The sequence below is a fragment of the Ahaetulla prasina genome, chromosome 1 (assembly GCF_028640845.1).
Source record: "Ahaetulla prasina isolate Xishuangbanna chromosome 1, ASM2864084v1, whole genome shotgun sequence".
Classification (NCBI taxonomy): Eukaryota; Metazoa; Chordata; class Lepidosauria; order Squamata; family Colubridae; genus Ahaetulla; species Ahaetulla prasina.
In genome coordinates, this window is record NC_080539.1 from 126,438,024 (window position 1) to 126,710,599 (window position 272,576).

The window sequence follows — 272,576 nt, forward strand, 5'->3', positions numbered from 1 at the left end:
CTACACCAAGCGGAAGATCCAACAGGTTTCTAACAAACCTAGCAGACAACTTTGTTTCCCAAAAAGTAGAGAAGGCAACAAGGGGATCAGCCATATTGGACTTAATTCTCACTAACAGAGATGAAATGATAGAAGGTGTTGAAGCTACAGAAACCTTGGGGGCAAGTGACCACGCAATATTGGAATTCGACAGTAAGCAAATACAAGTAGTAGAACAAAGTCAAACTAGAGTCTTGGACTTTAAGAGAGCTAATTTCAATAAACTTAGAGAGAGCTTGAGAAGGAAGAAAGAAGCAACTTAGAACTAAGGAGAAATTTCCTGACTGTTAGAACAATTAATAAGTGGAACGACTTGCCTGCAGAAGTTGTGAATGCTCCAACTGGAAATTTTTAAGAAAATGTTGGATAACCATCTGACTGAGATGGTGTAGGGTTTCCTGCCTGGCAGGGGGTTGGACTAGAAGGCCTCCAAGGTCCCTTCCAACTCTGTTGTTATGTTATGTCATGTCATTTTAGAGCATGCATATATATGCTCATGCCACTGAATTTTCTACCAGTTAAGGCTTTTGAATAATATTTATTTATTTATTTATTTATTGTTTCAATTTCTATACTGCCCTTCTCCCAAAGGACTCAGGGCAGTTTACAGCCAAAGTAAAGACAGTCAGTACAATTTTTAGGACCAGTTTAAAAGAAAAATTAAGAGTTGGTTGAAGAACTTAAAACCAATAAAACCCCTTATTAAAACCCACTAGGCCAGTCCTGCACGGTGAAACAAAAATGTTTTCAGCTCGCGTCGAAAGGTCCGAAGATCAGGGACTTGACTGATACCTGGTGGTAACTTGTTCCAGAGGGTTGGTGCCACCACAGAGAAGGCCCTCCCCCTGGGACCGCCAGCCAACATTGACTGGCTGACGGCACCCTGAGGAGAACCTCCCTATGGGAGCGCACTGGTCGATGGGAGGTCGTTGGTAGCAGCAGGCGGTCCCATAAGTAACCCGGTCCTATGCCATGGAGCACTTTGAAGGTGGTAACTAACACTTTGAATTGCGCCCCAAAGACCACCGGAAGCCAGTGCAGCCTGCTCAGAAGAGGTGTTATATGGGAGCAACGAGTCGCTCCCTCTATCACCCGCGTGGCCGCATTCTGAACTAATTGGAGTCTTCGGGTGCTCTTCAAGGGAAGCCCCATGTAGAGAGCATTGCAATAGTCCAGACGAGAAGTGACGAGGGCATAAGTGACTGTGCACAAGGAATCCCGGTGCAAGAAGGGACGCAACTGGCATATCAGGCGGACCTGGTAAAAAGCTCCTCTGGTGACGGCCGTCAAATGCTCTTCCAACGACAGTCATGCATCCAGAAGGATGCCCAGATTGCGAACCTTTTCTGTGGGGGCCAATGACTCGTCCCCTACAGACAGCGATGGCCTCAGCTGATTATACCGGGATGCCGGCATCCACAGCCACTCAGTCTTGGCGGGGTTGAGTCAAAGCCTGTTTTTCCCCATCCAGACCTGCACGGCCTCCAGACAATGGGACATCACCTCAACGGCTTCGCTGGGGTGGTTGGGAGTGGAAATGTACAACTGCGTATCATCAGCGTACAGATGACACCGCACCCCAAAACCACGGATGATCTCATCCAGCGGCTTCATATAGATATTGAACAGGAGAGGCGAGAGAACCGACCTCTGGGGCACCCCACCTAAGAGGCGCCTCACGGTCGATCTCTGCCCTCCTGCCAACACCGTCTGCGACCGATCAGTGAGGAAGGAGGAGAACCACCGAAAAATGGTGCCCCCAACTCCCAGCTCCCATAGGCGCCACAGCAAGATACCATGGTCAATGGTATCAAAAGCCGCTGAAAGATCTAATAGGACCAGGACAGAAGAACAGCCTCTGTCCCGGGCTCTCTAGAGATCATCCACCAACGCAACCAAAGCCATTTCAGTGCTGTACCCAGGCCGGAAGCCGGACTGGAACGGGTCCAGATAGACAGTTTCATCCAGGTACTGAGGGAGCTGATGTGCTACCACACTCTCAACAACCTTCGCCACAAAACGGAGGTTGGAGACTGGACGGTAGTTCGATAAAACAGCTGGATCCAGGGAGGGCTTCTTGAGAAGGGGTCTCACCACAGCCTCTTTCAAGGCTGTAGGGAAGACACCCTCTCTCAGAGAAGCATTAACAATTCCCTGGAGCCAGCCTCGTGTAACCTCCTGTGTGGCCAGTACCAGCCAGGAGGGACACGGGTCCAATAAACATGTGGTTGCATTCAGCTCCTCAATATCCTGTCCATGTCATCGGGAGCCACAGTGTCAAACTCCTCCCAGATGACAGCCTCAAGAACTGCCTCCATCATCCCATCTGAAACTACCCAATCTGTGTCCAGCCCATCCTGAATATTGCTCTATCCAAGAGGCCCATTGGAGCAAAAGCTTAAAAGGCAGAAATGTTCCAAACTGTTACAGATAGATCAACCAGGTGTCCATAGCTCTGGACAGAGAAATCCACCCCTACCCCACTCCCCAGATACCAGCTGAGAAGGTTTTCTGGAACGCTGGCACCAAGCTGTTATTTCTTGTCAATTGCCTGCCTATCACTAGAGTAGAGATGTGCAAATCAATCCAAGATCTTATTAAAATTTGCATTTTCGTTAAAAGAATTGAATCTATTTGTTTTGGTGACCCAAACTGCTAAATCAATCAATTCAAAATATTTGGTTAGATAGAAATATATAGACAAAAGTCCATTAAATATCTGAATCAATTTGAAAATACCTGATTAGATTTGGTCTATCAAATTGATTTGTAGATTCAAGTAGAAAATTCAATTTAAAGCAATAACTTAATCTAATTGCCCTCAAACCAAATCTCCAAACTGAGTTTTGCACAGCTCTAATAGGTATTACTAAAGCAGCTAGTCTCTATCAAAGGAATTAATTGATGAAGACCTTCAAATAATATTTCTTTTTTGTTTCATCTTTTAAACGAGGGTTTTGAGGTGGCATATATTGTCACCTCCATTTTATAATGCAAATTAAGTTGCAAAATAGTTTAAGGTCATATAAGGGACCTCATGGATTGTAACCAGGGTCTTCTTGGTTTCCCCATCTTATTCAAAACTTTACACTGCACAAACTGTTTAAGATTTATGCCATTTTAATTGAAGACCTTGAAACCATCTACAACATTAATGAATGATACATTTGTATAACACATGGACTAGATATAAAGTTTCTCTGACTTTTCAAAAGCAAGTGTTTTTACAACATGTTGGTTTTGAGTTTTTTTTTAAAAAAAGAAGTATAAATAAAATGCCGTTCCTGCAATTCTGTTGGAAGAATAGGGAAAAGGCAATTTGAATCACTAAATACTAGGATTACTAAGGAAATAATCACAAAAACCTTTCCTTTTGCAATCTACTTTTTCCTTGAATTAAGACCAAACACCAGCTTCATATATAGAATAGAATAGAATAGAATTTTATTGGCCAAGTGTGATTGGACACACAAGGAATTTGTCTTGGTGCATATGCTCTCAGTGTACATAAAAGAAAAGATACGTTCATCAAGGTACAACATTTACAACACAATTGATGATCAATATATCAATATAAATCATAAGGATTGCCAGCAACAAGTTATAGTCATACAGTCATAAGTGGAAAGAGATTGGTGATGGGAACTATGAAACGATTAATAGTAGTGCAGATTCAGTAAATAGTAAATAGCAGTAAATAGCAACAAATCTTGCTTCCTAGTAGATATATATTGTGGAATAGGTTGATAAAAATTCACCAAATCTGGGAGTCTACGCATCTTAAAGTTGCCAAGGTTGAGAAAATCTGCTCTATTGTGTAGAACCTTTTAAATGTAATACAATATCTGCAGTTTTGCTTTGCCACTTCATACATCAGGACAAAAAAACTGAATAAATAATGATTTGTCATTCATTTTCAGATCAGTTATTATTCTAGTTTCTCAGCATCAGGAAATCAGATGGCTTTATTGTGGATGTTGGCTTCTCGCCAAACAACAGTTAAGCATTAGCCATAGTTTAATGTGACAGCTAAATCAATCATTAAGGAAGATCTCAGAGTTGGTAATACTTAATACTGATATTAATATGTGGCACATATGAAGAAGCCAATTCAAAATCAAGATAGATCAAGGTGACCTTTTGTTTATTGAATAATCACTTGAGAATCAGGCCGGAATTTTCCCTTTCAAAAGAGAAGGGCATCACAAATTGAATGGCAAACAGCATTTAACAAGCTGAACATCATCCTTTGTACACCAGCCAATGTACAGTTTGAAAACACCCGTGTCTGTTCTGAAGGCTAATCATATTGCCGCCTTTTGAGAAAGACACAAATGCCACCTAATCCTATTTTGCTTGGTTTTTCTCTCCGTTCCCTGAATAGCAGAACAAGTCTCTGATTATTTCATTTTATCAAAACTATTTCCAACCATGCTTATTCAGGATGAAGATGGCATTAGATAGCCTATGAAAAAACAAACAAACAGAAAGCAGACAGGATTGTAAGTCAGAACAACAAACACATATAATAATCAACTGCACATACAAATGAAAAGGACCTTCTGATTCTTCAGTTGGCAAATACATGAAGAAAAATGTTTTCCACCCTGGGGGATGACAAGTTACTTATTGCTTTCCTCTCAACTGGGACCACTAACTTCATTATCGTCTTTCTAGAATCATTGTAATCATACCCCGAGATATTAGGGCTACTGTATCCTCTGTGAAGACATCTGAAAATGCTCAGCAGTGGCCCTTCTTATTCTTCATCATCCATCATTTTTATTTATTTTGTTTTATTTATTTTGTCAAGCATGTATAAGATAACAGATACGAGCATAAACATGATTATGAATACAGGAAATGGATACAAATAAATTAGGGACAGTAGGATAGGGACGATACACATATTTACTTCAACTTTAAAAGAGAGTGGGCAATTCAAAACTGTCACCATTTGTGGAGACAGTTGCAAATGGAGATTTGCAAATGTCTTTGCCATTTAATTTCCCATTTAATTGTTAACCAGCCATACAGACAAAAATAAATAAATAAATAAAATCCTCAAAAGGCCGGAATAAACGATCGTGTGACAATTGACCTGACACACTTTCAGTTAAAATGATTTAACACCAGAGATGTCGATTTGAGAGAAGAAACTAAATCTCCAAGCATTTTTCAGCTTTATTGGTTGATGCAGAAGCTCTTTGCAAAAATAGAATGTGGTGCAGTGGTTAGATTGTAGTACTGCAGGCTACTTCTGCTGATCTTCTCCAACCTCCATATGTGCTAGTTGTTCCTGACTCAAAGGGACGCTGCTCCACTCCATTTCAAAGCCAAAGAGCCAGCGCTGTCCGAAGACGTCTCTGTGGTCATGTGGCCGGCATGACTAAATGCCAAAGGCACATGGAACACTGTTGCCTTCCCACCAAAAGTGGTCCCCATTTTTCTACTTGCATTTTTTACGTGCTTTTGAACTGCTAGGTTCGCAGAAGCTGGGACAAGTAACAGGAGCTCACCCCATTATGCAGCGCTAGGGATTCAAACCGCTGAACTGCCGACCTTTCGATTGACAAGCTCCCAGCATCTTAGCCACTGAGCCACCATCTCCCTCTTATTAAAGAGATAGATTTAAATTAAAATTATCCTGGTTTCAACCCATTATGCAAAGACTCTATGGAAAGGCTTGAATTCTGGAAAAACTGAAAGAAAAGAGACTGATGAGCAGCAAGGAGGGATGGACTCAGTTACAGTGGCGATGAATGCACTGTAGGGAGACTTGAAAGAAAAGGTTAGGGACTGTCATGGGAAAGATCTACCTATGTGGTTGCTAGGAGTCCATAGTGACTTTATGGCACATAATCAAAATCAATCAAATCGATGGATTATCTTTGATAGAACATGTAAAAGCGATAAAGGTTACTGTTGTAAGGATCCAAAATCTTTGAGGATCAACCTAATAAAAGCTTATAGGTGAGCATCTGTGAGTCCTGCTCATTTAATCTTACATCAAATAAGTTTTCAAAAGGGGAAAAAATTATATTCGTTGGACAAGGGGATTGGAACGTTTGTGAAGCCTGGATGGTTTAAAGTTGCTTTGAGATTCTTTATTCTCAGCTGATATGTCGTTTCCTTTGAAGCTGTGTTTTTTTTTAAACAGCTATTTATATTGTTTTAATTTTAAATTATGTTGGCTGCCCAGAGTTGCTTTGTGGAGAAGCAGCCATATAATTAAAAGTAAATCTTCCTGTATTAATTAAGAAAGGTCTCACTTGTATGAATCCATTAACTTTCCAGATTGCTATAGACCTTTTCCCAGACTCCAGATTATCTGTGAGACATGACTAGTGTGAGAGTAATTTGATTACCTCAGAGTGGAAGAGGTTTTTTTTCTGGAATTATAAGTAAAATGATATGAAATAAAAAAATGACCTGGATTGCGCAGATTATGTTCTGTCCTAGGCATTCCCAAACCACAAAGCAGACTCCTCGCCCCAATAAAACCTCTTTTATTTAATTTACAGTGAATTCCTCTCCAGCAAAGTCTTTCCTCTTCCACAGTCTTTCCAGATAGTTCACAATTAATGACCTTTATCAAGCTTGGAGAGTGGCCAGGCCAATCTCTTTCAGACCCCGCAATACTTGGCAAAAATGCAGAAATGAACTAATTGTCTCCTGCAAACACCCCTCCCCTTTCACTCCTCTTTTATTCCCTATGGGAGGTGCCATTCATCACCTGTGGCCTTACTCCCAAATCGACCCTTGTTCCTTAGCTGTTCCCTTCATCTGGCAACTCAGCGCATGCGCACATGGGGAAAAGGCTCAAGCTGTTTGTCTGCCTCACTGATGTTTGACTCCAACCTCCTCACTGTCCGAATCTGCTGCCAGCACAACAGATTAGACCAAATGAATAATAGGAAGATATGTTCAAGAGTGGCTGCTGAGTCACTTGCTTTACCCTGTAACATCTTGGGGAATGTAGCTCAATCCAGTTTAGAAAAATGCATTTCTACATGATCTAGAAAATAAATTTAGTTAAAATACTATCAGTTTGAGCATCACTTGATTTTTCTCATTGAAATTACGTTGTCTGGGTTATAGTGAAAGATCAGGTGAAAATCTAAAACTTTTAAAATGTGAATCTTGATCCCATGTTCCTCAAACAACAGCCTTCTTATGGAGAGAAAGCCATAAGAAAGGAGCTGAAGGAACTGACGAAAGCAAGTCATGTGGTGCTGCTTTTGTCACAATTTTATTTATTTATTTATTTATTTATTATTAAATTTCTATACCGCACCATCTCCCGAAGAACTCAGTGCGGTTTACAGCCATATTAAAATACACGATAAATACAAAGTAATAAATAACAATATTAAAAACAATTTAAACCAAATAGATTAATGGCCCAATCACTAAAAACGGTCAGAGACCGCTTTAAAACCATTTAAAATTTCATTTAAAAATATACTTTAGGCTAGTCCCGCTCGATGAAATAATAAGGTCTTCACGCTTGAAGGCCCGGAGGTCGGGAAGTTGTCGTAACCCCGGAGGTAGCTCGTTCCATAGAGCTGCTGCCGCCACAGAGAAGGCCCTCCCTCTGGGGGCTGCCAACCTACATTGTTTGGTCGACGGCACCCTGAGGAGGCCTGCTCTGCCATACATTTATTTCTTTAATTTCTCATTTACAGGATTGATAAAGACCATGCCATGTTTTATTTCCCTTAGGTAGTTCACTGATATACGAAGATTTTTTAACATATAATCAACCAAATGTAAGGGGAAAAAACTATCAGAAGGAACAAGGTAAAAAACAAACTCATAGCATAGCTTATATGCTTAGCAACAGAAATTCTGGTCCCAGCTGTGTGGACTTGAGGACTATAGTTTAATTTATGCACTTTGTAAGATATGATGTGTCATCATGTGAGGGAATAAATGCATAGATGTAAATAGTTTCTCAACCCATGCAGTCCATAATGAATTCATTCCTATGCTAAGAAACACTTGCATATTTTTTTATTTTATTTTCTTTGGCCTATCAAGAATTAAATGAGATATTTTGTAAATTATTCCTAAACCATTCTTTTTTTAAAAAAAATGAGAAACAACTGAAGTAAATTTCTTGGCTAACTGAAACACTCTATTTAAAGCTCTTTGAAACCACTTCCACCTCCTGGAAAACCAACAGAGAAAATGCTTACGGCAGGAATAGAACTAGTAATTGTTCCGATGCTGTGGAACAATAGCTTTCCACAGCCCAAATTCATATAACGCAGCTCATTTTGCAACACTGTATTTCCAGGGTTTTTTTGCCTAAACTAAAATTATCAGTAACTAAGGAGACACACATGCTTATTATGATTTGGTACAAAACAGGCCATTCTTATTTTCTCTTCCTAAGTTGTTATCCTTTACAGAACCTAAAGTTCTGGATATATATATCATAGAGACCCAAATCTGATAAAGTGTGAGTTAGACTTGTTTCTTCCACCTGCAGAGACGAAAAATCTATTTCAAATTGCCTTGAAATCCAGAGTTCATCCAGGTTTGATGCGCACTCAGAATGCAAGCTATTCCGCTTCCTGAACTGCTGTGCAAATATTGATTATTGATAATACAGCAAGAAAATTCGCTCAGTTTTTTTCTTGTCATTTTTTAATCATACTCGAAATATTCACTGAGTATTCACAATTAGGATCATGTGTACTGAAAAGAATTTTATTTTAATAATCAATCATTATCATAGGAGATTCTTTATTCCAAATTTAACTTTATTTCTCTCACTGTCTCAGCTATCCCTTAACCATTAACACAAATCCATGATTCACTGAGAACAGAAACTATGGGAGGTGCATTTTAACAATAGATTGTTAAACTGCACCTCTGCTAACCTATCAGCTGACAATAGCAAAACCAAGTACCAAAACCAAGTACCTGGGCAAGAGTAATTAACCAGACAAAGAATCTATTCAGACACATTTCCCCACACCCATAATAGTGGTGGGTTGCTACTGGTTCGCCCTGGATCAGGCAAACCAGTAGCAGCAGTGGCGGGAGGCTCCACCCCTCACCTGGATGTCTCTGCACATGCACAGAAGCATTGCATGAGCACGCGAGCGCCCACACGCTCACAAGTGAACTGGTAGCAACTGACATTGAAACCCACTAAAGCAGTGATGGGATTCAAGTAATTTAACAACCGGTTCTCTGCCCTAATGGCATGGACAGGTTGCTGGGTAGGTTGAATGCCACCATGTGTTTACTGGACCCGTGCCCCTCCTGGCTGGTGCTGGCCACTCGGGAGGTGACACGAGGCTGGCTCCAGGCGATTACGATCGCTTCTTTGGTGGAGGGTGTCTTCCCGGCCGCCTTGAAAGAGGCAGTGGTGAGGCCCCTCCTTAAGAAGCTTTCCCTGGACCCAGCTGTTTTAGGTAATTATCGTCCGGTCTCCAACCTTTGCTTTGCGGCGAAGGTTGTAGAGAGTATGGTGGCATATCAGCTTCCCTTGCACCTGGATGAAACTGTCTATCTAGACCCGTTCCAGTCCGGTTTCCGACCCGGTTACAGCACGGAGACGGCTTTGGTCGCGTTGGTAGATGATCTCTGGAGGGCCAGGGATAGGGGTTGTTCCTCTGCCCTGGTCCTATTAGACCTCTCAGCGGCTTTCAATACCATCGACCATGGTATCCTGCTGCGCCGGTTGGGGGGATTGGGAGTGGGAGGCACCGTTTATCGGTGGTTCTCCTCCTATCTCTCCGACCGGTCGCAGTCGGTGTTGACAGGGGGCAGAGGTCGCCCCGAGGCGCCTCACTTGTGGGGTGCCGCGGGGTCGATTCTCTCGCCTTCTGTTTAACATCTACATGAAACCGCTGGGTGAGATCATCAGTGGTTTCGGTGTGAAGTATCAGCTGTATGCGGATGATACTCAGCTGTACTTTTCTGCGAACCACCCCAGCGAAGCTATCGAAGTGCTGTCCCGGTGTCTGGAGGCCGTCACGGGTCTGGATGGGGAGAAACAGGCTCAAGCTCAATCCCGCCAAGACAGAGTGGCTGTGGATGCGGCATCCCGGTACAGTCAGCTAAATCAGCGGCTGAACATCGGTGGCGAGTCATTGGCCCCGATGGAGAGGGTCCGCAACAGGCGTCCTCCTGGATGAACGGCTGTCTCTAGAAGAGCATTTGACGGCCGTCTCCAGGAGAGCGTTCTACCAGGTTCGCCTGGTACGCCAGTTGCGCCCCTTTCTGGACCGGGATGCCCTATCAACGGTTACTCACGCACTCGTGACGTCTCGCCTGGATTACTGCAATGCTCTCTACATGGGGCTCCCCTTGAGGGGCATCCGGAGGCTACAGTTAGTCCAGAATGCAGCTGCGCGGGTGATAGATGGAGCCCCTCGTGGCTCCCATATGACACCTATCCTGCGCAGACTGCACTGGCTTCCTGTGGCCTTGCGGGTGCGCTTCAAGGTTTTGGTGACCACCTTTAAAGCGCTCCATGGCATTGGGCCGGGTTATTTACGGGACCGCCTACTGCGACCGAATACCTCCCACCGTCCCGTGCGCTCTCACAGAGAGGGTCTCCTCAGGGTGCCGTCAGCGAGGCAATGTCGTCTGGCGACGCCCAGGAAGGGCCTTCTGTGGGGCTCCCACCTCTGGAACGATCTACCCCGGACTTCGTCAGCTTTGGACCTTGGACCTTCCGCGGGCTTAAAACATTCTTATTTAATTGTGCAGGACTGAGCTAGATTTTAAATTTTGGGTTTTAAATTGGGTTTTATTTCTATTTTTAATTGGACAGGCTTTAGAATAAGTTTTTTAAATGTTTTATATTGTATTTATATTCTATTTATCTGTTTTTAGTGCCTGTAAACCGCCCTGAGTCCCTTGGGAGATAGGGCGGTATATAAATATGATTAAATAAATAAATAAATAATAAATAAATAATGATTTCTTCCAACAACCAGTTTGCCAAACTGCTCACAAAGCTAACAACCGGTTCTCCCGAAGTGGTGCGAACTGGCTGAATCCCACCACTGCACTAAAAGTAAAGGTAAAGGTTCCCCTTGCACATACGTACTAGTCATTGCCGACTCTAGGGGGTGGTGCTCATCTCCATTTCAAAGCCGAAAAGCCAGCACTGTCCAAAGACGTCTCTGTGGTCATGTGGCCAGCATGACTCAACGCCAAAGGCGCACAGAACGCTGTTACCTTCCCACCAAAGGTGGTCCCTATTTTTTCTACTTGCATTTTTACGTGCTTTCAAAACTGCTAGGTTGGCAGAAGCTGGGACAAGTAACGGGAGCTCACCCCATTACACGGCAGCACTAGGGATTCGAACTGCTGAACTGCCGACCTTTCGATCGACAAGCTCAACGTCCTAGCCCCTGAGCCACTTGAAACCCACTACTGACCCACAAATAAGCTATCCAAACACCATCTACATAATTAAAGGCAAGACAACAGACATAAGGAAGACAATTAAGTCACAAACTAGAACCAGCATGCGCACAACCCTCCAAGCCCACACCAAAGACCAGCCCTCCCCTATAAAAAAGGATCTCTGTACCCTATTTTCTTTGCAGCTGCCCCCAAGAGCAAATAGATCACCTTCTTTCCACCAGCAGCCTGCTTCATGTCTTAGTTACTTGTGTATCCCAGCTCAGAAAAGTAACCTGGAACCTTCCTTTAACAGTATTCAACTTTTTGTAATCATAAGAGAAGGATTTTCATACTAAGATGAAAGCACTAGAAACCCAAATCAACAGGTTTAAATGTTTATAGAAATTAATTGCACTCCATGCCAATAATTGTTTAAAATAGTTCACAGAAATCTGTGATTATTTTTGCTGTTTTGCTATGCTTATTTTTCCCAACACTTTCCCTTCTTTTAAGACTGATAGTAAAATTAATTGTGTAGCTCTCTCTTTTTTTTAAGGAGGGAGGAGACCATTAGCTTCAGTTTGCTTATTGTAATAGTGCTTTTTTTGCTCTACTTATTCCCAGCTGTTGGAATGCTTCTTCTAGAGCTCCTCAGTCATATGGCTGCAATCATTTGAAACACTTTATATCCCTTCAACCATTACTTTTTCTTGGGGTCTTGAGGGAAATATTCTTTTTCTTATTCCACTTCAATCCAAATTGTCAGCAGTGCCATATCGATTACAGGCATCACAAAGACTAACCATGCAGCAAAATAAGGTAAGTGCCACAGGAATACCTTTCCTGCATGCTGTATTTACTGCTTCATAGCCGAGTCATTGAGAGAACTGAACTAAAGCATCATTGTGAAACATTCACAGCCAGTCCGAGACACTCATAACTTTTCTACCCAGCAGCCTGGAAAAAGAAAGAATTGTTGTGTCATATGTCTATCTATCTCCCTCTCTCCTTCTACGTTTTTCTTCCCCTCTCCTTCTCAAACACAAATTCACTGTGACTCACATGAACAGCAGGACACAAAATATGAAGCAAGATAATGTCCTAATGCCAAACAATTGGGGCATGTAAAAACACAACATGCCTAGAAATTATACTTTGCAACATGTAGTTTTACTGAAAGTGCACCACTTTTCTAGATTATGGCTTTTAAGCACAGACTGATTCATAGATTGTTGATTAGTTCTAACTGATACTTTTATCTGAGATGCTTCCAGTTTATGTCATGCTCTTTTTTCTTTTTGCAAGTCACTAGAGTTTACTGCTACAAAGTAACTTTTGGAATATCCTATGCCTCCACTTAAGTGATAGTTCTTTTAGATCAGGGTTCCCCAAAGTGGTCAATATGGACCCCCAAGAACTGATAGCCTTGAGACTATCCAAGAGGTTGAAATTATTATTGTGGTTGGTGACACAATCATCTAGATCTTTAGACTGGATTTGGGATTTTTATCAACTATTGAGTCCTTCCCAAGACCTGAAATAATAGGCAGATGTTGTTTGATAGTGTTAAAGACATCACTGCAGAATGTAAGCTGTTCAAAGCAAAGCTTCCTTTTGCAACTGACTATTGGTGAGTTTGTCAATGAAGATTACATTCAAGTGATGCTCCATATGTTTTTGGATTACCTATTAGTATTGGTATTGTCTGTGGCCTTCTTTTGCTGCAATCATTCTACTTCTATTTTATTATTTTCTCGTATTATTTTCTCTTTTATTCTGTTACTTCCAGGCTATTTTTATTTTTTATTTTTTGTCACAACATTATATACAAGCACATATTTAAAGTAGTGTTGGAAGAAAAATCCAGTCTAGTTCCAATCCAGGAGAAAGATGCTGGAAATAAAATGGAGGCTGGCTACAAGGAAAGAAGGTCGCTGTTTATTTGGTTTCCAGAAACTTTAATAATAGCAGCATGTTTCTGGGGTGGCTGACGAAATGGATGAGTGAGTGGATGGATTTTTATAGGGTTTTGGGATTTGGTGATTAAGATGCTCCAGGGGGTTGTGCAATGTAGTGAGCCTTGTGTCTTTTACTATTTCAATGGTGGTGGGTTAATCCTATTATGTCCTAAAGGTCCTGTCCTGTCCTGTCCTTAGAATTTGGGTGGGGGGATGTAAATTCTTAATGCCATCAGCTCCAGCCTTCTAAGGGACCTGTGGCTGAAGGTGTTTTGTTTATGAATAGATTGGTCTAGTCCTTCTTAATAGGTACAAAATATCCATCTCTAAAGACTTGATGCTTCTGCTTGAGTCTATGGCAGGAATACTGGGGCTGCTTTCTACTTTTGTTAAAGTTTTTCTCCATTTCTCCTTTGGGGAAATATAATATTCTGCCTCTTTTAATATTTCCCAAAATATTTCATTCTCTAGGAAGGGGGCTTCCCACATTAGTATTTATTATTTTTATATAATAAATGTTTGGAGATTGATGAACAATCTGAAACTTTATAAGAGGTCAATGAACTGAAGAGTTTGGGGACCCTTACTTTAGACTGAGCACAAGGTTGGAATGAAAAAGAGTACCATGCATTGCCCGTTTGCCCAGAAGGAGCTGTAAACATTTCAACTTGATCAGACAATGCTTTCATCCAGGCTCTTTGCCCTTTTTCAAGATCTAAGAGAGTGGAATAAATCAGCTGCTTAATACACAATATTTATCCATTTATCTTTATCATGTCCTCACTGAGTCAATTTATTCCACTTCCTTCTCCTGTGGAGGAGATTTTCAAAAACACGGTTGTTTTAAAAATAAGGTAGGACGGAAAAAGTTGTGCTCTAATTTCATTAAACAATTAGTAAGGTATAATTTAGCTTGAACTGGTATTTGTTCACCATAGTCAGAACTATCAGACCTGGACTACCTAGAGAAAATTTTAAGTTAAGGTGAGATATGAAGACCAATGTCTATATCCTGAAAAATTTTCATTGTTTTATTTATTTTATTTTATTTCCAACCAAAAGAAAAGCATTTAATTAAATAAATTTAGTTGAGTGCCTCCCTTTGCATTATATTCAAGATTGACATGTTAGGGTGAAATGAAGAAACTGAGATGCTTTGTCAAAGAAGTCTTTTGTCATCAGTTTGAGACTGGGTTGAGTGGCCTAACAAAGACCACCTTCTTTGCAAAATGTGTATATTTGTGAAAGACATTTAGATATGGCTCACTGAATTTTTTATAAAATAAAATTTGTGGGCTTGTTAAAAAGCATATTATTTTGTATGGATTGAATATGGTGTCAATGTTCTAATTAGTTTATTTTCCATAAAACATGATACACATAATTTTGGCATTTGCATATGTGTATCTTTTAATGCTTAAAAGAGTAGGAGATAATTTTAATAAATATTTACATTCCTAATTTATTTCCCTAAGAATGAATCCATCAACCAATAAAATAATTTCAACCATGTTATACTGAATTTAGACCCATGTTATTCAACCCTGTAACAACAATTTTTATTTCAGTTACCTACTGTGGAATTCTCTCTAGTTATACATTAGATTTTAACAAAGATATAGGGTAGAGTTGCACTTCTAATCTTAGATCATCTCCAGAATAGCCATTCAACATATTGTAAGCAAAGAAAGAGATAACATCATTTTGCTCCCACACCCAACTCATTGCAAACCACTTGGTACCCATGCTTTCCATTTTTGATTAAAAATTGTTGTTTTTTGAGTCAGCCACCTTAGATCTTTAACAGTCAAAATGGTCGCGGTAATGGATGGAATGATGCAATGGCCTTCTTTTATTTGCTTTTAGCTGCTAAAGAAAGAAGATATAAATTCACATATTTAAAGACATCATTTGTATAGGTGCATAAGAGAAAACACTGGCTAATATGATAAAAAGGCATGTCCTAGCAAGTTTTGGGAGGGCCTCAAAATACTTGCTTGGAGGTTTGGAATTTAGCGTATCAGTGGGGTTCAAGCTTTAAACTGTTGGCTTATGGAGAAAATCCATGATTAACAAATTGGAAGGATTAAAAATTTCAAGCTAATGACATATTTGTTTTGATCAAGCATGCTACTGAAATAAGCAATCAAAATGAAATCTATACTTTTCATTATGTTTGGGATTTTGTCATTATCAAATTGCAATTTTAAACCTACCTACTGAGAATCTACCCACTGAGTACTCTGTTTTGTTCCTAAGTAAACTATACCTTTCTTTAGTAAAGTTTTCTTAAAAGAACAATGTTCTGAAAGATTGTACCTTCCTTCCTTCCTTCCTTCCTTCCTTCCTTCCTTCCTTCCTTCCTTCCTTCCTCCCTCCCTCCTTCTCTCCCTCCCTCCCTCCCTCCCTCCCTTCCTTCTTTCCTGTAAAGCGATTTCTATAAAGAAATTCTATAAAGAATTTTCTATAAAGAGATTGTCTATCCAGCAAAATTCATTTGGTGATACTAATCATGAGCCAAACAAGATGGTGCATTCTTGCAAAGAAAAGAATAACAAACCATTCCTTTAAAACAGTATGATCTGGACTCAACATCAACTCAAATGAGTCTTTACCTTTTATATTTGCCCCCATAACCATTCCAGTTTTTCTTATTTTTTTAAAAAAAACTTCTTCTCTCTTTCCATTTCTCTGTTATGTTTTATGGCACAATCATTTTTTTAAAGGCCATACATGGCTTTTCTTTCTCAAGACTGAATAGACCTTTTTTCCCCCCCTGGTTCTTTTTTTATTGTGGAATACAGATAGTCCTCAACTTATGACCCCAATTGGGATTGCAACTTCTGTTGCTAGGCAATGCAGTCATTAAGCTAGTCATATTTGATTTTACAACCTTTTTGATGCAATTGTTAAATGAATCATCACTAAACAAATGGTACTAACTTGAGAACCACCCATAACAATTGTGTATCCAATGAACCAAGGTTGCTAATTAACAATGGAAAGTATTTGTATGATATCAAAAGAAATGTCCCATAAGACAGAGCATAAGTTTTAAAGTGTTATATAGAATGACAGGCTTGACATAATTTATCTTTCATATATACTAGGTAGGGTTTTTATATGGAAAAAACATTACATTATTGCTTATGTAAATACCCTACAGTAGGCATTAAGAAGCTGGCTTATCATTTTAAAAGGCTGATTTGTCATCTCTCCCTTTTTTTCAGCCACTTTGACATTTTTACAAAACTTACGGTAGTTGTTTCCTTGTATATGACTTGCTTGTCTGGCGATAATGGTGGAAGGCTTTCACTTGTGATTTATTTCTACATTCCATCATTTCTGCTTCCTCAGAAATAGAACTCCAAATGTCAGCCTAAATAGCAGTAGCTTTTTGTCCTGTTTGATATCAAGTAGTAGTGATTATGGCCAGGATGATATTTGCTGGAGATGCTGATTTAATGGGACCTATTGCTAGGCTTTTCTATTGGCAGATATAACTAAAACAACACTTCAACTAGGCCAATAAAATGTAATGACAAATTATTGAAGCATATGAAAAATGAATTCCTTGAATGATTTTCCTTCTGCATTCTCCTAAATCAAAGATCTCAGAGACTAACTAACCCCAGTCACAGTTAGCAACCCCTTGGAACACAGCATCTATTTATGCCCTTGGATTCCTTGTTATACTGAATGCATCCAGACAGCATTCAAAATCTATCACAGAGCATACTCCTGTACTAAAAACAACATAATCTTTATTTATTTTATTTTATTTATTTGTCATAACACCATACATAAGTATAAGCATGAAGCAACAGTAGGACAGGAATGGCAGGCACGTGTGTGCTCTTATGCATGCCCCTTATAGACCTCTTAGGAAAGGGGTGATGTCAATAGTAGACAGTTTTTGGTTGAAGCTTTGGGGACTTTGAGAAGAGACCACAGAGTCAGGTAGTGTATTCCAAGCATTAACAACTCTGTTACTGAAGTCATATTTTCTGCAATCAAGATTGGAGCATTAAATTTAAATCTATTGTTTGCTTTTGTATTGTTGTGATTGAAGCTGAAGTAGTCTTCAACAGGATGGACATTGCAATAGATGATTCTATGAGTTAAACACAGGTCCTGTCGGAGGTGGCTGAGTTCTAAGTTTTCTAAACCTTAAATCTTAAATCTTAAGGACATTCTGTTTTGAAGTGCAAGCTGATAAAATTTTGTGGTTTCTATCCCACAAATAGATAAAGTGTATGTACACTGAGAGCTTATTCACCAGACACAAATTCTGTGGGTGTCACTGACCAATCAGACTTGGCCAATAAAGCTACGCTACGCAACTCTACTCTACTCTACTCTACTCTACTCTACTCTACTCTACTCTACTCTACTCTACTCTACTCTACTCTACTCTACTCCACTCCACTCCACTCCACTCCATTCCACTCTCCACTAATTTCCTAAATATTGGCGCAAGGAAATAATTCCACAGGCTTGTTATCTGTTTAAAAGACAAGCAGTTAAATGATTTAAGGTTGCCTGAGAGTAGACTGAAAAATTAGGACTCCTCCAAGTCTTAAGCAATTAAGCAATGGGCTCATTGGGAGACTTTACCTCTCTTATGGTATCTAAATCTGTGCATGCCAACTTTTCAATGTTCTCAGTAATCTGAGTTTATATCAGCTGCTGACAAATGCTTGGTGGTTTTCTGGGGCTTCATATAGCTCCCATGTCCTCCTTGGATTACTGCCCTTACTCATGGAACACGATTATTATTATTTTTTTATTTTTTTACTTTTGTCACAACAGTATACACAAACAATTGTCATAGATAAAACAACATATTTTGAAGAAATATCCGCGAAAACCTCAGAAAACAAATATATAAGAATATATATATATATATATATATATATATATATATATATATATATATATATATATATATATATATATATTTGTTTTCTGAGGTTTTCACCACAGTTTGTATATTGGTTTTTCTGAGTAATTGATGGTTTTCTCCGTGAAAATTAGTGTCTTGGCTGGCAGCTTGGGAGCAATGTGATCGATCACACATTGCTCCCATATATATATATGTAAAAATATGCATCAACTATATCAATTTGATATAATGAAGGAACAATAGGACAGGAACGGTAGGCACTTTTGTGCTCTTATGCATGCTTATAGCCCTCTTAGGAATGGGGTGAGGTCAATAGTAGACAGTTTTTGGTTGAAGATTTTGGGATTTTGAGTAGAGACTATGGAGTCAGGTAATGAGTTCCAAGCATTAACAACTCTGTTACAGAAGTCATATTTTCTGCAATCAAGTTTGAAGCGGTTGACATTTAGCTTGAATCTATTTTTTGCTCTTGTAATATTGCGATTGAAGCTGAAGTAGTCTTTTATAGGAAGGATATTGCAATAGATGATTTTGTGTGTTAAACACAGGTCATGTCGAAGTCGACGGAGTTGTAAGTTTTCTAATCCCAGGATTTCAAGTCTGTTGGTATAAGGTATTTTGTTGTTTTCGGAGGAGTGAAGAACTCTTCTAGTAAAATATTTCTGGACTCTTTCTATTGTATTTATGTCAGAGATGTGGTATGGGTTCCAGACTGATGAGTTGTATTCAAGAATAGGTCTGGCAAATGTTTTGTATGCTCTAGTTAGTAGTGTGGATTATGTGGATCACTGGATTCTGACCCTGCTTTTGTTTTGGATACTTTCTTGTTCTCTGATCTATTGAGCATTCACATCTTATGACCATTGTACATGAGACAAAAACAGGGGCATCAGGAAGGGTGTGTGAAGAAACTTCTATGATAATTGTATTTGGAAAATAATCAGTTTTGGTTCAGACAGCTGCCAAAGGTTTGGTTCATTGGAGCTTTACTGCAGATATGCTTCACCATCTAAAGTCAGCTGAACCTAGAGGGTTGGAAAGCTAGTATTTCCTGTCTAAACTCTGGATTTATAGTCCAAGGCTATTCTATTCTGGGATCTTTCAACAATGACCCTTCCTCAATAATGCTAAGTGTCTAAACCAATCTGAATCAACCTGAATATCCAAGCCTATCTCCCCCTACACTGCTGTAAGCTATTTTGGCTGCTTTGAAACACAGATGTAGCACCTTTGAAAAGGAGCCCAAATTACAGCTGACAGGCAGGAGACACTGGACAATCCGGGTGTCTCTCTCATGTACTTCATCCTGTAACACTAGATAATGGAAGGAGGAGTGATCTTGGTAGACAGGGAGAAGAGAGGCAGCCAAGGAAATGGTCAGATCAAAAGCAACTTAGACCACAGCAGGAATATGGGAAGGCAAGCAACTAGAAAATACCCTCCCTAGTTTCTTAGTGTCTAAAAGAGATTGGAAGAGAAATATACTGGTAACATTCTGTTAATACAATCTTACAATAAAATAGAATTAGATCATCTGGCTGTGCTTCCTGTCATGTCTACCTTGCAAGGCTAACCCTCTTAACACCTCCCACATTTCCATGCCTGTCATATGTTATGCCAGGTTAAAATATGTATTAAAGTCTGTGTTAAAATTACCCTGTCTGACAGGTGACCGAGCTAGCGGATCTTGGGGTTTTGATTACATGGCCTTTGTGTTCCCTTCAAACTGGAAATGCTCCTGGTTCGGACCAGATCACCCGATCTGGTAGTGATGGTGGTGGGAGGTTCGGAGAAGGGGTAGTAAAAATCCTTGCCCCCTTCCCCCCCACATGCCCAGCTGAGCCGCATGATCATCAGAGGGTTTTTTTACTTTTAAAAGCATTTTTTCTTCGGCAGAAAAAATGCTTTTAAAAGAAAAAAAAGGCTCTGATGATTGCGCGGCTCAGCTGGGATTGTCAGAACCCTTTCAAAGCATTTTTTCTACAAGCTCTTTAGCCGAAGAGGTTGTAGAAAAAATGCTTTTAAAAGTAAAAAAAAAAAAAGTTGGCCATGCCCACCCAGTCACATTAGTTCAGGCAAACCAGTAGTAAAAGAAAAAGCTATCACTTCAGGCGAACTGGTAGTTAGCTACAGGTTCGATTGAACTGGCAGTTTAAAAAGATATGGATTTGGGTGAAACAGTAGTTTAAAAATGCTACCGGTTCCTCTGAACTGGTATTTCCAATGATCAACTGTGCAGTGGGGTTTAGCTTTGCTAGAAAGCAGGAAATCCTGCTTTCTAGCAAAGCTAAATCGCGCGCCACAGCTGATCCCCCACACTGTTCTACTTACCTTCCCAAGCCTCCTTTTGGCACGTATTGCACATGCACTTGCGTGGAGCATGCACCAAAAGGAGGCTTGGGAAGATAAGTAGAACAGCGGGGGCAGAGGTGGGTTTCAGCAGGTTCTGACCAGTTCTGGAGAACCAGTAGCAGAAATTTTGAGTAGTTCAGAGAACCGTTAGTAAATATTCTGACTGGCCCTACCCCCATCTACTTTCTGCCTCCCAAGTCCCAGCTGATCAGGAGGAAATTGGGATTTTGCAGTAACCTTCCCCTGAATTGGGGAGGGAATGGAGATTTTACAGCATCCTTCCCCTGCCATGCCCAAGCTACGTCCACCAAGCCACGCCTACAGAACCGGTATTAAAAAAAATTGAAACCCAGCTGTGCAGTGCAGTTTAGTTTTGCTAGAAAGCAGGAAATCCTGCTTTCTAGCTAAGCTAAATCGTGCACCACAGATGATTTCCCCCTCACTTCTACTTACATTCCTAAGTTTCCTTTTGGTGCACACTGCGCCTGCACACAAAGCACATTTGGCATGCAGTGAGCATTTGGCATGCAGTGAGCATGTGCAGCCAGTGAACTGGAAGCAAACCAGTTTGGATTTCACCACTTATGTAAACAGATGACAAGCAGAGGTGTATGTTTTTGTGTGTTTTTCTAGCAGGTGTGCAAAAGGCATCACTAACATACGCAAGGCATTGTGCAAGGCAGTGGCAGAAAAAGTTGCTCTCACTACCGTATGCTAGCATTTTGTCTGTAAGCAATAATAACACAAGTTTACTTTTAAAAATCTTCAAAGTAAAGAACTAATCCCATGTTTAAAAGCAGCCCAACTGATAAGAGAAATGGAGATAGAAGATTGCACAATGCAGTGGGAGAACAGCTACTTGCTTTACCATAAAACCCTCCACTGTACTTGTCATCTATTAGACAACATGGAGCCCCATCCCAAATTAAACTGATTGTCGACTTTTGCCTGTGTCTAGTGATAAATGTTGGGATGGGAAGGAAGGAAAGAAAATTCACAAATCCCTTCTTTAATGCACACAACAGAAAAGACACCATGTTTGGTGGCAGGATGCTTGAAGCAGGGTAGGAAGGGGCAATGTCCACAGCCTATTTTATGCCATAATCATTTTCTGCCAGCAAAAAGAGGTGAGGATATAGGATATGATTCATTTTCAATGAGTCATAAGAAAGAGGTCTCGTGCATATTCAAGCATTGAGTTTCACCAGGATCTGGCAAAAGGTATGCTATCTGGGGTGCAAAACCTCAAAAACAACATCAATGGGATATGCTTGCTATCATCAAATGTTCTTTTGGATTTCTGCAGGCAGGAAAAGGTCAGCCAATGCCTGGCAAGTTTTCCTTATAGATTGCTTGTTGTCCACCAGCAGAAATCAGCCTTTTATCAGTGTTATCCAGTAGCTCTGCCTTAACTGGTTTTCTGGACCTTACTCCAGCATCATTTTTTCTTCTTCTTCCTTTGAGGATCCACCATAAGTAAGGTTGAGATTCATATAATGGATTAGCAGATGACAAAACAGAGCATCATATTCCATTGCTGTTTGGTACACAACATTTTATCCCTCTCTCCTCCCGTTTAAAGATATCTCTCAAAATAGAGACATCCAGTGGATGCATAATTTCTTAGCAGTGATTATCTTCTCATGGTTACACCTAATTGGTTTCCTTGCAGTATGTCTTATGAGATACTGTATTCTGGAGCCAGTCTGTCTTTTCAGCCTTCATGTACCATTCATTTTGAGCTGATACCCATGGGGCTGGGGGAAAAAAAAGCCGCTATTCAGAATAAGGAGGCATCAACTGATTGAAGTCATACTGGGACTCTTATTTTATAAATTGCACTTCACATCTCCCATTTAACAAGCCCATCAGTTCCAGAGTTTATGTTTCTCTGTAACAGGCTAGAATCTCCAAGATATGTAATTTCTTCATTTGAGACCAATTTTTTACATGATTGATTGGTATAATTAGGTGAGAGTCAGGAGAACAGGCAGTCCTGTATGCTTCTAAGGAAGAAAAGTCTGGATGTTGAACTCTGCCTGCCAGATATGGCTGACAATAAACTTGGTATAAAGACAACGGCTCAATTTCTCAATAAAAGAGGAGATCAGTCATTCAGAATGCAAACAAACTGGCCAAGTGTGGAAGTTAGCTGCTTCTCAGTCTCTTTTAATCAAATCAAGACAGAAACTTAAAAGCCTAAAAGCTAAAGGCAACGTGGAGTAGAGATTCATTTGGTGAATATATGTAGATGAACAGGCATTCATCTTGGCTAGCAAGCAGCTGCATGGAAATGCCTCCAAAGGGTGTTCTTATTAATACTACAGTAGAATTTGAGATAGAGGAAGCTGTGGTAGTGCTACCTTTAGCAATTTTTTCCACTTTATTTCTGGAAGCTTAAACAGAGCAACTCAGGGGAAAACTGTCTGTGATTTTCATCAAGGTGTCCCAAACCCTTTTCCAGTGTCAAGTCTTGATTAATCCATACCTGATTTTAGAACCTGGATAGATGCCCACCAGAGAATTGCACAACTGTAGGCTAGATTGGGTTTTTTTTTTAAAAAAAAAAGTATGTCCAAAAAAAAAAAAATTTCTGTAACTCTGCCAAGAAAATTGGAGAGATTGAGTCATCAGTAACTGAGCTCAACATAAAGGCTCTCTATTTTTTGAAACTCTTGTCCTACTTCATCTCAGGGTAGAAAGGAGAGGATATTTTCTAAAATAATAACCCAGCGAAAAGTGGATAAAAAATATTAATCAACCTAGCCTATGTTGCAAAAATGAATTCTAATCCTTTTTATTATTATTATTTATTTTACACATAGATGTAAGTGCAAACATCATACTAAATATGGGTGAAATGCTATCTTCTCCCTCCCTCCCTCCCTCCCTCCCTCCCTCCCTCTCTCTCTCTCTCTCTCTTTTTGGTTCTCTCAAAGTCATTTCAGGGGTGAGTTCCTTGCAGCTCTTGTGCTATATGATACCCTCAATTCAATTTCAAAATTCCCTGCAAGCAATCACACACACATACACACCTATACATCAAGATAAACCATTCTGTTTTTCAGTAGTTCCTTGCAATTCTCAAAAGTTAACTTTTTGTGCAATATGAATAAGGAACAGCTTAACTTAGCAATTTACCGTACTTTATTATTAAATCACCTACACCCTGAAGCAGAAAACCACTATATGTTGCCTGGGTAAAGTCTTTGTGTGTTTACTTTTGAGTTGGTGAATTAGAGAGCACTACTTCTAATAAAAAGTTGCAGATGTCCAAAGACATAAAATATTTCCTCTTAGTGTGGATTAATACTGTGCTGATATCTGTCCTCGATTGCCTAAACTTTCTTCAACTAAGAAGCTCCTCAAACTATTTTAAATTTTGCTTTCATTATTGTGAGGTGTTTTTTAGCAATTTAAACAATTTTTATTAGGTTATAATATAGCATATAAAGAAAATACAAAATAACTTAGTTATTGTGAGGTTTTGAAGTGCATTTATTATTTCAAGATGTGAAAGAATTTCATATCTGAATCAATGGGCACCAGCAGTGAAATCTACTTACTTTCGCTATCAGTTTGGGAATGGGAGAGCTCGCGTGTGCCTCTTCTGCGAATGCACAGAGGGTCAAAAACGGGATGTAACGATGTCCCGGAGGATGGGTGGAACCTCCCAGTGTTTGCGTGAGCCGGATAGATCCAGCTGGATTTCACCACTGATGGGCATCCATAGCTGCCCAGATCTCCTGACTTGAACAGATCGTTTAGAAGAAATATATTCAAAATCTCTACTTCTGAGATAAAGTAGAAACCTGAGAAGCGGTAGATAATTGGTGAGATACTGTAAAAGAAGCAACAGAACATCTATTACAGCCCCAGATTCACTTCTAGGCTTGATAATCCAAACTGGTACTGGGGAGTCTATCTAGAGCTGTGGTGGCACAGTGGTTAGAATGCAGTATTCCAAGTTAATTCTGCCAACTGCCAGCAGCTCAGTCCTGACTGGCTTAAGGTTGACTCAGCTTTCCATCCTTCCAAGGTTGGTAAAATGAGGAGTCAGATTGTTAGGGGCAATACGCTGACTCTGTAAAGCACTTTTAAGTTTTGGCAGAGTCCATTATGAGTTCACTGTGCAAGAAAAGATAGGCCACTTCATTTTACTGAGTCAGAGGAGAGCAAAGGAATTGTTGATACTGATTGATGGTGAATTTCCAAGAGTTTAAAGTGAATTTTATCGAGCCTGATTTAGAAATTCCAGAAATTTATTCTATGATCTTTTCTATGAAAACATAAGTACCACCACTCATTTTCCAAAATTCAAGGAACATTAAATATGTGCCAGTAAGAAAGTCTCTGATGCCTTCACCCTTTTGGGTCTCAGCTGAAGAAAGATCTTTACAAGATTCTCCTTATTCAATTGTGACGGGGTCTTACATACACCTATACTGTATATATGCAACTGAATATAATGTGAGATAGAATTACAGGACATTTCAGATAGGAAATAGGCATAGCTGTTTTTCTGCATATGCATCCTCTGGATACGTGGAACAACTTTCTCAATAATTAATTGATTAGTTAACCCACATTTTTATCCTGCCTAACTTCCTTTGACCCACTATATAGTAAGGCAATAAAAATTGCAAAATCAATCTAGGTCCATTATTCATCCTTTTGGTTTTTACCAAAAAATAGTAAAAAAAGAAAAGATTACTTTGTTAGCCATTAAGTCTGAAGGTGTAGACTAAATTATATTTGTATGAATCAAAGGTTAATTATGATTTTTGTGGTCAATTTCTCTACACCCCTCAAAAAAGAGATGGAAAAAGAAATGGAAAGATTTGGGAACTTTGGACAGAAGATGGCTGTGTGATATTACTGATTAGCTGGAGCTTATGATGTCATTAATAAATCTCTATTCACTTCCTGCAGCTGATACATGAAAAAACAAACTCACCGCCCCCGCCAAAAAAAATTTTTTTTTTGGCCCTATGGGATATGCATATGCAATGCAATGTGGATGAAACATTGTGTTGTCATTGTTTTTCATTAAAAGGTGGATATTTCTTTTGTAACTTGGGGAAAAACAAGATTGACAACCAGCCAGAGTTCATTGGTATATATGTATCTGTTATCTGCTCACAGCTTATTCCACAACTGAGTAATATGCTGTAAACTCTGCCTTTCCCCCACTTCTGGTTGAAAATTGCTGGTGGAAATATTTCAAAAGACATATAATCATTTAAAAAAGATAAACTAATGTGGCATTTTCATTAAATGTATTGACCTTCAAAAATTAATATGTTGGGTACAAAGATATTACCCAAAGTAAAAGCAAAACAACAACAGCAATAATAAAATTTTACCCTTGTTTTGGCCAGAAATACCTATATCACAGTTGCCCAGAGAGCATAACAAGAAGAGTATTAACAATGTCCAGATGCACAGAAATCTATTGGGATGCCTCTCTCTAGCAGCCAAAAATGAAAGGGATGACAGTGCCAATCATAGCTAATAGACTATGTTAATACTTTTCAAACAGCTCTTTCACACGTGAAACTGATGCTCATTAATAATGTATGATCTAGTCAGAAGGAGATGGAACATTTGCCTCAGGAACTAAAGTGGCACATTCTTCTTTGCCAGATTCTTCCGAAACAATGCAATCCCATTTCTGAAGAACAATTTGTCTTTTGTCATTAGGACTCCGCAGAAACAATGTCAAACCTAATTATACCAATTGCCCCTTTATTTTGTAGGCATGTATTGCAAATGTTGCCCATTTCACAACTGTTCTCCTTCCCCTAGTCACCTTCCCACTTCCTTTAACAATTCAATGCTATACGAGTAACCTTCCAAATTGTCTGGTGGTGAAAGCTAGTTCAAAGGAATCTATTAAGTCCTGCCTATTGATTGATTGATGTAGATAGGGATGGATGGATGGATAGATAGATAGATAGATAGATAGATAGATAGATAGATAGATAGATAGATAGATAGATAGATAGATAGATAGATATAGTTGATAGCTATAGTTGATTGATTGATATAGATGGGAGAGAGATAGATTATATATGTTTGTGTGTGTGTGTGTGTGTGTGTGTGAGAGAGAGAGAGAGAGAGATAGGGAGGGAGGATGGGAGAGAGAGAGAGGGAGACTGGGAGGGTGGGGAGAGAGCGAGCGAGAGAGATTAAAAGCTTATCTGCATGAAGGAAATGAAAGAATTATAATTTTAAGGGATAATTATCCCCCTGGTTCCTCTACCATGGAGAATAATTACCGTAATATTTTATTCAAAAGCAGCTAATAGTCTCAAACAAAGCCCATGTTGCTGCATGCAAGCCCATCTAGATTCTAAGAAATCTAGATGCCCTCAAATCAATATTTCTTTCCATGGCACATAGGAAGGAAATTTGATTGGAAAAAATGATGGGTAAGAAAACACCACTCTCTGTGAACTGATAAGCAAAAGGACAGAGTATACAGAGCACAGAATATAATACAATACTCATATTGCCTCAAGTGAGATGAACGTTTTGTTGTGAGGGATGGATTGTTCAAGTAAGTGAACAGAGCAAACAGCAATGACCACAGTGACATACTGGGTACATCCCAATTATTTATTCTATTATTTCTCTCCTTCAGACCCATAATGGGCAGGAGCAAGAAATAGATACACAAATTTACTATTCTATTTATCAGCGTAAATGTTGGCAAAGGTTGGCAGGAAGAAAACATTGAATATTCTGTTCAAATTCTATTGAATATTCTATTGAATATTCATATATATTTGGGTCAGATAAATTTCCTTTCCCAGCATGGGAGAAGAATGAGGTTAGTCATCTCTTCTGTTGAGAATGCAACTGTATTTGAAATTTGTATTTGAATTTTAGGAGGGAAATTTGGGCGGGAAAATGCACGTTGCTGATTGGCTGATGCCTCAGCCAAAATACTATTTAAAGAGGGGTTTTTGCCTGTTGGCTTTTGCTGGGATCACAATAAACCAAAGAGCTGTTGTCACTTGTATCGTCTCCTGCCTCTTCATTGCCCGAACTTAACATTGGCGACGAAGGTGGGATTTTGAAGGCAGTGAGACTAGGAAAAAGCTGAAGGAGCAACTTAGTTTCAAACCCAGCCAGTATCAAGAGTGGATACATAGCGATGTCTAGCTATACACCGCCAGTGCCATTCGACCCAGCCAAGGAGAAATGGGGGTCGTACATGGCTCGTTTCGAGTGTTTCCTCGAAGCTAACGAACTGCAAGGAGTATCGGATAATCGGAAGCGCGCTTACTTCCTGAGCCACTGTGGGCCAGAAGTCTTTGATACCGCCGAATTGCTGTACAGTCGGTGCCATGGCAAACGCTACAGACGACGCTACAAGCACACTACGCGCCGGTGCCGTCGAAGTTTGTACAACGGTTCGAGTTGAAGCAAAGAGTTCAGAGAGAGGGCGAATCGATAAGCGTGTACATGGCTGCATTAAGGAAAGCCGCAACCCACTGTGAGTATAGAGACTTGGAGGACACTTTATTAGAACAACTCATTTGTGGGGTCAGGGACATTTGACTACAGAGGCGGCTGCTGTCGAAAAGCAACCTAATCCTGGCAATAGCCCTGGATGAGGCCAGGGCACACGAGATGTCCACCAAAGCGGCGGAAACCTTACAAAAGCCGAACACGCCGAATGCCGCGGCGAAAGCAACGCCAGTCCACAGCGAAGAAATCCAGGCCGAATTGGACGGTGAAGAAGAGGAAGAGGTTTTCCACACCGGGAGGCCGGAGAGAGGCGACCGGGACGAGTGCGTGAGTTGCGGAGGCCAACACCAATGACAGAATTGCAGGTTCAAAGACGCAATTTGTCGGCGGTGTGAAAAGAAAGGACACATAGCTCAGGCCTGCCAAGCTCCACAACCTTCCCGCCCAAAATTCAAACCGGCCAATCAACAGGGCGCTGGATCTGCGAAGCAGCCAGGGATTGGTCAGTTTAAAAAAGGCGCGAAGTTGAATCAGACCACTGTGCGAGTGGGCCACGCATCGACACGGCTAGAAAAGAAAATATTCACCAAGACATATATTGAAGGAGTGCAGTGTAAAATGGAGGTGGATACCAACTCATCAATCACGATTATGTCTTTGGACACTATCGCAAGGGACCTACCAGACGTCGCGAAATGCCAGCTGCAACCCCAAAAGCTGAAAGTGCAAGACTACCAGGGGAACCGAATCCCTGTTCGAGGAGTCATGTCCGTCAGAGTGAAATATGGACAATTCAAGAAAACCGTGCCGATCACCATCGTAGATGGAAACCTGCCCAGTTTGCTAGGTCTGGACTGGTTCTGCGCCTTGGGCATGGGAATAACCGGGGTTCACAGAAGCGGAGTCAAACTGAAGGACGAACTGTTGAGAGAATTCGAGGATGTTTTCCAAGACAGCTTGGGCAAATACGTGGGGACCCCCATTTCATTCAATTTGTTTGTTTGTTTACATTTATATCCCGCCCTTCTCCGAAGACTCAGGGAGGCTTACAGTGTATAAGGCAATAGTCTCATTCTATTTGTATATTTTTTACAAAGTCAACTTATTGCCCCCCCCAACAATCTGGGTCCTCATTTTACCTACCTTATAAAGGATAGAAGGCTGAGTCAACCTTGGGCCGGGCTTGAACCTGCAGTAATTGCAGGCTCTGTGTTCTAATAACAGGCTTCTTTACCAGCCTGAGCTATCCCGGCCCTAGGTGGCTCCCATTAGATTAAAAGCTAGGAGGGTCCCATTCGCCCTCAAACCCAAGATTGACAGGGAACTAGACAAATTAGTAAGCCAGGGAATACTAGTTCCCGTCGACCATGCAAAATGGGAGACACCAATAGTGACCCCAGTCAAACCGGACGGATCAGTCCGGATTTGCGCTGACTATAAGGCAACGCTTAACAAAGCATTGCAAAAGAGTGCTTACCCCGTTCCCGTAGTGCAACATTTCTTGCACTTGTTAGGGCAGGGACAGGTCTTTGCCAAAATCAATCTGGCTCAAGCCTACCAACAATTACCTGTTGACAACGGAACGGCCAAAGCGCAGACGATTGTCACACATTGGGGCACTTTTAAATGCACTCGACTTCAGTTCGGAATTAGTGTAGCCCCCGGGTTATTCCAAAACCTAATGGAACAACTCCTACAAGGTCTATTGGGAGTAGTTCCATATTTCGACGATGTACTGGTATCAGCAGAAAACTTGGAAGAATTAGGGATCAAATTGCGGGAGGTTTGGGGCATTTTCAGGTCTGCGGGGCTTAAATGCCAGATAGGAGTTGAATCTGTAGAATTCTTGGGTTACCGGATAGATAAGGAAGGCATCCACCCAACTAAGAGCAAAGTGCGAGCCATTAGAAAGGCTCCAACCCCAAAAAACAAAACAGAATTACAAGCATTTTTGGGGCTTGTAAACTTCTATGCGGTATTTTTAAAAAATAAGGCAACGGTAGCCGAACTGCTACATAAACTGCTAGCGAAAAAAGCTGTTTGGACTTGGGGCAGGGTTGAGGCTAAGGCATTTGAAGGCGTTAAGAATCTCTTGTCCAGCAATAGCCTTCTAATTCAGTACAATGGGACTTTGCCACTAGTACTAGTTTGTGATGCATCACCCTACGGGGTAGGGGCTGTCCTCAGCCACAGGTTACCGAACGGTTCAGAAGCCCCTATCACATATTTTTCCCGCACAATGTCCGCAGCGGAAAGGAACTATAGCCAACTAGACCGGGAAGCCCTGGCTATAGTTTCTGGGGTTAAAAAATTCCACGAGTACCTGTTTGGGTGGCAATTTGAAACAGTCACAGACCACAGACGTTTATTGGGACTCTTGGCAGGGGACCGTCCAACACCGGTTGCGTTATCACCCAGGCTGACCCGTTGGACTATTTTCCTGGCAGCATATTCGTACAAACTGTCTCACCAACCGGGCAAGGACTTGGGACATGCGGACGCTTTAAGTAGATGCCCATTGCCAGAGTCTATTGAAGACCCGACCCCAGGGACGCCCATCTTGTTAATTGACTTTTTGGACTCTGGCCCAGTCATATCTACGGAAGTGACCAGGGCATCTTACAAAGACATTGTCGTAAGAACTGTGATCGGTTGGGTGCAGAGGGGATGGCCCGCTGTACCGGGGGATCGTTTCAAAGAGTTTACAAAAAAGTGTTCGGAACTGTCGGTACAAGGGGGTTGTTTGTTATGGGGGGATAGAGTGGTTATTCCGGAGAAATTACGAGGGCATGTGTTGGAACTATTGCATGTGGGCCACCCGGGGATTGTGAGGATGAAAAGCCTAGCAAGAAGTTACGTGTGGTGGCCACAAATGGATAAAGACATTAGCGACTGGATAGGGAAATGCCAAGCATGTCAAGAATCAAGGCCACTACCCCCATAAGGTATTGGGAGAAACCCCAGGGTCCTTGGTCCAGGATCCACATAGATTTTGCCGGGCCGTTCCATGGGCAGACCTTCTTAATTGTGGTAGATGCCTACTCGAAGTGGTTAGAAATTTTACTCATGAAAACCACAACAGCAGAAGCTATAATCACAGTCTTGAGGTATCTATTTGTGACACATGGGTTGCCTGACACTCTAGTGTCCGATAACGGCCCACAGTTCACGGCCACCCAGTTTGAGGGGTACTTGGCAGAAGAGGGCATCCGACATGTCCTCTTGGCACCTTTCCACCTGGCGACTAACGGACTTGCAGAATGTTTCGTACGCAGTGCCAAGGAAGTGCTATCTAGAATTAGCCCAGGAGATTGGCAATCCAAAATTGATACCTTCCTGGCAGTTCAACATAGAACTCTCTGTGTGACCACCGGCCACAGCCCATCGGAGTTATTAATGGGTAGAAGACTCCGGTGCCCCCTAGATTGGTTAAACCCAACATACTCCCCTGATGGGTACCAAAGCACAAAGGGAAGAACCAGAATAATGACAACAGGTGACCCAGTATGGGCACATAACTATAGTGAGGGCCCAGCGTGGCTAAAGGGAACAATTGTAGGAGTGACGGGCCCAAAGTCATACATAGTGGACATGGGGGATGGCCGAGTGTGGAGATGCCACATAGATCAATTACGAAAAAGAATACAAAACAATCCAGAAACCAAACAGCCAGACCCTGACTACCCAATATTTGAACCAACAGCTAACTCAAACCCGAGGTGATCGGAGAACTTAGCTGAGTCTGAAGAAGTCCAGCGATGCCAACCGGCTCCTCCAGAGGACAGCAGGGATGACTCTGACAATAATCCAGGTCTGGATGGCCCAGAGGAGGAGCTGGGAGGAACAACCAGCTCGACTCACTCCCAGGGAATGAATTGCGCAGGTCAGAAAGAGTTAGGAGACGCTCTGTCTACCTGCGTGACTACGTGGAAAAATAACATGCAAATGTTATGCAAAAAAACTATGTAAATATGGTAAAATGTGTTCTGGGAGGGGAGGAGTGTAATGTATTTGAATTTTAGGAGGGAAATTTGGGCGGGAAAATGCACGTTGCTGATTGGCTGATGCCTCAGCCAAAATACTATTTAAAGAGGGGGTTTTGCCAGTTGGCTTTTGCTGGGATCACAATAAACCAAAGAGCTGTTGTCACTTGTATCGTCTCCTGCCTCTTCATTGCCCGAACTTAACAGCAACTTTATTCACGTTCAGTCACATGCCCATCCTCCAAGGCCCACCTACATACTCCCATGGGAAGTTTCAGGTAATTTATTTCATCAGGAGAAATGGGTCATGATGCTACGTCAGACTCTCAATGGGAACCAAATATCTAGCATTTGGGATAAATCAGGTACCAAATTTTGCAAAACACTCTGGATCCAAGGGAATAAATTATAGTCTAGTCACTTACATAGCTGCCCAAAGCCACCTCTTGGTAAGATGGGTGGCAAACAACTTTAATAATAAATAAAAATAAAAATACACCCAGGTGATAAAACATTGTCTGTGCGATTCACTATCTGCTGAGAGATGATAAAGCCTGAGGGAGGGGAGACATTGTCTGTGGTGATTGCCCTCCACCATTGCAGCCAAGAAACACTGTAACAATAATATGCAGACATTTTGATAATGGACTCTTATAATCAGACACTGGTTGCTTGCACAACATCATAAGAATCACTTATTCTGTGAGGTGGGATGCTATATAAATTAGATAAATGAATACAAAATGAATGTGTGCATGTGTCCTTGTACAAAATGATCATTGATCCTGTGCAGAGTTTTAGCATCATGGTTTGCTTTCCCCCTTTTTATTTCTGTGCACAACTGTCAGCTACAGAAGAGTAAGGTTGAATTCCCTACACATTTTTCACATTCTTTTGGAAAACTGCTATCGACTAGTCTTTAGAGATAGAGGCTAGATAGAGATGCCAATCTGAAATGATTAGCAGCGGTTGTCATGTAATCTCCACATTTTTAAAAGACAAGCTAGAAATATCAACCACCTCAGAAGCATTTTTTCTGTTTTTAATTTGGGCCTAATTTAAATCTTGTGTTCAATTCTATCAAGAAAGAATTCATTTTAGATAGGAACTGCATACCTAGCCAAGATTTACTGGTTGACTAAGTCCCTGTAAATATATATTACCTGCATAACTGATGAATGAAAATAGCCTAGGATTGTCTTGCTACCAAGGGTGGTCTGTTGTTTGATCTTCAGTCAACTTTAAATAAGGAGAGAAAAAAAATATAGCACCTAAAAATGTCACATGAACCTTCAAACAAAAATATAGTATGATGGCAGGAAATGAGATTCAATTTCTAGAAGTGAAACATATTGCCACTGAGATACAATACATGAATTTATTTAATGTTATTAATTTACCATCAGTAGCATTATTGAATCCACATGGATAGGCAAAACCAGGGGTGTTATAGTTTTAGACAAATACATTCTTACAAGAATTGCATGACACCATTTCTGTGACGATTAATGTCTGCAGTGACTAATGATACCTAAAAATGGAATATGGAATAGAATGTCCTGGAAAGCAGTGTTTGTGATTATTCTTTGTGATTGTTTATTTCAGTGAGAATAAAAGACTGTACATTTAAAAGGATAGGGAATAACAAAGAAAACTTTCTCATCGTCAGACTCAAGATTTCTTCATCAATAATTTAATCTTGGGAAATAACCAAACGTGTTTAATATTTGAAAGAATAATGTATATACCCAGGGTAAGTACATTCAATAAATAGCAGGGCACTTTAAATTTAGAGATCTTGCAGAGATTTTAGTTAGGATTAAGATTATGATAATAGTACAAATTGTTACAGGTATAGGTAATCCTTGATTTACAACAGCTTGAAGTTACAATGGCACTGAAAAAAGTGACCATTTTTCACACTTACAACCATTGCAGCAACCCCACGGTCATCTGATCAAAATTCAGATGCTTGGTAAGTGACTCGTATTTATGATGATTGCAATGTCCCTGGATCATGTCATCCCCTTTTGCAACCTTCTGACAAGCAAAGTCAATGGGGAAGCCGGATTCACTTAACAAACGTGTTACTAACTTAACAGCTGCAGTGATTCACTTAACAGGTATGTCAAGAAAGGTCACAAAATAGGGCAAATTCATTTAACAAATGTCTCACTTTGCAACAGAAATTTTGGGGCTCATAAGTCAAGGACTTCCTGTAATGTTATATAAACAATATACATTTGGTTGGTTTGTTAGTGTGTGTGTTTCAAATGAATTTTAGAATCCACTATACCCATGATGGTGAACCTATGGCACGTGTGCCAGAGGTGGCACGCAGAGCTCTCTCTGTGAGTACGTGCGCTGTTGCCCCAGCTCAGCCAGCTGGTCATTGGGTTTCCGGCGCTCTGGGATGCATATGAACGCACATGAATGCACATATACGCGCCTTCCAGTTTGGGCACTCTCTGCCTAAAAGGTTTGCATCACTGCACTATACATTAAAATATTGAACCAATAAAAAGGGAAAGATGCCTTCACATTAAGCTTAACTCCTATTGCCAGTATCGATACAATCATGACATTTTCTTGCAAATGATGCAGAAATGGCTTGCAGTTATTTTCTTTGACATGTTTTGTAACTTCCAAAACTCGAATATAGTCTAGTACTGCGGTATTTAACCTAAGTATTAACTAGGTTTGATTTTGGGGCTGGGATATCTAAACTATTGAACAGTAATCTTAACAAATGTATAGCATATGTGAACAATATGTGGAGGAATGGGGTTTGAGGTAATAGGATGCTGTGTTCGTGTATAAATACTTGATTCTGGTGCCAGATCATGTATTTCACATGACACTGGACATGGGACTGACCATTACAAGCATGTTATTTGTGGCTGTAGCAATGGAATTCTTCCTTTCTTCAGAACTCATCCTTGAAACCACAAATCACACATTTTCTCTCATTTGACCCCTACTATTACTATGTCTATGTGCTTTATAAACAAAACTCAAACAACTATTATTCCAGCTGCCTAGTGGCAACTTCTTGAAATAACTTCCAATAACTAGCATGATTGGAATGGCTGATTTACAGATGTACTACATCACAGAAGCAAATTGTATTTTTGCAGTAATGAAAACCTAGCAGAACATCATTTTAATTTTAATTTTAATTTGCATCCCTTTGAATATTAACAAGCCTGCATTAGGGTTGTTTCCATGCCACACTGTGATTTCTGAGTTTTTAAACAAAAGGCTTTCACAGACTTGCATGAAGTATATTCTCCTTAGTTGGTTCACTTGGAAAGAAATTCTACAAGACACTACATTTTTTTCTCAAAGGATTCATAGATATTTATTTTCCAGGCTCTATGATTGCATGAAACTGGATGGTTGTAGTCAGCTATGAGCCAGTCAGTGCCAATACTTTCTAATAATCATAGTCACATCCAGTGGTGGAATTCAAGTAATTTAACAACTGGTTCTCTGCCCTAATGATTTCTTCCAACAACCAGTTCACCAAACTGCTCAAAAAGTTAACAACCAGTTCTCCCGAAGTGGTGCGAACTGGCTGAATCCCACCACTGGTCACATCATACTTACAAAGTTACATAGCAGACTGTATAGTCGTAACATATTAAGACGTGAAAGGGAAAAAATTCAGAAAAATAATAAACATTCCCGCAGATTTTATAAGAAAAAAAGCCAAGAAATTCCTGTTCTAATTAATTCAACTTCATCTTGTGGTCCTTGGGACACAAAGGAGGACATCACAAGATAATCTAAGCAACTATCTTGGTACAAAAGCAAAAGCAATCTACTATCTTATTTAAAATACAACATAAAAACAAATAACTGTGTCAAATCACAACATATTCAAATTTCAAAATCATTTACCAAATGAACTCATCCAAATTCTTAGCCCAATACCCAGGGGAAAGCATGTTTCTAGGAATTATGAAGGCAAACAGTTAAGCACATCCAAATATTTGCAGATCCCTCGCATCCTGGACATAAACTGTTTCAACTCCTACCCTCAAAACGACGCTATAGAGCACTGCACACCAGAACAACTAGACACAAGAACTGTTTTTTCCCGAAGGCCATCACTCTGCTAAACAAATAATTCCCTCAACACTGTCAGACTATTTACTGAATCTGCACTACTATTAATCGTTTCATAGTTCCCATCACCAATCTCTTTCCACTTATGACTGTATGACTATAACTTGTTGCTGGCAATCCTTATGATTTATATTGATATATTGATCATCAATTGTGTTGTAAATGTTGTACCTTGATGAACGTATCTTTTCTTTTATGTACACTGAGAGCATATGCACCAAGACAAATTCCTTGTGTGTCCAATCACACTTGGCCAATAAAATTCTATTCTATTCTATTCTATATCATGGGAACATGTTGTTCCAAATATAACAAAAAAAGGCATGCTTTCTTGATCCCACAGATAGATCGTTTCATAGAGGAACCCAGACTATGCCCATTCCATTAGATCTTGTGAGATGAGCAGATAAAACCAGAGACAAATAATCCCACATATAACCTAGTCCTGTGCCATGAAGGGCTTTAGAAGGAATAAACATTATCTTGGATGGCACCCAGAAGCTGATAAGAAGTTAATGCAGCTCAAAAAGTACTGGTGTTACATGCCTAAACAGTGGCATGCCCATAATAATGCACATTGTTGCATTCTGAAACAATTGTAGTTTCCAGAAGTTCATGGATAGTGGCTCAAAGATCATGTTGTAATAGCAGGTTGTGACCAATGCATAGAAGGTTCTGAGAAAGATTCTGAGAAAGGAAGAGAAGCCATTGTCAGAAGATTAAGTTATGGAAAAGCGATCTTGGTCACAGTTGTCACTTGTTTCAAGCAGGAGTTATGAGTCCAAAAGAACCACCAAATTGTATATAAGTTGTTCCTAGGGAAGTACAAAGAACAATCCCATCTAGAACTAAAGATGGAAAATCTGCAGGATCCTTAAAACCTATATTTCTCAGTCTTGGGCTGAGTTAAATTATGATCTTCTCTTTACTGGACTCTTTATACAGTACTTCTAAATAAAAACAGTCTGTTTCCAAGTTGAAACACACTTTTTGCCAACAATAACCTCATTTAATATAGATAAATGCCAACTTCACTTGACCTTCTAAAGTTTAACAATGAACATTATTTTATTCTGGTTTCTAAACATTATACCTTTGACTGAGGCTATCTATATTCTCCCCACTTTCAAATAACTGCTATTACTGAAATAAAGAGAAGAGTTTATTGCAGTAATAATTGAGAAATTTGATGGTAGTTAGGGAGCTTATGGAACTCTGTAGAGGAACATATTTATAACCATGTCTTAAGGAATAAAAAAACAACCTATGGGTTCCCAGTAGATTTTCTGTAATGTAAGTATCAGGCATCAGAATTGGGTTCAACAGTAAATCGCCAATCTGCAGATACTTCGCCTACAGTATATCTAAACTGCTTAATTTAGCAAAAGGTTCACAGACAGAGGATGTCAAGATTAGAGTGTTTATTGTGCACACAACTGAAGCCACAGACAAATAACTGCTGGTTGCCAACTGCAGTGCTACGATATCAGCACCTTTTTTTTTAATGGTCTGAAGGATTTAAACGTAAGGCCTTCTCTTCCTGTATCCCTGAATGAGAGATATTTAGTATGTCTTTAGTGCCTTGAAAATGGGCCGTTGAATATATCCATAATTACATAATTATTTTTAGTGTGAAACTGGTCAGTGGTGGAATTCAATTTTTTTACTACCGGTTCTGTGGGCATGGCTTGGTGGGCATGGCATGGCTTGGTGGGTGTGGCAGGGGAAGGAACTGCAAAATCCCCATTCCCACCCCACTTTGGGACCAGCCAGAGGTGGTATTTGCAGGTTCTCTGAACTATCAAAATTTCCACTACCGGTTCTCCAGAACCTGTCAGAACCTGCTGAATAGTACCCTTGAAACTGGTTAAATCTAAAAATATCAGAAACTTCTTCCTCTCCTACCTTCTGGTTGTGGGCAGCTGTAGGGCATTGGTCCCCTAATTCTGTCTTCATTATTTGTTCATCAGGAACTCCTTCAGTGTCCAAATTATTAGCTCGTCTATGTATTTATCTTTGTACAGCATATATCCCCATTTTTTTTCTCACCAGAGATATACTTATTGCAATATTTTCTATTAATTCCCCTTCCTAACTAAAGGCATAAGAAAGTGAGGATATATAAAGGTAAAGTGGTGGTGGTTTCCAAACTAATTTTTCTATCGGTAAAAATGCAGGTTTGCTTATCTTGGAGGTTTACACATCAATCAAAGTTTTGCTTGAAAGTGATTTGTCTTCTCCATATTTCCACCTTATTGTAGATGAAGGACAGAAGGCAGGTGAAGCATTATATTTCAATTATTGAAATAGAGATGTTCAAAAATTATATATCTGTGTCAGAAGTCAAGAGATTGGACAAACTCAGAGGTGGTATTCAGCAGGTTCTGACCAATTCTGGAGAACTGGTAGTGGAAATTTTGAGTAGTTCGGAGAATCGATAAATAACACCTCTGACTGGCCCCGCCCCCATCTATTCTCTGCCTACCGAGTCCCAGCTGATCGGGAGGAAATGGGGATTTTGCCGTATCCTTCCCCTGGAGTGGGGTGGGAACGGAGGTTTTACAGTATCCTTCCCCTGCCATGCCCACCAAGCCACACCCACCAAGGCATGCCATGCCCACCAAGCCATGCCCACGGAATCCGTAGTAAAAAAAATTGAATCCCACCACTGGACAAACTGGACTTCCATTAAACTAGTTGAATAAGCACACTGCCTCAGAGGAATCAGGTATAACATGAAGTAGGCCATTTTAGAAAAGGGATTAATCAGATTGGCATCCAGGCTTTTAGGCCAGTTTTGAAGTCTAAAGAAACTATCTCCATTAGACACCTGGATCATATTACCATATGTGGTAGACATGCGTTGAAGCTAAAAGATATTGGACTAAAAAACACACATGGTTGGAAAAAATGATTAAAAAACACATAGACTTTAAGTCAGAAGCTTTGCTATTCTAGTATATGAAACATATAGTAGAGAATTAAGATATTTGATAGTGAATGTTATAACAGCAGCTAGGATTGTGTTTGCTAAAAATTGGAAGAATGAGAAATTACCTTTACAAGATGAAATTATTAGGAAAATAATGGAATGTGCAGAAATGAGTAAATTGACATTTGAAATCAGAGAACAAGAAGAGAAGCAATCATGTAAGATATGGGATTTATTTTATCAATGGTTAGAAGGAAGAATATGTTAGAAAAGATCCGAGAAAGATTAAGAGAAATAATTGAATTAAATTGAATTAATGATGGAATGAATGATGTTATTAGATATTGACTTGGGGAAATTTATATGAAATGAGAATATGAAATATTATAGCCATTGGTTAACTAAAAACTGATTGAGTAAGATATTTCCATAGATATCAGATGGAAATAATGTAAAACTAAATGAAGGAAAGATACTTTTATCTTGAAACTGTACAAGAGATTTGTAACCACCCCACCGACACACTGTAATTGGATTGAAGATGCTTTTATGTTTGTTTGTTTTTTAAAAATAAAAAAATAAATAAAAAAGAAAGCAACTATCTTAAGGCTGAAGAGGACAGGAGAAGACAGGAAAGAACATGCAACAACCAAATGTTTGTGAATCTGAGACTTGGTGCAGCAACAATGTGGAATATAGAAGCATAATTCTTAATATCTGTTCTCACAAAAAAAGCTATCAAAGTCACAGAAATTACTACCTTTAAATACCTCAAAATATCCAGCTGTCCAATTGTAAAATAAAATGAGAAACATCAGCATATACAAATAAGGGGCAGGTGAGATCTGGATGCTATAGGACAGGCTGAGAAATGAAATCATATTTAATTTGAAAAAAGACTTGGGCTTTGGAATTTACTTAAATAGCTAAATAAGGAATACCTAAACACCCTTCTTAGTAAGGCAATATAATGGTATTATAGGGAGGGAGGAGTACATTCACAATATATTGACACTCCCTCTGCTCCCTAATATTACATGACACTGATGAGGTAGGTTGGATTAGGTTGGGGTCTCCTATACTGGAATGGGTTTTACATTCACTGGGTAAATATAAATTCTTCTTTTAAGAACTGCAGGAGCTCAACTGTTGCAACACAGGCAGGTCAAAAATACTTTTTTTTTTTACTGTAGCATAGAAGACTTCAGCCACAAAGCTCCAGAAGAAATGTCTAAACTTGATCATTAGAAGTAGCAGCAGTATCTTCAGGATTCATTACAAATAATGTAAATATACTATCAACTAAATGTTCAAAAAATCATGGAAAATATGAACCATAAACCTCAAAACACTAAGCTGCTGTCTAATCCATGGCATTTTTCTATAGTCAAATTTTCCAAAGAGACAATCAAAGGATCTAAAATATATCTATAAAATATTCCTGTCCCTATTTAGTGAGAATCAGATTGTAAACTCTTGTAAATTCCAATTTGGCAAAAATGCATTCTAAAATTCAGAAATACAGAGTAGCAACTCTAATGTTTACAGAGTTCAGGTGTCAGTTATTAATCAAGTAAAAAGCTATCAGTTTTCCTCGTAAAAAGGTAGGACCACCGATGAGAGAGGAAGAGTGATAGTTAAAAACTTTTTGTAAGTTCTTATCAATCAATACATTCCTTTCGGTGTTAGCAGTGGCTAATGGGGATCTTCCAGGACTAACATTGATTGTTCAGTTACAAAACCTGTGAGTGTCATGGCCTGTGCTTCTCCTTTTCCAAACATGCCAGAAAGTAGAAAAATATTCGTGCTGAGTGGTGATTAGTATTAGGGAGTTGAGAATCTTGTTGTTGTTGTTAGTTGCGAAGTCATGTCCAACCCATCGTGAGCCCATGGACAATGGGCCTTCCTATCCTCTACCATCCTCTGGAGTTCATTTAAGCTCATGCCTACTGCTTCAGTGACTCCATCCAGCTACCTCATTCTCTGTCGTTCCGCTCTTCTTTTGCCTTTAATCTTTCCCAGCATTAGCCTCTTCTCCAGTGATTGGGTGGCCAAAGTATTTCAGTTTCATCTTCAGGATCCTCTTCTCCTTCTGATTGGGTGACCAAAGTATTTCAGTTTCATCTTCAGGATCTGGCCTTCTAAAGAGCAGTCAGGGTTGATCTCCTCTAAGACTAACCGGTTTGATCGCCTTGCAGTCCAAGGAACTCGCAGGAGTCTTCTTCAGCACTACAGGACTCAATTCTTTGGCGCTCAGCCTTTCTTATGGTCCAACTTTCACAGCCATACATTGCAACTAAGAAAACCATAGCCTTGACTATACACACTTTTGTTGGCAGGGTGATGTCTCTAATTTTAGTACGCTGTCTAGATTTGCCATAGCTTTCCTCCCCAGGAGCAAGCGTCTTTTAACTTCTTGGCTGCAGTCCCCGTCTGTGGTGATCTTGGAGCCCAGGAAAATAAAATATGTCACTACCTCCATTTCTTCCCCATCTATTTGCCAGTAGTTGAGACTCTATAGGCCATGAATTCTGAAACCCAGGAAATCAAATATGATATCATTTGGTCCCAATGAACAGTACTATGTAAGCTGTCTATTCTCAGGACTATGCAAAAGTAACAGGAAGGCTAAATAAAAGTAAGATAAATAAAAGCAAAAACTTTCAATGAGTACTACTGGAGAGTTGTCAGCATTCTTAGTGATGAGCATAAGACCCAGCCATGAGTAGTTTTAATACTAATAGGAGGTTGAACAACATGAGTGGGGAAAAGCATATTTTTTGTTTAATGAAGGATTTATTGAAGAATGTGGCGAAGACTTGCTATCGAATATTTGCCCACATGGCAAAGATTAGGTTGCTTTCCCCGAATGTGAAAGTATTTCATCGGTAAAAAAGTCATTATATACACATCTGCAAGAACAGTTACACAAAAACAGTAAATGTAAATAAGGGGCCAGAATGCGAATATCCCTTATGAAAATTCAGAAAAGAAAAATATAGTTCAACCAAAAAGCCTGCCACGGTTCAGGAAATTTAAATCTAAATAATATTTTCATTCCTTTAAAATAAGCGTTTGAGAATAAGATACCTAAAACAGATAAAATGTTATTCACCCATAGAAACAGTGCAGAATTCCCATAAATAAACTATCTAAACTCAGGTAGAGTATAAGTAAGTGGATGGAGGATGCATCTGTGACAGTTTCATGGGCTACCAAAGTAATGCATATATAAAGATCTTGCATGATTTACATTTTCTGCCTATCTGGTCCAGCCAAAGGGACTCTGGAATATGACAGCTGGATTGTCAGCAGTATAATAGCAAATACTAACTACAGTCCCATAGAATGAGTTCCAGCAATTCTTCTAATGCAAAACAACCATAACCCTAATTGTCTAATGTTCATATCCTGTCTCAAGCACAGTATTTAATGGAATGAAAATGAATAATTCAATAATCAGATATTTTAATGTCTCCAACTCAATCTATGTTTACCATAGTCTGATGTGAAAAGTAGCACAGAGTTAGAGTTCTAAATAAATGTATTTTCCAGGAACTTGTGGTTACATCATGTCATTTACAGGAAAATAACCTATTCAGTTTCCATCTTAAAGATGTTGCTTAATTGTTTTGGTATGAGATTCCACTGTAGTTCTATAACAGTTTACCAATGGAAACCCAACAATGAAAGCTATAACATGCATCTTATTGTTTCTGTAGGAAGTTGGACTAGGTAAATAGACAGGAATACAATCACAGATTTGTAATTAAGTAGACATTTCTGAAGATTTGAATATCTAAATAATTTCATAATACATTTTTCCATAGTCATTCACCAATCCTCGGTTATAGGCTTTAGTATTAGGTATCTGACTTTAATCCAAAAAGTTTATTATAGTTAGATGTACACTGAAATCAATGGAACTACAACTAAATAAGAAGCCATCAAATATCAAGTATAATTTGCAGAATATTTTTTGCTTCCAAAAGAACTTCATCTTGATTATTTCTGATTTTTCAGATATCTTGGTATGAAGGTTAGGTCAGCGCACAAATAACTTTCAGGTGAGATAGCATAGATTTCTATCCTTCAAGGGATATCAGGTTTTTAACCTTTTCACTTTGAAGAGTAAAAGAGTTCCTTAGAACGCATCATTAGATTGTACCAGGAATAAATAAATAAATATATATATATATATGTGTGTGTGTGTGTGTATGTATGTATGTATGTATGTATGTATGTATGTATGTATATATATGTATGTCTTTGGTTATTCGGGTTTTCTCCCGCGTAAAATTGGAAGTGTCTTGGCGACATTTCGACGAAGTCTCATTCATCATCTTCAGGCTTCAGCTTCGTGCTTCTGGGAGCAATGTGTGATCGCAGCTGTTTCTTCCTTTTAACTGCTAGTGGGGGTTTGAACTGATTGGGTGGGAGCTTGGCTGTGCTCTGATTGGATGGGGTTTTTTTTGTGCTCTGATTGGCTGGGGGTGTGTCCTGTTTGGGTGGGGTTTTGGTTGTGTTCAGTTTAGTCTGTGTTGCAGGGGGATTTGAGCTGGTGAGCTGCATTGCTGTTATTTGGCTTCGTGTTCGTTTTTAAAATATATATTTTAAAAAAACCCACAAAGATATGCACAACAGCAACTGCAATACAATGCTACCATTACGGCCATACAAAGCACTAAAAAGAGCGGCTTCACAAACAGCATTAGCATGAAAATGTTAAAGCAATCAGGTTATTTGGAAGATCTGCATGGATGCTTGTGAAGGGATTCTTCTGAGGAGTGATACAACCCACCAACAAAGAGACCAATGTTATCTTCCCTGTGTTTCCATTGAGTCTTTAATTATTTAATTATAAGCTGTGATGGCTCAGTGGTTAGAGTGCAGTACTGCAGGCTACCTCTGTTGACTGCTGGCTGCCTGCAATTTGGCAGTTCAAATCTCATCAGGCTCAGGGTTGACTCAGCCTTCCATTCATCGGAGATGGGTAAAATGAGGACCCAAATTGTTGGGAACAATATGCTGACTCTGTAAACTGCTTAGAGAGGGCTGTAAAGCACTGTGAAGTGGTATATAAGTCTAAGTGCTATTGCTATTTAAAAATATAATAAACTTATTTAGTTCCTAACCTGTACCTTAATACTTATCCCTAACCCTATGTGATATAATAGTATACAGGTAGTCCTCGTTTAGTATAATTGGGAATGGCATCTTTGTCTTTAGTAGAAGCAGTTTGCAAGTTGAAATCATGACTGTGCTTATGATCATACTTCCATCTTTCATTTGCTTTACAAACCTCATAAATGTGAGAATTGATCATAACGTTACTTTTTCATCACTATTGTAGCTGCAAATACCCACTAAACAAGGACTACCTGAACTCTATGTATACTTAAAATAAACAGATTAGTAAACAGATTAACAGAATTGGAAGAGATCTTGCAGGTCATCTAGTCCAACCCCCTGCCCAAGCAGGAGACCCTATATCTGCCTCTACCTAGCATCGAACTTGCAACTTCCTGATTGTGAGGCAAGAGCTCCACCTCTAGGCCACCAGGTCTTGTCTAGATGTGTTTAAATGAGATTGCCAGCAAAAGTGATCATCCATGCACACAGATACATACACAAACAGAGATAGCTTGGAAGGATGTTTTCAAGGAGAAACCATGACTTGAGAAGTAGCTTGGCTTAGTAAAATGGGTTCAGCTTGCTAAAAATCCAAAACCTGTACATGGAACAACAAATACAAATATCTTCTGCACAGTGGTGAAATTCTCCCCGGTTTGCCACTGGTTTGCTGCCCGTGCATGTGCGGCACACACCAAATGCACACTGCGCACGCACGTGCGGAGTGCACACCAAACACATGCTGTGCACAGATGCTGCGTTTGCACTGCACTCAATGCACACCAAATACATGCTGCGCATGTGCACACAGCATGTGTTTGGCGCACATTGTGCACAGTGCACACCAAACACATGCACATGCGCAGCAGGGGTGAAATTCAGCAGGTTCTGACAGGTTCTGGAGAACCAGTAGTGGAAATTTTGAGTAGTTTGGAGCAGGGGTCTCCAACCTTGGTCCCTTTAAGACTTGTGGACTTCAACTCCCAGTTTTGCTGGCTGAGGGACTCTGGGAGTTGAAGTCCACAAATCTTAAAGGGACCAAGGTTGGAGACCCCTGGTTTGGAGAACTGGCAAATACCACCTCTTGGCTGGCCTCAGGAGTGGGGAGGGAATGGAGATTTTGCAGTATCCTTCCCCTACCATGCCCATCACACTATGCCCACCAAGCCACACCACAGAACTGATAATAATAAAAAAATTGAATTTCACCACTGATTTCCAGCCATTGCTGTTTGAAATAAAGTGACCCACAAGAGGAAAAAGTTGTTCCGGAGTGTTGTGTGTGTGTGTGCTTATGCTATTTCAGTATACTGAATGTTATGCTGCTTCAGCGTAGATAAATCTGCAGGTGATTGTTGCTCTGAGAAGGCAGGCTAAGCATTAGCTACCCTCTTCTAACACCCCAACAATTGCAAGACATCTACAGGATGATGACAAGGGAAAGAGCAAATGTAGATTTCTGTTTAAATGACCTTCTTCCTCTGTTCACCAATAGCTGCTGTTATGGAAGCACTTAAAGACCAAACTAGGCCAAAATTGGTACATAATAAGGGTAATGAAATGCAAAGGTCTCTTCTACTTGGCTCCTGTTGACTAAGCCAACTGATTTTATATCTACCAGCAGAGTTGAAAGCAAAAGGCATTTACAGATATAATTTCTTCTTATGTCGTCTACAAAGGAATGGCATTTAGAAACCCAATCGCCAGGAAAACACACCCGAGGAACTTAATAGGAAAAGCTGTTTACATTATTACTATTCTGCTATACCTTACAGGAAGATAATTAAGTGGAAACCATCAGCTTTTTAACATAATAAAAAAGACATTGAGTGGGCTCTGAACCAAAGAAGTACTTCTATTTTAATTCATACCTAGCTGCGATAGTTTCCATAAATATATACTATTAGGAGAAAAGGGCTTGCAGAAAATCTTGCCTTAGAATTATGTTTGGAAGTGTTTATTGCTAACTAACAATGTCTACGGCATATAAAGAAAATCAATATAAAATGTTTTATAGATGGCATATGCCCCCTGAGAAACTGGCAAAAATGTTTAAAGATAAATCAGCTAAATGTTGGAAATGTCACCAGTTGCCAGGATCTTATTATCATATGTGGTGGACATGCCCAGAAGCCAAAAACTATTGGATTAAAATTAAGGCATGGTTAGAAGAAATGACACAACAACATATTGATTTAAAACTGGAGCTGTTCCTATTGGGTATCCTCCCAGAAAAAATTAGTAAAGAAAATATTTACTTGATTATACATGTAATAACATGGCAAGGATTGTTCTTTGCACAAAATTGGAAAGCAGAGAAAATACCTCTGGAAGGGGAAGTTATTAAAAAAAAATTAGACTGTGAGGAAATGAATAGATTAACTTTGATTATTAAATAAAGAGAGGATTCAGAACATTTTAAGATATGGGATCAATTTTACCATTGGTTAGAAAAAAGATATAGATAAGCAAACTAATAGTTAGGTAAGAAAATGGTATAATTAGAATATTGTACTTGTGGAAAAAATTGTAACAGATTAAATGAAAATGAAGATAGAAGAAACAACAAAAAGATAAAGCCAAGAAGAAAGCACCAAGATGTCACATGGAAGGAATGACTGATGTATTAAATGTTTTTTTGTGTATAAAATAAAATATAAATATTCAAAAAAAGGAAGTGTTTATTACTGTTATCTGGAAAACTCCCCCCCCACTTCCACTAGGACAGGGGTCTCCAACCTTGACAATTTTGAGACTTGTGGACTTCAACTCCCAGAATTCCTCAGCCAGCAAAGCTTAAAGTCTTAAAGTTGCCAAGATTGGAGAGCCCTGCACTAGGAGGTGAGGCAGATTAGAATAGAACAGGACAGAGCGATCCTGATCTCTTTCATATCTACAATGCTCAAAATACTTTGTGAACCCACATTGTCTTTGCTATAATCCCAAATGACACAATAAAACAATTGCAATAAATAAAGAAGGCAACTGTGAATTCTTGCATGACTCCAGAAACCGAAGATGAGTAGCCTTTAAACTTTCACAAGGTACAAATCCTTAGTTCGCTGCAACTGGCAATAGAGCTATCGGATCATTGCTGATACCAGCTAGAAGGAAGATGTCTCTGGTGATTCTCAGTCATCCAGGTTATAGTTGGCCCAAAGGTGTTTTTTGAAGAGGCAACTGGACATTTATTTTTATTTATTTATTTATTTGTCAAACACAACAGTATATATAAGTATAAGCATGAAATAACCATATGAATTGGATACAATCAAAGAGAACATTAGGACAGGAATGGTAGGCACACTGGTGTCTTATGCATGCCCCTTACAGACCTCTTAGGAGTGGGGTGAGGTCAATAGTAGATAGTTTTTGGTTAAAGCTTTGGGGATTTTGGGAAGAGACCACAGAGTCAGGTAGTGCATTCCAGGCATTAACAACTCTGTTCCTGAAGTCATATTTTCTACAATCAAGATTGGAGTGGTTCACATTAAGTTTAAATCTATTGTGTGCTTGTGTATTGTTGTGATTGAAGCTGAAGTAGTCTTCGACAGGAAGGACATTATAGCAGATGATTTTATGAGTTATACTCAGGTCATGCCGAAGGCGACAGAGTTCTAAATTTTCTAAACCCAGGATTTCAAGTCTGGTGGTATAAGGTATTTTGTTGTGATCAGAGGAGTGGAGAACTCTTATTGTAAAATATTTCTGGACACGTTCAATTGTATTGATGTCTGAAATGTGGTATGGGTTCCAGACAGTCGAGCTGTATTCAAGAATTGGTCTAGCAAATGTTTTATATGCTCTGGTTAGTAGTGTAATCTTTCTGGAGAAGAAGCTATGCAAGATTAGGTTTACAACTCTTAAAGCCTTTTTGACGATGTAGTTACAGTGGGCTTTGGCACTTAGATCGTTTGATATGAAAACTCCAAGGTCTTTGACAGGGTGAAGGTCATCTACAAGGTAATGTCCATCCTTGTTTTTCTTTGAAGATGTTTTGATTCTCATCAAAAAGCTTATTCAGCTCTGACTGAATGGTGGGGAATGGAAGGATTTATACTCCTTGCAGACAGCTGGTCATTTATAATCCTTGCAGTCAGCAAAGTCCACATTTTGGACAGAAAGGACTGCTAGTTTGAAAGAGTGGTCAAAGAGACCATCTATGTCAAAACTGAACAGCCCTCTCTCAACAGAGGGGAATATAACATCATCTGTATCTCCAGTCTACAACACAGTCCTTCAGCAGTTCCCAGAAGGCTCCACACCCATTTGCACTACTCAGGTGACCCTGAGTACACAGATAAACCTCCAGGAGTCCTCAATGAATTGCTAAAAGAATGCAAATGACCAGCTGTCTGCAAGGAGTATAAATTCTTCCATTCCCCACCACCCCAGTCAGAGCTGAAGAAGCTTCTTGGATGAGAAGTGGAACATCTTCAAACAAAAACAAGGAAGTCCAGTTGCTTCTTCAAAAAGCACCTTTGAGATGGCTAGAAGGAAGAGGTTTACAAAATGATTTACTGGAAAACTATGGCCCTTTAAAAAGATTGAAAATCATCATGCAACGTGTGTAAATGGTGACATAATTGTTCAAAAATTCTATTGAACCAAGATGGTCAGGAAAGAATATCCCATCCCAGAAGGGAAGATATTCAGGCAAGTGATGAAAAAACCACCACACCATCAGAAAGCAAAAATTCAGTGGTTGGTTGCTACCGGTTCGCCCTGTATTGGGTGAATTGGTAGCGGCAGCGGTGGGAGGCTCCACCCACTCGCCTGGATGTCTCTGCACTTGCGCAGAAGCGTTGTGTGTGCACCCATGAGCAAACCAGTAGCAACCAAAATTGAATTCCACTACAAAAATTATACATGCTTTGTGACATCAAAGGCATGCATAAAAGTGGTAGATTTGGCATCGCATCGCTTTCCTCAATTTCACAAAAGCTTCCAGTCCTGCAGATGTCTTTTAATGCCCTGATAACTGGTAATCAAATCTGGATGCTATGGAGGCATGTGAAAACTTTGCTCATTTAGAAACTCCTTTAAGAAAAGGGGGGGGAAAGCTAAAGAGCTTCAAATGCTTTCAAGATGTATTAAGTTGAAAAACCTCTCTATATGAAAAGTTCTTGAATCTTCATTTTGTTGATAAGCATAAATATAATCTTGTAGTTTTATTTTGTTCACCATGTTGACACAAATGTAAAACACAGTTTTTAATGTATTGACACCCACAGGTTTTAGTGGTTCGGTCTTATTGTTCTCGATCTCCTTTACCTCTGGAGAAAGTAATCATTGGCTAATATGGGGTAGTGGTTAAGGTATCAGGCTTAAAACTAGGAGGCCAGGAGTTCTAATCTCATTTTATGTATTGAGGCAGCTAGGTGACTTTGGCTAGTCACTCTGCCCTAGGAAGCAACCAAAGGCAAATCATTTCTGAAATCTTGCCAAGAAGACACATGTCCAGGCAGTTGACACTGACTCAAAGGGACAAAAAAAAAATCCTGAGGAAAAATAAAATGGAAAATGCACTAGAATTACATATGAGAAGATCTCGTCAGCAGGGAGGTTGGCTGGTGGAAAAACTCAAGGCATGACAAGGCAAATACCACTATTTTTAACACCAGGTTGGTTTTACACAGACAGCTCACATGTAGTACTTAATTTTCCCGTAGACTGCTATGTTAGATACTTTTGGGCTTCATGAAAGTTGCTTTGGTACAACCCACCAATTCCTTTCCTGCTGTTTGCTTTTATAAACGCTTTAGTGTCCTTCCAAACAAAGGTCGAATATGGCACAAACTGTATTGTTTTAATTCAAATAGTTTTTACTTTAAAAAGTGCCAGTTCCAGTGCGAAGACAAGCATAGATGTATGTCGAGGAGGTATGAAAATTTATTTTATTTTGATTTGAAGGCTACTCAATCCCCAAGTGAGTCTGGGTGCCTTATGTGATTAAAAAATAAAAAAGACAATTAAAAAAGAAAAGAACATGCACTACTAGACTAAATAACACATCGTAATATAAATGAAAACCTCCAGATAGATACTCAATAAATAACCAAGCCTCAGGTCTAAGAGCACAACCACCTTTTCAAAGATTTACAGAAGTCTTCCAGGGTGGGAGCCATGTGAATCTCCAGGGCGGAGTAATCTGTTAATCTGTTCCAGATTTAAGATTTATTCTTAGAGAGAGTTGCTTCAGTGAATAATTGTGACATTGAGTGTGACATACAATGATTCTGTTCTGCAGGGGGCAACACGGATGAAAACATTCCATTGCTTAAAGGGACATCCCTCCCTTTTCTCTCTGATTTATTTTTAAAAGCAACATTTACATTCTGAATCCTAAAAGAAATGAAGGATTTATCTGTCAAATTTCATGCTGACTAAAGCAGGATCCCAGCTCTTAGCGTTTTTGTAGTCAAGTAAACACAAGTACAGCTCTCCTTAGATCTTCAGGCAACCAGCTGAGGACAGTAAGTAAGATATAACAGTAAGATGAAACATATGTGCCTCATCCCTTATTTCTGACTTCTTACGCATTTATACAAACCCCTGAAGAGGGAAGAAGAATCCAGGGAGCATTGCAAGAGAGATAGTCTCTATATAAATAATTTTGTACTGTTGTAAGCACATAGGACCTTTTAAACAAATAAATGAAAACCACAGCCTGTACAGAATAAACCAACTCCGCTCCCATGAGTTATTCTGAATGTGAGATAGGCAGTCTCTAAATTAGATAGATTGACAGACTGATGATCGATAGATTGATAGAGTGATGACAGATAGATTGTTAATCAATAGATTGATGATCAATAGATGATCATTAAATCTTTAGATTGTTAGATCGATTGATCGATAGATTGATCAATTGATAGATAAATTGATGATAGATTGATGATGGATGGTTGGATGGATGGATGGATGGATGGATAGATAGATGGATAGATTGATTGATGATAGATCGATTGGTGATAGATCGATTGATGATAGATTGATAGATCAGTAGATCAATAGATCAATAGATAATCAACTGATGTGTTTACTTGCTTGTTATTAATTTATAATAAATTTATAATAATTTATTTTGTTGTTGTTAGTTGTGACGTCGTGTCCAACCCATCGTGACCCCATGGACAATGTTCATCCAGCCTTCCTGTCCTCTACCATCCCCCGGAGTCCATTTAAGCTCATGCCACCTGCTTCAGTGACTCCATCCAGCCACCTCATTCTCTGCCGTCCCCTTCTTCTTTTGCCCTCAATTGTTCCCAGCATTAGGCTCTTCTCCAGTGAGTCTTTTTATCCCACATTTATTAAATTTTTATGCTGAGCATCTCCCTACAAGGTGACTCTGGTAGGCTTACAAGTTATAAAATAAGCAAAAATAATCAAAATATTAACACATTAAAATTACACTGATTAAAATATTTTATAAGCAGCAAACATACATAATACTTCTCCTTCTGCTTATTTTCCACACAACAACAACCCTGTGAGGTGAGTTGGGCTAAGAAGACAGTGCCCAAAGTAATGCAGCTGGCTTTCATGCCTAAAACTTCTGGTTTCTAGGCCAGAACTTTAACCCCTACCCTAAACTAGCTGAGATGAGAGTACCATGAAGATATAAAGCATTAAAAGGATGATGAGCATCTCTTTTCTAACCTTTGTTCATTCCTTGTCCACTGTTGTCTTTTGTCTGTCTAGCTGCTTTGTTGATTGTGTATATCTAGGACCAGGTTGACTGCATCCGCTGCATTTAAAAATAACAGCATAATCATATAATCAAAACAAGTCAGGCATTAACGGGAAACAAATCTGGTGATAAAGCCTCATGATGTCACATTAGCCTATAATTAGGTGCAATTCTAAATCAGAATAAAATTTGTCTGATCAGCAGCTTTGATCTCATCCCATCTGCATTATTGTTGAGTACAAGGCACCAAATACATATAAAGCTTTTTTTTTTAAAGAGATCATTAGGAAAACACTTGATTCAGCAGATCAACTTTTCTTTAATGCAGGAAAGAAAGAGAAGTTTCACAGCAGTATTTTAGCATACAGTATCTAAATTATGAGTGAGTATTATATGCAGCTCACAACTTTGTATTCTTTACAGCAAAACAAATGAACAAAAATTCTACCAATTAGTTAAGCAAATGTTCTCTTTGGTTTATTGCCGGTGCTTGTACACTACTTCACTCAAAAAGCAAATCTAAGTGGCTTACGAAAAATGGTATATAATAAATTATGCAGCACATCTCATTAATAAACTTCACTATAAAATCACAGTCATGATCAGAAAACTAATACAGGAATATTAGGAGCTTTTAAGAGACAACAAGAACAGATTGTCAATTGCTAGATCTTTAATAAGTATGTGATTAAGGAGTTTCTGGGCAAACCTATTATCTCTAGTGGTTATTTCATATTATCTCCTAAACAAAATGATTTTTTGAGTATTATTACATTTTTTTATACATTATGTGCACATAGACCCAAACACACACGCACACACACTTAGGGTAAATAGGAGGTATATATGTATGTATATGTATATGTATATGTATATGTATATGTACTACTGGACTATATATTTGTGTATGTGTGTAGTGTATGTATGTATGTATGTATGTATGTATGTATGTGTGTAGTGTATGTATGTATGTATGTATGTATGTATGTATGTATGTATGTGTATATATATATATATATATATATATATATATATATATATATCTCCATACCTAGTATTCCTGCCTTCTATTTACCCTATAAAAACAACCCTATGAAGTAGGCTGGGCTGAGACAACCAGTGACATGGCAAAATCACCCAGCTGGCTTGAAGAATTATGATTTCTGTTGTGACCAACATGTTGTATTAAATCTCTAATATCTTTCCCACTGGCTTTAATATCAATTCAGTCAAAAGACAATAAATTACCTTATTCTTCCTATATTAGTTTAAATCAAAAAGTGATACGTAATTCAGAACACCCTGGATTAAAGCAAAATATTCAAAACTCAGAATTAAGCAGACTACCCTAACCCTGCAAGCACTAGTCCAGAAGTCACCAGGAGTCAAACTGACTCAAAGGCACCCAAAAAATACAGTATAGAAAATATTTCTTCAACAGTAATAAAATATGTTTATTGAAGATAGTTTTCATATAGCATGTTATGATGGCATTATATATAACATGCTCACAGGGCTGGAATTTTGAATCAAGTTCCTATAATTAAATGCTGGACATATAATCTTACCTATAATTAAGTGGTGTATTCATTGTCTTTTTCTTCATAATGTCTTCTTTTATTTTGTAATAGATGTATAAGTATAGAAAGACAAATGTAGCAGTGAAATTAAGAAACAGAGAGAACATTGGAATGACCTCTAGGTAAAGCTAAGTGAAACAATGGGTATTCATTGACATTTCACTAGTCATGCTGCTAACTTCTTGAGTGCAGATCTCAAACAATGTGACAACAAATGTCATGTCTCATATAATGCCTGTGTCCAGTGAAGAAAAACGCCTACAAGCAATCACTAGTTGCCATACTGTATAGAAGACAGTGCGCAGTCTTCCTCTCTATTAAAGTATTGGGAATTTGTGTCTAAATTTAGGAACTCTGTGAAACATCAATTACATTATACCAGGATGCTAATGTTCTCCAGGTCTTTTTGAAATTTGGTTTTTGTGATTGTTAATTGGCTAATGGTGGCCATTATAGGGCCGTGATAGCTCAGGCTGTAAGAAGCCTGTTATTAGAACACAGCAGCCTGCAATTACTGCAGGTTCAAGCCCGGTCCGAGGTTGACTCAGCCTTCCATCCTTTATAAGGTAGGTAAAATGAGGACCCAGATTGTTGGGGGGGCAATAAGTTGACTTTGTAAAATATACAAATAGAATGAGACTATTGCCTTATACACTGTAAGCCGCCCTGAGTCTTCGGAGAAGGGCGGGATATAAATGTAAATAAATAAATAAAAAATTAAATTTTTTAAAATCTAATGTTCCTTTCAGGTTCTTTCATTCTGCATTATAATCTAATCTTTACAGGAGAGCAGCATTTGTCTATCTTCCCAAATCTTACTTCCATTCATTTTTTCCCAATATTTTTTTATCATCTTGTCAGTACAACTGAGATATATAGAAGATTTGCATACTATTTATATCCCTTCTTGGTTGTTCTGGATATTTTTCTTGCTCTAGTTACATCTTTTATTGTGTACACCTTACTTAAAAGAGCATTGTATTGCAGGTTAATTTGTTTTGTGTCCTAATTGTATCACCTATTTTATCAGCCTTATTCATTAGTGATATTTTTTCCGATGCAACAGTCTCTGTGTATCTCCTTTATGCATGCTACACAACTCCAAAGTAGGGCCTGAGATATCTCTAACTTTATAATTAACCATTCCCTGATAGAAAACACATTCGGCTGGATGTTAATGTTGTGGCTGTTTTCGCTCCTCGATCTAAGAATAGATGTATAATATTCTATTCCTATATTGCAGAAGTATCATGGAAAGACAATTAGACTTAAAAACAGTGCAGGTAGTTCTGCCTAAACATCAAGCACAAGGGCCAAATTGTGATATAGACCAGGAGAACATCAGCATACTGACATAAAGTTATTTGATGGATCACCTCTCCCCAACTATATCTACCTGGCCCATTATAACCAGAAGGCAGTACATGTTGTAGCCCCTTCCAAACTGTTAAGGAAGTAAATCTGATGGAACCTAAGAAAAGGGCCTTTTTAATGGTGGTTCCCTCCTTTTGGAAAATAATTTCCCTAGGGATAAGATTGGCCCCCACTTTGTTAATTTGCCACAAGGCTTTGAAAATATAATTTTGTAGCCAAGCCTTGGACCCCATTAAAAGATGATCAAGTCTGATTCTGTTGTCTTTGTCATGGGGTATGTGTGGGGGATTAAACTGAATTTTTAATTGTGGGTTTTGTTTTGTTTTTTTATTTACATTTATATCCTGCCCTTCTCCGAAGACTCAGGGCGCCTTACAGTGTGTAAGGCAATAGTCTCATTCTATTTGTATATTTACAAAGTCAACTTATTGTCCCCCACAACAATCTGGGTCCTCATTTTACCTACCTTATAAAGGATGGAAGGCTGAGTCAACCTTGGGCCTGGTGGGATTCGAGCCTGCAGTAATTGCAGGCTGCTGTGTTTTAATAACAGGCTATCTTACAGCCTGAGCCACCACGGCCCTAATATTGTATGTTACCTAGAGTCACTGTGTGGGAGTTAGGCAGCTAAGAGAGAGGGAGAGAGGAAGAGAGGGAAGGAGGGAGGGAGAGTGGGAGGGAGGGAAGGAAGGAAGGAAGGAAGGAAGGAAGGAAGGAAGGAAGGAAGGAAGGAAGGAAGGAAGGAAGGAATTAATTTCATCAGAATAAAGAAAGTAACAAGAAAAGCATAAACTTCCCAATAATCATGAATAGGAGGAAAGTTATAGCTTTCATCTAAAGGGAGTTACATGCTATTGGAGACAACCTAGCAAAGTGTGCAACATATTATCTCTCACATCATGACTCAAAACTCATTTCACCAATAAATTCTAGGCATGAAAACTTCATTCAATGATTAGACACATATTATTTTCCGTATGTCATGTGAGACATCTAGAATAAAGGGGCCTGATTGGATAATAAATAGAAGAGTGGATACGTAATATATGATTGGGTAGGTGGATGCCATAATAAATGTTGCTTTGTACTTTGGATCAAAATCTGAGGAGCTTCCGAGGGAGGGAGGGAGGGAGGGAGGGAGAGCAATCAGCTAAGAAAGGAATTTATGTACAGTATTTATTGTTTTAAAGGTTCACATGGGTATGCCATGTGTGTTTGGTATTTAACAGTCCCCATAGCCTGAACTTCCATTTGCCATATAGGCAGAAATACTGTATTCAAATGTGTGAGAAATTATAATGATGCATAGAAAATATAAGGGAAAAAAATATCTCCTTATTTTGTCATTCAGGTCTTTTGAGAGAGAAGAGGAAGCAGGACTTGAAGGGTAAAATTAGTCTACTTGTAGCTAATGAACCATGATATGGAAATATGTTATATTTACTCTGCATTGTATATTTCTGTTTCAAAATGAAGGAAAATGCATTCTGCAGAACTCAGTACATTTCAAGGAGACTGCTGTCATCAGCCATCTCTTTAATATTTTCACTTGTTCCAATGACATACTTTTGTGCTTTATTGTAAACACCTCCTCTCCTTCACTGTTAGAAGAAGGGGAAATTCACCAGACTGCATGTATATCATATAACTGTTGATATACTGAAACGAGATGGCTACACCACACAGGTGTGAAGTAATTCTGAAGGCTAGAAAACGATGGTATTTTTGGAAAAAGTGCAGTTGTGGAAACATCTGTTCTGCCCACTGTTTGTGTGATTGAATGTGAGCATTCAGTGAAGTTGCTACCGGCTGTCTCAAAAGTCCATTGAATAAAATTCTTAAAAACCCTAGGTTGATACCACTTTTAGATATCAGCTAAAGTCTTCCTTCAAAAAGATAAAAAAAGTTAAATAGCAATAGCGCTTAGACCAGGGGTCTGCAACTTAAACACAAATAATTCATTTTCCTCAGTGCTGTTGTAACTTCAAACAATCACTAAAAAACATTATTCTGAGTCAAGGACTACCTATATATATCCTTCTTTCTTCCTTAGTAAGTGAGAGGTGGATTATTATTATTTTTTTGGACAGATCTACATTTCCTCAAAAATACCATATGGGATACAACATGGTGCATACAGCTGAAGTAGATGATGGATAGAACCAAGACACAAAATCTCTGCATATTCTGACACACTCTTTCTTCCCTCTAAATAAATAGAACAAATATTTTGCACAAGTGATATCAACTGCTCTATTGTATAAGTCAAATGATGTAGAAACCCAGGATTACATGCAATCCTCTCTGCTATAGATTGTAGCTCATTCTCTTCTTACTTTTTCTTTTTCTCTGGATTTCAAAAGTCTACAGGCTCATATCGTAGTTACCCTCTATCTGCACTTTGTAACTTGTTCTGTAATAAGTGTTCCCAACATCTCTGCTCAACACACAAACATCCCTGTATATTGATCATCAAAGCCATGTCTAGCACAACAATGTCATACTTTAAACTAGGGGTGAAATCCAACAGGTTCTGACAGGTTCTGGAGAACCGGTAGTGGAATTTTTGAGTAGTTCAGAGAACCAGAAAATGCCACCTTTGTCTGGCCCCAGGAGTGGGGTGGGAATGGAGATTTTGCAGTATCCTTCCACCGGAGTGGAGAGTGGAGAGTTTGCAGTATCCTTCCCCTTCGATGCCCACCAAGCCACGCCCACCAAGACCACCAAGCCATGCCCACAGAACCAGTAGTAAAAAAAATTGGATTTCACCACTGCTTTAAGCTTGAAATGTTATCCTAGAAAGGGGCAATTGAAAAATATCCTATGTAAAGTTTCCCTTATGAAACTGGTGCTCCTTTTGGAGGAATGTCGTCATCTATACATAAGATATAGGTTGCCCTGTTGACATGCAGTTCCATAGTCAAGCCCTGTGGAAATCAGGATTTAAAATGCTCAGTTCTGCACAGAATCCTTCTGAATAAATTTTGACCGTAAGTATGTTGATAATCAGAATTTATCAGGACCATTCTAATGAAGTCAGCTTATTTCTTGCCCCCAGCTTCCACATCTCTTTTGCTATCCAATTTTACATTTATTTCAAAGCAAGAATCATTAAGTTCAATTTTCTGGAAGTTCTTGAAAATTCCTTACCACCAGCTCTGAACAACCAATGTACTTAGAAGAGCTGCTAGCTTTGGTAAACTGTACGGCATCTCCTCCCCCACAACCCCCCAGCTTAAGGTTAAGCCTTAAGGAAATAAAAGTTGCACAAATTTTAGCTGCAAGGATACCAGAGAGGAAACAAAGTGAAATGTTTCTCTTTGAATTCTCTTTGTGCTTCCAGGACAATACCTCAAAAGTCCACCTGCTGAAAGTTGGGTGGCTTATATAAAGGGATGTCATGGTAATTTGGAAAAATGCTAAGGACAGAAAAGAGATTTTTTTTTTGTCCCCAGGTTACCCCACTGGTTTGTCTAACTCATTACATGCCAAAACATTTGATTGATGCACTCAAACCAGTCGTGGATAATCTTAACTCTTACATTTAAATATGCTGTTGCTACTACTCTATTATAATTAATTGTATGAGGCAAATCAGAATTCAAGCTTGGCTTACACTGGTTTGACCTAGATGCCAGAGAGTGCCTTTGTTTCACACTGTGTAGGAGGCAAGCCAATATTTCAATTCCTTTAACCCATGGGGTCTTTCCTTTTCTTAATTGTAGAGATATTTCTGTGTGATAAATAGCATTTTTTACTGCAACCAATGTAGCCTTTCCCTGTGCTTAGAAGTTCTTAGAAATACAGTTAAAAAGCCTCCTAGATAAATTTGCCTTTGAAATGTTGGGGTTTGCAATGAATTAATATTATAAAAACATCTGCCCTTGCTTAGTTAGCAATGTCCAGATGCAAGAATTCATAAATATTTTTGAGCTCCTTGCCACTTCAATCTACCCTGCCGGTGTTTCAAAACTTATAGCACACTAAAAAGCTACTGGGTTTAAAAATGGTCTGTTTAGATGTTTTATTTTTATTTATTTATTTATTTATTTTGTCACAACAATATATGTAGGTATCATACAAAAAGATTATATAGTAAATAAACACATATATGGGTAAATATAAGGAGGTATAAGCATATATATAGGAAGGAGAAAAGAAAAAAAAAGAAAAAACAATAGGACAGGAACGGTAGGCACGTTTGTGCGCTTATGCACACCCCTTATGGTCCTCTTAGGAATGGGGTGAGGTCAATAGTAGAAAGTTTTTGGATAAAACTTTTAGGATTATGGGAAGAGACCACAGAGTCAGGTAAAGTATTCCAAGCACTGATGATGATGATGAATGTTGCCATTCCCTTATGCATAAGAACCTATGGTGTAATACTGGTTGGCTCTTTCCATGCTGTTCCAGCCATTGCTTTGCATTTAATGTTAGGGTTAGGGTTAGGGTTAGTCTCTCAGGGAGGGTTCTCAGAGGGAAAGTTGAAGCAGGTAAACAGAAAACTTGTCATCAGACATTTAAAGATGATTTATGGACAATGGACATTAAAGGGAGAGCTGCTGAAGACACTGCCACAGATAGGATCCATTGGAAGAATTTGGGTTACTGCCCTCACATGTTGCTTCCCTATGTACTTCACGTGAAAGGAACTGATATTAATAATGGACTAACCGTTGAACGAGACCTCCAAAGTCCCCTTGATCAGTCAGGAAGCCCTATATCATTTCAGACAAATGGTTGTCCAATCTCTTCTTAAAAACCACCAGTGATGGAGCACCCACAACTTCCATAGGCAAGTTGTTCCTCTGATTGATTGTTCTGTCAGGAAAGTCCTCCTTAGTTCTAGGTTGTTTCTTTCCTTGATTAGTTTCCATTTGCTGCTTCTTATTCTGCCTTCAGATGCTTTGGAGAATAGGTTGCTGACCCCTCTTCTTTATGGAAGCCCCTTAGATTTTGGAACACTGATGATGATGGTGAAGATGATGATGATAGATCCTCACCAAAATCCAACAGAAAAATGTTAGTATATCATAGTGAAATTTTGAAGGGATGATAAGGCATTAATCATAATAATGACCATATAACACCTGAAAATTGGAGCTTTTTTAAAAGACCTGTCCCCGATATAGAAACATTACCAATGCCTGACGTATAGTATGTTAGCATAAAGGCAGAAGTCTCAGTATTTGAGGACATATTCAGACTTCTTGACAGGCTGGGGGTGGGGGGCGGGGGGGGCATTGCTGCTTTAAAGAGTTCACACATTAAAGTTAAAATGACATTGCAAGCTGGAGCACCTTTTTTCAGGTTTTAAAAGATAGCAGAAGTTGCTGTACGCTGTTGTGCAAGGCCCAAAGCACTTCTAAATCCTTTTTGAAGCACTTACAGGCCTAATATCAGCTTGTTCCTTCTTTTCACTACCTGCTATCTTAACTCCATGCACAGAGTACTAAATAAGGAAGCTTGAGGGAACCATCCAATGAAATGAAAGGGATGATTTATTCTTCTTAACAGTCCCTTAAGCTAAGGCAGGAAGAAGTTAAACAAAGATGCCCTGGTAGATCCTTAAATGATTTTCAATAGACCACCAGGAATTTCTGACTTTCCATGGTTTAATAACAGTGAGAAGTCCCTTCTCCACTTTAAATTAGGCTGCTGAGAGGGAAGAATACTTGAGAAAGAACAAAGACTGTCTTTTGTGTAACAGAACTGTCAATTTCATTCTGGTATTTGAGCTCAGTTTGAAGGAGACCTTACTAAAAATGAAAGTTCGGGCTAAAGATAATGTTCAATCCTTACAGCACGTTCCTTGCCTTCCCAGTGACTTATTTTACTCCTAACTTTAGTTAGTAGAAGCTCCGGATTCTTGCTTTTAAAATAAGTAAATTAATGTGTTCATTCATACTTAAAATTATGATTAATGAAACCAAGGTGAAAGCATTTTGCTATGTCTATATGGTACACAGTAGAATGAAGACCACATCAATTCACGAGCTTCTTTCCGAGTCTGCAAATAATTTAGTTTAGGGTTTACCCAGACAAAAATAACAATAGAAGAAAGAAAATCTTCACTCTTCTACATGATTTGTGTTTTTACATATGGTTATGTATGGATACCTGAATATGAGTAAATCCAGTGGTGGGTTTCAAATTTTTTTACTACTGGTTCTGTGGGTGTGGCTTGGTGGGCGTGGCTTGGTGGGCATGGCATGGGAAGGATACTGTAAAATCTCCATTCCCTCCCCAATCCAGGGGAAGGTTACTGCAAAATCCCCATTTCCTCCCGATCAGCTGGGACTCAGAAGGTAGAGTATAGATGGGGGTGGAGCCAGTCAGAATTTTTACTACCGGTTCTCCGAACTACGCAAAATTTCCACTACCGGTTCTCCAGAACTGGTCAGAACCTGCTGAAACCCACCTCTGAGTAAATCTATATGTATGGAGAAACATTATAGAAGAAAAAATGGATAAACATTATTCTAAAGGTACCTGTAACCTATTGTATAGTGGATATTAATAACTTCAGTTATGTATAGCGGAAACAGAGAAGAACTTTAATTCTTTTTATGCCTCTTGTGTACTATTAATTGACCCTGGGTTCATTTAGTAAAATGAAATGTGTGAACCAGTCATTGTTATTTGTAAAACAGAAGTTATGGTTTGGATTGCATTGATGCAACATATTAAGCTAAAATATAATTGGGTCAGTGGCTCGCTTGCAAATTAGCCAGCATGAACTTTATTTTCAATGGATGGAGAACCTGTGGGGAATTTCAGGACTATTGATTAATTGGGAAGTTGAAAAGAAAAAAAAAGACATGCTAGAGGAAAGCAATAGTAAATTGCTTCCATAATGCTTCCAATAAAACTGCAAGGATATAAGCAACCGGGAACTGGTTGCTTCAAGGACATTTTTTTAAAAATTGTGCTAAACCCTATCATGTAGTTGATTTATGATTTAATGCATTTTGTACATCTAGAAAATTGAGTTAATTGAGTAAACATGGTTAAAGTAGCATTAAGCAAACAAACACAACTTTCAAACGGATTACAAACAATTGGCATGTTCCACTGTAATTTAGCTCGTATTTTCTATTACTTTTTTCCCAGGACAGAATAATTTGTATTAGAAATTAAAATATAATGATTTTCCTGATTGTGACTGATCAGAAAGTTACTCAGGCTCAGCCCCAATATATATATATATATATTGGAGAATACCAAATTTAGTTCTTCAAGGTCAGAAATGCATGCAAGGGAATAGTCAGTCAGCTAAAAATATACTTTATTTACAAAGCCATAAATCAACTCTCTCAATGGTTCCTGACTATGACAGGGGGCTGTTCCTAGTAGGGATGAACAAAGAATGCTGGAAGTCTGGCAGATAATCGCACTAGGATCAACCAAGGCATGAAGATAATCCCAGCTGCCTAGCTAAAAGAGACAGATGCATACATTGGGCAGCATTGATATAGGAAGATGCTGGAGGCAGATTCTTCTTTTAGTGACAACAAATGCACAGACATTTCATATTGCATGGGCAATATGGTAAACCATTCCTGAATTTTACAAGGAATTTTATATTACCAGTAGATAATATAAGATGATTGACAATATAATGCCAGATGATGGAATCCCCCAGGTCAGATGCTACTCAACGTGGTACTGAGGAATAGCTAAGGGATCTCTCAGAGCACTTATGGTGTTTATGATGAAGGTAGATTAAAGCCTTTGAGACATCTAGTTGCTGATGTTGCCAAGCAAGAAAATAAATCCAAAACTGCAAAGGAAGAATTACAATGGGGACATGGAACATAACAAGCAAGACCATGGGAAAACTCAGGAGAGTGGAAAAGCAAATGAATCAACTTCATATTAACATTTTAGGCATCGGTGAACTGACGTGGACTGGAATTGAATACTGAAGACTGCGCTGTTTACTATTCAGGACACACACACACACACACACACAAACCCACAAAAGGAACTGTTGTTTACATAGTCAGGAATGATATAGTAAAAACAGTACTTGGCTACAATGCAGTCAAGGATTGAATAATACTAATTAGACTTTACAGACAATCCTTTAATAGGATGGCTATCCACATTTACGCTCCAACCACTAATGAAGAAGACAAGGTTGCTGTGATCAGGTTCAAAATTATTCAGAATACATAAGTGAGCTGCTTGTGGTTGAAAACTGGAATGTCAAAGCTGGAAATAATATGGAAGAAAAAGTAGCAGCAGGATTGTATGGCCTAGGAAATGGAAACAAAGAAGAATGACATGTGAGTTGTTGTTAATGCAATGATTTCTTCATGGCTAATAGTTTCTAAACAATCAAAACAGCAGCCATATAAGTGGACATCACCAGAAGGGATACATGGAAAACAAATTTACTGCAGTATATAATTGATACAAGGATGTAGAAAAGCTCAGTTATAAAAGCAAAGATATGTCAATGTAAGTTCAAAGTCACACTAAAAAGAAAGAACAAAGCCAATACAGGCTTTATTGATTATAGAAACCTCCTTGATTGTGTCAACCATACCAAGCTGTGGAATGTGCTTAGAAAAAATGGGAATCCTTGAACATTTCATTATCCTCCTGAGAAACCTATACAAAGGTCAAGAAGCTACACTATGGATGGAACATAGTGGAAAGGATTAGTTGCAGGTCAGCAAAAGAATGAGACAAGGCTGTATACACTCCCTTTATTTATTCAATCTATATACTGAATGCATAGGGAGGAAAGAGGGATTAAAACAAGATCAGTATGGTTTGAAAACTGGAGGAAGAAACATCGATAAGCAGTACCACATTTGATTAACAACTACTCTGCTAGCTGGAAATGCAAAAGCTCCAGCAATGGAAGTCAATGGAGCAGAGTGGGGAAAAAAATTAGGACTATGATTAAATATAAAGAAAACTAAATTAATGGCAATGGTACAGTGGGCAGCCTTAGACTTGACAATGAAGATATTGAAGTAGTAGATCGATGATGCCTTTTAAAATCAACTATCAACAGTAAAAGAATCAGTCAAGACATATAAATATGTCTTATGCCCATTCATTCAGCAACTGCTTGAAATCACAATGGTGCTGAACAAAGGAACTTATAACCTGTATTCAAAGTTACGGTCATTACAGTGCCCCCACAGTCACGTGATCACAAATTGGGCATTTGACAATCTGCTTGACCTTATTAATGACTGCAAGAACGCTGCAACTGTGAACTGTCACCATCCATCTTTCTCCCCACCCCACCTCCATCACCACCCTGCTTGGTCCCTTGAATCTACTTCCTGTCTAGCTAGGTCTCTCTCATGCTTTTCTCTCCTTACTTCTTCCCAAGATTGCTTTTCTAAAAGAGCATCCAGCCAATACAACACATGGCCTTCCTACAGAGGCCGTTTCACACACTGCCATTCTCGAGATCTCTCAGAAGGGTGCAGTTTTCCAAATCACGAGATATGGAAAATGCCACCCTTTCGAGAGATTGCATGAAACAAATATAATTCTGAAGCCATGACTGAGAGGGACCTTTCTAATTTCCAAATCGCTCCAATCTATGTAGGCAGCAATCTGGACCAAAAATCAAAAGGAAAGATTTAAGTATTCCAACTCAGTCTGATTTAATAAGAAGGGTTTTTTGGGGTGTTTTTTTTTTGTTATTTTTGTTCCAGTTAATAGTGTTCTATTCTCTGAGATTGCCTGGACAATCCCCTGAAGTTTCCTTGGAAAGGTTTTTCAGAAGCGGTGTGCCATTGCAAACCACTTTCTAAGCCTAATAGAGAGTGGCTGGTTCAAGGTCACCCAGCTGTCTTTGTGCCTAAGGCAAGACTAGAACAGGGGTCTCCAACCTTAGTAACTTTAAGACTTGTGTACTTCAACTCCCAGAATTCCTCAGCTTTGCTGGCTGAGAGATTCTGGGAGTTGAAGTCCACAAGTCTTAAATTTGCCAAGGTTGGAGATCCCTGGACTAGAACTCATTTTCTCCCAGCTTTTAGCCTAATGCCTTAACCGCTACACCAAATTGGCTCTAATAAGAGTTATTGGGTAGTTATTTTCTTCTCCCACCTCATAGGATCAGTCAAAGCAGATTTAATATGACTTTATTTCATATATTCCCATATGCATACACACTAATGTATTCCTTATATGTATGTATACTATATAATTAACACTTTTATTTAGATGTTAACATTGCTTTCCTAACATTTTGAAAGCACTGAAGTGCCATTTGTAAAAGTCAGCTACTAAATATAGAATTAGATAAACCAAGCACTGCAAAAAGCAATTAAAAGGCTTTTTCATCTACCCATTCATCCATACTCTCTCTGTGAGTCTCTGTACTGTATAGACTTATATAAAAATATGGATACACAAATACCTACTAACACTCGGGCACACACACTTCCCAAGGATAGTTCTATGTATTGTAGCTGCTTAATTAAGCCATCACAGGCAAAGAATACTATAGTGAGCATTCAATTAGAACACTTCTCGACAAAGCTCCCTTCTCTGTTCTCAATTTACTCTGCTTGCTTCCTTATTATAATGGTGAAAATAACAGGGAAAAATAATGTGTGAGAAACCATATCAGGAATGACAGTCTCCTCTGCATGAAGCACAGTTTGGCATTTATTTCCTTTCTTTGAAAGAACTGGAACTATCCCATATAATTTTCTCTTCTAGCAGCCCACACCATTTTGCCTTCCCAGCTTCTTTGCAGATTGTAGACCAAGTTGAGAGGAAAAAAATGCTGGATGTGAGGTTTTTCTCTAGTTGTGAAATGTTTGACAGGTAAAGAAAGATCTCCTGCCTGGGAAACTGGTTGAAGTTGTTCTAATCTTTCAAGGCCACGAATTAAATATTTACTACTCACAGGCGCCTGAGATATATTGTAATTATCATGAGCTTGTTAAGCTGTGGTATTGGAGCTAATAACTGGCTCATATTTTGATAATTTCTTGAAAAAAGAAACAGCAAAAAAGAGAACAATCTGGAGAAGCATGAGTGGGAATAGAATGTATTTTAAATTAATTAGTATTTTGGTAAGATTTTTTTTAAAATGCAATACCCAGAGAATATAGCTGGGGTTTAAAATAATTGTGTTTCCAAATCAAGGAAAATAAAATTCTTAAAAATGGGAGTGATCCCATCTTATTCTTTAGGGTAATTAAAGATGATATGCATTATTTGATTTTTATAAGCATACAGTGTTCATGTGTAAGAAATAGTAAACATTTAAGAACTTTAGCTTGATACATGATTGATCTCTAAGTGATTTCAAATGCCAGCTATATAGTAGATTTTCCCCCCTATAGGATTCAGGCAAAGCAATTAAAACTGCATCTTCATTATACACTTTGTACCCCTTCTAGCCTCAAGCTAGTTTTAGTGATCCCATGCCTGTATAACACATTAAAAAACCCAAAATAAAATCCTTTCTTATTTGCTCCCAAATGGTTACAAATGCTCATACCAATTCCAAGTTCATTTAGCGGTACAACAGAAAGCGTATGTGTGTATATGTGTGTATGTCTCTCTCTCTCTGTATGTATGTATACACAGACACACACAGAGTATATATATACATATACTGTATGTATATGTATATTGTATGTATGTGAATGGATATATGTACATGTATATAGTATATGATGTGTAAGAGGGAAGATGAAGATTCAGAAGAATATTAAGGTCAAGCAACCCAGCTGAATATGTAGCCAATTTCAAGAAATATTATTACATATTGTACATTATTCTGATTTTTTTTTAAAAAATAGCATTTATGCATTAATTGTTATTCAACCTGCCTGGTTTTAGGATGTGGGTGGTTGAGGGGGGGGTTGTTTTGTTTTGCTTTATTCTTACTAATTAGTTACTTTTTTTTCTGTTGTGGGATTTCATTTCTTCAGAGCTTCAAAGGAAGTTGATGAAATTTTTATATGTTTATTCTGGAAGGCCGGTAGCAATGTATGATGCATACCTCGTGCTATGAATTATAGCTAGAGGAAGGACAGTGCTCAGGGGCATGCATACATTTTACATACCGAAAGTCTCAAATTCAGGTTCCAGCACTACAGCTTTCCCTTAGAGGACTGCTGAATCTGAATATGAGGGCCCTCCTCCTTAAAATTATGAAGCTCATTGTGCAGTTTGGGATAAGGTAAGCAAACCCTTTTTCAGATTGTTCAATTCAGTTTGGAAAATTTATTGGATCGAATTTGGATGTTAGAATCAAATAATTGAATTAGATTGATTCACTCTGATTTTTATTTGGTTTCAAATGGCAATTCAATTCAAAGACTTTCTAATCATAATCTTGAATAAAATTTCTGCACAGGTCTAATCTTATTTGTAATCTCTTGATTGATACATCTAAAGGATACATTGCATTGGAGTGTGTTCATTCTCAATATTTTTAAAACAAAGAAAAATACTATAAAACCATAAAGTATAAAGGGTACTTTAAAAGATGAATATTTCAAAGTGATTTTTTAAAAAAATATTATAATAGCAATAGTATTAGATTTTGTCAAACAGCAAAACAGCAATTAATAGCATACAAAGCACATTCCAGATGAGAAAATTTGAGGAATAAAAGTAAATCACTGCCAATTCTAATACTATATGAAGACAAGGAGAATCCTTAAACTACATATCCTGTTCTTTCAAGAGAAATATTTTTCTATCCATTATACAATTATATACCTCTATCAGATATTATAAGCTAGGAATATATAATTTTTGGTTCCAGAGATATATTTTCTTCTGCCTTGCAATGTTTCTTTGATAGAAAGAAGAAATCATTAAATACATCAGGAGCAATAATCTTTTAATTCTGATTCGTTAAATTTCATTAATTATATTAAAATTGCATCCAGTCAGACTCAATATATGTGTATCTATGTATTTGGAGGGAGTGTAGTATCAGCAATCCACTGAAGAGACTAATGGAGCCTCTGGTTCAAAATATTCATTTTTTTCTTTTAAATACCATCACTACCAGCAAAATGTTAACCTACAGAAAATAGAGTAAAAAAATTAATAATGGAAAAGATTGAAAATAATTTGGGTGTTATATATTCAATAATTATTATTTTTTAACGTTACTTCCCTTTTCTTTATTTTGCCAGTATAAGATATTTGCAAATGACTTCAGGATCCACATCCCACATAATATGAAACATTTTAGCTGCTCTCCCTTCATTGTTTAATTCATGTTAATACATCGGTCTCTCTCTCTCTCTCTCTCTCTCTCTCTCTCTCTCTCTCTCTCTCTCTCTCACACACACACACACACACACACACACACACACACACACCCCTCCCTTTCACATGTATTTGGAGAAAATGGAGAAATATTAATTTGGAATGAACTGCATTAAATAGATACATATTCATGATGTCTAATTCACAATTGCTGCTTTCCAAAAAAAAGAAAAGAAAACGGCAAAGAGTAGTAAATATCCCAGAACCATATAAATCAAGGGTTTCTATCCAATACTGACTTGTATACATTTTGTACATGAAGTGAAAAATCGAAATGACACCATGCGCTGAGATCTGAGGCAGGAAAATGCTTCCCCTCTGAAATCAACTGTGTCAAACAGGCTATTTTGGATTGCTAGCTCTCTGTTAAGTCCGTTCCTGCCTTTGTCTACCATAGATATAAAATAACACTCCTTTACTTAAAGAAGAAAGCTTTCATATTTTATTGCAAGTAAAGTACCCAGTCCATTTTACCTGGGAAACACAGCAGGACCTTTACCTTAATAACAATAGTCAAGATGAAGGGTCAGAGTTGATCTCCAATTTAACCTCATTCTAACCCTTCACCTTCTAAATCTTTATTTTACTGAATTCTTCGCCTTGAATTCCTCATTAAAATGACCCTGAAACAAGATGCCATATCCTGCTTGACATCGTATTTAATACATGCACCTGTGGCAGCCATGCAATAACTTAACAGCGAATAATAATAGAGGTGAAGAGGTTCTGAAGCCTTCATTTTGTAAGAAATAGTCCAATAAAAATAGGAGAGATAATCCAAAGCTAAATTGTAGTATATGAAGGGGGAAATCCATAAATACGAATAATAATAAATCATCATAGAATAATTCCAATTCATTTGTCCCTCATGCTGAGTTACAAAACGAAGTACTGCATTCATATATATTACTTGGGATCTAGACAGTGATCCACATAGAGCAGATTATTAAGAAGAACAAGAACAATACGTTAGCAATACTTTCGTTAATAATTGTATCCGGTGCCCACATAAGAATGACTCATCTAAGAAAATGCAATCCATCCTGATAAGGCATTTTGTAGTAGTTCATTTCAAACTTTAATAGTACATCCTTGAGAAACTCTTTATGTTTATTTTCTCCTTGTAGTGTATTAAAAAAAAAAAGAATAGCGATAAAGTTAGTCATCATTAAAGTCTTTCTTTGAATAAATTGCTTTGTAGCAACTGAAGAAAAGATCATTTCTTCCCTCTTCCCTCCAACTCTATTCCATCTGTCTTTGAAGTTTACTCTTCTGCTTTTAATTACCTTTGATGGAGTGGTAAGAATCTTTCCCCAGAACACTTTATATACTTAGGCTGCTATATCATAAATGAGAAATCTTGTGCTTCAAGCAGCACTTTAAACTGTAAGGACACATCACATTGACATACACTCAATAATAACATTTCACAGCTTTTAACTAAGCTGGTAAGAGCTTTTCCCCCCCTGAGACAGATGCCCCTTCCTGCCCGTGTACTGTTTTTTGCAGATAGAGTGATGTCTTTATTTAGGAAGTTAGAAAAAATTGCTTAGAGTCATCAGCGGTTTCAAGAACTCACTGCAGAAAAAGGGATAAAGCTTATTCAAAAGATAGATGACAGCTTCTCATTGGGGAATGATATAAAATGCTATTTCCCCATAAAAAAAAGAGTTGTTGAAATACAGAATTATCAAACATTACACAAAACCCCCAAACCTACCTACCTTCCTTCCTTCCTTCCTTCCTTCCTTCCTTCCTTCCTTCCTTCCTTCCTTCCTTCCTTCCTTCCCACCTACTAAATAAATTGAAAACTATTAGGTCATCCAGCAATTCCCATTGAGAGAAATTGAAATTTCACTTTGTTTAAAGGAAGACAGCTACTCTAAGATTAGGATTTTTCAAGGAAAATCTCTAAAGAGCACTACATATGTACAAATTGATTTTAAAAAGCACTGTTCATAAAATGTGACATTTAGAATGGTGTTTAACAGTGGATTTTCTTGAGCATGAATATTGGAATTGATGGAGAAAAAGGAATATGTTTACTGTCATTATACATATGCCATTTGTAATCCACCGAACAAATGATTGAACATTTAATGGCAGCAATTTGCTTATACCTCTCTTTTTTTTACTGGTTTGCAATGAAGCATTCTTTGGCTCTGCCAAAGTTGAGTTATTACAGGTACTTAACTCAGTCCAATAATTGTTTACTGTCAATTACAGTCAGTGTAATAGAATGCTTAAAGCAATGGACTGGGACTAGGAAACCCATGCTGTAGCCCCCACCCCACCTAGCCAATCATGGAAACTCACTTGGTCATTTTGAGCGACTCACTTTTTTTTCCAGTGCAGCCTACTCACAGGTTGCTGTTGTGGAAATAGCTCCATGTCAGTTGCCTTGAGATATTGAAGTAAGACATAAATCTAACGAATATCTTTATTTACGTAGAAACCTCAGCACCCAAACCAATATGTCCTAAGAGGTGAACTAGTTATGCTATCATAGTATGGACTGTCAGCATAAATAACAACTATCATTATAAAAAGAAAGCACATAAAGATTATTAAGATAAATGGTTATAGATAGAATGTTGAGCATCATCCTATCAGGGCAAATCACTAGAAGGCAGCCAATTTGATATAGATATTAAAGTACCAGACTAGATCCTGGGATATTGTGAGTTCTAGCCCACTTTGGCACACTTTTTGTGTGTGATGTGTAACGCCAATTAGGTGATCTTGGGCAAGGCACTCTCTCTTAGCCCTAGGAAGGAGGCAAATCACTTCTGAAATCTTGCCAAGAAAACTGCAGGGAGATGTCTAGAGAAAACTACAAGCTGATGCTTACTCAAAGACGCATGCACATACACACACAAGCTCACTAGAGGTCTTCAAATAGAAACTGGATGGTCATGGTCAAATGTCAAAAATGTCAAAAATGCTGCAATATCAATAGCACTTAGACTTATAGTATATACCACTTCACAGTGCTTTTACAGCACTCTCTAAGAATAGAATAGAATAGGATAGGATAGGATAGGATAGGATAGGATAGGATAGGATAGGATAGGATAGGATAGCCTATCCTATCAATAGCCTACACCCCAAAATACAGTTCACCATGGAAACAGAAGTTAACAACCAACTTCCCTTCCTGGATGTCTTAGTCTACAGGAAACCCAATGGCTCCCTAGGACACACCATCTACCAGAAGAAAACACACACAAACCGCTATCTGCACGCACTCTCACACCACCACCCAGCACAGATCAACTCCGTAGCCAAGACACTCATCTCCAGAACAAAATGCTTAGCTGACAAACAACACCTAAAAACCGAACTAGACACTCTCACTAACGTACTAACATCCAATGGATTCCAAAGAAATAAGATTACCAAGCTAATCCAAAAAGAACCCCCCACTAAAATCCAAGACAGAGAACAAGAAAACGGCACAGCCCTCCTCCCATATATAAAAGGCACCACAGACAGAATCAGCAAGATCCTCCACAAACACAACATCAAGACAGCATTCTGCACAAACCGAAAAACATCCACCATCCTAAGAAACCCCAAAGACAAAATTGAGTTAGAAAATCAAGGAGTATATGAAATCCCATGCACCGCCTGCCCCACCACATACATTGGACAAACCAACAGAAGAATAAGTGCACGCATTGAAGAACACAAGAACTCATTCAAAAAAGAGGAACCAACTTCTTCCCTGGTCCAACACTTTAAAGTCATAGGACATGATATTGACTTTAAAAGACCAGAACTATCCCCAAAACTGAACACTTTAACAACAGAATAATCAGAGAAGCCATTGAGATAGAAAAACGCCCACACAGCATGAACAAACGAGATGATACCTCCCGCCTACCAGCCATTTGGAAACCCGCCCTTATTGACAAACGAGTCCCTAACACGAGGAATGACACCAGACCCACACTCACGAGGTCCACACAGGATGTCACCACCACATCCACCCAGAAAGCAGACCCAAACCCACACTGATCATGAAGCACGACCAAGGACCAGAAGCCAAACCGCAGCTGCAACATTAGCCATTTCAAACCCCTCCAATCCATACATGCAGCAGACTGACACCCACTATGAAGATATAGCACCACCACAAAGCCAAACAACAGCTATGCAGCTCACCAGCTCAAATCCCCCTGCAACACAGACTAAATTGAGCACAACCAAGCCCCCACCCAAACAGGACACACCCCCAGCCAATCAGAGCACAAAAAAACCTCCATCCAATCAGAGCACAGCCAAGTTCCCACCCAATCAGTTCAAACCCCCACTAGCAGTTAAAAGGAAGAAACAGCTGCGATCACACATTGCTCCCAGAAGCACGAAGCTGAAGCCTGAAGATGACGAATGAGACTTTGTCGAAACGTTGCCAAGACATTTCCAATTTTACACGGGAGAAAACCCGAAAAACCAAAGACCTACATACAAACACCCGTGAAAACCTCAGAATATATATATATATGTGTGTGTGTGTGTGTGTGTATGTGTGTGTGTGTGTGTGTGTGTGTGTGTAGGTCTTTGGTCAAAAAACAAATATATGTGTGTGTGTGTATATATATATATATATATATATATATATATATATATATATATATATGTATGTATGTATGTATGTATGTATGTATGTATGTATGTAAGCGGCTTACAGAGTCAGCATATTGCCTCCAACAATCTGGGTCCCCATTTTACCCACCTCGGAGGGATGGAAGGCTGAGACAACCTTGAGCCTGGTGAGATTTGAACAGCCAAATTGCAGGCAGTTGGCAGACAGCAGGCGTTGCCTGCAGTACTGCATTCTAATACTTCACCGCTGCAGGTCTAGAACTTGCACTGAACAAGAGGCTCAACTAGATAATATTCTGGTCCTATTAAATAGCTTACAGTTGCTGTGGAACTTGCAATTTCATTAGTTCCTAAATTGTGTTTCACACAGGTGTGATTTTGAAAGAAACTATGCACATGAAAATTTGTCTTATACATATAATTCTGTTATTCCCTCTTATATTATTTTGAATGAAAGAACCTGCAATTGGTAAGATGTTATCTTTCCAAAGTCAGATTAATAATAGGTTGGGACTAGAGGTGCCCAATATAATTTTTTACTGGTTCCTTTCTATCAAACGCCTTCTATTCATTCTTAAAGTGCCAGAAAATTGGTAGGACAACTCTATAAGAATGTGCTAGTTGCAGACAATTTAAGCTTTTAGTAGTGTAATAAAAGATGGGAAATAGATATTATGGCAGTTTCAAGAGAATGGCTTGTATTACCATTATCTAGCATGACAAGAAAAACATTATGGTGGCGAATTTGGCTTTGTACATCCTTCCAAATGGTAGCTGCCCTTCAAGAAGGTATCACAATAAAAAGAAATATCCCAGCATAGTAATATCCCAGTTCCTCTATATTTCTTGCAGTTTGACCAGAAACCAAATTCTACCCAATAAGCAGAAAGTCAACCATAAATTAGTTACAGTTGGGTAGAATAGGAATGTTTACCAAGCTTTCACATTCAACAAAGGTATTTGGTTTGTATAAATTCTGTTATGGTTCTTTGCAATAGAGAACAGCTTATCACTGGGAGATGGATATTTAATCAGAATTGGTAAATAGGTTAAGAATGGATTACTATGACCTGTCACTAATATTTTTCTCTTTTATTGCTGTAAACCTCTTTAAGTGCTTATAGAGGTAGTAAAATTAGTGACAATGACAACAACAATAAAAACAACCTCATCCCTTCCACCAGGTTATATTGTTTTTCATGTAGTGAAGTGATTTGAGGTGATTTTTCATCCTTTGGTTTTAGGATTGCTAAATGATTCTTGTTAAAAACAGCAGTGGAAGCATGTAGCCTTATCATTTGGCACTGAGTCATATAAAAAATCTGGTTTTTTTCCCACTGGAAAAGGGGTGGAGGGGCTTGATGTATATGTTTTGAATGGTGAGTTACGATTTATGGATGTGTCCACCTATTAGAAGTTGAAACTCCAGTTACAGTTCTTCTCCAATTGATGAAAAATTATATCATGATTGGCTGCTCAATTTTAGTAACATAGTTTGAGGACCATTTTTGTGGCCAGAAGAAGTAAACCTGGTGTTGTAGGCAGCCTGTCATTTTTCTATGAGTTTATCACTTCTGACTTTGACCACTGTACGTGTGCAGTTTGGTAGGCTTATGTTGTCAGTTGAGATATAATAAGCAATAAAACATTCCTCTTCCTAAAAATTTCATTGGCTCTTGAATTCTGATTTGCAATCTTCCAGCAATTTCATCTTGAGGAAAGGGTGTGGGGGGCGGGGGGAATCTTCAGTGACTAATGCTGGAGCATAAACCATTTGTTACCATTACTCTTGATGCATCGCTTGTCACAGTTCGGTCTTCAGATACATAAAATAACTTGTGTTGCCTCTCACAACAAGGAAAATCAACTCCAGATAACAATGTTGTAGAGGATATGATAAATTCATATGGTAATGAACAGCTGGGATGCAGCAGTGACTCACTCCCGAACTAAGATACTATCTCTATCTCTTGAATAACTAAGATTCAAAGTTATTTTTCTGCAGTTGCAGGATAACCCATGTTGATTATATTAGGAGGTAGACCTTCAGAAACATTCACAAGCTGTTCCAGAATATCAGAAATATCTGTCCAATAGCTGAAAGATAATGATGAAGATCTGAGCTTTAATTCTACTAACAAATGTAAGCTAAACATACACTTTCTCCAGGGCTATCATTCTCTACTTCTGCTGCTTGATTCAATTGCTCAAGTAGCACAAATTGAGATATCTGCTATGGAGGAGTCTGTATGAATTTTTTTGGTTCCTTGGCCCCTCTGCAGATAAGATTTCTCTGAGCAATCCCTGAAAATTTGGGAACACTTCCTCTCAGTGATTCAAATAATTTAACAACTGGTTCTCTGCCCTAATGACCGGCTGGGTAGGTGTGGCTGGGTGGTCATGTGACTGGGTGGTCATGGCCAACTCGACATCACTCACATCAAGGGGGCACTTCACGTCACCCGGCCTCTTATGACTGTAGGGATGCTGCAACGGTTTTAAATGTGAAAAATGGTCATAAGTCACTTTTTTTCAATGCCATTGTAACTTTGAATGGTCACTAAATGAACTGTTGTAAGTCAAGCATTATCTGTACAAAAATACAAAAAGATTCTTTGCTTGCAAAAAACTTCCCTAAATACCAATCATTAGATTAGAAATGGGGGAATACATACTGAAGATCAATGACAATCACAGCCATCATGGAAACCTAAACCATTCTGTCTTTTCATCAACAATACTTGCAACCCAGAATTACAAATCAGGCAGGGTTCCAGAGCACCTCGAGGAATTAAAATAGTTAAAAAGCAACGATAACGAACAGCCGCCAACCCTTGTTCATAAAGTGAAACCCTTTAGCAGAGAGGTCATTTAAGCTCTCCAGAAAGTGGGTGGGCATATTTGGGTTACAAAATGCCAAACTAAAGAGACAAATTAACAAAGTATATAGGGGACTCAAGTTCAAGTCTCTGCCCACCCAAGCCTGTCAGGATAAATAAAATTAGTACATGCCACTGATATCTAAATTAACGTCAAGCCTGTGTTGGAAGAAATATCCATCTGGTTCAGTTCCAAGTTGGGAGAGATACTGGAAACAGGGAGGCTGATTGGAAAGATGGTTTAATGAGGAAGCTGACCACATGGAGTTGAGAGTGAGGAGTTGTTATATCTTCTCTTGGGCTTTGAACTTTTGAGGTTTCTGTTCCTGTGCAAGACTGTTGGCTATTGGCTGTTGGCAGACTCCCATGGGGCCATGTAGCTGGCTCTGTAGATTGCCTGAGAAGTTTGATTGAAGTTTGGACTCTCTAAGATGATGTAATGAAAAGGCTTGTGTCCTGAAAGGGTGTTGGGCAATTCTTATTGTGTCTTAATGTCTTTCTTCCTGTTTTGGATCTTGAGTGAGGGATAATCCCATTCTGCCTTTGTTCAGACCTTGCTACAGGGAATTTTTGCCTATGAATAGAGTTATCTATCTCTTTATCTCTTAAGTGCTGACATCTGATGTGTGCTATTAAGGAAGGTGGGGGCTGCTTTCTTCTTTTAAGAAAACATGTTTTTCCATTTCTCATCCAGGGAAATATATTTTTCCTTTTTAATATTTCTCAAAATATTTTATTCTTCTAGGAGAGGGTGGATGCTAACTTTCTACAATTGGTGCCATGTTACTAAGCCTCATTACCATGAGAGAAAACTAAAATGAATTGGAAGGAGGATTCCACTTACTATCAGTGAGCAATCATGTGCCTTGGCCACTCCAAAGCAATGCAAGAGGCAACTAGACTTTCTGGAAACCAAGACTACTTTTGTTGTTGTCCTGCTTCTAAAGAAACAGATGAAAGATCCAAAATGTACAGTATGGTATATATTCTAGTGGTTTTTCTGTAAGCGTGATGAAATTAGTTTTTAAGCTCTGATCATTTCCGAAGAGAAATTCATACAACATTTATATTGCCTGCTGTCCCATAAAAAATCTGCTGATTGGTGCTATTAAAGCATCACATGACAAATCCCCCCCCCAATTCAACAAAATTCTTTCACAAAGCCCAGTGAGGAAGGTTACGCAATACACATTTGAAGTGAAAAGGATTGAGTCCAAAAAGGAAACTGAATGGACAAATTAGTCCACCTTGATGGGAGAATTCCTTTAATGATGAAGCTTAACAATATTCAAGCTCTAGAGGAGGGAAAATATTTTATGGAAGTCTTACCTTGATGTATTTGTAATATTACTAGAAATGCATTCTCCTTTATTATTCTGAGTAGGTATAATGTTGAGGAGGAAATACATAATATTTATTGATTTTGTAAAAAGTGCTTGTTTTCAATGTCCTCACTTTCTTTACTTTAAAAACATCTTTGTGGGAATTATATTTTTAATTGTAATTGTACAATGAATATTTGATGAACTATATTCATAAGGTAATCATGGAAAAAAGAATTCTAATCCTAAATAAGATGTTGAATAATAATTAAAAGTACTGAAGACTTGATTAACAGTGTTAAGGGATTAGAAATGAGAATTAAAGAGGGCCACGAGCCCTGAGGTAAAATCAAGGACTTCAAACATCTTTTCAAAAATCATGCTTTTTAAAAAGATTAAGAAAATTATTGGTCTAGAGATTTCCTTCTAGGAAATAATCTGTGAAAAAGATGTTTTCCAAATTTATGAATGAAAAATTATATCTGCCAAGGTTCCAGAAAAACCTCTTCTGCATAAAAAAACTCAGAAGCCATTGTTTTTCAGAGTTCTTTACTAGCATGAGGAAACTGGCACACAATGAGTGAAATTCCAAAACTGAATTTCCAGATTCTTTTCCCAGTTATACAAACCCCAAGAGTCCCACCCCCCTGACCCCTTTGATGGTCACATGGTCCCACATTCTCCCAGTTCATTCGAATATCTTCTTGCCACTCTTCCTGCAGATGTAAACACCATCCGACCTTGACCGCTTGAAGAATGTTACCATACCCCTCAGCCCCCCTTCTTCCCCTCAGGGGAAAAATGTGGCAGCATCTGGAACCCTAAAGTCTAGTATGGTTTCCAGGCCTGACAGGCATCCCCCCTTGGAAAAGAAGCTATATCCTAGGAAAGAAAACAAAGAGTTGATAAAGAAGCGTGTCAGTGGTCCAAACTTCCCTTCTACCCCCCCCTCCCCTCTCCAAGAGGTTTTTTAGGTTTGTCAGGGAAAGTGTCGTGAAATTGTTTAATCAAATTGTCCACATTTACTTTCCAACTTTTGACCCAAGTAGATTCAGATAATGGATATCCCTTCCAGTGGACTAAATATTGTAATTGACCTCTGTATAGTCTAGAGTCAAGGATTTTCTTGATTTCATAGTCGGTTTCACCTTGGATTATCAAGGGTGGTAGGGGAGCAGCAGGTTGAGGTCTCAGACCAGACTGTCTAGCAGGTTTTAATAAGCTGGTATGGAATACCGGGTGTATTTTTCCCAACATTCGAGGGAGCTTGAGTTGGACGGTAACGGGATTAATAATTTTTACAATGGGGAAAGGACCCAAAAATTTTGGACTGAATTTTCTGAATTTTCTCAACCTCAGATACTTAGTAGATAAAAAGACTTTATCTCCAATGCGAAAAGGGGTTTGAAGGGAACGGTGTTTGTCAGCTTGGAAGGTTCCAGAAAAACCTCTTCTGCATAAAAAAACTCAGAAGCCATTGTTTTTCAGAGTTCTTTACTAGCATGAGGAAACTGGCACACGATGAGTGAAATTCCAAAACTGAATTTCCGGATTCTTTTCCCAGTTATATAAACCCCAAGAGTCCCACCCCCCTGACCCCTTTGATGGTCACATGGTCCCACGTTCTCCCAGTTCATTTGAATATCTTCTTGCCACTCTTCCTGCAGATGTGAACACCATCCGACCTTGACCGCTTGAAGAATGTTACCATACCCCTCAGCCCCCCTTCTTCCCCTCAGGGGAAAAATGTGGCAGCATCTGGAACCCTAAAGTCTAGTATGGTTTCCAGGCCTGACAATATCTACATGAATTTGTATCTCTGTATAGAAGATCAACATTAACTGAAGTTTAAATGTCTCATTGTTGACTGGTCTGTGTCAGTCTTTGAACGCAAAGTTGTATATGGATTCAGAATTAGCAAACAATATGCCTCATATTGGTCTTGTTCTTTTAAAAAAATAGAGTTTTTAATATTTTGCTCACTTTGCAATTGGAAAAAAATGACATTATCTTTCTCTTTATTATATATTAGTGCCAGGGGTGAAATCCAGTAGGTTCTGACAGATTCTGGAAAACCGGTAGTGGAAATTTTGAGTAGTTTGGAGAACCAGCAAATTTTGAGTAGTTCGGAGAACCGGTTGCCCCAGAGTGGGATGGGAATGGAGATTTTGCAATATCCTTCCCCCAGGAGTGGGGAGTGAATGGGGATCTTCCATGCCCACCAAGCCACACCATGCCACCAAGCCAGGCCCACAGAACTGGTAGTAAAAAAATTAGAATTTCACCACTGACTAGTACATTGCTGATGGTACTATCAGAAGATTGGCAAGGAGGAATTGGGTAGTAGCATATATTTCTTTATCTTAGGTGCAGGGTACATAGGGTACATAGCACTTAGATATGCTGCTCCACAGTATTTTACAGCATTCCCTGAGCAGTTTATAAAGCTAGTACATTGCCTCCAACAATCTGGGTCTTCATTTTACCTAACTTGGAAGGATGGAAGGTTGAGTCAATTTAGAACCAGTCAAGATTGAACTCCTAGCCATGGGCAATACTGTATTCTAACTACTACACCACAATGGCTACATAGGACTCTATATAACTTATTGGATAAAACCTTGGACCAAAGAGAGACAAATCACTAAAGGTTTTCTTTGATTTGATGCACAATTTAAGGCTTGTGAAAATATGAGACTGAAAAATGGCAGTTCAAGAGAGCATACTTACTTTTCTGAAACACATAGATCCTTTTCTAGAATACATAAGGTATAGATTAAGTTTAGGATTCTAAACTTAATTTCTAAACCTACTGCCAAACCTTTATCCAATCATAATTTTGTGAGTTTGGTCTGTACAAGGAATCTTTTAAATGGAAACTGAATAAAATGCTGCTATAGAAGAAAGCAATTGTGGAAGATTGTAAAAAAAATATTTAAAAATTTTTTGAAAATAATTTTAATGAGTGTACTGATTTAGGAATGATTTGGGATGCAAATGAAGGTTTTGTTTTATTTGCATTTTATCAGAGGTTTCGTACAACATAATAGTGAACTCAAAAAGAAGAGGCAAGAGAAAACACAAGCTACTTTGGCTTAGATAAAAAGTAAAAAAGGATTAAATTTCCCAACAAATTAAGTTCTTACAACAATGGTTATCTATGTGAACAGTAAGAGAATTAGAAATAAAAACGAACTATATAAAGCAAAACACACCTTTGAATTTGCAAACAAACTGGGAAATAGTTGGTATATAAATTATGAAAAAAAAATGATATTGACATTGGACATTTTGGAATATTTAGAGCAACATAATGAAAAAGAAGCCCTATTGATTTTCTTAGATGTGGAGAAAGCCTTTGACAATTTGAATTGGGCTTTCTCTTGAAAGTTTTGGAAGATATGAATTTTGGAACAAACTTTTAGGATTGATTTATACTACACAAAAAGCACAAATAATGGTGAATGGATATTTAACAAAGCTTTGTGAGATACAAATAGGAACAAGACAGAGATACTATATCTTTCTTGTTTATTTGAGTTCTTGAAATAGTAAACAGAGATATAAGATGAAGACTTGTGGAAGTAAAGATTAAAAAAAGAAACTTATAGATCAACGGCTTTTTTAGATAAGAATGTTGATTTTGGAAATTTCCTTTAAAGGGAATGGAAACATTAATGGGAAATCTGAAAAATATTGATGCATTTGCAGGTTTTAAGATCAACAAGCAGAAGACAATGCTAACAAAGCAGGTTAGAAGATGAATAGAAGATGAAACAGAATTGATAAAGTAAATGGATTTTAAGACACAGAAGAAAGTAATCTAATGATCACAAGGAAAAATATGAAATGTACGTTATTTCAAAATAATTGTGTTAAGACATGGAATGAAGTTTTACAAAGATGTGAATTTTAAAGGAACACACAAATGTCATTGCTGGGAGAATTCCTGTCAAAAAAACAAATGTCCACGCTAGAATGATGTTTGTTCCAGACAACACCTGTTTTGACAGTTGAGGCACCACTTCAACAGTGGGAAAATAATATATCCACATTTGTGTATCATGGGAGAAAAAAATTAAATATGAGGTGTAACTATAAGGAAAGAGGAAGAGGATTTGATATTGTACATTGCCACTCACTGTTTGATTTGGATGAAAAGAGTAGATGCACTTAAGTAATAGAATGTTTTTTTCGAGTTAGAAAGTACAGCCTGAAATATGGATGTTATTTTATAGGGCTCAGTATTCCCTAATGTTCTTTGTTTGCTATTCATGATATGTTATTATGTTATTTTCTTATACTGTCATATATTGCCTATGTTGTATCTCCCCTCCTCCCTTTCAAAATGCATGTTAGCATTCAGATTCCTAAATAAGCCTATGGGTGGAGTTCATTGCATCAAGGGCTCATTGAAAAAACAATTCAAATACACTTCATCTTGCTTGCTATTTCTACTTTCCCACAACTTCAGTGGAGGCTCTTCTCTATCCATCTAAATTGAGACCCCTAGCAAATAAACCTTCTCACTCCCTATGAATGTGGAAAAATGTCCAACATCAATAGATGGTCTCTGAACATGTCTCCACAATATAGGAAGGGGAAAAAAACTGCACTTGTATTGACTATAGGCATCTTTTGCCGTAAGCAGGGATTTGTGTATCCATATCTAATCCTTATTTTACCTTGGAGCACAGACAAATAACAATATGTGTTGCTGTACTTCGTGCTTCTTCCTTGTATAAAGTACATTATTGTAGCCCAGTTTTCTTAGCATTTTTTGGTTCCAGGAATCAAGAAGATAAAAAGAAAGATTAAAAAAGATAGGTTTTTTTTTTAAAGAAAAATATTTTATGGCATCCAGTTCTATATATTTAAAAGGAGTGTTTTGTATTCAGTTTCAAAGAGGTTCTTTAAAGTATGGAGGTCAATTGCATGATCTTGGGAAAAGATGTAGCTGCTTTAAAATACTTCTGATAGGTGCGGTTTGTGCTACCATGCACCCATTTCTTAATTATTATCTGCTACATAATCTTAGTTTGTGCCTTAACTCACACACACACACACACACACACACACACACACACACACACCGCTATTGTTGGCCCACCAACAGCCAGCAGAGCTGGCAGCAGATTCGGACAGTGAGGCGGTTGGGGAGGAATGTGGGCTAGTCCTGGAGTCTGGGGAAGGCTCAGACGAGGGTGCTGAGTCAGAGGCAGAGAGGGGGCCAAGGCCATCTGGTAGTTCTTTGCTGCCTCCAGAGTCTCCAGAGTCTGACATCAGTGTGGCAGAAGAACAGCAGGAGCCTGTTACCAATGTGGGTATGCGCAGAACTTCTAGAAGACAGGAACAATTAAGAAAACAGGGTCGACTTGGGAGTAAGGCTTGGAGATGACTGGCCCCTCCCATAAGACATAAAAGAGAAGCAAATGGGACATGAGCTTTTGTAGGAAGCAATTAGTTCACTTGGTTGTTAAAAGCTTTGGAAAAGTTCTGTTTCATTCTGCTAAGTTTGGTCTTGCACTGTGTTTGGCGATTAGTTCTCTGGCAGCATTCCAAGGGAGATAAGGTAAGTGTTTGTAAACAGTCCCCCAATAGACTGTTTGAGAAGCCTTTCAGACTGGGAATGACAATAATTCACAGCTGTTTGAATTAAAGAGGTTTGCCAGGACTAAGATTGTGCTGTATACTTTCTAAGGAAGTCTAGGTCAGAACACACACAAACACACAAATTATTTGGAGACAAACCTAGGGATGCTATCAAAGGAACATTTAGTTGTAAACTATAGGTATCTATTTCATTGTAAAAAGCAGTTTTAAACAGCTGTAACTTTTAATTTTGTTACTCAAAAATAAAATTCAACTGAGCCTCGCAGTCAGTCGAGCACAATTCCTGGTATTGTGACTAAAAAAGAATTGTTCAAGCATCTTTATGGCAACACCTGAAATCTCTATTCAACAGAGATCCTTTAAAAAAATCTTTTAAAATTATATATTCATCATTTGTTCTCATTCTATTTATAAAAGCACATGTGTTTGACTATATTAGTTTTGTAATTACTTCGGGTTCTTTTTCCTATGCATCATCAATTCAGGCATGCTTATTGTTGTAATGCCTAATATGCAGAAAAATAGATACTCATTGTGTACTACTTAAATCAATTGATAATAGTTGCATAAAGCAATTATCACAACATTATTATCTCTGAGAATTTCCAACAGCTCTTTTTTAACCAGATGACTTATTCTGGTTCATATATATATATATATATATATAGGTCTTTGGTTGTTCGGGTTTTCTCCCGTGTAAAATTGGAAGTGTCTTGGCGACGTTTCGATGAAGTCTCATTCGTCATCTTCAGGCTTCAGCTTCGTGCTTCTGGCTGAAGCCTGAAGATGACGAATGAGACTTCATCGAAACGTTGCCAAGACACTTCCAATGTTACGCAGGAGAAAACCCGAATAACCAAAGACCTACATACAAACACCCGCGAAAACCTCAGAAAATATATATATATGTATGTATATATACAAACTGACACATCCTGTCTCGACTTTTGGGAGATCAGGTATTATGTCTATGTATCAACAGGTGCTTACAAAAGTGAAAATACAAATGAATTCTACTTTCCATCTGGCTCATAAATGTTTGGTGAGTTTGTTATGACTGTGACCATGAACTTTTAAATATCTGACTCCTGATCGTAATAGATACATTCATGTCCTTATCAGAACCAAAGCTTCATAAAGTAGGTACAAATGACATATCAGACCATAGAATTTTGGGTTCATAGAATTCAGTCAATTAAGACATTCTTGCCTATTCCAGGAATCCAAATTAAATCATCCCAAATAAATGCCCATCCAAATTCAATTTGACCATTATTTCTTGAGAGAATTGCACAACTGTTGAACTATTCTTACCACTACCGGTAGGAAATGACTAAGAAACTGTAAAATTCAGCTTTACTGGCAGAACACCATTTCCCCCTGATTCCTCAAACTGCAAGGGTAACTTTAGAAGTCTGAGTAGAGTCGGAGTGAAGATGAATATGATGCATGATCAGATACTCCAAGTTTGATATGCAAATAATCTGTTTGCTCAAAGTTTCTTTTGGATACAAATAATCTAAGATTGCTTTTATCTACTATACCAGGGGTCTGCAACCTTAAACACTCAAAGAGCCATTTGGACCCGTTTCCCACAGAAAAGAAAACACCAGCAAATTTTGGAGCCACAAAACCCTTCCCGTGCCTGACTATTTCTTGAGCGGCCACAAAATTTGTTGAACTAAATGTTCTGTTTTCTTCTGAAACTTTTCTTTTCTTGCATTTATCCATGGTTGGCTTACTGGGGGTTGAAAAGCTCAAGAAATCATGTGCCGATGGGTGTCGCACATTGGTGGTTGTGATGCATATTTAGAGTGACAGGGAGCCACAGCACATGGGGCAAAAGAGCCGCAGGTTACTGACCCCTGTACTATACTGATACCACTAAGATGATCTATAATTATCTATAAATTAATGAAACCCTTGATAAAAAAAGAAGCCTGGTTAGGTATCTATTTTGCTCCAAATAAACACACAGCTCTTTTCATATATGGATCTAACATAATAAATTGAACTCTAATTCTAAATTATGCATCATTTTCAGTCATATTTATCAGCTCAGTTTATATAATATATGCCAACATTTGTAACTGAAGATTCTTTGCTTCTTCTTGCCTGCTTTTAAGGAAGGCAGTATTGAATAACTTATTAACTTTTATTTGAAATACCAGTTTATGATAGGCAAAATAAGAGAGACGTTTTATTTATACTATAAGTCAGGACTAATTATTGCCAAAGTCTAAATCAGATAACTGATACTTCAGGGAAAGAGTTTTGTTTGGTTTTGTAAGAATCACTGCTGAATTTGTCTATAACATTCTAAACAACTTTAAGATAAACTATTCAGAAAACAGGCCGTGGTAACTCAGCCATTACTGAATGTGTTGTGATGATTAGGGTAATATAGATGTGGGGGAAAAAGAAGCTTTAACCAGACAAGGTTTATATGAAAAGCAATTCTCTAAAACTTTGAATGAGTTTGTGGATTAGCCCATGTTTTCAGGTGGACCCATGGATAGATTATAGCAGCAGTGAAATGTATTTACCAGTACATTTGGAAGTGTGAGCACGCGCGCCTCTTCTGTGCATGCACAGAAGGGCAAAAACGAGACATAATGATGTCCCAGCAGGTGGGCCGAGCCTCCTGCTGCCAGTGCTACCAATTCGTGCAAGCCGGAGAGAACCAGCTGGATTTCACCACTGGAATATAAATGTTTTGGAGTCTGTCTGAGAACAAAGCTAAAAAAATTAGTGTGTAAACATACCAGAAGATTATTTTCTCACATTGGCCAAAGGTCTCCATGAAGCTCCCTCCAAAAAGAAAACACTTCATTTCACTGTTATTGGTCAACAAAAACAAATATAGTAAATAGGACAAATTGACTCTGAAGCTGAAATTGCATGTGATCTTCACAACTAATAGGCATCCATAGATTTTCATGAATTTTAGCCATGTATGATAATAACTATTGCTACAGTTATTGCAGTGCATTTCATAAATTATTTTATGATTTTTTTTAAAAAAAACCTGACAGTGCATAAAATGGAGGAATATATATAAATTATAAAACTTTGTTATTTCATAGTTACTGACACAAATATCTATATATCTGCTCGTTCCATAGAAGGTCAGTGAGATAACTTATTAACAGTTTTGAAACATTGTAACAAAGTCAAATACTTGATATGATTTTATAATCAAATGCTTTTCTCTATGTTATAATCTAGATTATATCACTTTCTCAAAAAGAAATTATTCGTATATTAGCATTCAAGGATTGTTGTTGCCTTTCTATGTTAAAAATAATTATTTTCTTTGAAAATAAGTATGTCTTTCCAAAGATGTAATTTTAGATACAAACTGAAATCCATTTTAACGGAACTCATTATGATATTGCATGCAGAATTTAAAGCAGCACCTTATTGAGTAAAGGGAATGTTGTTATGTGAATTCCAGGTTTGAAAATCTCTTTGACCTGACTATATGAACTTTAGAAACAATGTATTACTGGTATAAAGAGTTCAGCATTGATCAGAAAATATCTAACAATTAAATAAAAAATAAAAGGAGTATCACAGTAGACTCAGATTACCCTTTTAAATCTTACTTTATTATGTTTTGAACTGTAGAATTAGTTTCAGTATAACCCATAATATTAGTATCAACTTCATCTAGTACTTAAAGGCAAACAAATTCTGATAGCTCTATTTCTGCCTGTGCTGTCTCATAAAATGATCATGGGAAAAAATGATGCTTTATGAATGAAATGAAAATTATCTGCTTGGTCAATTTTAGTTGCATCAATAGAATGAAGGCTGCCAGAAGGAGGAGAAGGAAGAGGAGGAGAGGGGGAGGAGGAGGAGGAGGAGGAGGAGGAGGAGGAGAACCCTGATATTACACAGCGGCTAGAGGAAAGAATTGATAATTCTACTACCATTGCCCACTTTGGGGATTAAAATAGTCCGGGAACTGGCAACTGTCTCTATTCAGAATTATCAAGAAAACAAGCTATTTTTTTTTTTAGTAATTAACAAGATTTTCAAGGGGGGGAAAAACCTATATCTGATAAAATTAAGGAACTGTGACATGGGATTGTGAACATTATGAGCTGCTTAACACGCTTGGAAGGCTACAGTTTTAAATCATGTAAACTATTGCATTTTAAAAACTTTCACAATTGAGTTATAGATAACCTGCCTGGAACTGGATTTTCAGTTAGAGAGTTAGTTTTTTTATTACTATGAATTACTTTAAAACTCTGAGAGCTGGATTGTTTGCAACGGTCATGGCAGTAAGATTTTAAAATTGCTTTTCAGCTAAAAATAACTGGCTGCGTACGAAACAAAAATCAACATATAACCTTAAAATACAATAATAGAGTTTAGTCATAAAACATGCAAAAGGCAAATTATAAGCTAAGAAACTGACAGTCTAAAAAGCCTAGGCAAACAGAAAGCTTTTAGCTTGTGTCAAGAAGAGAGGGAAGGCAGCACAATTTACATTTCTTTGAAGAGTGAGTTACATACACTAATGCCACAGCAGAGACCTTTGTCTTCCTTAGCAATACTCCAAGGAGATCATCCTGAGCAAATCTTAATCAGAATCAGAATAGAATTTATTGGCCAAGTATGATTGGACATACAAGGAATTTTTTTTGGTGCATATGTCTCAGTGTACATAAAAGAAAAAGAAAAAGAAAACTTTCATCAAAGGTACAACATTTACAACCAAATGATGGTCATAGGTTGCAATTTAATCCTTAATGATAGGAACAAAAAGTTACAGTCATACAGTCATAAGTGGAAAGAGATTGGTGACAAAAACGATGAGAAGATTAATAGTAGTGTAGATTTAGTAAATAGTTTGACAGTGTTGAGGGAATTATTTGTTTAGCAGAGTGATGGCCTTCAGGAAAAAACTTTTCTTGTGTCTAGTTATTCTGGTGTGCAGTGCTCTATAGCGTCGTTTTAAGGTTAGGAGTTGAAACAGTTTATGTCCAGGATGTGAGGGATTGGCATTTGGCAGGAGGTGGGAGGAGGGTGAATGGGGAAGAAAGGGGTCGTTTCATGTTAGATAAAAATCAACATAAGCCAAAAAACAATGGTGGCCTTAAAAAACAAAGCAAGCATATGTTCTCAGATAAATCTGCCTGTTGTAGAATTGCAAAGCAATATTTATGCCATTTCTGTGGGTGGCCAAAAATATATATTAAAAGTTGGAATCTTACCACGCTAAAGCCATCTGCCTCTGAAGTCTTTATATAGGCATCCTGAAATATAATCATGATTCCAAGGTATGATTAGTACCAATAGGGATGTTTTTCTACTTGGAGGAAATAATCCTAATGACTCAGTTTAGAATAATTTTCAGCACTACATGATACCTAGCCTGTAAATGATCCTAACCACATTCTTCTAATACTAAAAGCTTCCTTTATGCTTTTAGAACAAAAGCTTTCTTTTTGCACTTAGAACAATTTACGTTAGTTTAATAGTGTTTAAACTGTTTAATGAGATGCTAAAGGTTATTTTTTTCCTTATTGTTAGCCGAAGTGCGTGTCCTATGGGGTGGGAAAGAGGAAATAAATAAAATAAGAAATAAAAAATAAAAAATAATGCAATTATTATAGTGGAGAGAAGGTCATTTCCTTTGTATCATAATGCAAGAATTCAGGAAATTAATCTGGGCATACTTTCCTCAGAAAGTTAACACTTTCTTTTTCCATGCTTGCTGCACAATGAAGGTTTTCAGCCATTGGGTGAGAAATTCTAAATAATATTATTATTAGAATAAATTAATTTAACTAGAATAATTAAAAAGGATGCCAAAGGAGGCACAAAATGAAATTTAAATGACAAAAATTTAAATATTTTTAAAATTATTTTAAAGAATTAAATTGAATTATTGAATTGTCCCCCAGCGGGTTGTCCCATGGTAAGTTGGCCATGGCAAGTTATCCCACCGTGAATTGACCATGACAAGTCAGCTGTGGCGAGTTGGCTGTGGCGAATTGTCCCATTCCGGGTACAGCCAGGCAATGCACCTGTTTTTACTTAGCTTCAGGCAAAATGATAGAAAATAATGCTTTGCACAGCAATAACCATCTGATAGATAGAGCCCTGCCCTACCCTGGATAGATAATCTCTCATTGAAATCAATAGTGGAGAATTCTTAATGGAGTGTGCTACCCCACTCACTCACACTCACACTCACTCACACTCATATGTCATTGTGGTTTATGGAGAGTTTTCTTTGTTTCCCCCCAGCAATTCTCTTCACCTGGCTTTATAACTGTCCCCACTGAAGCCAGCCACCAGAAAGCCCAGATTAATTCCCCAGGCAATGGCCAATTAGTCCATAACACAAACAGCAAGCTGCTCAAATGGTAAGTCCAATAAACAAACATAAAGCTCCCAGGCAAAACTTAATGTTAGTTCATGGGTTATAGTAATTCAGAGTCTCAGGAAACACAAAGAAGCACACAGCCATGACCCTCACACGTTGCTTCCAGCAATGCCTCCCTCTGCCTGCCATGCTAAATAGCTTCTGGTGCAGCCCATCAAAAGAGGCGGAGCCTTTTCCCCAGCAATCTGGCAGACCTCCACTTCTCTGCCCTGCCTGCTCTGATCTCTGCTACAGCTCCTCCTCCTCTTCTTCGTTAGCCTGCAAGCTGTCCCCAGCCGAAGCCTGTTCTGCTGACAGTTCAAGGTCAGTAATTCCTGATGTGCCAGGAATGATCCCATTCCCCCTTGAGCCAGCTTTTGAGGAATCATCACCCAAAGGAGACGTCACACTGAGTCCTGTTCCATCTACAGACAAGGATGACCTTTGCAATGGAAATGTGTAACTTGGTAAAACTGGGGTTGAATTATTATACTTTTTTGTATGTATAACATTGTTTGCTCATTAGATTACCTTGCTTAGATGGCTAACATTAAGAATAAACATAAAACACTGTTTAAAACATTATTTCAATAATGGTAACAACACTAAAAATGTACAGTGTACCAGCTTCTTCCATACTAATTCACCCGAACCACTTAACCCTTATGTCTTTATCTGTTGGGTCAAATACCTGCTAGTAGGCGAAAAATAGAAAGGAAACTACCATTTTCTTCTTATCAAGGCTGTCTAAAGAACCCTTTAGATGTCAAGGACACCAAAAATTTAAGAATAATATCAACCAGATATGTTACCAAGAATAGTAGGAATTGTGGTCAAGGATCCCCTGACCAAGAATCTTAACACTAGGCAATTTAATAAGAAAATGTTAATTTGGTCTCAAGTCCTCTTCAAAAACGACTTGTTTGTTGCAATTATTCCAGAATACAGAAATTGGTCACAGAAACCTATGACAATGACCTTGTAGCTCCAATTTTTGCCGTAATAGCTCAGGCTGTTAGAAGCCTGTTATTAGAACACAGCAGCCTGCAATTACTGCAGGTTCAAGCCCGGCCTGAGGTTGACTCAGCCTTCCATCCTTTATAAGGTAGGTAAAATGAGGACCCAGATTGTTGGGGGGGCAATAAGTTGACTTTGTAAATATACAAATAGAATGAGACTATTGCCTTATACACTGTAAGCCGCCCTGAGTCTTCGGAGAAGGGCGGGATATAAATGTAAATTTAAAAAAAAATTAAAATGCATTTTAATAAAAATGAGGGGGTCTTTGGTACTCTCAGAGCTTGGTTGTTTTCTAGCTGATGCACTGATGATGTTATTTAATTTGGGTAATGAATTGTCTACAAAAACAAAAACAACCACCAAGTTCAGAGAGCACCTAGGACTTTTTATTTCAACCTTGAGCTACAAATATTTCCCTTTATCAATAAAGTTTTTATTTAATTTTCAACTTGTTTGCTGCTCCAGTCCCAAAAAACTTCTACCCAGTCATTCATCTTTATACACAAATGCATAATATTGTTTTGAACTACAAAAGATCTAAAAGGTTTGGATTTGGAGTTCAAGGAGATATTGGATCTTGCTGTTTCTTCTATCAACATATCTTAAGGTCATCTGGCATTCATCTTACCTGACTTTAGCTTTGTGATTCTCATCACAGAGTTTCCTATCTAACCTTTAGCCAAACTATCTCTTATTGAGAACCAAGATAATGTAGAACATAGGATTGTGATAGCCTAATTCAATCTAATTTAGTCACAAAGTTAATTGGTTAACTTTGATCCAATCATCTTCTCTCAGTCTAATCTACCTGCAAGAGTATAATTATAGGAAAGTGTCTGGTATGTTACTTTGAAATCAAGGAAAAGAAGGAATAATAATATAAGCAATTAATCACTCAATAAATAATTCTTAGAACACCTTTTTTAACTCAGAGAAAGTTGACTTTGACCTAGTTCTAACTGACTTCTGATTAATAGTTTTCTTCTATATTTTTGTAATGAATATATAACTTACTACAGTTTTAGACTGTTTCATAAGCTGCTTTTCTAGATGTATTTGCAAATAATATTTTGTGTTTATTCTTGGCAATGTATAACTAGATCTTTTAAAAAAACCCAATTAATTATTTGCAAACACAGCAAATGTAGGGAGATGCTACCAATGCACTTCATGGCTATTGACTAGATAAATGTTAGGGAAATGTTACTGCAATTCCTAAAGTACAAGGCTCTCTAAGGAAAACAAAGAAAGTTGACTCCATACTAATTAAATGAATTATATCTTCTCCATTTGCACAAATTGAGAAACAATAAATACAAGCTGGTGCTTAAATAAATCGTTAGAGGTCATTTGTGTTTGCTGCATTCATACCATCCAGGACTCCAGAGTTCAGTCCCTGTTTTGCTATGGAAAAATAGATGATTAATTCAATGTCCCTATTACAGTAACAAGAGTGTTATTTGTGGAATTATTTTGCCCGTTAATTTTGTGCTCTATCTGAAGTTCAGCTGGTTTTTCAGCTCCTGATGTAGTTGAGGGAATTTAGTGGACATTTTATGGTGACATTTGGTTGGCAATGAATGCTGTGAGCACATCCAGATCACTGGTCTGAGTTTGCTAATGAACAAATTCTGTCCTGGAGTTGGCAGTCTGGCTCATCAGCTGGATAGCTAAAGATGGAACAGTTGTCTCCCTTATAACTGATGACTTCAGACCCCCAGAAGGGACTCATATAAGGTAGCAAATTATCAGTCTGTTCTCCAGGCTGACTTCTCTGTTATTAATGTAACATGGAAGTCTGGCACTAACTTATACATTTTGTCACTGTGCTAAATAGGTTTCAATTCAACATTATATAAAACTATATTGAATATGCCATATATTTTAAATTAACAGCATCCCATTTCTAACCAACCACCTACAGTGTAGCAAGGGAGAAATAAAGAAAGTTCTTCCTCATTTTTAGGTTGAACCTCTCCTTGGTCAGTTTCCATCCATTATTCCTTGTCTGGCCTTCAGGTGCTTTGGAAAACAGCTTGACCCACTCCTGTCTGTGGCAGCACCTCAAGTATTGGAAGACGGCTATCATGTTTCCCCTGGTCCTTTTCTTCATTAGGCTAGCCATGCCCAGTTCATGTAACTGTTCTTCATATGTTTTAGTCCCCTAATCATCCTGGTTGCTCTCCTCTGCACTTTTTCTAGAGTCTCAACATCTTTTTTATAGTGTGGTGACCAAAACTGGATGTAGTACTCTAGGTATGGTCTTACTAGGGCTTTATAGAGTGATATTAACTTTGTTGCTGTAACTTTGTTGGTAGTAACTTTGTTGGTAGTAACTTTGTTGGTAGTAACTTTGTTGCTGGCAATCCTTATGATTTATATTGATATATTGACCATCATTTGTGTTGTAAATGTTGTACCTTGATGAACGTATCTTTTCTTTTATGTACACTGAGAGCATATGCACCAAGACAAATTCCTTGTGTGTCCAATCACACTTGGCCAATAAAAAATTCTATTCTATTCTATTCTATTCTATTCTATTCTATTCTATTCTATTCTATTCTATTCTATTCTATTAGTACCTCACTTAATCTTGATTGTATCCCTCTGTTAATGCAATTTATTTATTTATTTATTTATTTATTTATTATATTTGTATACTGCCCTTCTCCCGAAGGACTCAGGGCGGTTCACAGCCAATAAAAAACACAATACATAGAATACAAATTAAAAACTATATAAAAAACTGATTCAATAACGGCCTAAAAATTTAGATACAATTTAAAACCCCATTTAAAACCCCCAATTAAAACCCATAAAAACCCCCATAAAACCCATAAATTTAAAAAACTAACCCAGTCCAATTTAGGATTATGTTGGCTTTTTTAGCTGCCACTCACACTGCTGGCTCATATTTAGCTGATTGTCCACTAAAACTCCAAGATCCCTCTCACAGTCACTGCTATTAAGCCTGGTTTTCCCCAGTTTATATGTGTGCTTTTGGTTTTTCTTACCTAAGTGTAAGACTTTACTTTTTCTACATTGAATTTCATTTTGTTAGATAGGGCCCAGTGTTCAAGTCTGTCAAAATCCATCTGGATCTTGAGCCTACCTTCTAGGGTGTTAGCTATTCCTGCCAGCTTAGTATCATTTGCAGATTTGGTGAGTTCCCCTTCTATTCCCTCATCTAAGTCATTTATGAAGATATTCAAAAGTACTGGTCCTAAGACGGAACCTTGTAGCACCCCACTGCTTACTTCTCTCCATGTAGACTTAGACCCATTAAGGACTACTTATTGAGTACAGTTTGTCAGCCAGTTGCGAATCCATCTGGTGGTGAAGCTATTTATCCCACTTTTTTCTAGCTTATGAAGAAGTAGGTTGTGGTCTACTTTGTCGAATGCCTTGTTGAAGTTTAAGTGTATTATGTCCACAGTATTTTGCTGGTCTACAGTGTCACAGTTACAGACCTGCATGGCAAGCCTGTTATTTCACTCTTTTTATTTTCACTCTTTTTATTTTCACTCTTTTTATTTTCACTCTTTTTATTTTCATTCTTTTTATTGCCACTCTTTTTATTTTCAGAAGACGCTTGGACTTTAAGCATGCATATATATGCTTAAAGTGCACCGCCTGCCCCACCACATACAAACCAGCAGAAGAATAAGTGCACGCATTGAAGAACACAAGAACTCAGTCAAAAAAGAGGAACCAACTTCTTCCCTGGTCAACACCTTAAAGTCACAGGACATGATATTGACTTTTAAAAGACCAGAACTATCTCCAAAACTGAACACTTTAACAACAGAATAATCAGAGAAGCCATTGAGATAGAAAAACGCCCACACAGCATGAACAAATGAGAGGATACCTCCCGCCTACCAGCCATTTGGAAACCCACCCTTATTGACAACGAGTCCCTAACACAAGGAATGACACCAGACCCACACTCACAAGGTCCACACAGGATGTCACCACCGCACATCCACCCAGAAAGCAGACCCAAACCCACACTGATCATGAAGCATGACCAAGGACCAGAAGCCAGACCGCAACTACAACATTAGCCATTTCAAACCCCTCCAATCCATACATGCAGCAGACTGACACCCACTATGAAGATGTAGCACAACCACAAAGCCAAACAACAGCAATGCAGCTCACCAGCTCAAATCCCCCTGCAACACAGACTAAACTGAGCACAAACAAGCCCCCACCCAAACAGGACACACCCCCAGCCAATCAGAGCACAAAAACCTCCCATCCAATCAGAGCACAGCCAAGCTCCCACCCAATCAGTTCAAACCCCAACTAGCAGTTAAAAGGAAGAAACAGCTGCGATCACACATTGCTCCCAGAAGCACAAAGCTGAAGCCTGAAGATGACGAATGAGACTTTGTCGAAATGTCGCCAAGACACTTCCAATTTTACACGGGAGAAAACCCGAACAACCAAAGAGCTATATATATAATTATATTATATATATATATATAATTCCAATTCCTATGATTTCAAGCACTTCTCCAAATGCAAGAATAGGTTTAAAAACAAAATGTAGCATAAAATAAAAGCAATTTATTAAAAACACAGACTTTATTTCTGAAATACAGAATTAAGTATATTATAATCAGTTACAACACATATACACAAAACATTAGTACAGCTGCTTTGTGTGTGTGTGTGTGTGTGTGTGTGTGCGCGCGTGAAGTCACAACTTAAGACAATGTACCTTCACATTTTAAGGTAGCTTTGGTCTTAGCTTTTGTTCAGCTTAATAATTTACCAAAATGTAGGAATGTGCAGCATTTTTTTTAATTTGATGTATTCATTTACTTTGCTTAAAAATAACATTATTGGACTGGGGAGAATGCAGTATTCTGCTCATCTATGAAATGGTTCCTAAGGCTGTTTGATTCCCCCACCTAATTCCAAAGCATTAGGATTGTAATTGGGAAACCAGATATGAAGTTTTAATTTCACATGGAATTATTTTTTACTAAATGTTGTTCTATCCAGAGAGTCAGATTATAAATTCTGTATATATGGAAACATTCCCTTGTAATTAATTGTGATATCTAAAAATGTGGCTTTTTCACTATATTTCTGCTATGCTTAAATTGACCCTGAACTTAGCTTGTTTCATTATTGTTGCCTTTTACTAGATTATAAAATAAGAGCATTGGTAAATCAAAATGAATGTCTTTTCTTATAGAATTCCTAAAACCATATACAACATAAAGATAAGTTAATCTTCAGAAGAAGAGGGGAAACAAAGCATTGAAACATCAGAAAGAATTCATTATGCCTCTAATCTTCAGATATATTTGGTAAATATTTTAGTGTGAGTAACTTAAAAACATTGGATGGAAATATAAAAAAAACAGCAAAATGAATGCCTTCTGGAAATCTAGCAATTTATTTCTAAATTGTATGCAAATTTAAAATACGAAATATATGGAATGAACATGAACTTAAAGAAAAAGGTAAAATGCAGGATTTTTAAAAAAAAACATTAATGTTTGGCCGACAAAATTTAGGCTAAAGAAATCTATAGAACCACTTTTTTTATTCTTCAAGTCAGCGTTGACATCTGTTGACTGCCTGAATTAGCCCTTGAAGTTTCCTGGCAAGATTCTGGAAGTGGTTTGCCATTGCCAAATCCTTCTTAGGACTAAGACAGAGTGATTGGCCCAAGGACACACAGATGACTTTGGCAGGATTAGAACTCACAGTCTTCCAATTTCTAGTCTGGTGCCTTAATCACTACATCAAACAGGCTCTCTGACAACCACTAGATGGCAACAAAGAAATACATCAAGGGATCATTTGGAGTTTTGTAACCCTTCTGGAGAGCTGCAGGAGAATATCTGGTGATATAAAGACCGCAGGACACATCTAGGAACAAGAAGCCTCTGTGATATAATATACGTGATTACATTCCCACCCTTAAACAACTCCCAAACCAAAAGAATGGAAATCATGTTCCAAACTACAGCTCTTTTCCAACTGGAAGCTCAAAGGGAGAACTCAATTTGCAATCTATCGGCCATCAATGGCCATGCAATAAAAGTTCATTATTCCATCTTTACTGAACAATAAGTTTGGTTGTCTCATCATTTTAATGGATTTTCCAACAGATATATATGTATACACAGATATATATGTATACACAGGTGCACCTATATTATTGTTAAGTTTTAGGAACACCTGCATTACACACAAAGGTCCATAATTTTTGCCATCATGTAACGGTAATTGAATCTCTCTCTCTCAAAATATCACAAATTTTGATATTTTAAAACTCATATTTTGAGTGAGAATAAATATTTGCTCTACTTTAAAAGATATTAAGCAAATATGGCATTTGCCATCAAAAATTATGACTCCACATTTTTATGAAAAATTCCAGCACATTCTATATAATTAGACTACTTCTTTGTGTCTTTCTCCTGAAATTCCTACACTGACACTTATCTACTCAGAGCACAATTTTAGGATGAACAACAAGGCTCCAAGGAAGAAGAATTTACATGAGTAATATGTATTCTATTGATAGGTAAGTAGAGTCAGATTTCACCAAGTGTTCCATGGCACTTTGTAAATTTATGGATTAGACATAAGATTCAATTTTCATTTAAAATTAGTGCAAGCAAATTTGAAAGTTAGCTATTACCATTCACTTTCTTTGATGGAAAAATATATATATTCATTTTCTGCTATAACACTTTTTAATTTTTTTTAAAAAAAGAATATGCAATGATTCAAAGGGAAAGTAAAGAATTAATTCCAAAATCAGATGTTTTTATAGTCACTTTGACTTCAACTGCAATTTAGTCAAATTCTAATAAAAGTCTTTGAAATATATTAGAAGAAAATTAGTTTTTTAAAAAATGATTTGCTAAAACACTATAGAAGAAAACTAGAACAACCATAAAAAAATTGAAATATTTTCTATAATCTACCTTTTTTTGTAGAAAATGGTGTATTAAAATGTAATAAAAATATATATTTATTTAAAAAGTTTTATAACTAGTTTCTATCTTTTTTCATGTGTGTGTGTGTGTGTGTGTGTGAAAGTGTGTGTGTATATATATATGTGTGTGTGTGTGTGTGTGTGTGTGTGTGTATATAGGTCTTTGGTTGTTCGTGTACATTTTTACACGGGAGAAAACCCGAACAACCAAAGACCTATATACAAACACCCGTGAAAACCTCAGAAAACATATATATATATACTGTCACAGACCTCATGAAGCTCTGATATTGTGGAATTGGATCAAATTTATATAGAATGAAATTATATACTTGTATAGTTATAATCCATATATTTGGAATATAAATATACATTCTATAAACATGCAGGCATGTGCTCAGAAGTAGATGAGTAGAAAGAATATTCCACAGGCTGGAAATGGTTCTGAGTCAGAAAACACATGAAAGGCCAATAATCTTCACATAAGAACCTGCCTTCAGATGGAGCACTAGTAATTTATTTAGTTCAAATGTCACCATCCTTTAAAAATGCAAACCATGAAAATAGCAATCAAATCAAATCAAATTGCAGAGTGTAATGAAAGGAAGATTTCCCCAATAAACCATAACAATTTTTTTCCTTGTCTTAAAGTATTATGAAATAGAGAATTGGAACCAATTTTAAACTTTGTAACTATGAGTTACAAAGTAACTATGAGTTGAAAGGCCCTGTTTTTCTGGAACTTTTTCTGTGAGATGGGGATAGTCTTCCCTACATTGATCATCTATTAACAAAATGATGGCTGCACTTGATGTCACTCACAATCCATTTGTGGGAAGCATTGCAGGAAAGGTGGATTGGAGTGTAAAACCACAGCAACAATTTGCATCGGTATTAAGGCTATCGGATTTGGGCTGGAAAAATCTGTAAATGTTACAAAGGAGTTGGGGTGTACTGTCTTTGTGCTTCCATCTAGGGGCTGCCCTTCTATGGGTGATCAGACTATCTGGGCATTCCACAACTTCACTGGCCCACCATACATGGCCCCAATTCGATGTGTTTTTTTGAAAGTCCAACCAGCTCTTTATGTCTGCAGGCGCCAAAGCAGCCACTACTCCTATTTTGACTGTGTTGTCACCCCTGAAAACTTGGAACTGAAAATGAGTCACCATTCTGCATCAAGTGTGGCAGAATATCTGGGATAAGTTTTGGATCAAGTCATTAAACCGCTTCTGATTTACTCTATTTTTTTTTCCATTGTGGAGAATACTGATTCACTTCTCTTTTCATCTGGTTTTATGGTCCTTGTGCACAAAGACGGTTGTTTTACTCTGCCAAATCCTGCAAAGCCGTGAAATGCCATTTCAGATGCAAAGTACAAGCGTCCTTTTTTTAAAAAAAAAATCTCTCATATAAATGCTTCCACTGCACCTATGACAATAATAACTATTTTTTCATTTCCTTTTGCCTAAAACATAACTGTCTTTGTTATCAACAGTCCTAGTTCACAGTACAGGCACTTGGCTCCAATAAGAGAAAGAAGTTCTTTTAACAAGCAGCAGAAGAAAAAAATTACAATATTCCAGTACGTTAGTAGAGCACATCTATAATAAGTCACAAAACCCAATGCCAGACCTCAAAGTTAAGACGTTTTTATCTTCAATCATAATGCGGATTATTCTTTCAAACTCCTTCGGAGAAGCTGAAACCAAGCTTTGAAACGTCTTTTTGCCCTGCATGAAAGGATTGTTTGCAACGAACCGCTTTGAATTCTGCGTTTGCTCATTCCTTGTAATGGCACCGTCAGAGTCTTTGGTTTCTTCTGGTTCAAGACTTACAATTTCAGTCATAGTACAACCTGGATGCTATAGCTGCCCTTTCTGTAGGAAATTTAAAAGCATGTCGCCTTTTTTGATTTTGGAGAATAAATGCAATAGCAAAAGGTTTCGCTTATTTATCAGAAAGTCTCCATTTACTGCCAGAGGTATTAAAAGGGGGCTGAGAAGTTGCTGGAAGGAGGATGACTTTAACACACCATTCTTGTGCTATAAATGATAAACCACTAAAGGTTGGAAGCACATTCCATTTGATTGTTATTTCTATGTCAAACCACAAAAACGAAGGTAATGTTTTCCTTCATCATAGAAACAAACTGCAATATTCAGATCTTTTTCTTTTTCTTTTCTTTTCCATCTGTGAAGATGAATAAAATGCAGGAGGGGGCTTTTTCCTCCTGTTCCTTCTCTCTCTTTCTTTTTTATATAGATCTGGCAATATAGTCAATGTCTTAAAAAAATCCTGATGAATAATTTGAATAAAAATATGATATAATTATGAAAAAGTTTATTTTTAAATCCATTTTTTTAAAAAAAACATGTCTAGTTACTTGATATAAATATCAACTGATTAATATTAATTCATATCTCATATAATGAAGTGTTACTGTAAAAGAAATTTTTTATCCTTGAAAATCATGTTAAAACATTTAACTGAAGGAAAAGATGATAAATCAAGAGGCTTTTTTTTTAACTGTAAGCAATTTGAATGAAAATAAAATGTAACAGAAAAAGAAATAGATTTACCTTACGGTATTCATTTTTATGAAAGAAGTAAAATACATGTCATACAATCTATATTTGTGTCATACATTATTTCCATCCATCTGCTTATTGCTGCTGCTTCTTTTTTTTTTTTTTTGTTTATTTCTATTTTCCTCTTAGTGCAAAATGTTTATTTTTGTCCAACATGTTCAGGCAGGAACTCACAATATATATATTGTGAGTATATAGGAATATAAATATATAAATATATAGGAAAAGGGTTTTAAATTAACTAATGCAGATTTAAAACGAGACTATGTTGTTTCTCCCTTTTCCTTTTTCTACGTCTCTATCTGCCTCATCAGTCATTTGATAAAAATCCAGTCATGGAGCAATACTATCAGTGATGAGATTTCAGAAATGATACCTGGGAGAGGGAAATGTTGTTCTTGTTATTAAACAAATTGGAAAAGCAATACACGGATTAACCCTTGACTAAATCTGTTTAGATAACTTTTTCAAGGAAGGCGTATGTTCTACTTCATGTATAAGAAACAACAAAAAAATGCTTCTTGAATCTAGTTAGGAGACGTGCCTAATAAAGGACTTTATTTGAGCCTATTTCATTACTTTTTTTTTTGTTGGTAGCGGTGGCGCGAAGGGTGAATGAAGTTGAATACAAAAGACTTCCAGTGCACTGAATTACCTGTTTCACCTTGAAAAGCCACACAAAACGAAGCTCTTAAAGCCTTTTGAAAATGACCTTTTTTTTCCTCAGCAATGATTTATCTCTCCCCCCCTCCCCCCCCCCAAAAAAATCCCTTTTACAAAAGGGACTGTGATTAAAGGAAGCCAAGCAGCACAAACACTGGCTGAAGATCCTGCTTATCAGGAACTCACTTGACAATGTATGTATGGGGGTCGGGAATGCTGCAGGTTCAAGGGATAATTCAGCCTTTCAAGCAGTTCAATTTATTTCATGCCTGAGCACTGTCATTGTGAGCAGACAAGATGAAACGCATCGTTGTGTAAAGAAATTGAAATGAAATCCTACTTGACCCGGCAGGATGGGGCATTATGTTTGACTCAGCGCTGATTCCTGGGATAATATCTAATTCCTGGAGGAAAATTTCTTGATATGGCCACCTGCTGGGAGAAGCTTTGTCCGGGGATCACAAGTTGTTCTGGGTGACTGGGCTCAGGACATGCTAAAAAGGAAGCAGCCAGCCTCCCACTGATGTTAAGATTGCTTCATTTTCTCTCACGCGCTCTATTCACTGGGAAGAGAGGAATTGGGGCAGGGGCCGAGAGAAATCCAGGAGGGGACCCCAAGCACTTTGGCTAGGAGCTTCACATTCCTTGCCAGGGCCTGCTTGACCTGAGGTATATGCCCATACATACATACATACATCAACTGAAGACATCTTATTATTTATTCTCAGGCTAAGGATTTTTTTTTTATTTCAATTATCTTCTCTCTCTTTCTCTCTCTCTTTCTCTCTCTCTCCCTCTCTCTCTCCCTCCCTTTTGGTAATTTTTATGTGACAGCAGACCTGTCATCTATGTGTCTTTCCTCCTTGGGTCCCTATGAACTGAATTTTTCCTCACTCTAAAGCACCATGATGGGATTTAGATCTGAGCTTTGACTTGGCCATCTATTTCTTTCTTTCTTTCTTTCTTTCTTTCTTTCTTTCTTTCTTTCTTTCTTTCTTTCTTTCTTTCTTTCTTTCTTTCTTTCTCTCATTCTCTCTCTCCCCCTCCCCCTCCCTCCTTTTCTCTCTCTCTCTCTCTCTCTCTCCCTCCCTCCTTCCCTCCCCCCCTCTCCCTTTTGGTAATTTTTATGTGACGGCAGACCTGTCATCTGCGTGTCTTTCCTCCTTGGGTCCCTATGAACTGTTTACTTTGAAAAGACAGCACACCAGCCGATTAAATAAAGCAGGAGCACTCCTTGTCTCACACAGGGGAATCGTGGAGACAGCTTTATTACTTCTGTCAGAAAACAAAGGTTTTTCCCAGCATGCAGGGGATTATTAGGCCAGCAGCAAATAAACGAAATTCACAACACCGAGGCTTCAGATGTATCTAACGAGCAGAAGGAGGGGGGAAAGCCGGAATTGATTTCTCCACTGATATATATATATATCAGCGGAGAAATCAATTACGGCTTTGCCCCCTCCTACATACATATATACATATATATATATGTATAGAGAGAGAGAGAGAGAGAGAGACATAAAACTTTACACAATCTGGTTCTATGCCTAATGACAATCCCCCTCTCATTTAGATGCTAATGTTAAGATGAAGGGAGAAAGCTTTTTTGGAAAGGTGATGGCTTGCCCATGTGTTGCCTGAATTATATACCATTTTGCATTATACACCATTGGAAGGCTTTATATTCCCTCCTTATAAAAAGGATTTCTACACCTCATGGCAGCTTGTCTGGGTTTAGCAGGTAATAAAGGGCATGGCTAAGATGAAAGGAAGAACCTATAGTAAGTGTATTCCCTCAAACATGTTTTCCTTTAAAGGGTAGCTATTAAGTCCATTAAGGAAGGATGGATGGATGGGTAGAGGGAGGGAGGGAGGGAGGGAAGGAAGAAAGGAAGGAAGGAAGGAAGGAAGGAAGGAAGGAAGGAAGGAAGGAAGGAAGGATTGATTAATTCTACCTTCAGTCATGGATGTTCATTGGGTGACTTTGAATCAGTCCTTGACTTGTCAATTCAACCTATTTCATGAGTTGTTAGGAAATCATTAGAGGGACTGCTCTACGTGCTCCTTTAGGCCCCTGAAGGAAACCTGTGATATAAGTCAATCAGGCATATAAATAAATGTTGCTTCAGATGTATATTTGAAAAGAATTATTTCTAAGTTTAAGAATATATCACATTTCAATATTTTTCTCCACATGTGGGAGCACATTCTGTGCAGTTCTATGGAATTTTGAATCCTCAAAGCTCTAGGAAATATGATGGATCATTTTGGGCAAAGGGTTTAGAATTTGACCGAGATGCCTGGGGATTCCCCCCCCCCCCCAATTTATTTGTCAAACCATAAGAGGACACTTTGCAGAGATGCTGCCTTTTCCACAGCACTTTGTGGAGGATCCACGCAAGCCCAGCACTGCGTGGCAATCTGTATATTTCTGAAAGCCCTGAAGGAGGGGAAAAAAAAAACCTCTGAAGTGCTCCATGGTATTCTGAAAGTGTGGGCAGAGCAATTAAGCAGATATAGAAAAGGAAAATAGGAAACACTTCCCTTCATTTTATATAATGGATTTAAAAAGAAAAAAAAGTCCAAGGACTCTACACAGCAGAAATGAAAACCCTGGAAGTGAAACCCCCAAATTCACTTCATACAGAATCTGTTTGAATTATTTTAAATCTCCACCTCACTTTTCTTTCTTCGAGCTGTCAAAAATATTTCCAGTCCGACTTTAAGGTTTCAAGCTGACAAGCTGCTAAAAGAGATGGGAACGGTTATTTCTTTCTGATTGTTCAATACAAAAGGAACCGAATACAAAAGATTTGCATTTATATTTTATGAAATTGATTGATTCCATTATTTTACCTTTATTTTATTATTAGCCTACCTGCATGCCATTTTTACTGGGAGAGCAGGAAATAAAATGCAAGAAACAAATTGTGTTGTTGCAACTATTTGCTGTGTTGGGAGAGCTATAGCTCTGACAAGATACAGCCATAAAATCTGAGACAGTCTTTTCACTCTTAGTTCTCCACATTCTTTTATTCAGGTCCTCCCTCCCCCCCACTTCCCATAATGTAAACAGACACAAATGCACACCTTTAAAAAAAAAAAGACCTTTCCTGGAATATTTATCCTCTGATGACTTTCCTACTGAGGTCATATTCTTCCAGATCCTCCCATGCACTCCTTGGCTACATCTCTTTGGGGAACTATACACGTTTCTTTATTGCTTCCCTTTTTATTGCATGAATTACTTCCCCTTATTACACTCTGCAATTCACATTTGTAAAGAGATGTGTCAGGTTTGATTTACTCTGCTTGCAATTGCCCGGCTCACCCTGCAATCCTGTGTAACAGTTTACACTGAAATAATGCCCACCCACTGCAGTGACCCTTACCAATTGATGTGTACAGCCTTACACATTTGTAATAATTACAAGGAGTACATTCCAACAATAAAATAAAATAAATATATGTTTTAGAAATAAGAAGAAAGGGATATAAAACAATACGCTGGGGGAATAAAAGGGGACAAGAGGGAGAAACTAAAAGTGAATAGTAGAAGAGTGGAAAGAAGGAATAAAGGAGGTCATAGATCAATAGTAGACTTGGGGGTGGGGTATTATTTTTTTCTGCATGAAGAATATAACATCAATTGATCAAGCGTTGACAAATCTTCTTTACAAATTTGATGAGCTTCTGCCAATTAGAGCAGACAATATTCAGCAACATAGATCAATGCACTTATCAAGACATATCAAAATTATGCTTATTCTATAAACAGGCAAACATTCATATCCTTGAAGTTTCCAGGTAAAGGAATTTGGATGCAGGAATTTGTTCAGAATTTCCATTCTTTTTGTTATGCTTTTAAATCTTCTTTTGAGCTATGACTGCGTGGCAAAGTCACTTCATGATGAAACAAGCTGAACAAATAGACATCTTTCTATTTCACCGCACGAGTGATCTTTCAGAAGTGCTGAAAAGTGAAACCGGTTGTGCCTCTTCAGCCTCTTCAGCCTTGTTTCTGACATGTTCCTGACATGTTCCTGACCTCTTACCCCCAATTAATATTAAGGATATGAAATGACCTGAACAGGCTACAAACTAAGTCATTTTGCTACCTTAATACTAATGTGCTGGTGACATTTACAACCAAAAGACAAGATGAGAAAAATACACATTACAAGAAGTTTATTGACGGTTCCGTGCAAACCTTGTTCTTAACCATACTTACCCACTGAAGAGAACAGAAACACCTGGCTGAGAATGATGACAGACCATTATACCTGAGGACATACTCAGGTGACTGAATAACTAGTGCTAATGGACTGATTTGCGTTTACATTGTAGCAGTGGGGCGTGCCAGATTCTGCCAAATGCATGGTAATAGATCTGATTTCCTTGCTATTGAGATCACAACATGAAGAAGCATGGGTAATAGATTAGAATCCTCAAGCTCCAATTTTGCAAAGGTCGACAGCCATTTAGAGCTGCCAGTGTGCTAAATTGTAAAGTAATCCTAGCATTCATAATGAGTACCATTTACCAGTCAACAGTGTGTCAATATATATAAATAATATAAGGAGGTTAGATGCAATAGGAAGCTGAATTGCTTAGACCTGACCCTGCTTTCTCGCAGATCAATGGTTGATTTGTTTTTAATTTGTATGGATGGAGGAGGTAAACCTTGAGTCTCTTGAATTGGCGCCAGGTTCTTCAGCTTTATCAAAGATGTGCATCCATGCTGAAACTATGTCTGTATATTGTGCTTCCAATTACTTGCTGGCCTCAAAGACCCCACCCCCAGTCAAGGCTCCTTAAAACTGAACCTCAAGTGTATAACTTAAATAACTATCATCGCAGTAAACATTTCCTGCTCAGTCAAGCAAACTGACATACTGTTCTTTTCTCTTTCTTATGTTACTACAACTTTCAAGCAGAATATATACACGTTTCTTTCAGTCCTGCTTCTGCTGGGGGAAATATTTGTGTGTTGGAGAAAATACACATCTGCAATGAAAAAACCAAACAAACCCAAGCTCAGAATGCACCCAGGACCACTCACAGGTGTGTTCACTAAGCAGATCCAAATTATGTTGTGCTTAAGTGACTCAAGGGAAAACTGATCTATCCAGGGAGCTATCCTCCATTTTATGGTATTTTATAAACCCAAATTGCCTTTTATTTTTTTAAATACCTCAATAAATTTCTGCAAGAGCTGGAAGCTCAGAACCAGACCTATACAAAGAAATATCACCCTAGTATAAGAATTACTTGATATACCTGGATGAATTTAGAGATGCTATTGATGCATATGATACAGAGTGGTGCAGTGGACTAAAGGTCGAGCTTTCACCTCACAATCAGACAGATATTTCTCTTTTTGAGTACACTGAAAATATATCTGCTGAACAAAACTCAGCCCTGGCAACAGGAAAGGCATCCGACCAGTAAACACTTTGCTAGTTCCATTCAGTTGCCTGGACTCCACCCTGCAAGGGATTATGGGGTTGTTAAAAGAGGATGATGATTGATGCCTATGATACCCAAACTGAAATTTTCTGGAGTATCCACTCAGCGACAGCAACAATAGTGTCTCTGTGCTGTCTAATCCACAATGGCCTGCAAAAAATGCATTCCACATTTTACCTGTTTTGAATGTGTTAGTACTTTTTCTACTTCCAGCTGTGTGCTAAAGTATGTAGGAACGTGACTGTTAATCCAACATAACTTTGCCTCTTTATCAAACTTTCCATTTATAAGTGGGTTGTCTGCACATTATGCGTATGAGCAATATGCTCTATGGGAGATATGTGCTATATCAATTATCTTTCCTGAATGCTTTCTCTCTAGAGCTTCCATCAGGATTGAGGGGGGATAGTGTTTTGGATGATACTTTGCCTTCATTGAGTTGGCATTAGTCGTTCCTTCTGCTGCTACTGACTGAGTCCTCTCCTCTGCTGTGGTGTTCTTCCTGCTCAGCTTCAGGCAGCACTAGTCCTTTTAATTTCCCACAATGCAATTCTGCATCTTTGCTATGGGGCATTGCATTGTGGGATAGTATGATTGTATCCCAGCACAGATTACAGCCTAGTAGCTGTTCATCTTCTTTGACACCCCCCCACCCCAGCAGCCTAGTTCAATTGGAATGCAAGTATGCTCCTGCTAATAAGCCACACTGGAGGAAAAGGCCTGATTGACAGCACCAATCACATTGTAGGCAGAGCTTGACAAAATATCTGTCAGCACTGGCAACTTTTTGGATGCTGACAGAATGCTTGATGCTGTCCTCTGTTTACATACCAATAATTTTTTTTAAAGGAACATACCCACATACTTAATTTAAATTCTGGTTCTTATTGATTAATTTAAAGCATTTATATCCCATTCTTCTAACCTCTCCCAGAGAGATGTACAAGAGAAATAAATAGCAGATGGTCCCAAATGGTTATAACTGAAAGTAGAAGCAATAAAAAACAGGGGAATTGGAGGGAAAAGGAAGAAAGAAATGAAGTTTGTGTTGTAGAGTAAGTTGCATGTAAATAAATAGAAAAGTTGATCTGAAAACAAATGAGCTACACATCCCTTACAAACAGCAGAAAAAAATAATGCTTGATTGATTGGATTTATAGGCTCATCCAACTCAAACAGTACTGCTCTGTATGGCATGCAACAAAAAAACAGAGGAATCCACGCACACACACACGTGTGTGTGTGTGTGTGTATGTATGTATGTATGTATGTGTGTGTGTGTGTGTGTGTACATATATATACATGTTTATATGTGTATCGAGTCAACCGCAACCAAACACATGCGGAAATAACAAGGTATTAATGACCTTTCTAAAGATCTGGCTGAGGAATTCTGGGAGTTGGAGTTCACAAGTCTTAAAGTTGTAAGGTTGGAGACCCCTGTTCTAGAGAGAAGGTGGTCCTTCAAGAAACCTGTGCCATGTAGGGCTTTAACACCTTTCAACACCTTGAAGCCTATGATGACATTTCTAACCTTCTCATTATTAGATTAACTGTACATGAAAGCCAATGAGTTACTACATTAATGTACTAATAAAACTAAAAAACTTTCTGTGAATAGTCATAATGACCGCATAATTGACCATATTATATATTTGAAAGGTTTATGCCAATATGTACAAATAATAGGTAAATTTGCATCCTTTTTCTAACAAACTTTTTAAATGCTTGCCTGGTTTTTCTTTATTTTGAATCCCTAGGCTGCACCTGATTGTGCAATTGTATGTGTGTATGCACACGTGTTTATGTATGCCATTTATTTCAGTCAGTGTCTTCCCAAATGATAGAATATTATAGATTTCTTCTATGGTGAAGCATCAAGCTCCTGGAAAGCTAAGGAAAAATGGTTAAAACTTCTATGACTACGGTTGAGAATCAGAATAATGCACAACTGGCATACATATGTATACACAGACACACACACATCTGTGTGTGTGTGTGTGTGTGTGTGTGTGTGCCAGGAGAGAGAGACAGAGAGAGAGAGATCTTTCTGTGTGTGCGTGAGAGAGAAAAGATTGCATAGGTTTAATTGCTGTGCTGAGAATAAGATTAATACATGTCTGAAAAAACAGTAGTATTCAGCTAAAATGTGTTCAGCATGCTAACAAGCCTTCCAATTCAGCGTGCAGCATCTGTACATATAGATAAAGAAAGATGCTAAAAGAAGTTGATATTTTAGAAGTAGGAACTCTCATTAGGAGTCTATCCTCAGGTTGCAAATGATTATTATTTTTTTGAAAAATTAAATCATGATGCTATGATTAAAATTATATTCCAAATTAACCATGCTTTGGAACTCATATTAGTAATGTCTCAATGCTAATTTTCAAACTTATTATGGCTAAAATTAGAAACAATTCTGATAAATATTTTTAAAATTGTATATATTTGTGTATAGGTTTGGAGAAAGGATATATAAATTTTTTGCATGTGAAGATTCAGGAGCCTCAAGTCACTTCCCAAGTTTGACCCAGCACACTGACAGAGTATATAATAAATATGCAAATTGTGAAGAGGTTCCTAGGCATGTCTTTATACTGGTGGATGTTTAGCCCAATGGCGAATGCAATTTAAGCACATGTAAAATGATGCATATTGGGGTGCATGTTCCTGGCTTAACATATACATTGCTGGATGTGAGCTGTCTGTAACTAACCAGGAAAAATGTTTGGGGGTCATAGTCAGTGGTGGGTTTCAAATTTTTTTACTACCAATTCTGTGGGTGTGGCTTGATGGGCAGGGGAAGGATACTTGATGGCAGGGGAAAGATACTGTAAAATCTCCAGTCCCTCCCCACTCCAGGGGAAGGTTACTGCAAAATCCCCATTTCCTCCCAATCAGCTGGGACTCAGGAGGCAGAGAATAGATGGGGCGGGGCCAGTCAGAGATGTTATTTACAGATTCTCCGAGCCACTCAAAATTTCCGCTACCGGTTCTTCTGAAACTGGTCAGAACCTGCCGAAACCCACCTCTGGACATAGTGGTTACTCAATGCACATGTTGAGTCATGTCTGTCAGATGTGAAAAATTTAAATTCTGTGTAAGGGAGCATTAAGAAAGGGACTGCAGTTAAACATGCTAATATTATAATATACAAATGTGTGTTGTGCTCACATCTCCAATACTATACACAGTTCTGTATGATCTTTGAAAAATATTGGAAGAGAAAAATAAATAAAAGCATATGCTATGGTAGCCAGGAAAGGCAAATAACGAAGTAGGAATTTATTTTGTATAACAGAATTTTCAGTAGTTTGTATTTTTAAATTAGATTGAGAAAAAAAATTGACTCAGTTCAGCTAAGCATATACTTTGCTAGACAATTTAAGGTCTGTTTGCCTGGTTTCTCCTCACCTGTGCTACCTGTGCTGCACAACAGCTATGGGAGGTTACTAAAGAAAAGGAAGATGAGAAATAAAAGGAAGAGCTATCCCACTGAAACTTTTCAGAGTTAACATTCTCTCAAGCTGCACTCTATTACTCCCCCCCCCCCAAAAAAAATTAAGCATATATATTCTGTGGCTCAAATTGAATCGGTTTGCCTTCAAATCTCAAATCATAAGTATGAACTGGATTATTCTTTCTTCAAATATTGGATGACCAATTTATTTGAACTGAATCAAGGCTGATTTCTACAGTCCTAGTATCTACAGATGTTGTGACAGAGACATTTGAAGCAGGTGAAACTACTTCACATTTCTTTGGACTCTTTAAAGATCAAGCTTTAGAACAAGAACAGAAGAATCAAAACACATATCATATGGGCCGTGGTAGCTCAGGCTGTAAGTAGCCTGTTATTAAAACACAGCAGCCTGCAATTACTGCAGGTTCAAGCCGGGCCCAAGGTTGACTCAGCCTTCCATTCTTTATAAGGTAGGTAAAATGAGGACCCAGATTGTTGGGGGGGCAATAAGTTGACTTTGTAAAAAATATACAAATAGAATGAGACTATTGCCTTATACACTGTAAGCCGCCCTGAGTCTTCGGAGAAGGGTGGGATATAAATGTAAAAAAAAAATAATAATAATTAAAAAAGTGATTATAGTATGAGAGGTCATTGGTACTCTCTGAGCTTGGCTGTTTTCTTGCAGACGTTTTCATTATCCAAAGTAGGTAACATCATCAGTGCTAGACTAATAATAGAAGGAAAACCCAAATTCAAAGAGCACCAAGAACCCCTCATTTCAACCCTGAGCTACAAATATTCTCCTAATAATAATGCAGTTGTATCAGATATAATAATAATGAATAATGAAATGTTTCCTATTTACTTTGGTGGCTTGCTTAACAACGTCTCCTTTTTCTAATAAGAATACAGGAGAACCGTAAAAGTGTACATTCTCCTATTTTGTCTTTCCTCCACAAGACATGCAATTTATAATCTTGGGGTCATGTTCATACTAAAGGCTGAGGATTGAAAGTCACCTGGGGTTCCCTCTTGTGCAAGAGGCCAGGCACATTAGCAACATGAAGGAAGAGGGGAAAATGTCATTGTGATGTTTATGGCAGCAAAAGACAAAATGTAAATCTGAGCCAGAACACTAGAGAAAAATTATCTATGTATTCAGATCCAGACGGTACAAATACCAACTTCTTGGAAGTCACAGGTGTGGAAATTACATGTTATTTCCACACTATGGGAAATAATTGGATTATCATGGTGTAGTACTGTGCATACCAACTGCTATTTGTTTTATTCCCCACCCCCACTTGTAAACCTGTATACTTCTGTAGAAGATACACATTGATGTTCAGAACAGAGAAAATCTAGGAGAAATGTCAATTATTTAATAGTTCGTATTAATAATTTTATATTTTTTGGCGATTAAAATTAACAAATCATAATTTTTCAATTATATAGTAGCAAAAATAGCCTAAATTTAAACAGCTGTGGTTCTTCTTATCCACACATAAGCTGATGTGATAATGGCACATGCATATGTTTGAGTTATTGAGTTTGAATGATCCAAGATGGTGTTGCCGACGGCTGCCTCGGTGAAATGCTCTCTAATGGTTTCTTTACTGAGAGCATATGCACCAAAGACAAATTCCTTTTGTGTCCAATCACACTTGGGCAATAAAGAATTCTATCTATCTATCTATCTATCTATCTATCTATCTATCTATCTATCTATCTTTCTTTCTTTCTTTCTATCTAATAAAGGTAAAGGTTTCCTCTGTCTAGTCATATCTGACTCTAGGGGGTGGTACTCATCTCCGTTTCCTAAACAAAGGAACCAGGGTTGTCCGAAGACTGTTTCTGTAGTTATGTGGCCAGCATGACTATATGCCGAGGCACATGGAATATTGGTACCTTCCCACAAAGTGGTACCTATTTATCTACTCACATTTTGCATGCCTTTGAACTGGTAAGTGGGCAGGAGCTGGGATAAGTGGAGCTTGCCCTGTCACATGGCACTCAGGTCTGAAACCCAGGTTGTCAGCTTTTCAGCTGACAAGCTCAGTATCTTTAACTGCTGAGCCATTGCACCCTTTTTATGTCTAAATTATAGATTAATTGTGGTGACATGCAGACGTGTATATTGTACCTGCTTTTTGTGTCCTTATCAGTGACACTTCAGAACTGCATGGCAGCATGACAGAATACAATTAAAGTTGCTAGTTTCTGGGCAAGATCTATTTAATTTTATTCATATTTTAAGCTTGTATTTTATATTTTAAATTTTATGTCATATAATATGCCTTATTTTAATTTTGATGTTTCTCACACAAACATAAATTAATAAAAATATGGGTAGTACTGTAAATATTACTTTAAAATATTACAAAATAACACAACCTGTCTGGCACGGGGCTGAGACTTCTGGGATAGAAATGGCAAAGCTCTGCTAAGAGTGAGCTGGTGAATGAAGCAGAAAGGTGAGTGGACGAATGGATTATCTCCTTGAAATTCTTTCCCAGACAAGAAGGGGACTTGGGAACAACTTCCTGTTTTCTGACAGTTGTCCTCATGAGGAGACAGTAGGACAGTGGTCTCCAACAGATTTAGAGTTCTGGGAGCCAAGGAAACATCATCGTTGCCCAAATACTCAGTGCCTTTATGAACACTGAATTTGCATACTTCTTTTTCTAGTCCCTTTGGAAAAATTGCTTGTTTGAAGCAACAGGTTTTACAGCACTGGGTGAGTCTCGTTCAATCCTTAGCAAAAAGAAAAATAAATAAATACAATTTTAAGGACTAGAAAAAAAAATTGGGGAAAACATTCACTTTAAGAGTATCTGCCATTATAGTTAAACTGTTTAAATGATGTTATGGAAGAAGAATAAGTTTCACCAAACATGACTGAGACTGCTCTGAAAGTTGATTTAAAATTGGCAGGCTACAAGGATGACATAGGAAAAAACACTATTCCTATACTTCATATACAAATGAGACCAGTTGATGTCTAAATAATTAAAATGAATAGAATAGAATAGAATAGAATAGAATTTTATTGGCCAAGTGTGATTGGACACACAAGGAATTTGTCTTGCACATAACAAATCAAAATAGTGATCCGGATATCTTTCCTATATTGGATTTATAATGTAGTAGTTAAAATTTTGATGAATTTTATGAAAGGAAAAATTAAAAGAGTCTAGAACATTATTTGAAGGGATTGAAGATTAAGATTGTTAAAGGTAAAAGGAAGAAATATAAAGTTGGTTTATTTGATCAAGATTAAAATGTTTTACGGTATCTCTGGTAACCCTTAGAGGACATTTGCTGTCTATTATGAAGCTTTCTGAATTTGTTTATAGGTAAAAAATGAGATACGGGAAGAAGAGATCATTTGTTGTATTTTAAGGTGATAAGTTACTAAAGTTACTACTTAACCTAAGATAAGTTACTACTTGCAATGAAGAGGGAAGTCATTTCTTTATATTTTCTGGCTGTATATTTTGTTGTTTTTTGTTATTTTTCTATTTTTATTTTTTTCTACACTTTCTATTTCTTTTTCTTCTTTCTTAGTTTGCATTAGTTGTTTTTTTATCTTTTTAATTGTAGTGTTTAATAAAATTACAATAAAAAATTATCTGGCAGAGAGCTTAAAATGAATTTTCCTACCAGAGATATTGAACAAAATTTAGTATTAAAATGGGAAAAAGAAAAAAAATCGATAGATATATGATAAATTAAGATTTATCTCTAATAACAAGCTTTCAGCTTCTTATTTAACAGAGCAATGAAGCTACCACATTTTAAAGCCTGAGCTATTTCACTTCCAATTTTTTGTAGTGATCCTGGCATTAATCAGATGAACTGTTGAAATCACCAGAGAAAACAGATTAAATGGCTCTCTAAATAGAAGATAAATGCATAATTTCTATATTACACATCATGTGTCATGCCTAGTAATATCATTTTATGATCAGATGCATTTTAAAAATTGCCCTACTTTGGTTTCTAATTTGCTGCTGAAAACCTGCCCCGTGGGTATTTTTCTCAGTGAATCAAGACATCCTTGCTTAGTCTTTTGTCTTTCAGTTACAAGTACTATTTACTGTGTAGGATGTTTCCAGGATGCAGAGTCCTTTGCCCTGCATTAGCACTGCTTGGTGTTAGTAATCAAGATTATCTACGTAATGACCAATCAATGAACTAGCATTTGTGAAAAACCAAGAAAGTCATATACTGCTGAAAAGAGACCACTTAACCATAAAATAACACAGAGGAAATTATAATCTGCATTCGTAAAGTAATCCATTCATGTATGGATTTCCCCAAAATTAATAATTGTGATTACTGCACAAAGCAGCAGGTTGTATCTGTTGCCTGAACAATTCCTATATTAATGCTAAAGAATGTATTTCTTTAATGCTGACCAACCTGACCTGGCATTCCCTTGGTATGTTAACCTACAACCCCCAGCCTTCCCATAATTTGATCATGCTAACTCCAGATCAATATTCAAGGTATTGGTTACCACCTTTAAAGCGCTCCATGGCTTAGGACCGGGCTACTTATGGGACCGTCTACTGCCGGCTTCTATCTCCCAGCGTCCGGTGCATTCCCACAGAGAAGGACTCCTCAGGGTGCCGTCAGCCAAACAGTGTCGACTGGCAGCCCCCAGGGGGAGGGCCTTCTCTGTGGGGGCTCCGACCCTGTGGAACGAACTTCCCCTCAGGCTTCGACAACTACCTGACCTTAGGACCTTTCGCCGCGAACTTAAAACCTATTTATTTCGTATGGCTGGACTAGCTTGATTTTACCTTTAAATTTTAATTGGATGATGGGTTTTTAAATTTTGGTAATTTTATGGGGTGTATTGTTATTTTAAATTTTCGGGCAAGCTTAAATCAGTTTTTTAAGGGTTGTTTTAATTATTGTGTATGTTTGTATTTTATCTGCCTGTTCACCGCCCTGAGTCCTTCGGGAGAAGGGCGGTATACAAATTAAAACATCATCATCATCATTATTATTATTATTATTATTATTATTATTATTATTATTATTATTATTATTATTATTATTATTATTATTATTATTATTAATATAATACAGAGGATATCACAGAGTTTCAGTGGTGGAAAGTAACTGCAGAAGCAGCCCTATTAGACCAGAAAGAGATGCAGCTGCTTTCAGGGATTCCAGCAACAGTTGACAGTACATCCAACCTAGTACTCCTACCTATAAATGAGTACTTTAATTTCAACTGCAATAACACAAGGGCTATCAATAGATTCAAACTCAATGTAATTAGCTCTAATCTTGATTTTAGGAAATATGACTTCTGCAATAGGGTAGTAAATGTCTGGAACACTCTACCTGATCCTATTGTTAGTCTCTCTAATCCCCATACCTTTTACCTTAAATTGTCTACCGTGGACCTTTCATGTTTTTTAAGAGGTCCCTAAGGGGCGTAGGTGCACCAGCGTGCCTACCGTCCCTGTCCCACTGTCCCCATTTATATGTAATCATTCTATGTGTTTATGGCTATGTTTTGCCAATTTATATCCTTTTATTTGTGCCAATTTTTTTTCATGTGTCCATGTCTATGTCTATACTGTCACTTGTTTCCTTGTACTTGTTGATAAATAAATAAATAAACCAAACAAACAAACAAACAAACAAACAAACAACCTGGATGTAGGAAATGATATTACAGTTTCATGTGCAGTTATAAAGCTAACTGTTTGGACCAATCTACATCATCACATGATCCATAAATACTAACTGTGGCCACCCATCATAGATATGACCTATCAGAGCTTTCACCTATCTTTTAATTTGCAGGTTAAGCTTTAATTATGTTCTACTAAAAGCAGGAAGAAGCGTAATGGCTCAGTGGTTAAAGTTGTTGAGTTCGTCAACTGGAAAGCTGATAGCCCGGGTTCAAGACCTGAGCACTGTGTGATGGGGTGAGCTCCTGTTACTTGCCCCAGCTCCAGCCCACTTAGCAATTCAAAAGCATGCGAAGGAGAGTAGGTAAATAGGTACCACTTTGGTGGGAAGTTAACAGTGTTTCGTGTGCCTCAGCATATAGTCATGCTGGCAACATGACCTCAGAAACATCTTCAGTCAATGCTGGCTCCGCAGCTAAGAAATGAGTACTGCCCCCTTGAGTCAGACATGACAGCATAGGGGCAACCTTTATCTTTACTTTACTATATATATCAGGCCTTGATTAATGGTAAGGATAGTATCAGCGGTTTTGGAGCATTTTGGCTAGTGTGTCACAAGCATATCCAAAGCCCATTTTTATCTTAAGCATCATGCATATTGTATTCTGCAACTTAGAGACTCTCATGTAAGCCAATACACCTTCAATCAGCAATAAACAAACACATTAAGTATACTATCAGATTCAGTATACTGTAGAATAGTTAAGTTCTAAAGTGAATCTCCCAAGATTGGTGTAATTAAATTGCTGTTCGGTTTTGCTTGAAATGAAACGTATGCAGCCTCTCCCAATATTATGAACTGTGAAATATTCTGAGAGGGGTGCTTGCAAACTTTCTAAATTATGTTCCTGGTAATGCTGAAATAGATTCTGTTTCGGTCGGTTGCAATTGAAAAGGGAATTAGACAAAAATAAAATTATTTGCAAAAAAAACAACAACCCTATATACAAAAAAAATATAGAATGAAATGTATGCCAAAAAAAGAGTAAAATGATTATATGATAAACATATCATACAATATCATACATAAAGAGGGCTCACACAGCAAATACTTTATTTGACATATGAATTTAGACATATAAACAAATCAAATGCTGATTCAATATTTCTACCTTTCCTTGTTTCAGGCTTCCTTTACCTTGGTGGGAGATGATACGGGTTAACTTAATAAAATGATATACAATATGAAAGCAAACTGCAGAGTGCCATTCACACAGCTGGGTTCCATTTTCCGTTTCAGAAGTCTTTCATTATTATTATTTTAACTCATCCAAGGAGAGAAGAATTATGTTTGGTTTTAGGTATTTCCCTCTCCAAGAAGCTTTGTGATTTGTGATTGGTGCCAGAAAGATAAAGCAACTCCTTTTCCTAAAAAAAACCCCACAAAAAACAACAACAACCAAAACTTCAGGCATCAATGACACACTTGCCATGATCATCAGCATGTGTGTGCCAACATTAACTGCTTGAAGAGGATGCCATAAAATAAAATTAGTTTTTCATGAATGCTTCTTGAGAATGATTGCTAACACTAAGCATATCCTGAATTTAAGGCAAAGGTAATTTACTCACCATGATTATGAAAGCCCTTTTAACCATCAGTACAGGAAACGGAATGCCACAGGAGACATTCCACCTGCAAAATACAATCCCTCCTTCAGTGTGACTTATGACTTGTTGAGAGTAGAATAATACTGGCATTGATACAGATCAACGCCATAGAATTTTCGTTATGAATTGTGTGTCTGTTGGGGGTGCTTGCTGGTGGCTTTAGCAATTGTTTATTTATTGCTTGATTGCCATAGATCTTTCTGAGCACCAAACATAGGAACTGTAGTTCCTATGTCTGGCAGTGTGTGTCTCTCATCTATCAAACCTATCATGTTTATTTAAATTGCGTTTGCAGTTGGCATGCTATTTTGGGAACGATACTGCTCGTCTAAAAGCAGTATTTACAGCCATGATTAGTATTAGATAATCACTGCTTTCTTGAACTGACAGCAGGTCTCCACCTTGCTTCTAATTCATATTTAGCCATCTGTATGTATATATATTTATGGTGGTATTTATTATCTGTTTAGCAGTACCAGCGGGGTACTAGTGTTCTGTTTTTATCAATTTGCTGACTCTGACAATGTCTAACTCTTAGGATAAACGTACATTGTCAGAAACTGAAACAAATGTTTTAAAGTAGTTTATTTATCTACTTAAAGAAGCTTCTATACCATTCAAGCCTTTAAGGCTCTGAGTGGCTGACATTTATTAATGAACACATTAAAAGAAAAAGAAGGCAGAAAAGATCCTAAAATACACTAACATAGACATGCCACCCAAATCAGGGAAGGACAGTCCTCCGGATTTTCAGTTCTCTCCCAAAATGCTTTACTGACAGTCCTTGATTTATGTCCAACTCCATAGCTAAATTAGGTGGTTGTTAAATGAGTTGGGCCTGATTTATGATCTTTTGTTTCATCTTTGTAAAGTAACTAACTTGGGTATTAAACAAATCCAGCTTATTCCCCTTTGACTTGTCAGAAGCCAACTTCGAAAGTCACAAATGGAGATCACACGGCTACAGGATGTTGCATATTGGTTGCCAAGCAACCCAAACTTTAATCACGTGATCACAGGGAAACAGTAAGGGTTGAAACTATGAGGACAGATCAGAGGTCAATTGTCAGTGCTGCTGTAACTTTGAATAGTTGCTATATGAATGGTTGTAAGCTAAGGACTACCTGTATGCTTTTATTGATCTTGGGAAGTCCAATAGACTGGAGAAGGTCTGGAGGCCTACTGCTCATGCATCTGCATCTCTTTCTGTAATGTGCTAATGCTGATTATTGCAGAATTATTCAGCTAAAATATGTTGACCTTACAGAATTAAAATTCAAGGCTAAATTGTTGAAGTGTTCTTTGCCTTTGTCTTTGAAATTCATTCAAGCAGATTGAAAAATGCCAGGCTAAAAAGAATTGCCAACCCTATGACATGAAAATACCAGTTACCTAAGCAAGAGAGTAAGATTAGAAAGTTTGGGAAAATCAAGCCATAACTTCAATGATGGGCTGACCTAAAAAAGAAGCATACTTCAATTCTGCATTTGGACCTGTCTATTCAGATAATGTATTTAGATCACGTATTCTAAAAAAACTGGCTGTCTTTATACTCTTGGAGCTTCCTTAATAACCCAGGCCACCTTCCTTCATGTGTTCCACTCCAGTACCACAGTAAAACACCTTTTATCACCATCCCCTGGGGCATTTAGATCATGGCATCCTGATTTGAGGATATCTATTTGTGGCTGTAAGTACTCTCTCCTCTGCTAAGGTACAGCTGGCCAATCTTATTGGAGATCAAGATTAGTTTATTAATCCCCTATAATCCTAGTGTGTTCCACTGTTTATCCATGACAACCTCATTATAGCAAATTGATACAGAAGATCCTTCTCCGCTAACATTATCACTAAAGCAGACCTAGGAAAGACAGTATGAAGTGGGTGTAAAAGTCAATCAGCTGTAGAAAGAAAATCTTACGCAACAGCACAACCTGTTGAAATAAGGGTCAGAGGGGGGTACCAAAAGTTATTGGGAGGAAATAGGAAAGGAAACGGGAGAAAGATTTTAGATTGGAAAATGCCAATCACCCTTGGCTTGTCTTAAGCAAACACATACATTATTAAGTGCACCACCCAGGGATCTATTATTTCACACTATTAGAATTGCCTGGCTAAGAAACAAGCATCTCCTTCTTGATATAGGGGCAAAGTCATTCCATTGTAGCAGGAAGCAAAGCATTCTGATCCCCCTGTAAAGTGCTCAATTTATATATTCCTAAAGGCAGAGAAACATAGACAAAAATAGACATTTTTTCCCCAAAGTTCTGAGATGAAAGAAGGGAAGGAGATATTGCCTAGCAATTTCCCACTGTTCCAAAAGAGGAAGTAACAAGTTGTTCGAGCCCTAAAATAAATACTCCCTTTGCAACAAAATTCCCCGAAACTTGTGATCTGAAACTTGACATGCTTGATCCTCCCACAATGGCAAGTTTGCCTATAAATTATTTCCAGAAACAAAACAGGTTTTTTTTTTCAACCAATACCGTCTGAAAAGAAGTCAGAATTTAAAGGCACTTAGGATTTTGAAACAATTGCCTGCTAAGCATATTTTAGCTGTTGATTTTGGGTGATGCTTAACAGGAAATTGGGATTTCTGAATCAAGTTACAGATTTTGGAGTCCAAGTCAATTTGAAGGCTTCTGTCTGATTCTGTCTGACATAAACTGGACTGTTATCTAGACTGCTTTTTCAGGGTCCTAGTCAAATATTGTGCTTGGTAGGTTTCCTAGCTAGCACAAAAGTATCACAAGATGTTATGAATCATTTCCAGTCCCAGCCTAAATAATTTCATTCTGCAGTCAACTGGATTTGGGATAAGAAATGGTCATGTAAATAAAATATGTAGTTTTTTTTATTTGCATTTATATCCCACCCTTCTCCGAAGACTCAGGGCGGCTTACACTATGTTAAGCAATAGTCTTCATCCATTTGTATATTATATACAAAGTCAATTTATTGCCCCCAACAATCTGGGTCCTCATTTTACCTACCTTATAAAGGATGGAAGGCTGGTAGTAATGCAGTGTTTTGAATGACCTCAGAATTTGTGTGTGTGTGTGTGTGTGTGTACACTCAAATTCTGAGGTCATTCATATTATATTGAATCCCCACAACCACCGGGCATAAATTCATCAGTAATATGACAGTTCTGACCAATTATGCAAATTGTCTCCTGTTAATCCACAAATTCTGTTACTTTTCTTTGACCCACTAGCTTCTTTGCTTGTCACTCCTGACAATGGTCCTTGGTTTGGAATATTCTAATAATGCTGGTAAATAAATTGAGGAAGACAAGGAAATTTTCATCCCCTTTGCTTATTTGGTGCTCCAGTGACATGCAGATTAACAGTTTGGAGAAACTATATGTTCTAAAATTGGGGAAATCATAGCTAGAAAGTAATCATCTAATCTTGTTTATGAGTTATGTGTTATTGTGTAAGGCTAGTTTGTTTTGACTGTCATGACTAGCTGAGATAAGAGAATAAAGAGCCTTTGGGGATAATGAAACTTCTCACATTTGAAATAATCTGATGAGTAACATCGTGATTTCAGATCTATTTGCCTGGTATGGTTCTGCAACCCAACAAGACAGACACAGACTTCAGAGGATAATTAGAACTGCAGAAAAAACAGTTCCTACCAACCTGCCTTCCATTGAGGACCTGTATACTGCACGAGTCAAAAAGAGGGCTGTGAAAATATTTACAGACCCCTCACATCCTGGACATAAACTGTTTCAACTCCTACCCTCAAAACGACACAATAGAGCACTGCACACCAGAACACCTAGACACAAGAACAATTTTTCCTGAATGCCATCACTCTGCTAAACAAATAATTCCCTCAACACTGTCTGCGACCGGTCGGAGAGATAGGAGGAGAACCACCGATAAACGGTGCCTCCCACTCCCAATCCCTCCAACCGGCGCAGCAGGATACCATGGTCGATGGTATCAAAAGCCGCTGAGAGGTCTAATAGGACCAGGGCAGAGGAACAACCCCTATCCCTGGCCCTCCAGAGATCATCCACCAATGCGACCAAAGCCGTCTCAGTGCTGTAACCGGACTGGAATGGGTCTAGATAGACAGATAAAACTCACTGTCTTCTGATTTCTAGGCCAGCACCTTAACCACTACCCCAAACTGACTCTTGCTAATCTTTAGTAATTGATAATTAAATAATAATTGATCACTTTGCTTATTTCTACCCCATGACTATCATTAAGTGTTGTAAGTCTTGTACCTTGATGAAGGTATCTTTTCTTTTTATGTATACTGAGAGCATATGCACCAAGACAAATTCTTTGTGTGTCCAATCACACTTGGCCAATAAAAAAATTCTATTCTATTCTATTCTGACTAGCAATCTATTTCTCATTGATATGGAAGAGATCCAACCCTACACGCTTCATAAGCCTGAAACCAAAAGCCATGAATGAATTAAGATACCGGTATATTGAAATCTAAAAGCAAGAAGCAGCATAGTCACTTCATGGGCACTTTAGTTTGGTAGGAATCTTTACTTATTTATTATAATTTTATCCCATTTTTATTATGGGATAATAAACTCCTATTTTGTAAGTCTCCTCCTATTTTACCCCATAAGATGGTTTGGGCTGAGAGAGAATGACTGGCCCAAGGCCACCCAGTTGGTTTTCAGTTATAAAGCAGGACTAGAACTTATTTATTTATCACATTTATATACCGCCCTATCTCCCTAGGGACTCAGGGTGGTTCACAGGCAAGTAAAAAGTACATATAAATACAAACTAAAATAACAGTTAAAAAACTTATTCTACATGGCCGAATTATTAAAAAGCAATATAAATAATAAAACCCGTTAAAACCAGTATAAATTTAAAATCTAATCCAGTCCTGCGCAGATAAATAAATGTGTTTTAAGCTCGCGACGGAAGGTTTGGAGGTCCGGAAGTTGACGAAGTCCTGGGGGGAGTTCGTTCCAGAGGATGGAAGCCCCCACAGAGAAGGCCCTTCCCCTGGGTGTCGCCAGATGGCACTGCCTAGCTGACGGCACCCTGAGGAGTCCCTCTCTGTGAGAGCGCACGGGTCGGTGAGACGTATTCGGTAGCAGTAGGCGGTCCCGTAAATAGCCCGGCCCTATGCCATGGAGCACTTTAAAGATGGTTACCAAAACCTTGAAGCGCACCCGGAAGGCCACAGGTAGCCAGTGCAGTCTGCGCAGGATAGGTGTCACACGGGAGCCACGAGGGGCTCCCTCTATCACCCGCGAAGCCGCATTCTGAACTAACTGAAGCCTCCGGATGCCCCTCAAGGGGAGCCCCATATAGAGAGCATTGCAGTAATCCAGACGAGACGTCACGAGGGCGTGAGTGACCGTGCATAAGGCATCCCGGTCTAGAAAGGGGCGCAACTGGCGCACCAGGCGAACCTGGTAGAAAGCTCTCCTGGAGACGGCCGTCAAATGATCTTTAAAAGACAGCCGTTCATCCAGGAGGACGCCCAAGTTGCGCACCCTCTCCATCGGGGCCAATGGCTCGCCCCGTGGACTCAGCTGACTGTACCGGGATGCCGGCATCCACAGCCACTCTGTCTTGGAGGGATTGAGCTTGAGCCTGTTTCTCCCCATCCAGATCCGTACGGCTTCCAAACACCGGGACAGCACTTCGATAGCTTCGTTGGGGTGGCCCGGTGTGGAAAAGTACAGCTGGGTGTCATCAGCATCAGCAAACTGATGATATCCCATTCCAACTCTCTGGATAATTTGCCAAAAGAACCAACATATAACATTTTTGATGGATTCTGTCTGACATAAACTGTTTCAACTCCTACCCTCAAAACGACACAATAGAGCACTGCACACCAGAACACCTAGACACAAGAACAATTTTTCCTGAATGCCATCACTCTGCTAAACAAATAATTCCCTCAACACTGTCAAACTATTTACTAAATCTGCGCAACTATTAATCTTCTCATCATTCCCATCACCCATCTCCTTCCACTTATGACTGTAACCTTGTTGCTTGTATCCTTACAATTTATACTGTAATTGATAATGTTCATCTATTTTGGATATACTATTTCACCTTGTCTTACACCTGTCTTTTAAGAAACTCATTCCATTTCTTCAGTTGCATAATTATGGACTATTTAGAAAGATAAGGAATAAACATGGTTTCCTATCACTTACAACTAAGGATTTTCTGAGTCACATAAAACTGAAACACATCTGCTTTGTTTTAAAATGTGTTATTTCCCAAAATGTAAGCACGATATGAAAATGATAGGAATTAGCTGTATAATTATATAGTGATATGAAATACTTGTTATAGAAATCCTGATAATCTGCTTCTCATGTTTCCTTCTTAATGGCTGTTAAATGCAATCTATATTGCATATAGCATAGAAAAAGATGACTTGGATCATTAAACTACATCCATTATATTTACTCCATTTAACTATTTTTAAATCTAAGGTCTTTACTTATTTTTTTCTTTGTAGTATGTCCATCACATGTTTTCAATCTTTTTTTTTTGTGGTGGTGGGGATCCATTTCTCTGAATTGATTCTATTTTTACTTTTTGTTATCTCATTTTCAAAGTGAAATGGGCCAACTCCGAATCTGGCATTCAAGGACATGCAGTTATCATTGATTTACATTATGACAGTATATTATTTTCAATATTGTTCCCTCATGAAGGTATCTTTTCTTTTTATGTATACTGAGAGCATATGCACCAAGACAAATTCCTTGTGTGTCCAATCACACTTGGCCAATAAAAAAATTCTATTCTATTCTATTCTGACTAGCAATCTATTTCTCATTGATATGGAAGAGATCCAACCCTACACGCTTCATAAGCCTGAAACCAAAAGCCATGAATGAATTAAGATATATTGAAATCTAAAAGCAAGAAGCAGCATAGTCACTTCATGGGCACTTTAGTTTGGTAGGAATCTTTACTTATTTATTATAATTTTATCCCATTTTTATTATTTTTGTAAGTTACTCCTATTTTGTAAGTCTCCTCCTATTTTACCCCATGAGATGGTTTGGGCTGAGAGAGAATGACTGGCCCAAGGCCACCCAGTTGGTTTTCAGTTATAAAGCAGGACTAGAACTTATTTATTTATTTATTTATTATTTATTTATCACATTTATATACCGCCCTATCTCCCTAGGGACTCAGGGTGGTTCACAGGCAAGTAAAAAGTACATATAAATACAAACTAAAATAACAGTTAAAAAACTTATTCTACATGGCCGAATTATTAAAAAGCAATATAAATAATAAAACCCGTTAAAACCAGTATAAATTTAAAATCTAATCCAGTCCTGCGCAGATAAATAAATGTGTTTTAAGCTCGCGACGGAAGGTTTGGAGGTCCGGAAGTTGACGAAGTCCTGGGGGGAGTTCGTTCCAGAGGATGGAAGCCCCCACAGAGAAGGCCCTTCCCCTGGGTGTCGCCAGATGGCACTGCCTAGCTGACGGCACCCTGAGGAGTCCCTCTCTGTGAGAGCGCACGGGTGGGTGAGTGGTATTCGGTAGCAGTAGGCGGTCCCGTAAATAGCCCAGCCCTATGCCATGGAGCGCTTTAAAGATGGTTACCAAAACCTTGAAGCGCACCCGGAAGGCCACAGGTAGCCAGTGCAGTCTGCGCAGGATAGGTGTCACACGGGAGCCACGAGGGGCTCCCTCTATCACCCGCGAAGCCGCATTCTGAACTAACTGAAGCCTCCGGATGCCCCTCAAGGGGAGCCCCATGTAGAGAGCGTTGCAGTAATCCAGACGAGACGTCACGAAGGCATGAGTGACTGTGCATAAGGCATCCCGGTCTAGAAAGGGGCGCAACTGGCGCACCAGGCGAACCTGGTAGAAAGCTCTCCTGGAGATGGCCGTCAAATGATCTTCAAAAGACAGCCGTTCATCCAGGAGGACGCCCAAGTTGCGCACCCTCTCCATCGGGGCCAATGGCTCGCCCCGTGGACTCAGCTGACTGTACCGGGATGCCGGCATCCACAGCCACTCTGTCTTGGAGGGATTGAGCTTGAGCCTGTTTCTCTCCATCCAGACCCGTACGGCTTCCAAACACCGGGACAGCACTTCGATAGCTTCGTTGGGGTGGCCCGGTGTGGAAAAGTACAGCTGGGTGTCATCAGCGTACAGCTGGTACCTCACACCGAAGCCACTGATGATCTCACCCAGCGGCTTCATATAGATGTTGAACAGAAGGGGCGAGAGAATCGACCCCTGTGGCACCCCACAAGCGAGGCTCCTCAGGGTCAACCTCTGCCCCCCTGTCAACACTGTCTGCGACCGGTCGGAGAGATAGGAGGAGAACCACCGATAAACGGTGCCTCCCACTCCCAATCCCTCCAACCGGCGCAGCAGGATACCATGGTCGATGGTATCAAAAGCCGCTGAGAGGTCTAATAGGACCAGGGCAGAGGAACAACCCCTATCCCTGGCCCTCCAGAGATCATCCACCAATGCGACCAAAGCCGTCTCAGTGCTGTAACCGGGCCGGAAACCGGACTGGAATGGGTCTAGATAGACAGATAGAACTCACTGTCTTCTGATTTCTAGGCCAGCACCTTAAACACTACCCCAAACTGACTCTTGCTAATCTTTAGTAATTGATAATTAAATAATAATTGATCACTTTGATAGTTTCTGGAATACTAATCAGTTATGAAGGTATTATCTTATAAGCATTATCTCTAATATGTGTAAATACTGTTATAGCAATAATAGCCAAAATGCAATATAAAAATAATAATAATTTGACACAGAAGACACTAGGTAGTAGAAAAGAGTCCAAACTAGATATAGTATACAAAAGCAAAAATAATTGTTCTATCCTCTATGGATGCTCTCTGTTGGGAAATACTATGCATTGTATACTGTATAATAATGCATTAAAATATAATTATTAATTTGAAATTGTTGGCCTTGTGGCAAGGCTTTGTTTTCACACCACTACAAAAGATGTCACAATAACCTAGAAAGTATTGTGCCAAACTTACACCAATAAAGCATGAATCTTCATAAGACTTCTTGTACTCTTGGTATATCGTTCTGTGGTATAGTTTTCCATAGAACTGAGAGGACTTACAGAGAGAACTTTTAACTTCAAGAACTGAAGGCTGTAACAAATTTTTCACTAGTTTGTGCATAAATTAGTGTTGAGTAAATCAGAATCTATAGTTTTTCCACTCTGTAAATGATAATGTTCATCTATTTTGGATATACTATTTCACCTTGTCTTACACCTGTCTTTTAAGAAACTCATTCCATTTCTTCAGTTGCATAATTATGGACTATTTAGAAAGATAAGGAATAAACATGGTTTCCTATCACTTACAACTAAGGATTTTCTGAGTCACATAAAACTGAAACACATCTGCTTTGTTTTAAAATGTGTTATTTCCCAAAATGTAAGCACGATATGAAAATGATAGGAATTAGCTGTATAATTATATAGTGATATGAAATACTTGTTATAGAAATCCTGATAACCTGCTTCTCATGTTTCCTTCTTAATGGCTGTTAAATGCAATCTATATAGCATAGAAAAAGATGACTTGGATCATTAAACTACATCCATTATATTTACTCCTTTTAACTATTTTTAAATCTAAGGTCTTTACTTATTTTTTTCTTTGTAGTATGTCCATCACATGTTTTCAATCTTTTTTTTTTTTGTGGTGGTGGGGATCCATTTCTCTGAATTGATTCTATTTTTACTTTTTGTTATCTCATTTTCAAAGTGAAATGGGCCAACTCCGAATCTGGCATTCAAGGACATGCAGTTATCATTGATTTACATTATGACAGTATATTATTTTCAATATTGTTCCCTCACCTGCACTTATTACTTTTCAACTGTGTTCACGTTCCCTAGAGATATCTTCATTCACCAATGCTGTTAAAATTTGCCAAAAGAACCAACATATAACATTTTTTTTAAAAAAGAAAAGATGGATTCTGTCTGGCAACAGTTCAGAACAAAGTACTCCTTTCACGGCCCTATAAATTTGAATCTGAAATCCATGTCTCCACTACTTTATCAAATAATTAAACAACCAAATTCGTTTTGAGAGTCATCAGGCACCTTTTAGAACTGTAATTTTTCACAGTATCAGCCTTCTGCTGAAATTCAAGTCTCACAGTGTCACACTAAAGCTTTAACCAAGAGAGGAAAGATTTTACCCCTTCCTGATTTATTTAGCCATATGTGGATAGAGTGACGTATATTAATATTTGTGGAGTTCAGTTCTCCTGAAGTAGGAATCAGTGTGGAGAAACATAGTAAGCTTTAGGGTTTACTCTATCCTCTGTGTCTCTTACATCTTCGTCCCTGTGGAACGAACTTCCCCTCGGACTTCGACAATTACCTGACCTTAGGACCTTTCGCCGCGAACTTAAAACTTATTTATTCCGTATGGCTGGACTAGCCTGATTCTTATTTTTATTGGATGGGTTTTTAAAATTCTGTGATTTTATGGGGAAGTACGTTTTTAATATTTTGGGCATTTAAATTAGTTTTTTAAGGGATGTTTTTAATTATTGTATGTATGTATATTTTATCTGCCTGTTCACCGCCCTGAGTCCTTCGGGAGAAGGGCGGTATACAAATTAAAATATTATTATTATTATTATTATTATTATTACATTGTTACAACTATTAGAAGGTTTTGCAGTGGGAGTACAACAATGTAATTGTATGTGGGAATGACCTCAGGAGGCAGGGCAACAAGGCCTAATCAAGTAAACGGTCAGATAAAAGAAAGCTTAGCCTACAGCAGAAATATGGGAAGAACAAGAGGCTCAGAAGAGATCCTTCCTAGTTTTTGGGCTATAAAGAAGACAGTACCTTCAGACTTACAAGATCCTGTTAAGCTAATTTTACAATAAATTAGAATTAGATCATCTGGTCATGTTTCCTATTTGGGTTATCTTGTAAGGCTGACAAACTACTGCAAGATATATTCAGTGGTGGGATTCAGTCGGTTCTCTCCGGATTGCACGAACCGGTAGTGACGATGGCGGGAGGCTCCACCCACCCAATCTGACGTAATGTGAGCCCACTGTGCATGCGCAAATTGTCATGCACATGCGCAGACGAGGCACATGCGAGTAGAGCAGAGCAAGTGCACATGCGAGCACGCTCACATTTGCAAACTGGTAGGGAAGGTAAGTGTATCCCACCACTGGATATATTGCATCACATGGGCATTCACAGAGATCTGCTACTTTTATCAGAATGATGAAAGCAACGTCACAGTGCAAACTCCACCCTTTTCACACATGTATGCAACTTCATATTACACCCACAAAATGGCAGACTCGGTGTCACAATAGCGTAACACTGGTTTTGGCCTGGTTCCTTTGCACACCTTCCCCTGACAGAGCCATGGCTCTGAACTTTTCCAGTGAGTTTCATTTTGCTTCACGGAGGCAGCTGAAAACAGCTGCACAAGCCCAACAAAGATTTGTAGCTGCTTTATTGATTTAAAGGTAGACACTTTGTGCGTCTTGTGAAGCTCTTGTTCTGAGGGATTTGCACAGCTCTAGAGTGAACAATGTCCTTCTGCTATTGTGTCAAACACAGCCTAACAACTACAATTACTACTAAAATTGCTCTTACTGCTAAAGAATAATAGAAGCAAAAAAATATCAGTGGTAATAAATGGGCATAGCAAGCCTTAACAATAAAAATAATAGTGTATTAAATTTGTATGCCACCCACTCTTAAGAACTCTGCGAGTCAGCATATTCCAAGTTCCCTGGTTTTGTCAATATCAATCCAATAAACAGGAAATTAGTATGAAGGATTGTTTGTGTGCCCCTCCATCCTTTTCCAGGGTTCTTGTTTGTTTGGACTACCCATTGCAAGAAGTGGGAACAAAATGTCTGGTTTAAATTCCATCGCACAACAACATCTTATAAAGGGACTGGTCTGCTTTTTGGCAGCTGCTTGAACCCAAAAGCAAGGTTCTTTCAATGAGGTTGACTAAGGTGTAAGTAGGTTATCAGAATTTCAGCAGATGAAATTTCCTCCAGAAATTTCATCTGCTGAATTAAAATATAATTAAAAAATATTAGAGTGTGCAGAAATGGATAGGTTAACTTTAAAGATACAGGATAAAGAAGACACAGAATTTAACTTGGGATTTGTTTTGCCAATGTTTTACCATTTTTTAACGTGGGATTTGTTTTACCAATGGTTAAATAATAAAAGTAGAAATTAGAAGTGGGAAGAATATTACTATATATAAGTAAAGATGATGATGATGATGATGATGGTAATGATTATCTCTTATTCATTAAACATGAAACTCAGTCAACTGAACATTTAAAAATGTATCATAAATACGATTGACTGGTGCTAATGGCTGATACGGGAAGTTTCTTCTTAAAATATATGATGTTCCAAGTAGCTCAGTTTTTTGCAGTTCTGCTGGTGTTATTGCAGGAAGCTGCAATTTCTTGATGTGTTTTGTAAAATTCTTGGACGTGGTACCAAGTGCCCCGATGACAATGGGTATCACTGTTCCATGTTTCATGCATGACCATATAGTTTCAAAAGCCAGCTTGCAATGCTTTATGATTTTTTCCAGTTCTTTTTCTTAAATTCTGGTGTCTCCTGGTACAGCGATATCAATAAATTGTACCAGGAGAAGGCGAGGAGTTTTGGGCGGCGACCTTTTTGCTAAGCGGCAGCTGCTGCCCCAACACCACCAGTTGGGGCGGAGCCGGGTGAGCTGCAGTAACTCCCGCCAGGCTATGCATTGGCGCGGGAAGCCCTGGCGGTGCAGTCCTTCTCGGCTGAGGGAGGAGGTTTTCCCCTCTTCTCTCTCCCGTTGCGCCTGAACATCTGCCTAGCAACAATGACGACACGGGAGAACCTTTTTCTACTGGTTGAGCTTGGCCAATCGCCGGCTTGCTCTGAGTTGCTGCATTGTTTGTTCACCCGGGGCGTCTCAATTTACCAGAAAGCGGAACGCGAGTTTGAGGGTCGCGGCGGGATGGCGCTGCGCTCTGCGCCGCCCGAGCCACCCAAAGGCCAGAAGAAAGGTCATTCCATCGAGTAATGGGCGAAGGCTCCTTCCTCTCCGCCTTACCCATGCTGTGCGAGCCGGCTGGGCTGCAACCCCGCCGCCGCTCCTTCCTCAGCCTCCGGGGCTCGCGCTCTAGCAGCCGCCAAGCTCAGGCGGACTCGGCAGCTCCCATCAGCACTTTCGCAGGCGCGATTCGGGCAGGAGGTCGGGCTCGCTCCGTGGCGGTGGTGGCGGCGGCGGCAGCGGCGCCACCGCCACAGAGCGAGCCCGACTCCTCCTGCCCGAATCGCGCCGTGCGAGTGCTGATGGGGAGCTGCCGAGTCCGGCCTGAGCTTGGCGGCTGCTAGAGCGCGAGCCCCGGGAGGCTGAGGAAGGAGCGGCGGCGGCGGGGTTGCAGCCCAGCCGGGCTCGCACAGCATGGGTAAGGCGGGGGAGGAAGGAGGCTTCGCCATTATCGATGGAATGACCTTTCTTCTGGCCTTTGGGTGGCTCTCGGCGGCTCAGCGGTCGGGAAACCCTCCTCCTCAGCCGAGAAGGCTGGCGGCTCCCCTGCCCAGCCCTCTCACTGCACCACCAGGGCTTCCCCGCGCCAATGCACAGTCCGCCAAGTTTGCGCCGTCCGCCCACCAGACACGGGAATGGGGGCCGGCCTGGGGGCGACAAATCCCGCGAGACCTCGGCGGGCCCGCTCCCCGTCCCTCCCATGGGAGTCCGTTCGGTACCCCCTCCTGTGCGGGGTTCCCGAAGACGTAGACTCGAGTATAAGCCGAGGGGACGTTTTTCAGCACAAAAAACGTGCTGAAAAACTCGGCTTATACTCGAGTATATACGGTATGTATATTAAGGAAAATGTATAAATAAAAATATTTTTTTTTAAAAAATATCCATTTAAAGCTACAAATTCCAGTCAAAAAGAAAAAAAAAGAATTTCAGCAGTGGAATTATTGCTCATCCAGAACTAATATACCCGCTGAAATATCTGAGGGAGGAAGCTTACTCTGTTTCCTCTGAACCCCTTTTCTGTGAAGTGGAGAGAAGGTGGAGTCCTTTGCAAGTAATGAGAAACTGCTTCCTGACTCTTCACTGCAAACCAGTCATGACAGGGACGGGGCAGAACAGAATCCTTTCGATATGGATATCATCCTGCCTCGACCATGTCTGAGCTTCAAGGATACTTCTATGAGAGGATTTCTGAAGTTGGGATTTCCCAGTCTTTGTAGCCACCAAGCACGGAGTCAAATAGAAAAGTTCTGCACTGTTTCTTACTTGGAGATAAGAAGTCTCGGAATTTGCTGAGAACACCTCCGAAAGCACTCGCTCAAGGCCACAGTAGAGCAGCCTGAGTCTTCTTTCCCAACTCTCTTTAATAATTTGACTCTCCTTATGCTATGCGTATCTATCTACCACAAAGCATTGCAAGCAAAAAGACAACTTATTGAAGTTTTATGCTTCATAGAAAACAGTATTTTTGTTAGATGTACTGTCTTGTGAAAAAGTGCACCCCCTGTCAAGTTTTTCTTTTCTTTTTTAACATATGTGATGATGGGATTGAAGAAAACTAACTAGTGACTTTGCAATTGTTTACTCAACAACAACAACAAAAATTAACAGATATGCCATTTCTTTTTCCTGTGGGAAAAGAAAGTACATCCTCGCTTCTAATACCTGGTGTGGTCCCCTTTGGCAGAAACACTTTCAAATAGACATTTCTTTAATTGTCTACCAGTCTCTGGTGCTGATCGGGAGGAATTTTTCCTCACTCTAAAGCACCTTGATGGGATTTAGATCTGAGCTTTGACTTGGCCATCTCTATCTCTCTCTCTCCCCCTCTTTCTTTCTTTCTTTCTTTCTTTCTTTCTTTCTTTCTTTCTTTCTTTCTCTCTCTCTCTCTTTCTTTCTTTCTTTCTTTCTTCCTTCCTTCCTTCCTTCCTTCCTTCCTTCCTTCCTTCCTTCCTTCCTTCCTTCCTTCTTTTTTCTTCTCTCTCTCTCTCTTGTTTTTTGGGTTTACTGGGTTGGGTTTACTGGAATGTTTACATTCACTGTCATGTAGCAAGGTTCATTTCATTTTGAATTGAGCTTCAGTCTTCTTATAGACATGCCTTATAATGTCTTATAGACATTAAGCTGAAGCACCCTCTGGTACAATGAAGAATTCATCATGGATTCAATGATAGTGAGCTTCCTAGGTCCTGATGCAGCAAAGCAGCCCAATCCACCACTACGCTTTACAGCAGATGTCAGATACTACTGGTGCAATGCTATCTTTGGCTTTCACCAAAAATGTGTTCTGGTGACCAAATGACTATTTTTGCCTTGCCTGACAAGAGTACATTGTTCCAGAAGTCTTGGTTTTGGCCTTCATGAGCAAAATTTTCCTGATATTCTTTCAAACACATTCTTCTTTCCTCCTGGCATACCGCCCATGTAGATTTAATTTGTGTGTCTTCTTTCTAATGGAAGACTCATACACAAAGACTCACAAGTGGTGAGGTATAATAATAAGTGGGAATGACCTTGGGAGACAAACAAAAGATATTGTGCTTAGGGAATGGTCAAATAAGAGACAACATAAACAGCAGTTGCACAGTGGGAAGAGCAGAAGGCTCAGGATGGACTCTTCCTAAATTATTGGACTGTAAAGGTGACAGTGGGAGAATTATAATTTCAGACTCGCAAGATTCTGTTAATGCAGCTTTAACAATAAAACAAAATTATTCTTCTATTTATCTAGTCATGTTTCCTGTAGGTTTACCTGGAAAGGCTGACATGAGAGCTACTTAAGGTAAAGGTAAAGGTTCCCCTCACATATATGTGCTAGTCTTTCCCAATTCTAGGGGGCAGTGCTCATCTCCATTTCAAAACCGAAGAGCCAGCATTGTCCAAAGACGTCTCCCTGGTAATGTGCCGGCATGACTAAACACCAAAGGCACACGGAATGCTATTACCTTCCCACTATTTTTCTACTTGCATTTTTTATGTGCTTTCAAACTGCTAGGTTGGCAGAAGCTGGGACAAGTAATGGGAGCTCACCCAGTTACACAGCACTAGGAATTTGAACCACTGAACTTCCAACCTTTCGACCTTGCTCAGTGTTTTAGCCACTGAGTCACTGCATCTCTTAACTACTTAAGAGCCACTAATAAAATTTGGGTGATCTTAGAGATTTTATTTTGCTCACAGGCTAATTTGCTAGGGTGGCATGATCTGGGCAAATTGACCATAGTTTGAAAACTTCACTTTAATGATCTTCCAGGCAGTGGAATTGGACATTGTCCAATTCATTAGTGATCTTTTTATATAACTTCCTAGGCTCATAGGCATCTACAACCTTCTTTGTGAAAGACATAGAGTAGGACTGTCAAACTTGCAGCCCACTGGCCAGATGCATCTTGCACTGGCCATGCCCACCCCTGTTTTAGCGAAGGGGAAAAAAGTCACTATACAACACATGATGACAATGTGACGCCGCAAGTTTGACACCCCTGACATAGACAGTTTTTTCAATCTAAGTATGATGATAACCTACTCTTAAAAAACAAAGAGCACATTAAACTGACCATCTGAGATTCCTTCAGATGCTCTCTAATGATGCTCTAATCATTTGCACCTGGTCTAGTGCACTTGGTTCTAATTTTAAGCATTAGTAATAGCTTTAAATGTAGGGGTGTATTTACTTTTATTGATCATCAATTGTGTTGTAAATGTTGTACCTTGATGAACGTATCTTTTCTTTATGTACACTGAGAGCATATGCACCAAGACAAATTCCTTGTGTGTCCAATCACACTTGGCCAATAAAAAAAAAATTCTATTCTATACAAAATTTGCGCTGGAACTTATTTAAATTACACAATGGACTACAAAATATAAATGGACAAAGTGTTAAAAAGTTGAAAAAGTAAAACGTATCAATGGGCTGTACTTACAACACTGTAAGTTTCAGTAGCCACTGTTTATAGATCAATGTTCCACGCCTCCGATGACAGAGAATGCATCTGAGCTTCTTGCAGATGTCTCACTTCCAAAGGGAATATTCGATACTGGAACACATGTGCCAGTAATGTCTAGCCCCCCTCTCCCTCCCTCCCTCCCCTTCCCCCTATCTCTTTCCCTCCCTCTCCCTCTCTCTTTCTCTCTCTCTCTCTCACACAGATACAAAGAGGGGGGCAGTTTTGTTTGCATCTTTTATTAATCTGGCTGGTTGATTAATTGATTGTATTTACATCTCCCTGCAATCCAATTTGACTCTCATTAATTGGAAAAATTAGTCCAAACTACTTGAGAATCATTTAATCAGTTTCCCCTATGCAACTCCCAATTTTGGTGACTTCAGACAATCAAAACTGAAATGAATCAGTGGTCAATACATGGACGGGTAATTAAAAAATATATGAGTGTGGCTTAATTGTTGATTAGGACCAAGAAAATATTCAGTTATTTATCTTTCAGAGTTCTTGTGTTCCCATTGGAACTGGGAATTTTTTTTGGGGGGGGGGGGGAGGGCTAGAGTTTGCCCTCAAATTTCTTATAGATTCAAATTTCACCCTGCTTACACCCTAGAAAGATTACTCAGAATAAATATCATACAGAATTGACTTCTCATTACAGTTGAAATCCAATGATAACATTCAGCACTGGTTATGAGAAATTATGAGTAATGGATCTTGCTTAAATCCATTTTGTGCTGTTCTACCAGGTTAAAAATATTTTAGACAAACAGGTAAGAAATTGGGAAAACTTAACAAGGATCTCTTTCTTTTTTTATGATCTGAATTCCCATCTTAAAATGGCCGTAGAAAATGGCTGTGGAAAAGACCTTGAATTGGAACTCTTCAATTTATAACTCTCTTTCTATGTTTCCTTCAGAGTATTCTGGTAGTTATTTCCTCTCCTTTCCTTTGATATGTTGTAGGAAATCATATCATTGTAATTCAATTATTTTCAGCAAGTATTATTAACACTATGCGGAGGCCCCCGGCAGCTATGTGTGGAAGAGGAGACGGAGGGATGAGGAGATGGTTGTGACTCATGGGGTTTTCTTTGAACATATTCCTCTGGGGTTTCCTTACTCTCCTCATTTTGGGAAATAATTATGGAAAGAACGATGGGAAGATCCTATGACATCTTTTCTTCGTGGTCTTAACTATGATACTGAGGGATGGAGAGAAAAGGCTATGAAACAACAATAAATATTATTGTACAGTGAAAAACAGTACACTGTCACAAAATCCTTCCAAAATATGATGTACTTGCTGGTAGCCCATTTGATGTAAACCACTTAATGCAAAATGCAGAAAAAAATAATAATACATAATTTAAGCCAAAGAAATGAAAAACATGTGTTTACAAAAGTGAATCTCTATTTAAATCTAGTTTACGCCAAGGTCAATTACTATGCTTCTCCACACCACTGTATTCTTGCAAGCTATTCTGCAAGAAAAGGAAGAACAGTGTAACTGTTTCTAAATTTATCCTATGTGTTATTAAAGCAATTTGTCCCTACAATCTAAAAATATAAATGACCAGCAGGTGGTGCCTGAGAGCTAATAGAAATAGCTTTCTCTCTCTCCCCCCCCCCCCTCACTCTCTCCCAGCTGCATTTCTTCCTTTTTGGCAGCTTTATAAACAGAACCTTCTAACGAAGGAAACACAGGTATATTATTAGCAGGGATGATAGAAGTAAGTTTCCTTGAGGTGTTTCATATTCTATAATGCTCATATTTTCCCCCTCATTATTTCATTTTATTCCATTCCCACATCAGCTTCTAAAGTCTTTTTAAAGCTTGTACAAAAGTTTTATCTAAAGTGTGCATACCAATAAATAAATGCAATAAAAATTAAATAGAATCTGGCAAGCATTTCCCCAATACATGCCTCCTCTTTATTATCATGCCTGTGTTTCATATTGTATATATTTTTTATATTCATCTTTTTTTATTTATTTATTTATTTATTTATTTATTTATTTATTTATTTATTATTCATATTTGTATCCCGCCCTATCTCCCGAAGGACTCAGGGTGGTTCACAGGCACATAAAACATTTATATACAAGTTAAGATAATCATTAAAAAACTTATTCTAATGCCAGATTATTAAAAATATAAATATAAATATTAAAACCAATTTAAAACCCCTATAAATTTAAAATCTAAGCCAGTCCTGCACAGATGAATAGATGTGTCTTGAGCTCGCGACGGAAGGTTCGGAGGTCCGGAAGTTGACGGAGTCCTGGGGGGAGTTCGTTCCAGAGGGTGGGAGCCCCCACAGAGAAGGCCCTTCCCCTGGGCGTCGCCAGACGACACTGCCTAGCTGACGGCACCCTGAGGAGTCCCTCTCTGTGAGAGCGCACGGGTCGGTGAGAGGTATTCGGTAGCAGTAGGCGGTCCCGTAAATAACCCGGCCCTATGCCATGGAGCGCTTTGAAGGTGGTTACCAAAACCTTGAAGCGCACCCGGAAGGCCACAGGTAGCCAGTGCAGTCTGCGCAGGATTGGTGTCATACGGGAGCCACGAGGGGCTCCCTCTATAACCCGCGCAGCCGCATTCTGAACTAACTGCAGCCTCCGGATGCCCTTCAAGGGGAGCCCCATGTAGAGAGCATTGCAGTAATCCAGGCGAGACGTCACGAGGGCGTGAGTGACCGTGCATAGGGCATCCCGGTCTAGAAAGGGGCGCAACTGGCGCACCAGGCGGACCTGGTAAAAAGCTCTCCTGGAGACGGCCGTCAAATGATCTTCAAAAGACAGCCGTTCATCCAGGAGGACGCCCAAGTTGCGCACCCCTTCCATCGGGGCCAATGACTCGCCCCCTTGTATGATTTTCCAATCATACAAGTCTATCACAAATTAAGACCTTTCGCCGCGAACTTAAAACTTATTTATTTTGTATGGCTGGACTAGCCTGATTTTTATTTTTATTGGATGGGTTTTTAAAATTTTGTGATTTTTACGGGGGAGTACGTTTTTTTAACATTTTGGGCATTTAAATTAGTTTTTTAAGGGATGTTTTTAATTATTGTGTGTATTTATATTTTATCTGCCTGTTCACCGCCCTGAGTCCTTCGGGAGAAGGGTGGTATACAATTTAAAATATTATTATTATTATTATTATTATTATTATTAAGAAAAAGCCAGAAATAAAAGGATGGGCATATTACAGGTAGTCCTGAATTTGCAACAGTTCGCTTAGTGACCATTCAAAGTTACAACAGCACTGAAAAAAAAGTGACTTACGACTGTTTTGCACACTTATAACCATTGCAGCATCCCCAAGGTCCACCTGATCAAAATTCAGGTACTTGGCACCTGACTCATATTTATGACGGTTGCAGTGTCCCGGTTTGCAACCTTCTGACAAGCAAAGTCAATGAGGAAGCCAGATTCGTTTAACAACTGTGTTACTAACTTAACAATTGCGGTGATTCACTTAACAAGAGTGGCAAGTAAAATGGGGGGAAACTGTCTCACTTAGCAACAAAAATGTTTGTCTCAGTTACGGTTGTAAATCAAAGTATTATCTGTTTGTCATGAAACATTAAAAAAAGTCTCCTCCTATATTTTATTCATCCAATTTACCTTATTTGTAAATAAATATTTATTTTCAATTTATTCATCCCATTTACCTTCATTTGTAAACAAATATGGTGGTAGCAAATATGCATAGATCAGGGTTGGGATACTGCATTATTGTTCTGACCTAAGCTTCCCAAGAGCATGAAGCAGACTCCTTGTCCCGACAAAAAAACCCTTTTTATTAAGTTACTGTGAATTCCTCTCATTCACATCCAGCAAAGTCTTTCAAGGGAGAATTTACAGTCACAGACCTTATCTGGCTTGGAGAGCTGTCAGGTCAATATCTTCAAAACATTACCATCCACTTGTGGCTTTACTCCTGAGTTGACCCTTGTTCCTTAGCTGTTCCCTTCTCCTGGCAGCTCTGCACATGCACACACTGGAAACAGGCTCCAGCTGTTCTTCTGCCCCACTGATGTCCGACTTCAAAGGCAGCTGACAACTGTCAGACAGCCCTGACCCCATCTCTGCCTCTGACTCAGAGCACTTGTCAGAGTCTTCCCCAGACTTCAGGACTGGCCCATGTTCCTCCCCAGCCTCTTCACTTTCTGAATCTGCTGCCAGATCCGCTGGCTGCTGCTGGGCCACAACAATTATTGGCATTCTCTGAGCTTTGTTCAGGGGTAACAGATGCTTCATTGCCGTTCAGAGTGGCATCATCAGCACAGGACCCCTAACAAAGGGAGGTTCATTGGACCTCTTGCCTGTTGTGCATGTGCTTGGATGGGATGGTCTTATGGCTGATAGATGATGGGATAGATTATTTACTTGGGTTATGTTGTGCTGTGTGATGACCCGGGCATGGCACAGATAAACACAGGCAGCTGGAAGTTTATTGCTTCAAATTTCCCAAACACTCCTGTATTTCTTTCAAGGCCCAAAGCAAAGTGATGACAACCACCACCACCACCCACACACAAACCTCAAGTGCCCTCTGGCTGCAGACAGTCCAGCCCAGTGCTGTGTACACCAAGGCTGCACAGCAATAAATCCAGCAGGGCAAATCAAGGACTTCAGGAAGCAAGGGATCTAGGTAATTAGTTCAGAAAGTCAGAAAGAATAAAAGGACTCTTGGAAAGTTAAAATGTTGGCACACAACAGTTCAGGAACTCAATGTTAGTTCCCAACTACTCCCCACAGTGCCTCCTCAAGTCTCATTCCCCAGGTGTGCCTTGTGAAGATAGGCAGGGCACTCTTCTCCTGAGTAGCCTGCTCAGTCTGTGCAGTTCTCACATTCTCTCCACTCATCATGCTTTCGGATCAGGAGAGGGTGATCCTTGCTCATCGCCTGAGCTCTGTCTCTTATGTTCATCCTGCCCCTGTTCCTTCCTGCCTACAAGCTGTCCTCATCCTGAAAGGCCCTGGCCTTCCCCATTTTCCTCCAAAGCCAATGAAACTGCCCCCTCAGTCTTTGTTTGCTCAGGTTCCAGCTCGTCTTCCCCTGCAGATTCAGGCTCCAATGGAGGCCTGACATGCTGTTTCTGTTTTATTCCATGCTGGCTGCATCTCTATAATTTGTGGTATGAATGGATGAAATATAATTTGTGCTAGTTGAATGGATGGCTAGGTGAGGGAGCATAGTTCTCATCCTGTGATTGTCATAGTATAATTGGCTTTTGTGTATTAGATTGATTGATTGATTGATTGATTGATTTGATCTGTATAGCTGTATTGGATTTAGATTTAATTACCGAGCCATTGTCATGGTCAGATCATTTTCTCCTTCGTCTAGACTTTCGGACCGCCGCTCAACACCTCAGGGAGACGGGACCAACACGCTGGTTCCGTCCCAGGTGCCTGATGGACCCGGAGAGGTTCCTGATGGAGCTTGGGCCACTTCCTGAGGATCTGGCCCATGGCACGGCTGAGGAGTTAGTTGCGGCCTGGGAATGGGCCGCAACTGGTGCTTTAGACCGTGTCGCGCCTTTGCGGCCTCTGACCCGGCACAGATCTCAACCAGCCCCTTGGTTCTCCGAGGGGCTGAGGGAGATGAAACGCCGGAGAAGATGCCTAGAGAGTGCCTGGAGATCCAGCCGTTCCGAGGCTGACCGGACACTAGTTAGGTCCTATAGTAGGACTTACCTAGTGGCACTGAGGGAAGCGAAGCGTTCTTACGTTTCCTCCCTCATTGCGTCGGCAGATAACCGCCCGGCGGCCCTGTTTCGGGTGACCCGCTCCCTCCTTTATCAGGAGGTGCGGGATGACCCCTTACAGGGCCGTGCTGAGGAGTTTAGTGGTTATCTATATGATAAAATCGTTCAGCTTTGGGACGGATTGGATCAACAGTGGGTAGATCCAGGTGAGGGGCTGGAGACACGTCTTGTTGAGATTATTTGGGATGGATTTGACCCTGTGACTCCCGAGGACATGGACAGGTTGTTGGGGCAGTTGAATGCCACCACATGTTTATTGGACCCGTGCCCCTCCTGGTTGGTGCTGGCCACATAGGAGGTGATACGAGGCTGGCTCCTGGGGATTATAAATGCTTCTTTGATGGAGGGGGTTTTCCCCGCCGCCTTGAAAGAGGCGGTGGTGAGACCCCTCCTCAAGAAGCCCTCCCTGGACCCGGATGTTTTAGGAAATTATCGTCCTGTCTCCAACCTTCGCTTTGTGGCGAAGGTTGTTGAGAGTGTGGTGGCACGTGAATTACCCCAATACCTGGATGAATCTGTCTATCTAGACCCGTTCCAGTCTAGCTTCCGACCCGGGTACAGCACGGAGACAGCTTTGGTCGTGCTGGTTGATGATCTCTGGAGGGCCAGGGACAGGGGTTGCTCCTCTGCCCTGGTCCTATTAGACCTCTTGGCGGTTTTTGATACCATCGATCATGGTATCCTGCTGCACCGGTTAGGGAGTTTGGGAGTGGGAGGCACCGTTTATCGGTGGTTCTCCTCCTATCTCTCTGACCGGTCGCAGACGGTGTTGGCAGGAGGGCAGAGATCGACCGCGAGGCCCCTCACATGTGGGGTGCTGCAGGGGTCGATTCTCTCACCTCTCCTGTTCAACATCTATATGAAGCCGCTGGGTGAGATCATCAATGGCTTTGGGGTGAGGTACCAACTGTATGCTGACGATATGCAGCTGTACTTTTCCACCCCAGGCCATCCCAACGAAGCCATCGAAGTGCTGTCCCGGTGTCTGGAAGCTGTACTGGTCTGGATGGGGAGAAACAGGCTCAAACTCAATCCCTCCAAGACGGAGTGGCTGTGGATGCTGGCACCATGGTACAGTCAGCTGCAGCCGCGGCTGACTGTGGGGGCAAATCATTGGCCCCAGTGGAAAGGGTGCACAACTTGGGTGTCCTCCTGGATGGATGGTTGTCTTTTGAAGATCATTTGATGGCCGTCGCCAGGAGGGCTTTTTACCAGGTTCGCCTGGTTCGCCAGTTGCGCCCCTTCCTTGACCGGGATGCCTTATGCATGGTCACTCATGCTCTGGTTACCTCTCGCTTGGACTACTGTAATGCTCTCTACATGGGGCTCCCTTGAAGAGTACCTGGAGGCTCCAGTTGGTTCAGAATGCAGCTACGCGGGTGATAGTGGGAGCCACACGTTGCTCCCATGTAACACCACTCCTGCGCAGTCTGCACTGGCTACCTGTGGTCTTTCGGGTGCACTTCAAGGTGTTGGTGACTACCTTTATAGCGCTCCATGGCTTAGGGCCAGGGTACTTACAGGACCGCCTGCTGTTACCGAATACCTCCCACCGACCTGTACGCTCGCACAGAGAGGGACTCCTTAGGGTGCCGTCCGCCAAGCAATGTCGGCTGGCGGCCCCCAGGGGGAGGGCCTTCTCTGTGGGGCTCCCACCCTTTGGAAAGAACTTCCCCCTGGACTTCGGCAACTGCCGGACCTTCGGACTTTCCACCGCGAGTTGAAGACCTATTTGTTTATTTGCGCAGGACTGGCATAGGATTTTTTAATGGGATTTTAATTAGTTTTAATATTTTAACATTTTATATTTTATGGGGTTTTATTCTAAATGTTTTAATTCGGCCATTTGTGTAATAAGTTTTTTAAGTATGGTTTTACGTGTATATTGCTGTTGTTTTTTTACTATGGCTGTAAACCGCCCTGAGTCCTTCGGGAGAAGGGCGGTATAAAAATTTAATAAATAATAATAATAGCTGGCCGTCTCAAACCAGTGACATTGAATATTGGCAGGGAGATGGCTCTAGTTTATCTAGGTGGTAGCTGATGGCTATGTGACGAGGGGGATGCTATGTGTTGAGCTGATAAGTTTATGCCTTTTGATAGGACCATAGACAAAGTTTATTTCTGTATGACTGTTGATCATTATTTAGTCAGAATGCCATGCTCTTAGAATACTCTTGTATTTTTTTCAGTATGGATTCTTTAGGAATGTCATTGTTTTCCAGTTGAAGTTTTGCCAAAGAACATCTTTGTTGAGGGAGATTAATGAATCTCCTAAGCTTCATATTAGTAGCCTTCTGTTTGTTTGTCCTACGTAATGCTATTTACAGTCCTTGAATTTTATTTTGCAGATGACTCATGTGTTTTGGTATTGAGATTTGCAGCTCCTCCCCCTTTCTAAACAATATATCTTGAAAAGGAGAAATCAGAGTTAGGGAGGTAACTATTTATTTATGGTGGATCCAGGCCTGATCTTTTGAGGTCAGCACCTCTTTCATGTGATGTCATGTATTAATTTCATTCTGATTTATTCTGATCACAGAGATCATAATATTGCACTACAATGACCCCTAGGTCTTTTAAAACATAGTGGTAGCTTTCTTGTTCTGTTATATTTAATTGTTTTATCAACATGTTTCTTAATCCCTGGCTTTTTCACATATCTTCTCTATTAATCCTGTTGCACAACTATGTCATGCTTTGGTAAAACGCTTTCTAGACAAGCTTCTTTGCATCATACTTTGGGGAATAATATGATGTTCAATACTCCCCTTAATCACAATCAATCTATGTTTCACCCACTGCAACAGGAGTAGGTCCACTGATCTTCCAAACATCTCTCAGATAAGAGCTCATTAATTGAAACCAATAAATAGGAAGAGAGTAAATTCAATATATTGACTTTAAGCTATGGGGGGGAAAAAACTAAGATTTATTTCTCAGTTTCCATTTCTTTCAGACTTTTTGCTCAGGAAAAACAACATAAGATCTTGAATTTACATGAGGAAACTTGAGTTGATTAGTATATATGCTGCTTCTGAATCTGTCAAAACAATCATAGATCCTGTATAAGAATTAGAGAACTCTGTCTCCTTCTGTCTCTTTCTCTTCTACTGTTACTATGTTCTTCCAAGTCAACAAGCAGAGATAGATGGCATTTTTCCTATCTTAATCTATCATTAGTTTTTTGTTATTATATCAGACAGGAAGGTCTAGAAAAACTGATCTTGTCTATTTTCCCTCTATTAGGAACTAGTCTACATTCTGTCCTTAAGAAAAAATAAATAAAAGTTGTGTTTTGAAGAAAGGAGAAGAAAACTCACTTTAGTTTACTTATAATCAACAATTTTTTAAGTATGTAGTTTATATTGGTTAGATACAAGATGTTTAGATTTAAGGTTAACATGACTAATTGAAAGCTTCTTTCCTCTATACCAGTGGTTCCCAGCCTTTTTTTGGCCATGCCCCACCTAAGCATCTCTAAAATCCTGATGCATTTCCCTCCCCTCTAGAGACATGTAATTCTTACTATTCAAAAAGTGACTTCTATTCACGCGGAGGAAGCCTAAAAGGCCATTAACTTGGTTTTAACAAGGTTCCAATTGCCCCCATTAAAAATCAAATTGCCCATCTGTAGTGTGTGAGCCCAGGAATGAAATGCTACCTAATTGGACTGGATCATTCGATCCAGTAGTGATCGTGGCCGGTACTTCGGCGATCTGGTAGCGATGGAGGAGCAAAGCTCCGCCCTCCTGCCCAGGTGTCATTACTTCATGGTTTTAACCAGGAAGTAATGCGTTTTTTACCTTCTGTGCATGTGCAGAAGGTTTTGCTCATGCGCAGAAGGTCTGTGCGTGCGGCACATGCACTTCCGAGCCGGTAAGGAAGGTAAATAGATTTCACCCCTACATGGGCCCCACGTTGGGAACCACTGCTCTATACACATTACAATGTAAATATGCTCTAATTTCCCTTTTTCAATGACAATCCCACTAGGAATTACTCGTTGGAACATAAGAAATACGAAAGCAGCACATTAGCAGTAGTATCTAAATCTGAAAATAAGATCATCTGAAAAAGAAGAGCGATAAAGGCTTTCCCCAGGATAGGATTTCATCTAATTCTCCCTTTGGATTAATGAAGTTCCCTGAGTAAGTGTCCATCTTGACCTCCTGGTTTTGCTACTGAGATGGAATGTTTCTACAAAGGGAGAGATGATGGAATGAACCACAATAATGCAGCAGGTCCCCAGGAAGGATGCAACACAGTCCAAGGTAGGGGTGCAACAAGAGACAGCAGAGTCCAGATCTGGATTGTAGGAAAAGAGATTTAGAATAGCCACTCCCTCTAATTTCTTAACGTACAGTATATCCTTTACGTTAAGGTAGTATAGATTTACTCTGGCAAGATTCTGTCTATACAGTATAAGCAAATAAAAAACTGAACTTTAGCTGGGCTGTATTGTGTCTTTCTTGGGCTAACCCTTAGAGATACTGTACATATCTTAAATTCTCTACAGGGATTATGGGGATCCTGTTCTAAATAAAAGTCCCATTGAACCACACTATCAGTTTATTTGTATTATATAGTTAAAGATTTTTCATCATGGGTTTAAGTTCATCTTAACTTATTAATTGGCTCTTCCTAAAAAAACCTCAAAATAAATTATATTCAAGTTTCTTCAACTTCTGATTAAATAGTCCAAAAGCATAAAGGGAGATATCTACTTTCTTCCCAAAAATTCTCCATAAGATTTATACCTCTAAATACTATTGAGCTGTTCCCAATATTTTCCAAAGCTTATATTATGTTCTTGGAAGTGAGACACACTACAGTTTAGGGCATAAATTCTGACCTTACATTATGCCTAAGTATGACTTTGCAGCCACACCATGAGTGCTGGGAAACGTGGGCAATGAAGCACTTGTGAAACTATTTCACATAAATACTAGGATTCAAGATGATTGCGGTATTAGTTGTACACATATCCACTATCATGGTAACATGAAAAATAGCAATAGCAAAAGCACTTAGACTTACTGTATATACCACTTCATAATGCTTTACCACCCTCTCTAAGCAGTTTACTGAGTTAGCATATTTTCCTCAACAATTTGAATTCTCATTTTACTGACCTCAGAAGGATGGAAATCTGAGTAAACCTTGAACTGGTCAGAATTGAACTCCTGGTAGTCATCAGAATTAACTTGCAATACTGCATTCTAACCACTGTTCCACCATGGTTCTTGGACAACTCATTAGTATGTAAATCTATGAGATAAGCAAATACTGTACATTGATTTGGATACTGTAGCTATGTATTTATTCTCATGACATCCCCAAACACAGGGATATTAGCAAATAAGTTGTATGCTTCTTAAACCTTTATGATTTGGGGTATAGTCAAGAAGGAGGTGGAGGGTAGCTTGATCGTTGTTTCTTTCCCCTTCTATTTCTTCAAACTAGAATCAAAGTAGTAGGAGAAAAGAAAAATGGAATGACATTCACACGTGGCATTAAAAAGGCTGCCCACAGCAGTTTGGACTCGCACATGTTCCTTGGCAATATTTCACTGCTGATACATATTTTCAAGTAGGAACAACACACAGCTTTCTATATAACTGTAAAAAAATTACCTCAATAAATGAGCCAATTTAAACATCTTCCTGAAGATGCCATCATAATGAAGGATACTCACAAAAAATTCTGCACATAAGAAACATGTACAATTGTTTCTTGCTTTCAGTTTCTACTAAGTGAAATGGGACTGTGAGTAGAAAAGCTTACATTCTGGTAATTCAGTTATTATCTATCATGATTATGGAAGGCTGGAAGATAAAGGTTATCTCGGTTATCCAACTGTGCACATATTTGCTCATAAATTGAGCAAATTTATAATTCTGAATTTTTAAAAATATACAAAAACTTTCATATAATTATTCTGCCATATGTAAAATCTTTTTAAATGGGCTGTTTTTTATTGCATTTGCTTTTTCTTTTTTCTTTGCCAGCTTTAGAAAGTTTTAAAATATATTTCTATTATTTATCATTTTTGAAGTATTACAATTTTTATTTACTTGTTTGTGTGTATGTCTATATCACCTGTATCATCTATATAAGCTATATCTGTGAGGCACAAGCTGTCAGATGTAAAGTTTGAACACAACTACTTTATTGTGCGCTTCCTATAGCATAAGAATCTCCTCACTCTACTTATCGTAGAACTGAGAGCCTTAGGTCTCTTGCGACTTTACAATGACTCAAGGCTAATTCCGTGCTTGATCCTCCTCCTTGTCTGCCTTGCAATTTACCAAAAATATCTACTGTGTATCTATTTATCTATATCATCTCTCTATATCAGGGATCTCCAGTGGTGGGATTCAAGTAATTTAACAACCGGTTCTCTGCCCTAATGATTTCTTCCAACAACCAGTTTGCCAAAGTGCTCAGAAAGTTAACAACCGAAGTGGTGCGAACTGGCTGAATCCCACCACTGGGGGTCTCCAACCTTGGCAACTTTAAGACTTGTGGACTTCAATTCCCAGAGTTCCTCAGCCAGCCAAGCTGACTGAGGAACTCTGGGAGTTGAAATCCACAAGTCTTAAAGTTGTCAAGGTTGGAGACCCCTGCTCTATATCAGTTTAAAAAAATCTTACTATGAATACATACTTTGGAGAATATTCCTTCTTAAATAAACAATTTTAAGCATATTGTATCTTAAAGTACAAACTTTTGAATTATTTATTTTTTAATCTGTGAACTTTCCCACCATCTGCAGAGAAGCACTGAACCTGACTGAAAGCCTCGTTTTAATCTATTTGTTAATTTGTGAGGCATTAAATCAATCATTTCATGCTGGAACTTACAAAGATAGAAATTCTCAGAGCTGCCTATAGACAAGCTTGCAAATTCAGGAAGGAAATTCTACATTATCACTATTTAAATGTTGGTTTTAAGAATAACTAAAGTTTATGCTGTCAATTATTTTAGAAAAATGTACATTCCCAGGCACCTTTTTCTTTTCCCTTTGTACCTGACCAAAATATGTATTTAGAAAACATGTCCAGACAACAACAGTTACTGCAGGCAGACCTTGAAGTTTATGAACCAAAGAGAACACTTAACAACTCTGTCAGTTCTAATAAATTAGTAACATAATGAATTACCATCTTCATATTGTATTAGAGTGCATAATTCTAACTCCCATTTGCCTGCCAAAAACAAAAAGAATGCTGTGCTATCTCCAATCCATGACTTTGCTCCAGCACTTATCCCACTTAAAACAACAGAATATTGAAGCTTTAAAATTTAAATAATAATCAGTTAAATTAAAAGAAAGCAAAGAGTTCAAGGTGTATAGGAACCCCGCTTCTATAGAATGCTGATATATAATACTGGCTGTATCCACAATATACATCAAAGGCAGAAGAGATGCTTATGGCCTCAGGCAGTTCTCATGGTAATGTACAGCATATCAGATAAATCAATATTATGTTTCTGATAAAACTAATAACCATAGATAGTCAATTAAGCAACAAGACCTGTCATATTGTGCATTGTAAATACTATTCTGTTCTAAAAGCTTTTGAATCTCCACAGCAACCATGGGCTTAAGTGAAAGATTGAATAAGTCCTTGAAATACTTGGCCTGCATGGTTTAATTTTAATTTGAGATACACTATGCATCTCTAGAGGTGACAAATAAAATACAGAGTGATATGTAATATAGCAAATAAATCTTCAGGGAGGTGATAAAAGGCATTTCTGTACTTGATAAGCAATCTGGAGAAGCAAGAGACTTGTGAAATTCTTCTCGTCTCTTGACAGGACAACACAGATGTATATCAATGTATGCCAGTTTCCCATTGAGGAAACAGGAATTTGTATTCATCTAGTGTTAAGTTTCTTACTAAAATGAGAATGCATCTTTCTTAAAACTGATTGTAATGATTCATTATAACTGATAGCCTGGAATGAACAAATAGTTCTATAGGAATTCAGGGCATTCAAAACTTCCATATATGAAGAAAGCTGAGAAAATGGGGTGTGTGTGTATGTTTCCTTGGTGTGTATGTGTGTGTGTGTGTACAATACAATATAGGAGATAATATACTAATATAAGATAAAACCATAATAAAATATGTAAAAGTAATCATAATTTTTCAATAATCTAGTGTGGACAACCTCAGTTAGGCTAGGGAAACAGCCTCTCTTGCAATAGTAAAACATAGTTGGCATGCAGGTTCCCAAGTTTGATTCCTGGAGCTTGCAAGAAAGACCTTGTCTGAAACCTTAAGGAGCGCATGAAAATAATGGAAGATAATACCAAGTCAGACAGATTCCTGGGTGTTATCTGATATAGCTTTAAGGTTTTAAACAAAAATTGAGAAAAGTGACACACTATTTAGTCACCTTCCTGAAAAATGATCTGGCAAACTTTAGAAATATAAGAAACAATACGAACACATTGGACAACTTAAGGTATAATTAGTATGTATGTTGAATAAAAGCATGAAATGCATTGAAAAAAATGCATCCTTTTTATATTAAAATCCATATCAATAATATGTGGGTGAGCCTTACTTATAGATGTTAGTTAGGATGCTTTATAAATGTATTATAACTTTGTATTAAACTTAATTTTGATTTTTGTCTATTAGGATAAAATACACACACACAAATACACATTCATTCATCCACAGACTACAATCTAGTTGTATATGTGGGCATGCGTTCATTCATTCATTCATTCATTCATTCATTCATTCATTCATTCAGTATCCTGCTTGTAGTGGTCAAAAACATAATAAACTGAACTGAATTGAATAAGTGTGATGAATTATTAAATTAGAATAAAAATTAAGCTATTTGGGAAAAAAACAGCCGTAAGTAGAATTAAATAGGCAGCCTTTTGGGAAATTAAGAAGCGAAATAACATTAAAAGTGAGAAATGTGATAGTTCACACTGTTTTTAATTGATTAGTTCTATACATATCTGCTGCATTTCTTAGTAACCAAGCCTTTATTTGCTATTTGGTTACTTCTAGAAATCTTTGTGAAGAACTGAGGGTAACCTGAAAGTATCTTGTAAAGCCTAATAGCGTAAGGACCATTTTTGCAAAACTGGAAGTCTGTTATTCCATTTTATTGTAGTAGCTGTTTGTGTTAATATTTTCTGTTATTTGGGATTTGAAAGTTTCTAGATCATTTTTAATCTCTGTGTGTGTATTTCTGTGCGTGTGAAAGAACATGCATAGAGGGTTTGGAACTGAAGATTAAATCAAAGTTGTCACACACATACACTTATTTAGAGAGCAGAAACCAACAAATATTTCCTCTTCAACCTTAACAATAATAAAATGTTATGCCAGAATTCTCTGGGAGGAAATGCTTTAAATCAGCACATTGTTGCATGGATGGTCCTACTCAGGGATAAAATCTAAAATTTTCCCTACTGGTTCTGTGGGCATGGCTTAATTGGTGGGTGTGTCTTGGTGGTCAGGTGACCAGGTGGGTGTGGCCAATAACAATAAATAATAAAAATAATAAACAAAATACACAAAACAATAAGAGGTACCAAAAACCAACTTTCACACTTTACACACACATACACACAACACAACTGACTCACACACAATGTAAAAGCAGCTGCACTTCATCCAAAATGGCCTCTGCAACATGCAGGAACCTCACACAGCCACAAAAAGCTCAAAAATCAATTTTCACACTTTACACACACAAATACACATTCATTCATTCACAGACTACAATCTAGTTGTATATGTGGGCATGCGTTCATTCATTCATTCATTCATTCATTCATTCATTCATTCATTCATTCATTCATTCAGTATCCTGCTTGTAGTGGTCAAAAACATAATAAACTGAACTGAATTGAATAAGTGTGATGAATTATTAAATTAGAATAAAAATTAAGCTATTTGGGAAAAAAACAGCCGTAAGTAGAATTAAATAGGCAGCCTTTTGGGAAATTAAGAAGCGAAATAACATTAAAAGTGAGAAATGTGATAGTTCACACTGTTTTTAATTGATTAGTTCTATACATATCTGCTGCATTTCTTAGTAACCAAGCCTTTATTTGCTATTTGGTTACTTCTAGAAATCTTTGTGAAGAACTGAGGGTAACCTGAAAGTATCTTGTAAAGCCTAATAGCGTAAGGACCATTTTTGCAAAACTGGAAGTCTGTTATTCCATTTTATTGTAGTAGCTGTTTGTGTTAATATTTTCTGTTATTTGGGATTTGAAAGTTTCTAGATCATTTTTAATCTCTGTGTGTGTATTTCTGTGCGTGTGAAAGAACATGCATAGAGGGTTTGGAACTGAAGATTAAATCAAAGTTGTCACACATACACTTATTTAGAGAGCAGAAACCAACAAATATTTCCTCTTCAACCTTAACAATAATAAAATGTTATGCCAGAATTCTCTGGGAGGAAATGCTTTAAATCAGCACATTGTTGCATGGATAGTCCTACTCAGGGATAAAATCTAAAATTTTCCCTACTGGTTCTGTGGGCATGGCTTAATTGGTGGGTGTGTCTTGGTGGTCAGGTGACCAGGTGGGTGTGGCCAATAACAATAAATAATAAAAATAATAAACAAAATACACAAAACAATAAGAGGTACCAAAAACCAACTTTCACACTTTACACACACATACACACAACACAACTGACTCACACACAATGTAAAAGCAGCTGCACTTCATCCAAAATGGCCTCTGCAACATGCAGGAACCTCACACAGCCACAAAAAGCTCAAAAATCAATTTTCACACTTTACACACACACACAACACAACACCACAACTGACTCACACACACACACACACACACACAAAATGCCACATACAGCTTTGTGAGATTTTGTGTGTTTGAGTGAAGAGTGAAACACACCAAATCTTAGAAAGCTGCACAAATATTTTATTTTATTATTTTATTTTATTTATATTTTTTAGATCAGGGGTCTCCAACCTTAGTAACTTTAAGGTTTGTGGACTTCAATTCCCAGAGTTCCTCAGCCAGCAAAACAGGCAAATTGAGTTGCTGACTGAGATGGATTTCAGGCAGGCAGCTTCAGTTGCTAGCTGATGCAATTGATGTAAAGCATGGCTTTCCCAGCTGGAAAGGAGCAATATAAGGTAAATGCTTCATTGCAGCCCAGAATCTTTTAAAAGGAGGTTTTCTACAAGCTCTTCGGCTGCAGAAAACATGTTTTTAAGGTTTTGGTGATGAGGAACTCAGCTGGGATCGCAGAGGAGCCTTTTAAAACCTTTTTTTTTACAAACTCTTCATCCAAAGAGGTTGTTAAAAAAAATAACTTTTAAAGGGTTCTGACAATCTCAGCTGAGCTGCAGGATCATCAAAGGCTTTTTTTTTACTTTTAAAGGCATGTTTTCGGCTGAAGAAAAACTGCTTTTAAAAGTAAAAAAAAAACCCTCTGATGATGGTGTAGTTCAGCAGGGGCAGGGGGTGGGGCAGGGATTTTTGCAACCAGCTCTCCGAACCACCTGGACCGGATCAGGCGAGCCGGTCCAAACCGGGAGCATTTCACCCCTGGTCTTACTTCCCTACTGCAAAAGGCAATTATTACTGCCATCTATTGGTCTACAGTAGAATTAAATGTCAATTCAGAAGGATTAGCAATTTCATTAACATAGCCCTGAAGAAGATGATAGAAAACAGTAAATTAGTATTTTGTTACCTTTCTGGTGGTTTTGAAGTAATTTTATATTGACATTTTCAGCTAATTAATTTGCTATTGTGATAGCAAATTAGGAAAACTAGAATTATTAGATTATGGTACAAAGTGTTGCCAAGGTGCTTCGAAAGTCTGATTAACCTGCAGCCAAAGAAACTTGGAGAATATATTTGCAGATTTACTAGGGATTATTACCTTACTCATCATATTGTGATGAATAATTATGCTGCTTTTTCCCCCTTTACAATTTACTTTCATTTGCGAATTGAAATTGTTTTTGGCTCCACAAAGAACAAGAAAGTTGGTCCTGGAGACGGGTTGGATTGACTGACATTTATTATATTGTCCTCTCTCCAAAGGCCTTCAACCTCTTTGGCTTCCTGTATTTTATGCAAAACTTTCTAGGGCAGGGCTGTGAAACTCCTGGCCAACAGGCAAGATGCGTCATGTGCTGGCCATGCCCACACCTGGTTTAGCAAAGGGGAAAAAAGTCCTGATACGTCACATGATGCCGCTGTGACAACATGAGTTTGAAACCCCTGTTCTAGGAAAACCCTTACCAAGGGTCTTTTCAAATTGGGAAGCAGAGGCAGGGAAGAAACTGCAGCATGATGAAGATGTAGAGCAATCTCATCATTTTACGAACATAAAATCCTAAATAAATTCTAAAGCATCCTGAGAAACCTCAGACCAGGGGTCTCCAACCTTGGTCCCTTTAAGACTTGTGGACTTCAACTCCCAGAGTTCCTCAGTCAGCTTTGCTGGCTGAGGGATTCTGGGAGTTGGTCCACAAGTCTTAAAGGGGCCAAGGTTGGAGACCCCTGCCTCAGACAAAAGAAGGCTTTCTTTCCTAAGGTAAGAAAGTTTTGTATGACACATTTAGGCTTTGGAGTAACTCAAAAAAGGAAATCAAAAATAATTTCTGAAAGATTCCATTTCAGAGTCTGCACCTTCCCTTCCACATTCCTAAGTGTAAATCAAAAAGTAAATTAGTCCACAGTGGCTACTTAAAGATGTTACAGCCATCAATAGCTTTCAGCTGATGTTAACTGGAAGTAGAATGAATTTTTTTCCCCACTCTGGGCCCATGCCTAGAAGCCGGAAGCCAACAGCAGGGGATGGAGATTGTTGTATTCGCAAAACAACAGCAAGAAGTGAGGCAATGCAGGAGAACCATTAACAGTTCTTTTATTAACTACAAACAATTAACTGAGGTGAGCAAGCAAGCAAGCTCTAAACTGACAGCCCTTTTATATTGGAGCTGTAAACAGCTCAGCCAATAGCAGCTCCTTAATTCTCCCGCCGGCTATAGCATCGGCGGTTAACCAATCAACTGCTGGTTACTGGTCATGTGTTCTCCAGCCGAACACAACACCCCTCCCTTCCCGGATTGCACAAGCATAATCGGCCAAGTAGGCTGGACGTCTCCTGGCTCGCTCCGACCTGCGCAGTACAACCGTACCAGGTGCTGTTGATGGGACCCGCACAGGAACTTCACGAACTTCTGGGGCTTGTTCAGCCGCGCTGGATGGAAACTCGTTGGACTGGTCCTGATGTGGCCTTTGAGGTAAATCGACAGCTGGTGAAGTTGTGGGTGGACTATCAGGATTGGGCATGTTTTCTGGACGGGACTCTTTGCTTTGTACAGGTGGTGGCTGATTCGATGCGGCCAGATCTGTGTTGCTCGGTACATTGGATGGGGGCATGTGGCGGCGCAGTTGACCCACATGGCGCCGCCACATGCGACCATCTTCCAACTGAACCCGGTATGAACGGGGGCCGGTCACTTCTTCTATTTGACCTGGTAGCCACCGCGGGTCCCCCCCAAAATGCTGGGCATACACCCAATCCCCCACTTGGAATGCGCGGGCTCCACTGGTAGAATCAGGGGGTTTCTCTGGCGAGTACTCAGGGTGCAAACGATCTAACACAGTCCTCAAATGTCGGCCCATCAACAGTTCTGCCGGGCAGCGGTTAGTCGTGGGGCATGGAGTGGTGTGTTGTGCCAATAGGTAGGTCGCTATTTTGTCTCGCCAATCTCCGGAAACTAATTTAGCTAGGACTTCTTTAGCTGAGCGGACTGTCCTTTCAGCCAGGCCATTCGAGGCAGGACGAAATGGAGCAATAGTGGCGTGGCGAATGCCCTGCTTTGCCAGGTATGCTTGGAAGGCCGCTGAGGTTAGCTGCGGCCCATTATCTGACACTAAAACATCAGGCAAACCATGAGTGGCAAAAACTCTCTTAAGTGCATGGATCAGTGCCTCTGAGGTGGTAGAGGTCATTGAGACAACCTCGACCCACTTAGAGTAAGTGTCAACGATAATCAACAACATGTGACCTTGGATGGGGCCGGCAAAATCTATGTGGACGCGGGCCCAGGGGCTTTTTGGCATCTCCCATTCAGTGGCCACTGCCGCTGGAGGAGCTGCTCTATGGATCTGGCACCTTGGGCACCCGGCCAACAGAGATCACTTCCACCTACATTCAAAACACTGCTGGTGTTTGATGAAGTACCTTTGCAGCATTCTGTACAGATTAAGAAAAGAGGGTGACACAAACCATGGGTCATTTGGCACCAGTGATTTTCATTCTGTATCAGGGATCCTAAACTGTAGTTTTGCCGTAACCCCTACCTTCAACATTTCTCATTAATATTAAGTTATATAAGAATAAAACTAGGGAAAATGAAAATCATTAATCTGATCTAAATTTCTTCAAAGAAAGTCCAGTTGTAAAAGCAATAAAGGGCAACTGGGCAAATTGTGATTTGAAGATGAAAGTATTTTGTACCTTGATTCTTCTTTTAAGTATATTTTTCTCTTCTGTAGGTTGATCCTAGGATGGTACAAAATTGTTCTGCTCTGGCCAAAGGATCATTTTCATCCAAACCATTGGAACAACTCAATTGGAATCAGTGGTTTTTACTAAGGTATATGAGCGGTGTTTCAAGTCAAAGCATTCATTTGAGCTGCTTTGTAGTCAGATTGGTCATGATGCTTCAGTAAAATCTTTACTAAAGTGAAGTTGTGTCTTCCAGGTTTTGCACAGCCCTGTCATATCCCAAATGAGGAAAAGGAAGAGGAAATAATGTTGAAGGGACTTCAGCAGCAATCATGACCAAATGATGGCGCTTAAATGGGCTATGCAACAATTTGCAATCGTTAAGTTTCACTGCATGCTTCTTTACAGACTCTCAGGGATTCTTCACATTCACCTCTAAAGCTAAAATGATGTAAATTATTATTGTGAATTGTTGTACCGTCATTTGGCGACAATGTGTACTATCAAATGACAGTGCAACAATTCACAATAATTTACACCATTTTAGCTTTAGAGGTGAATCAGTGGCGAAATCCAATTTTTTTTACTACCAGTTCTGTGGATGTGGCTTGATGGGCATGGTGTGGCTTGGTGGGCATCGCTTGGTGGGCATGGCAGGGGAAGGATACTGCAAAATCTCCATTCCCACCCCACTTCAGGGGAAAGATACTACAAAATCCCCATTCCCTCCCCACTCCTGGGGGAAGGATATTGCAAAATCTCCATTCCCACCCCACTCTGGGGCCAGCCAGAGGGGTATTTGCTGGTTCTCTGAACTACTCAGAACCTGTCAGAACCAGCTGGATTTCATCCCTGAAGTGAATGTGGAGAGCCTTATACAATTCAAGGATCTAACAAAAGTGCATATTATGTATGCTCATTTATTCACACACAGATACACATGCACCCGCACGAAGAGAACTGACTAATAAACAAAAAAATAATACACTATGGTAGTAATTGCACATATACCTTGCTTCATTTCCCATATCTGTAATTATAGTGGAGAAAACATGTTATCAAAGAATGTGAGGGCCATATCCCCTTCCTTCCTTCAAAAAAGGGGAAAAAAAACAGATCCAGGAAACTACAGACCTATCAGCCTGACCTCAATACCAGGGAAGATTCTGGAAAAGATAATCAAGCAACGAATCACTAAACATCTAGATGCAAACCAAGTAATAACCAAAAGCCAACATGGGTTTGTCAAAAACAGATCATGCCAGACTAATCTTATCGCATTCTTTGACAAAATGACAAAATTAGTAGACCAGAGGAATACTGTTGAGATAATTTATTTTGACTTCAGCAAAGCATTTGATAAAGTAGACCATAACCTACTACTAGATAAAGTAGAAAAATGTGCCTGGGCAGGGGGTTGGACTAGAAGACCTCCAAGGTCCCTTCCAACTCTGTTATTCTATTCTATTCTATTCTATTCTATTCTATTCTATTCTATTCTATTCTATTCTATTCTATTCTTCCTGTCTTTCAGATGTGACCAGGCTCAGATACAGCTCCTCTCTTTGTCTAATCCTATCAGATTCAAACTAGCCCTCCCTGCTTCCATTCAAAGCTTTCTTTCTGAACCAAAGACTAGAGGCTGCTCACCTGTTCATAGCACAACTGAAGGCAACCATAATGAGGGAATTGTGACATAATAACAAGGTGAAAAGCTGCAACATTCCACCCTTATTCAGGGGACATGCCCCTAATGACCTCTTTTTAACAATGGTCTCCTGAAAGTGCAGTTAACAACACAAATAACCCCAGATATACAGGAAAGAACCAGTCTAGCTTCCCCAAAATTTGCAAACGAATCGGATTCCTAGGATTTCACACCCTGTGGCCCTCAATCCCTTTGAGGATCTTTGCTTCCCATTTGGGGAGGGGGTGCATTTGCCTTGTGAAATTGGGGTTCAATGATAGTTTAATAAATGGTTATTTCTCCTCAATGCTGTTCTCCGTTCTTCCCGATTTTCCATGTAAAGTCTATGCAGTATCCTCTCAAATGCAGATTTTAAAACTCACCAATTATTTCAAGTTAGTTTTTCTTTAAAATAAGCATGTACATAATTGCACTGTAAATCACCCTGCATAGAAAAATCATGATGCCTTTGTATTCTCACATCAATATTCCTTAAAAGAAAAAAAAAGCAGTATGTGCAATGTGTATTATCTATAAATTTTAGCTGCTATTTTTGGAAGGGGAAAATGCAATTGGATTTATGTTCTGTCTGTGGGATTTCTCTGGATTTTGGCTATTGCAAGGAACTGAATATGAGAACTAAATGGGCCTCCAGCTGACCCAGTCCAACAGTTATTTTTCTTGTATCTTAAGATGCACACAATGTAGCATAATATATGTGTATACTAGTTTGAATGGATACTGGAATGCAAATTCGGGAAAATGTTCTTTGATATATCACCCTTTTTTCTATAAATGAAATCCTATGATTCTGAACACCAACATCTGTGAATAATTTAACATAGATTCTCTATTCCTGCTCCAAAGAAATGACAAGTTTTAATGTTCTAAAACTTTAAAAGATCAGAAGTTTATCAAGTGAGAATGACCTTGGAAAATACTCAGACTCCAGATTTTTTAATTATATGGATTTTTCCAAGCATCGCATCATGATTCAGAGGTTTGTCTTAATCTCTAAGAATTAAGCATCCATAATTGTTTAGCCATATGTCAGCATATTCCTCTCAGATATTGTTTTATCTTTTTCTATTTAAAAATTACATACGCCTTAATGTAAGTATTTCCGTTACGTAGTTAAACCGATCAAAAAAGAAAACTTTATTTGAATAAACTTTATTCATATCTCATTTCTTGTGAGCAAGAGGTGCAAAACAATCTCTTTAGTGGATTAGGAAGGAAGGAAGGAAGGAAGGAAGGAAGGAAGGAAGGAAGGAAGGAAGGAAGGAAGGAAGGAAGGAAGGAAGGAAGGAAGAAAGGAAGGCTGTTGTCTATTTTGAGATTCATTTTCATGTTCCCTGTTTTAACTGCTGGTTGCTGTTTTTTTTTTAAAAAATCCTTCTTTTGAAATGCTTGACTAAAAGCTGGAATGTCAGGGATTCAGCATTCCATAGTTCCTTAGGGTAATAATTCTATGTCACAAATTAAGGAAAGGAAGAGAACACTTCTCCCTATTTATTTTATTTATTATTTTTTTATTTATTTTGTCAAACACAGCAATATATATAAGTATAAGCATGAAATAACCACACAAATTGAATACAACCAAAGGAAACATTAGGACAGGAACGGTAGGCATGCTGGTGCTCTTATGTACACCCCTTGTTGCCAACAGATGCTACGGAATCTAAGTATTCTTTCTTTCTTTCTTTCTTTCTTTCTTTCTTTCTTTCTTTCTTTCTTTCTTTCTTTCTTTCTTTCTTTCTTTCTTTCTTTCTGCCAGCTGGTCTTCAGGTCTCTGCTGCACATGTTGGTGCATGCAGACATGCATCATGCACACAACTTTTAGTTTGGGTATACACACAGTTTGGGCACTCAGTGTCTAAAAGGTTTGCCATCACTTCCAGAAGAATAAAATTGAAAGATTTAGAAGGAGGTCCAGCTTGTGACTTCACTAGTACCTAGGATTTCCAAAGTTCTACGAATCCTCCAATAGCCATTAAAATTTAATGGTTATCTAAATAAAATGGGAAATCATTGCACACATGGGTAGTGATCACTTTATGTTTATTTAATTAATTCAATTAATTAAAATTAAATATGGAAAACATTGCGCAGCTGTTTTACGTTGTTCCTGAATGTTTTCACTATAACTGTATCTAGGAACACTTTCAGCTGGCTTTATTTAGGACATCAATTGTCCATTAAAATGGATTATTCTCAAGCAGGCCTTGATGTGTAAGCAGAGAATACTACTGTCCATTCAAAGAACTCATTTTAATCTCATAATCATTAGCAAATACTGGGGACTTACGATGGCTTCTTTAAAAGCTCTAAAATAACTACTTTTTTGGTTTTTTAACCCTTCAAATCTCAATTAAACCTCAGATAAAACATTGATTGATTTGAGACCGCTTCTATGCTGCTTCAATAGTATATCTTTTCAGTGTTGTTTCCTTTAATTTGATTATCAGGACTATCTAAATCCACGGGAAATAATCAGGCTAATTCCTTGAAAGACAATTGGTGTTTAGCTATGAACACTTCCCTTAAAAATTGATATAGAAAATCTGAAAGCATCAAAGAGCGGTAAAGATCTTATAACATGTATATTTTTGTTTGCTTACTCTTGGAAAAAGTTTGAATAGCTGAAGAATTCTTTTTTTTTCCCCATTGGGATTTAGTTGCTTTAACTGACTTGCTATACTGTAGTTTCTCTTATAGTATCTGAAACATTATCTTTAGCTTGGGTAAACTGTTTGCTAATGGGAAATGAACCATTGGATGATTCCCAGAGGAACTGAAGCAGATATTGTATAATCAATATTCAAGCTGAGAAATGCTGGCTCCCAATTTTCTGTTTCTGGGCATGTGGCTTGTGGAGTTATAAAACAGACATAGCTACATGTTGTGTAAAAGGAGAACTAAACATATTTGGTCTAAAAAACTGTAAGCAGCAGCATCTAAATATTATGATAATGGTTCAAGTAAGTAACGATCATAGTACTCCAAGAGAACGAATTAATTTGATATCCTGCTAATAAACATAGAAAATCCCATTTCTCTAAGTTTTTAATACCAGAGTCCAACTAAGAACCTGAATCAGGACAGATTTATGCTTAGGCTACTACTTGTTCTTGATTTCCTTTGCTATCTTCAATTGATTCCAATCTTGCAACTGGGGCAGAATTAGAAACCAATCGAGAGAAAAGGCTTAGCGTAAACCAGAGGTGTCAAACTCAATTTCATTGAGGGCTGCATTAGGGTTATGTTTGACCTTGGGGGGCCAGGGTGGGCATGGCCAGCTCAATATCACTCATGTCAGGAGTGCCTGTGGTGTCCCAAGTGCTATGCCAGAAAAAAATGGGATCCCGAGATCCGTTTTCAGCTGTGACAGCCTCCTGCGACCCTCTGCCAGCAAAAACAGAGTTCAGGAGGGTTGCACATGGCCCTCCCAAGGGGTGTTTTTGCTGGCAGAGGCATCACAGGCTGGTCCTTTGCTGTTAAATTGCTAGATTTAAGCACCCTGCGGGCCAGATCCTGCCCATGGACTTTGAGTTTGACACCCCTGGCATAAACCAAAAATATTGGAATCCGCCTCCATATGGTTTTCAAGGAGTTGCCAATGTTTGAATACTGTTGGGTTCCTGATACAGTGTTCTCAATCAAATCTTTGCCAACCCACAAACTACCTAGCTTCAGCAGACAGACTATGCTTTTTCTATCATTCTCTGAACTGGTTATATGTCCTTTGGTTTCTGTATAATCTTTCAGGGACTAGAACTCTGCCTAGCCCCGTGATGGTGAACCTATGGCACGTGTGCCAGAGGTGGCACGCAGCACCCACTCTGAAGGCACGTGAGCCATCACCCCAGTTCAGCTCCGCTGTGCATGCGCACACGCCTCCCACCAGCCAACTGATCTTTGGGTCTTTGCCGCACATGAACAGGGGCAGGGCATTTGCAGGGGGCTGCATGCACATGTACAGGGGCACGGTGCATGCATGGGGCCGCATGCTCATTGTATATTGGGGGTTTGGGTGTACGCACACACATTTGTGTGCGTGCGTGCTTTAGGCACTCAGTCCGAAAAGGATTAGCCATCACTGGCCTATCCAGTATGGAAAACAGTATGTCTATTTAACGTAGGGTGTGATCGATCATATTTTCATTTTACACATTTTGTTGAAAGCATATCCCTATGCTATGTTCAATGGAACTGAGTGGTGTGGCCCTGCCAATTCTATCTAAAACCATCTTCAGTAGCCACTGCATGGAGACGTACTTGAAGGTACTTCGAGTGATGCTTCACTTGACCAAGTGGATGACAGAATAAAGTATGGTACAAGCCTCAACAGATTTCATCACAACTGATGGTGTTAAACTAGAAAGGGGTGGGAAGTCACCTGGGAAGGTATGCCAGTGCTAAGCGCAGTTATTTATAGTAAGAGGAAATTGACTTTTTATAGGTCTTTGTTCCTTATTTTTCCCCCAAGGCTGAATTCAGCCATGAAAATGAAATTGTGTCAGTTTGGTTGATATGTTCAATCAAGAAAAGTAGCATGGGTATTTTTTGCTAAAATTGAACACTGTATGTAAAATGAAACTATCACTCCATGCTTTTGGTTCTGAACAATGGTAGCTTGTGAACAAAAGCTCGTAAGTTGGCTGTTATGTTATTTAAACCTTAGTTTTCATTCTTTGAATAGAAAGTTAAATATATACTACTTCATTCTTTCAGTTTATGTGTAACACAAAAAGGTGGAATTCCACCTCTAGGAGAATATAAGAAGCCTATCATGGGATTTGAATCGTAGTGCTAGACCAAACGTAAATTGTCAAAAGATTTAATTTACACTTCCCAGAATAATCTGCTTAATAACTTCTGCTTTTAAATTGAAAAGCAAACAAAGCCTGAAAAAAGATTACAAAACTAAAGATTATTAGGATAAAATTGATCCCATCTGTGTAGATAATACTTAATTATTGAAGCATGGGAACATATCCTACAATGCATGTAGATTTGTAACCATGTTGTAAAATCGTGATTGGATAGAAAAAAAGAAAAGAAACCCCACTCCTTTTCAATACCATTAAATTTTTTGTAATTAATTATTTATATAACAATATTATATTACATTTGGAATTAGTCTACACATTTAATAACTGCAATGTTTAATAAAGACTCCCCACCACCTTCAGCCCAAAACTACTGAAATAAAATCAGAAGTTATTTGGTGGGGTGGGGGGGCAAAAGATCTGTGTGCTTCATTCTGATATTGAAAATAAATTCTTGAGCTGATTAAGATATCCTGATGTAAATGCATGCAACGTGTCCCCAGCTATTATTTTTATTTATTTATTTATTTATTTATTTATTTATTTATTTATTTATTTATTTATTTATTTATTTAGTCACACATTATATATAGGCATAAGCATGAGAAAATTATACAATATATAAGCATATATATGAGTATGAATATATAATAACTATATTAATTGGATATAATGAAAGGAAACAATAGGACAGGAACGGTAGGCACTCTTATGAGAGCACAAAAGGCCCTTATAGACCTCTTAGAAATGGGGTGAGGTCAATGATAGATAGTTTTTGGTTGAAGCTTTTGGGATTTTGGGAAGAGACCACAGAGTCAGGTAGTGTATTCCAAGCATTAACAACTCTGTTACTGAAGTCATATTTTCTGCAATCAAGATTGGAGCGGTTAACATTGAGCTTAAATCTATTGTGTGCTCATGTATTGTTGCAATTGAAGCTGAAATAGTCTTTGACAGGAAGGACATTGTAACAGATGATTCTATGAGTTAAACTCAGGTCATGTCGAAGATGGCATAGTTCTAAATTTTCTAAACCCAGGATTTCAAGTCTGGTGGCATAAGGTATTTTGTTGTATTCAGTGGAGTGGAGACCTCTTCTTGTAAAATATTTCTGGACATGTTCAATTGTATTGATGTCAGAAATGTGGTATGGGTTCCAGACAGTCGAGCTGTATTCAAGAATTGGTCTAGCAAATGTTTTATATGCTCTGGTTAGTAGAGTAGTGCTTTTGGAGAAGAAGCTACGCAAGATTAGGTTTATTATGCGATACATGGCAAGATTTTGTTAAAAAGGCTAATTATGTAGGCTATAGAATACATTATTATTTTATATAACAATATTATATTACATTTGGAATTAGTCTACACATTTAATAACTGCAATGTTTAATAAAGACCCCCCACCACCTTCAGCCCAAAACTACTGAAATAAAATCAGAAGTTATTTGTGGGGTGGGGAGGCAAAAGATCTGTGTGCTTCATTTTGATATTGAAAATAAATTCTTGAGCTGATTAAGATATCCTGATGTAAATGCATGCAACGTGTCCCCAGCTATTATTTTTATTTATTTATTTATTTATTTATTTATTTATTTATTTATTTATTTATTTATTTATTTATTTAGTCACACATTATATATAGGCATAAGCATGAGAAAATTATACAATATATAAGCATATATATGAGTATGAATATATAATAACTATATTAATTGGATATAATGAAAGGAAACAATAGGACAGGAACGGTAGGCACTCTTATGAGAGCACAAGAGGCCCTTACAGACCTCTTAGAAATGGGGTGAGGTCAATGATAGATAGTTTTTGGTTGAAGCTTTTGGGATTTTGGGAAGAGACCACAGAGTCAGGTAGTGTATTCCAAGCATTAACAACTCTGTTACTGAAGTCATATTTTCTGCAATCAAGATTGGAGCGGTTAACATTGAGCTTAAATCTATTGTGTGCTCATGTATTGTTGCAATTGAAGCTGAAATAGTCTTTGACAGGAAGGACATTGTAACAGATGATTCTATGAGTTAAACTCAGGTCATGTCGAAGACGGCAGTTCTAAATTTTCTAAACCCAGGATTTCAAGTCTGGTGGCATAAGGTATTTTGTTGTATTCAGTGGAGTGGAGACCTCTTCTTGTAAAATATTTCTGGACATGTTCAATTGTATTGATGTCAGAAATGTGGTATGGGTTCCAGACAGTCGAGCTGTATTCAAGAATTGGTCTAGCAAATGTTTTATATGCTCTGGTTAGTAGAGTAGTGCTTTTGGAGAAGAAGCTACGCAAGATTAGGTTTATTATGCGATACATGGCAAGATTTTGTTAAAAAGGCTAATTATGTAGGCTATAGAATACATTATTATTTTATATATATAAAACGCCCTATAGGATAAGTTTATGTTGTGCCCATAATGGTCTATTTATTTATTTAGAGCATGGTGATGGTAGAATTAGCCAGGAGACTACAGAGTTAGTGCAGAGTAGTTATTTGGCTGCCAAAGAATGCTGGTCCATTTAGTTTGTGCTCACGTGCTATCCAGGGTGCACCACAAGAAGCAAACTTTGCAATCCTGTGGTATTATCCGGGGCATTCTCACACCATAGATGTCACCTAGTAGTCAGATGTTGCATCTAGGCAGGCTGAGCAATACCAAGGGTCCGACGATCTGCATGAAATGTCACCACTTATCTACTTGCATGTAGCATGCTGTCGGATTGGTGGGTAGGCAGAAGCTGAGGCAAGTGATGGGAGCTCACCCTGTCATGCAGTGCTAGGACTTGAACTGCCAGAGAACAGACCTTCTCCAGCATTTTTAAGCCATTGAGTCATTTCATAATGGTCTATAGCAAAAAGAACAAGCTGCTTCCATGCAAGTTCAGCGTACAAGTAAGATTTTTACTTGGATCATGATTTATAGCATGTTAATAGTCACCCAGATGAATGAACAGTCTTTCTCACAATGGTGTAAGCTTTCCATCTCAAAATCAAATTATTCATTTAGTCGCTTTCTTATCTAGTGAGAAAATGAGATGGAATTCCATATCTTTTCAAGCAACGTGATCATGTGAAATAAAGCAGGTTGGGAAGGAGCAATTTTGTGTGGGCAAAAATATATCGTTTGCCCGTTGGCGGAATCTGTCAGCTTTCCACAATGCCTTTACTCTTTCTTTATTGTGTTACTAATTCAAAAAGCTATAAAGATATATCATAAAAGCATCTAGCAGCCTTATGGCTTCATTGGAAATGCTCAGAAAAGTTCACTTGGGTGAAGTCGATATCCTTGCTCTGGCATTTTTGGTAAGAATTGCACATCAAATCTATTTTAAGTTTGTGCATATATTTATGATTTTATTGCTGCCTTTCTCGGTCTGATTCCAAATTAAATTTCACCCTTTTATTTGCATTTCTGTAGCGATGGATTGAAAAATCATCATCATCACTATAAGCATATCCTTCCCTTCAGTCAAAAGGGGGAGAATATAACATTTAATTAGGCCTTAAATCACCTTAAATTGGAAATCTGCCAGCAGCCACATCCAGGAAGAGGAGTTAGTACCACATTCGAACTATAGTGATTACCTCCAAGTCAGATATACAATGACTGGCTTCACACAATTAATTTATCTATATCAATTACTTTGAAGTAAACTCTTATCTGGCTTAGTAAAGGATAGGCAACCAACCATCCTTCAGTTAAACAGAACAATCAAACTGGTAGGAAAAAAAATGTTGTTTCTTTCTGCTAAGTGGTTTTTATTGGCATGTATGTATGTCTGCATGTGTGTACTCCCCCACCCACACAGTATATAGATATATGTGGTCCTTTTTGAATTTTTAAAAAAATTATCCTGTTTTCAAAACTTCCAGCCATTAATTCTAGATGAGATACTTATCTCTGTTCCAGGTGAAAGAAAAGAGAGGTAAGCTTCTTTTAAACTTCTTCTTTTGTGCCTTTGCACAATTCATCTGATTAAATCCATATGATCCCAGATATCCTGTGAACCTTTGCTAAGCCACCTTGAACCTCTCCTTAGCCTGGTTAAGTGTACGAGGCAAACAGAGCAAGTGCATCTATTCCAGTTCAAAACCCAGGGGGTAAGTAAGTTAAACTGGGCCTGAAGACAATGAAAAAAAGCCAATTCTCTTTTGCTTATGGAAATGGAGAAGACCAATGTACCTGTTTACTTTTTCTATTTTTTCCTACTTTTCTCTTTTTAATATTTAAAATTGTTATTATTTTTTTAATATAAAATAAAAACTAACAACTAATAATTAAAATGAAAAATTCAGAAAAATAAAAGAGAGAAGAAAAGAGCAAAAACAAAGATGCAGAAATCAAAGTAAAAAGTAAAAGGCAAAGTTTTAAAAAAAGATTTATAAAAGACAACTTCCAATTTTCTCTCACAGCACTTATAAATGTAAATATAAAATAATCCTTACTCTATGGTTAAAACATTAACATTTTCCCGATAATTGATGGTTTTTTTCTCCTTTTCTGTCATATTATTATATTGCTAAAGTTTTATTATATAACAACTGTTCTTACATTAATGAATATTTGAAAGGCTCTGAGATACCAGAAGTGGCCCATGGAAATACAGTCTTACTCTCACTCCTTATTTGTGAAAGCTTATTCAGCAGCCCTCAACCCTTACATATTTCCACCATGTCCACTTAGTATGGTCATTGAAAAATGTAACAGCTGAAGATGGAAATGGCCTGAGATCACACCATTGTTCAAATTTGTCAAAAGCACCTTCCACATCCAAACTCAAGAAACAAGTGGTAAGACATCAAGTGCCATATAAGAGCAAAAGAAAGATTTGTAAAATTTAGCCTTAGTTCAACTACATAGCAGTCTGGAGCACTATGTAGTCTGGATTTTTTCATTATTAGAATTTCTTATAAGTATTTATAGTAACTCTGTTTTTACGACCCTGTAATTCCTTAATTCAGGGTAGAGTTGGTGCACCTGGATGGAGTTGAGTATTTACTGGACGGATGCCCTTCCTGATGCCATGCGGAATTTGCAGTGAGTAAGTAAGTAAAATTGAAGTTACAACCTTCTGAATGGGAGTCTTCAGAAGTGGGAGTCTTCACCACTAGGCCACCATGCCACTCATACAGTATCTGTAGTAAAAGTAATTTTAATTATTTGAGCTTTTGCTTGATTCCTCTGTTCTTAGCATTTGAGTACAGTCAATTTCTGGAGAGATTCATTGCTTACGCCCTGTCTGAAGTTTTGATTGAAATCAAGGTATTTATAAGCTGACACATCTGAGAACATCTGGTTAGGGAAGACCATTTGATATAGCCACTGTGAATTTTATTTATTTATAGTTTATTTTAGTAATCAAATTTGTATAGCTACCCATCTCACCAAAAGCATCTTTGGGTGACACATAACAATACTTAGAGTAGCACTGGGGGTTTAAATGTGGTTTCTTTCTGCTAAGTGGTTTTTATTGGCATGTATGTATGTCTGCATGTGTGTACTCCCCCACCCACACAGTATATAGATATATGTGGTCCTTTTTGAATTTTTAAAAAAATTATCCTGTTTTCAAAACTTCCAGCCATTAATTCTAGATGAGATACTTATCTCTGTTCCAGGTGAAAGAAAAGAGAGGTAAGCTTCTTTTAAACTTCTTCTTTTGTGCCTTTGCACAATTCATCTGATTAAATCCATATGATCCCAGATATCCTGTGAACCTTTGCTAAGCCACCTTGAACCTCTCCTTAGCCTGGTTAAGTGTACGAGGCAAACAGAGCAAGTGCATCTATTCCAGTTCAAAACCCAGGGGGTAAGTAAGTTAAACTGGGCCTGAAGACAATGAAAAAAAGCCAATTCTCTTTTGCTTATGGAAATGGAGAAGACCAATGTACCTGTTTACTTTTTCTATTTTTTCCTACTTTTCTCTTTTTAATATTTAAAATTATTATTTTTTTAATATAAAATAAAAACTAACAACTAATAATTAAAATGAAAAATTCAGAAAAATAAAAGAGAGAAGAAAAGAGCAAAAACAAAGATGCAGAAATCAAAGTAAAAAGTAAAAGGCAAAGTTTTAAAAAAAGATTTATAAAAGACAACTTCCAATTTTCTCTCACAGCACTTATAAATGTAAATATAAAATAATCCTTACTCTATGGTTAAAACATTAACATTTTCCCGATAATTGATGGTTTTTTTCTCCTTTTCTGTCATATTATTATATTGCTAAAGTTTTATTATATAACAACTGTTCTTACATTAATGAATATTTGAAAGGCTCTGAGATACCAGAAGTGGCCCATGGAAATACAGTCTTGCTCTCACTCCTTATTTGTGAAAGCTTATTCAGCAGCCCTCAACCCTTACATATTTCCACCATGTCCACTTAGTATGGTCATTGAAAAACGTAACAGCTGAAGATGGAAATGGCCTGAGATCACACCATTGTTCAAATTTGTCAAAAGCACCTTCCACATCCAAACTCAAGAAACAAGTGGTAAGACATCCAGTGCCATATAAGAGCAAAAGAAAGATTTGTAAAATTTAGCCTTAGTTCAACTACATAGCAGTCTGGAGCACTATGTAGTCTGGATTTCTTCATTATTAGAATTTCTTATAAGTATTTATAATAACTCTGTTTTTACGACCCTGTAATTCCTTAATTCAGGGTAGAGTTGGTGCACCTGGATGGAGTTGAGTGTTTACTGGACGGATGCCCTTCCTGATGCCATGCGGAATTTGCAGTGAGTAAGTAAGTAAAATTGAAGTTACAACCTTCTGAATGGGAGGCCAGTGTCTTCACCACTAGGCCACCATGCCACTCATACAGTATCTGTAGTAAAAGTAATTTTAATTATTTGAGCTTTTGCTTGATTCCTCTGTTCTTAGCATTTGAGTACAGTCAATTTCTGGAGAGATTCATTGCTTACGCCCTGTCTGAAGTTTTGATTGAAATCAAGGTATTTATAAGCTGACACATCTGAGAACGTCTGGTTAGGGAAGACCATTTGATATAGCCACTGTGAATTTTATTTATTTATAATTTATTTTAGTAATCAAATTTGTATAGCTACCCATCTCACCAAAAGCATCTTTGGGAGACACATAACAATACTTAGAGTAGCACTGGGGGTTTAAATGTGGTTTACATTGTTCTTCAGCTATGGCAAGAGGATCCACGGCAGCATCGCATATACTGTACATTTATATGACAAAGTAGGTCTGTGCAGCTTATTAACATGCTTCAGAAATGTGCTCAACATAGCAGCAGGAAAAGCAAGCCTATCGTTCCACAGACAAACTCTTTAGCACCATGAAAGGGTGTAGAAAAAAGAAGAGAGGCGAACTTGTATAGGAAGTGAACCTTAGAGTAAGGAGTGTGGTACTACAAATATTCCAAATTGTCCTTAGTTTCAGTTCTATGACATATTGGAGGAAACTTTTCCCCCCCTTCTTTCCCTTCTTCTTCCATATCGAACAGATGAGCCGTGGTGGCACAGTGGTTAGAATGCAGTACTGCAGGCTACTTCTGCTGCCTGCTACCTGCCTGCAATTTGGCAGTTCGAATCTCACTAGGCTTAAGGTTGACTCAGCTTTCCATCCTTCCAAGGCGGGTAAAATGAGGACCCAGATTGTTGGGGTCAATATGCTAACTCTGTAAACCACTTAGAAAGGGTTGTAAAGCACTGTGAAGCGGTATAGAAGTCTAAGTGTTATTGCTGAATGCTATTAACAGAGTTGGAAGAGACCTTGTAGGTCATCAAGTCCACACACACACACACACACACACACACACACACACACACACGCCCAAGCAGGAGACCTTACACCATTTCTGCCAAATGGCAGTCCAGTCTCTTCTTGAAAGCCTCCAGTGATGAAGCTGCCACAACTTCCAAAGGCAAGCTGTTCCATTGGTTGATTGTTCTCATTGTCAGAAACAAAATAATTACTGACTGATCCTATAGCAACTTTAGGAGCAAACAGCCAGCACTGCATTTTTAACCTAGCTTGGGAGAAGAGAGCGGGAAGGCTTCTTGTTGAGCAAAAAGTGCAAGCAATGACTTCCTCCACCTCAATTAAGAAACAACATGTTTTTCTTCTCAGAGCTTTCCTTTTATCTACTTGTCTTCTCATGTTTCCCTGTTATTTTTTTTATCCTTCATGCCATGGCAATGGTGTTGAATGCTGATGAACTCCTGCTCCACTTAACCCAAGACATGCCTATAACTGTTTTTCACCCTCTCTCTCTCTCTCTTTCAAGTGCTAGAAATACGAGATGAACATTTATAGGTTTGGTGCTTGGCAGGTAATCTGATGAACCATGTTCCTCATATTTCTCTCTGGGCTTCAAAGAAGTTGGGATGTTTCACTCCAGCTTGTCTCAGCTGATGAGAAGATAGTGGAGGAAATCACCCACTGCAACAAAAAATGGTGGCAGAGATGCACAGCAATTCTATGACCTTGTCTGGTTGGCTTTACTGGCAAATACTTGTTTAAGACAAGACAGCATCTGATTTCTAGGTCAGTGCAATATCAAAAAATTATCACGTTATGCTACAGTTAAAGCCACAAAGACTTGATGACATTTAGGATAGCAGAATTTTCCCTAATCATAGATTACACAAGAAGCATTCTGACCTATATACAATATGTTGTTATGCCTTTCAGGAGGTTTCTCACTATGATGTAGTACAAGCTATATTGAGGAATCCTCAACAATTTGTATTTGCTGTCCTTGTCTTGCCTGCAATCGGGAATATATGCTGTTAAATTTAAAGAATGCTGGTACTGCAGCAGATCAGTTTGATCTTCTGGGTGACCTTCTGCAAAATGCTGTGTGTTCCATCCCACAGAATGGAATTTAAACACTGAATTGCTCAATCTTCGTCTGAAATTCAGGGTTGGTTGCATGCATCCCACGAGTGCTTCTAGAATGTGTTTGCTTGAAGTAATCACATCATCTTGTGGTGGAATGGACAGAAATATGTTTATTTTCCATTCATTGTCAATTTTTTTCAGGAGGCACTTAACCAACCCCACCCCTAACCAACCACCCTAGGGTTTCTGTGGCATGCCTCAGAGATACAACATTTGGCGTCCTGTTGCTAGAGGGTTACTGGTTCATAGAATCATTAACTTCAGAAACCTTACTGTGTAAGGCAGGAGGTCTCAAATGGTAGGTCACGAACCCTAGAGACTCAGTATCAATTTAGCAGGGGGTTTGCCAAGTGGGACTGTGGTTAAAACTCATTCCTGCTTTGCCAGGCTAAACAAAATAGAAAACAATGGATACAGTAGGCTCTTGACCTGCCTTACTTTGCCTGCACAAGCCATCAATTGTATTTATGGGAAAAGCGTTACATTAACTAATTTATGATTTTAGAGCGGGCCTGCGGGCAGGATGTGTCACGTGCTGGCCACGCCCATGCCCAGTTTAGCAAAGGGGGAGTGGAGTCCTGATATGTCACATGACTGCACCATGAGGACATGAGTTTGACACCTCTGTTTCGAGCATTATACTATCACAGGGTGTCAAACTTGCGGCATCATCTTGATGTATTGTGAGTTTTTTCTCCTTTGCTAAACCAGGGGAGGGCGGTTCCTCAGCCAGCTTTGCTGGCTGAGGAACTCTGGGAATTGAAGTCCACAAGTCTTAAAGTTGCAAAGGTTGGAGACCCCTGAACTAGAGAATTCTTATTCTTTGCATCTCTAAATGGATATTAGTGCCATCACCCATGACTATATCTTTTTAAAAAGGCTATTTGTGAGAAGTATTAGAGATACTATTGTGGATGAATAGATTATATTTGTGGAAAATGGCAATATAAGATGGTAGTTGGGAAACCCCTGAAAAAGTAGTCATTGTCATTAGAAGGTAGATCTCATAGTCAATGCATTTCATTCTCTCCATCTTGCTTTTCATCTGACAAATTACAGAGCAACAAAAAAAAAGGAATTTTATTTGCTGCCATAAAGTCTGTCTTTCTGCAATGCTAAACTATGCATGAATCCCCATGGCTATGCATATTTGATTCTCGTTTGCTTGAAGAGATCCTACTTCACTTGTCGAATCAAAATATCCAGCTGCAGAGGCTTGCTGGCTTGCTTACTTTATTTTTATTATTATTTATTTATTTATTTATTTTGTCATAACATTATATATAAGCAACAAATAAAAAGATTATATAGTATATAAACATATATATGAGGTAACATAAGGAAGTATAAGCATATATATATATAAGAAGAAAAAAGAAAAGAAAGAAACAAGCAAATAATAGGACAGGAACGGTAGGCACGTTTGTGCTCTTCTGCACGCCCCTTATAATCCTTTTAGGAATGGGGTGAGGTCAATAGTAGAAAGTTTTTGGTTAAAGCTTTTGGGATTATGGGAAGAGACCACAGAGTCAGGTAATGTGTTCCAAGCCCTGATAACTCTGTTACAGAAGTCATATTTTCTGCAATCTAGATTAAAGCGGTTAACATTTTATTTTTTATTTATTTATTTATTTGATTTTTATACCGCCCTTCTCCCGAAGGACTCAGGGCGGTCTACAGGCAAAATAAAACAAACAATACAAAGTACAATTTAAAATGCGATTTAAAAAACTTATTTAAATTAGCCTGGAAATTTAAAATTTACATTACATTAAAACCCCATTTAAAATTGATAAAAATTTGACATTAAAATTCAATTCAAGCCAGCCCCGCGCGGATGAAAAGGTGTGTCTTCAGTTCGCGGCAGAAAGTCCGAAGGTCAGGTATTTGGCGTAAACCCGGGGGAAGCTCGTTCCAGAGTGTGGGAGCCCCACAGAGAAGGCCCTTCCCCTGGGGGCCGCCAGCCGACATTGTTTGGCGGACGGCACCCTGAGAAGTCCCTCTCTGTGAGAGCGTATGGGTCGGTGGGAGGCATGTGGTAACAGCAGGCGGTCCCGTAAGTACCCAGGCCCTAAGCCATGGAGCGCTTTAAAGGTCGTAACCAACACCTTAAAGTGCACTCGAAAGGCCACAGGTAGCCAGTGCAGTCTGCGCAGGAGCGGTGTTACATGGGAGCTGCGCGTAGCTCCCTCTATCACCCGCGCAGCTGCATTCTGGACTAACTGAAGCCTCCGAGTGCACTTCAAGGGGAGCCCCATGTAGAGAGCATTACAATAATTCAAGCGAGAGGTAACGAGCGCATGAGTGACTGTGCATAAGGCATCCCGATCACGGAAGGGGCGCAATTGCCGAACCAGGCGGACCTGGTGGAAGGCCCTCCTGGAGATGGCCGTCAAATGATCTTCAGACGACAGCCGATCATCCAGGAGGACACCTAAGTTGCGCACCCTGTCCTTTGGGGCCAGTAACTCGCCTCCAACAGCCAGCCGCGGCTGCAGCTGACTGAATCGGGATGCCGGCATCCACAGCCACTCCGTCTTGGAGGGATTAAGCTTGAGCCTGTTTCTCCCCATCCAGACCCGTACGGCTTCCAAACACCGGGACAGCACTTCAACAACTTCATTGGGGTGGCCCGGGGTGGAAAAGTACAGCTGGGTGTCATCAGCGTACTGTTGGTATCTCACCCCGAAGCCACTGATGATCTCACCCAATGGCTTCATGTAGATGTTGAACAGCAGGGGCGAGAGAATCGACCCCTGCGGGACCCCACAAGTGAGGCACCTCGCGGTCGACCTCTGCCCCCCTGTCAACACCGTCTGCGACCGGTCGGAGAGATAGGAGGAGAACCACCGATACACGGTGCCTCACTCCCAATCCCCCCAACCGGCGCAGCAAGATACCATGGTCGATGGTATCAAAAGCCGCTGAGAGGTCTAATAGGACCAGGGCAGAGGAATAACCCCTGTCCCTGGCCCGCCAGAGATCATCCACCAATGCGACCAAAGCTGTCTCCGTGCTGTATCCAGGTCGAAAGCCAGACTGGAACGGGTCTAGATAGACGGCTTCATCCAGGTATTGGGGTAGCTGTCGCGCCACAGCACTCTCTACAACCTTCGCAACGAAGCGAAGGTTGGAGACTGGATGATAATTACCCAAAATAGCTGGGTCCAGGGAGGGCTTCTTGAGGAGGGGTCTCACCACCACCTCTTTCAAGGCGGCAGGGAAAACCCCTTCCAACAGAGAAGCGTTGATAATCCTCTGGAGCCAGCCTCGTGTCACCTCCTGAGTGGCCAGTACCAGCCAGGAAGGACACGGGTCCAGTAAACATGTCGTGGCGTGAAGCCTCCCCAACAACCTGTCCACGTCCTCGGGAGCCACAGGGTCAAACTCATCCCAAACCGGCTCAACATTAAGTTTGAATCGATTGGTTGCTCTTGTATTATTGCAATTGAAGCTGAAGTAGTCTTTAATGGGAAGGACATTACAATAGATGATTCTATGAGTTAAACTTAGGTCTTGTCAAAGGCGACGGAGTTCCAAGTTTTCTAAGCCTAGGATTTCAAGTCTGGTGGGATAAGGTATTTTGTTGTTTTCAGAGGAGTGGAGAACTCTTCTTGTAAAATATTTCTGGATACGTTCAATTGTATTGATGTCAGAAATGTGGTGTGGGTTCCAGACAGGCGAGCTGTATTCAAGAATTGGCCTAGCAAATATTTTATATGCTCTGGTTAGTAGTGTAGTGTTTTTGGAAAAGAAGCTACGCAAAATTAGGTTTACAACTCTTAGAGCCTTTTTTGCTATGTAGTTCCAGTGGGCTTTAGCATTTAGGTCATTTGATATGAAAACTCCAAGGTCTTTGACAGGGTGGGGGTCATCTGTAAGGTAATGTCCATCAAGCATGTACTTAGTGTTTGGGTTCTTTTTTCCAATACGTAAGACTGAGCATTTGCTGGTTGAGATTTGGAGTTGCCAAGTTTTAGACCAAGCAGTTAGATGATCAAGGTCTTTTTGAATGGTAGCTGTATTATTGGTGATGCTAAATAGTTTGACATCGTCAGCAAAGAGAACACAATTACTTGAGATATGGTCACAAAGATCATTTATGTATAGTATGAAGAGTGTTGGTCCAAGAACGCTACCTTGAGGAATGCCACTCTTGACAGGAACAGGATTTGATAAAGCATTGCCAATTTTAACCACTTGTTGTCTGTTAGACAGAAAAGTAGATATCCAGTTGTGAAGGGGTCCTGAAATGCCATAGGATTTTAATTTTAGGAGAAGTTTATCATGTACTACTGACTCAAAAGCCTTGCAGAAGTCTATGTAGATTGCATCTATTGCTTTGCCTTGATCAAGATTTGTAGTCCATATGTTTTTACAGTGGAGAAGTTGTAAGTTACATGATAATTTTTTTCTGAAACCAAATTGTTTATTAGAGAGTAGGTTGTTTATTTCTAAGTGGAAGGTAATGGATTGGTTGATGATTGATTCCATTAGTTTGCAGGTGACGCAGCATAGAGAGATTGGTCTGTAATTTTCAACTAAGCTGGGGTCTCCTTTTTTGAAGATTGGAATGACTGTGGCTAGTGACCAAAGTTTGGGAAGGGAACTGGTCATGAAAGCTTTATCAAAGCTATATGCTTAGGGGATCTGCTATATTAGTGGAAAGTTTTTTTAAGAAGTATGCACATAGTCCATCAGGTCCAATGGATAGAGATGGTTTCAAGTTATGAAGAGCTTTTCCAACATTATCTTCTGTGAAATCTATTTGTGTTATGTCGTCATACTCATTGGTGGTACGATTTGGGAATGTTGGGTATGTGTCATCACTGTTCACAAAAACTAAGCCAAAGAAAGTGTTAAAGAGGTTTGCTTTAACTGTTTCATCATTGCATTCATTGCCATTAGAATCTTTTAGTGGTGGGATGGATCTTGAGTCTTTAAGTTTATTGTTCACAAAATTATAAAAGGCACGATTGGATTTTGTGTGCAGAAGGTCCTCTTCTTGCTTGGTGTGGTAATTTGTGCATTCGGTTTTTATTTGGTTGCATATATTTCTGTAGCGGTTTTTGAAGTTTGCTACATAGCCCTTTTTGTTTCTTCTCCAGAGGGATTTTTTTTTTGGATTGAAGCTTTTTTATTGATATGGGTAGTTTGCTTTTCCTGATCTTGGTGGTCATTTGTGGTACGTATAGTTTAATGACTCTATTGATTTCAAGTAGGAAAACTCTATAGTGCTCTTCGGCAGTTATACAGGTTGAGAACAGATTTTGCCAGTCGAGTTGAGAGATCATTGTTTATAAGGTCATAGTTGGCTTTTTTGAAGTTGTAGTTAGGAATACTATTGTTATGACGATTTGTGTAAGGGTGTATATTGAGATGAAAGTCAATCATGCAGTGGTCGCTGTTGGAAAAGGGTTCTTTTATTTGTAGTCCATAAATTGAGTTTGTGTTGTTGCAGAAGATGAGGTCAAGGCTGTAGGAATTTAGCACCCACCCCCCTCCTAGAAGAATGAAATATTTTAGAAAATACTTAAAAGGCAGAATATATTTCCCTGGATGAGAAATGGAGAAACATGTTTTAAAGACAAAGCAGCTTCCTGACTCCCCCCCCCACCTTTTTCAATGGGCCATTAAAGCCTCAACCAAGCTCACTCAATCCCCCCCATCATTTGCAACACAATAGAACAGAAACTCACCACATGGCAAGGCTCAGGCAAGCTTGAGGGACAACCTACAATGTTAACTAAGACCCCTAGACCACCTGGGAGTTTGACAACCAATCAGGATACTCTTCCTGTGCCCCAGAAAGTTCAAAGCTCAGAAAAAGCATAAAGCCAGGGAGCACACAGGATCTCAGGCCTTTTCTGTTCAGGATCTCAAGTCATGTGATCCTGGCCACCATTAAACCATCTTTCCAAGCAGCCTCCATGTTTCCAGTGTCTTTGTCCCCACTTGGAACTGAACCCAGATGGATATTTCTTCCAACAAGGCAATTGTTGAGTCTTGTATTGTTAGTTACAAGTTGTTCAAGACTTAGGTTTGTAACTGTGTTGTATAGTGTAGTATGGATTGGATCAGTTATACATTCATTAGTTATCCAGTTAATAAGTGGTAGATTTAGGTCACCCAGGAAGATGAGAGGATATGGGCAAGAGGTAGCTCATGTTAGCAGTGACATTAACATATTTGCATGGGTAATGTCATAGTCAGGGGCTCTGTAGCATAGTAAGAATCTAAGTGTGGTGTTAAGGGATAGGTCGCATACAATAGTTTCAGGAAGATAAAGTTTATGTGCAACTTGAATGTTTTTTAGATTCAGTGACTTTTTATAAAAAATAGCCACTCCACCACCTCTTCGGTTTTCACGATCTGATCGATAAACTTGATATTCTTTGTTTGAAACAATGGAGTCAGGGAGGGATGAGTTCAACCATGTTTCACAAACAAATATAATATCGAAGGTACCACTGTTTAACAAGAGGATAAATTCAGGTAATTTGTTAACAATGCTTCTTGCATTTATCAATTTGGATTTAAGATTTATTTATTTATTGTTTATATTAACAATAATATATCTGTAGTGGTTGGTGTTGAAGAGGTAAGGGGCGTACATACCTAGTATGCACTTGTTTGTTAGTACTTGTTTGTACTTATTTATGTTATTTTTTACTTACTTTTATTTATTTATTTATTTTATTTACTTATTTATGTTAGTACTTGTTTGTTAGTGCTTGTTTGCTTATTATGTTTTATCTGCTTTTCTCCAAAAACTTTCCTTTAATTTTATTCCCACAATAATAATTCTGTGGGCTAGACTGGCCCTAAAGAGAGTAACCAACACACATCTTCATCAGAATGCTATACTTGACTCAGAATTTTGGATTTAGCCAAATGCAGCACATCTCTCTATGAACTTTCCATTTTCTAGTAATCTCTAGTAAAGACAAAATGAGATGAATGTTGGACTAACTTGAAAATAATGACTGTCTTGTGTCCAGTAAAGTGCAACACTTGTTATATAAGAATTATAATGGAATATTATATAATGTTTTTGAGGGGCCAATTCAAATAGTTTTATATTAGAAGCCCTGTATGACTCAGTGTCTTGCCTTCGAGTCTTGTACATTCATGATTCTTGAGACTTTTAAGACTTTTATCTGGGTGCTTCTGCCAAATAAAGTATTAGCAGATGGTTTTTAAAATCTGGGAATTCTCAGATATGGAATTTCAATTATAAAATGCTTTCCCTAGAGAGGAATGTCTCTATTTTAGGTGATTTTAATTTTAGGTTTTTTGTTTTTTTTTAAAGAAAATCTTCATGTCCTTCAATGATTTATAGATCTTCAAGGTCTGTAGAGATTTTCATCGCTTTGTGTATATTAGTTTTATTCTCTGAGGCATTTTTATGCTGTATTAAGTTTTATGCTGTAAAACAGCGTTTTGTCGTTTGTAGTTTTAAACTTGTCTCGTCTTTATGTAATTGTTTGCTTTGCATTATTGTCTGCCCAGAACACTGTGCTTATTGTTTACAAGGCACAGAGTAAGTAAGTAAATATTCTAGCCCTGTGCAGTACAGCATTAGGAGAGATGAATCATCAGACCATGTATACTACTCTCCTTAGTTTTATTTAATTCCATATATATTTTAGAAACTAAAGGCTGAATGACACTTCCTGCTTGCCCAAAACTGCAAGGACAGAACACCTATTTTTTAAAGAAAACAGGAATGGATGACCGGTTGCCTCAGCTCAGCCTTAGCCTGCTGGGAGGGCACCTGAGTTTTCTTGTTCCATATCACAACTAGTATTTTTCCCACCTCTATTGGCACACGAGAGCAGTCCGATCCACTGACTGTGTTTCATTCCGTCTCAGATAAATGCTCCAACTGGCTGGTCTGGGCTCTGAGGGATAACCCCATCAAGAGCCACCATTTCTACCAATTCTTTCCCTCTGTTGCAGCAGAATATATACATGCTTACTCTGAAACCCTGGTCCTGTGTTTTGATTTCTACATGTTCAGTGGTAGGACAATGAAATACTGACTATTGCTCTCTTTTTCCTTGGTGAAATTGGCAGCTTTCTCCTTCTAGCCCAAGTTACAGGAGGAGCTATAAAATTGTTTCTTCCTCCTCTTCTCAATCCTCAAAGACCTGCCCATTGTTTTCCTGGTGTGATTGGGACAGGGAAAAGAATCAGAGGAAACCAATTCTCAATTGACCATGTCAACCATGATCCAGACAGAACATCTGGTCATCATTATGGCCAAAGAGGAAGGATGGGTTGAAATCCACAAAGAGACTTCTTAAGGTACCGTAAATGTCCAGATGGTTTACATATGGGAGAAATGCAGCTGAAGTTTTAATGTGGAAAAGCCTTAAGAACAACCAGATAGGAAACAAGGAACTACAAGTCCATAGAACTTAATATTCAGGCTGGAATGTCTGCAAATAAATAATTACCACCTCATGCCCACAATTATCTAAACTATAGTGACCAGACGTCGTGCTTTTGGCGGGACAGTCCCACTTTTTAATAATTTGTCCCGCGTCCCGCAGCATTTCAAAAAAGTCCCGATTTTTTTTTCCACTCCCATTCTGAAAATGGGAGGTGGCAATGCAAGAGGAGGAGGAGGAGGCGGAGAAGGGGAGTGGTGGAGAAGGGGGCGCGAGATCGCCCGCTGCCTGGAAGAGCCGAGAGGAGAACCGAGGAGAGCCGAGCCTGCCTGGAAGAGCCGAGAAGCAGCAGCCGCTCCTCCTCCTTCAGCCAGGTGGCGAGACTCAGCGCACAAGCGCAGCGTGCGCCCCCCCCGGTCAATGGTGTCCCGCTTTGCAATCGCTGAAATCTGGTCACTTTAATCTAAACCTCACTATTCCTGAATTTAGTGGTAGAACGTCCTGCACAAAGCAATCATGCATTTCTTCATGTTTTGTAGGTCTGAGACATAGGGATCTCACATATGCCTGCAAGTTTCTCCAAAACTTTCAATTAATTTTGTCAATGCATGTTTTCTGCAAGACACAGTAACAGAAAGCATGTGGATTCAGGAGTTTTCGACACCATGGGATAATATGGATAAAATGCTGATGTAAGGTTGAAGATTCAGCACGAGCTCTGCTTTCATTATCCACATTTTAGCAAGGAGATCCAAGAGAGAGAAGCCAGTGGAATAGGCCTACAGCTACTCCTGCATTTTGAGGAAGTCTAGATGTGTAGCATATGTGTAATTTTTTGTTTCACTTTGGCAATCCATACAAACATGCCAAAGTTTGAGGCATGCTTCTGGAAGTGAACCAGAGTTCCAATCTATCCACATATCCATTTCACATGAGAGTGCAAACAAGAAGCTAACAATTCTTACATTCTGCAGATGCCAGAGTGAAATGTAGGGTCAATATTTTGCTGAGAAGTTCCAACAATTTACTGTTCTAAAAGTCTGGATATGCTAAATAATACACCAAGAGGCACACTTTGAGATGTGGATACCAGCTTTTCCTTACTTAAACAAAACAATTCCGCTGCCCCCTCTCTATTTACAAAAGAAAATAGGTGCACAAAAGAACCGCAGTGAACACATTCATTCCATTCACACTGCTGTGCTGTGTAAGGCGGGAATAATTAAACCTCGGATTGTGATGTAAGCTCTGATAGAGAGAGTAGATGCATTATGCATGAGAAAGGGCTTTTATTACTGGATTCTTTTTCCCCCCTCTCCCCTCATTTGGTGCCATTATGTACCACTTGGATCAATCCATGTCCTTTGGAAGAAGAAGAAAAAAAGATCACAGTGCTTTGGAAATTTTTTCCATACTGAATGCATAACATGCATATTGTCTACATATATTCTCAGCTGTTATCCCGCGGCTGAAAATGCTTTCCAATTTTTTGAAAGAACATTTATTTTGTGGCAGGGCTCCTGTTTCTTCCACCCCTCCCTATCCAATTAGAAGCTTCTGGATTCACTGGATATAATTTTTAATGTTTCTGCTGGTGGTATAAAGTTTTAAGATTAGTACCTTTGGAAATTGAATCTGATTTTTAATGATTATAGTGTCACATTTCCAGCCCAAAATACTTTAAAAATGTCATTAGCAGGCATACTATTAATCATTTTGATATTTTTACCATTAAAATATCTTTCTTTTTTCATTAAAAAAATAATGAATTTGAAAACAGAGATAGAATCTATAACATATTAATGGCAGGGATGGAGAGCAGATTAATATGCTTAATTCTCCTTTGCTCATGACATTTCTGGTTATGTGTTGCTTCTGTATAAGAGAATGGAAGATTTAAAGAAAATCTTCAATATTTGGGGTCTTTTTCCTCCTTACTATATTTTTATTCTTCCATTTGTTTATGTATAATGATATGATTTTGGGAGGTTTATTTGGTTGAGTTTAAGCAAGTGGTCAGCTTTGTATTCCCAAACACATTGCTCTTTTATAATAATAAGTAAATTCATTTTATATGCTCCGTTTCCAACCAAAGAGTTACAACCCTTATCAAAATGTATACTTCACACTGATTTGAATGAAATGATGATCTATGTCATATAGACATCAAGCATGAAAGCAATGCAGTCAACTGTGGGAAATGTATAATATGAGTCACATCTGAAAAGCTTGCCCAATCAGCCAGCTCACATAGCTGTAGAGTTACCCCTATGTGAAAGTTTGCCACAGAAAAAGAATATCATACTCAACTTATTTTGTTCATATAGTGTAAGGTAAGAGAGCCTAGCTTATATGTTTTTTACCCCGATTCAAAGGTGCGTTGGAACTCTTTTTAAGAATGGTGGAAACATGCTGCCAAAGCTAGGACTACTGGATCTGTGCTACTAAAAACCAGGTCTCTATGGAGATTCTCAGTCATCCAGTACATGGTTGTTCCAAAGGTGCCTTTTCAAGAGGCAACCAGACTTTTTGGTTTTTCTTTGAAGAGGTTTTGCTTCTCATCCAAGAAGCTTCTTCAGCTCTGACTGGATGGTGGGGAATGTAAGGATTTCTATTCCTTGCAGACAGTTAGTTTGTTGCATGGCACAGCAGGGGAACAAACCCATCAGGACTAGATTCAGGAGTCCATCTGCATTTGAAAAGATAAAGGCCGCTCTTTTGAAGACAGCAAAGTCCATATTTTGGACAGAAAGGACATCTGGTTTGAAAAAGGGATCAAAGAGATTATCTAGGTCAAAATTGAACAGCCCTCTCTCAACAGAGGGGGGTGGATATGACATCACCTATGTCCAGTCTACAACACAGTTCTTTCAGCAGTTCCAAGAAGACTCCACACCCATTTGCATCACTCAGGTGACCCTGATGACACAGATAAACCTCCAGGTGGCCTCAATGACTCTCTAAAAGAATGCAAATGACCAGCTGTCTGCAAGGAGTATAAATCCTTCCATTTCCCACCATCCAGTCAGATCTGAAGAAGCTTCTTGGATGAGAAGCAAAATATCTTCAAAGAAAAACCAGAAAGTCCAGTTGCCTCTTGAAAAAACACCTTAGGTAAAAACCAGATCATCACAGCAAAGAGATACCGAAATAGTGATCACTTGAAATATTGCAGCCTGACTGTGGTAGGCCTAATCTGAGATCTAAATTCATATTCAGAGTTCCATTTTTGACAGCACTACAAGAGAAAGGGAACACAGGCATTATGTGATTTGTCAATGCCCTAGATCTTTCAAGTTGATGCTCTGATGTCTCCAGTTCTGTTTCACTGTGCAAGAACTGTGGAATATTTAAAGAAAACTAGTTAATGTATTGTACTAAGATGCACATACAGACCCGAATATTTTTCCATCCTCAAAAACCTAAAGAAAATTTCAGAAGCTGTGCTAGAGTTCATAATGTAGTCCATAATTATATAGTTAATTTATTATATAATTTATCAAAATGTTTTCATCCTTGTATGATAATGTTGAATCCCAGTATTGATGCAATATACAAGATTCTTCCTCTACAGTACCTTCTATATTGTGACTGTATATTTATTAGATTACCAAGCCCAATAGTTGTGAATAGTTTCTTACTACTGATGTCTAAAAAGTTTGCTCTTATACAGAAGAGATTTCTTAACTCACACTACCCAGAAATGCTGTTACAATGTTAGCACAGAAAGGAAGGAAGGAAGGAAGGAAGGAAGGAAGGAAGGAAGGAAGGAAGGAAGGAAGGAAGGAAGGAAGGAAGGAAGGAAGGAAGATCCACTGAACAAGTTTCAAAGATTCAAATTGGGGAAAGTAAATTAAATCAAACTAAACTATTTCAACTGTATACCTAAACTCTATCTATAGGAACAGACCATGTGAATTTCTTAAACATTGTCCCTAATTTGGAAAATGACTTATTTTGTACTTCTGCCAGTTAGTCATAGCCTTGATCATCAGATATAGAGCCTTAGATGTGCTCTTAAAAAAAGGGCTATAGTGTATGTTTACAAGATTGAATCAATTCAATTATGAACTAAATCTGACTGAGACCTACTGTAAATTCATAAAAGACTCACAACCATCTTGTATAGTGCAATCTTCTTATCCACAAGATTCCATTCAACACATGCTAATCCTCAGAAATGATTTCCTTGGATGAAACACCTATTATCTTGTTGGCCAGACTGAGCAGAATGGAGGAAAGCCAGACCAAACAAGGGCAACACGCTTTCTTTCCTCTAGAGCCTTACCTCTAGCTAACAACTTAAAGGAAAGCACTAGTTTCCCTCATTCTTGGCTTCTCATGCATTCTTTTCTTGTGGATCTCCAATAAGAAATGTATCTAAGCAATATTCCACCTCTTCATGCTGCCACAACCCCAATAGAATACTCCAAACTTTGCCCTGCCATTGTTACCCTAGTAATATAATACCCTTATAATAATCTGAGCATCTCCTTCCATTGGCCTTGCCCCAGTGCTAGTATGTTTTCCCCTCATGTTTCTAGATTTTAAGGAAATAGGGAAAATAATCTATTCCTAGCATATTACCAGAGAAATGGGAGCATGGTGGCTCACATGGTCAGGACACGTTCGAATGCTGGTGGGCTTGCTAACCTCCAACCCAATGTCCTAACCATGGGGCAGACTGAGCCCCTGTCCTTCACTTTAGCTCCTGCCAGGGACACCAACTGGGTATCCCCCAGGCAACAGTGATAATCCTTTCAACCCAGAAGCACCTTGGCGAATACCAGAGAAATGATACCATTAAAACTGCTCAATGTAATGAAGGCTATGCCTTCCTCTGAAAAGACAAAATGGTATGCATTTGCTTTACATCGCTGTGTCAGCTTTTAGGACACTCAGATGTCTCTTTAAAGGAAACATTTTCCATTAAATTATGGCTTCTATTGGGCCCCTGCCAGGACACAGTAATCAGACATTGTGATCTGTTTGTATGCTAAACAAAGCTGGATTACAACTGTTCAAATAAAACCAAGGAAGTTAAAATTTAATCTTTTTAATGAAGCAAAACGTAGCATGGCACCAGGAATAGGGTGCCAAAGAAAAGCTTGATTCAAAGGTAGACTGCTGTGCAGAATAGAAGAAGCTGTCGTGAAGGCCCCTGAAATATTAAAGCCGCACTACTTGAAAAAGTTTCATCTGAACTGGCAAATTATGCATAAAGGAAGCGGGTTATTATGAAAACAAAATTAGTAAAAACGAATCACCCAACATTCCTAGATTCCTTCAGAGCCAAAACTAATGTTGTTTAGAACAGCATGCAAATTATAAACTGAAAACAGCCAGTAAATGTTTCTGCTGATGGGAGAAGATATTTCTAAACTAGTACTAGGCCAAATTGCTGGTTTGTCCTGGTTTTGTATGTGAACGTGTATGAGAGTGTTAGAAGAAATATCCATCTGGGTTCAGTTCCAAGTGGGGAAAAAGACACTGGAAACATGGACACTGCTTGGAAAGATGGTTTAATGGTGGTCAGGATCACATGGCTTGAGTTCCTGAACAGAAAAGGGGCGAGGTGCTGTGTGCGCCTGGCTTTATGCTCTCTCTAAGCTTTGAACTTCCCGGGGCACAGGAAGAGTGTCCTGATTGGTTATCAGACTCCCAGGGGGTGGGGGTCTTAGCTAGCCTTGCTGGCTGATATAATCTTCCCAGGTGCCATGTGGTGAGTTTCTGTTGCTAGGTGGGTCCTATTGTGTTGCAGATGATGATCCCATTGACAAAGGTGGGGAGAATGAATTTCTGCCTCTGATCCATTGACAAAGGTGAGGGAGGGAGTTTCTGTCTCTGACCCATTGACAAAGGTGGGGGGAGGCTGGAAGCTGCTTTGTCTTTAAAACATGTTTCTCCATTTCTTATCCAGGAAAATATAATCTTCTGTCCTTTTTAATATTTTCTAAAATATTTCATTCTTCTAGGAGGGGGTGGGTGCCAACTTCCTACAAGAGTTTGTATGTAAATTAATGTCTGGTATATGATATATAGAATAGAATAGAATAGAATAGAATAGAATAGAAATTTTTATTGGCCAATTGTGAGTGGACACACAAGGAATTTGTCTTGATGCATATGCTCTCAGTGTACTTAAATAAAAGATATGTTTATCAAGAATATGATTTTTGAGGATGGGATGGGGCTCAGATTGGAGAGGATGCGTGTTTCCACATATCTGGAATATCTTTTCACCTTATTATCCTTCTTTTTAAAAAGAAAATCTTGCCTGGGGCATTAGAAGCCTAGAGTAGTTCTGGCTGTTATGCAGATCATTAGATCCCTATCCAGCCATGCTAATGTCATACTCCTGACACATTATTCCCCATATCCTGCTTTGTGTAAATAGTAAAAAAAAAAAAAAGGAAAAAAAATCGGGGGAACTAGAGTTGCCATTACAACTACAGTGTTTTAAAGTCAGTAAACCAAACAGATGATAACTATTGTTCCCACTGTCTCCCTCCATCTCAGAAATCATTTTGGCCCCTATGCCTAGAAATAACTGAAGTAATGCCATATATGCCACCTGGAAATGGAATTATGAGATTGTATATTATGAGAAGATTGAATCATTTAGCATAATACAAGAGGTAAAAGAAAATTAGAGCTACAGCGGATAATCAGACCTGCAAAAGCAACTTTCTTTGTATGAAGCTGGATTACTGCATGCTAAAGGATCAATACTGCAAAACTACAGTTTATTTTTTGAAAATGTAGATCTCAGTTTAGATAATGTATTCCAACTATAATGGCAGGCTCATGAAATGACAGTGCTGAATTTAAAATGAATTATGTGGACTGCGGGATATAGGATTATCTAATTTTTCTGCCGTTTCCACTGGGGGCAGAAACTAGATTCCTGCCTCTTGTTTCTGAAGTAGTTACCAGAATAAAGAATGTGACAACAGATTGCCTCTTTTGCCATCAGATTATGAGGTTGATATATTAAAAAAATACAGATTATAGAAGGAAACCCCCCCACAAAAAGGACCTGTGATGGATCAAGTATGAGAACAGTCCAATAGGTGAACAGCAAAAGAGACTTAAATACCTCTAGCCTTCCAGCCCAGCTAGCATTTTGTTTCTAGTCATAGATTTGGAAGTGATAGTTTAAACTACTTGGTCCAATTCCCTGCTTAGCATAGGAATCTAAATTAATAGATCTCCAACAGATGGCTATCGCATACCACTGTCATTTTGAACAGTGATATGAAATAAAGCTCACCAAATCCCTTGATAATTGATTCCACTTAACTGTTACGAAGTTTTCTTAATATTCAACTGGAATTTGTTTCCCTGTAATTTAAGAAAAAAAAATATTTTTTCCCCATACACTTGGAAAAAACAGGTCATGGACACCTTTTGTGTGACAGCTTCTGATGTATTTGAAGAGGACTCCCATATCTTCATAATATAATTAGGATTGTTAGAAAGTAAATAGATGCATTATAAAATCAGGAATTCCATTTATGACTGTACAGGACTTGCAAAAAAACCCCTTCCATCTATCAAGTCATTGACTTTTGCCTGGATTGTGAATAGTGAAGCAGTCAAAACTCCAACAAACTGTCCTCATAACAATGGCCCAGTTCCAAAAAGGAGATGGAAATTGTATTGAGGGTTCAGGAATTCACACAGCATGTGTGACACCTGAAGACACACTGAACACACTTTCTCTCTTCAAGTGGCCATCTTTTCCCCTTGTTAACTTCTGGCTCTCTACACATTGTCATTGGGTGTTTTAAGAGCTAAAGCAGGGGTGAAATCCAGCAGGTTCTGACAGGTTTTGGAGAACTGGTAGCAGAAATGTTGAGTAGTTTGGAGAACCAGCAAATACCACCTCTGGCTGGCCCCAGAGTGGGGAGGGAATAGAGATTTTGCAATATCCTACCCCCAGGAGTGGGGAGGAATGGGGATTTTGCCGTATCCTTCCCCTGCCATACCCACCAAGCCACGTCATAGAACTGGTAGTAAAAAAAATTGGATTTCACCACTGGGCTAAAGTGTCTTGCCTGCAATTCACCCCACTATATCAGGGGTGGGGAACGATGGCCCTTTTATGACTTGTGGACTTCAACTCCCAGAATTCCTGATCCAGCTATTCCCCATCTCTGCTCTATATCAATGTCAAGAGGAGCAGAGCTTGCCTCTGAGATTTTTCACTCATGATAGTGGGGTTTATTTACCAGTTCTGGAATTGCCAGGTTAATTGGATCGCTATTAACCTTGGTATGCCCAGATTAATTTAGATTCCTCCTCAGTCTTCTCTTTTCCGAACTAAATTTAACCGGTTCCTTCAATCCCTTCTGGTTAAGGCAAAGTATCCAATGTTCATGTATGTTGTTCTTCTCTAACCCTGTTCCGGATTCTCTGAATCTTTCTTACAATGTGGAGCTTGATTGAGTACTTAAATGATCAATTTTTTTGCAGAAAATAATAAGACTATTATTTCCTATGATTTGGATTTACATGTCTACATTTGCCCTTTCATTTTCCCTTTCTTTTTAGCAGCAGTTTCACACTGTTGACTCTTATTTGGATTGGGCAACAACTACAGTTCTAATATCATTTTCTACTGAATGCAATATCATCAAGTCAAATTTTCTTTGTCCTTTTCCAGCTTAGTAATAACTGCTTCATTTTATCCTCCCTTCTCTCTCCAGGCTTGTTCCAGCAGTACAAGTAGATGGAGTAGGTTTCCACTCAGCTACCTCTAGTTATTGCAAGTGCTGATTGATGCTGTGAGGCAATGTGAAGTACATCTTTGGAACAAATGGTGTGGCCACTTCACCTCAATGAAGAGAACCATGTTACCTCCTTGGTATGCAGTTCTTCATTAAGATTCCAATTAGCTAGCCCAACCAATTTTAGACCACTCGCAGATTTATAAGAATTCCCTTCACATCTTCATCCAAGTCATGCATGAATAAGCTGAACAGTTACAGGCCAGGACTAGCTCTTCAGAACTGCTCAGTTGAGTGCACTTCTATTTCTTATGGAAGACTAAAAGACAAACAAGAAGGAGTCAAAAATCCTGCATTTTCTGTAGTATCTATTTCCTTTTGGCAACCTACTGAACAGGTGGCATACAATTTCTTTTGAACAGAACTGAAGAATCCCTTAGCATCCTTTACCAACCTTAGCTCATTCAGGGCTTTAGTTTTCCTGACACCGTTGATACAAATCTTTGACAAAATGTTTTTTCTTACCTACTATATGTGTTTGTTTGTTAGTTTTTGGGTTTGTGCTTAGATATTTTTTGTGCAACCAAAATGACTTGTCCTGCTGGCTTGTTTTCCTTGTTGGAATTGTCTGTGGTTCTACTTTAAGAACTTTGTTGTTTTGGGAACTGCCACCTATTAACTTCACCTGCCATGGATTTCTACTAATTACTGTGGGCAGTAACTCAGAGTTGACGTTATTAAGAGAATCACGCTGCAGAGGTGACATGATTTTTTTCCACAAAGCAAAGAAGCAAAAGGAATTGCTTTGATGGAGCACTTCATGTTGTCTCAAAGTCTTTCCCACTCTACGCTCATGCACCCATGTCTCCTACTTGTCATTTACCTAAATAAGAAGAAGCTACTGAGGCATAACTGAGCAGGAACTTCTGGCTTTGGAAAGGGCACACTGATAAAGGCAAGTGATATAGCCTCCAGCAGAATTGGTTAAAGTTCTTGTCAAGCAGTGCCAGAATAGTTGAGCAAGGCACCCATCCGCAGGATGCATAGAATGATGCCAGAGAAGGCTAAGCAGGGTGTTCTCCAGCAGTATTTCAAAAGTTTGGTGAGCACTGCCAGAGAAACTAAACTGTAGACAGACAATGAAACAGCCAAACAATATGGTCCCTTTGTTTCGCTCTCAGAAACAAAGGACCACTTTGCTCGCTGAAACATCTTCACGGAAGCGTTTCTCTTGTATTTGAACTGAAATGATACCCTTTCAAATATCTGCACTGTCCTATTAATAATTACTGTAGCTTTATTAAAATTCATTTTTGAAGGCTGGTGACTATTCTCGGATCTAGTTTCCTTTAATATCAAGGATTACAGTCACTTTCTGGCAAAATTCCCACTCCTGTTACCTTTTCTGTTAAGTCATGGCTAACCACTAATTCTGCTACCCATTAACACTAATTAGTATCAACTGAAAGATCACTGATTCTCTAGTGCTTTCCTTCATCCTATAAAAAGGAAGAGTTTTCAGCAAGAGAGATCACAAAGGACTATGCAGTCAATCTTCCGAGAGGATAATTAAACTCCCTGTTACTTCCTGACTTTTTCAAAGTCATGCATTTGTTTTGGGGAAAATATAATCCATAGCTTCTCCTGATTGGATGGCTGTTCATGGAAACTCAAAACACTGCTGTTTTGGGGCAGTACAGGGTTTAGTGACAATGGTCCCAACAACAAATTTATTCAAATGTTGATAACATCTATGGCGGGCATCTTCAGAGGAAAGGGGTTTGTTATTTGGACCATGAGAACTGAGAAGGGACTGAGTGAGCTCATATCTTTATAGCCAGGTGGCCTGACTTTTGATGGATCTTTAGATAAGTTGGTTTGTGATTGGTGCAGATTGGTGACAGCTGGTCTCTGGTCGTTCTCACCAACCTGCACTAGAGCAGTTTGAAGAGCTTGGAAAAGCTATTTAGATGCTGTGATGTGGCTATAACATCTACAAAGATGAGAATAGTACACCAAAGTTCTCTGTGACACTTTATGAAAGTGAGGGTTGAACTTTGAAGAAGCAATATAGGAAGAAACTGATGCTTTTGAACACTGGTTTTGGAGGAGACTCCAAAAAAACACCACAAACAGAAAACAATGGATCATTAAATAAATCAGCTTACTCAAGGCACAAATAACCAGGATTAAATTATCATATTTTGGATATATTATGCAAAGACTTAGCTCACTGGTAAAGCTTCTAATACCCAGGTGTCAAATTCACTGTGTCATGTTGCCATCACATAATGTTTCGTAATGATTTTTCCCTTCACAGAGCTGGGGTGGGTGTGACCTGCACGTGACACATCCAGCCCGTGGGCCTCCAGTTTGACACCCCCCTTTTTTTTTCTTTTTTCATTTATATCCCGCCCTTCTCCAAAGACTCAGGGTGGCTTACATTACCCCTGCGCTGATACTTGGAAAGATGGAAGAAAAGAGAAGAAGAGGATGACCATCATTAAATTGGTTGGACTTAATTGCAGTGCTCTGGGTACAAGAATCTTCAAGATTCTTTGAATGCCTTAAAAAAAGAAGAAATTAGAATAATACTACTGCAAAAATTCAACAGGTTGCCTCCACTGTCTTTGGAAATTCATCTTCTGTTCTGAGATATAGCAACAGCTTCAAGGTACAGATTCCTTTCTTCAGGAGTACCCTCCATTACTGTCTACAAAGTACCAAATGACCCACCCAATTTCCTAAAGCAACTTTTTAAAGCAACTTTAGTAGGAATGAAGGGAGAAAATAACTTTCCCTCCCTACTCCCATAAATGAAATTCTGGACATGAAATTACAGAGAATACTATCATAAATTTTAGAGGGCTCACAGAATAGTAAATATGTACAGATACTGTAGAAAGTTTAGTCTTAGAAGTTTTTTTTTTTTTTAAGATTTATATATGCATTTGCAAAATCACAAACCTCTGCTGCTTTTTCTATGAAAGAGTTGGCAGATATTCTTCTTTTTTTTTTAAAGCTTCCGATTATATGGCCACATTACTGAATATAAGCACATACCTGGTGGCAGTTAACAGTTTATCAAGAAGATCAAGAATATCAGATAAAAACAGTGATTCAGCATTATCCATGTCAACTTAATGAAGGAATGTTATACAAGAAATGATTTGACAAGAAATTGTGGAAGCAATAACAATAAAATATCCATGCTTCAAGGACTGAAAGATATTATCGTAAGGAGACTATTCTCATGCATTTTATTTTAGAGTTGAGGCTTTAAAAGGCTTCCAGATAACTTGGATGGATTGTTCCCAAACATCCACTAAAGAATAAGTTTGTGGGGAAAGAGTAGGACAATTTGGGCGGTTAAAAGGTAGGAAAAAAGTCAGAACTGTGATATGCAGGTATCAAAGGAATATGTATATTAAATAGTTGCTGAAATTAAGTGACATATACCTGTTAAGGATAAGGCAGTAGGAAGAATATGTTATTTAATTAGACAATGTCAAGTTAAAAGTGTGGTGGCACAGTGGTTTGAATGTAGTGTTGCAGGCTAACTCTGCCAACTTTAGCAGTTCGATCCTGATTGGCTCAAAGTTGACTCAGTCTTTCATCCTTCTGAATATCCTTCAGTAAAATGAGGACCCAGATTTTTGGGGAAAATATACTGACTCTGTAAACTGCTTAGAGAAGGCTGTAAAGCACTATGAAGTGGTATATAAATCTAAGTACTATGGCTATTAAAGGCTTGTAACAAAGTGAATATCCCCAGTTAATCTTTAATAGCAAGAATCTGCTATTACTTGTCCATTCCCAAAATGCCCCATTGGGAAAAAAAATGAGTTAATTCTTCACAAGAAATATATTATTAATATATAATACTGTAGGGGTTGGTAGACACTGACTTTAAAAATCGCTCGGAATTACATGCTTTAAAACATATCACATCATTATTTTCTCTTTCTGAAATAAAATAGACTTGTTGGAAAAAGAATAGGTTATTAAAAAACATCAACCAAAACCCATAAATTCAGAATTGTATTTACTCACAAATGTGGAGCTGCCATATATTACAATGCTCAGAATGAAATGTTTCTTCAAAGAAACCTGAGAATTTATCTTTCAAATTAAATTCTACAAGAAATAAATTATTTAAAAATATGATTGTTGGTTTTTTAAAATAAATCCTACATTTCCCAGAACTATGGTATCTATCTCAATCTTAAAAGGGATATCAGGATTGGGAGATGGTCTGAACTTTAAAGAAGCAGGACAGAAATTAAATTGCTTGAGAACCTTCTTTGGTCCATCAATGTTTGGGTTTGACCATTCTGTCTGGATCCAGAAGAAAGCCATATAGTGAAATTCCATATAGTGGAGAACTCAACCAATATTTACCTTCATGTATTTGCAAAAATTGCATGAAATCTGCACAAATAATATTTTTCCCCCCAATGTAGCTAGATGTTTATAAAATATAAATTGTAGAGGAACAAAGGAACTTGTATGGAGTATTTTTTCAACAGGTGACAAATACCCCATACAACCAACATACACATGTCCTATAGATTTCAAAATAAATATATTAAAACTTATTTCTGTAAACTGACTACCAGGTTGAACTTAAGACTTCCTGTACACTACAGAAGAATAGTGGAGTTCAGTGATTTCAGGTGAAAAAAAAGTTATTATTTTTTTGTCCTTCATAAAAATCCTGGCGAACACAATAATGATTTTATTCCATATTTTGTTAAATATTGGTTTGGAATGAATTTCTTTTGAAGTTCAAGTTTACTGATCACATTCTTAGTTAAAATAACAATCACAGGGATTAGCAAGCAGATTCCAAAATGCATTTCTTTCTTTCTCGATATAATGTGCAAACAGTAGACAAATTGCTAAAATTATATTTGCTTGCTTTTCTCAACTGTTCACTCTGAGGCTTATAAATACTATATTTTTCAGAGTATAAGATGCATCTTTCCCCCCCCCCAAAAGGAGGGTGAAAATTTAGGTGCATCTTATACACTGAATCTAGCCCTGCCCACCCAGTGGCCCCCACCCTTTGGCCTCTGCCTCCCAGCAATCTACCTCCTTGCAGCAAGCAGCCTATTTCAGCTTCAGCACAGCCTAATTAGCACAAGTTGATTGTCCCTTGGATCGGCTTCCCGACTCTCAGCTGTTTTGTGGGCCCCTGCTGCTTGCTGCAAGGAGGTAAATTGCTGGGAGCGGATTTCTTTTTTCTTGTGCTAATCAAGCTATGCTGAAAATGAAAATGAAAGTAAAGTAGGCTATTTGCTGTTTGCTGCAATGAGGCAAAATTGCTGGGAGGCAGATTTCTTTTTCTTGTTTTCCTCACCAAAAAAGGTAGGTGCATCTTACAGTCCGGAGTGTCTTATACTCTGAAAAATACGGTAATTTTGAGTCATTTAAATATAGTCAACAAGGTGAACACAAACCAATCTGATTCTTTATGTTCCAAACCTGAAGAATATCTTACACACTCTCCAAGGAACTGAGTGTTTGTTTGTTTTCCAGAGGGATTGTATACGTTGCTGCTAAAAAAAATATTGACAAAAGGGGTAGGATAGGGTGAAGGGGGAGAGAGAGAAACAGAGAGCAACAAAAATACAACAGCTGGAAATATTTCAGGTTGCTTTGTATTATTTAGGGCAACCTGGGGTGCCATCATACTCCAGGGCATTGGCTTAACTATTAGGTATCTGTAAATACAGTAGCAGCCCTAGACGATGACAGAGTAATCGCACCTCCTGAATCACTTTCGTATGTAATGCTCAGAACTAGCATCTACCAAAACCTGACGAAGTAATTGATAGGTTAGGTTGCCTACAGAGAGCAAATCTTTTCCAGAAACAATATGTACTTTACAACAATTGGAGCTATGTCAAGTTTGAAAATGATTTTTGAACAAATGGTGTTATTTATTATTGAGATATGCTTGGCTTCAAAGGCTGTCAAGCACATTTGATGGAAAGCTACAAATATATAATATACACAGATGCATAAATGCTTGCATACTGCATGTATTTACACCCCACAGAGTCCTAGAATCCATATATGGAAACTAAGGAGATTGATAGACAGGGATATGCAACATTTGATGCAGGGGTGAAATCCAGCAGGTTCTGACAGGTTCTGGAGAACTGGTAGCGGAAATTTTGAGCAGTTTGGATAACCAGCAGCAGAAATTTTGAGTAGTTCTGGGAACTGGCAAATACCACCTCAGGGTGACCCCAGAGTGGGGTGGGAATGGGGATTTTGCAGTATTCTTCCCCTGCCATGCCCACCAAGCCATGCCCACAAAACCAGTAGTAAAAAAAAAAATTGGATTTCATCACTGATTTGATGTCTGTTTTCTGAATGCAAAGGTTTTAACCTGGGGTGTGGATGTGGGTGTGTCTATAATAAGCATTGCCTATTTACTATTGAGAGTTTAATTGACATGCTTTGGAGCTACTAGAAAGGTTATTTATACCAGTCCTCTCTGATGTTTGGTTGAAATGAAAGGCAGAGTATAAACTGAATAAATCAATAAATAAACCTAATGGTCTCTGGTTCTGTTAGATTTCAATTCCCAAGCAATATTACCTATTCTCTGGTTGAGAATTTTAATACAACTAAACTCCAATATACTGTATCTGGAGGGTATCCAGTCGATGAAGTTTAATTTGTCCGTCTCATCTTGCCTACTCTCTTCTATTAGGTTCTACAACACTATCATGGTGTTCCGTTTGGTGACACGACTCAGATCATTTGAACGATTTTATTGAAAATACAAAATCTGAATTGAATGAGGAAAACCTAATTCAATAACAGTTCTCTTTCAGATGAGATTAAGATTCTGTTGCAACATTAATAGTTATTAATTCAGACACATTTATGTGCCGTATCACCATTATACAGTACATCATGGAAATTCTCCCAAACAAATGACATTGTTGCATTTATTTTTGTTCGTGTCTGGGTGCTAGCATGATGATGATGATGATGATGATGATGATGATCAAATGTCTCCCAGTTCTGAATATATTCATTTCAAGGGTTCAAATTAAGACTGTTCTTACCACAATTTGATATAATTCAGCATAATACTGTAATAATATATTACACCAGTTGGAGTACTTCTCCATATGTAAAATAGAAAAATGAGGCTTCCTCAGAATAAAATCTATAAGCTCAATAATGACATTATATTATAATGTTAAGTTATAATGAGATTGATTTTTGGCTTAAGATAACGTGATTTATTTTGAACAGTTTACAGTAGCTCTTGACTTACAACCACAATTGGGACCGGAATTTCAGCTGCAAAGCAATTCAGTCATTAAGTGGGTCATCACTTGATTTTACTATCCAAAAAGTTTTTATTGGTCAAAAAAGGTTTATACAAATACATATCAGGTATGGTAAATTTTCATTTTTCTTATACAAGATAAGAATTTTACTCAAAATTTTAAACACATACAACAGCCATATGGCAAGCAGGTGATACGAAGTAGCTAAGTTTATCAATCTTACATACTCAATAAAGAAGGGTCAAGAATAATCAGAATATCATACAAAGGAGAATAAGGAAAACCAACACAATACCAAATATCATTGTCACTTCCTAGTTTTGGATCTCAGAACTCTGGGTTCAGCCTGACCCAACTCCAGGGCCGCAACAGCGGCAGCCGCCTCCTCCCCATGGTCTATAACCTCCCCTTCTTCAACTCCTGGGTCATCTAATTCCAGGAGGGCTTTGTGTTCCTCCACGTAGGCCGCAGCCTCCGCAATTGTACTAATTTTTTTCGTAATGCCCTCCCGGAAAATCATCAATCCCTCTGGCATCAGCCATCTGAAGCCTACTCCCTTCTGGTACAATTTGCTTGACAAAAAGTAATATTTCTTTCTCATTTCACGTACCTGTCTGGGAATCTGCCTCAGAATGGCTATCTCCCTGCCCCTATAAGTCAGTGCCCCACTCCTATGTTTTCTAAGAATTTCATCTCTCGTCTCTCTTCTCACAAATTTGACATGAACCTCTCTAGGAACTGCATGCGTGCGTGCATATTTTGAATTAACTCTATAAACTCGATCCACATCCCAATTCATAAAATCAACACCTCTCCCAAGAAATTCTCCCAACAGTTTAGTCACAACATCTCTCAAGTCTTCTTGGTCCACTTCTTCCAGATTTTGAAACCTAAGGAAATAAGACATTTTATCCATCTGTAGTCCAAGCACAGCATTGCCTGTCGTCTCCTCTCTTTTCTGCACTGCCCGCATCTCTCCTCCAGACCTTCCACTTTCTGCTTGTTTTCTGCTGAGACTTGTTGAGTGTCCTTTAAATCCTTTTGGATAGTCACAATTTCTGCTCTTATTTCATCCAGTTTCTTGTCCATATTAGATAACTTTTCCAAAATTCTCTCCATTTCTCCAGCAGTTGGTCTCTGACCTTTTGCCATTTAAAAAAATTTTTTAAAATCCTCAGGCAAGCACAGTATCCTTGTAATTTCCTCCGGATCCACCAGGGGGCACTCACAGGAGCAACGAGTCCAGAGTACAGTTAGTCAACCAGGAAGCCGAAGGGAAGTGATGTCATCAAGATTCTCATAGTGAAGGCGGAAGCTGGACGCCACCATTGTTCCCCAGAGGGAGGGGGGGCCTCAAACCCTCCCTCCTAAATTTCTCCATCACCTCTTCTCTCCAGAGCTCCACAAAACCGGTAATCTTGTTATTTTAAGTTCTCCTCTCTCCAAAGTGATTCGTGCTCCTTCCAGTCGCAGGGGAGAGAAACCCCCCCGCACTCCGGAGCACTCCACTCACATTTGCCGATATCTCCTTCCCTTCTCCCTTCCTCAATTCTTCTCCGTTCCCTGTTCGCCACCAGGCTGCTGCAATTATAAATCCAAAGCCCCGGTGTCACCGGGCACAGCGGCCCAGGCGACGACCAAAATAATGGCCGCGGCCTGAGGCCTCCGAACCCCTCCGAGCCTAGGACGCGCCAGCATCGGTCCCCCCAGTCCTGTATGTCGGCTGGGAGACCCCTGGCGAGCCGTCCGTATCACTTGATTTTACGATCATTATTACTGTGATCATTAAGTGAATCACATGGCTGTTAACTGGTCATTAAGTGAATCCATCTTCCCAAATTGACCTTGCTTATCAGAAGCTGGCTGGGAAGGTTGCAATTCATGATCACAATGACTGCAAGATGCTGCAACCATCATAAGGGCCAAGCACCTAAATTGTGATCACATGATAGCAGGAGTGGTCATAACTTTGAGATGGGTTCTAAGTCACTTTTTATTAGGCTTTGAACTGCCTTTAAATGAACATTAATTAGTTGAGGACTACCTCTACTTAGTAAATTTTGATTAGGCAATCCATGGTTTGGTCCATCAGTCAATACAAGGTGAGGTGTTGTCATCTACTTTCTTCATCCCAAAATACCATCTGATCTGTGAGCAGGCACAGTGGTGGTCTTCTAATCAGTTAGAAGGTCTTGGTTCCTCTCGTCTGGTGTTGTCTATCCTAACTGGCAAGGAACATCATTCTAGTGCATGAATAAAACATCCTTCTTGCAGCTGCTGCCCCAGTGAGTCAGGACTGGATTTCATTCTCAGCATGTTAGCCGAAAGGTTGCTGATACGCCAGATGTCCCACAGGAGGCCACAGCAATTTGTTGTGCTGAAATCTATTGTCAAGCTGAGCTATTAAACTGCTGGGGACATTTTAACTGTCCTGCTATACAAGAGTTAAAGTAGGCTGAGGTGGGGGTGGGAGACAGAAAATAAGAAAAGGAGGGGGGAAAAACTCTTAAATGCTTACATGCATTGGAGGGATCAGTTGAATGGGAACAGTTAATCCTGTGCTTCAACGTATTTTAATATGTAGACCCCATCATAACTGGAGTCTGAAATACAGATACAATTTTCTATTTCTAACAATATAGATGTAGATATAGATGATAACATATAACCTATATGATATATTTATATCACAGATGATAGATAGATAGATAGATAGATAGATAGATAGATAGATAGATAGATAGATAGATAGATAGATAGATAGATAGATAGATAGATAGATAGATAGATAGATAGATAGATATATGCTAATAATAACAGAAAGATAGATAAATAGATGATAGATAGATAGATAGATAGATAGATAGATAGATAGATAGATAGATAGATAGATAGATAGATATATGCTAATAAAAATAGAAAGATAGATAAATAGATGATAGATAGATAGATAGATAGATAGATATATGCTAATAAAAATAGAAAGATAGATAAATAGATGATAGATAGATAGGTAGATAGATAGATGTGGATGATATACTGTAGATATAGATATCATATGGCTATACAATGGTATAAATAATATACTGTAGATGAGAGATAGAGATTAGAGATATAGAGACAGAGACAGAGATTGACAGTTATCTGGGTGGAAGGGAGGGATGTAAGAAGGCAGGTGTTATTTGGTTATTCAGAAGATTTAACTATCTCTACCAATTTTGAACCTCCTGTGAATGAATGAATGAATGAATGAATGAATGAATGAAAATAAATAAATAAATGAACCTAAGAAATATCGTTACTGAAAACCACAGTTTAAAGAATGTTGTTCTATGGTTGATACATATAAGGTAAAAATATACACAAATATGAATACATTAGGGGAAAAAGCATTAACTACTGTATATTTTTGGTATACAAGTATTTGTAAGAAGGGTAACCACTAGGAAGGTTACCCCAAAGTAAAGTATAAAGAGGAGATTGTACAAAACTTAGATTGTACAAACCAGATTAGTATGTTATAATTCATATGTATGTTATAATTACATATCTTGTCAAATGAACTTTCATTTGATAAAATATGTAATTTGGAGACAAAAGGGATGATCTCCATTATCTGTATATGGGTGAAAAAGTCTAACGTCTCACTTATCTATTCTTAAAGATAAATTCTGAACTCAGCCTTAGAAGATGTCACTTCTTTTTATAGGGTCCATATTAGATCTAGGTACGCAACCCTAATGGGTCCTGTTCCATCAATTAATCAATAAAAAACTTATTGAAAAATTACTAGCATATAATCATCTCAGCTAGGCCATATGTTGCAAATGATATTACTAGGCTGGGACATTTTAGTTTTATGAACTCAGAATAAAAGTCAGCTAAAGTCTGGATCTGTGCCTCAGTATAATGCATTTTTTAAAAAAATGCTAATTCATTTACTATACAACAGAGGGAATATTTTGCATAATAAATTTCCAATATGCAGCTACAGATACCACACATTTTGCCCCATCTCTCAATGTCAGTAGTTATTCAGAAGTGATTTATTGATGGCTTATTCTGAAGGGAAAAAAGGCAGAGGTAAATTGCATTAATATCATTAGCATATTATCTAGTGGACCCCAGGGCATTCACTATTAAAATAATAAAAGGGAAGTTTTTATAATCTTTTACTTGGCTGAAAGTATGCCTAGACTTTCTCTGGAACATGCCTGATGCTGTTTAAAGCAACAACAACAAAAAGTTTGTAAATGCCAATGCAGTCTTCTTGACCTCCAAGTGAGAAAGGCATAAGTCCAATGGGGTAGAAAATGGATTGAAGGTCAAACTAGACATTATTTGGTTTCTTTTAAAACAATATAGATGTAGATATAGATGATAACATATAACCTATATGATATATTTATATCACAGATAGATAGATAGATAGATAGATAGATAGATAGATAGATAGATAGATAGATAGATAGATAGATATATGCTAATAATAACAGAAAGATAGATAAATAGATGATAGATAGATAGATAGATAGATAGATAGATAGATAGATAGATAGATAGATAGATAGATAGATAGATGCTAATAAAAATAGAAAGATAGATAAATAGATGATAGATAGATAGATAGATAGATAGATAGATAGATAGATAGATAGATAGATAGATAGGTAGGTAGGTAGATAGATAGATGTGGATGATATACTGTAGATATAGATATCATATGGCTATACAATGGTATAAATAATATACTGTAGATGAGAGATAGAGATTAGAGATATAGAGACAGAGACAGAGACTGACAGTTATCTGGGTGGAAGGGAGGGATGTAAGAAGACAGGTGTTATTTGGTTATTCAGAAGATTTAACTATCTCTACCAATTTTGAACCTCCTGTGAATGAATGAATGAATGAATGAATGAATGAATGAATGAATGAATGAATGAATGAATGAAAATAAATAAATGAACCTAAGAAATATCGTTACTGAAAACCACAGTTTAAAGAATGTTGTTCTATGGTTGATATATATAAGGTAAAAATATACACAAATATGAATACATTAGGGGAAAAAGCATTAACTACTGTATATTTTTTGGTATACAAGTATTTGTAAGAAAGATAACCACTAGGAAGGTTACCCCAAAGTAAAGTATAAAGAGGAGATTGTACAAAACTTAGATTGTACAAACCAGATTAGTATGTTATAATTCATATGTATGTTATAATTACATATCTTGTCAAATGAACTTTCATTTGATAAAATATGTAATTTGGAGACAAAAGGGATGATCTCCATTATCTGTATACGGGTGAAAGAAGTCTAACGTCTCACTTATCTATTCTTAAAGATAAATTCTGAACTCAGCCTTAGAAGATGTCACTTCTTTTTATAGGGTCCATATTAGATCAAGGTACGCAACCCTAATGGGTCCTGTTCCATCAATTAATCAATAAAAAACTTATTGAAAAATTACTAGCATATAATCATCTCAGCTAGGCCATATGTTGCAAATGATATCACTAGGCTGGGACATTTTAGTTTTATGAACTCAGAATAAAAGTCAGCTAAAGTCTGGATCTGTGCCTCAGTATAATGCATTTTTTAAAAAAATGCTAATTCATTTACTATACAACAGAGGGAATATTTTGCATAATAAATTTCCAATATGCAGCTACAGATACCACACATTTTGCCCCATCTCTCAATGTCAGTAGTTATTCAGAAGTGATTTATTGATGGCTTATTCTGAAGGGAAAAAAGGCAGAGGTAAATTGCATTAATATCATTAGCATATTATCTAGTGGACCCCAGGGCATTCACTATTAAAATAATAAAAGGGAAGTTTTTATAATCTTTTACTTGGCTGAAAGTATGCCTAGACTTTCTCTGGAACATGCCTGATGCTGTTTAAAGCAACAACAACAAAAAGTTTGTAAATGCCAATGCAGTCTTCTTGACCTCCAAGTGAGAAAGGCATAAGTCCAATGGGGTAGAAAATGGATTGAAGGTCAAACTAGACATTATTTGGTTTCTTTTAAAAACAATGTCCAAGAGATGTTATTTGGATCACAACTGAAGTGTGAAAAGAAGGGTTACTCACCCTTTCCACACATGCTTACCTATCCTAAACGAAATACACTTCTCTGAATGAAATAATTTCCTGGAAAACATCCTCTTATCTCTGTTTTTTTTACAGGCCAGGGTGGGGTGGGAAACAGCAAAGCAATTCTGCCTTTAAAATCTTACAATGTTCTTGTCCAAATTGTTCCTAACGTTTTGGGGATTTTTTTTAAAGAAAGATGCAGTTCACATTTTGTGAAATTTTCTGGTTGCTGCATTAAAAGTAAGAACAATATGATATTTTGCCTTCAAAATAAATAAGATGTCATGTATTGGGAAGACTGCATTTTTATCTGGGAGAAGGTCCCGGATAACCCATTGGATCTAATTTCTGCATTGACCTGGAAAGTTTAACATTGTACAGTTTTGTACAATAGGTAATCAGAGAGGTGCTTTAGAAGCAATTTAGCAGAACAAATACCAGATTTTTCTGTATGCTACTCATTATGTTATTTACAAGACTTACCTTGTAAATAGGAAAACAAAATTCACCTTTTCCCCACAGATATGCTTCAGTAGGACGATCCACAATGAAAACCATACCACAACTCCCCTTGATTTAATGAATCTCTTGATGAAAAGGAAGGTAGAATGAGTGGTCTAATTTATTCAGTTATCTCTCCCCAGGGATAGAACTGCTTCCATCTGTGGAATGGGCAAATGGACGTTTTCTTGTACTCTCCCTCACACACACACACCCCACAAAAGCCCACAAAATCTCCCGGGCGTTGGGTAACTCTTCAGGATATAATTTGTTGAAGTGGAGATGTATTAAGAAAGAGAGAGTGGAAAATGTCTATGAAATGAGCAGAAATCCATTTCTTCAAAGTCTGATTTCACCAAACTATAGTTAGAAAAGCTCTCATCTATCCTTCCATCCCCCAGCTATCAGAACTGATGACGCTTCTTGGATGAGAAGCGAAACGTTTTCTTGTTCTTCCTCCTCATCAAGGAAAAAAACAGTCCAGCTGCCTTTTGAAGAAAAAAAGCACCTTTGAGACAACTATGAACTGGATGACTGAGAATCTCCACCAACAAATTCTCATCAAGTTTAGCTTTTCTAAATAAATAATTTAGGGTGAAGTTTGTGTAAATGTTTTGATGTGCAAGTAGTAATAGCCAGAGGTGCTTTGGATTTCCCCCTCCCTTTTTCATTCACTGTCACACTTGTTTTTTCTCACATATATATGCACACACACAGAGAGAGAGACACATTTCTATTCTCATACATTATCCCTTTGCAGACGGAATGAAGATGAGAATCTTTTTTATTATATTAAAACAATTAGTAAGAATTATTAGTAATTAATGCATAATAGTTGTTGACATTCAAAGCACAATGGCCTAAAAATCTCATGTAAAGATAATTACATTCAAGGCAATAATTTTTTATTATGTACTGCTTGCTTTATTTTATTTTCACTGCCAACTTCAATGCTTTTCCTGAGCCTTAAACACAAACATGTACATGCACGCAGAGTACAGAAGAGGGAAATAAAGAAATGGATCACAGATTACAACAAGCTTCTAATGTCAAATGGGCAGGCAGACAAACTAGATAGATGTCAGTTGGCACTAAGTGACAGGAAGCAGCCTTCTGGTGTTCCCTGAATGATGGATGAGAAACCTTATTGTTATACAGATGCTTAACTCACTGATGTGCATTATAATTTTGAAGATGCCAGCTGATTTGCACAGATTAGCATGCTGTATGGCTAGAAATAGAGTTAAGGGAATAGGATAGTGAAATTGTTTTCATTCTCTTTCTCTCTTTTGCTTCTTGGTTTTTTTTTCCTGATAGCTTTATCTATGAGGCCATTATTATAACACAGTGAATTCAGAGAAATCTAGGAAGATGGTTTCCTTCCTTCCCTCCTTCCTTCCTTCCGTCCTCCCTCCCTCCCTCCCTCCCTTCTTGTAAAAAGGTGGGAAGGTCTGATTTGCATTTTACATATGGTAATTGTTACATTGAAATGAAAAATATTGGAATGTGAAGAGGTGCGATAGCTCAGTGGCTTAATGATGCTGGAGATAGTCTCTGCTCCAGTGATTCAAGTCCTGGCACAGCTTGTCAGGGTGAGCGCCCATCACTCGCCTCATCTTCTGTACACCTAACATACAAGTAGATAAAATAGATAGGTACCACTTTGGTAATGAGACAAGCTGGTGCTCTGTGTAGGTAGTCAGATTCCTGTCCTCTGAAAATTCCTGGTTGTGGCACATATTGGTCAAGTGGCTCTTGGTTGACACTAAAAGAAGAGCTGCTTCTCTTCCTTCTACTGCAAAGCCAGCTCACTCTTTTGTGGTGTACCATGGGAAGTGCATGAACATTTCCTACAACAGAGCTGGCCACTTGGCAGCCAAATTACTATCCTGCAATAACTTTGTGGCTAATGTATCAATGTCAAAAATAATAACACCAGATGATGCTCAAATAGAGGAGAAACAAGTAGAAAAAGTAAAAAATATCATAATATGCAAATTGGAGTTGAGCAATTATGGAGGGAGAAATCAATGGTACCAATAGTAATAGGAGTCCTTAAAGCAATACCCAAAGGGCTGCCTAGATACATGAAAATTTTGAACTTATTAGACGTGAATATCCTGACTTTGCAAAAAAACCCACCCTACTCAGAACTGCTTATATACTTAGATGCTACCTTAACAGCTCTTAGGTCCTTAGTTAGGACTTAAACTGTTAAGTATTTATTAGTCCCACATTGTGAATCAAATTGAAGTTTAACAACAACAACAACAACAATAGTGGCAATAGAGATAGGGACAGAGATTGGTAATGGAATCCTGGTGCTGATAAGATCAGAAGAAAGTGTGCCACATAATTCTTTGATGCCAGGATCTATTTCCACCTGACATAATGATATTGCAGCTTTAATGGAGCATAAGAGGTAGTTCTGGGCAAGGTGACATGAGAACAATTGTTCCCGCATGCCTTCCAGAATATGTATACTGTACAGCTTCGTGTGTTCTGATATTCCCATGCACTGTGATTTGGGACTTATAAGCAGTCTGTAGTGGCAACAAATTCCCAAACAATGTGGGAAAGAACATCTGTTGAGGGGGGCATGCAATTTTCCAGTCAATTAGTTCTGTCAGGAAGATAAAGTATTTCATTCCTTTGAAGAGGCCAACAGTGTAGTTAAGGGGGTCGGAGAGGAAAGCCCTAAGATGCTTGAAACACAGTGTAAAGAAAGTGGTGTCTGAAGAGCTATTCACTCTCTTCATCTGTAGGCGAATGAGTGAATCCGATCAACCACTTCTTGTAGCTTGCACAATTCATTTCTTGGATTGAATAGAAACTGAAAATGATGAGAGTGTGCTACATCATCTCCAGAGAAAAGCTTATTTTGAATAATTCAAAATTCATTTGTGGAAATATTTGCCCCAATATAGCACTCATTGTTTTTGTGAAGATATTCTTTAAATCAGGGGTCTCCAACCTTGGCAACATTAAGCCTGGTGGACTTCAACACCCAGAATCCCCCAGCCAGCTTTGCTGGCTGGTGAATTCTGGGAGTTGAAGTCCGCCAGGCTTAAAGTTGCCAAGGTTGGAGATCCCTGATTGAAATGACCCACATGAAATAAATTGCACACTCTCTGGGCCAAAAGGCCGGGTTTTGTAACAGCCTGCAAAATTCATGCCACAAAATGGGGCACGCTTGTACTTTCATGTTTCTCACAGCAGATCGAGTGTGGCATTAAATGAATACAGCTGAATAGCTTGTAATGTATTATAAGCTTTCAATCCAGCACACTTAAAGTCTCCCCAAATGCTGCAAATGATTTACAAACTGCCCTGAAAGGTTTCTCTTGTGCTTGACTGTTTCTTATCATTGGTCTCTTTCTTCATATTTCCTGTGGAGGAAATAGCTGTGTATCAAGGAGGAGAAATATTAAATAATAGCAAATGGTAAGGCTCTTTATGCCTTTTTAATGTTAGTTTATCATCCTTTATCAGACTTTGCTTTGATTTGTGCCTTACTTACTTTGTCTGTGTAATGATAAGGGGATCAATTTTAAAAATTGGATATTAAAAGCAGAGCAGATAATATAAACAACCATCCCATAAGATGTAGCTCATTTTTTATGAAAAAAAAAACCATAAGAAGAGATATCTAATTTGAGTTTGAGTTCCCAAAGATTTTAATCATCATGGGACTGGATTTGATTAAAATGAATAGCTAATGGTTTCCTAGATCAAATGTTTGAAAGTCTGGATTGTTAAAAGGTAGAACAGAATTGCCAAATTATAGTGGCAAAATAGATTATAAAAATAAAATATTAACTTTATGACTTTGGTTAAGCAGTTGGGATTCTTATAATAGACATATTTAGAATTGTTTAGGGGATCAGAGCTGATTCTCTTAAATCTTTTAAATTCTTTTTTTTTTTTAGAGAATGGACCCATGACCTTAGTAATAATGAAAATGACATAATTTCCAATCCTCAAATGATGAGAATTCAAAATAAACCATGGTATACAGATCTGTGAAGGCTAAATATGGGGAACTAATGAAAATGAAATAGAATAAAAATATTACTTACTAAAAAAATAAGTAATCCACTTCTTTTAAGTACACAAGGCATCTAAAACCTGTTGTTTGCTAAGTTACCCTTAGTATTACTGATACTGTAGCAAAATAGTGGGTGTGGACTTGATGTAGTAAAGAAAAAGGAGACAGGACTGACATCTCTCTTAAGTGTGAATATTTTCAAAAAAATATTCCTACCTCATTGGTTCTCACCCAGGCCAGCTCAATAGCTCTGAGATGCTAACCAGCAGGAGACCACTTAAAATTTGTTTCAGAAACATGATGTCCGTCATTATTTTTTTCTTTATCCCTCATATATTCATCATATAATCTGAAACTGACAGAGTCTACAAGAACTTAATTTAAATATAATTTAAATAAATTTAAATATGGTCCTTAGATTTTTTTTTATCAAAAAGTGTAACTAAATATACTTTCATAATTTCGGTATCAGACATTTTTTGTCTTCTCTGTGACCTTTGCCTGGCTTTGTTTATCATTTAGCTTGATGAAGAGTTGGACATTATCCATAATTCTGTGACTTTTGCTTGGCTTAATAGAGATATTGCCCTAATATGAATGTCTATGTTTTATGTAGTGAAGCATTGGTTAGCTCACAAATTTTAAAGCTATGGTACTTTTGCTGCTAATGAGCTGTAAGAGTCAATTAATATCATCTGTTTCATGAGTCCCTGTAGTGAAATACAAGGTGACAAATTAGGACCTTTGTTTATAGTCATCACAAATTGTTGAAACTGCATAAGACTCAGCAGAAGGTACTGTATTTATTTAATTATAACTTTTAAAACCCACTTTCTGTTATCTCTTAAAATCTGTTGACTTTGCATATGGAATCTACATATCAGACAGGACAATGAAGAAAAATAGCCATAATACTACCCGTGTTTCCCCAAAAATAAGACTGGGTCTTATATTAATTTTTGCTGCAAAAATGATTGGGGCTTATTTTCTGGTTAGGTCTTATTTTCAGGAAAATGTGATACTAAATGCATCCATCTGGCTTGATGAACTTAATTGGGGCTTATTTTGGGGGTAGGGCTTATTATTACAAGTATCCTGGCAAATCATGCTAGGGCTAAGTTGGGTCTTATTTACAAGGAAACAAGTATCTCATTTCACATGAAGGAGAGGGGATCACAAAAGATATCATATTCTGATATTATAGATACTAAAACAGTGATGCCTTTCCCATATTTTTATTCTGGTTTCCAATGTAATGAAAGTGAGGCATTCCTGCCTTAATATGCTGTCACAAAATGAACAACTGATGATATATTCAAGTATGTTTCACACACAACAGGTGCCTGCATAGCTATTATTAGAAATTTGATAACCATCACAATTCATTTTAAAAATAAAATTGAACATGAATGGGCCTGAAACACTGTTTCACTTGAAACTTTGATTATCTTAAGGAAAATAATAGGGGTGGGGGGAGCAGCACAATGACCTGAAAGAGGGAAAGAGATCTAGCTAAAATAATTACTTCAGAAGTTTAGTTAAAGATTTAGTAAAGTTTGTAATCCCTAGATGTTGAGGTCCACAAGTTCCCTTACTCATACTGTTGGAGAAAAGCTAGACAACAACTAAACAACCAAATTTGGGAAAGAGCAATAAGGCTTACACCAGTGGTGAAATCAATTTTTTTTTACTACCGGTTCTATGGGTGTGGCTTGGTGGACATGGTGTGGTGTGGCTTGGTGGGCGCGGCAGGGGAAGGATATTGCAAAGTCTCCATTCCCACCCCACTCCAGGGAAAGGATACTGCAAAATCCCCATACACTCCCCACTCCTGAGGCAAGGATATTGCAAAATCTCCATTCCCACTCCACTCTGGGGCCAGCCAGAGGTAGTATTTACTGGTTCTCCAAACTACTCAAAATTTCTGCTACCAGTTCTCCAAACTGCTAAAAATTTCCACTACCAGTTCTCCAGAATCTGTCAGAACCTGCTGGATTTCACCCCTAGCTTACACTATTATTTTAGGTAACACTGCCCTGGTGGCACAATGGTTAGAATGCAGTGTTGCAGGGTAACTCTGCCCACAGCCTGGAATTTAATCCTGATGGGGCTCAAGGTTGACTCAGTCTTCCATCCTTCTGAGGTTGGTAAAATGAGGATCCAGATTGTCGGGGGCAATATGCTGACATTGTAAACTGTTCAGGGAGTGGAGTGCTATTGCTATTGCCACTTTTTTGTTTGAACAGTATTAATTATTTTGATCAAAAATTGGGTTAGAATGCTTAGTTTTCCCAATGTATCTTTAAGATTTGTCTATCTTAAAATAGACAAATAATCATTATACATGGATTTTTGTGCTCATAGTCCTTCCATATTGCACAGCAGAGTTTAACAATTTACCTTAATATAGTTTACCACTTTATGGCATCTGTTTACTTTCTCTGTCCTTCAAAAACTAACTTGGAGCCACTCAAAAAGTCACTAAACTTTAGTTCATTTGAAAATGCTACCAATCCTTTGAATCCTTTTTTTATTTCTACAATGGCAGGAAATTCTGTTAGGATAGTATTGTGAGCTATTTAGTGAAAGTTTTAAGTCTGAAATGTTGACATCCAGTTACATCTTACCCTGGATTACTCTTGCTGTTTTCCCCATCTGCACTTATATTTCAGCTACTGAGAAGAATGAGCAATGTTTTAGTTTACAAACTCAAATCAACAGGCAGTTTTCAAAACTATCTTCTTTGGGGTAGGGAAAGGTCACAGCAAAACCAAAACATGCAATAAAATCCAATTGCCCAGAGCTCAGTTTCTGCCCTGACCTGCTGATTTCCAACTCTTATTGTACCACATTCATTTCCCAAACCAGATGTTGCCAGTGGGCCTTATGTAACATCAGTTCCAATGAAAACTTCTTGAGTGTTTGAGGAAAGACACAGAGCTTGCAAACCCCCTCAAAACTACAATTTCAAGAACCCATTAAATATTTAGACACTTATTTTTCCTACAGAAGTTAGACACCTTTCTGTTCAGAAAGAAATTATTCTTGAAACATTACCATATTCCTTTCTCATATGTTCCTTCTAACAGAATGAAATTCCTTTAATTCTATTTCTTCCATCTTTCCCATACATTGTAGAAGGTCCACAGAACTTGCTGGAGAAAAGCTTTACAAGCAGCCCAGAGTTTATAGAAGAGATGAAGTTTGTGGAAATAACTTACTTCTCCATCAACAGCAAATAACAATACCCTTTCTGTAGGTAAATTTCAAAATAGCCTTTTAGAATTGCCTAAATATTGTCACTTTTCCTTTATTGCTATGGTTGATTTAGAAAGAAGCCATTGACCCTCCATTTGAAGAGTCAACTGAAAAAAAAAATGGTATAACTTGACATCAGTAAAAATGATGCATTCTTAAAAATGCATTTTGTTAAGTATGATAGCTGAATTTCCTAAACCTAAAAATTGAAAATCTAAAAAGTGAAACTCAGGATTATGAAACATTATTAAAGTGTCATATAAGTAATGCATTTTTCTCTAATTTTGAAGTGATTTTATTAGAGATATTCTCTAACAAGTGTTCTATAGGAGTGCAGATTTTTGGAAACAGACTTGGAGTAAAATCACTGCTGTTTATCCTTGTCCAGTGACTTCAATTCTCCCTATCCAATGATTCCTAGCTGTGTAGTTATATATCACAGTGTTTCCTGGTGTCCTTCATTTCAGGGACGTCTCTCATTTTAATGGGGATTGTCTCTTATTCGGGAATATTATAACTCAGTAGGAAATGATGGATGTCTTTCATTTCAAAAGGCTATATATAGCTCAAAACATTGACGGAACAAACACAGATCCTTGGTAGTGTCCCATATTTTTTAAAAAAACTATGTTTTGCCTCTTTGCCCCATTATGACATTGTTGTGATTGGCAAGTGATGAGGAAGACTGGTGGAAGTAGCACAACTGGATCTTCATGCCAGCATCTCCTTCTACATTTGAAAATTAGCCATCATTAATTTTTGCCATGGTGGATGACTAATCTGGGGACGCACGGCCAGTCTACTGAGAGATGGAGGAAGCGAGCAACTGTGCAAATGTGTATCAGTTAAGCTCTCTGTTATAGTTCCTTTCTTAACAATATTTTGGCAATGTCTAGAAGTGCTACAAATTACTAACAGTCACAAGGATCCATAGACCCATTCAAATCACAACTCTACCTAAAAGAAGAACTGAGGAAGGCAAACATTATCTTAATACTGAAGAAATTGAAGATACTGGACTGTTACTTTCTGTAGACAACCTATGCTTGATTAAATTCTGCTTTCTTCAACTAGAAATTCATTTTTTTTACTATGAATCTATGAATAGGCTTTCTTATAGAAATGAACACAAAGATGGGGCAAAAAACAAAAGGAAGAATGTCTATTTACTCTCCTCCTTCACTAAACACTTAAAGAACATTGAATAAGATTCACCCACCCCACTGGTTAAGTTCATAAATGCCAGAGCTATGAAGCTGCAATTTTCATGTTGAATGGAAGTTTGGACTGAGATAAGAATTTTCAGATCAAATCTGCCAAGATGTTGGGGATGAAGAATCGCTGAATGGTTTCTGCTGAAATTCCAGCAAAAGATATTGAATAGAAGGCATGGAAGGCAGGTCCATTAGCATCCCTGTGGAAGAACAACTGAAAAGAACAAGCATTTAAGCATTTCCAAGCCATGCACAATCTTTACTTGTTTATTTAGTAAATTCATCTGGCCATCCAGATAAAGGAATTAATAGCATTTAGCAATAGCACTTAGACTTCATAGTGCTTTACGGCTAAGCGGTTTACAGAGTCACAAATTGCCCCCAACAATCTGGGTCCTCATTTTTACTGGACTCTGAAGGATGGAAGACTGAGTCAACCTTGAGCCTGGTGAGATTCAATCTGCCAAACTGCTGGCAGCCGGGGATCAGCAGAAGTAGCTTACAGTACTACACTCTAACCACTGTGCCACTGTGGCTAATTTTGGTTGGCTAGCAAGAAATAAAAACAAAAGCATACATATAAAATCAGTAAAAAAAAAAAGAAAAATAAAAGACATGGGGCAAAATATTAAGCCTATTTAACCGCTCAGTTAATACAGAACAAATCATACATCCTAGGCAGTGGTGGGCTTCAAATTTTTTTTACTATTTTGTGGGTGTGGCTTGGTGGGCGTGACAGGGGAAGGATACTGTAAAATCTCCATTCCCTCCCCAATCCAGGGGAAGATTACTGCAAAATCCCCATTTCCTTCCGATTAGCTGGGATTTGGGAGACAGAGAATAGATGGGGGCAGGGCCAGTCAGAATTTTTACTATCGGTTCTCCGAACTACTCAAAATTTCCACTACTGGTTCTCCAGAATTGGTCAGAACCTGCTGAAACCCACCTCTGATCCTATGCATGCATAAAACCAGGGGAAGAGCCAGATTTTTAAGGGCTTCCAAAAGACCAATAGGCTCAGGGCCATCCAAATTCACTTCCACAAGGCAGGTGCTATGACAGAGAAGATATACTTCCTGGGTCCCATAAGAGGATATTGCTTCATAGAAAGGACTCCTCTTTCCATTTCAATGAGATGTGTATATGCTTAGTTTCTCCCTGACCTTCTAAGCACAGCCCTTCATATGATCAGCTAATAAAAACAAGTAGTTGATATTTCACCTTGCCCAGGCATTCTAAGTTAGAACATGACTTTGGAAGCCTAGTAGGATATTATCATTTTATTTAAAATATATTTGCCGGTGCTTAGCTCAGACCTATCAAGTTTGCAAAGATTTTGTCATCCTTGCACGTATCTTTGCGTTTCCAAATATTTTTAGAAGGGCTATTTTTGTCCATTTTGTTTTAATGAATTGAAAGTATGCCAACAACAAACTTTCAATAACATTTACATCTTTCCCCATATCAAGCAGTGATAGCAAGGCAGATGTAGTCGTCTAGGCCTATTTACAACCTAATTAATTACGTCCCTGGTATCATTTTCTATTTTTAAAATATCCCTAATCTTATAGTTTAATAACAATAATGATATTATAGCCACATATCATGAATGATAAGTGACAATAAAACAGAAAAATAAGACAGCTCAAAAATTGTACCATGGTTATTCTCAATCATGTGCAAACATTGCTTTCAATCTAAAAAGCTGTGGTTAACTTCAGCAATATTATCATCTAGCTAAATTTGATCTAAATTAAGAAGGAAAAGATTATTTTATTTCAGTAAAAAATGGTACAGAACTGCATCTGTGTTAGCATGAAAGAGCACAAAGCTACTTCAAAAACAAGAAGTATATATGTGCCCAGTGGTGGGATTCAATTTTTTTTACTACCAGTTCTGTGGACATGGCTTGGAGGGCATGGCAGGGGAAGGCAACTGTAAAATCTCCATTCCCTCCCCACTCCAGGGGAAGGTTACTGCAAAATCCCCATTTCCTCCTGATCAGCTGGGACTCGGGAGGCAGAGAATAGATGGGGATGGGGCCAGACAGAGGTGGTATTTACCGGTTCTCCAAACTGCTCAAATTTTCCACTACCGATTCTCCAGAATTGGTCAGAACCTGCAGAATACCACCTCTATATGTGCCTGGCAACTTTATTAAAAAAAAAATAGAATGAACTTTAAATTTTAATTCATTATTGTTTTAATGATAGAAAATAAAATTATAAAATTTAAGGACAAAGTTAGAATGAATGAAGTAGCTTTCCCAACAACAAGTTACAGTCCATATCTGACCAAACTATGAGAAACAAATAAAATTCTCATATTACTAATCAAGCAAGAGAAAGTATAATACACAAAAAACAGAAAGATAATGAATTGGCCATATTCCAAAGCTGTGTCTTACTACCTGATGTCAATTGGACTTTATTGTGCTGTTAAAATAGAATTCAGACTTTAACACCTTTTTATCATAAGTAGTGCCAGTAACTAACTACACAGCCCATTTGGTGTCGTGTTTAAGGCACTGATCAAGCAATCAGGAAACTTTGAGTTCTAGCCCTGACTAACTTTGGATCAGTCATTCGCTCTTAACCCAATTCACATTCATGGTTGCTCTATAAGGAAAATAACAGGAGGAAGGAGTATTGTTATGTTTACTACTTTGATCTATATGAAAAAAAGGATGAGATAAAAATCTTTAAAAAAAGAAAGAAAGTAGAAGCCCTGATCACCAATATTAACATAGCTGTATTGTGAAATGTCTCCTTAACTACAACAAGGGGAAAGATAATTCATTCTTCTGAAAAAGTTTCATTTTAGGAAGTCTATCAACTGCACCTACTTCCAATTAAGTGTGTTCAGGATTGCAGCTTTCTTTTACTTGGTCCTAACAGTGTGATGTGGCTTATTTAAAAACAGGCATGAATTAAGCTTCAAACTTGAGTCCCAATGAGCATAGCAATACATGAGCAGGACTGGACTGCTAAAATCAGGTTAAATACATAGATTACATTCCATGACTTTAAAAGACCTAGTACATATAAACATAATCTATAAGTAACAGTACAATACACAGCTTGATAGTCAATTGAATAGCCTAGGGGCTTTACAAAGTAAGATAGTTTTGCTCATTCCATTTATAACAGATTGAGAAATTTAGGTCTTGCACAAATAATAATTTTATATAGAAATTATGATATGTAAAAAAAGGAGAAATCTGAGATTCTTTTTTTAAAAATAAATTTTATTAATAATTCAAATTTAAAAACAATGGACATTGTTTGACATTTCTGGTTTCTAACATTTACATCTAATTCAAATTAATAAGTAATACATTCCTCAATCTATATACAAATTTACATATATCTTACTTCATTACATGTCAAGTATACAACATAATACCTCCTACACAGCTATACCCATATCCAATAAACCTATATCTCACTCACAGGTTTAATATACATTGACATATAAATTTCCAGACATTCACTACACCTTCTTCTTGGTATTCTTCCTTTTGCCTTAAAGGCATTCATAAAATTTACTCCAGATTTCATAGTACATTGATTCACTTTTATCTTTGAGTTCTAAGGGGAGTCTGTCCATTTCTGCACAGTTGAAAATTTTATATATCACTTCTTCTTCTGAAGGTGTTTCTTTACTCTTCCATTTTTGAGCAAATGCTATTCTTGCAGCTGTTAGTATATGTAATTTTAAATAGGTTACATTTTTATTGTATTTACCATCTATATTCCCAATAAGAAAAATTCTGACTTGACTTCTATTTTAACCATTAAAATCTCTTCTAGCCAGCTCTTTATTTGCTGCCAAAAACTTTTTGCTTTTGAGCACGCCCACCACTTATGGTAATATGACCCTGGGACCAATTTCCAACATATTGAAGAATATTTTTTGCTAATTCTTGCCAATCTTGTAGGTGGGAGATGCCACCTGTAAAACATTTTATACAAGTTTTCTTTATATGAGGCCGCCAGCATAATTTTAATATTTTTTTACCACAGACTCTGCCAATTATCCAAATCAATACTGTACCCAAAACTCCAGGTTATTATATCAACATCCTTCACTTGTTCTTCAAGCATGTCCTGTTCTAATAAATAGTGGTATAGTTTCTTTATGGCCTTTCCCTCCATACTTAGTAAAATTTTATCCAATTCTCTTGGTTCTATTTTTATACCCCATTCTTTTTTGTCCTCCATAAATTTAGGACAAATCTGAGATTCTTGGCTTTATCCTAATCTCTACATATTCCTGATGCATTTTTTTAAATAGGAGGATGTATAAAAACACATGGGAATAGTCTCCATCTTTCCCACCTTAGACCACTGATATACCATAGTTTAGATTAGGGGAATAATGAAATCAATATTAATGGGGTGAGGATTATGTTTTAAAACTGCTGAACTGCACAATATTCCCATGATTTTGGAAACCAGAGCCATTTAAAACTTTAGCACTAGGGAAAGAACAGTTCAATTAATGTAACACTTACTATACTAAAAGCTGAGCTGTGTTGTGATGTGCAAACCAAATCACCCCGTACAATAGAATAATGCCTGCTAGTGTCTCTGTGTGATGGCTCTAATAACAAGTGAAAAAGCCTCTTTTCTGCAGCTGACACTCCTTTCAGTGAGTTTATTGGCCATATCAAGTTAAATGTTAATTGCAGGCTACAAAGAGGTTACTTATCCCTTTGTAATCAAATCTCTCTTTCATTAACTACCTGTGCAACCGTATACCTGCTACTCAACATTTGACTGAGCCTTTTGTGTTCAGAGCACAGGATAGCAAATGGGCAATAGCTGAGATGCCTTAAAAGCTGTGCTACAGTCCTTGGAGGATGGCAAGCCACAAAAACTCATTTTAAGCTTTGAATACAACCAACTGAAAATGCCACGGAAGGGTAAAAGGCCAAGATATAAGAAAAATGTAAAGCATTTTAGCTTTTTTGAAAGACTCTTGGAGCCAGAGAACTTGGAGAAATGAAATAGATTCTCTTTCCCATAATTACTTTCTCATTACTTACTGACCTCCAGGGCGACCTTGGTCAGTTCACTTTCTCCTCCTAACCAAAGTATTCCAAGTGTGATCATTCAAATGAGCCATCTATTTCCCCCCTTTGAAGGCATCAGTATGTGAATGTATCAAATCAGTAATTCATGAGGCTGACATTCCACCTGAATTGTATTTTCTCCATTTTTTTCTCCACCCTTGCCAGAATTGATTTGATTTGATTATGTGCCATCAAGTTGCTGTTAATGCTATCACACTGATAGATCTTCTTCAGGATGATCTTGTTCCTTTGGTTTTTTAGTGGTGCACTTATTGCTGCTTTAATTGAGTCTATCTACCTTGTTGCTGATCATTTTCTTCTCTTTCCCACATCAGAGTCTTCTCGAGAAAGCTAGATCTTCACATACTATATTATGTCCAAAGTGTGATAACTTCAGCCTGGTCACTTGAGCCTACTGTGAGAACTTAGATTAATTTGTTTTAAGATCCATCTGTTTTTTGTTTGCTTTTTGGCTATTATCAGTCTTTGAGATAAACCAAGACAGGAAGTACAGAATTCTACTTCATTGATAGAGGCAACAACAAAATCTTTCTCTTTTCCTCCTTTTTATTTCAAAGAGTATCAAAGTGAGTTCATCTATGTTTCTTCTTTACATGCTAACCTGATGTTGTGGCTGCCACATTCTTCAAAGCTGTCTCCATGCAGCTCTACAACTATCCATGGTATTTTCAGGAGTCTATTTCAACATCAACATTCAAAATTGTTAATACTATCTTTACCATGCCTTCTTCAAAATCTAATTTTTGCTTCAGTGAGTATGATAGAAAAACTGCTGTCTGAATTTGTCTTAATAAAAACATGTCACAACATCTGAATACCTTTTCTAAGGTCTTCATTACTACCCTACCACATGCAAGTCTGCAGATATTTTTTGACTGCTGTTTCCTTTATTGATTGTTGGTCCTAAAAGCCAAAAGCTATTAACCACGTCAATGTCTTCATTGTCAATTTTAAAGCTGGTTACTTGAGAATTGAGTTCGGCAAGGCTGTATACTGTTGTCCTGCCTATTTAACTTATGTGCAGAGCACATCATGAGAAAGGTGGGGCTAGATGACTCATAAATTGGAATTAAGATTGCCGGGAGAAATATATGCAGATGATACCATTCTAATGGCAGAAAGTGAAGAGGAACTAAAGAGCCTCTTGATGCGGGTGAAGGAGGAGAGTGCAAAAGTTGGCTTGAAATGCAACATTAAGAAAACTAAGATCATGGCATCTGCCCATCTCAATTCCTGGCAAATAGATGGGGAAGAAATGGAGGTAGTGACAGATTTTATTTTCCTGAGCTCCAAGATCACCGCAGATGGGGACTATAGTTAAGAAATTAAAAGACACTTGTTCCTAGGGAGGAAAGCTATGGCAAATCTAGACAGCATACTAAAAGGCAGAGACATCACCTTGCCAACAAAAGTATGTATAGTCAAGGCTATGGTTTTCCCAGTTGCAATGTGAAAGTTGGACCGTAAGAAAGGCTGAGCACCAAAGAATTGAGGCCTTTGAACTATGGTGCTGGAGAAGACTCCTGCGAGTCCCTTGGACTGCAAGGCAATCAAACCTATTAGTCCTAGAGGAGATCAACCCTGACTGCTCTTTAGAAGGCCAGATCCTGAAGATGAAACTGAAATACTTTGGCCACTTAATGAGAAGGAAGGACTCACTGGAGAAGAGCCTAATGCTGGAAATGATTTGAGAGCAAAAGAAGAAGGAGATGACAGAGAATGAGGTGGCTGGTTGGAGTCACCGAAGTAGTCGTCATGAGCTTAAATGGATCCCAGGGAATGGTAGAGGACAGGAATGCCTGGAGGAACGTTGTCCATGACTTTGCGACTAACAACAACATTCTTACTAGGGCTTTCTGGGCATAGATTTCACATCTTTTAGTGTTTTTTTTTCCTAAGGACATTCCACGGTTTCCATAATCAGTAAATCACATATTGATATTTGTTTGGTGTTCTTCAGCTTTCTCAGTTATCCAATATGTATTTGTGTGTGTGTGTGTGTGTGTGTGTGTGTGTGTGTACTAAGCTTGGACTTAGCTTCAACAGCAGTTAGGTTTCTTTCCATCTAGAGCAGTGGTCACCAACTGGTGGTCCATGAGGAAATTTTGGTGGTCCCCAGAAAAATTATTTGCATTTTTTATATTGCACTAAATCAGGGTCCTCAAACTATGTCCCCTGGGCCAGATACGTGCAATGAACGTTTGTGTTGCTGCAAGACCTTTGGGGTCTTGTTTGTGTGTCGGGGGAAATAAATTCCAACTTGGGGTCTGCTTCAGCCTCCTGGTGTGGGGCTTTGGACGAAGGCTGGAGGGAAGTGCTGCCGATAGTGAAGAGCCAGAGGACCATATTCCAGTGGGACTGCATCATGGCCTGGAACTGGCTGACCATCTCAGTCCGCTGAGCCTTCAGGTGCCGGTACCTGGCCTTGCACTCCTGCAGGTCTTCCCTCTGCCTGGAAAGCCTATGCTCCTAGTCCTCAGTGAGGTGCTTCTGCTGAGCCTCCTTCTTGGTCAGATCCAATTTGAACTGAGCCAACTGTTTTGCCAACTCTTTCTCATGGTGGCTGCTTAGCTCCGACAACTGCTTTCTGTTGGGGCCCTAAGGAGCCTGGGTAGGGAGGGGAGGAGTGGGTAGGAGGGGAGGGGCGAGTAGAGGCCGGCGTGGCACCCCTCGATGTGAGTGACATCAAGTTGGTCATGCCCACCAGTCACATGACCACCTAGCCACACCCACCCAGCCGATCATTAAGCAAATCATATTAGTGGTCCATTAGATTTAAAATTATGAATGTAGTGGTCCCTGAGGTCCAAAAGGTTGGGGGGGGGGCTGATCTAGAGGTCTAATATGCGTTTACCATTATTTTCCTAGTCTTTGATATTAAAGATATTAATGTAATCCATATGGTAAAAGATGGACAGAAAATAACTTATTCAAAGAAAGTCAAAGATGGAAGGAATGTATTGAAATTCTGTACTGAAGTACAGAACCAAGATATTTTAGATGCTATTCTCTATTTACAAAAAATCTGAAGCATTAAAAGATGAAATCAGATAAACACTACAGTTATAACCAAGGTGGAAAACTATGTATGGAAAATCTACAGAAATATGACAAGCAACAGAAGAATTTTTTGTTGTTGTAAAGGTTCTAAAAGTAATGTATAGGCCAACACATTTGGAGAATGAGACAAGGACTAATAGATCAGAAAACCAAAGGAACAAGAGAGATTTTTTTGTGTTTTCCCATGTTCCTGTTCTTCTTCAATGTCTTTACAGAAGATATTGTAGTGCTGCTTTTTGTTTCTTTGAAGGGCATTCTGAATTTTTTTTTAAAAAAATCCAAGTACTCTGATAGGAAGCATTTGCAGAAATAATTAAGCTCATTTGCCAGCTTCTAATGCCGGTTTCAAACATCCCATTGCACAATTTAATTCTTCTCTTATATTGCCTGTGTATAGAAACTGGAAAAACCAGGAAGTTTTCAGGGTGCCTTCAAATGTTTCTTAGGCTATGAAAAGCCAGAGACTATAATACAGTATAATGGTTAAGTTGTTGTTAGTGTAGGAACACAAAGACCTATATTCCAGCCTCCCGTTAGCCAAAGAAGCTACCTGGTGACATTGGAGTAATATTCCTCACTCTTAGCCCAACCTACCTTCTCAGGATTGTTCAAAAAAAGAAAAGAAAAAAGAAAAAAGGAAGGAACACTGCATATACCCACTCTGAGCTGCTGAATGAAAGATGGGATAAAAATTAAATAATAAATAAATTGATTTTATTTGACAATTTTAATCAAGTAGAAGACCTAATTCCAATGTTTTATTCAGAGGGTAATTTAGTTGTCAAGAAAAACAAAATATCCTGAATGAAAGGCAGGGTATAAATAAACAAATACTATCTCCTTCTGTTAACAGGGATGCAGTGGCTCAGTGGCTAAGACACTGAGCTTGTTGATCAAAAGGTCGGCAGTTCAGCAGTTCAAATCCCTAGTATGTAATGGGGTGTGCTCCCATTACTTGTCCCAGCTTCTGCCAACCTAGCAGTTAGAAAGCACGTAAAAAATGCAAATGGAAAAATAGGGACCACCTTTGATGGGAAGGTAACAGTGTTCCGTGCACCTTTGGCATTTAGTCATGCCAGCCACATGATCATGGAGACGTCTTCGGACAACGCTGCCTCTTCGGCTTTGAAACAGAGATAAGCACCGCCCCCTAGAGTCGGGAACGACTAGCATATATGTGCGAGGGGAACCTTTACCTTTACCTTATCTCCTGTTATTTTACCCATTCAAGGCTTGCTTAGCTCTAAATGCACACACAGCATAAAAACATACAACGCACATACGCACACATGCATACAAAAAACTTGATGTACTACACTACTGGCTTCTTGGGTTCCCACTCCCCAAAACTTTTGAATGTGTGTGTGTGTGATATAATATAATGTTATAAAAATGTTATACGGCATAAACTCACCCTTTTATACTTGTTTCTTAGTGATTCATCTCTGATCACTTCCTTTCCCCCATGGATGCCAGTATTACAAGATTTGCTTTGAGCTGACCACAGATTTAGTATACTTGGGAACAGTGATGGGTTTCAAAATTTTTTACTACCAGTTCTGTGGGTGTGGCTTGGTGGGCATGGTGGGTGTGGCAGGGGAAGGTTACTATAAAATCCCCATTTCCTCCCGATCAGCTGGCAGAGCTGGGAGGCAGAGAATAGATGGGGGCAGGGGCAGTCAGAATTTTTACTACTGGTTCTCTGAACTACTCAAAATTTCTGCTACTGGTTCTCCAGAACTGGTCAGAACCTGCGGAAACCCATCTCTGCTTGGGAAGAAACAAAAACAAAAACGGGAAGATATTTGACATGGATTCACACAAATTAGTTTAGGAGTCATGCTCCAGCACTAGTGATATTTAGCACATCCAGGGACCAATACATGTTATTCTGTGGATTCTTTATATTATGTAGCTGTTGAGATTTAGGTGAGAAAGCCTTGAAATAATAATTATATATATAAAAAAGATTCACCATTGCAAGAGCTCTATCCACCTGATATACACCAAAACAAAGACTTAGACCCATTTTCAAATGGACTGTTAAAATGTTCTGAAAATTACATACCATGGTATCTTCTTTGAAGACAGCCAGAGTTTAATGTTTTCTAGAACTGGACTAAAAGCGCTTCAGCCAATTTTATGTTATGTTTTATTCATGCATGACATCCTTTAGACTACTCAAGCGTGATATCCTTTAAACTCAACATTAGAAAAAAACAACCGTTTGGTTTTCTCAGACCATCTGTTCCTGGATACGTGACCCATACTGAAAGCTAAGCATTGTCAAATCATATTGCCTTCCTAGATTGTCTCACTGTTTTCCACATTTTGAATCATTCTGCAATATGGATGTAGTAATCCAAAATACCTGAAATTGAAGCCTTTTAAAAGCTCACTAGCCTCCATGCCTGTGAAGGTACCTGCAAGCTGACAAGTGCTTTTTGTGGCTATAATTAACTTGATGAAGTAATTATAGTCATTTGACTGCTTTAAAGAGCAGATACATAGGCAAATCAAATATTACCTATCCACCCCACCCCCATTTCTGGAATAAAGGATATAAAAATATAAGCCTCTAAAATGTAGAACTGGAACCTGATCACATGCACTTTAATACATCAGTCGTACTATCCACAAACTGTGAATCCACAAATCTTAGATGTTTGTTTTTAATGTTTTGAAGGTAAACAAAATCAGTGTCTCAGATTTTCTTTCCAAAATAAAGAAAAACTAAGCTTTTTCAGCTACCTGTGTTCTCTACCACTTATGCGCCGAAGAGGACTGATAAACACATGCCAGGAAAAGAAACTGAACAAAAAGAAAAAAATGTCAGTTGATAATGGCATCCAACATGGCAATTGGTAATGACATCCAAGTACAAAATAAAATCACTATTAAATCAAAGTGTTCATATTGAAACTGAAGAGAAGCAACTTAGAAGTAAGGAGAAATGTCCTGACAGTTAGAACAATTAATCAGTGGAACCACTTGCCTCCAGAAGTTGTGAATGCTTCAGTACTGGAATTTTTAAGAAGAGATTGAATAACCATTTATCTGAAATGGTGTAGGGTTTCCTGCTTGAGCAGGGTCTTGGACTAGAAGATCTCCTGATATTCTGTTCTGTTCAATTAATATCATGAGGTTTACAGGGCCGAAAGGAACAGGATGATTAAACTCTCTTCACCTAAAATCAAAAGGATTAAGGTGAGCATCCAGTGAATGCTTCTTGAGAAAGCATTCTATATATGAATCCTTCATTAAAGGCATCCCTCTTCCTTATATAGATAGCTTTCAAACTGAGAGCGGATTTGGACAGCAGCATCTGCTTATGATCCAAGAAAATCCATAGCTCTAATTTTCAATCACAAGATCAGAATACAGAATAACAAAATTAGAAAGGATCTTGGAAGTCTTCTAGTCCAACCCCCTGCTCAAGCAGGAGAACCTATACAATTCTGGACAAATGGTTGCCAATCTCTTCTTAAAAACCTCCATTGTCAGAGCACCCATAACTTCTGAAGACAAAATGTTACACTGATTAATTGTTCTCACTGTCAGGAAATTTATTTATTTATTTATTTATTTATTTATTTATTTATTTTATTTATTTGTCGTAACAATATATACAAGCGTTGCATAAAGGGTTATATAATATAAGAACGTATATATGAGGAGAAACGAGGTACTATAAACATATATATACATAGGGGAAGAAACAATAGGACAGGAACGGTAGGCACGTTTGTGCTCTTATGCACGCCCCTTAGTGTCCTCTAAGGAAAGTGGTGAGGTCAACCGTGGACAGTTTTTGAGTAAAGCCTTTGGGGTTATGAGAAGAAACCACAGAGTCAGGTAATGCATTCCAAGCATATACAATTCTGTTACAGAAATCGTGTTTTCTGCAATCTAAACTGGAGCGGTTGACATTGAGTTTAAATCTGTTGGTAGCTCTTGTGATATTGTTATTGAAACTGAAAAAGTCATTGACAGGAAGGACATTACAACGGATGATTTTATATGCTAAACCCAGATCCTGTCGAAGGCGACGAAGTTCCAAGTTTTCTAGACCCAGGATATCAAGTCTGGTGGAATAAGGTATTTTATTGGTTTCGGAGGAGTGGAGAATTCTTCTCGTAAAATACCTTTGGACACGCTCAACTGTGTTGATGTCAGATATATGGTATGGGTTCCAGACAGGAGAGCAGTAATCAAGAATTGGCCTAACAAATGTTTTATATGCTCTGGTCAGTAGCGTGGTGTTTTTTGAAAAGAAGCTACGTAAAATTAAGTTAACAACTCTTAGAGCCTTCTTAGCTATATAGTTGCAGTGGGCTTTGGCACTTAAATCTTTAGATGTAAAAAATAAATTTCTCCCCAGTTCTAGGTTGCTTCTCTCCTTGATTAGTTTCTATCTATGCTATCTATCTATGCTTCCTGTCCTGCCTTCAGGTGCTTTGGAGAAAAGGTTGACCCCCTTATCTCTGTGATAACCTCTTAGATATTGAAAGACTGCTATTATGTCATCCCTAGTCCTTCTCTATGTTAGACTAGATATACCTAGTTTCTGCAACCATTCATCATGTGCTTTAGCCTCCAGCCCTCTAATTATCTTTGTTGCTCTTCTACCAACACCACATACCACCATCATACTAGTAAAACTCAATAGCTGTGTACTTCTACTATGTTTAAACAAAGTCATCCTAAAACAACTCTGAAACATGTGGCCTGCATAACACATCAATTTAAAGTTTTAAAATGCCATCACACTTTCTCATGCAAACAGAAAAAAAGCCTAAATGAGGCCTTCCTTTGTCTAAATGAAATCACTGCATCGTTTCCACGTACTCTTAACTCTTAGAGGCTGTAACTGGCCAGTAAAATTTAAAGACATAGTGAAATACATTTTTAATTGATTACATGCCAAGAAATCAGTGTCAAACCTCAGCGGTCACATAGATAGATGTTTAGCAAAATGAACTGTCCTTCAAGTCTTCTTGAAAGACAGATCGTCTATCCTTCAGCCATCATTTCAATAAACAAGTCCACCTCTTTGCTGGTTGTCCTCTTCCAGCACTTTCCCAGTTTTATGAACTTCTCAAGAGAGGCTACAAACAGGAAGATTTATGTATTTCTTTCATTTCTAAGGTCAATCACTTTGGGAAATTTACAGGAGGATTAAAATGAATTATTTTAATGTATTTATTAAGTCATTGAGGACAAGAATTGTCTGCTGTCTTCATTCTGTGCTTGAAGGGAAAATCTAGCATTCCATTTCAAACAATATGAAGGAATATATTACTATCAGTTGTACTCCCAACATACCAGTTCTATGACTGGCATCTAAATAGCCATGTGCAATGATTAAACCATCATCCATTATTTTAACTCTAAACCCTACTTGAATATATTTGTGGAAAGACTGCATATGATTAACTCATTAACTGCATGGTACTAGATGTGGCTTCACTCCTCCATAGCTTCTTTCTGTTTTTCAATGTGTACATTATAAACACATTTGAAATAAACCCCAAAACTTAGCATTCTTTTCATGTCTTTAGTTAGCTGGATGGGATATGCATTATGTTCTAATCACACTGGATTTGACTTTTCATGAATAACTGCTCCCATGTTAAATTCAGAGGAGCAGCATATTAAAGGAATAAAAGATGTTCACAGGAAACTCTCTTAAGAAAGCATAAGACACTGCCAACAAGTTCTTATTTCAAAACACCCCATAAAAGTTGACTAAAAATTCAAAACAATGTTTGTTCACTGAGGCAGGGAAAGGGGATGAAGGTGAGAACTGTTAGAGAAGGTAGGATGGTGTGGAGTTCCTCCTCCCCCCAGTCATTTAATCAATGCACTCAAAGGAAAACTGATATGACTGCTATGAAAAGTCAAGGCCACGAGAGCCGTTAACCTACAGAGTTTCAATGCTCAGCAGAACTTTTTGATAGGCGAGGAGCCCCAGTGCACAGCATGGGCATTAATGGTAGGAAGGGGGAGCTGCTTGTCATCGGTGTTTAAAGAGTAGTGTGACCTGAGAAGGTCAACCAGGTTTCTCAAATGCCTGAAAATGAATAATAACTCACACCTGGAATCTTAAGTGGCACTGCTTTCTGAATTAAAAGGAGCTAGAAGAATCACACCTGAAACTACTTTTAATAAGAATGTTTGGACTGTCCAAATATAGAGGCACTATTCTTTGTTGCCATATCTGAAACCTTGAGAAGGGCATAGCACAATGGAACAGCTTACCACTTAATATTATTTCAGAGAATAATTACCTCACTGTTTTCTGAACCTGCAGAGAAAACTGGGATGGGATCAATTCACATTTGTTTTTGCTTTCTCCTGCCTCCAATTTTTAAAGTCTTTAATTCTGCTTTTCTATGCATGAAGAAATGCGTGCATTGAGCCAAGAGTTAAGTTTTTACAATGCAATTTCATCTTTCTGAACCCTTAAAATTAAAAAGGGATTCCTATTTCAAACATGGAGAGGATGCTACTGTTGTACTGTAGCTAACTACCCTATCTTGTGGCTATGATTGCAAGTTCCGATCATGGCAACCTCACTTTAGCAGTAAAAATATAGTTGAATTCAAGCATTTTAAAAATCATCTGCCTGGATGGACAAATTTGTCAGTTTCTCATTCTGCCATATTCTTTGTTTAAATAAATGTGAGTGAGTGAGTGAGTGAGTGAGTGAGTGAGTGAGTGAATGAATGAATGAATGAATGAATGAATGAATAAATAAATAAATAAATAAATAAATAAATAAATAAATAAATAAATAAATAAATAAATAAATAAAATGCTGCTTTGAGTATCTTCTGGTTAAGAGTTCCGGATCTGAGTCGCACAAACCTGGATGTCCATTAAATGGCAACAGAAAGTGTTTTCGCTATCTTTCTGCTGCCATGTTGTGCTTCTACAGATTTTGGCAACCTAATTTCATAGTTTTACCTCTACCATGAAGGCAAATTATAGTAACAATAAAGTTATATTTTATTTCCAATCTTTTAGGGGAGGAAAGAGGTTTTGACAAATCTCTTTTTTGCCCATTCCTATTTAATGAGAATTTATGTGGAAAAACATTTGAGCAAGTGACAACATTCCCTGTAAAGCTTTATATAAAAACAACGTAAATCTTCAGACTAAAAAAGCCCTAAAAGAATCCGTTGCTTTTAAGCTTGGAGAGAGAAAAAAAAAAAGTTGCCATTTTGTGCCTTGTTTGATAGCTAGTAATTCATTGAGTCAAATTTTCCTTCAGAATTGTGACAAGGTGAGAAAATGGCTTTATCTTGTGAGTTTCCATATGCCATTGAGCTCCTCAGGCATAAAATATTCAGGCCGCCAGACAAACAACGGGGAAGGCTACATGGATGACCATTGATTTTGCAGAATAGGCAGTTGTGCAAATGGATAATGAAATTCCAGGAAGAAATAGTTAATCAATTGACGGTTGGTATTAATTGTTCCTTTCCTTTCACATTTCCTCCACATTTCCTTTCTGGAAATGGGACAAGTCTTGACTTTTGTATTAATAGCTTGAAACACTGATATCTTTAGATCAGATCTTAACAGAGATTTGGTAAAGAGAGCATTGTTTCATATGCAACACCATTAGCTTAGGTAAACTCATCAGTTTTCAAAGGAGAGAATTCTTCAGTGCTTTTGGAGATTTGAAGTACTCTTAGAAGTCAACTGGCAGGTAGATGAAAAGATTCTTATGATTTTGGACATGAAAAAAGAAGGGGAAAACACATCCCACTTTCCTCTCCCTTCCTACCTTATGTTTTATAAATCTCCAGAAAACTAGCTTAATGTATAAATTATCATTATATTCAAATAAGATGTAGAATTACTACTATATAACTAAGGATAAATTGCTCTAGACAAACGAAATCGAGCAACTGGAAGTTCTAATTAAAACATTGTCAAGAAGTACTTTAAGCCATTCTGAAAAGCTAGGAATAAGTTTCTTTGGGCATTTAATGGTGGTGGTGTTAGTGGAGGAGGAGGAGGGGGGAGGAGGAGGAGAGACTAGTGATGGGTGTGCTAACTCCACGTAATGTGGAACTTACCATTACAATGAGATACATTCTGTCACACATAGAAGGTAGAAACTTACAGTAAATGAACTACAAATGCTCTCCACATTTTTGCCCCTAGGGGAAAACCATACTCCTAAATTTGGGCAACAGACTGGGTGATTTTGGGAGGTTTTCCCCTCCCCCCTTTGTTTTTCCTCAGAAACATGGCCATAAGAACATATTGTCTGGTCTATGGCCTCCAGAAAGCAAACTGCTTTTATTCCATTCTTACCATTCTTCTTTTCCCTTGAACACCAAGGCAGATTGTGTCACCTCAAAGTAAAACATCTCAAAGTAAGGCACATAAAGGTAACTTCAGGATGAAGAAAAAATAGTCTTCTTCTTGCACATCTTGCACTTGAGGCTTTGTGTGTTCTTCTGAGTTGTGAAAAGAGTTTCAGGAGTGATTAATGGAAGCACAGATAAGTTGCTTTTTTATGGCACTCATGTGCTTCTAAAACATAAGATGAACAAGAGTGCATGGACTCTCAGTCTATATGTTACCATGCAAAGCTTTGATGGGTTAGTTCAGTTCAAAAGGGATTCATTCATCACTGAAACAGTACTGTGAGAAGAAGCTATCCTTTTACTTTTGAGATTCATTTTGACTGGATCTCTGTTTCTTGAGTGGCCTTTGGAATGTACAATATCCGTGTTGAAGTCACTTGTTGCGAAACAAAGCAGTTGACGTTGAGATTTCAAGAGGCTGAATATGTTATTTCAGCATTTCATGTGGAGTGCTAAGTCGGATCTTGTCACCTCCAGCACTTGAGATGTAATGGTGAATTGAACTTACTTTAAAGAAACCTTTAATATATTCAGTCCCTTGTTTTATGAGTGGCTACATCTGATTTTACTGTAGAACCTAGAATGAAGAAAAGTGTAGTTCTTTTATGCTTTCATTAAATATTCCTTGAGTGCAGCCCCAGTTGCATAAATATTGTCAAGAGCAAATAACGAAAGTGTCTTTTTTTCAACATAGCTGTAGCTTTGATTTTACATATTTGGTTGACAGAATTTATTGTATATATTATATGATTTATTACACCTAATTTCTTCATAAGAAGAGATGTGAGCATTCTTTTGATATTTGGATGGAAGGATGTTGCAGAAGGATGTATAGATGAAGGGTAGCTAAGCAGGCAGGCAGTGAAACAAAAAGCTGGAATAATGGGCAGATGATTTTAAAAAGAATATAGGACAAGGCATGGTAGAAAAGTCTACCAGAGCTATTCCTCACCTCTCTTCTATGAATATTGAGATTCAGCATCATTGAGCCTCATGTAAGTTTCATTTTTTGTAATAATTTTATTAAAAATTATAATTATAACAATAAAAGCTAATACAAATGGAAAAAAAGGAATAAAAAGATAGAAGCCCAGAAGAGAAAGGAAAAAGGATAAGAAAAAGTATATTAAAAAGTGACTTCCCACCATTATCACAACAAATATATACGATTTAGTAACTTATAGTCTCCTCTCAAAATAAAACAACTGATCTCTTCTTCCCATATCCCGTTTCTTATTTATAAACAACTCTATAAACCATTGTCATTTCAATCATTGCATCATCAAAACATTATCAGAGAGCACAATGTATCTGCTTTAGCCTTGGTCAAATATACCAACTTTATATTCCTTCCTTTTACTTCTAACAATCTTAATTCTTAGTCTATTCAAATTATGTTGTAGAACTTGATTTTTCTTTTTCTTTTTTGTCCGTTCTCTCTAACAAGCCACTTTTGGAAATCCAATAGGAAAATTATCCAGGTTACTTTCTTGGTTTATTGTTTCTTTTGGTATATTTCTTTTAATTATAAAGACATTAACTAGTTTATTTTCTATGTGTACATACAAAGTATGTCATTACATATTTTGACATTTGACATTATATGTCAGTCTTGTTGCCTGTCATATGTAAATCCATTTTCAATTCAGTCTCAATCTTATCAGGTAGATTGTGTATCTCTCTAAAATATTATATCAGGTAGATCTTGTACCTCTCTAAAATATTATATACTTTAAATAGAGACAGATTCTCTGTTGACACTATTAAAATGTACACCCTGCATCTATTGTTCAAAATATCCTTCCATATGCCCAATGTTAAAATGTTCTGGTTCATTATGTAGTTGTAAATTGAGATAATGTGTTGTTCTTGTTACTAATAATGCTTAGTTTATTCCAAAATTTTATTCAAATTTGTCTGGACCCTTAATCCATTTGTAACTTTCCAAAACCGAAATTTTAATCAACCCTTTAAATAGGCATTCGCTATTTATTATGTCTATGCATATGCATATGTATATGTACACATACACACATAATTAAATTTCTTTCTATGGATAGAAGGAAACTTATCAAGTGCTGTCAAAGAGCCATTAACTAGTAGTTTTCTAAAATAATAAAAAGAAAAATATGCAAACTCGGTGTCCATAAAAGCAACAACTACAGTTTGCTGAAGATGGCATGTCCTCATATTCCAGAGACTTAAACCCACTAGAGCAGGGGTCTTCAACCTTGGCAACTTTAAGACTTAAGCTTTGCTAGCTGAGGAACTCTGGGAGTTGAAGTTCACAAGTCTTAAAGTTGCCAAGGTTGAAGACCTCTGCACTGGAGGCAGCTATCTTGCAGCTTCCTCCTGTGGAGCATTTCTCCAGAGCATTTATGAGTGATCTCAGGTTTTCTCCTTGTCCAAACAGGAATTATTAGAAAGCCAATCTGTTTGCCAGCTGTCTACTTGCCAGCTTGCCACATCTTTAGCTGTGTGCTTTTCACAGAGTCATCTTCAGTCCACCATTTTTTCTTCCAGAAGTATGACTCTTGTAAAAGGATTCATAGATGAAATATAAAAACCAATGAATCTAAATAGTTGCAAAACAGCACTGGAAGAAGACTATGACTGTCAAATACCCTATTTTTCTATCTAATGGTCTATCTTCAGAAAACAGATTGAATGAGGTTGATATATGATTGGGGTCAGCAGGCCTACCCTTAAGCTGAGTCCAATTGTACAAAAAGACTGTTGGTTAACTATGATTACTTTGCCATCAAATCCATCCCATCCTTTTTTTTTCTCCCTACATGTTATATTTTAATATTCTTTGCTTTATGGTTATTTTCTTTCTTTCTTTTTTGTAACAAATGACTAAAACTCCAAAGCAGATGCAACTTTTTAATCAATGTGTTTGTTTAAAGTATCTAGTTTGGTTTTTTCTTCCCCTTGTATTATTTCATCAGGGATATGGCTGTCATTTTATCATGTCTATTTGCTTTAGGCATGCCTTAACCACAGGCAATTCCAGCGATGTTCCTCGAGGCACATTCTTCAATCCCCAAGTCCTTTCACTAAGTCTTAAAATGAACTGCACTGTGACGCATTTATACATATTAGTGAGATGATACCATGGTTTGAATCTTGCCCTTAGGGTTAAGCTCCGTTTGGAAGTGCCAAAATGGTTTTCTCGGTTCTCAGCTGACGGTGTGACACATGGTCACTCATTCATGAGCTGCAAATATATTTATCAGAGTGACTTTGGTGCACCAAAAAGGACTGTACAATGTTTCAACTATATTTAGTGCTTGATGCCCAAAGTGATGGGAAGAAATTGGAGCAGGGGGTTGACAGGGAGGAATGGTGGGGGGAAAGGTTTAATTTTAACTGGGTGTGTTACTGTATATATTTTTTTCTCACCTTGCTAAAGGTTATATATTAGCCAGGTGCAGGAAATGAACATGTAACTAAAACTGCTTCTTCCAGCTCTCCTGCTTATTAAACCATAAAGTAGGAATATGTTTTACTTATTTTTCAGAATCTTGGGTAGCATTCAAAATAATATTCCAAGCATAGCCTCTAGCCTTATGCTGGAACCTTTCAAAGGGCTCTTCTTGAAGTTGAGTCTTGGTACTACTACTTTCATCAGAAGACTCCTGGATGTCAATAGAGCTCATGTTGGTGTGCAGATTTGTGACACACAGTTTTGTTATCTAATCAAATATTCATGTCTCTTTAAGACATCCATGGATGGATGGATGGGTGGGTGGATGGATGGATGGTGGAGAGAGACAGACAGATAAACAGAAAAGAGCATTCTCTATTAAAGGAATAACATGATTATTTGTGAAGGCTTATAATATAAAGACTGTTTTGGTATAGTGCTGCCTAAATTTGCCTTCCCATTTCAAATTTAGATTGGGATATATAGTAAATGGGAATTAATGGAATGTCATTGCCATCAAGGAAAGTAGTTAGTAAATCAAGTATGAAGTTTGCTCTCTTTCAATTAATATCAAACAATTGTGAGATAATTGAAAAGGAGCGTGCCTTTGCAGTTTACTGCAGAAGCCAACAAATCTATTCCATGCCATAGCAACATTTTAAGTGTGCATTATGAATACCAGAATAACAGCATTGGAAGGGATCTTGGAAGTCTTCTAGTCCAACCCACTCCTGCTCAAGCAAAGGATCCTATAACAATCCAGACAAGTGGCTGTCCAGTCTCTTCTTGAAAGATCATGTTGAGAGATAAGATCATATCACCAAACGGTGACCCTCAAATTTACTTTTTATACAATATATTTTGATCAGATATTGTCATTTCCATGAATGAAGGACTGCAAAAAACTTATTGAATACAGTATTTAGAGAAACAGTGATGAATCTCATATCTTTTTAAGAAACACTTCTGAGAATATTGCTACATGGCAATATAGTTTCTTTCTCAGTGGCATCTTAGAGGAACAAAGGAACGTTATGACTGTGGAGTCTTTTTTAAGAAAATGAAATAACTAAATAAACATGTCTGGAATGATAAGCCATTTGCTCCATTTAAATGATTAAAATTCAACCCATACCCCCAAATTGTTCAATATTTTCCCCATTTTCGCAGAGGATTAATGGTCCATGAAAACAAAGAGAAATATTCAGTGCAGCTTCAAAGCAAGCCTCATACATACAAACTCTATTACTTTCAGGGCAAGCAATGTTATAGTGAAACATAGTAAGTCAAAGAAACTGAAAGCAGGAGATAAGGGGAGAAAAAACAAATCTAACTACATCTAGTTTACATTGACAACATTCGCTACTCCTTTACATATCTTTTATTATTACAAACTATTCTAGTTGCTACTCCATCCATGTTCTGAATCATAAAAACTGTAACCAGTCCCAATATTCATAGTCTTTAGTTTCCTTTTTGACCCATTAACTCCTCCTTCATGTATATTTGTTCTGCAAATAGAATAGAATAGAATAGAATAGAATAGAATAGAATAGAATAGAATAGAATAGAATAGAATAGAATAGAATAGAATTTTATTGGCCAAGTGTGATTGAACACACAAGGAATTTGTCTTGGTGCATATGCTCTCAGTGTACATAAAAGAAAAGATACATTCATCAAGGTACAACATTTACAACACAATTGATGGTCAATATATCAATATAAATCATAAGGATTGCCAGCAACAAGTTATAGTCATACAGTCATAAGTGGAAAGAGATTGGTGATGGGAACTATGAAACGATTAATAGTAGTGCAGATTCAGTAAATAGTCTGATCAGTAAATCAATCCTCATCCAATCTCTCAATATGATCAAACCACCTCAGCATATTTCTTTCAAGCCGCTCACTCATTCATTCATCATTCACTTTATGAAATAGGTCTCTGATTTGTGGACGGAAATATATGTTTGCTGCTAGGAGTTTAAGTAGCTTGTACTTAGGAGGAAGGACTACACACAGAAGGACAAACAAGGAAGCACTTTCCTTTAAAAAATAATAATAATAAAGTTCTAAGAATGTTAGCTGACATATCTTTAGTCACTACCAAGCTGCCAGTTCCCTTAGTGAAAAATATGTGTAATAGAGAAAAAGTAGTGTAACTCCATTCATACTAGATTCCATGTCATTCTTTACCAGTACACAAGGAAGTGCAGGCAACTTATTTTTCTTGTGTGTCCTGAAAGGTTGATTATGTTCCCAGAAATATCCTTTGCCATTATTCAAGGATACAACTGGCTATTGAATTTGGGCCTCTCATTGCCCTGTTACTAAGCCACCAGATCAGACTGAAAAAACATGTGTCAGCATCCCCCTATATTATCTTTGGACAACATGAGTGCCACATTTATGTTTGAAAATGCCATTCAAGGCTGCCACTTCTACACATCAGGGTACTACCAAAAATGGTTTACAAGAGGGACAGTGAAAAAGATGTAAAGATAATCATTCTGGTGTATGTTTTCTTTGTGTGAGAGTATGCATTCCTTATTATTTTACGCGGTAAGGTTTTGGAATGTTTATCCTCATCCAAATGTTTTTGTAACTTCATGAACGTGTCAAAGGTCCCCTGCGGGAATTCTGTGGGAAAATGTAGAATGACCTGCACATAAGAAACAAGGAAAACATCTCAGCATGAGACACCATGGAAGTTAAAATGAAGCATCTTTAGACGTTAAAATGAAGCATCTGCATCTCTGCACATGGTGCTTTCAAGATTTTTAATGGGAGGTCCTTATAAAAAGGACAAACACTGTATTATGCTCTGATGTGGAATGAAAAATGGATTCCATTACAACCCCTACAGTGTTCTAATCACTAGTTAAAATGCTTATCCTTATTTTCTAAATAAAGAATACAGATTATTATTTTAAGAAAAAAATGTGATATGCATATACACACAGAGATACATACATACACACATCAAATAACAATAGTTCTATGATGATAATTAGTATAAGACAACTAGGTTGACATAGTCTTATTTTCAGATGAATTTGATACTAAGAAATTAAATATCCCAAAACTTAAATGAAGGCAAAATCAACTCACCTCATTTCATATATTAAATGCCTTGGTATGGCCACACTTGGAATACTGCATCCAGTTTTGGTCACCATGATGTAAGAAAGATGTTGAGACTCTAGAAAGAGTGCAGAGAAGATCAACAAAGATGATTAGGGACTGGAGACTAAATCATATAAAGAAGGGTTGTTAGAATTGGGTATGTCTACCTTAATGAAAAGAAGGACTAGGGGTGACATGATAGCAGTGTTCCAATATCTCAGGGGTTGCCACAAAGAAGAGGGAGTCAAGCTACTCTCCAAAGCACCTGAAGGCAGGACAAGAATCAATGGGTTAGAAACTAATTAAGAAGAGAAGCAACCTAGAACTAAGGAGAAATTTTCTGACAGTTAAAACCATTAATCAATGGAACAACTTACATCCAGAAGTTGTAAATGCTCCAACAATGGAAGTTTTTAAGAAGAGATTGGATAACCATTTGTCTGAAATGGGGGTTCTAAGCAGGGGGTTGGACTAGAAGACCTCCAAGATCCTTCCAACTCTGTTTTATATTCTAAATAATAATGACAAACAGTGCTTAATCTCATAAGAAAAATACATACATGCATCTCTATGATTTTTTTAAAATTAGAACAAATGTTACTAGCCCATTCATGTCAAAGAAACTTCTCTATTTTTTTTAAGTCCTGACTTCTGATATTTATCAGATGAATATATTAGTTTTCTTCTCTGAGAAAGAACACCTCTTTTTATATTACAAAAGTTATAATGGAATCCAATAAAACATTATACACATGTTGGATCCAGATTAAGTTGGCTAGAAAATAAATTCCACTGAAATCAATGAGACTCTCCAGTCATTAGTTAACTGAAGTGCTACTGATTGCAGCAATACCTAAAATGTCACTAATACAGCAGTAAATAGTGGGGCAGACTTAGATTGGATCTCACCCTTGCTTTCCAGTTGTGTAACAAATGTGTAAACCTATTCCTTTTGTAGACATCAATTGCAACACCATAAGAAAGTATTAATTGTTCCTATATAGTTAATTGGATTGCTTCTCCAATTAACTACGTCTATATATATATATATATTAGGCAGTTCAATATCATAAAATAACCAATATGCATAAATGAAGCGGTCTCACAATAAACATTTCAATAAAGTGTTTGATTTACATACATCATTGGACCATTATTGGGAAAATGCACATATTTTTTTTTGTATTTTGACTTGATTGGACATAAATTATATCAATAGAAATGTCTTAATTAAAATAAGTGGAAAAATATATTAAAGTTTAAACAACGTGTATGATCCGCTACATGCTTGGATTTATGCCAGAAATGGTTAGCAGTAACAAACTCCAAAGGAAATCCAAGTTGAAATGCAATAAACTTGATAGAGTAACAAGTACCAATAAAGGAGACCATTTGTAGCTCAGGGTTGAAATGAAGGGTCCTTTGTGCTCTCTGGACCTGGTCGTTCGCTAGCATTGATGATGTTACCTAATATGGGTAATGAAACATCTGCAAGAAAACAACCAAGCTCAGAGAGCACCAAGGATACCACAGAGTAACATGTGGCCAATCTGAGAAGCCCGTACAGTTGAGGACTGAAAATAAGACACAGTTCCAGCAACTAAGAAACAAAAACTTTTAAAGCTGCATTATCACAGCCCTGCTCAAACTCAGCTGGAAGCCATCAGAGAAGGCCTTGCAGAACACCTACTTATGAAGATGATGTGTACTACTATCTGATTCATAGCACTACTTTGGATTGGATAGGGTATCTTCTTTTTCAAATCAGAGAGAGTTTTCTCCACCTTCTGTGGAAGTCAGTCAGAGAACTGTCTCTCAGTGAGGCAGGATCATAGGTTTGTCCTGAGGTTTATGGGAGAAAATGACTCTTTTGAGCTTTCCAGATACATGTCTTCCAAGGAAGAATGGCAGTATTTCTGACCTCTTTTTGGCCTGCAGCAGATTTTCTTTCTGACAAGGCATGCATAGGATTGTATTATTGGGTTGAAAGACTGAGTCTGATTGTTACACTATGTATGTGGCTGGGTGCTTTGCTTTGTGAAAAATATGGATACGAAAGAGATTTATGAATGAACATATGTAGAACTGAAGTGGTTTGAAAAAAGACTATTGGGCCACAAGATTGTGGCCCAAAGATTGTCAGATACAATACCAAAGTTCCAAGTTTCCTATAGCTTGGAAAATTTAACCTATAGTATGACAAAATATATGCAAGTCTGTCTCTCTCTGCCTCTCTCTCTTTGTCTCTCTCCCTCTCCACTACTGAGCCACAGAACAACTGAAAGGTATGAAGGTAGGGGGAAAAGGCAAATCTTTCTCTCTCTCTTTCTCATTTTTTCTTTCATCATCTATTATTCTGTACAACTTCAGCAGTCTGCATATGGGATATTTTTGTAGCCTGTGTCAGTGATAACAGGTTTCCAGGATGAAGCGTTCAGTCTTTGCCACAATTTTTTTTTGACCTTCCGTTCTCCTCCCCATGAAGTCTCCCAAATGCAGCCAGCAGTTTGGAACAGATGACAACACTGGTCCTTTGTTCTGCTATCCTGTGGCTGGAGGCACACAGGGAGCTTCTTTGCACAGTTGGTCTGTATTATGTGCATTTTATTTTCTTTTCTTTCCTTTCCTTTTTGATATAACAAACACTAAGGAAACACAATAACGCAACTTGGCACAAATGATATTTTAATAAGATAAACAGGGACATAAGCCCTTATAGATGTGCGAACGGGGTGAGAAAAAATAAGTCTATAAACAGAATAAGCATTTACATAAACTCCACAAAAAGATATAATCTAGCTCTCTTTTCTTGTACTAGTATTCATCTCCACGCAATGAACTATTTATCACTAGGAAAGCAAACAAACAAACAAACAAACAAAAAAGGATAGTTCAATGGCCCAAGGTATTTGCTGTCAACTTCAGTGGAAAGAAATATAAAATGTTATTCCAAGGACACACCTTTCTCTTTGGTCTCAGTGTGTGAATGTGTGTGTGTGTGTGTGTGTGTGTGTGTATATATATATATATATATATATATATATATATATATATATATATATATATATATATATATATATATATATACACACACACAGAGAGAGAGACTCTTAATGAGCGAGCTGAATATGTGTCATCAATAGTTTTTGACTATTATAAAAGAAAGAAAACAACATTTTAAGGAAATGTTAAATACTTGGGATGTTTGGATATATTTCCTTCAAACATTGATCTGTTTGTCCATCATTATCTATCTATCTATCTATCTATCTATCTATCTATCTATCTATCTATCTATCTATCTATCTATCTATCTATCTATCTATCTATCTAACTAACTAACTAACTATATCTATCTATCTATCTATCTATCTATCTATCTATCTATCTATCTATCTATCTATCTATCTATCTATCTATCTAATCATCTAGCTGTTGTTATTATTTGGTTCCTCAAATAGTCAGCCAGATGTTCAGACTGGATTTGAAATTTTTACTCACCTATTGAGTCCTTCCCAAGGATCTGGGATAGGTAGATCTGGATGTGTTAAAGATATTGTCATAGGATGTAAGCTGTAAGTAAAGCAAACAGTCTTTTGCAATTGACTGATGGTGGTTTTGTTAATACCAATGGTATTCAAATCATCCTCCATTTGTTTTGGGATTGTACACAACACACTTATTTCTATTGGTATTACCTTTGTTTTCTTTTGCCACAGTCTACTTCTATTTGCAGGTCTTTGTATTTTGTTATCTTCTCCAGTTCTTTCTTTCTTTCTTTCCTTTCCTTTTGACTTCCTCCTAGTTGTTTAGTTTATTTCATTATTTTCTTAGTATTCCATTGGATGTAAATTTAGCAAACATTTAATAACAAGCTTATCTATTCTAGTTTGGGTAGGAAATGAGAAAACACCCTTAAAAATATCATAGATAGGGGACAGTTATTATATATTTTTATCCAGTCAGTCATATTTCTTTAAAATGTGTAAATTTTAAAAGTACTGTAAACTGTCCAGAGAGGATTTTTTGAAGTTGGACAACCTTGAAAACATAACACACACACACAGAGAGAGAGAGAGAGACTCTTAATGAGCGAGCTGAATATGTGTCATCAATAGTTTTTGACTATTATAAAAGAAAGAAAACAACATTTTAAGGAAATGTTAAATACTTGGGATGTTTGGATATATTTCCTTCAAACATTGATCTGTTTGTCCATCATTATCTATCTATCTATCTATCTAACTAACTAACTAACTAACTAACTAACTAACTAACTATCTAATCATCTAGCTGTTGTTATTATTTGGTTCCTCAAATAGTCAGCCAGATGTTCAGACTGGATTTGAAATTTTTACTCACCTATTGAGTCCTTCCCAAGGATCTGGGATAGGTAGATCTGGATGTGTTAAAGATATTGTCATAGGATGTAAGCTGTAAGTAAAGCAAACAGTCTTTTGCAATTGACTGATGGTGGTTTTGTTAATACCAATGGTATTCAAATCATCCTCCATTTGTTTTGGGATTGTACACAACACACTTATTTCTATTGGTATTACCTTTGTTTTCTTTTGCCACAGTCTACTTCTATTTGCAGGTCTTTGTATTTTGTTATCTTCTCCAGTATTAAATATGTAAAGCGAGGAGTGGGCAAGGATGAGGCAACAGCAACAGAACAACAGACTTTATTAACCAGCACAACAGGTGCTGAACTGTAACAACACTTACTTCAACAGCCGCGCGGAGAACTGGCTGAGAGAACTCTGACAGCTCTTAAATAGGAGGCTGTCAGGAGGCGGTTCTAAAAAGACGCGCCTCGGTTTTCCCGCTCTTTTAGCCGGCTCGAGCTTAAGCCAATCAGCAGCCGTCTGCTGAAGGCAAGGCTCGAGCCGGCGTCGTAAGCCCGAGGACTCTACACCTCCTTCCCCCCAGTTAGCACATGCGTAGTCTGATAAATACGCCGGCCGCCGTCGGCTCCGCCCAGATCTTCTGAGGGCAGGGGCGGCGCCCGGCAGGGAAGGAGTTGCGGAGGCCTTGTCGGGCCTCGCCTGGGGAGCCGCCCTCGTCGCTGACGGAGGACCAGACGCCGCCCTGGATCCCGGTGCCTCCGGTAAGTCCTCCGCCGAGAACGCTCCGGGTTTTGAGGGTTGGAGTCCCTCCAGAACAGGTCGTGGTACAGAAGGGGCCTGGCAGGCGACGGGCTCGGGAATTGACGAGTCGGAGGCCTGGAAGAAGTTTCTGTAAGCTGCAGGACGTTGGGTTTGTAGTTGTTGCTTTGCGTCTTGGGGTGTTGATGGTTTGTGAAGTTGTTGGTCAGTGTCCTGGAGCGTGGACAGCCGTCTGCGGATTTGATTCACATGTCGCCGCCATTCTCGTCCGTCTTCCAATCGGACCCTGTAAGAACAGGGTCCGGTTAAACTTACTATGCGGCCGGCCACCCACTTGGGAAACGACCCGAAGTTTTGTGCAAATACCGGGTCCCCCACTGCGAAAGATCTTGTGCCCCCCCCCAACTCAGGGCAGCGTTCTGGGCAGTAGGAGGGATGGAGCCTATCCAGATTAGTCCTGATCCGGCGCCCCATTAATAGCTCCGAGGGACTCTGGTTCGTGAGCGGGCAGGGAGAAGCGTGCTGTGCCTGGAGATACAGGCTGATTTTAGAGTGCCAATCCGCAGGTCCTAAACGGCCCAGAGCTTCCTTGGCTGATCGCACGGCCCTCTCTGCCCGGCCATTAGCGGCCGGATGGAAAGGCGCCGTGGGTGCATGGCGAATGCCGTGCCTGGCAAGGAAAGACTGAAAGGATGCCGATGTAAACTGGGGGCCATTGTCCGACACTACGATGTCGGGCAGTCCATGGGTTGCAAAAATCCGCTCCAGTACCCTGATGGTCGCCTCTGCTGTTGTGGATTTCATTTGTGCCAACTCCACCCAGCGGGAGTAGGCATCAACTAACACTAAGAAAGTTTGACCCTGGTATGGTCCGGCGAAATCCAAATGGATTCGGGACCAAGGCGACCTGGGGGTATCCCACTCCCTAACAGGGGCGGCCGCGGGAGCTGGTCTAGAGGACTGGCAGAGCTGGCATTTCCCTATCCACAGCTCTATGTCGCTGTCCAATTTGGGCCACCACACATAGCTGCGGGCCAGGGCCTTCATCCGCACGATGCCTGGATGGGCATTGTGAAGGCTGTTTAAAATTGGCGCCCTAAGCGCCGCGGGTGCCACTACCCGGTTTCCCCACAATAGGCATCCCTTCAGCGCAGACAACTCATGCTGTCTGCGCTGGAATGGTAGGAACTCCGGGGAAACGGCTGAGGCCGGCCACCCCCTGAGCACCCAGTCTCGGACCTGGGAAAGAATAGGGTCTGCAGAAGTGTCTCTAGCTATGTCAGAGGCCGATATCGGCCCCTGCCACTCATCAATGAGTAGTACCGTGGAACCGGGCGCTGGGTCGACCGCCGCTGTGGGAAGCGGGCAGCGGCTTAGGGCGTCTGCGTGGCCTATTGCTCGGCCCGGACGGTATACCAGCCGGTAATTGTATGCCGCCAAGAACTCGGTCCATCGGGACATGCGGGGCGAAAGAATGGGTGGAGTCTGGCGGTCGCCGGCCAACAAGCCCAAAAGGGGCTTGTGGTCTGTGACCAAAAGGAAAAAACGACCATAGACGTATTCATGGAATCTCTTGATTCCAGCCACAGCCGCCAATGCCTCCTTGTCCAATTGGCTATAATTCCGTTCGGGCGCTGATAACGTCCTGGAATAATAGGCAATTGGAGCCTCGGAGCCATTGGGTAGGACGTGGCTCAGAACGGCGCCGATCCCATAGGGAGACGCATCACAGGACAGAGAGAGAGGCTGCAGTGGGTCGTACTGGACCAACACAGCCGAAGATGTGAGCAAGGATTTGACAGCTCGGAAGGCTGCTTCCGCGTTGCGGTCCCAACGCCATGGGGCTTTGGCATCCAGGAGCCTATGTAATGGCTCCGCTACGGATGCCTTATGGGGCAGGAAAATGGCATAAAAATTGAGTAGCCCCAGGAAAGCCTGCAGTTCGGCCCTATTGGCCGGGGTTGGGGCGTCCCTGATAGCCTCTATTTTCGATGGTGTGGGGTGTATGCCCTGGGAGTCCACAAGGAATCCCAGGAATTCCACCTTAGGCACCCCCAATAAGCATTTTTGACGTTTTAGCTTAAGCCCCGCCTTCCTGATTCTCGACAGGATGGCGCGGAGCTTAATGCACAGGTCGATTTGGTTGGTGGCCGAGACGAGGATGTCGTCAAAGTAAGGGACGACCCCCTCGAGCCCATGGAGCAACCGTTCCATGAGGCTCTGGAACAACCCCGGGGCTATGCAAACGCCGAATTGGAGGCGTTTGCACTTAAAGGCACCCCTGTGAGTGACTATGGTTTGAGCTCTGGCCGTTGCTTCGTCGACCGGCAACTGCTGGTATGCTTGCGCTAAGTCTAGTTTGGCGAAAATGGAACCCTGTCCCAGTGAGTGCAAGAGATGCTGCACCACGGGGACTGGGTACGGGTTTGCTTGTAAAGCCTTGTTAATGGTTCCTTTATAATCGGCACAGATCCGAATGGATCCGTCCCGCTTGATAGGAACAACTATAGGGGTTTCCCAAGGGGAATGATCAACCTGTTCGAGTATTCCCTGAGAAATGAGCCTATCTATCTCCTGATCTACCTTGTCTCGTAATGCAAAAGGCACCCTTCTAGCCTTCAAACGGATGGGGGCAATTTGAGGGTCCAAATTAAAAGAGATGGGCGTCCCCTTATATTCACCCAGTTGGCCATCAAGACATCAGAAAACTCTTGGAGGACGTCGTCAAAAGGGTCTGCCGATGTCGAATGGGTTCCTAGCACATTGAGGCCGAATGCCTCAAACCAATCCAGCCCAAGAAGGCTGGGCAAACTTCCCTTCACTATAATCAAGGGTAGGCGTCCGGTGAAACGGCCGTGGCTGACGTTAAACAGGTTGCACCCCAGAATAGGAATGGGGTGACCCTGATAGTCCCTCAGTCGAACGGGGCATTGACTGAGGTGATTTTTTGAGAATTTAGGCAGCAGGCGTTTCAGGGTGGTCCAGGAGATTAAGGACTTAGAGGACCCGGTGTCCACTTCCATCTTGCAGGGAGCCCCTTCAAGATTTACTGTGAGGAAAATCTTATTGCTGGGCTTGGTCGTGGAGGCATGATTGATATCATAGCATTCGTCGGTACGATTGAATGCTTTCCGTTGTGGTTTTTTGTTCCTTGCTGGCTCTGTCCAGGTGTCAGCGGCTGGCAAAACGGCCCGGCAGACCTTCGCCAGGTGGCCTCTCTTCCCACATCGCAGGCAATTCGAGGATTTGAATCGACAGGTTGCCCTGTCGTGACTTCCTCCACAGCCCGCGCACCTTAGTGGGAAAGGTCTAGCCGCTTGAGACCGATTCTTTTTTGGCGCGGTTCTGAGGCGACTCACGCTATCGCACTCATCAGATGACCCCGTGCAGTCCGACTCTGCCTGATGAACTGCGGCTTCCCCTGACTGGGTCCCCCTTGGGGTGTGGAAGCTCTGTAATTCGTTAGCTGATTTCTCAGACATTTCGGACACCTGGGCTTCATCTATGGCAACGGCTAATGACAGTTCTTTGCGCGCCAATAGTCGCCGTTGGAGTTTCAAGTCGCGCACCCCGTTGACCAGCTGTTCTGCCAGGGCATCGTCCAGGTCATGGAAGTCGCATTGTGATGCCTCTGACCTGAGGGCCGCTACATAGTCTGACACAGATTCCCCATCTTTTTGAAACCGCCGGCGAAAAGCATGTCTCCGGGCAATTCTTGACGGAGCAGGGGCATAATGATTTTTTAATTTGTCCAGTATTACCCCCCATGAGACATCGCGTAACATCTGTGGCGCTGCTAGTGCTTTAGCTGTCTTGAACATTTCTCGGCCACACAGGCTGAGGAAATAACCCTTCTTTCGCAGGTCAGACATTTCCGTGCATTCGTTGGATTGTAAAAAACACTCAAAGCGCTCAATAAAAATGTCCCAAGTTTCCGCCGCAGGCTCAAACGGGCCGAAGGAAAGCTGGTTAGCCATCCTTAATCGAGCGATTAAATTAGCCTGTGTAATGAGTTCTTCACTGTTGTCAAGCCTCTAACATCCCACCTTCGTCGCCAGTATTAAATATGTATGCGAGGAGTGGGCAAGGATGAGGCAACAGCAACAGAACAACAGACTTTATTAACCAGCACAACAGGTGCTGAACTGTAACAACACTTACTTCAACAGCCGCGCGGAGAACTGGCTGAGAGAACTCTGACAGCTCTTAAATAGGAGGCTGTCAGGAGGCGGTTCTAAAAAGACGCGCCTCGGTTTTCCCGCTCTTTTAGCCGGCTCGAGCTTAAGCCAATCAGCAGCCGTCTGCTGAAGGCAAGGCTCGAGCCGGCGTCGTAAGCCCGAGGACTCTACATCCAGTTCTTTCTTTTTTTATTCTGCTATGTCTAGGTACCTTCCTGTCTGCTATCTTTTTGTCTTTCTTGTCCATAGTTGTTAAGTCTGGGGTATTATGTGGCAGGTACCTGTGTATTTAAAAGTCCCAGAGCAGTTTAGCTTCTTCATCTTCTCATTAGTATTTTATGGTTCATAAAATGGTTCAGTTCTTGCTTGCTGGCAAATGGTATTTCCTGCAGATCTTCCAATGCACCTTTGTTGCTACTTTGTCACATTGTTGCATTATACATATCTAAGTCATGATAAAAGTCATCCATTAGAGTGGTCAATGCCATCTCAGTCCCAAATCAGGTCTGAACCCAGACAGGTCTGAGCCCAGATATTCTGTTTCCTCTAGATGTCTATGGAGATTCTCAGTCATAAAGGACATGGTTGTCTCAAAGGTGCTTTTTTATTTTTCAAAAGGCAACTGAAATATTTTTTTTCCCCTTTGAGGAAGTAGAAGACATTTTACTTCTTATCCAAGAAGCTTCATCAGTGCAAGTAGCTGAGAATATTGGAGAGAGCACCCTCTCTTTTGAAAATAACTGTCTGAAAAGAATCCCATATAACAGAGACAGATAATATTCCAGTCACCACATTAGCCTCCATCCATATGGAATCCAAACCAGAGATAATTGGGTGCACTGGAAAATGTTGTATTAATTGATCATAGTGGTTGGCTGAAAACTTCATACAAAAAGGAATTGACCATTTGAAATAAAACTACCAGTTCACAACCCAACAACACAATAAGGGAAAAGAAGTGCAAATGCTTTGATTTCTTGAAGAAAAAAGGCAGGACATAAATCTCAACTAATCATAATGATTGTACTGACTGTCCATTAACTTTTGACGGTCCCAAGGTGGATTCTGACTTGAAAATTAGCTCAGTTCTGTTCAGCAGATATTCTACACTAAATTTAAAGCAGAAACAGGTATTGTGTATGTTTATATTCATATGCATTACAACAGCAAGAATAATTACTAATATAAACTAAAGTAGTACAGAAAAAAATTAAAGAGATAAAAATAACAAAAAGCTAAAAGTGCAATTAGAAAAAAGTAAAAGGATATAAAGAAAAATACGAAAGTTATAAAGAAGAATATTTCTAATATTATTGAAAGCATTTATAGGTACAATTTTAGTCCTCCCTCTTTCCTCCCTCCCTCCCTCTCTCCCCCACCCCTCTCATCACATTAAACACTCTTCTTTCCATAATCTATCCTGTCTAATCATCAAAACCATAAATCACAGCTTCATTTTTTTTTCATTTTCACACAAAAAGTCCACAAGGGGTTTTCAGTCACCTGTAAATGTAGATATTGTCCTTTCACACAGATTTTACTTTAAAGAACTCTGGATGCAATACTTTTGATAGATTTTCTTTTACATTTAATGGAACTAAATGTGAACGAGTAAAATGTAAATATTTTTATTTATTTCAGTGATTGATTTCAGTTGACTAAATTTAACCTTAACCTTAATGAGAACAAGAAACACTCACATTTGGCTGGTTTAAAAACTGTTATGTCACAGAGAAGCCTAGACTTTGAAAACTGATGAGGGAAAAGAAATGAGAAATAACATATGTGTAGGATTCATCAAAACTACTTCAATGTTTCATTTTTGGATCTATTTGTACATGTGCAAGAAGCAAGACAATCATGTAACACCATCACAGGCATTACTAATTTCATTGCACAATCCCCAAATGGATTAAACTTCTGCAGCGTGTATTAGAATAACATGCATTAAAGTGTCATCTACTTTACTTACTTTGCATAATTTCTAAAAGAAAGTGAAAGATGACTGCAGATGTCCTCTTAATCCTCAGAGGTCTCATTTAAAGCACTATCACATTCATTGCCCTCTAAAGAGGATATAAGGCTGCAAGTTTCCTTTACCGCACACTTTACGAGCTATTCATTCCCATTTGCTTCAATTGTCACTTTATATAGTTTCCACATTAAGCGAAAATGAGGTAGAGGAATCAAAACTCACTTGTCTAAACTCACTGTAATGGCAGACATTGAATTACAGACCTATTACATCTGTGATATTTTGAAAATAATTCCAGTTGGCTGATTGTGTGTGTGTGTGTGTGTGTGTGTGTGTATACATACTTCTGTTCTCTGTTTCTTACCCTTCTGATAAGGTAAACTTTTGAAGTTATAAGTAACAAGTAGAGGAATAGGTTACAAATCAAAACAATATGGTATTCTGGGCTCTTCATAAAGACGGCTAAGATTTCAGAAGGAGTGTCTTTCAGTTCAGTCATAAACACAAACTCCTGAGATACGTTCTTTCATGTCAATTAGCATAGTGGCATATTCAGGTGCAAGAAGGGTAATAACAAAAAGAGAAGACCACCAGGTTAAAAAAAAATACCTCCAAAGACCTTAATAGCATATTGCAAAGAATATCAACACTAATACAAAAATACTTTGTTTGCAATTCAGGAGGCATCATCTGGAAGCCATATAAATCCAACTACCCAGAATGAACTTTATCATCCTGGTGAAGAATATTTATCTGGATCATCTTGCCATGTGAGAAACAAATACAGATGTGTAGTAGCATGGCCATTTTGATCTCGTCTAGGAGAGGATGACACAAGAAATGAGCTCATACTGAAGAGGAACTCATGTCCAAGACAGAATCTCCATTGCAAAAGAACGTTGAGATATTAATAGGTTCGGTCACTGTGTGGCTTTCATTTTTCAAAACACTGCATGCATTTCCTTCCGGTAATGGGTTAAATATCTCATTTTGTCTGGATTGATTTCTGCATTTTCAAAGCATGTTGTGGAGGTGATATTTTGAACTCTTTATTGAAGGGAAATGCAGGGTAAAACATTTGAAATGAGTTTACTTGATTGTACTGGGAGCATTCAATATTTTCTGATTAAAAAGTAAAACTTTCTAAATAAGATTATATTCAAAGAGCTCATAGCACCAAAAATGGATAAATGTTCTTGGCTCCTGAAGTTATGAGCCCATAAATCACAATGTTATCATATCTTTTAACATGCCACAACTCATGGGGGGGAGGGGGGACTGCAAGGACTCCAGGAGTGGCTCGTTTATGCAGCAAGCCCCAGCCTTCCACCTTGTAGAGTATAAACCCTTGGTAATGACCCAGATCCAGCCCCCAATAGCCTGTAGCAATAGCAATAGTTATTATAGCAATAGCACTTAGACTTATATACTGCTTCACAGCTGTCTTTAAACGGTTTACAGAGTCAGCATATTGTTCCCAACATTCCGGATCCTCATTTTATCAACCTCAGAAGGATGGAAAGCCATGTCAGCCTTGAGCTGGTGAGAATCAAGCAGCTGGCAGTTGGCAGAGTTAGCCCACAATACTGCATTCTAACCACTGTGCCACCACAGCTCTTGTAGATAACATAGTTCTCCTAAAAACAGACACCTTCATAGTAGTATTTAACATTAGAATTTAACGAGGTTTACTTTCAGGAAAGCTTGTGTATATAGTTGTGGCTTTGCAGTATTATTCAGAAAGGGGATAGAAAAGGAGAAGGCAACAAGTAAGCAAAATGGTCAAAGAAATAATAAAGTAATTGGCATCAAAGTTATTACTAAAGATTGGAGGCCAAGATGGGAAGCATTTGTCCAAGCAGTCATTAGCAGTTGTATCCAGCTCGGTATCATCTAAGTACACAGTTATAAGCCTCAATCTATTAAATAGGATTTATTCTGGTAAGTAGGTATAAGACTGCAACTTAAAGCACAGTTTCTAATTACCTTCCTCTTTCTCCTCACTCTTTTGTCTAGCTCTGACAAACCTATCTTTAAATTCACTTCTTTTTATGTCACATTCAGCTTTATTCTCTTCAGCATAAGCTCTTCTCCAGCTCTCTAATGCTGAGGGAGAAGGGAATGAAGACAGCATACTGATTATTTCTATCACTGCTATTTCTACATATCATTTTTATTAAAACAAAGCAAAAAATATATATGAGAGGGATTTTATTACTGTTCTGTCTGAAAACCAGTTGGTTCATGGGTCAATGGAACTGAGGGAAACAATCACCCCCTAATCTCCATATTGAATCTGTGCATGAAAGAGAAAAGGACAAGGAACATCTGGCACTCCAAGTACTGGCAAATAACAAATTCTACCATCTTTCATCATTTACCATGCTGGCTAAGATGTCTGGGAGTTGTTGAGCAACCTCGGGAGATTTTTCACTTCTTCCCAGATAGATGATTAAGTTAAGGAACTCAGTTCTGTAGCAGAAGGGTTGCTTGCTAACAAGTACTTCATGGCGACTTCCGTTAAAATAATTTCACATGGTGAAAACATCTGTCAAGGATGTGGAAGGACTGTAGAGATGCAACCAGAAGATGAGATGCTATTGACTTGGTATTCAGGCAGGTTCTTATTCTTATTGCTTGGTGCAAAGCTCTTCTCATAGATCCCCTTTGGCCCGTGAGGAACTGCAGCCTGAATCTAATTCACGATGGGCTTATTAACTTTGTAAAATGTTATTTCGTTTCTGAGAGTGCTGCTTTAAGAAGACACATTCACATCATTGCTGAAAGAGAATGATATTTTTACTTGGTCAGGAAAAAAACACACACCCTTTAATAACACAGTTGGGATCATGGCCTTTATGAATTATGGGCCTTTCACATTGTAGTTATAAATGATAATGCTCACTCACTCTTCACTGTGAAGTGTATTAATAGTAGATTTGATTTAACATTATGGTCATTAGAATTCCCAGGAGATGTGCAATAAATGTCACTGGTTGTTGTTAGAGAGCTAAAGGTTTTGTTTCATACTACCTATAATGACTATATTTTTTTCATGTTAAGAAGACTTAAGATGTGTCTACACACACTTAGACACACACACACACACACACACACGCACACACACACTGAGCTGCCACTGCCTACTTCCAAATAAATAAACCTTGCCAAGCAATTTGGGTGCTTGGCAACCAGTGTGGATTTACAATGGTTGCAGCATCCTGCAGTCATGCGATTGCCATTTGTGACCTTCACAGGTGATTACCAATAAACAAAGGTAATGGGGAAGCCAGCAGGAAGATGTAAGTCACGGTCACATGACATTGTGTTTAATGAACATGGGGATTTGCTTAAGAACCGCAGCCAGATCTGACATTATATGTTGGTCACAGTCCTGTGATATTTCACTTTGCAATTAATAAGTGAGAACTATCTGCATGTAAAATAATCTAGTTATCATAGTTGTTGGTTTCTTAAGTTCAGCTTATTTACTTATTTTTGTGCAATGGTAAAAAAAAAAACAAGACTCGCCATTATTGAAATCAATTGCTGGCTTTTCAGGATAGGGCAAATGCCAAATCAAATGCCCCATGATTATGCTTAAGTCCAGGAAAGGAAGCTTTTTCCTGGAGTAATCCTAGAGTAATCATTAAACTGAGTCTTGCAAGTGACCAAAATGCTTATGACAGAGAGTTTAACATGAGACCACAGATATGTCATTGGAAGGCAACAACTCATCCCTCTAAAAACAAAGCTACAAATAGTCAAGTGGTCTATTTTGTGGAGTTTTCTGAAACATTTTTATCATTATTATTGATCATCGCATAACCAGCCAGAGGTTCAGACTGGGGTTTGGAATTTTAATCTACCTATCAAGTCCTTACCAAGGACCTGGGATAGGCAAATCTAGAAGTTTGACGTTGTTATAGATATCATTGCAGGATGGAAGCTGTTCCAAGTAAAGGCGCCTTCCACAATTGAGTAATGGCAAATTTGTCAATGCCTATGTTGTTCAAATGTTGCTCCAGTTGTTTTGGGATTGCTCTCAATGTGCCTTTTACTATTGGCACTACCCTTGCTTGCCTTTGTCATAGTCATTCTATTTCTATTTGTAGGTCTTTGTATTTCGTTATCTTCTATTCTGCTGTTTCCAGGCACTGCCACATCCACTATCCAGACTTTTTTGTCTTTCTTATCGACAAGTGTTAAGTCCAGGGTGTTATGTGGCAGGTGCCTATCTGTCTGAATCCTGAAATCCCAGACAGGTGCCTTCCACTTATTATTATTATTATAAACTTTTATTCATTAAACATGAAACTCAGTCAACTGAACATTTAAAAATGTATCACAAATATCATTGACTGGCTCTGATGGTTGATACAGGTTGTTGCCAGCATCCTAGGTATCGACCAAGTATCTTCTTAAAATGTATGTTGTTCTGAGTAGCACAGTCTTTTGCAGTTCCGCTGGTGTTATTGCAGGAAGCTGCAATTTCTTGATGTACTTTGTAAAATTTTTGGACATGGTGCCAAGGGCCCCGATAACAATGGGTATCATACCCTCGCATCCTGGACATAAACTGTTTCAACTCCTACCCTCAAAACGACGCTATAGAGCACTGCACACCAGAACAACTAGACACAAGAACAGTTTTTTCCCGAAGGCCATCACTCTGCTAAACAAATAATTCCCTCAACACTGTCAGACTATTTACTGAATCTGCACTACTATTAATCGTTTCATAGTTCCCATCGCCAATCTCTTTCCACTTATGACTGTATGACTATAACTTGTTGCTGGCAATCCTTTTTATATTGATATATTGATCATCAATTGTGTTGTAAATGTTGTACCTTGATGAACGTATCTTTTCTTTTATGTACACTGAGAGCATATGCACCAAGACAAATTCCTTGTGTGTCCAATCACACTTGGCCAATAAAAATTCTATTCTATTCTATCACTGTCACATGTTTCATCCATAATTACATAGTTTTGATGGCCAGGTTGTGATATTTCATGGTTTTTTTCTAGTTCTTTTTCTTCGACTCTGGTGTCTCCTGGTACAGTGATATCAATAAATTGTATGCTTTGGTTTTTGACAACTGTGATAACTGGTGTGTTGTCTGTATTCAAAAGCCCCATCTTCTTTCTATTGATTGATTGATTGATTGATTATTGTTGTTATTGTTGTTATTATTCCTATGAATGCCTCCAAGAACTTTGGCGCAATGACAGAAAAAGAAGGCATTACTGGATGATTTCCTCAGGGGTATCCTGATGTTCCAGCAGGCCCTCAGACTGGAGTAGTTTTCCCAGTGTGATTATGACAGCTACAGTATACTAGGCAGGTTGTCCAGCCAATTACCTTTTTTCAGGGGAGAGCAAGTTCCTGCTAGCGCTCCTTCCTGCAATCTTCTTTAAAAATATGTTCTTCCTTGTCTTTTCCTAGACAAGGAAGGAGGCTCTTCAGAATGAGGACGCTTTGGTCTACCCTTTTCTGTTTCTCCCTCTGCCATTCAAAGGGTTTTTATTCTCAAGTTAGCACTTATCTGGATAGCTGAACTAAAAGTTAAATGCTCAAGAGCACCAGATTGAGAGTGATTTTGCTGCTATGGGATTATTTCCCTTTCTACCTGTCTCTTTGCCTTCCTCTTATATATAAGCAGCCTTCTTAATTTTGCTTTTGAGACATTTCTCAGTCAGCATTGTTTAGAATGTGTCTCCTTCTTTCCTCTGTTCCAGTAATTTTGCAGTAACACACAACCAGGTTCTTAGTGACTGCCAGAATGACGGTTGCTCGCATGAAATCTTTCACCATCGTGGCTTGCATTAGGTTTTACAACATAGTATAAAAAATGGTGGATTAACAGTCCTTTTACGGGTTCAGATTTGTTTACTTTTTTATTGTTGCAAATGGCCAGATAAATTCTACGTATGTTCTGGAAAGATGAGCATTAGGAGATTAATATTAGATTAATATTTTTCCCTTTCTTCTTGTGTGACATGTCTGTTTTCTGTGTTCCAGGACCTGCAATGGTGAAAAATGTCAGATAGGCAGATATCTTTAGGATATCTGCTTATTAAGTGTGGTGCATTAAAAGTTATAATGGAATAGTTCCATTTCAAAATGCGAGATTAAAAAAACTTTGAACATATTTAAAGTTTCAAAAAAAAAACTTTGAACAATGTCCCCTTATATTTGGGGACATTACAGTATAACAACACCACTAAAAAAACATGGTTTGTCTAAAACAATAACTAAAAAGAATGGAATATTACATAAAATCCTGCAGCATTCATGTGGAATAGATTGAGAATGGGCCATACATCACTTAGTGAAATAAATAATAAGTTTCATTCTGCTTTTATAAATTTGCAGAATTTATGTGCAGAAGAAAAACAAACCCATAACCAATGAATATATATGAAAATTGTAGTCCTGCTTTTAGTTTTCACAGGAAAGTGAAGAGTAAATTCAATTATATACATTTTCTTGGGGAACAATTCACTTTATAATAATCTAAACCCATTCTTTGTAGATGTAGTACTTACAGAATAACACAAATAGAAATATGTAGCTACTAAAAGCAACAACTCTTAAATGGCATTCGTTAAAGATTTACCTCATTGTGAGTGAAAACTCTGTTATGTGTGCTTCGAGGCAGGGAGGGTAAGAAGAAAGAACAGACATGTACCCAAAGTTATACAGTACACTTCACTGGGAGATACAAAAGAGCTCCATGGTACACAAAATAAGTCTTAACATGGAAGGTCATCCTGCACTCAGTATGGTATAACTCCCTTTTGAAATAGGAAACCTCAGAACTGTTATTGATGATGTGCCATCAAGAAATTTTCAACCAATATAGATGGACTTTCTCCATGAGTGGTGCAGTGCCCTAGAGATGGACCTCTCCCCTCACAATCAGGAAGCTGTGAGTTCGATCCTAGTTAGAGGCAGATATTTCTCTCTCTGGGCATGATGAGAATATATCAGCTGAATCTAACCCTGCATTGGCGACAGGAAGGCCATCCTGTCTAGTAAACACTCAGCTCCATTCAGTTGCCCAGACTCCATCCTGCAAGGGATTATGGGGTCATTAAAAGAAGATGATGATAGATGGACTTTCTCCAAGATGATCTAACCCTAACCTGCTCTTTTATCTTTGTTGGTGTAATTGAGTCCATCCACCTTACTTCTGGTTATCCTCTTCTTCTCTTTTCTTCTATCTTTCCCAGTTGTTCCAAAAGTCTCTAATAGCTTTAAAATGATTAATAGGCAGCTTGTGAAAATGATTAGAAAGTGAGCTTTACAAATTTAATGTCCTTTAAAAGGTTCTATCATGGTTGTCTAAAATGGCTAATCCCTTTGTCTCCTGGAGCAAAATTCTCAGAAAACTGCTGTTCTGCAGTCTCCTCATAAGGAGCAGCTGTCTGGTACAATGTGGGTTGCATAGTTGCATACATATATCCTCTCCTTATCCAGAAAGATACCAAGGAACATATCTACTCAGCAGTTCCTTGGTCTTTGCTGCAGTCGACTGGTCCATCAGTTCTGTTGCTGAATAAAAGTGAAATACTCTTTGTGAGAGCAAGTCACAAATAATTCTGTTGGTGAAGAGACACAAAGAAGTGACTTGTTTTCCTTCACTCTTGTTCTATTATTTAACTTGCAAATGTTATGGGAACATTCTTTATGATCGTTGGGCTCATTCAGAGTTGCTGTGGCAGGTCAAGAAAAAAGGTAGCAAACTTTATTATTGCTGTTTTTAATCAGAGACACCAGTAAGGCTATTGGGGACAGTATGCTATTATCCATTGCAAATCATACATGGTTATTCTTCAAATAATCTTCAGGTATACTGCTTCGGAGCAGATTAAATACATCAAAGAGCAGGTTTTGCAATAAATCTTTCTCCCATCTGTTCTGAAATAGCTTTGTGCTTTATTCAAATTTCTGAAATGGGACCCCTCAATTGATTTTCTTGTTATTCTTCTTTGAAGAAAACACAAACTTCACTGAAGTGCAGGGAGGTGAATTGAAATTTGAAAAAGGCTTTTGATCGCATAGGGTTCTTTTAACAGAAACATTACAGATTATTGTCATAATCAAAAATTAAATGCACAATGTTGAGAAGTGCAACAAGAAAAGGAAATTAGTTAAACAAAATGTGATGCAATCATAAGCATTTTTGCCATTGCAATGTAGCATTCATGCCATGTTACTGATTGAAACAATACTATGAACATGGTTCTTACAACAGAAAATCTATTCTAAAACATGGCCATGTTTTAACTGCAGCAGGGTGTTACCTGATGCTGTCAGGGCAGCATCTGTCTTGTCCATGCTGAAAATAAATCAGTGCATAAGTGGAAAGTGCAATAAATGGCACAAAAGAGCACACACCGTCATTTATGTCAGTCGGTGAAGAATCTGGAGGGGTCCTAGAGATTAATAGCAGAGTAAACTTTCCATTTGGAAAACAGGTTATTCTAAATTAGCTGCTTAGTACAGCAGGGGAGACAAAGAGAAATTGCAATCTCATCATTTCTTTTTTTAAAAAAAGATGTACAAAAGCACATTTGATAAGTAAAAACCAAATCAGATCAAAAGTAGTTCAGAACAGATGTGGGTTTCAGCAGATTCTGATCAGTTCTGGAGAACTGGTAGCAGAAATTTTGAGTAGTTCGGAGAACCGGTAGTAAAAATTCTGACTGGCCCTGCCCCCATCAGTTCTCTGCCTCCCGAGTCCCAGCTGATCAGAAGGAAATGGGGATTTTGCAGTAACCTTCCCCTGGATTGGGGAGGGAATGGAGATTTTACACCCCTGATTGGGGTGGGAATCGAGATTTTGCAGTATCCTTCCCCTGCCATGCCCACCAAGCCACACCCACCAAGACATGCCTACCAAGCCACACCCACAGAACCGATAGTAAAAAAAATTGAAACTCACCACTGGTTCAAACCAGCATCTACAATATTATATTAATGCATGAGGATATCGGTGAATTGGTGTAAATAGTATCACCAATAGTTTTCATGCATCAAAATAGCATATTTATTTATTTACTTATTTATTTATTTATTTATTTATTTATTTATTTATTTATTTATTTATTTATTTATTTATTTATTTATTTATCAAACTTATATATCGCACCATCTCCCGTAGGACTCAGGGCAGTTCACAGGCATATTAAAAACAATATAATAAATAGGCATTAAAACCCAGTTTAATATGGAAATCTTCCCATGCTCATCTCAGAATATGAAATATATGTTTGTTATAAATGTATATGAATAATAGGGTTTGTTGGGTTCCATTCTTTAGACCTCTGGTTATTAGTCATATAGTATTAGTCGTATATTTTACTACTGCTGTTATATTCTGGAAAAATAAAATACATCTTCTGTGACATCTTAGATATCTGTTATATATAGTATCATTGCATTGGACTGATTTATTCATCAGCCTGAATAAATCAACTAAATAAATAATAAACAATTAAAATAATTAAATCCCCAAATATCTGGAGCATCACTTAAACACCATCGGCATTGACAAAACCACCATCAGTCAATTGCAAAAGGCTTACATCTTGTGACAATACTTTTAGTACCCTTAAACAACAGGATCAGCCTATCCCAGGTCATGGGAAAGACTTGATAGATGGATAAAAATGCCAAATCTAAGAAAGCCCATCCTTTTTTCCTTTTGTAAGGAAGTGATGCTTAGCAAGAAATTTGTAGAGCAAGAATGCGCAGAATGTAAACATATAAGAGTGACTAATGATTGAGTGTGAGAAATAGTAGGAAGGAAAACTGTTACAAGAGGGTGAGGTGATGTGGGAAGAGAAAGCGCTTGATTGAGCGAAAAGATTTAAGATCTGGATTAGCCCTATGCACCACTCGGTAAGTGTCAAGTCTTGGTAATCAGTGAAATCCATAGGATCCTGCTCCTTTCCCCTGAATCACTAAACTATAATTGCAGCATAAGTTTGGAACATGAATGTTTGATTGTGATGCATTTTAAAAAGGGACAGATCTTGAGTTGTGATGCTGCAATATTATGTTTATCAGTCTGATCCCTTTTCATCAAGATGATGTTGTTTGAACTGACTTCTTTTCTTAAAATACAGATTTTTTTTGTCCTTTAATGACCCCGTAATCCCTAACCATCGGGGTAGAGTCGGGGCAACTTAATGAAACTAATATTTACTGGCCGGATGCCCTCCTGTCACCAATGCAGAGTTCATAGCAGATAATTACTCATTGTGCCCAAAGAGAGAAATATTTGCTGCTACCTAGGATTGAACGCTCATTCTGAGGTGAGGCTCCACCTCTAGGCCACTGCACCATTCCCTTCTTAAAATACAGATGAAGACATGAATATGAGTTCCTAGACAAGTAGTTCAAGCCTCTATGAACCTACAGCTTGGTTTTTGCCTTGACATTATTATTTGGCAGATGCTGCCAAGAAGTACCAAAGACAGATGCTGTCCTGAGGATAAACATGAGTTTTAGTATAGAGGTAAAAGTGTTATAGACACAGATTTAGAACTTCACAATGGCATCTAGGTCAAAGCAGAAACCTGATTATCTAGGGGATGCTGAGCTACAACTTTCACTATTGCTCCTGTTGGTTTAGATTTCTTTAAGTTGAAGATCAGCATTATGTGGACTGATGCAGACTCTTCACCCTGGTTCACATCCGTTTCTCCCAAGATAGCATTTTCATCCTTAGAGACAAGCAACCTACTCTATAACAAACAATTTGGTTTCAGAAAAAAAATTGTCCTGTAATATGAAACTCCTACACTGCAAAAACATATGGACTATACAACTTGACCAGGGCAAAGAAATAGACGCAATTTACATAGACTTCTGTAAAGTCTTTGATTCAATGGTACATGACAAACTACTTCCAAAATGAAAATCTTATGGCTTTTCCAGGTCCCCGCATAAGTGGATAGTTGTGTTCCTGTCAAAAAGACAACAAGTGGTCAAAATAGGGAGTGCCCTATCAAACCCTGCACCTGTTAACAGTAGTGTCCCCAAGGCAGTGTTTTAGGACCAACACTCTTTATACTTTACATAAATGACCTTTGTGATCATATTATAAGCAACTGTGTTCTCTTCGCTGATGTTGTAAAACTATCCAACACTGACCATGCTGCTACCCTTCAAAAAGACCTTGATTATGTGTCAGAATGGTCAAACAATTGGCAACTCCAAATCTCAACCAATAAATGCTCTGTCTTACACATTGGCAAAAAAAATCAGAACACAAAATACAAGTTGGGTGGATACAACCTTGTAGATGACCCTCACTCTGTCAAGGACCTTGGAGTACTCATCTCTAATGATCTAAGTGCCAGAGCCCACTGTAACAACATTGCCAAAAAGGCATTAAGAGTTGTTAATCTAATCTTGCATAGCTTCTTCTCTGGTATATTGTACTGCTAACTAGAGCATACAAAACATTTTCTAGACCAGTTCTCAAATACAGCTCATCTGTTTGGAACCCGTGCTGCATATTGGACATTAATACAATTGAGTAAGTCCAGAGATATTTCATGAGAAGAGTCCCCCATTCCTCTGCTCGCAACAGAATACCTTATTCCACCAGGCTTGAAATTTTGATCTTAGACAAATTAGAACTATGTTGCCTTCCGTCTGAACTAAGCGTAGTACACAAAATTATCTGCTACAATGTCCTACCTGTCGAAGACTACTTCAGCTTCAACCACAACAATATACGAGCACACAATAGATACAACTTAAGGTAAACTGCTCCAACCTCGATTGCAGAAAATACGACTTCAGCAACAGAGTGGTCAATGCCTGGAATGCATTACCTGACTCTGTGGTTTCATCCCCAAACCCCCATAACTTTAACCTTAGACTGTCTACTGTTGACCTCACCCCATTCCTAAGAGATCAGTAAAGGGCATGCATAAGTGCACAAACGTGCCTACCATCCCTGTCCTACTGTCACCATTTATTCATATCCATTTCCTGTATTCATAATCATTTTTATATTTATATCTGTTATCTTATACATTCTTGACAAAATAAATAAAATAAATAAATATGTATATCAATGTTATATATAACCGGGTGCCATACCAAAAAATCTTGGATGGTTCTTAGAAAATCTGCACATTGACAATATGTGCAATATAAATTCAATAATTTATTAAATGAATGCAGCCCCATAGAGAAGAATCCAAAGTCATAGTACAGTTGACTATCTGCAAAAGTATTCTCTTCATATTAGATCTCGATAGAAAAACAAATACACATCTTTTAGTTATCAGTCACTTACTAGTCAATATTTTCTCTTTTGTCTAGGTGTAAACATTTTTTGAAGGTGTGACTATTTTTTCCTTTTATTACTTGGGAGTCGGCCATGCTAAAACAAAATATTTTCTGCAAAACATTATACTATTGCAGTATTGGAAGAATATAGCACCTGCAATTAGATATAATCAAAACCAAGGAATTTGCAGAAGTGGCAGGTGTTCTGATAGGACAAAATCTGTCAGACAGGAAGTACAAAGCTCTGCCGGTATAGAGAAGTATGAAGATATCCTTGAGGATGTAAAGCAAGATAAAGGTAAAAGTGTCCCTGTGGGTTTTACCTGCTAGTTGTGACCAACTTTAGGGGATGGTGCTCATCTCCATTTCTTAAAGAGGCAGCATTAACGGGAAATGTTTTTGTGGTTTTGCGTGACATCACATTGCAGCACAGAGCTGTAATGCGAGGACAGCTACCAATTTAGGACTGAAAGAGATATGGAGGTGAGAATGAAACTCAAGATTACCCCTTCTTGATTCTCTGGGGTATAAGAAGAGGGCAGAGAGAAATTACATCAGCCTTTCAAGATTCAGTTATTATAACCTGTGGCTATTTTATTGTTGCCTGATCCTTCTGGATCCCAGTCTTTGCCTCTGTTTCCTATCTCAAAGGGTTAACCAACAAGAATAATATAAGGTGTATTATATAATCTACTTTGTTTCCCAGATTTGTTCTGTAATCAGGCTACCATAGAATCAGAGCTATTATTTTAGGAACAGTGCTATCAAGGCTGACTAGCACTGAGGTGCAGTATGTTTCATGAGTACTTGGTGGCACAGAAGTCTTAGAATGAGTGCATTAATATTGTCAGGGCACATGTCCAGGTTGAATGAACAAGTTCCTAATGCAACAAAGTTGGCTCTTAACATTGCTATGCACTAAGAGTACAACACACATTAGATCTATGGAATGTTTTGGAGTCAGTTCCCAAAGTGTGCTTCACTTCGTACTGGGATCTAAGATCATATGGAATCTCAGTCAAAGAATTAAGGGAAATGCTGCTTTAAGACTTGCAGACAAGCGCTATGTTTATGCATAGAAAAAAAATTTCAAATTGCTTTTGAAATTCTAGTTCTGGGAAAATCTATTTATTTAGTGCCTTAATTTTAGATCAATCTCCTTCTCCTTCTCCTTCTCCTTCTCCTTCTCCTTCTCCTTCTTCTTCTCTTTCTCCTTCTTCTCCTTCTCCTTCTCCTTCTCCTGCTCCTGTTCCTGTTCCTGCTCCTTCCCTTTCCTCTTCCTCTTCTCCTTCCCCTTCTCCTTCTTCTCCTTCTCCTGCTCCTTCTCCTTCCCTTTCCTCTTCCCCTTCTCCTTCTCCTTCCCTTCTCCTTCTCCTTCTCCTTCTCTTCTCTTTCTCCTTCTCCTTCTCCTTCTCCTTCTCCTGCTCCTGCTCCTTCCCTTCCTCTTCCCTTCTCCTTCTCCTTCTGTTTCTCCTTCTTCTCCTGCTCTTGCTCCTGCCCTTCTCCTTCCCTTTCCTCTTCCCTTCTCCTTCTCCTTCCCTTCTCCTTCTCCTTCTCCTTCTCTTCTCTTTCTCCTTCTCCTTCTCCTTCTCCTTCTCCTGCTCCTGCTCCTTCCCTTTCCTCTTCCCCTTCTCCTTCTCCTTCTGTTTCTCCTTCTTCTCCTGCTCTTGCTCCTGCTCCTTCTCTTTCCCCTTCCCTTTCCTCTTCCCCTTCTCCTTCTCCTTCTCCTGCTCCTTCTCCTTCTCCTTCTCCTTCCCCTTCCCCTTCCCCTTCCCTTTCCTCTTCCCCTTCCCCTTCTCCTTCTCCTTCTTCTCCTTCTCCTGCTCCTGCTCCTTCCCCTTCTTCTTCCCCTTCCCCTTCTCCTTCTTCTCCTTCTCCTGCTCCTTCCTCTTCCCCTTCCCCTTCCCCTTCTTCTGTTGTAGCAATGACCTTGCCAATGTCCTTACATGAGAATACATTTATATTTGTAGGTCTACTGCACATGTGCATGTTTGTTTCTGTATGTGTGTCTGTGTGTGTATCAGTAATGGGTTTCAAATCCCATTGTTACCGGTTCACTTGTGGGCATGTGGGCGCTCATGCATGTAAACGATACTTCTGTGCATGCATCGAGATGTTGAGGTGGGTGGGCAGAGCCTCCCATCACCACTGCTACCGGTTCACCTGATTTGGAGCGAACCAGTATCAACCCATCACTGGTGTATATGTATATATATATATGTATGTGTATAAAAAAGTGTGTGTATGTATATGTGTATATACACACACATACATACACACATTCAATACTGTGTGTATACACACACAAGCATTCACATATATATTGTATCTCTCTCTCTCTCTCTCTCTCTCTCTCTCTCTCTCTCTCTCTCTCTCTCTCTCTCTCTCTTGAAAAATGATAGATAGATAGATAGATAGATAGATAGATAGATAGATAGATAGATAGATAGATAGATAGATAGATCGATCGATCTAGATTCTTATATTAATATAAAGTGGCATGTTCTTGCATAAATTCAGGCTGTCTTGTCTTTTAAGTACTCACTAAGGGGCATATACATGACTATTTATTTTATGTTATCATATACATGCACATATCAGCTAACCAGATTACCCAGAAGCTGAGTGTCACCTAGATTACCCTTAACAAAGACAAAGATTCTGACAAATAGCCCATTTCTGAATTGGAAACAAATCAACCAAATAAATAAATATCTTAGCAACATCACCTCTCTAAATAGTTTGAGAGACAAAATGTGAGATCTATATTTCCAAAGTGGAACAATCAAATTAACTTTTCCCCCCTCTCTTCCTGTTCTTTTGCTGTACCCATCTGTGTGTCATAATTGTATTACACATAATAGAACTGCAGTGTGCTTTGACTGTATAGCATTTCTGTTGGCTGCATATGAATATCTCAGATGCTAAAAGGTTCAAAGAAATATCCTTGGAAACTGGCTGCACTTATCAACACGTTTTGTTAACAAATGTTATCCTTGTTAAAAGGAGAAAGGAGACAGCCTTCTAATCCTTTTGCCTTCCCTGCCAACCAACAATTGTTTCCACTGTCTGAAAAACGTCGCCTAAAATGTCTGGTGATTTTTTATCCCCAGGCATTTATATTCTAATATGCCCATCTTCCCACAAAGAACTAGTTGTCATTTCACACAGACTCTGCCTGTTGAGAACTGCATGGGAGTCTACCTGTTTGTTTAATAAAGGGATGAGTGAAGGCCAGAACTAAAAAAAAAAAAAAAAGTGGTACGCTGAAACTACCTAGCTAAAGTCTTTTGCCATTTTCAATCCCTAAAGCCAAATGTGGGAGGGGGGGGGAATCCTCTTTAATAGACACACCTAAGTGGCTCAAGAGCAGGCCATAACAGTGCTTTGATAGTCCTTGGGCACTGCCCTTCATCAAGCCATCAAAATGCATTTATGATCCAAGTCCAAACACTATACAAGACCAGCATACAGTACAATAGACATAAAAATACATGTTAATGTTGCAAGAAAATCCCAAAGTAGTTAAGGGGTAACATTTGATAGCATTGAAGGAGGAACCTGTCCTTCATTATTATTTTGGCATAATCTACAGAAGAAACTAGATACCTGGCTTCTACAAAGGCCTCTGCTCTTTCTGAAGTCTTAGTCGGACTCCTTATAACCGTAGGTTTATGCTTGTTTGAAAAAGCTCTAATCCTGTGTTTAAAAACCAAGACTAGCCCACTCCTTATTTTGAAGCGGCTTCCAGACCTCCCTCGGGACCATGCTCAAAAAGTGGTCCCAAGCCACCATTTTTGATATCTAGGCCAGGGATCTATGATCTTCTACAATACCTAAATTGTCTCCTGTTTTGTTTAACATCTACGTGAAATAGCTCATAGAAGTTATTTGGAGTTTTGGAGTAGGATGCCATCAATATGTTGAGAATTGTTTAGATATACAGCTTCCTATGTTCTAATTTATTTATTTATTTATTTATTTAATTTTGTCATAACAATATACACAAGTATAACAAGCATAACACAAAAGATTATATAATATATAAACATATATATGAGGAGAAACAAGGTAGTATAAGCATATATATATATATAGGGGAAGAAACAATAGGACAGGAATGGTAGGCACATTTGTGCTCTTATGCACGCCCCTTAGAGTCCTCTTAGGAATGTGGTGAGGTCAACAGTGGATAGATTTTTAATAAAACTTTTGGGGTTATGAGAAGAGACCACAAAGTCAGGTAATGCATTCCAAGCATAGATAATTCTGTTACAGAAATCATGTTTTCTGCAATCTAAACTGGTGCAGTTGACATTGTTTAAATCTGTTGGTAGCTCTTGTGTTATTGTAGTTGAAACTGAGGTAGTCATTGGCAGGAAGGACATTATAACGGATGATTCTATGAGCTAAACCCAGGTCCTGTCGAAGGCGACGAAGTTCCAAGTTTTCTAGACCCAGGATATCAAGTGGTGGAATAAGGTATTTTATTGGTTACGGAGGAGTGGAGAACTCTTCTCGTAAAATACCTTTGGACACGCTCAACTGTATTAATATCAGATATATGGTATGGGTTCCAGACAGGCGAGCAGTAATCAAGAATTGGCCTAGCAAAAGTTTTATATGCTCTGGTCAGTAGCGTGGTGTTTTTGGAAAAGAAGCTACGTAGAATTAAGTTAACAACTTTTAGAGCCTTTTTTGCTATATAGTTGCAGTAGGCTTTGGCACTTAGATCGTTAAGATATAAAAACTCCAAGGTCTTTGACTGGGTGGGGGTCATCTGTGAGGTAATATCCATCAAGCATGTACTTAGTGATTGGGTTCTTTCTTCCAATATGTAGGACTGAGCATTTGCTGGTTGAGATTCGTAGTTGCCAAATTTTAGACCAAGCGGTTAGATGATCAAGGTCTTTTTGAATTGTAGATGTATTGTCAGTGGTGTTAAAAAGTTTGACATCATCAGCAAAGAGAACACAGTCACTTGAGATGTGATCACAAAGATCATTTATGAATACTATAAAGAGAGTTGGTCCAAGAACGCTACCTTGAGGAACACCACTCTTGACAGGAACAGGATTTGATATAGCACTACCAACCTTAACCACTTATTGTCTGTTCGACAGAAAAGCAGATATCCAGTTGTGTAAGGGTCCTGAAATGCCATAGGATTTTAATTTTAGGAGAAGTTTATCATGTACTACTGAGTCAAAAGTTTTACAGAAGTCTATGTATATTGCATCTATTGTTTTACCTAGATCAAGATTTGTAGTCCATAGGTTTTTACAGTGGAGAAGTTGTAAATTGCATAATTCTAGAAAAGGAGTCTCAACTTTTGAATGTGACGTCATCTCCATGAAGGCTCTGACAAAGATCAAACCAGACAGAGGTGCTGTTGGTAAGAAAGTACTTAAGTTTTGAAAACAGCAATTTTTTCCCCACTTATGAGTGCTCTTTGACCCCCAGCTGCCACTGGATTTCCAAGTGACAGTTACGGTTAGAAACAGTTTTGCACAATTATAGCTAGTTGACCAACTCTGACCCTAGGATGTGGTGACATCTATTCATGGCTTGGTTGCAACCCATTGTGATTATTACAATCTACTTTACTTGGGGGTATTGTTAAAAAAATGTGTCAGAACTGCAACTGGGGCAAAATGTAGCAGCCAGGCAACCACTTAAGTATAATATAGGAATCATATGATGCATCTAGTAAAAGACCGGATTGGATACCAAATGCCTACCAAGCACATTTAAGATGTTGTTGGTGAATATCAAAGGCCTAAATCAGGGGTGTCCAAATTTGGTAATTTTAAGACTTGTAGGCTTCAATTCTGGGAGTTTTAAGTCCACAAGACTTAAAGTTGCCAAGGTTGGACACCTCTGGCCTAAATAATCTAGAGCCATGATTGCAAACCTATCGCACGGGTGCCATAGGTGGCACGCAGCATCCTGTCTGTGGGCACATGAGCTGTTGCACTAGTTCAGCTCCACCGCGCATGCGCACGTGCCTCCCACCGGCCACCTGGTCTTGGGTCTGTGCTGAGCATGTGTGGGGGGTGGAGCATGTGTGGGTTGTGTGTGTGCATGTAGGGGAGTTGGGCGCATGTGGGGGGACCGTGCGCACATCTGTGGGGGTGGGGCACCTGCAGTGGATATGTGCATTGCATTTTGGGGCTCTGCCCATGTGCTTTGGGCACTCAGTCTGGAAAAAGTTAGCCATCATTGATCTAGAGTCTAATTATATGTGTGATCACTTGTCCTATAACTCTGCCTGTTTATTAAGATCAGTAGGAAAAGCTCTACTGAAGATGCCCACACTGTTAGAAGCTTAATGATCAAATAAATAGAAACGGGAGTCCTACCTTTTAGCTCGCCAGGTAAAGAAAGCATTCTCTAAAGCAGTTCAGTTGGTTCCCATTCTTCCAATATTTAGATTTAGGAAAAGTATATCACTTTTTCAAAGCACTTACCTGTTAATTATTAATATAAGGAACATATAGATTCTATGGGTATATACATGTGTATATGGCTAAGTTTATAAACTTTCTATGTTTTATTACTGTAAACCAGTGAAGAAATCCGGCTGGATCTATCTGGCTCATGCGAACCGATAGCACCAGCAGCGGTAGGTTCCCCCCACCTGCCGGGACATCATTACACCCCATTTTTGACCCTCTGTGCATGCACAGAAGGCTCTGCGCATGTACAGAAGAGGCATGTGCGTGCTCCCGCGCGCTCCTGTTCCCAAACTGTTAGTGAAGGTAAGTGGATTTCACCGCTGCTGTAAACCCCTCTGGGTATTGCTCCCTCAGAAAGATGTGGAATAAATTCATTAAGAAATATGGTGATAAAACCTTTTTTATTTTAATGTGGCTCGTATAAACACCAAGGCATCGAACTGTTTCAGCTTCCCAAAGAGCATCCAGATAGGATTATTGAATTCATACATCCAATGACACTTTCATTTATCATGTAAAATATTAGTTAGGAAAGAAAATAATTTTATTTTTACTCATTTAAAACATTATGCAATTACTACTTCCTCAGATTGGACATGCAAGCTGGAGAAAGAGAATGTATTTGAGCTAACAAATGGTAGCCACAGTTGTATTAGTTTCATTAAAAATATCAGTGGTGACACACACACACCCCAAGAACATTTTTAAAGAAATATTTTAGTAATGAAAACAAGCAATCGAGCATTTAGGTCATACAGAAATACAGAAACATTATTTTGGCCACTGGAGGGCTCTAATCTTTTTCAATTACTTGAAAAAAGAAGGAACATATTTCACATTAACAAATAAATCAAAATAATCAGTATTTCCATAAAATATACTTTCTCCTGTGTAGATTTTTCCACTAAATAATTATTTCTTTAGAGCCATATAATGAGATGTTCAAAATTTGTTGAAGAGGCTGATAGGAAGGACCATTTTTTCCCCAGCGGTGTTTATCGGAGCAGGTTGTAGGAACTGGATTCACATAGTAAGAGCTGATGGCAGTTCTGTTTGTATAGTGTTGTATTGTTAACTGGACATAGTCACCAATGAATTTGATTCTCAATCCTCACTTTCAAGACATTTACATATGCTGACTACCTTCCCAATGTGACAATGGGACTTTGTATATTTCACATGAGTAACATTTTACTGTGGTCCATTCCTAAGTGCTATAGTGAAATGGTTTGAACAATATTCTGGAATATTTTAAGGTAAGAATTGTGCCCTTCTTTCAAAAGGAAGTGTTCAGATAGTATTGATATGTCTTATGTCTGATTGGTAACCCTTTAATAAGCAAGAAGCACTTAGACTTATATACCGCTTCACAGTGTTTTCCAGCCCTTTCTGAGCAGTTTACAGAATCAGCATATTGCCCCCAAAAATCTGGGTCATCATTTTACCGACCTTGGAAGGATGGAAGGCTGAGTCAACCTTGAGCCTGGTGGGATTCAAACTGCAAACTGCAGTCAGCCGGCAGTCAGCAGAAGTAGCCTGCAGTACTGCACTCTCACCACTGCGTCACCACAATGCCGCAGCTCAAAACCATAATAACTGGTTTTCACTTTGAACTTAGTCTGATAGATGGAGATCATATCAGTTTGAATCAGGATTCAGAGACTGAAATCTGCAAGACTGCTTATCAGTGCTAAGAAATTAAGACAGGAGCCATTCATTTATTTTCTTACCTTTGAATTATATAGAAAACGATCCAGGTCTTGTTCTCTTCTTATTTACAATTATCTTATCTGATGCTTCCTTATCTGCTACTTTAATTGGAATTAGGCCCCTGGTGTAAAGGAATCTGTGGGATGTCCTTCTAATATCCAGGCATGAAAAGTTTGGAAGATGTTTGAACATAAAGCAATGTAAAAAAGATGCTGAGACTCTAGAAAGAGTGCAGAGAAGAGCAACAAAGATGATTAGGGGACTGGAGGCTAAAACATATGAAGAACGGTTGCAGGAACTGGGTATGTCTAGTTTAATAAAAAGAAGGACTAGGGGAGACATGATAGCAGTGTTCCAATATCTCAGGGGTTGCAACAAAGAAGAGGGAGTCGGGCTGTTCTCCAAAGCACCTGAGGGTAGAACAAGAAGCAATGGGTGGAAACTGATCAAGGAAAGAAGCAACTTAGAACTAAGGAGAAATTTCCTGACAGTTAGAACAATTAATAAGTGGAACGACTTGCCTGCAGAAGTTGTGAATGCTCCAACACTGGAAATTTTAAAGAAAATGTTGGATAACCATCTGAGATGGTGTAGGGTTTCCTGCCTTGGCAGGGGGTTGGACTAGAAGGCCTCCAAAGTCCCTTCCAACTCAGGTTTTTTTTTTTATTATTATTATTATTATTATTATTATTATTATTATTATTATTATTATTATTATTATTATTATTATTATTATTATTATTAAAACCACATGGTTTTATAACTCATGCTCTATCTAGAAATAACATTTAACTTAGACCAGTAAGGTCCTTTGTCACATACTACTTCAACTTATTCTGTAAAGGTCAGGATATGCAAGTGGTTTAATTTGTCCAGGCTGTAACTATAAATCCAGAAGCTTAAAGCTTTGTGTGGTTCAGCATTCCAACTTTATAACAAATGTTTCCTAGAACAGGGGTCTCCAACCTTGGCAACTTTAAGACTTGTGGACTACAATTCCCAAAATTCTGGGAGTTGAAGTCCACAAGTCTTAAAATTGCCAAGGTTGGAGACCACTGTCCTAGAACATACTGCTTATTATTACTTTAAAATTAAATATTGTTTTGAAAGGAAAACAAGTTGGTTCCGGAAGATAAGAAATACAAAATAAGGGCCAGCCTTTTATTGGATGAACTTTGATTGGTGGAAATTTAGTTATCATGCTTAATTTAGTTTATCATTCTTAAGATACAGTGAAAAGCTGAAGGAATCAGTATTTTCAGATAAGATCCAGAATTAATATTCTGTTTCATTAAATAATTCAAATGTCTTTACTACTGGGAAGCTTTGCTTTTTAAAAAAAAAATGATTAATTTCAGTTAGGCTTGTGAAGCAAATCTTATCCCTGGATCCTATGTTGTTTATCAATTTTGAAGGTATTATTTATGCATCATATTTTCTTCTGGAGCACAAAGTTGACAGAATCTGAAGTTGCCGATGCAAAAGAAGGCATGGTTAAGGGTGCTTTAGGAAAATCCCTAAGAATTGCCACTGATTATATCTGTCCAAACTGTACATCTAGATTGGTTTGTTTCCCGCTCCCCACCCCCAAAGTATTGTGTGTTGTGTAATTTGCTAAGCAGTCAAAGCTCTTTTAAGAAATGTAGACGCAGAAGTGATGTACTGTATGTAGAAATGTGGAACAAACCCATGAAATTTAGCAAAACAAGAACAAACAGCCCACAAAGCTCCTCACTGAAATTTGGCCAATTGATGGAAATTAGTAGTGTAGTTCTTTGTCCCTTTGAAATGGCAAATGGATGTTAACCTAACACAGGATTTGCACTGAACCTCAGGGAAATGTTCAATCCCACTCCTTTGGAATGGAAATTAAAGCAAAAAAATTCACTTCTGCACACATTCATGACATGACCATATTTAATTAAATACCCATTTCACTTTGAAAGCGTGGTCCTTTCCACCAAATCCTGGTTTGCACGTATGGTATGGATATTCATTCAGAGATTGTTCAGTCTTGGGAAAACATGGGCTAACCTTAAGTCATGGAATTTTGAATAACCTTGAAAACAAGAATCATGGTTCAACATAAAAGGTGGGAGCATTAAGAAACCTATTAATTCTAACAATATATAACTGTGAGAGAATACATTGGTTTGTGATTGTATTATGTTACATCCTCTTGAGACTAATGGTATACTCCAGAAGGCAATTTGGGAGTGTTTGCATGAAGTGGAAGAATGGACTGTTTCATGGTTAATAATAATAATAATAATAATAATAATAATAATAATAATAATAATAATAATAATAATAATAATAATAATAATAATAATTTAATTTAATTTTTATACCGCCCTTCTCCCGAAGGACTCAGGGCGGTGAATAGGCAAATAAAATAATACAATATATTACAATAAAACACATTTTAAAAAACTTATTCAAAATAGCCTAAATTTAAAATACCATACAAAATATAAAAAATAAACCCCAATAAAATCTATAATTAAAACCCTATTTAAGCCAGTCCTGCTTGAAAGAATAGATATGTCTTCAGTTCGCGGCGAAAGGTCCGGAGGTCAGGAAGTTGTCGAAGTCCTGGGGGAAGCTCGTTCCAGAGGGTAGGTGCACCCACAGAGAAGGCTCTCCCCCTGGGGGTCGCCAGCCTACACTGTTTGGCTGACGGCACCCTGAGAAGACCCTCTCTATGGGAGCATACCGGCCGGTGGGAGGCATGTGGTAACAGAAGGTGGTCCCGAAGATATCCCCGTCCTATGCCATGGAGCGCTTTAAAGGTGGTAACCAACACCTTGAAGTGCACTCGGAAAACCACAGGTAGCCAGTGCAGCCTGCGCAGGATCGGTGTTATATCGGTGTTCCTAAAACATTTAAATTTACTTCACCTCCAAAGGCTATGGTGAGCAAGGAAGGGGCCTATTACTATATATAAGAATGTCATCAGTATTCTGAATCATTTGGACTCAGTTTTGGGGATTGGAGGAGAAAGAATTGAGCAGACCAGAAGACTTTGCAACCGACTGTTAACTTCAGAATGATACTCAGCTATAATTTTCATTCTATCCGGTGCAGGTTGAGCCATAAAATTATTGTGTGCAATACTATGCATTAGTTTATTCTAATAAACAAAAATATGTACAATAGATAAAAATATACATAGTGAATGCCTATGTTTTGGGAAAGAGGATGCAAAAATATATACTAGTAGAAATTTTGGTTAGAAAACTTACATATTGAGCTATACACGAACAAAGTTGTTTGGAATAATTAGACCTATATATGAATTTATGTGCAGATTGTGGGTTTATGCTAATCTTTGAAAGTTTAAGCGGCTTTGCTAACTAGTGAAACATCTTGTTTCGAAGTATGAGATGAAGCAACCACACTTTCATGGGTTGTTCTGCTTCTCAGCCCCTTGTCGAGGTTGAAAGGACCCAATTTCTGCAGCACTGGCTGAAGAATTTGCAACCTGGGTGGTTTCAGCAAATGTTGCAGATAATGCCCCAATGCTTAATGGAGCCTCCCAGCCAGGAGTGCCCTCAACAGGTTTATCCAACCTGCTTGCCTGCAGGACAGTCCTATGTCCACTAAGGGACAGGCTAGATGTTTGCACATGATAAATCTTGCAGTGTACCCTGAAATCATCTAGCCTGGAAGCTCTTTTTTTTTTTAATAAAAAAGTTTTATTTCCATTTTCCAACAACCTATTCAATGTACAGCCTCTTATTCAACATTAGTCATTAACTTTCATATGTTACTTATTCGGACCTGCCCAGCTACAACTTCCTTCCTTAACACAACCTTTCCTCCTCCCTTCTCTACTTTCTTCTACTTTCTTCATCCTTCCTCTCCTTCGCTTTTCTACTTCCTCTCCTCCTTCCTACTCTTCTCTTCCACCCTTTCTAACCCTCTCTCTTTCCCCTTTCTTCTTCCTCTCCTTTCCCCCTCTTCTACCTCTCTCTTTCCTACCTATTTTCTTCCTTCACGCTCTCCTCTCCCTTTCCATTCCCTTCTGAAATGGCAGCTGAGCAGCCCCGATTTCATTTCAAATTATTTCTATTTCTTAATTACATATCTTCAATCATTCCTTTACATTGATCCTTCATCTCCCCCCTCTCCCCCCTTCCCCTCCCTCCCTGCTCCCGCCCCCGAGACTTCCCAGAACAAAGTACAGGGTATAAAATTAACAATCATAAATTAAAATACAACATAAATCATAATCCATAGTCACTCCTCTCTCTAAAACCTTAACTCCCCTTCCAGAAACAAAAAAGTACATTCTTCTTCCAGTCCATTATATATCAGTCCATTCCACTCCTAAAATCTTCAGAATCTTCCAATTAAATTAGTATTTCCAGTTCATCAATAAAATACATAGTTTTTAATATCCAGTCTTCATCGATCAACACCAAATATATATAATATCCAATCTTCATCGATCAAGACCAAGATGATGTTCTATTTTCCAGTATTCATCAGAAATTCTTTTATAATATACCTTTCTTCCTTAAACAGTCTCCCAAATATAATTCATATTTCCAGCTTAAATTCTTAAATTTTTATCCAATCTCCAAAAATAAACAATATTCTATCTTCTCATATCTTGGAATATCCTGGAAGCTCTTTAGTTAGCCTTGGGTGGCTGTTAATGCTCTGATGAAAATAGTCACATCACATCCAGAGTGCAGATCTCTGTCAAAGGGAATCTAAGTCACTTGGCACAAGCCTAAAAATATCTATGCTTTCTTGTTTTTGAAATCCACAAGATGGAGAAATTAAATGAAACTTGGCAGAACCACCCATTTCAATAAATTGAAAGTATGATCACCTGATATTTATTTCCTTTCTAGCATTGTGAATTTGATACAAGGCAGGGGTGAAATCCAGCAGGTTCTGGAGAACTGGTAGCAGGAATTTTGAGTAATTCAGAGAACCAGCAAATACCACCTCTGGCTGGCCCCAGAGTGGGGTGGGAATGGAGATTTTTCAGTATCCTTCCCCTGCCACACCCACCAAGCTATGCCCACCAAGCCACACTACACCCTCCAAGCCACACCAACAGGACCGGTAGTAAAAAATTTGAATTTCACCACTGGTACAAGGTAGGTATAATGTAGGTGGAAATGCAAAGAAGCAAAGAAGTTCAGAAATGTCCTTCAGAGCAGAAGTAAGGATGTCTCTTACCACAGAATTTGATCAGCTCTACCTGTCCTTGTATACAAAAGAGGGGATAACAAAGCTTTCAAGATTTATCCTTCAGCCTGACAAATTAGGAAATGAGTGAGGAAAATCATCAAATACACCCTGGATATTAGCAATTCAAATGGAACCCTTTCTATTTTTAGCTACATTTTAAAACAAACTAAAGATCTCATAACAGGTGCATTAAGCTTTTTCGCAAAGAATGTTCAGTTGTATAACTGAACACTTGGTAAGTGGTTTCAGCACAAGCATCAGAAGAAAACGTTATTCCAATCAAAGCAGCTTAATTCAGGTTATGTACAGTATTGTGTTGTGCTCATGAACTGGATATTGTGCTAGAACTGCTAATCTTTAGCATGTGATTTTGTGTGCCTGCGTGTATGCTTGTATCAGGGGTGAAATCCAGCAGGTTCTGACAGAACTGGAAAACCGGTAGCAGAAATTTTGAGTAGTTCAGAGAGCCAGCAAATGCCACCTCTGGCTGGTCCCAGAGTGGGGAGGGAATGGGGATTTTGCAGTATCCTTCCCCTGGAATGGGGTGTAAATGGAGATTTTGCAGTATCAAAATCTCCCAGGGGTGAAATCTAAAAATTTTCCCTACCAGTTCTGTGGGCGTGGCTTAATTGGTGGGCATGGCTTGGTGGTCAGGTGACAGAATGGGAATGGCCAATAATAATAATAAAATAATAAAAATAATAAAGTATACAAAACTTGGGAGCGCACTGGTCTACCTTCTTTAAAAATAGAGGCACCAGTCTACCAATTGCCTTTTTTGGGAGGCACCAGTCTACTTTCTTTAAAAATAGAGGCACCAGTCTACTAGCTGCCTACAGCGCTGATCAGCTGTAGTGCGGCCCTTTGAAGCGCTGTGGCAGTCATTTAAGGCCCTTTGCAGCTATATCACCACAGAGAGCTTCAGGGACAGAGAAGAGGAACAGCGAGGTGTGGTCGGTGGGGGGAGGCATGGATTTTTGCTACCGGTTCTCCAAACTACCCGCCCCCATCCCTTCCGGATAGTGCGATCTGGTCCAAACCAGGAGCATTTCACCCCGATCCTTCCTGTGTCATGCCCACCAAACCATGCCCACCAAGCCACACCATACCCACCAAGCCACGCCCACAGAACCGGTAGTAAAAAAAATTGGATTTCACCACTGGCTTGTATATAAATCATGCTACACATGAGTTCCTACACATTTATTACATCACCATATATACATATTCCAATTCAATTGGACTCTCTGTATTTGACTCAACATAGTTTTATTTTTTTCTTCGCACACCCAATGGGACTGGAAACATATAGGGCCTAAGAAAAATGGCTTTTTTCCCCCTCTTCAATTCCAGAACAATTATTACCAGTAGTATATTTAATTGTATCCTTAGATTTAGAACACCAATGTAAAAAAATACTCAGAATAAAAAAAAAAAGCTGTATGTATGTATTTACTTTCTGTCTCTCTCTCTCTCTCTGTGTGTGTGTGTGTGTGTGTGTGTGTGTATGTTTGTGTGTGTGTATCCTTCAAAGTAAGGATTTTATTTTTTTCTTCTTTTCTTTTAAATATGTTACTGCATTTTTACTAATGTTACACAGTCCAAAGTGATAGACAAAAGCTGATTACTGAGCTCATATTACATTATTTGCATCATTGCCACATTAACCAGAAGCATTATATATGCATCAAAAATATTTGGGGTGTAATGTAAAAAAGAGCACTGCTAAGGGCTAGATCTGATAAATTTTGGCTACATGGGTCAGATTTCATAAATTTCCATCATTGCATGTAATTTTGGTCTTAGAACATAATTCCGTATTCTTCCATATTCTTTTGGAAGAACTGTTTGGCATCTCATGTGAGCATAACACTATTTATTAAAACAGGCATGTCTACCTTTTAGGATTTTGCAAACACCTGAAAAAATCCTATCATTTTAATTAATCAAATCATTAAATGAATACACTTTTGTTGTGACTCTTAATGGTGACTTATTTTTTTCAGGGTCATATGGGAAAAGTCGAGTCTGTTTTAATGAATAGCAGGGAGAAGCCGTTCTCATGTGAGGACTGAAGTACTTCTTCTGAATAACTTATGAAATATGAACAATTCTGCAAACCAGTATTCTGTGGTTGTTAAGATCAGCACGAAGATCAGGAAGTCCACACTAAACAAATAACTCACTGAGTGATTTTGATCCCTTCATTCTCAACCTTGTTTTCCAGATAAATTAAACAATTACTATTTTTAAAAATATTTTATTTATTTATTTATTTGTCGAGTACATATTAGATAATGTATGTTATAAGTATAAGCATGAATTGAATACATAAAATGAACACAATTAAAGGGAAGATTAGGACAGGGATGGTAGGCATACTGGTGCTCCACCAATGTAAGTTCCCAAGAAGGCTATAAATAAATATAATGAAATAAATACGGTTGATTGTGGGGGTTTTATCCTGATGTATCCTGAGCAACTTCAAAAGAAGTAAAAAGTTCAGATGACCAGCACTCAATTTCTTGACACTGACACATGTACAAAAAAGGGTACAACTTCAATCACGCAACCCCAATCAGCATCTTGCCTGTTTTGACCTCTGTGATGTCCCTGTAGTGCAGGAGTCACCAACCTTTTGGACCTCAGGGACCAGTAAATTCATAATTTTAAATCTCGCGGACCACTAATATGAATTTTTTAAAAAGATAAATAGTATTTAGTGCAATATAAAAAATGCAAATAATTTTTCTGCAGACCACCAAAATTTTCTCACGGACCACCAGTTGGTGACCACTGCTGTAGTGTGGTCACCACACTATTTCTAAAGCCCCACCTGAAATTGTGACTATTATATAAAAATCATCAAGCTTCCTATCCATTTTGATTCATGAACAAATATTTTCTGCAACACCATGATCAAACTTCACCAAATAACTACTGCAAACTTTGACTAAAACAGAGTGTTTCCTTTTGCATGGTATATTTATTGCACAGTATATATTCTCTTATAGAGATGTGTATATTAAGGAAAATGAGACGAAAATTTATTTACAGTTCCATGATAACTTTTGTTGTTTTTGATAAATTCATAAGGAGACAAGGAAAACAGTCAAGTTGAAATGGGAAACTGAATGACACAAAATGTACAAATTTACCTATGTCAGAAAAAGAAAAAGACTCTTTTCTCCAGACATTTATATTAATGTTGTAAATTATTTCAACTCTATCTTGTCTGTTTTTGAGGCACATAACTAAATTTAGTCCACATTTTGATTCCAGAGGTGGGTTTGACCAGTCCTGGAGAACTGGTAGTGGAAATTTTGAGTAGTTCAGAAAACAGGTAGTAAAAATTCTGACTGGCCCCACCCCCATCTATGTTTGCCTCCCGAGTCCCATCTGATTGGGAGGAAATGGGGATTTTGCAGTAACCTTCCTCTGGAGTGGGGAGGGAATGGAGATTTTACAGTATCCTTCCCCTGCCATGCCCACCAAGCAACATCCACCAAGACATGCCATGCCCACCAAGCCACGCCCACAGAACCGGGAATAAAAATTTTTGAAACCCACCACTGTTAGATACCCACATATCAAAGCATCGTTATAGCATTGACAAATAAATTTTAGTAACTTACATTTACAGGTTTTTTAGCAGAATATATTTATTGAACACAAATATGCAAAGAAGTATCAAATGAT

General features: G+C 38.5%; 1 protein-coding gene across 1 annotated transcript; it reads right to left on the bottom strand.

The window, feature by feature from the left end:
* Positions 1–89,279: 89,279 nt before the first annotated feature.
* LOC131194513 (uncharacterized protein K02A2.6-like) lies at positions 89,280–241,249 on the bottom strand. Its single transcript, XM_058175630.1, has 4 exons — positions 239,702–241,249; positions 237,599–239,636; positions 152,507–153,100; positions 89,280–89,455 (listed from the first exon to the last, which is right to left on the bottom strand). The coding sequence occupies exons 1-4, from the start codon at positions 240,995–240,997 to the stop codon at positions 89,280–89,282; spliced, it is 4,104 nt and encodes a 1,367-aa protein (XP_058031613.1). The 5' UTR covers positions 240,998–241,249.
* Positions 241,250–272,576: the final 31,327 nt, after the last annotated feature.

Coding starts and splice junctions, on each gene's coding strand:
- LOC131194513 (XM_058175630.1), bottom strand. CDS start 240,997: ATGGCTAACCAGCTTTCCTTCGGCCCGTTTGAGCCTGCGGCGGAAACT. Junction 239,637..239,701: donor ATGTCTTGATGGCCAACTGG/GTGAATATAAGG, acceptor ATCCGTTTGAAG/GCTAGAAGGGTGCCTTTTGC. Junction 89,456..152,506: donor GGTCCCATCAACAGCACCTG/GTACGGTTGTAC, acceptor CCTTGTCTGTAG/ATGGAACAGGACTCAGTGTG.